Source organism: Mobula birostris, chromosome 29, assembly GCF_030028105.1.
Source record: "Mobula birostris isolate sMobBir1 chromosome 29, sMobBir1.hap1, whole genome shotgun sequence".
Classification (NCBI taxonomy): domain Eukaryota; kingdom Metazoa; phylum Chordata; class Chondrichthyes; order Myliobatiformes; family Myliobatidae; genus Mobula; species Mobula birostris.
Window position 1 is genome coordinate 23,017,926 of NC_092398.1, and position 237,703 is coordinate 23,255,628.

General features: G+C 51.4%; 7 protein-coding genes across 10 annotated transcripts; 4 read left to right on the plus strand and 3 right to left on the minus strand.

Moving 5' to 3' along the window:
• Window positions 1–6,429: 6,429 nt before the first annotated feature.
• Window positions 6,430–28,451, minus strand: LOC140190118 (proteolipid protein 2-like). Its single transcript, XM_072246615.1, has 5 exons — window positions 28,243–28,451; window positions 13,193–13,348; window positions 12,360–12,452; window positions 11,343–11,436; window positions 6,430–7,345 (listed from the first exon to the last, which is right to left on the minus strand). Exons 1-5 carry the CDS (start codon window positions 28,348–28,350, stop codon window positions 7,323–7,325), a joined length of 474 nt encoding a protein of 157 aa, XP_072102716.1. The 5' UTR covers window positions 28,351–28,451; the 3' UTR covers window positions 6,430–7,322.
• Window positions 28,452–29,501: 1,050 nt separating this feature from the next.
• On the minus strand, window positions 29,502–77,555 carry LOC140190138 (membrane-associated guanylate kinase, WW and PDZ domain-containing protein 2-like). The gene is made up of 15 exons (XM_072246649.1): window positions 77,470–77,555; window positions 70,989–71,276; window positions 69,092–69,208; window positions 67,492–67,611; window positions 66,361–66,513; window positions 63,546–63,708; window positions 63,214–63,251; window positions 62,190–62,369; window positions 56,232–56,684; window positions 55,227–55,511; window positions 54,304–54,373; window positions 53,706–53,742; window positions 52,876–53,019; window positions 52,567–52,705; window positions 29,502–30,241 (listed from the first exon to the last, which is right to left on the minus strand). The coding sequence occupies exons 2-15, from the start codon at window positions 71,272–71,274 to the stop codon at window positions 29,502–29,504; spliced, it is 2,925 nt and encodes a 974-aa protein (XP_072102750.1). The 5' UTR covers window positions 71,275–71,276; window positions 77,470–77,555.
• A 3,471-nt stretch (window positions 77,556–81,026) lies between these two features.
• Window positions 81,027–95,139, plus strand: gpkow (G patch domain and KOW motifs). Its single transcript, XM_072246402.1, has 11 exons — window positions 81,027–81,236; window positions 83,360–83,520; window positions 87,109–87,248; window positions 87,896–88,002; window positions 89,040–89,244; window positions 90,717–90,849; window positions 91,157–91,283; window positions 91,793–91,916; window positions 92,454–92,523; window positions 93,766–93,851; window positions 94,550–95,139. Exons 1-11 carry the CDS (start codon window positions 81,073–81,075, stop codon window positions 94,679–94,681), a joined length of 1,449 nt encoding a protein of 482 aa, XP_072102503.1. The 5' UTR covers window positions 81,027–81,072; the 3' UTR covers window positions 94,682–95,139.
• Window positions 95,140–99,101: 3,962 nt separating this feature from the next.
• On the minus strand, window positions 99,102–117,141 carry timm17b (translocase of inner mitochondrial membrane 17 homolog B (yeast)). The gene is made up of 6 exons (XM_072246861.1): window positions 116,913–117,141; window positions 109,113–109,212; window positions 107,194–107,257; window positions 106,422–106,550; window positions 99,834–99,944; window positions 99,102–99,361 (listed from the first exon to the last, which is right to left on the minus strand). Exons 1-6 carry the CDS (start codon window positions 116,936–116,938, stop codon window positions 99,282–99,284), a joined length of 510 nt encoding a protein of 169 aa, XP_072102962.1. The 5' UTR covers window positions 116,939–117,141; the 3' UTR covers window positions 99,102–99,281.
• pqbp1 (polyglutamine binding protein 1) lies at window positions 116,878–129,041 on the plus strand. Its single transcript, XM_072246860.1, has 7 exons — window positions 116,878–117,415; window positions 119,830–119,957; window positions 122,977–123,088; window positions 125,571–125,671; window positions 126,129–126,236; window positions 127,869–127,932; window positions 128,637–129,041. The coding sequence occupies exons 2-7, from the start codon at window positions 119,891–119,893 to the stop codon at window positions 128,782–128,784; spliced, it is 600 nt and encodes a 199-aa protein (XP_072102961.1). The 5' UTR covers window positions 116,878–117,415; window positions 119,830–119,890; the 3' UTR covers window positions 128,785–129,041.
• Window positions 129,042–164,363: 35,322 nt separating this feature from the next.
• On the plus strand, window positions 164,364–196,487 carry LOC140190317 (coiled-coil domain-containing protein 120-like). Of its 4 annotated transcripts, none has more exons than XR_011883583.1 (11): window positions 164,364–164,583; window positions 176,286–176,408; window positions 176,745–176,831; window positions 177,715–177,848; window positions 180,463–180,582; window positions 181,383–181,563; window positions 182,413–182,524; window positions 190,236–190,322; window positions 191,083–191,411; window positions 193,028–193,223; window positions 196,369–196,457. XR_011883583.1 is itself a non-coding variant. In XM_072246943.1 (10 exons), exons 3-10 carry the CDS (start codon window positions 176,777–176,779, stop codon window positions 196,473–196,475), a joined length of 1,125 nt encoding a protein of 374 aa, XP_072103044.1. In that variant the 5' UTR covers window positions 164,369–164,583; window positions 176,286–176,408; window positions 176,742–176,776; the 3' UTR covers window positions 196,476–196,487. The 4 variants fall into 4 exon arrangements, 1 of the variants encoding a protein (XP_072103044.1); XR_011883581.1 differs by having other exon boundaries at window positions 164,365–164,583; window positions 176,742–176,831; XR_011883582.1 differs by lacking the exon at window positions 164,364–164,583 and adding an exon at window positions 164,845–165,045 and having other exon boundaries at window positions 176,742–176,831.
• A 6,982-nt stretch (window positions 196,488–203,469) lies between these two features.
• praf2 (PRA1 domain family, member 2) lies at window positions 203,470–213,599 on the plus strand. Its single transcript, XM_072246191.1, has 3 exons — window positions 203,470–203,682; window positions 211,183–211,400; window positions 212,064–213,599. The coding sequence occupies exons 1-3, from the start codon at window positions 203,495–203,497 to the stop codon at window positions 212,201–212,203; spliced, it is 546 nt and encodes a 181-aa protein (XP_072102292.1). The 5' UTR covers window positions 203,470–203,494; the 3' UTR covers window positions 212,204–213,599.
• Window positions 213,600–237,703: the final 24,104 nt, after the last annotated feature.

A 237,703-nucleotide genomic window follows, 5' to 3' on the forward strand; every position in this document is an offset into this window, starting at 1 on the left:
TCCAAGAGTGTTTCAAAACTACTGACACAGGTCAGACAGAGGTATTTTGAGCTTGGTGAAAAGCCCCATAAGTTATTAGCAAGTGAGTTAAAACAGATGCAGGCCTCCAGGGCCATACATCGTATAAAGGCGAAAATGGCTTTTTATTGACAGACCCGGAAAAAATTAATAACCGTTTTATGGAGTTCTATGCTAATGTTTACCAATCACAAGGCTGTCCGGAAGATATGGAAGCATTTTGTGATCATCTGAATCTGCCCATGCTGTCAACAGATTCAGTAAATACACTTGATGCTGATATAAGCCCAGATGAGATCAAGAAGGTCATCTCTTCCCTCCCCAATAATAAGGCAGAGGGTCCGGATGGGTTTAGCATGGAATTCTTCAAAGTATTTGGTCCAAAATTGTCACCTCGATTCTTACAAATGTTGAATCACTCTAGGATAGCTTCCAGATTGCCACCCATTTTGTGTAAAACCAATGTTTCTCTGATAGCAAAACCAGGCCGTGATCCCGAGGTGGTTGCATCATATCGCCCCATTTCGCCGCTGCCCATTGAAACAAAAATTCTTGGGAAAGTCCTGGGGCCAATAGGTTAAAAGAATGCATTTGTTCTATCCTTCATCCAGATCAGACAGGCTTTATGCCAGGTAGACATATGTATTTTAATTTGCATCGTCTTTTCAATATTTTATATACAAAACATGCAGAAGAGGCTGTAGTCATTTTGTTAGATGCACAACGTGCATTTGACCAAGTGGAATGGCCTTATATGATGTTTGCACTTAAGAAATTTGGATTCGGACCATCGTTCATTAAATGGATTGAGATGATTTATTCACACCCATCTGCTTCAATTATTACTAATCAGGATATTTCCTCCCCTTGTCGTGGGATTCGTCAAGGTTGCCCCCTTTCTCCGTTTTTGTTTGCAGTTATCATTGACCCATTGGCTGTTAGCATCAGACAGGACCCTTTGATATCTTCCATTGATATGCATGGACATATACATCACCTTTCGTTATATGCTGACGATGTCCTTTTATATCTCTCCAGCCCACAAACATCAATACCCGCCATTCTAACTCTAATGAATAATTTTGGTAGTTTCTCAGATTTCTCCATTAATTGGGATAAAAGTGAACTAATGCCAGTCACTGCAGTGGTTAATACAGGTAGTCCATTCCCTTTAAAATAACATGATAATTTTCCTATCTTGGTGTGACTATTACAAAAAACCCAGATGACCTTTTGCAAGAGAATTGGCGAAACAAAGTTGAGCAGGTTAAACGCAGTATTAACTTTTGGAAACCACTTCCAATTTCTTTGGTGGGGAGGTTTAACGCAATCAAGGTGATTGTACTGCCACGACTTCTTCATCTTTTCCAGTCAAATTCATGTTTTATTCCTCTGTCATACTTTAAGCAATTGGATTCAAGTATTATACCCTTCATTTAGAATTATAAAGCCATTAGAATTACTAAAAACACTTGTCAAAGCTCAAGGAAGCAGGTGGTTTTGCCCTACCAAACGTTAAAATGTATTACTGGGCTGCCCACCCATCCATTCTTGCATGGTGGAAAAAAGGCCCACCCTCTATCTTAGACTCATGTCCAGCATGGTTACTCGTAGAGCGAATGCCTTGTAAGAAGACTTCCTTATCAGCTCTCCTTAATAGCCCCACTGCAGTTAGTAAGTCACATTTTAGTAACAACTTCGTGGTTGGCAGCACTATAAGAATTTGGAAGCAGATTCAACTACACATTAAGGCCCCAAAAACTTACATTGACACTCCAATATGTGACAATCATTCCTTTTTGCCTGGCCTGAATGATACTGTTTTTTTTTTCTACCTGGAAAAAGAGAGGCATCTGTAGTGTAGGTGACCTATATATTAATGGAAACGTTGCCTCATTTTGCGCAGTTACAAGCAGTTTACCATATCCCTGCATCTAGTTTTTTTAGATATTTACAAATTCGAGATTATGTTAGGAAATATATACCTAACTTCGAAGTTTTAGACAAACATGAGTCCCTGAAGGCAATAAATAAATTTGATCCTGTTACCCATAGTGCGGTATCCTATTTTTTATCAAATCCTACATAATGGAGCTTGGGTGAATATTACAGGTTTTAAACAGGCATGGGTGGATGAATTGGGTATAGAACTGACAGAGGAGGTCTGGGATGAGTGTTTAAAGAGTATACATGATTGTTCGGTCAACGTCAGACACAGACTTATACAGTTTAAAATAATACATAGACTCCATTATTCCAAAGAAAAGTTGCACAGTTTCTACCCTGATGTTTCACCAGTTTGTAATAGATGTAAATCTGTGATCAGTAACTTGTCACGTTCATTCTGGTCATGTTGTAAGCTTTATGCACACTGGAAAAGTATTTTTCACTGTTTCTCTGAGGCTTTTGGGAAGCGGTGGGAACCAGACCCGCTCATAGCCATCATTGGAGCAACAAGCTCCCTATCTTCAGCCAGTATGTATGAAAAAATGGCTGTATTGTTTGAAATGGTGATTGCTAAGATGTTAATCCTGCAAATGTGGAAAATGGACTCTGTGCCTACGTACGATCTGTGGCTGAGAGAACTGGCAAATATTTTACATTTGGAGAGACTGAGACTATGTAATGAGGACAAAGGGGACATCTTTGAAAGGATATGGGGCCCTGTATTGGACTTTCTCACGGGGTCAGGACTGAGGTTTTTTGGTGCGGTGCATCTCTGCTGTGCATGTTTACTTTTGCCTTTATATTTTCTCCCTTTTGTTGCTCAATATTTAATTTGATTTTGTTATGGTTGTGGCTTTTGTGGATGCGCTGTATTTTTTTCTTTTTTTTTGTTTGTAATAATTTTTTTTAAAAAAATAGAGGGAACACTGCGTGGTGTATATTCTCTCAACTTTCCCTTACTAAAGTCCACAATTAGTTCCTTGGTCTTGCTGAAATTCAGTACTTCATTGTGGTTATGACACCACAATTCAAAATTGTACTAACATCAGCAAATTATACTAACTCCCATATACTAACCCAAACATTGCTGCCTTTACATCACATTACATTAGAAACCATTACATTAGCAGTGAAACCTTACAGCATGCCACCTATAAAATGAAAATTCCAGCTGTGCAGCAACAAAGACTATGTGCGTGGAAGCATTTCAGTCACTATGGGGCCGCGCACCCACACATTTTAGAGGGAAGTATCACCAGTCCTCATCGTGAGGTCAGTGGTGCAAAAGGTGAGGAGTTTTAAATATTAACATGGATGTATTCTGGACCAGGCACATAAACGAAATGGTACGAAAATCAAAAAAAAATCCAGTGAGTGGACGTAAATGCCTTGAGAGTGAGAGAGGACAGAGGAGAATGGCCAAACTGTTTCAGGCAGATGGGAAATCAAATAACCATGCATTACAACAGTGGTGTGCAGATGAGCATCTCCGAACGTACAACACGTCGAAACTTACAGTAGATGGGCTACAACTGCAGAAGACCATGAACGTGCAAATAGTGGCAACTTCATTGGGCACCTCCTCTGCCTAACCAAGTGAGTGTACACCCTAGCGACGGTGCCCATAACAATAAACCTGAAGTTGAATCAGGTGTGAAATTAGGCCAGAAGTCCTGGACGTTTCCCCATACAGATGCATCGCCAGAACTCAGGATCGACCCATGGTTCCTGGTGTCTGGAGACAGTGCTTTTACTCGCTGCTCTACTTACTGAATGGTCATTGCATTCATGATGGTCCGAAGGGCCTTTTCTTCCGCTGTACTAGACCTGAGGGTGGGCTGCCGGCTCGGTAGACTGAGAGCAAGGAGGGACAAGGTGGGCCCAATGGCCAGCTCTTCTGTGGAGATATCTTCGGTTCTTCTCCATTAATAACCCATTACCACCGAGGACAAGGGCAGTTTGGACCTTCATCTGCAGACGTGTGCCAAGAGTGAGGGCAAGTTATTGTTGTAAGCACGAGGGAGGGAGAGACAGCGAGGATGGAGCAGCAGTGAGGAGGAATATCTGCACTTTACGAGGGAGTGCCATTTTGAAGACATACTATAATGTTATTGGTAAGACTCTTGGCAATGTGGAGGATCAGTGAGACCTTGGAACCCGTGTCCATGAGACACTCAAAGCTGCTACACAGGATGATAGTGTTTTTAAGAAGGCGTACGGTGTAATGGCTTTCATCAACTGTGGGATTGAGTTCAAGAGCTATGTTAACGCTATATAAGACCTTAGTTAGACCCCACATGGAGTACTGTGTTCATTTCTGGTCACGTCACTACAGGAAGGGTGTGGATGCAATAGAGAGAGTTTAGAGAAGATTTACAAGGATGTTGTCTGGATTGGAGAGCGTGTCTTATGAGAGTAGGTTGAGTGAACTCGGCCTTTTCTCCTTGGAGTGATGGAGGGTGAGAGGTAGCCTGATAGAGGTGTATAAAATGATGAGAGTCATTGATCATGTGGATAGCCAGAGGCTTTTTCCCAGGGCTGAAATGGCTAACACGAGGGGGCATATTTTAAGGTGCTTGGAAGTAGGTACAATAGGTACGTCAGAGGTAAGCGTTTGCACAGAGTGGGGGTGCGTGGAATGCATTGCCAGCGACAGTGGTAGAGGCGGATACAATATGGTCTTTTCAGAGACTCTTAAATAGGCACCCGGAGCTTAGAAAAATAGAAGGCTATGCAGTAGGGAAATTCTAGGCAGTTTCTAGAGTAGGTTACATGGTCGGCACAAAATTGTGGGCTGAAGGGCCTGTAATGTGCTGTAGGGTTCTGTGTTTCTATGTGTCCTTGGTGGCAGTCGATTATTGAGGGGCAGAATAGGGGATCTGGCGGGGGAGGGTGTTGGGGGAGGAAGAAGTGTTGGACCACGGGGGGGGGCGATCGGTGAAGAGATGGCTCCGCCCTTATGGACAGACGATGAATCTCCCCACTGCTGCAAGGGAGGCGAGGAGCAAACTGCTGGGGGGGGGGGGGTGAGCTGGAAGCACCAGTCCAGGTGAGCACACGACCCACCACCTTCACGGAGTGGGGTGGCCAGATGTGCGCACGGGGAGAGGTGGCCGCGGGGGAAGCGAGAGAAGTTGGGAGCGTGGTCCGTCGCAGAGGGAGGGGGCTGGAGGTGAGGAGGTGGTTAACTTAGTGGGGGGGGGGGTCACCCCTACAGGTTCTCCACTCTACCGCCAAGAGCGCTGAGCTGTCTGCCACCGGGGTCGGGATATCCACCACCACCTTTCTAGCGGGGAGGATCTATCCTGGGCCCAACACATGATACAATTACAAAGGCGGCGGCACGCCTGGGACTATACTTCATTGGGGGTTTGAGGTGACTCTAGCAAATGTCCACAGAGGTACCGTGGAGAGCATTCTTACTGGCAGGATCACCATCTGCTTATGGAGGGACCACTGCACAGGACTGCAAGAACCTGCAGAGGGCTGTAAATTCCTTCTGCTCCATCACGGGCACCAGCCTCTCCAGCATCGAGGACATCTTCAAAACTCGATGCTTCAAAAAGGTGGCACCCATCACCACCCAGGACATGCCCCCTTCTCGTTACTGCCATCAGGGAGGAGGCTCAGACTCCTGAAGACGCACACTCAGCAATTCAAGAACTTCTTGCCCTCCGCTCTCAGAGTTCTGAACAGTTCATGAACTCTGCCTCCTTCACGGTTTCCCCTCTTTCTTTGCAGTCCTGTTAAAGGGTCTCGGCCAGACGTGCATTCCCCTCCAGAAAGGGCTGCCTGACCCGCTGAGCATTTTGTGTTTCTACACCGATATTCTTTCTTTTAACAATACTAATTGTTATGCATTACTTAGGTTTTTGCACTGTACTGCTGACGCAGAACAAGCTTTCACGTCATTTAAGACAGTGATATAAATCTGCAAGATATCCTGCAGATGCTGGAAATCCAGAGTAACACACACAAACAAAATGCTGGGAGGAACTCAGCGGGCCGGGAACCTTATTAGTCCCGGAGTTTTCTGACCTCGCTGCTGCCCCTTGCGGTGGGATGACCTCAGCTCCCTGGAGTCTCGGGCACCCACCACAATGGGAACCGGAGGTCAAGTGCAGGGCAGGCTCGCACCGGGAAGAAAGCTGGCCCCACCCCGGGTCGGGAGAGATCCGCGCTTTGGAGCCGCCCCGCCTACCCCGCCCACCCCGACAAACAGCAAGGATCAGTCGCAGACCTGTTCTGCAGCAGGATCAGTGTATTAGATCAGGAAACATACATTACTGTGCAAACATTGGCCCGAGATTATCAAGTTCACGCCGGCAGAAGCAAAGTCATGGCTCGGAAACCAAGACCAACATAATCCGATATTTCCCCTAGGAATCGGCAATGAATCTGTCTGCCTGCTTGTGTGCGTCTGTGTACATCTGTCTGTGTGCGTGTCTGAATATCTGATATTGCTGTGTGTGTGTGTGTGTGTGTGTGTGTGTGTGTGTGTGTGTGTGTGTGTGTGTGTGTGTACGTACACGTACGGAGTTTGCACGTTCTCTACAGTTCCCTTACCCCAACTGCTCCGGCTTGCTGTCCCATCCCAACGACGACCCCGCGGGGGTAATTGCCCCAGGTGTGTTGGCGAGCCAGCACTGAACGAGCGGCTGTCGGGACCAGTCAATGGCATTCTCGCAGCCCCCTCCCCACTCTACTCGAGCAGTTGCTCCAGTGCGGCCCTCGACGAGGTCCCTGTGTGGCAAACTAGTCCGGAAGATTAAGGCAACACGGGATCCAAGGCGAGCTGGTGAATTCGATGCAGAATTGGGGAAAGGAGTATGGGGGAGGCGGGAGGGGCTGCTTTTCTGACCGGAAATCTGGGATCGGTGCAGTAAGCACAACTGTGGGTGGGTGCCGGGACCCTTGCACTTGTCAGACTTGGATTGACAATGTAAGGGGGACCACGAGTAAATCCGTGGGTTGCCAGAGACATTGTCCAAGATTACAACAACGATATTGATCAGGTGGGTGATTGCAGATATTCTGGACGAGTGTGAGGTTGTCCGGGAAGTCAGACAAGGCCAGCCCGATACAGTAATTGGCAGGGTACGCTAAGGAATTTTTGACGAACAGAGAGGGTTCATGGTTCCAGGAATTAGGTCAGACAATGGCTAGGATGGCGAGCGCGGAGTCGTGCAAGCGTGCCTTCATTGGCATTGGATGGAATGGGGGGAGGGGTCGCAGAATTAAGACAGATGAGATCGGGACGTGTTCCTGAGTCATTATGTCTGGCAGTGCTGGCTTCTGGAGCCAAGAGTCCGGAACTCCTGTTCCAGGATTCCTCCACCCCTCCTCCTCCTCCAGGGTTACGGCGAGTTATCGGAGGGTTCTGTGGAGAGACAGAGAGAGCGGTGAGGGAGCAAGCGTCTATCAGCCAGGACAACCACATCCGCCCCTTCACCGCGATGGCAGCCAAGTGTTCTTGGAGGGGTGGGGGGGGGGGGGGAGAAGACCCAGCTAACAGCATCGTCGCAGCCAGGGAGGGTCAAATGGAAGCCACATCACACAAGAGAAGGGGTCTCCAACTCCTCTCTCCCCCACAGAGGGACTTGAGAAACACTCAGCGACAAACCAAAGCCCAATCCCCAGTTTCCCACTGCTCGCTCCTGCAACCCTCCCTCTGGAGAGATCCAGTGCGGACTCTGGCCCTCCGGCCCACCACACCTATGTTGGCCCGTCAACCACCCTATTACACCAAGCACAACTGACTTACCCGGAGACAGCAGAGAGCATGCTCTCCCTCATCACTCGGGGCAGCAAGTTGCAATGGTATAAAATTGTGCACAGACCACACAGAGTATTGTGTGCAGTTGTGGCCACCCAGCTCGAGGAAATGTGTGGGGGCTTTGGAGAGGGTGCAGAAGAGGTTCACCAGGATGCTGTCTGGATGAGAGGGCATGACCTACAGTTGCAAGTTTGGGAACCCTTTGCAACCATCTGGTTTTCTGCATGAACTGCTCTGAAAATGTGGTCTGACCTTCATCTAAGTCACCTGGAACCTGCATGACTGACAGTAGAGAAAACCTAAGAAGAAGCTACTGAAACAACAAACGAAGCCATGAACACCACCAGAGATGGAGGACCTGCAATACTACCTTAAATGCAAGGGAGGTAATGAGCAGTAGGTAGGTAGGGGTAGGGCAGGGGGAGTTTATCCATGGGGTGACAAGCAGCAGTACAAGTTTGGTGGCGGGGGATCATTCATGGTGAGTGGGTTGCGGGGGAGGGAGTTTCCTAAGGGTGACAAGGAGAGGGGAAACAGTTCAGCGTGAGAGGCAGGAGTTCCGCGGTGTTGGGGAATTTCGGTGTCGGGGGGGGAGTAGTTCGGGGTGAGTGGGTTTGGGCGAGGGGGGACTTCAGATTTGGAGTGACGGACAGTGGGGGAAAGGTTCAGCATGGGGGGGTGAAGTTCAGGATTGGGGGTGAAGTTTGGGATGGGGCAGTTCAGTCAGTGGGGCAGGAGTGGAGGTTAGCCTGATGGTAACAATATGTGGGGGCAAAGTTCACGTGGGACGGTGGGGTAATGAGGAGGGCGGTGTAAGTTCAGAGTACAGGTGACGGAGTGAAGAGTTCTGTGAGTGGGGGCACAGTAGAGCCTGGGGTGTGCAGGGAGGAGGGGAATGGTTCAGCGTGACAGTAACGGGGAGGGAGGGGTAATGAGTACGGCGGTATGAGTTCAGAGCACAGGTGACGGAGGGAAGAATTCACAGAGGGTGGGGCAGGTGGTCAGTACAGCCTGGAGGGGTGTTCAGGGAGTAGGGGAATGGTTCAGCATGCAGGGGTCAGTTCAGTGTGAGGGTGGGGAGGGGGATTGAGTTCAGTGTGGGGGTGTAGAGGGGTCATGGAGAGCTCAGATGCGGGTGATGGAGGAAAGAGTTCAGTGTGAGTGGGGCGAGGGGGTGCCAGGGATAGAGGGGCAGTGGTCAGCTGAGAATAAAGTATTCAGGGTGGGGGCGTGACGGAGGGCAGAGTTCAGTATGAATGGGGTGGGGTTTCAGTATGAGTGCTTGGGGTTGACAGGCAGTGTGGAAAACAGCAGCACGAGAGGCAGGAGTTCAGTGTCAAGGGAGTCGTTCAGGGTGAGCGAAGTACCCTAGAGGGCCAGGGAGTGAGGCTAGAGTTCAGCGTCCAGAGGGCAGTGAAGTGTGAAGGTCACAGGGGGAGTTCAAGGTGCTGGGTGACAGGATGGGTTGGGGGGAGGAGTTCAGGGTGGTGACGACGATGTCAAAGTAACTTTTATTATCAGACTATATAGGAGGGGTGATTGATAAGTACGTGGCCTAAGGTAGGAGTCAATTTTAGAAAGCCCAGCACATTTGTTTTTCAACGTAGTCCCCCCCCCCTACATGTACACACTTAGTCCAACTGTCATGGAGCATACGGATCCCTTCTTTGTAGAAGTGGTCCACTGCAGGGGCGATTGATAAGTTCGTGGCCTAAGGTAGAAGGAGATGAGTTATTAACTTCAATCTTTCTGCATTATCACTCAAAGAGTTGAACTGCACATGCATGTAACAAGAGCGTCTTGGACCTCCAGGTGGTCCAAAACAGGGGTGAAAGGAAATGAGTTATACAGCTCTCATTACATGCACATTTCTACCTTAGGCCACAAACTTATCAATCACCCCTGCTGTGCACCACTCCTGGAGGTCCAAGATGCCGACTTCTACAAAGAAGGGATCCGTATGCTCCATAACTGCTGAACTAAGTGTGTAAATGTAGGAAAAATAAATGTGCTAGGTTTTTCTAAAATTGACTCCTTCTACCTTAGGCCACGAACTTATCAGTCACCCCTCGTACGTCACTATATACAACCCTGAGATTCATTTTCCTTTGAGTTTACTCAGCAAATCTATAGAATGGTAACTGTAAACAGGATAAGTGAAAGATCAAGCAGAATGCAGAAGATAACAAACTGTGCAAATGCAAATAGCAATAAATAATGAGAACATGAGATAAAGAGTCCTTAAAGTGCGATCATTGCTTGTGGGAACATCTCAATACATGAGTGTACTTATCCTCTTTTGTTCAAGAGAGGTTGGGGGTGTGACCAAGTTATCAGAAGATTGATGCCGATAAGAGAGATAAGGGAGAGACAAATGGGGGAAACATTCAAAATGCTAATCAGAGAGAGCCGAGAGAGATTAACGAAAAGAGACACAGTTCCGAGTATTGTTTAGACTGGTTGCTTTGAACCTAAGCTGTTTGAAGTTTGATGGCCAGGCGATACCTCAGCAGGGGGATAAAAGGAACAGGTTTGCTAAGGCAAGAGACACCACAACATGACGAGGTAAAGAGACCCTGGAAGTGCGGTGCCCCCCCCACAAGTTGGTGGGAGTTTTGGAGGTCTGCTCGCGGGACCGACCATAGACGCACAGGGTGAAAAGGTACGATCGACAGCAACCTGGTGTGTGTGTCCGCCCTTGCCTGGGTGCTGGGTTCACCACAGAAGAACAATCATATCCGGAACAGAGGGGTCACAGTCGGTGACCTCAGAAGACATTACAAAGGGCTCACCCGAAAGCTAACTGCGAGGAATGTCAAAGGTCTGTTAAATCCGATTTGAATATCATCATTCGCTCTCTCTCTCTCCCCCCAATGGCACAACAGCGATCACTGTGAACTGAAGTAAACTGAACTGAACTCTGTGTCACTTGAGACTGATCAATTTACCCCTAGATTGCGATAGAGTTTGATTGATTCCTATTATCCTAGTTTTGTGTACATGTGTGTTTTATCATTGCTAATCCATTGCATTTATATCCTTACGTTTAGAGTACTGTGTTACTTATTTCTTTAATAAAAATTTCTTAGTTCCAGTAATCCAGACTCCAACTAAGTGGTCCATTTCTGCTGGTTTGGCAACCCAGTTATGGGGTACGTAACAGGGAGTAGTAACTGTTCTTGAAGCTGTTGGTGTGGGTCCTGAAGCTCCCGTACCTTCTACCTGATGGTAGCAGGGAAAAAAAGAGCAAGGCCTGGGTGGTGAGGATCTCCGAGGATGGGTGCTGCTTTCCTGCGACAAGGTGGTGGGTGACAGGGGGCAGAACTGGATTTCAGAGTTGACGAGGGGGCAGGCAGAGGCTATTGAGGAGTTCAGCATTGGGAGAGGGATCTCCACAGACCCTGACATCGGCAGGACCATTTCCTCAGCCCCCCCCACCACAACGGGAGTCCCCGTAAACCCACAGACACTGACGTCACTGACTCCGGGAGCAGCGGAAAGCTGGGGAGATGCAACTCACCCCACCTCCCCCGCCCCCCTGGCGGAGGACCCCACCCACACTGAAGACCACCCACCTCCCCACCCCGTTCCTGCTTCTGACCTGTGGGCGCAGGAGTGTGTCGCTTCAAATTCAGCACCTGGAAGGTCAGGTAGCCGTCGTAGGCAAAGATGGCAGCAGCTAGTAGGGAGAGAACCTGGGGGGGGGGGGGGGGGGGGGGGGGGGGAGGGGCAGAAGGACCGGCAAGAGTGGGGGAGGAAGGAGAGGGTGGGGGGGGGGGGAGGATGGTTGCAAGGAATGGGGTGAGGTGGTTGGTGTTGGGATAGAGGGTGGACAAAGAGTGTGTCACAGCAGTTAAACATTGAATAACACTGGTCCCATCCCCCACTGCCTCAGTGGTCACTCACCCCCCAATAGCCTCATGGCTATTCCCCAGTGCTTCCCCCCCTCACAAAAAGCAACAAAGAGCAAAATGCCCCACTGTGGTGGGGCTGGGGGGAGAGGGTCCTGCCCACTGTGGTAGGGCTGGCACAGAGGGTCCTGTCCCACTGAGGAGGGGCAGGCACAGAGGGTCCTGTCCCACTGTGGTGGAGGCAGCAAAGAGGTCCTACCCTGCTGAGGGAGGGGTGGAGAGGGTCCTGCCCCACTGTGGTGGGGCTGGCAGAGAGGATCCTGCCCTGCTGAGGGGAGCGGTGGAGAGGAAGGAGCTCCCTCCACCAAGGGAGAGGCAATGGGGAGGGGAGCACAGTGCTAAGGGAGGGGTGGCAAAGAACGATCTCCCCCACCAAAGGTGGGGTAGAGAACAGGGATCTCCACTGCCGCAAGATGGGAGATGAGGAAGCATCTTGATGTCGTGGGGAAGGGAGAGCTGAGGGGGATCTCCCTGCTACACGAGGACAGTGAGATGGATTCCCCTCCCTAACACTGCAGGAGGGTCTGTGAAGAGGGATCTCCACCATCACAGGGAAGGAAATGAGAAGGGACTCCCCAACCGTGGGAGGGTTGGTGGGATGTTGACCCTCACAGCATTGCTATCCTCCAAGCCCAACCTCCGTTTGATCTGGACATGTCTCTGTTGTACCACGTGCCTGGATCACCTCCCGCCACCCCCTACACTTACCCAGCAGTGATCGTGGCTCCGTACCCGTTGATAAGTCCAATGATCCCAATAATGATGTAGATGATCACGGCAATGCCGCACCGGATGCAGTCCTGCATGGGGCGAGAGGGTAGGCATAGTCCACGCCATCCGATAGACAATCACACACCTTCAGCACCAAGTACTCCCTGCTGACCACCCAAAGTCAGTTGTGACGGGACATTCTCCACTTGTTTGGTGGAGTTGGTCCATGCACTCCACATCCACCACGTTACCGCTTCCCCATCTACAGGTCAGGAGTGTGATGGAATACTCCCTACTTTTTTGGGTGGTCTTCGTCCACGCACTCCATATCCGCCACATTACCTCTTCCCCATCCCCATCTACGTGTCCAGAGTGTGACAGGACACTCCCTACTTCCCTGGGGTGAATGCATCTCTGACAATTCTCAGTGAGATCAACACCATCTGGGATAGAGAAGCCCGCTCAGTTGGCCCAAAACGCTCCCCTCCCTCCACCACAGTGGCAGCATCATCTGAAAACGGATCCACGGACCTTCACCCAGGACTATTCCAATACCTCCTCCTGAACCTGCCTCCTTCTCCCACCAAGGTCAGCGAGAGCAGAGGAGCATCATCACCCTCAATTTACACCCTCCCTTCCAAAGTCCTGACTCAGGATCAACCAGCCATTCTTTCACCATCAGAGCCTAGTACCAGAACTTCTCCCCCCATGACTACACCGTGGGAGCTCCTTCCTTGAAAGGAGCTTAGATCCCAAGGAACCAAAAGGAAGATTGGGGATCCTACAAGATCTGAAGAAAAGACAGAGGAGACAGGAATGGGGACCTTACCGTGCACGGCCAGTGGATGAAGTTGAGTGACTTGTCGTAGCCGTTCATGAAGATGATGAAGATAGCCAAGCTGAAGAAGAACTCAATGAGGGGAGCCGTTGTGTATCCGACTGAGATTGAGGCACAGAAGCAGATGAAGATGATCAAGCTGATCACCTGCGGGTGGAGAGGGTCAACACAGGTGAGAATCCAGGTGAATCTTCCCTGCCTCTCTCCAGACCAATGAATCCTCTCCTATTGTAACTGTACCACCTCTATGATGTCCCTTGGGCAGCTCTTTCTCTAGGTGAAACACTTACCCCTCAGGGCCCCTTTAAATCTCCCTTAAACCTGTGTCCTCGAGTTTTAGGCTCCCTTACCCAGCTTACGGTTTTATAAACATCAAACGGTAGCAGGGTGGAGATGCGTCTATCAAAGGAGGTGTAGGGCACTCCTTCCCTTTGCTAGCCTGCAGGTCACCCTTTGGGCAAGGTGTAGCACCAGCATATCCTCCCCCCGATCAGGGGTCATGTTAAGCCATTGGAGCAGGTGGTGGATGGTCATATGTGCAGCTGGTACATATCGCAAGTGCTGGTTGTGCCACCCCTGACGCCAGACAGACAATCTTATAGACAATAGACAATATACAATAGGTGCAGGAGTAGGCCATTCGGCCCTTTGAGCCAGCACCGCCATTCACTGTGATCATGGCTGATCATCCACAATCAATATCCAGTTCCTGCCTTATCCCCATAACCTTTGATTCCACTACCTTTAAGAGCTCTATCCATCTCTTTCTTGAAAGCATCCAGAGACTTGGCCTCCACAGACTTCTGGGGCAGAGCATTCCATATATCCACCACTCTCTGGGTGAAAAAGTTTTTCCTCAACTCTGTTCTAAATGACCTACCCCTAATTCTTAAACTGTGGCCTCTGGTTCTGGACTCACCCATCAGCGGGAACATGCTTCCTGCCTCCAGCGTGTCCAATCCCTTATAATCTTATATGTTTCAATAAGATCCCCTCTCAGCCTTCTAAATTCCAGAGTATACAAACCCAGTCGCTCCAATCTTTCAACATATGACAGTCCCGCCATCCCAGGAATTAACCTTGTGAACCTACGCTGCACTCCCTCAATAGCAAGAATGTCCTTCCTCAAATTTGGAGACCAAAACTGCACACAGTACTCCAGGTGTGGTCTCACCAGGGCCCTGTACAGCTGCAGAAGGACCTCTTTGCTCTTATATTCAATTCCCCTTGTTATGAAGGCCAGCATGCCATTAGCTTTCTTCACTGCCTGCTGTACTTGCATGCTTGTTTTCAGTGACTGATGTACAAGAACACCTAGATCTCGTTGTGCTTCCCCTTTTCCTAACTTGACTCCATTTAGATAATAATCTGCCTTCCCGTTCTTACCACGAAAGTGGATAATCTCACATTTATCCACATTAAACTGCATCTGCCATGCATCTGCCCACTCACCCAGCCTGTCCAAGTCACCCTGCATTCTCAAAACATCCTCCTCACATTTCACACTGCCACCCAGCTTTGTGTCATCAGCAAATTTACTAATGTTACTTTTCCCTCATCTAAATCGTTAATATATATTGTAAACAGCTGTGGTCCCAGCACTGAACCCTGCGGTACCCCACTGGTCACCGCCTGCCATTCCAAAAGGGACCCGTTAATCGCTACTCTTTGTTTTCTGTCAGCCAGCCAATTTTCATTCCATGTCAGTACTCTGCCCCCAATACCATGTGCCCTAATTTTGCCCACTAATCTCCTATGTGGGACTTGATCAAAGGCTTTCTGAAAGTCCAGGTACACTACATCCACTGGCTCTCCCTTGTCCATTTTTATAATTACATCCTCAAAAAATCCAGATTAGTCAAGCACGATTTCCCCTTCATAAATCCATGCTGACTCGGACCAATCCTGTTACTGCTATCCAGATGTGTCGTAATTTCATCTTTTATAATTTACTCCGCACCACCGACGTCAGGCTGACCGGTCTATAATTCCCTGTTTTCTCTCTTCCTCCCTTCTTGAAGAGAGGGACAACATTAGCCACCCTCCAATCCACAGGAACTGAATCTATAGAACATTGGAAAATGATTATCAATGCATCCATGATTTCTAAAGCCACCTCCTTAAGTACCCTGGGATGCAGACCATCAGGTCCTGGGGACTTATCAGCCTTCAGACCCAACAGCCTACCCAACACCATTTCCTGCCTAATATAAATTTCCCTCAATTCATCCATTACCCTCGGTCCTTTGGCCACTATCTGGGAGATTGTTTGTGTCTTCCCTAGTGAAGACAGATCCAAAGTACCTGTTCAACTCGTCTACCATTTCCTTGTTCCCCATAATAAATTCACCCCCTTCTGTCTTCAAGGGCCCAATTTTGGTCTTAACTATTTTTTTCCTTTTCACATACTTAAAGAAGCTTTTACTATCCTCCTTTATATTCTTGGCTAGTTTACCTTCGTACCTCATTTTTTCTCTGCGTATTGCCTTTTTAGTTACCTTCTGTTGCTCTTTAAAGGTTTCCCAATCCTCCAGCTTCCCACTTGTCTTTGCTATGTTATACTTCTCTTTAATTTTTATACTGTCCATTACTTCCCTTGTCAGCCACGGCCTCCCCTTACTCCCCTTAGGATCTTTCTTCCTCTTTGGAATGAACTGATCCTGCACCTTCCGCATTATTCCTAGAAAACACTTGCCATTGCTGTTCCACTGTCATCCCTGCTAGGGCATTGTTCCATTGAACTTTGGCCAGCTCCTCCCTCATTGCACCATAGTTCCCTTTGTTCAACTGTAATACTGACACTTCAAAGTTTCCCTTCCCCCTCTCAAATTGTAGATTAAAACTTATCATATTATGGTCACTACCTCCTAATGGCTCCTTTACCTTGAGCTCCCTGATCAAATCCGGTTCATTGTACAACACTAAATCTAGAATTGTGTTCTCTCTGGTAGGCTCCAGTACCAGCTGTTCTAAGAATCCATCTCAGAGGGGCTCCACAAACTCCCTTTGCTGGGGTCCAGTACCAACCTGATTCCTCCAGTCTACCTACATGTTGAAGTCCCCCATAACAACTGTAGCATTACCTTTGCAACATGCCAATTTTAACTCTTGATTCAACTTACACCCTACATCCAGACTACTGCTTGGGGGCCTGTAGATAACTCCCATTAGGGTCTTTCTACCCTTAGAATTTCTCAGTTCTATCCATACTGACTCTACGTCTCCTGATTCTACATCCCCCTCGCAAGGGACTGAAATCATTCCTCACCAACAGAGCCACCCCACCCCGTGCCCATCAGTCTGTCCTTTCGATAGGACGTATACCCTTGAATATTCATTTCCCAGGCCCTGTCCACTTGAAGCCATGTCTCTGTTATTCCACAACATCATACTTACCGATTTCCAACTGAGCCTCAAGCTCATCCACTTTATTTCTTATACTCCGTGCATTCATATACAATACTTTTAATTCATTACTCCCCTCACCTCCCATATCAATTCCTATTTCACTTGGCCATACTGTACGATCCCTTCTTGAGCTTTCTGCTCTGTTGATTCTGCTGTCTTTCTTATCTTTCCTTATTCTCACTTTCCCTTTATCTCCATCCTTATGTTTCCAGTTCGTCCCCTCCCCCCCACTACTTAGTTTAAACACACCCGTGTTGCAGAGGCAAACCTGCCTGCCAGAATGCTGGTGCCTCGCTTATTAAGGTGCAACCCGTCCCTTTTGTACAATTGGAAGAGTATTGATAATGACTGCTGTGGGGGTGGGGGGGGGGGGGTCCACCCATCTTGTAAAGGCACCGTACCAATGGTAAACCACTCCTGTAGAAAAATTTGCCAAGAACAACCATGGCCATGGAAAGCCCGTGATAGCCCCATATCATACGACATGGCCATAAAGAACAAACAATAAGGTCACCCCCTCAGCCTCCTCCTCTCCAGGGAAATCAGTCCCAGCCTGTCCAGCCTCTCCTTATAAGTCAATCCCTCCAGTCCCAGGAACATCCTAGTGAATCTTTCCTCCTCCACCCCGCCCCCCCCCCGGCTTAATGACATCCTTCCTATAGCTGGGTGACCAGAACTACACACAATACTCCAAGTGCACTCTTTCTGACATCTTGTGGAGCTGTAACATCTCAACTCCTGTGCTCAGTGTCCTGCACGATTATGCCCAATGTGCTAAACGTCTTCTTCACCACCCTGTCTACCTGTGTCGCCACTTTCAGGGAGCCCTACCTTGCTGTTCACTGTGAAAGTCCCACACTGTGTTTGACTTCCCAAACACAACCTTCATGCTTGTCTGAGTTAAACTTTATCTGCCGTTACTCAGCCCAGCTCCCCTGCATGTCTCAATCCCATACAGACCAATCTGTGGATGCCATCCAGACGGGTCATTCAGCGAATACAGGTAGACAGGAGAGTGAAAAATCTCCAACTGGTCGACCCTGGATTACGGTACCAATCTAGATAACCTTGCACCTGTGGGTACATGACGCACACCCTTCAGTATGTCTGCAGTAAGACTTAGGGGGAAAAAAACACCGCCCATGGATAAACATTACCTGGGTCTGGCTGCAGGACACTGAAAGGTGAATGGTTGTTTAACGTTACAGAAGGACCTCGGTCAGCTGGGGAGGTGGGCAGAGGAACGGCAAATGCAGTTTAACTTGGACAAGCATGAGGTCTTGTATGTTGGGAAGTTAAACCATAGCAGGACTTACACAGTGAAAGGCAGGGCCCTTGGGAGTGTTGTAGAACAAAGAGACCCAGGGGAACGGTGCATGGTTCCCTGAAAGTGGTGCCACAGGTAGACAATCCCTCCAGTCCCGAGAACATCTTGGTGAATCTTTCCTACGACATCTCCAGCTTAGTGACATACTTTCAATAGCTGGGAGACCAGAACTACACACAATACTCCAAGTGCACTTGGAGGTGGTGAAGAAGGTGTTTGGCACATCATCATTCAGGACACTGAGCACAGGAGTTAAAATGCTACAGCTCTACAAGATGTCAGTAAGAATGCACTTGGAGTATTGAGAGTAGTTCTGATCACACGGCTATAGAAAGGGTGTCATTAAGCTGGAGAGAGAGTAGAGAAGATTCACCAGGATGTTCCTGGGACTATATTTATCTATTCATTCATCCATTTGTTGAGATGCAGCATAGAATAGGTCCCTCTGGCCCTGTGAGCGCAGCGGTCCCCCAATTTAACCCTCACCTAACCAATTAACCTACCAACCAAAATGTCTTTGGACTGTGGGAGGAAACCAGAGCACCCGGAGGAAACCCGTGCAGTCACAGAGAGAACGTACAAACTCCTCATAGACAGCAGTGGGAATTGAACCGGAGTCGCGCTGTCCTAACCACTACCCTACTATGCCTGAGTTACGAGGAGAGGCTGGACAATCTGGGGAGGTTTTCCCTGGAGTGAAGGAGGCTGAGGGGTGACCTTTCAGAGGTTTATAAAACCACAAGGGTGTGGGGAAGGTGGATGGTCACAGTGCTTATGCCCGGGGTAGGGGAGTCTAAAACTAGAGGGCACAGGTTAAAGGTGAGAGGGGCGAGATTTAAAGGAGACCACAGGGACAACTTTTTCCACTCAAGAGGACGGTCCGTATATGGAACGTGCTGTCAGAGGAAGTGTTTGAGGCAGGTACATGAACATTAAAATATCTCAATTCCTGTGCTCAGTGTCCTGTACAATGAACGATATAAAAGACTTAGCAAGATGTGAGCCAAACACTTTTGTATGGCAGGGCGACAAGAACTGTGCACAATACTCCAGTGGGGTTTCAGCAATCCCGTCCTTTTTTAAATGTAACTGTATCTGCCTCTGCCACATCCTTTGGCAGTTTGCTCCAGTGACTCTGTGGCTAAGGAAGGGAGGATAGCGACTTTACTACATTAGGAGTTTGAGGAGATTTGGTACATCAACAAAAACTTCTCTGGATGTACTGTGGAGAGCATTCTGACAGGCTGCGGCACTGTCTGGTATGGGGGCGGGGGAGGCTACTGCACAGGACCGAAAGAAGCTACAGAGGGTTGTAAATATAGTCGGCTCCATCTTGGGTACTAGCCTACAGAGTACCCAGGACATCTTCAAGCAGCAGTGTTTCAGAAAGGCAGCGTCCATTACTAACAACCTCCAGCACCCAAGGGCATGCACTTTTGTCACTGTTACCATTAGGTAGAAGGTACAGAAGCTTGAAGACACACACTCAGCGATTCAGGAACAGCTTCTGCCCCTCTGCTATCTGATTCCTAAATGCACATTGAACCTGTGAACACTACCTCAATTTTGAATATATATTGTTTGTTTTTCCACTGTTTTTAATCTATTCGATATACGTATACTGCAATTGATTTACTTATGTATTTATTTTTTTCTTCTTCTTCCATATTATGCATTGCATTGAACTGCTGCTGCTAAGTAAACAAATTTCATGACACATGTCGGTGATAATAAACCTGATTCTGAAATTTGCCCATAAGTCTCTCCAGCTCCTCAAAGAACTCCCGGCGTGTCAGGCAGAGCCTGATTTTCCTTCTCAGAATCTGCTCTGAAGTTTTTGATTCCAAGTCTCTTTTTCAGGGGATAAGGAGGAAGTGAGGCAGGAGCTCGGCCCGTTCAGAAACCAACCCTTTCATCCCATCCTCGCCTACGGAACTGGCGCTGTCCCATGTACCAGCCACCGCCCTCCCCAGCACTCACACAACAGGGTCATTGATTTGAGGACATGCCCACTACAGCCACTGCCAGCAGTTAGCAGCAGAGCAGGCCAGACAAACACACAGAGGGACACGTCTCAACAGCGGACTGGCACTGTGGGGGTGGAGGGAAGTGGAATGGGGAGACAGAAGGGAGGGACTGGAGAGAGTGTGAGAAGGGGAGGGAGTGGAGATAGTAGGGGAGGGGGAAGGGGGAGTCAGGGCAGCAGAGGGAGGGGGAAGGGATGAGTTGAATGGGGAGAGAGGTATGGTGTATAGGGGGAGCAAGGAGGAGGGGGTGGGATGAGTGGAATGGGGGAGAGAGATGTGGAGTGGAGGGGGAGAGAGAGGGGAGGGATGAATGGGGGAATGGGAACTAGCAGTGACACAGAGAAGGGAGAGATAAAGACAGAAAAAGATATCAGGAAGAAACGGAGGAGACACCCTTGAGGGACTGACCGTCAGGGTACAGGGTGGGGAAGGTACTGGGAGTGTGGAGGGGCTGTTGAGGGCATGGACAGCGAACAACGTGGGATGCAGGGCTGTCCCAGAACCCTGTGTTTGGCCTGCATCTCTCTGAACTTTTCCTATCCATGCACCTGTCCAAGTATCTTTCAAAGGTTGTTCCTGTACCTGCCTCAACCATTTCCTCTGGCAGGGTCGTTCCGCATTGTCACCACCCTCTGGGTGAAAAAGTTGCCCCTCAGGTTCCTATTAAATCTCTCTGCCTCACCTTAAACCTCTGCTCTATACTGTTAGACTCCCCTAGCCTGGGGTAAAAGACTATGACCTCCACCTTATCTACGCCCCTCATGGTTTTATAAACCTCTATAAGGTCACCCCTCAGCCTCCTTCACTCCAGGGAAAACAGTCCCAGCCTGTCCAGCCTCTCCTTATAACTCAATCCCTCCAGTCCCAGGATCATCCTGGTGAATCTTTCATATCCATAAGACATAAGGGCAGAATAGGCCATTCAGCCCATCAAGTCTAACTCCAAGTATAGTCTGACCAATGTCCAAAAAAGCTTCAGAATTACATTGCTGTTTTGATACTCTAGTCCTCTCAAAATGAATGTTAACATTGCACTTGCCTTCCTTACCACTGACTCAACCTGCAAGTTAACCTTTAGGGGGTCCTGCACGATGACTCCCAAGTCCCTTTGCACCTCTGATTCCTGAATTTTCTACCTGATTAGAAAATAGTCTATGCCAGGGGTAGGCACCCTACAGCCCGTGGGCCAGATCTGGCCAGTGAAGGTATTTTGACCGGCCCGCGAGCAAATATTGGGATACTATGCTTATCCAGCCCACGAGCTAATTTTCCTTATTCTGCGTGTTTCACGCAACCACACTGATGGACATGACTGGCCCCAGGTTCCGTTTTGTTCCAAACCAAACACTGGTATATACGAATGACGGGAAGGCAGACTACCTTATTAATATGTATTAGATACTCTCTGTGCACGCGCAGGTTTTCAGATGGGATCGTTCAAATTTGTAAACAGAAACAGCGTCACTGTGTTTTAACAAGAAATCCATGCTAAATATCCAGGTATCTACATGTGCTCCGATACTTGTTGAATAACTCGCGTTTCGAAATAAAATCAAAGAAAAAAATTCCAATGGCAATGAATGCAAAACGCAGGAAGGTAGACACTGAGCGCTGAAATTTCCAAGACACTTGGACACTAGATTAATTCTTCATTGAGCAAGCTGGGAAACCAGTCTGTCTCATTTGCCTAGAAAATGAGACAAAGGTCCAAGAATTGAGAAAAGAGTTTTCATCTCATTTTGCTGATTTTCATTTGCATGCAAATGAGTTCAAGCTATTTTCTACTCCATTTGATGTGGAAGTGGACACTGCATCAGAAATTTTTCAAATGGAATTGATTGAGATGCAGTGTGATGACATATTGAGATCGAAATTTCATTCTGAAGATGTGTCAGTGCTTGACTTCTATAGAAAATATAATCATCCAAGTGGGAAGCATCCTAACTCAGTGGACCATGCAACAAAAGATGGCATCATTGTCTGGCACCACTTATCTGTGTGAGCAATTATTTTCAAAACTGAACCACACCAAGAACCATTTGAGAACAAGATTGACTGATGCCCATCTGGATAATGTCTTGCTCCTGGCATCAACAAGTCTGACACCCAATATTGAGAAGCTTTCAAGCAACAAACAGCACCAAGTTTCACATTGATTTATCGACTGTTTGCATTAAAATTTTCATTTTTATTTAATTTAATTGACCACCATTCAATGCATCACATTCATACATTTTATGTTTAAAGATTCTTTGTGTCCTTTTAATAGATTCAAAAGATGCCTTGAATGAAATAAATAACAGTTCTTTGATTACTAAGAACTTAGTTAAGCACAAATGATTCTCTAGCATGCGTTATTCATTCATTTGAAGCAAAACATAACTAGATGTATTTAAATGGATAATTCCCATATTTCAGGTTTTTTTATGGCATTTATCTGGCCCACCGTCCACTCATTAAAACGTGATCCAGCCCACAGAGGCAAAGAGGTTGCTGAGCCCCCGGTCTATGCCTTTATTCCTTCGACCAAAGTGCATGACACTGTATTTCATCTGCCATTTCTTGACCCATTCTCCCAACCTGTCCAAGTCCTTCTGCAGACTCCGGGCTTCCCCAACACCACCTGCCCTTCGACCCAGCTTCATATCACTCACAGACTTGGCCACAAAGCCATCAATTCCACCATCCAAATCATTGACATATAACATGAGGAGAAGAAGTCCCAACACCGACCTCTGCGGAGCACCGCTAGTCACCGGCAGCCAACCGAAACTGGTTCCCTTTATTCCCAATCTTCGCCCCCTGCCGCTCAGCCGATCTTCTATCCATGCTATCACAAACAAGAGAAAATCTGTACATGCTGGAAATCAGAGCAACACACACAAAATGCTGGAAGAACTAGGCAGACCAGGCAGCATCTAGGAAAAGAGTACAGTCGTTGTTTCAGGCCAAAACGTCAACTGTGCTCTTTTACTAGGTGAGTTTCTCCAGCATTTTGTGTGTGTTGCTTCTATCCATTAGAGTATCTTTCCTGTAAAACCATGGGCTCCTATCTTCTTTAGCAGCCTCATGTGTGGCACTTTTCCAAAGGCCTTTCTTGCCCTCCTCTCCTATAGATGGGCGACCAGAGCTGCACACAATACCGAGTGTGGCCTCACCATCATCTTGTACAGGTGTAACAGGACGTCCCAACTCCTGTACTCAGTGCCCTGACCTATGAAGGCCAGCATGCCAATTGTCTTCTTCACTGCTTTGTCTACCATGTAGCTACTTTAATGGAAACACATACCTGGCATAGGAGCAGGATTAATCAGGCCATTTGGCCCATTGAGTCAACCCTGCCGTGCCCTACAATTACTTTAGAAGCTTTTGTATGACGCCTGGCTCTGGGATTGAACACCTAATGGGCTTTTTTTTACTTCACTTTTTCTTGCTCGGTAGGGTTTTTTTTTCTCTTTTTTTTTTCCATCACCAAAAATTTTTTCAATCTTTGTAATAATGTTTTCTTTTTCTTGAGACATTGTAAGTGTTGTTTACTTTGATGTATTCTTGTAAATTTTGGATGATAATAATAAAAAGATTTGAAAAGAAAGTTATTACCATTGATGCTTCAACATTATGAGGATCTCCGCATCTGCCACCTGCTCAAAGAGTGTGTTCCAGATTCCAACACTATCTGTGGGGGGGGGGGGGAATACTCTCTTTTGGGCCCTGTAATGAACTCTGATGAGTGCAAATTGTCAGAGTTAATGACAGGGTCCATGGGCAGGACTTGAACTGCGAATGGCAGAGTCCTCGGCAGTGTTGCAGAACAGAGGGACTCAGGGGTATTGAGAGCCGGTTTGGGCCCTGTATCTAAGTATGTACTGGCATTGGAGAGCGCCCAGAGCAAGTTCATGAGAGTGGTTCCAGGAATGAAAGATTACCATATGAGGAGCGTTTGACGTATCTGGGCTTGTACTCGCTGGAGTTTAGAAGAATGAAGGCGGGGGCGTGGTGGGATCTCATTGAAACCTATCGAATAGTGAAAGGCCTCGATAGAGTGGACATGGAGAGGATGTTTCCTATAGTAGGGGAGTCTAGCATCAGAGGGCACAGCCTCAGAATACAAGAAGATCCCTTCAGAACAGAGTTGAGAAGGAACACCTTTAGCCAGAGATGAATCCGTCGATTCACTGCTCTTCACTGACAGACTGCACAGAGTAAAAATGTTGCCTGGTCAGGAAGAGACCTGAGTTATATGGAAAGACTGACTACATTAGGACTTTATTACTTGGAACATTAAAAATTGAGAGGAGATTTGATAGAGGAAAGCAAAATTATGAAGGGTATAGATAGGGTAAATGCAAGCAGGTGTTTTTCCACCGATGGTGGGTGGGACTACAACTGGAGGTCATGGGATAAGGGTAAAAGGTGAAATGTTTAAGGAAAACATGAGGGGAAATTTCTTCACTCAGAGGGCAGTGAGAGTGTGGAAAAAGCTGCCTGCACAAGTGGTGCATGTGAGCTCGATTTCAATGTTTAAGAGAAGTTTAGCTAGGGACATGGCTGGAAGGGGTACGGAGGGGTATGGTCCCGGTGCAGTTCAATGGGATCAGGCAGTTTCAATGGTCCGGTATGTGCTAGATGGGCTGAAGGGTTGTACTTTTTTAATGACTCTATAGGCAGCGACACCTCCACCATGATTATTCACAACACTGGCACTCCACAAGGTTGCGTTCTCTGTCTTCAGTCCCCCGACCCCCAACAATCTACTCCCTGTACACTCACAGGTGCATAACCAGATTCTACTGTAACTCTATCTACAAGTTTCCAGATGACACCACTGTCGTGGGCCATGTCTCAGATAACAGTGAGTCAGAGTACAGGAAGGAGACGGACAGCTTCCTGACATGGTGTCATGACAAAAAAAAAACTTTCCCTTGAAGTCAGCAAAACCAAAGAGCTGGTCTTACAGCTCAGCATGTCACAAAAACCAGCCTCCCTTCCATGGACTCTGCCTACGCTTCCTGCTGCCTCACTAAAGCAGACAGCATGATCAAAAGCTACCCCAGACATTCTCTCTTCTCTCCCCACCAATCAGGCAGAAGGCACAAAAGCCTTAAAGCATGTCTCACCAGGCTCAAGGACAGCTTCCACCCTACTGTTAGAAAAGTACCAAATGATTCCCTCAGGTGACAGGTGTGACGAGAATACACATAGATTAAGATGTTAGCTGTCCTGCGCTGGAACCAGTGGGATCAGAGGTTGGTCTGCCGCCTGTCTTCAGGAGAGAGAGAGATAAGGAAAACAATGGAGCAGCATTTGGAGATGCTAATGAAGGGACGGGAGAGAGTAACGGAAGCTTGCTGTCAAGATCGGCTCCCCCTTTGAACCCTGAACTGTTTGAAGTGACGGACAGACGATACCCCAGCAGGGGGATAAAAAGGGACAGGTTCGCTAAGGCAAGACACACACACGACATCCCGAGGTAACGAGACCCTGGAAGCAGTGTGTCTCCCACAAGTCGGTGGGAAGTTTTTGAACGACTGGTCGCGGGACAAGCCATAGACGCACAGGGTGAAAAGGCACGATCGGCAGGAACCTGGTGTGTGTCCACCCTTGCCTGGGTGCCGGGTTCACCGCAGAGAAACGATCGTATCTAGAAACGGAGGGGCATGGTCGGTGACCTCAGATGACATCACAAGGGACTCGCCCGAAAGCTGACTGTGAAGGTCTGTGTGGAAGCCGTTTTGAATATTCATTCGTTTTGCTCTCTCTCTCCTTCCCCCCACTGTCCATCGCCACGGCAGCGGTTACTGCGAACTGAACTGAACTAAATTGAACTGAACTTTGCGTCACTTTGAAACTGGTCATTTACCCCTAGACAACGATAGAGCTTGATTGATCCTGTTATCTTAATTCTGTGTACATGTGTGTTTATCATTGCTGAACTGTTGCATTTATTATCCTTTTGATTAGAGTACTGTGTTGCTTGTTTCTTTAATAAAACTTTCTTAGTTCTAGTAATCCAGACTCCAACTGAGTGATCCATTTCTGCTGGTTTGGCAACCCAGTTACGGGGTACGTAACACAGGGTAGAGATACAGTATATGAGGGGTGATTGATAAGTTTGTGGCCGACGGTAGAAGGAGTCAATTTTAGAAAACCTAGCACATTTATTTTTCAACATAGTCCCCTCCTACATTTACACACTTTGTCCAGCGGTCGTGGAGTATACGGATCTTGGATCTCCAGAAAGCGTCCACAGCAGAGGTGATTGATAAGTTCATGGCCTACGGTAGAAGGAGATGAGTCAGACAGCTCTCTTTACATGGACGTGCAGATCAACTCTTTGAGTGATTATGCAGAAAGTTTGAAGTTAATAACTCACCAGGGCTGATTGATACGTTCATGACCTAAGGTAGAAGGAGATGAGTTATTAACTTCAAACTTTCTGCACAATCACTCAAAGAGTTGACCTGCACGTGCATGTAACGAGAGCTGTCTGACTCATCTCCTTCTACTGTAGGCCACGAACTTATCAATCGCCCCTGCTGTGGACACTTTCTGGAGGTCCAAGTTCCGTCTGCTCCACGACCGCTGGACTAAGTGTGTAAATGTAGGAGGGGACTATGTTGAAAAATAAATGTGCTAGGTTTTCTAAAATTGACTCCTTCTACCTTAGACCACGAACTTATCACCCCTCGTATCTCTACCAAAGGAAGTGCAAAGAGCTCCTTCCCTCGAATAGCTTACAGGTCACTCTTGGGCAAGGAGCAGCTCTAACCCGATCAGGGTCATGTGAACCCACAGTAGCCGGTGGATGGCCATATGAGCAGCCGGTGCAGATCACAAGCCCTGGTTGGGTGACCACCGACGCCAGACAATCCCTGAAGAGTATCGATAATGGCTGGGGGGTGGGGGTGGGGGTCACCGGTCTCGTGAAAACACTGCCCAGAAGAAGGCAATGGCAAACCGAAACTTGTCTGGAAAACTTCGCCCAGAACAATCACGGTTAAAAGCCCTTGACCGCCCACTTCATATGATACGCCACATAATAATGTTGATGATGAAACAATTACTTAGTATAAACGAGAGAAAATGATGCTGGAAATCCAAGCAACACACACAAAATGCTGGAGGAAACCAGCAGGCCAGGCAGCATCCAGCGGGGGAAAAAAAAAGTACAATCGGCGTTTCAGGCCGAAACCATTCGGCAGGACCCTTAGTGTGGTAAGATGGACACTTGAATTCACGGTCAACCTGGTCAAGACCATAGACTTTACTGTTTACCTGCAGTGCAGCCTCTCTCTCTCTCTCTGTAACTGTGAGACTTAATTCTGCATTCTGTTATTGCTTTCCCTTGTTCTACCTCAATGCACTGTGTAATGGTCTGATCTGTGTGCAAGACAAGATTTTCACTGTACAGGCAACAATAAAAAAACGTCAAAGTGGTACCTTTGGTGTGCCAAGTATCATTCCCTCCCGCTGAACCTCCTCACCTCTGATGGGACCCCCGCCCATGCCCCCGGACGTCAATAGATCGAGGAGAGGGACAGTCGACCCCATCTCACCATCTGAGTGAACCCGAGGCCCTCACTACCCGCCGCTCCCAGCGAGAGCTGCCTGCGTCTCAGTGGTCACAAGTCGTTCCCTCTGAGGCACCGCACGTGTCGGTAAGGTGGGCGGGAGTAGTCCGCGGTAGGTGAGCGGATGGGCGGGTAGGGAGGCGGGAGGTGAGGCAGCGGCAGACATGAGCGTCCTGTGGGCACTGGTTAGGAAATGAGTCACTGTTGCGGCTGAGTCAGAAAAGCTCGATGGAAGATCAGGGTGGGGGGGGGAGGGAGGGGGAGAGGGAGGGGAAGGGGAGGGAAGAGCGAGGGGAGGCAGTGGGGGGTGTTTACGAGGGTGGGGATGACTGGTGAGGGGTAGGGCGTGCGAGTGATGAAGGTGAGTCGTGAGGTTGCAGTTTGGAGGGGTAGGAGTGAGGGGTGCAGGTGAGGTCGGGGGGTGAGGATGAAGGCTGGGATGGAGAGATGGAGGGCGGAACGGGAGAGAATGAAGGTGGGAGGGAAAGAGAATTATTTTTTGCATACGGGAACCAAGCGCGGTTCAGCGGAGCCCCTCCCCGGTGCCGGGCAGGTTCCTCCCTGGTGCCCGGTACTCGTGTCACTCCCTCCCCGGTGCCCAGTACTCGTGCCACTCCCTCCCCGGCGCCCGGTATTAGTGCCACTCCCTCCCCGGCGCCCGGTATTAGTGCCACTCCCTCCCCAGTGCCCGGTATTCGTGCCACTCACCATCTCCGCCAACAAGATGGTTCCTTTCCTAGTGCGGGCATAGGCTTTGAAGCGGCCGAAAATCCCACCATCCTGATCGACCGTTCCTTGCGTCTCCTCTCCGGCCATGGTGTGTGGAACTGGGCGGGTCCCGGAGCAGGAAGGAGGGCAGGCGGGACGGAAAACTTCCGCTGGCTTCTCCTCACACCTCCTCTCCTCTCCACCCTCTTTAACAGCTTTTCGCTCAACCACTCCCCTTTCCTCCTCCTGCTCATTCACACCTCCCTCCCCCTTTCTTCACTCCTCTTAACCCTCTCTACACCCTCAGCCTCCCTCCCTCTACCCCGTCCCCCTCCCTTTCCCTCCACCTCCCACTCTCTACATCCTCACCCACCGTCCAGCCCGTCTCACTCCCTAACTCCTCCTCCACACCCTCTCTAACCCCTCACCCTCCCCTCCACCTTCTTCCCCTCCCCCCCCTCCCCTCTCCCCCCTCCCCCCTCCCCTCCCCTCCCCCCTCCCCTCTCCCCTCCCCCCTCCCCTCTCCCCTCCCCCCTCCCTTCACCCCCTCACCCTCCCTTTGATCTTCTCTCCCTCACCTCCACCCTTCCTCACCCAGTAGTAGGGTTAACTGAGTAATTAAGCTAAAGACAGGACCAGTTGAGATTGTGTAAAGAGATTTTAATTAATTCTCAGCATGGAATATATACAAGCAGTTTTAAATCATTAAAATACATGGGCTCTCTGTAAACCAATTATATAACTCTCTCTCTCTCTGCGGTGGTGTGATGAGGGTCCCACCCCACTTGGGAATGCAGTTGGGTATTAGAGAAGGGATCCCGGGGTCAGGGAAGATCTAACAGCCGGACGACTTTGTGGTGGAGGTTCTGGGGCAGTGGGGTTTCGGGGAGACTGGGGATCCCCTCGCTCTCTAAGCGTCTCCCACAGTGCAGAACTCCCTCGGTACTGCCGGCTCCTACACTCCACTCCCACGGCGCAGATCTCCCTCACCAGCCACATCGGTAGCCCGGAGTTCGCTCCTCACGATCCCTCCTACAGCGGGGAGATCCTTCACTGCCATCTCCCGAAGCGCGGAGCTCCCTCACCATCCGTCCTGCAGCACGGCGATCCCTCAGCGCCCCCCCCCCCGCAGCAGAGTTTACTCCTCAGCGCCCCCTCCCTCGGCAATCCCTCGATTCCGGGCCCGGTTTAAGGGGAAATATTCAGCTCAACCTGGTCAACCTCCAGCCCCCTCCCGTCTAACACCCCCTCCCCACCCCTCAGCCCGGAGTCCAGTCCGCCACCTCGGCCAGCAGCCTCTCCCTCGCCGGCACCCTCCAGGGCCCCGGAAGCAGTGGAGGCCTCAGCCGGTGCCCCCCTCGCCGCCCGCAATGCGGGCACCGTCCCCCGTCGCGACACTGGACACGGCCCCTTGTAGCGGAGAGCTCCGTAGCTTCCAGCCGCCCTCCCACCAGCGAGTTGAGCAGCCGGTGCCGCTCGAAGGTGCCGAGCTCGTCAGACCCCGGGCACCACTCATCTTCATCGCTATCCCGGTCAGTCCCGCTGCTGCTCTCCTCTCCGGGCGAGGGGCTGGGCTCCCGAGGGAGTGCGTCCCGGGACGGGGGCTCCTGGGTCAGGAGCTGCCGTGGGCGAGTCCCAACTGGCTCACCCAGCTCCTGCGGCCTCGACAGACAGTCAGCATGCTCGGGCCTGGAACCGGGAAGGGCCAGGAGCCCGGGCTGGTCAGTGAGAGACTGAGGATCGGCCCTGTCCACTGGGGAGCTCAGAGGAGCCGGGACGGCCGGGCTGGCAGCATCGTTCAGGGACGTCTCCGGGTCAGCCGCGCCATCCCACCGGCGGCTGTGCGGCCGGGAGGAGGGTAGCGATGCAGGAGGGGGCTGGCTCTCCCGCAGAGAGTGCTGCAGTTTCGTCCCCGCTTGCAGGATGAGCGACAGCAGCTGTTGCGGGTTGGAGGACACGGCCTCGGATCCTCCCTCCGTCCCGTCCGCCGTCTCAGGAGCTGCAGAGGAGAGAGGGGCAGAGTATCACAGAACATCACGCGAGCAGAGTGTGTCAGAGTGATAGTACGACGAAGAGGGAGCTTCACCCTGCGTCTGACCCCAGGAGGGTGTGATGAGACAGTGCAGAGAGAGCTGCACTATGTCTGGCCCTGGCGTAGTCACTCTGTGTCTGACCCCGGTGTAGAGGGAGAGTCGCTCTGTGTCTGACACCAATGCAGAGGGAGAGTCACTCTGTGCCTGACCCGGTGTAGAGAGAGAGTCACCGTGTGTCTGATCCTGGTGTAGAGAGAGAGTCACCGTGTGTCTGACCACGGTGTAGAGAGTCACTCTGTGCCTGACCCGGTGTAGAGAGAGAGTCACTCTGTGTCTGACCCTGGTGTAGAGAGTCACCCTGTGTCTGACCCCGGTGTAGAGAGTCACTCTGTGTCTGACCCTGGTGTAGAGAGTCACCCTGTGTCTGACCCTGGTGTAGAGGGAGAGTCACTGTGTGTCTGATCCCAGTGTACAGAGTCACCGTGTGTCTGACCCTGGTGTAGAGAGTCACCCTGTGTCTGACCCCGGTGTAGAGGGAGAGTCACTGTGTGTCTGATCCCAGTGTACAGAGTCACCGTGTGTCTGATCCTGGTGTAGAGAGAGAGTCACCGTGTGTCTGACCCCGGTGTAGAGGGAGAGTCACCGTGTGTCTGACCCGGTGTAGAGAGTCACCGTGTGTCTGACCCCGGTGTAGAGGGAGAGTCACCGTGTGTCTGACCCGGTGTAGAGAGTCACCGTGTGTCTGACCCTGGTGTAGAGGGAGAGTCACTGTGTGTCTGATCCCAGTGTACAGAGTCACCGTGTGTCTGACCCCGGTGTAGAGAGAGAGTCACCGTGTGTCTGACCCGGTGTAGAGAGTCACCGTGTGTCTGACCCCGGTGCAGAGAGAGTCACTCCGTGTCTGACCCCGGTGTAGAGGGAGAGTCACTCTGTGTCTGACCCCGGTGTAGAGAGTCACCCTGTGTCTGACCCCGGTGTAGAGAGTCACCGTGTGTCTGACCCCGGTGCAGAGAGAGTCACTCCGTGTCTGACCCCGGTGTAGAGGGAGAGTCACTCTGTGTCTGACCCCGGTGTAGAGAGTCACCCTGTGTCTGACCCCGGTGTAGAGAGAGAGTCACTCTGTGTCTGACCCCGGTGTACAGAGTCACCGTGTGTCTGACCCCAGTGTAGAGAGAGAGTCACCCTGTGTCTGACCCCGGTGTAGAGGGAGAGTCACTGTGTGTCTGATCCCAGTGTATAGAGTCACCGTGTGTCTGACCCTGGTGTAGAGAGTCACCCTGTGTCTGACCCCGGTGTAGAGAGAGAGTCACTCTGTGTCTGACCCCGATGTACAGAGTCACCGTGTGTCTGACCCCAGTGTAGAGAGAGAGTCACCCTGTGTCTGACCTCGGTGTAGAGGGAGAGTCACTGTGTGTCTGATCCCAGTGTATAGAGTCACCGTGTGTCTGACCCTGGTGTAGAGAGTCACCCTGTGTCTGACCCCGGTGTAGAGGGAGAGTCACCATGTGTCTGACCCTGGTGTAGAGAGTCACCGTGTGTCTGACCCCGGTGTAGAGCGAGAGTCACCGTGTGTCTGACCTGGTGTAGTCACCGTGTGTCTGACCCCGGTGCAGAGAGAGTCACTCCGTGTCTGACCCCGGTGTAGAGGGAGAGTCACTCTGTGTCTGACCCCGGTGTAGAGAGTCACTCTGTGTCTGACCCCGGTGTAGATAGAGAGTCACTCTGTGTCTGACTCCAGTGTAGAGAGTCACTCTGTGTCTGACCCTGGTGTAGAGACTCACCCTGTCTCTGACCCCGGTGTAGAGGGAGAGTCACCCTGTGTCTGACCCCGGTGTAGAGAGTCACCGTGTGTCTGACCCCGGTGCAGAGAGAGTCACTCCGTGTCTGACCCCGGTGTAGAGAGAGAGTCACTCTGTGTCTGACCCCGGTGTAGAGAGTCACTCTGTGTCTGACCCCGGTGTAGATAGAGAGTCACTCTGTGTCTGACTCCAGTGTAGAGAGTCACTCTGTGTCTGACTCTGGTGTAGAGAGAGACTCACCCTGTCTCTGACCCCAGTGTAGAGGGAGAGTCAGCCTGTGTCTGACCCCGGTGTAGAGGGAGAGTCACCCTGTGTCTGACCCTGCTGTAGAGAGTCACCGTGTGTCTGAGCCCAGTGTCGAGGGAGTGTCTCTCTGTCCCTGGTAGCGTGTGTTTAGAAATAACACACACTGGAACAGTGAGAGTCTGGACACGTCTGAATGTTGATGGAAATGCTCTCACACAGCCCAAAGGGCAAAACACCTCCCAGCAGTTCAATCCATCCTCTGGAAACATTCCCTTGGGACAACCATGCCATGCAGGGAGAATGTAGTTAGTTGTGGATCTGACATGGGACAGTTGAATCAGTTTGTGGACTGACAAGGGACTGTACGATCAGTCCTAATATGGGGCAATGGGCTTATTTTGGGGACTGACACAGGGCTGTGGGGAGAGAGTGGGGCAGTGGGATTAGTTTGGGGACTGACACAGTGCTGTAAAATCAGTTTTGGGGACTAAAATCAGGCAGTGGGATTAGTTTGGGGACTCACACAGGGCTGTGTGGAGGTACTGGGGCAGTGGGATTATTTTGGGCATGACACGGCTGTAAAATCAGTTTTGGGTACTGACACTGGGCCGTGGGATTAGTTTGGGGACTGACATAGGGCTGTGGGGAGAGAGTGGGACAGTGGGATTAGTTTGGGGACTGACACAGGACTGTGGGGAGAGAGTGGGACAGTGGGATTAGTTTAGGGACTGACACAGGGCTGTGGGGAGAGACTGGGACAGTGGGATTAGTTTGGGGACTGACACAGGGTTGTGGGGAGAGAGTGGGACAGTGGGATTAGTTTGGGAACTGACACAGGGTTGTGAGGAGAGTGGGACAGTTGGATTAGTTTGGGGACTGACACAGGGTTGTGGGGAGAGAGTGGGGCAGTGGGATTAGTTTGGGGACTGACACAGGGTTGTGGGGAGAGAGTTGGGCAGTGGGATTAGTTTGGGGACTGACACAGGGTTGTGGGGAGACAGTGGGACAGTGGGATTAGTTTGGGGACTGACACAGGGTTGTGAGGAGAGTGGGACAGTGGGATTAGTTCGGGGACTGACACAGGGCTGTAGGGAGAGAGTGGGACAGTGGGATTAGTTTGGGGACTGACACAGGGCTGTGGGGAGAGAGTGAGGCAGTGGGATTAGTTTGGGGACTGACACAGGGCTGTGGGGAGAAGGCGGGACAGTGGGATCAGCTTGTGAACTGACACAGGGCTGTGGGGAGGGCACTGTGCAGGTTGGGATGATGTTACTCCCCAGTCGCACACCGCCAGCGTTTTTCAGTGTGTGAGACTCCGCTGTCGGGCTCTGAGATTATGCCAACAGGGTGGTTGCTATGGAGACCCAGTAAATTAACACACAAATACTGCACTCCCTGAAGGAAATTAACCTTTCCACTGCCAAACGCTCCATGCCCCCCTGTCTGGTCTGTCTGAATATTGCCCACCCTGCCCCTCTATTTCTCCAGTAGTGCCTCCCTCACCTTAAATTGCTCGCCACAGACAGGGAGATGGTACTCAATGGATCTTCCCATTTCTGGTTCCCAAACGAAGCACCCCCACTCTGATCAGCACCTGAACCAAGATGGTCCCATTTTAGCCCATATCCCTCCAACCAGGGGTTCCCAAACTTCTTTTACACCATGGACCCCTACCAGTAACTGAGGGGTCCATGAACCCCAGGTTGGGAACCCCTGCTCTATAAGTTCACCCCTCCATCTGCCACCCTCCAAGGAACCAATTCCTAGCCTGTCCAAACTCAGTCCCTTGAGTCCTGGAAAGATCTTGTTCTGCCCTCTTTCCAGTTTGACATTGTTCCAACAGCAGAGTTGGGAATCCCTTGCTCCATAAAATCACCCCTCCATCTGCTACCCTCCACGGAATAAAGTCCTAGCCTGTCCAAAGTCTGCCCACAACTTATTCCCTTGAGTCCTGGAAACATCTTGTTCTGCACTCCTTCCAGTTTCACATCGTTCCCATGGCAGGGTGACCAAGACTGAACTGGTGTGGCTTCTTGCACACGAGCATGATGACATCACAAACTTTATACCGCAGGTCCAGGCATAAGAAAAAGTTGGGAATCTCTGCTCTAAATCTCTCCCACCCGTGTACCTGCCTCAACCACTTCCTCTGGCAGCTCATTCCACATAATGACCACACTCTGTGTGAAGCTGCCGCCCCTCGGGTCACCTTTAAATCTCTCCCCTCTTACTATCGCTCTCTGCTTGCTGCAGGAGAAAGAAGGTACAAGAGTCTCAGGACTTGCACTACTGGGATCAGGAATAGCTACTACTGTCAACTGTCAAGCTCTTGAACAAAAGGGGGCTAACTACACTCACTTGCCCAACCATTGGGATGTTCCCCCAGCCAATGATCTCACTTTCAAGGACGCTTTATCTCAAAGTATGTTTCATTTTCAAAGAATGAATAAATTATACAACCTTGAGATTTGTCTGCTTACAGGCAGCCACAAAGCAAGAAACCCAAAAGATCCCGGTTTTAAAAAAAGAACAACACCCAATACGCAGAGAGAATAAAAACACAAATTATGCAAACAATAAAGTAAGCATCAGCATTTGGAACAAAATTGAGTCGTTATCTCGTGCTCTCGTTATTTATTTATATTTGCATTTGCACAGTTTGTTGTCTTCTGCACTCTGGTTGATCTTTCACTGATCCTGTTTACAGTTACTATTCTATAGATTTGCTGGGTATGCCCGCAGGAAAGTGAATCTCAGGGTTGTATCTGGTGACATATATGTACTTTGATACTACATTTACTTAATTACGTTACATTCCTGCCCCCTGGTTCGTGATTCCCCATCTCTTGGATACACTGACTGCATCTATCCTATCCAGGCCCCTCGTGACTCTGTACCTTTCCATGAAGTCACTCTTCACTCTGTAATCTCCATAATATAAATCCTAGCCTGTGCAATCTCTCCCTATGACTCAGTCGCTCAAGTCCTGGCAACGTCCTCGTAAATCTCCTTGTTGTGCATTGAATATTTAATATATGAGTAACATTTTGTGTGTGTAACAATTATATGGCAATATAACAGACACATACACACACAGTACTATATATATTGGTTGATTAAGCTTTGGTTGATTACTTCATTACAGGCTATATGTGTAAATAAATGTTGAGGCTTTATAAAGCACTGGTGAGGCCTCACTTGGGGTATTGTGAGCAGCTTGGGAAGAGGTTTCAGAGGAGGTTCACAAAAATGATTCCAGGGTTGAATGGCTTGTCATATGAAGAGCTTTGATGGCTCTGGGCCTGTATTCACTAGAATTCAGAAGAATGAGGGGTGACTTCATTGGAACCTGTCGGATAGCGAAAGGCCTCGATGAGTGGATGTGGAGAGGATGTTTCCTACGGTGGGGGAGTCTAAGACCAGAGGACACAGCCTCGGAAGTGAGAGGCATCATTTCAGAACAGGAATGCAGAGGAAGTTCTTTAGCTAGAGGGTGATGAATCTGTGGAATTCGTTGCCACAGGTGGCTGTGGAGGCCAAGTCATTGGGTACATTTAAGGCAGAGGTTGATAGATGCTTGATTAGTCAGGGCCTGAAGGGATGTGGAGGGTGGAGAATGGGCTGGAGAGGGAAAGTGGATCAGCCATGATGAATTGGAAGCCTCCAAGGGGACCATAACCTCGTCATGGTTCAGGGGCTTGCGTGCCTCAATGACCCAGAGGCTGGAGTCAGGGCTTTATGCTTTGTCCCTTGGTAGGGTCACCCATGCCAAGCAGATCAAAGGGTACAGGCCAGACCAAGAGTGGACCACTGGTCCTCCAAGTGTGGGGGGGTTCAACTCAGAGCAGAGTCAAACCCTGACAAAGTTGTTACGGAAACAGCAATGAAGAATCCTTCCACAGCTGAGTGCGACGGTATTCCTGAGTCTCCCCCAGGCAGCTGCATGACTGACAGCAGTGGAAACGGGGAGGAGGCTACTGACACGATGGAGGGATTCCTGAACACTGCCAGAGACGGAGGACCTCCATTGCTACCCACAGATTCACAGTGAATCTGAGGAAATCAGAGGACGGCAATGGAGGCCAAATCATTGGGTGTATTTAAAGCAGGAGTCGATAGTTTCTTGATTAGAAGGGAGGAGAATGGGGTTGAGAGGGATAATGAATCAGCCATGATGGAATGACAGCAGCAGGCCCAATGGGCCAAATAGCCTCATGCTACTCCTGTGTTCTGTGGCCTAACATAACGTCCCAACTCCTGTACTCAGTGCCCCATCCAACAAAGGCCAGTGTGTGCCCTGTCTGTCCTGTGACACCACTTTCAGGGAACCAGGTTCAAAGTTCAATGCACATTTTTTTTTTACCAAAGTAGGAATGTCACCCGACACTACCTTGAGATTCATTTTCTTGCAGGCATTCACAGTAGGACAGAAAAATACAACAGAATCGATGAAAAATTATACACATAGACTGACAAACAACCAATGTGCAAAAGACCAGAAACTGTGCAAATAAAAAAACACATAATACTGAGAACACGAGTTGTAGAGTCCTTGAGATTGAGTCCTTAGCTTATATCTGTACCCCAGGACCCTCTGTCCAGCAACACTCCTCTGCGCACTGCCATTCACTGAAAGTCCTGTTCTAGTCTGACTTCCCAGAATGCAACACCTCACCATTCTCCGAACTGAAAGTCATTTGTTCACCCACTTACCCAGATGACCAAAAGATTCCCATATATTTTTTGACTGTCTACAACACCATTTTACTACTATCTGTAAACTTACGTGCCATGCCTTATACATTCATGTCCAAACTGTTCATAAAAGTAATGAACAAAGGTTCCAGCACCGATCCCTGTGGCACGCCACTAGTTCCAGTGTGAGAGACAACCCTTGATCATCACCCTTTGCTTCCTACTATTGAGCCAATTCCAAATCTGGCTCTCCCTGGATCCCATGCAATCTCGCCTTCCAGACTAGCCTGTCAAAGGCAGGCTCGTCAGAATCTCAGATGCTGATGAGGTGGTGTACAGGAGTGAGGCAGGTTGACTTGTTGAGTGGTGTCGCACCAACAACCATGGACTCAATGTTAACAAGACCAAGGAAATGATTGTGGACTTCAGGAAGGAGAAGTCAAGGAAACACACTGCAGTCCTCATCGGGGGATCAGTAGTGGAAAGGGAGAGCAGTTTCAAGCTCCTGGGTGTCAACGTCTCTGAAGATCTATCCTGGGCCACTGTTCTGTGAGAGCAGTCCGTTTTGCTTTTAGCACGTTTGGGTTCCAGCTAAAGGTAAGGGGCTACGTTGTTCAACTTAGGAATGTAGTGTCAGCCAATCAGGATGGTGGAATTGTGAGAAGGTTCTAGAGAATGCTGGGCAGAGAGGTTTTTGTGATACACACTGGTGTGGGTCAAGGTCTTTTGGCGGGAGGTGGGAGAACAGGAGTATGGTGTCCAGTTCTGGTCGCCTCATTATAGGAAGGATATGGAAGCATTGGAAAGGGTACAGAGGAAATTTACCAGGATGCTGCCTGGTTTAGAGAGTATGCATTGTGATCAGAGATTAAGGGAGCTAGGCCTTTACTCTTTGGAGAGAAGGAGGATGAGAGGAGACATGACAGAGGTGTACAAGATAATAAGAGGAATAGAGTGGATAGCCAGCGCCTCTTCCCCAGGGCACCACTGCTCAATACAAGAGAACATGGATTTAAGGTAAGGGTTGGGAAGTTCAGGGATATTAGAGGAAGGTTTTTTTTTACTCAGAGAGCAGGTGCTGCGTGGAATGCACTGCCTGAGTCAGTGGTGGAGGCAGATACACTAGTGAAATTTTAGAAACTACTAGACAGGTATATGGAGGAATTTAAGGAGGGGGGTGTTATATGAGAGGCAGGGTTTAAGGGTCAGCACAACATTGTGGGCCAAAGGGCCTTTACTGTGCTGTACTATTCTATGTTCTATAACACAGGAGGGAAGATGGCTGAGGAGGCTGTCCCTGTGCCACAAGGTGCTTTGTGCAGATGAATGGCTTCAAGAAGGAAGGACCTCCCTCCCGTGAGGGAGCCCATTTGTTCGAGATGGACGTCACGCAGACTGAGGGTCCAGCGCGCAAGTTAAAGACAACTTCAAGATGAGCTCCAATTTATGTGCACATTTGGATGGGGTTAACTGTAATGGGCCCTTTTTAATTTTCTTTTTCTTTTCTTTTTCCTACTGACTGTTCAATAAAGCAGAAATTTGTAAATATACTTTCCTTATAATTGTATGCAGTGCACAATCTGTTATTTCTTGTCGACGGGCAATTGCAAGTGGGCAACATTTACACGGTATTCGCTCAGATTGGTCATATCAACCCTAGAAGTACGGAGTTCGAGAAAGGAAGTTTTCTCACCGCTGAGTCCATTGGCTTGTTAGTGAGGGGCTAGTCGGTCGTGTTTATCCAGGTAAAAGGGGATTTCATTGTGGGGGCTTGACCGGGATCTGATTCGCTGTATCACTGTGTATTTGCTGTATGAATTGATAAGGCGGGTTGTGTGTTCAAGCCTGTGTTTAAACGAGTGTCCGGGAAAGTGATTAAGATATGTGATTATGGACATTGCAGAGATTAAGCTTTGGTTCGATGCAAAGAGATTAATCACAACTAATGCTTGTGTTCTGAGTGGTGTGGATATTCAGACAAATTGTTGCTTAGGGTTTTAAGTACCGTTAAAGTATTAGGGAAAGTTACCCTTGTTAAATGGTGTTTCGATCAATTGGCTGTAAGTTAGCCCAGAACAGCAAGGACGTTGCAGGAGTGGATCTGCCTGGTACGATTGGAGAGATGGGGCCATGGGCCATCCACACTTTTAGAGAAGAGGGGAAGGTAGCCAAGAGTGAATAATTGGGAGGTTCAGTATACCGTAGCTGAGGGTGGAGACTTTAAAGGCAAGTCGCTCTGGTTTCTGCACTGTGAGGGGAAAGAATAGTGTGAGGTGAAGGAACTCATGAGTCTTTCAGTGGTTGGTTTAAATCCTGAGCTCATTTTGACTATTACATCACTGGTTGATAAATGCAGAAGTGTATCTGCAGAAAGCCAAAGTTATTTTAGGCTGGGAGTGTTTTCTGGCATCAAGCCCACACCCAATGGGGAAGAAGAATATGAGGCTTGGGCTGAGTGGATGTCTCAGTTACTAGATGTGGCAGTGCTCACATAATATGAAAAAAACTGACTGATGGAGAGCTTAAGGGGCCTGACGGCTGATAATAGTGAGGTTCCTCAAAGCAGAGAATCAATTAGCTACATTGGCTAATTACAGCAAGCTCTGGAAGATGCTTTTGGCTCTGCTGGAAGTGCAGCCAATCTTAGAATGAAGTTTAGGCACGCGTTCCAGGAGGAAGGAGAGAAGATGCCTGCCTACATTTTCAGGTTAAAGAAGCTGTGGAAGCATTCAACTGTCTGAGAGAAATTGCTCGAGGATGGAGCAAGATGTGAGGGGCGCGCTGTCACATGATGTGATTGCTCTACCTATTCGAATGACCCACAGGATGCGCCCTCCCCCATCTCTTACCGAGTTACTCAGAGAAGTTAGAGAGGAGGAAAACGCGATGGAGGAGCGGGAAGCCTCCGTCAGCAGGGCGAAATCCTCGGTAGTAGCCTCTGCTGCTGAAGCAACCCCCGATGCCACACAAGTGGGGGTTTTGCAGGACGCCGGGCAAGATCTGAGGGCCGGAGTATTTCAGGTGATATCGGTTGGTGCTGCCACCTGGCAAGGCCGATAGGGGGCCACTGGTGGGACATACCGAGGAAAAGGGCTGCTACTGAGTGGGGTCCCTTGACCAGGGAAGTGACCGGTATTTTCTGTTACGACTGCGGAGAAAATGAACATTTCAAGCGGGAGTGTGAAGGACAGAAAAATCTTCGGAAAGTAAATCTGTGGTTAATCAAACAGATAAGAGGAAAAACTACAGAGGGACCCAGTAAAGAGACGGGCAGGCATTTTGGAGAGGATACATTCCTATCAGTGCATCAAGGGAAACACGAAAGCACAAAACACTATTCCTGAAGGCTTAGTGGGACCAAGCTTTGATCAGGATTGAATGTGTTTATGCTCGAGCCATACTTGACACAAGTTCTCAAGTTACTTTGCTTTGTAGATCCTTTTACAACATATATTTGATCCATTTCCATTGATGTCACTCAGTGCTGTTGAGATTCGGGTGCTTCGTACTGATTAGTACCCATATAACAGTTACTTGTCATCAAAGCTGGAGTTTTCAGAAGATGTTGCAGTAACCGAGACTGTTGACACGCCTGTGTTGGTCTGCCTGGATCCGGTTGAAAAGGGTGGGGCTTCCACTCTTGTGGAAACAAATACTGCTGTTGTGAGCAGGCTCGTGGGAGCATGCGAGGAGAGAAGTGGAGAGAACGTTTTGAAAACCTTGTCCATTCACCCTGGGTTCAGAGCGGCTTTTCAGAAAGTATAAGTTCCTCCTAAGCAAGAGGATGAGCAGAAATGAGGAACTGTGTGGTACACCCAGTCTAAACCTGTCCGTTACATCCTGGTGGAGTAGCTAGAGTGACAGGAAGCAAAATTGCCGGCATGTCCAAGCAATGGAAAAGCAGATTAACTGAGAAGATGTTGGGACGCGAAGATGCATTTTCTGCTGACGAGTCCGATGTTGGTTACTCCAGAAGTACATGTCACACTATTAGAGGGACCGAGGACACCTCTTTCTGAGAGAGGTCTCGCCGGCTAGCACCAGTGGAGGTTGAAGATGTTTGGCAGCACCTACTTAAACTGAAGGAAGTTAAGTTCAATCATGGAGCAGGGGGAATGGGAGCCGCTGGGAGACACAAGTAATAGACAGAAAGGGTCACAAGGGATGGTTGAAGCTGAAGGAGCTGAAGGTGGGGTAAGGAGATCTCAAAGAGTCAGGAAACCCCCAGACAGGCTGGCCTATGATGCACCAGGGGAAGAGAGTGTTGTGTCTATCCCCCTAGTGAGATATGTCACTACTATTTATGAATTGGATGTCCTGAGATCATGAAATTCCTTTGAAAACTGTGTTATTAATGATGAGTTGATAAATTTCAAAGTCATGAGGACATGACTATTTTTTGTAAGGGTGGGGGGGGGGCGGGGAAAAGAGTGTGATGTCCTGGTTAAGATTTTTACTGCTATGCTGCAGGTACAGTATGTCATTTTAGCAGTTCCTGTAAGAGCAGTTTGTTTAGATTAGATTAGATTAGATTAGATTCAACTTTATTGTCATTGTGCCAAGTACAGATACAAAGCCAATGAAATGCACCTGACCAGAAATGCAAAGAATAGTGTTATTTACAAAGTAACTGCGAATAAAAAAAGTGCTACAGCACACAAATATAAAAGTACTGAGACAGTACAATATGGATGCAATACTGCTTAGCGCTGTGATGAGAGGTTCTGCTTCTAGCATGTTAGGGTTTGAGCTAAAGGGGCTATGTTGTTCAGCTTAGGAATGGTGTGTCAGCCAATCAGGACGGTGGAATTGAGAGCAAGTTCCAGAGAACGCTGGGCAGAGAGGTGTCTGTAATGGACACTGGTGTCGGTCGAGGTCTTTTTTGGGGGGGGAGCTGGGAGAAGACAGTTGGGAAGATGGCTGAGGATGTTGTCCCTGTAGCACAAGGTGCTTTGTGCAGATGAATGACCTCAAGGAGGAAGGACCAATGCTCCCGCGGGGGAGCCTGTTTGTTTGAGATGGATTTCAAGTGACATTTGGAAGGTCGTGTGTGCTTTCACACAGACTGAGGGTCCAGTCTGTGAGTTAAAGACAACTTCAAGATGAGCTCCAACTTGTGTGTACAGTTGGACTGCGCTGACTGTAATGGGCCCTTTTTATTTTTTCTTTTTAACCATAAAGCACACGGTATTGGGGGTAAGGTATTGGTGTGGGTGGAGAGTTGGTTAGCAGACAGGAAGCAAAGAGTGGGAATAAACGGGACCTTTTCAGAATGGCAGGCGGTGACTAGTGGAGTACCGCAAGGCTCAGTGCTGGGACCCCAGTTGTTTACAATATATATTAATGACTTGGATGAGGGAATTAAATGCAGCATCTCCAAGTTTGCGGATGACACGAAGCTGGGTGGCAGTGTTAGCTGTGAGGAGGATGCTAAGAGGATGCAGGGTGACTTGGATAGGTTGGGTGAGTGGGCAAATTCATGGCAGATGCAATTTAATGTGGATAAATGTGAAGTCATCCACTTTGGTGGCAAAAATAGGAAAACAGATTATTATCTGAATGGTGGCCGATTAGGAAAAGGGGAGGTGCAACGAGACCTGGGTGTCATTATACACCAGTCATTGAAAGTGGGCATGCAGGTACAGCAGGCGGTGAAAAAGGCGAATGGTATGCTGGCATTTATAGCGAGAGGATTCGAGTACAGGAGCAGGGAGGTACTACTGCAGTTGTACAAGGCCTTGGTGAGACCACACCTGGAGTATTGTCTGCAGTTTTGGTCCCCTAATCTGAGGAAAGACATCCTTGCCATAGAGGGAGTACAAAGAAGGTTCAACAGATTGATTCTTGGGATGGCAGGACTTTCATATGAAGAAAGACTGGATGAACTGGGCTTGTACTCGTTGGAATTTAGAAGATTGAGGGGGAATCTGATTGAAACGTATAAGATCCTAAAGGGATTGGACAGGCTAGATGCAGGAAGATTGTTCCCGATGTTGGGGAAGTCCAGAACAAGGGGCCACAGTTTGAGAATAGAGGGGAAGTCTTTTAGGACCGAGATTAGGAAAAACTTCTTCACACAGAGAGTGGTGAATCTGTGGAATTCTCTGCCACAGGAAACAGTTGAGGCCAGTTCATTGGCTATATTTAAGAGGGAGTTAGATATGGCCCTTGTGGCTACGGGGGTCAGGGGGTATGGAGGGAAGGCTGGGGCGGGGTTCTGAGTTGGATGATCAGCCATGATCATAATAAATGGCGGTGCAGGCTCGAAGGGCCAAATGGCCTACTCCTGCACCTATTTTCTATGTTTCTATGTTTCTATATAACCTTATAACAATTACAGCACAGAAACAGGCCATCTCAGCCCTTCTAGTCCATGCCGAACTCTTACTCTCAGCTAGTCCCACCGACCTGCATTTAGCCCATAACCCTCCATTCCTTTCCTGTCCATATAGTTGTCCAATTTAACTTTAAACGACTGTTCTTACTTTGAGTAACTGTTCCTACTAACTGTTCAATCAAGCTGAAGTCTGTAAACATACTTTCTTTATAATTGTATGCGGTGTACAATCTGTTATTTCTTGCCGACGGGCAATTGCAAGTGGGCAGCATTTACACAGTATTCGCTCAGATTGGGGTGGGGTGGTGGGGGGGGGGTCGAAACATCTTTGCTCTTCCAGTCTGGTAAGACCCTAGACATACGGAGTTCGAGGAAGGTAGTTTTCTCAACACTGAGTCAATTTCCTTGCTAGTGAGGAGCTAACCTGCCACGTTTCTACAGATGCCCGGTAAAAAGGCGTTTCACAAAGAAACCACAACAGCGGCTGTACTTCATTAGGGTTTTGAGGGGATTTGATACGTCGGCAAACGCTCCAGCAAATCTATACAGGTGTACCGTGGTGAGCATTCTAACTGGCTGCATCACCGTCTGGTATGGAGGGGCCACTGCACAGGATCAGAAAAGGCTGCAGAGGGTAGAAGACCTGGCCAGCTCCAACACAGACATTGTCCCCCCCAGCACTGAGGCCATCTTCACTGTTGCCTTAAAAAGGCAGCTTCCATAATTAGGAACTGCTCACACCCATGCCATACCCTCTTATCACCACCATCAAGAGATACAGGAACCTAAAGACAAACACTGAACGGCTTCTTCCCCTCCGCCATCAGATTTCTGAACGGACATTGAACCCAACCATAGCTCACTGTTTTTGTTTGCTTCCTGCACACTTGTTCAATCTTTATGCAGTGCACATCTCTTGTTGCACATTTTTATGTGTGGCACAAAGACTGCTGCCACAGGACACCGCACAGGATCGAAAGTTGCAGAAAGTTGGGAACTCAGCCAGCTCCATCACGGCCACTATCCACCCAGCACCCAGGGCACCTTCAAGGAGCTGTGCCTCAAGTAGGCAGCCTCCATCACTGAGGACCCCACGATCACCCAGGACATGCCCTCTTCTCATTGCTACCATCAGGGAGGAGGTACAGAAGCACGAAGGCACACACTCAACGTTTCAGGAACAGCTTTTTCCTCTCCGCCATCAGATTTCTGAATGGACAATAAACCCATGCACGCTACCTCAGCATTTTTACTCTCTTTTTGCACCACTTATATAGTATTTTAATATATACCTCAGATTTCACAACATATGCCAATTCAGGTTCTGATATGGACAATGTCCTCTGCCCTATCTATCCTTTTGGTTAACCTCTTCGAGGGACTCCAAGACTTTTGTCAGACAAGATTTCCCACAGACACACACAAAGCCCTGCTGACTGTCCATAGTCCGATGTTGCCTATCCAAAGGTTGATGGACCCTGCTCCACAGAATCCCTGCAGTAACTTGCCCGACACATCGAACTAAACACCCTGGCTTGCCGATGCTGCCCTTCCTAAACAACAGAATGGCATTAGCCATGTCTTTCGGAACTTCAATTGGTGAACGATGGAGGTAATATTGCTGCAGTTTTGACTCTGGTCTTCCCACAGAGTCCAAGGATGCACTGGGTCAGGCCCCGGTGATATATCCACCACAGTGTGTGTCCAGGGAGAATTGGAAGATCCTGTGGAGTCTCTTTGCAGTCTCCACCACCACCTTCCTCTTCAAATGATGATGCATCCCCTCTGGATCAGAAGACTTGTTTACTTAAACGATCATAGCATTTCTGGAGTTCCGATTGAGATTTGGGCGGCAACCTCTTCCTTAGTTAAAAAAAAACATTCAGTGTTCTTTCTGTGTCTTTTAATCAGCCTCAGTCCCTGCTATGAACATGACTTCAGTAAGGTCGTTGGTGAAGAAGACAAGTGCAATGTTAGTATTCATTTCGAGAGGACTAGAATGTAAAAGGAAGGATATAATGTCCAGGCTTTATAAGGCATTGGTCAGACCATGTTTGGAGCATTATAAGCAGTTTTGGCACTCTCCTCTAAGAAAGGATGTGCTGGCATTGGAGAGGGTCCAGAAGAGATTTACAGAATGATCCTGGGAATTAAAGATTTAATGTATGATGGCTCTGAGCCTGTACTCGCTGGAGTTTAGAAGAACGGGGGAAGGTGGGGGGGAGGGTGTGCTGGCATTGGAGAGGGTCCAGAGGAGATTTATAGAGTGATCCTGAGAATTAATGTATGAGGAGCATTTGATGGTTCTGAGCCTGTAATGGCTGGAGCTTAGAAGAACGGGGGAGGGGGTGGAATCTCATTGAAACTTTTCAAATATCGAAAGGCTTAGATAGAGTGGACATGGCGAGGATGCTTCCTACAGTGGGCACAGCCTCAGAATAGAAGGGTGGCACTTGAGGACAGAGATGAGGATGAATTTCTTTAGCCAGAAGGTGGTGAATCGGTGGAATTCATTGCAATGGACGGCTGTGGAGGCCAAGTCACTGGGTGTATTTAAATCAGAGATTGATAGTTCCCTGGTTAGGAATGGAGTCGAAGGTTATGGAGCAAAGGCAGGAGAATGGAATTGGGAGGGATATTAAATCAGCCATACTAGAATGATGGAACAGCTCGATGGGCTGAATGGCCTAATCTGCTCCTATATTGTAACTCCGCTCCATTTGGCAAAAGCACAATTTCCTGGTGGCCAGCCACTTTAATTCCTATCCCTATTCCTGCTCCGACATGTCGGTCCATGGCCTCCTCGTTTGTCGAGGTGAGGCCACTCTCAGGGTGGAGGAGCAACACCCTATATTCCCTTTAGCTAACCTCCAACCTGACGGAACGAGCATCGGTTTCTCATTCTGGTGATCTTTTACTCTCCCCCTTCCCTCTTCTTCCGTTCCACAGACTGGCCTCTTACCTCATTACCTGTGTATCGCTTCCCCCCAGTGCCCCTTCCCCTTCCCTTTCTCCCACGGTCCCCTCTCCCCTCAGATTCCTTCATCTTCGGCCGTTGACCTTTCCCACCCACCTGGCTTCACCCGTCACCTTCTAGCCAGCCTCTCTACCTTTTTATTCTGGCATCCTCCCCCTTCCTTCTCCGTCCTGAAGAAGGGTCTCGGCCCAAAACGCCCACTGTCTATTCATTTTCATGGACGCTGCCTGACCTGCTGAGTTCCTCCGGCAGAGTGTGAGTGTGTGTGTGTGTGTGTGTGTGTGTGTGTGTGTGTGTGTGTGTGTGTGTGTGTGTGTGTGTGAGTGTGTGAGTGTGTGTGTGTGTGTGTGTGTGTGTGTGTGTGTGTGTGTGTGTGTGTGTGTTACGATAATGTACAAATACCTCCTCCCTGCTAATTTGTTTGTGGTCCAAGGCACCACCATTCACTTGTGCCTGGTCCTTGGCTCCAGTACTCTTCTCCGCGGTAAATACTGACCATGTATTGCAATGTACCGCTGCCACAAAACAACAAATTTCACAACATATGCCGGTGATATTAAACCTGATTCTGAAATACTCTGGGAAGAGCTGACTTTCTCCTGTAGCTCAACACTGATCTAAAAAGGGACCTACTTGATCCCTCTTGAGCCATCCGAATCAGAATCACCTTTAATATCTCACCACACATCAAAGTTGCTGGGAAGAGGTACAGCCGACGTTTCGGGCCGAGACCCTTCGTCGGGACTAACTGAAGGAAGAGTGAGTAAGGGATTTGAAAGTGGGAGGGGGAGGGGAGATCCAAAATGATAGGAGAAGACAGGAGGGGGAGGGACGGAACCAAGAGCTGGACAGGTGATAGGCAAAAGGGATATGAGAGGATCATGGGACAGGAGGCCAGGGAGAAAGATGGGGGGGGGGACACAGAGGATGGGCAAGGGGTATATAGTGAGAGGGACAGAGGGAGAAAAAGGAGAGAGAGAGAGAGAGAGAGAGAAAGAATGTGTGTATATAAATAAATAACGGATGGGGTACGAGGGGGAGGTGGGGCATTAGCGGAAGTTAGAGAAGTCAATGTTCGTGCCATCAGGTTGGAGGCTACCCAGACAGAATTATAAGGTATTGTTCCTCCAACCAGAGTGTGGCTTCATCTTTACAGTAGAGGAGGTCGTGGATAGACATATCAGAATGGGAATGGGACGTGGAATTAAAATGTGTGGCCACTGGGAGATCCTGTTTTCTCTGGCGGACAGAGCATAGGTGTTCAGCAAAATGATATCCCAGTCTGCCTTGGGTCTCGCCAATATATAGAAGGTCACATCGGGAGCACCGGCTGCAGCATATCACCCCAGCCGACTCACAGGTGACTTCTCTAACTTCTGCTAATGCCCCACCTCCCCCTTGTACCCCATCCGTTATTTATTTATATACACACATTCTTTCTCTCTCTCTCCTTTTTCTCCCTCCATCCCTCTCACTATACCCCTTGCCCAACCTCTGGGTTTCCCCCCCTCCCCCTTTTCCTTCTCCCTAGGCCTCCTATCCCATGATCCTCTCGTATCCCTTTTGCCAATCACCTGTCCAGCTCTTGGCTCCATCCCTCCCCCTCCTGTCTTCTCCTATCATTTTGGATCTCCCCCTCCCCCTCCCACTTTCAAATCTCTGACTAGCTCTTCCTTCAGTTAGTCCTGACGAAGGGGTCTCGGCCCGAAACGTCAACTGTACCTCTTCCTAGAGATGCTGCCTGGCCTGCTGCATTCACCAGCAACTTTGATGTGTGTTGCTTGAAATTCCAGCATCTGCAGAATTCCTCGTGTGCACGTTTAATATCTCTGGCATATGTCGTAAAAATTTGTTGCTTTTGCAGCCGCAGTACATTACAATACATAATAAAAACTGTTAAATACAGTAAACATATATACAAGTTAAATCACATAAGTAGTGTCAGAAAAATGCAGTGAGGTAGTGTTCGTGAGTTCAATGTTCATTCAGAAATCTGAATTGTTGGGTGTGTGCCTTCGGACTCAATGAGAACAGGGCATGTCCTGGGTGATGGGGGTCCTTAAGTCAGGTCAAGTCACTTTTTAATTGTCATTTCAACCATAACTGCTGGTACAGAACATAGTAAAAATGAGACAATATTTTCCAGGAGCGTGGTGCTCCATGAAACAATACAAAAACTACACTAGACTACAGACACGAGGAAATCTGCAGATGCTGGAATTTCAAGCAACACACGTAAAAGTTGCTGGTGAACGCAGCAGGCCAGGCAGCATCTCTAGGAAGAGGTGCAGTCGACATTTCGGGTCTCCCCCTCCCCCTTTCAAATCTCTTACTAGCTCTTCTTTCAGTTAGTCCTGACGAAGGGCCTCGGCCCGAAATGTCGACTGCACCTCTTCCTAGAGATGCTGCCTGGCCTGCTGCGTTCACCAGCAACTTTGATGTGTGTTACTAGACTACAGATCTATTCAGGACTGCATAAAGTGCACAAAACAGTGCAGGTACTACAATAAATAATAAACAAGACAATAGGCACAGTAGAGGGCAGTAGGTTGGTGTCAGTCCAGGCTCTGGGTATTGAGGAGTCTGATGGCTTGGGGGAAGAAACTGTTACATAGTCTGGTCGTAAGAGCCTGAATGCTTTGGTGCCTTTTTCCAGATGGCAGAGTGGAGAAGAGTTGATATGAGGGGTGGGTGGGGTCCTTCACAATGCTATTTGCTTTGCGGATGCAGCGTGTGGTGTGAATGATGGATGCCGCCTCTTTGAGGCACCGCTCCTGGGAGATGTCCTGGATGCTGAGCAGGCTGCTGCACATGGTGGAGATGACTGGGTTTACATATACTGAATGTGAGTTTCCAAAGAATCTACTGGGATTTTCCTGCCTGATCCACCGCACGCCTTCTCTTTGCTCTCCTAAGTGCACTCCGCAGAAAAGGCCCTTTGGCCCACAACGTCGAGCCAAATTAATTAAACTAGCAATCAAACGCCCAAGTAATCTAACCCCGCCTGCCTACGCAACGTCCATACTGTGACGGAGGGAGCGCGGTAAACACACTCCTGACAAACACGCATTTATTTACACACGTACAGACATCGCCTCAGCTGCCGCACTTCAATGTCTTGCCCCGGTACGTTCTTATGATGGGTCCCGATCCAAGCTGATGCGCCCGGGCTGGATTCCCCGGCATATACAGCAGAATATTCCAATTCCTTAGGAATGGGGATGTGCAAATCTGTACCTATTTATACTATATTTAAGACTGATACCCCTGTTTATTTTGTAAAATTACTGTAACTACATTGTGGGGTCCATCAAGTCCTACGTTAACTTTGTTGGTAATTAAAGATGCCGATTTCAAGGAACTCTTTGCTCTCAGTGAGAGCCACCATGTGTTCACACTATACAGATAGTGTGGAGCTACGTGTGTTTTCTAGTAAATATTGGCAGTTTTCTTGTCGCTTCTTTTTGTAAACTTGATTTTTGACGCACTTAGTAAACACACTTGCACTATAGTGCGAAGCAACTCCAGCCACCTTTTTCTTCAGTCATAATCCACATATCTAATACACGCCCTTCCATTTTCTGCACGTAAGAGCCTCTTAAATGCCTTTATCGTCTCTGCCCCCACAACCGCCCAGGCAACGCTTTCCAGGCACCGAACACTCTGTTGAGAGGAAAACTTGCCCCACACATCCCCTTTCAAACATACTTCTGCTCACCTTAAATGCATGCTCTCAACCATCAGGCTCTTCAACAAGAGGGGATAACTTCACTCAGCTTCATTTTCCCTGTCATTGAAATGGCCATCAATGGTTGAGTCCCCACAACCATTGGACTCTCTCCATCTCAAGTTCTCGTTATTTATTGTTTATTTATTTATATTTTGTTTTATATTTATTTATATTTATATTTGTGGGCATGTGGCCAAGTGGTTAAGGCATTGGACTAGCTACCTGAAGGTCGTGAGTTCGAGCCCCAGCCGAGGGAACGTGTTGTGTCCTTGAGCAAGGCACTTAATCACACATTGCTCTGCGACGACACTGGTGCCAAGCTGTATGGGTCCTAATGCCCTTCCCTCGGACAACATTGGTGTCATGGAGAGGGGAGACCCCCAGCATGGGCAACTGCCGGTCTTCCATACAACCTTGCCCAGGCCTGTGCCCTGGAGAGCGAAGACTTTCCAGGTACAGATCCATCGTCTCGCAAGACTAATGGATGCCTTAAATTTATATTTGCATTTGCACAGTTTATCTTCTGCACTCTGGTTGATCTTTCATTGATCCTGTTATAGTTACTACTCCGTTGACTCGCTGAGTACGCCCACAGGAAAACAAATCTCAGGGCTGTATATGGTGACATATTTGTACTTTGACAATAAAATTTACTTTGACCCTTTTCTACAGAGCAGACGTTTTGACCCTGGAAAACGGCTATCAGCTCCTTTGATGCCTCTCAGTCTTATAAACCATTCTCAGCTCTCCCCTCAGCCTCCGTTGTTCCCAAGAAAACAACCTCTCATGCCCTCTAATCCAGGTGAACCTCTCCTGCACCCTCTCCCAAGCCTCCACATCCCTCCTGAAATGGGGCAACCAGAATTCACTGCAATACTTCAAATGCAGTCTAGCCAGAGTTTTATAAAGTTGCAATGTAAATTCCTGACTCCTGAACTCAATGCTTTGACTTATAAAGGCTAGCATGCCGAATGCCTTTATAACTGCCCTGGCGACATACAGCCACTCTTAGGGAGCTGTGGACTTGGACCCCAAGATCCCCCTGTACATCAACTTTATTAACAGTCCTACCATCAATGTGTACCGCTCCCTTCCTAGGCTTACACCTCCCTGGATTGAGTAGCATCCATCATTTCTCTGACCACATCTACAACTCAACCATATCCCACTGTACCATTTGGCAAACTCCTGCACTGTGCACAACGCCACCACCTTCGTGCTAACCCGTCAGCACACCGATGCATGCTTCCACGTACTCCCCGCCCCACGACACGCGGCAGGGGAGGGGGGCAGGGGGAGGGTACCCACCGAATATTGTCAGATCGCCCCAGGAGGAAGTAGCAGGGCTCCCCGTGCCTGGAGTTGGTGACACAGACGGACATGTTGGAGGGGCTCCTCGCTAAGAGATGGACAGAGACAGAGAGAGGGAGAGAGACAGAGAGACGGAGAGAAAGAGAGAGACAGAGAGAGAAAAAGAGAGAAAGAGAGACAGAGGGAGAGAGACAGACACAGAGAGAGGGGGAGACAGAGAGAAAGAGAGAGACAGAGAGAGAGAGAGAGAGAGAGAGGGAGGGAGGGAGAGAGAAGGAGAGGGGTAGGAGAGAGGGGGGGAGGGGGAGGAGAGAGGGGGGAGGGGGAGGAGAGAGAGAGGGGCAGAGAGGGATGGAGACGGAGACAGAGACAGAGAGGCAGGGAGAGAGAGAAAGATTCAGAGACAGAGTCAGACAGAGGGAGAGAGAGTCACAGAGAGAGACAGAGACAGAGACAGAGAGAGAGAGACAAAGAGGGAGATGGAGAGACAGAGGGGGATGGAGAGAGAGAGGGGCAGAGGGGGTTGGTGACGGAGAATGGGGAGAGAGGGCAGGGGGTTGTGAGAGGGTGAGGAAGGGGGGTTGGAGGAGGGTTTGGGGGTTGGAGAGAGAGGCAGGTGGGGAGATAGAGTGAGAGAAAGAAAGACAGAGGGGGGAGAGAGAGGGGAACAGAGAGAGGGGGGGACAGGAGAAAAGGAGAGATGGAAGGGGTAAAGAGATTGAAGGAAGATAGTTAATCCCAGTGAAGTATTCAGAAAATAGACAAGCTGGAAACAGTTTTGACACAAGGAACGGAATTTGTTTAAACAGCCCCGAGGTGTGAGGAAGTCTAGAGCACCACCATGAGTAAAGCCACTGCCTCGGGCCCGAGGGATCTGGTTCGACCTCGAACTCCGCCAAGTCTGCGCCTTCTCCCTGTAACCACGTGGGTTTCTCCGGGTACTTCGGCTCCCCCCCACGTCCCAACGAACGTGCGGAAGGTAGCAGCTGCCCCGCAGAGTGTGGGTGAGGAGACCGGAGGGGGAAAGCGGGTGGGGTTTTGTGGAATGAACACTCCCAGAGCCTGCTTTGCATGCCGAGCATCTCCTTGTCACGGGCCCAGATTCGGAATGGAGGGTCTCTCCGGCCCGACGAGGAGCAGGCCGCTGCGGCTCTCCCTCTGGGAAGGAGGCACGCGATCGCGACACCGGGACTCACCGTATTCCGGGACCAGTCCGTTCCCGCAGCGCATCAGTAGCCGGAGGGAGGTGTGCGCCTGTTTGATCAGGTCGATAGCCCGGGAGTGCGTCAGCCCCAGGGTCTCCTCCCCGTTAATCTCCACCAGCTGGTCACCCACCTGCGGAGAACGACAGAGGGGTAGAGACATTGGGCACACACCCCTCGCCCTGACACCTGCCCGCCCCCTCGCTGCCACACCCCAGCACTCGCCTTGCCCCGGGCCCCGCATACCCGACATCGGCCCGGCCTCCCTCGCCGCCCAGCCCATCCGTCCCATCCCTGTCATACCCTGATTTTACCGCTGTTCATGGCCGGACCGCCTGCGATCATCCCCAGCACATACAGATCCATGTCGTACTCAGAGCCCCCTCGAACACTGAACCCAAAACCGGTCGGTCCTCGTTCCAGCTCCACGGTGTAGTACTCCAGGTCCTGGCGGGGCGAGAAAGATAGGGATGGGGGACGGGGGGAGGGAGAGGGGTTGGGGGAGGGGGGAAAGGGGGGAGGGGGAGAGGGGTTGGGGGTGAGAGTTGGGGAGAGGGGTTAGAGGGGTTAGAGAGTTGGGGAGAGAGGAGGGGAAGGGGAAGAGGGGAGGGGAAGGGGAAGAGGGGAGGGGAAGGGGAAGGGAAGGAGGAGGGGGGAGGGGGGAGGGGGAGGGGAGGGGAAGGGGGAAAGGTGTTAGAGGGGGAGAGGTGTCAGGGGAAATGGGGAGAAGAGTTAGAGGGGGAGAGTGAGGAGGGAGCAGAGAGGTGGAAGGTGCATGGTAAAGTGGAAGCAGGAGGGAAGAGGTGGGGGGAAGATAGTCAGGGGTGGGTTTGGCAAGGTAGCAGGGAAAGAAGAGTTGGAGAAGGAGGATATGAGTGGGAGGTGGGGAGGGAGGTGAGGTCACTACCAGAGGTAAGTGTGGAACTATTGAACATTATTCCCCAGCCAAAAGACCCAAAGACCCCAAAGTTTCCCTCCTCCCCTCCTTCAGGCACCTCCCTCTCCCTCCTCAACCTTGACTATTCCCAACACTCCGTATGGCTCCCCCCCTACAGCCACGCTCCCCACTCGCTCTCTCACCATCCCCCCAAACCAACTAACTCCCACCCTGGCCAGTGAAGGGCTCCCATTACCTGACTTGGTCCGATTCCGCTCGGATGTTTCCCGGAGCTGCGGGAGGAAAGAGAAGTTCTGGGAGTTAATGATCTGGGAACAGGGACTCCAGCCTCCTCCCCCCACCAGCCCCCCCCCCCCAGTCTCGGCCTGAGGACCCCACACCCACCCCTGCCACAGGACATCAGAGAACTGATGCTTCAACCCAGGGAACTGGGACGCAGATTCAGCTGGGGTTGGGGTAAGAAAGGATCACCCTGACGTAAGGAGTGGCGAGGGAGCTCCGCGGGGGGGGGAGGGTTTGCTAAGGAGGGATCTCCTCACTGTGGGAGGGGAGGGGAGGAGGTGGAGTTCTGCAGTAGGGGAGGGGTGGGAGACAGAGGTAGGGAGGGATCTCCCACTGTGACAGGGGTTGCTGAGGGGGCTCCAGTGATGGAGGAACAGGGGAACAGTAAGGATGTAGGGGGTAGCGAGGGACCTTCACAGCAGTAAGGGGGTGGCAGTGAGGGATCTCTCTACTGCCGGTAGTGATCGCGAGGGAGCTCCACAGTGAGGGTCCACTGAAATCCGTCTCTCTCCCCAGCAATGCCCGCAGAATTACCAACAAGCGCAGCTCACCTTCCCCGCGCAGTCGAGCGGCTCCGAATTCGACCCTCACCTTTTCGGGGTTCCCATTTGGCAGGGGGGTCTGCAAGGGATGGAAGAGAGTCACAAATGAGACATGCAGTGTCTGACCCCGGGAGTGCGTGATGGGACGGTGTGGAGGGAGTTTCACTCTGCGTTGGACTCTGATGGTGTAACAACTGTAATGATTCCTGTTGTAACTTTAAAATGAGTAGGTCACCTCGCTTGCCCTTCCTCATACCCCCTGTCATTCCATGACCACAGAGATCTTACGTTTCTGAGGATCACTCTCTCTGAGTACAGTTTCCACTCATGGGAACATAGTTCCGAGTGTTGGGAATGCTGTCTACATCCCGCTCCACAGTGTCCCTGGCCCTGGAACTCGTCTGAACCAATCTCCCAGTAGGAGTACAAGGCGTCCTGGTATACATACTCATGGCCCAGATCCCAACAAGCTCAGTGGCCCGGGAATCTGCAGAGGAGCCTCACACCAGCCGCCAGGACCCTGTGTCAGTCTGCAAACTAATCCCACTGTCCCACTCTCTCCCCACAGCCCTGTGTCAGTCCCCAAACTAAACCCACTGTCCCACTCTCTCCCCACAGCCCTGTGTCAGTCCCCAAACTAATCCCACTGTCCCACTCTCTCCCCACAGCCGTGTCAGTCCACAAACTAATCCCACTGTCCCACTCTCTCTCCACAGCCCTGTGTCAGTCCCCAAACTAATCCCACTGTCCCACTCTCTCCCCACAGCCCTGTGTCAGTCCACAAACTAATCCCACTGTCCCACTCTCTCCCCACAGCCGTGTCAGTCCACAAACTAATCCCACTGTCCCACTCTCTCCCCACAGCCCTGTGTCTGTCCCCAAACTAATCTCACTGCCCTGTTCCCATCCCACACCCATCCCACTGCACTTACCTCTCTCCTCACCTATTAACAAATCATCCCAGATTACTGCTTCCATGGAGGAGGTGAAGAGCCGGGAACCCTCCTCGTCTCGCCGGGGGGCAGTGTCTCTGGGCGGCTGCCCCATGGTGTCGGCACTGGGGAGCTCCCGTCCTGCTTGCCTGCCTCCGCCCACTCCCTCAGCACCTCCGTCTCCGGCCCCTGGCTCTGAGAAGACTAGCACAGGTTGTGCAGAACCATCGGCTGAGCATCGAACCGAATCCGGAGAGAGTCCTGGGCCATCCCCAGCGTCCGTTACTGCAGGAGGAGAGGAGAAACTTCAGGGGAGCCTGGCCCAGAGCCCGACACGCCACAAAACCACAGCCTTCCACCCAGCCGCGGAGCTTGGGGCAGGAGTTTTGAAAGAAAGCAAGAAGAGGAGGGGAGAGAGATAGCTGGAACAAGAGGTGGCAGAGTGGGGAGAGTGGGGATCGAGAGGGCAGAGTGGGGAAAGGGGGGAGAATGAGGAAAGGGGGCAGAGTGGGGAACGAGAGGGCAGAGTGGGGGAAGAGTAAGGAAAAGGGGCAGGATGGCGGAGAGCAGGAAATGGGAGAGAGGGGAGTGGGGGAGGGAAGGAGGAGGAGGGGGAGTGGGCGAGGGAAAAAGTGGGAAGAAGAGGATGGGAGAGGGGGTTAGATAGAGAGGGGGGTAGGAGGGGGAGAGAGAGGGGAGAGGGAGAAAGAGAGAGGGTTAGGGTGTGTAGGGAGAGGGAGGGAGTTGTAGGTTAGGATCAGGGAGGGAGGTAATAGATGAGGACATTTGAAGCAGGATTTCTTGGGACACAAGTCAGCATGAGGTTAACGTTGAGAGGAGTTGGGTGGGGATCAGAGGTTCATGCGAGTGGGGCCACTCTGGGGATGGATTCAGCAGAACTGAGCCAGTTTGGCAGTGGGGTCACGAGGGCAGGTCCCTGGATGGGGTGCAGTCACAGAGGCTGACGGGGGTGGGGGAGTGGCGCATCCGGCCGCCATCACTCACCTGCCCTCCGCACCAGCAAGATGGTGTCCCCGGCCCGGGTGTGCATCACCAGCACCTGCTCCAGCTGCGCCTCGCTCAGACCGCGCACCCGCTGCCCGTTCACCCGCACGATGACGTCACCCTCCCGCAAGTCCGGGCAGCAGCGCCAGTCGCTGACGGCCGACACCCGGGCCTCGCCGTCCTCACCCCACGACACCGCAAAGCCAGGTCCGGCAGGGCTCTGCATGACAGCGAGGGGCAGCAGGGCATACTGGGGGCCGGGCCCGCAGGCTCGGGCGGCCCGGGCCTTGGCCTCCGACAGCAGCCGCGGCTCCACGTCGTAGAGCGGGGGGAAGCCCCGCCTCAGGTGGAGCCCCACCGGCTGGCCCTCAGCCACCCCCTGGAACAGCCTCACCACCTGGCCGTGCGTGGAGCCCAGCACCGAGGCCCCGCCGATGGCCACGATCACGTCGTCTGCCAGCCAATAGGAGAACAGAGTTAGGGCCCCGCCCATGTAAGGCTCCTCCCTATTTTCAGTTGCCCTCCCCCACCTCTTCCTATTTTGCCCCGCCCACTACAGTTTAGCCCCACCCCTAATCCGCTTCCACCCTGTCCATCTAGCCCGGCCACACCCCTTATCTGGTCCCGCCCCCTCTGCCTTGCTCCACCCCCAACACCATCCCAGTCCAACTCTACTGGCCCCACCATTGACTGTCCAGGTCCCGCCCCTTCAGCCAATGACGGCCCTTTCTCCCACCTTCTACACCTGCCCCGCCCACATCTGCCCTGGCCCCCACCCTTGACTTCGCCTCACTCTCCTCCATGTCGGCCCTCCTGCCCACGCACTGCAGCCCCACCTGCTCCCACATTGCCCTCGTCCACTTCGCCCCTGCCCACAATGTCTCCGCCCACCAGTTGACCCCAAGGGGTTTTGACAAGGATGGGCCTTGTCAAAGGATGGGCAGCTCCCCTCTCATTTCATCACATTTGCCCGCACCCCTCAAGACCAGGGGTTCCCAATCTCTTTTTGTGCCATGGACTCCCCACCATTAACCGAGGGGTCCGCCAACCCCAGAAGGGGACTCCTGCTTTAAACCTTTCCTCTCAACACACCTGTCTGAGTGTCTTTTAAATCTTGTTCATGTACCTGCCTCAGCCACTTCCTCCGGCAGCTCGGTACATTTACCCTCTCACCTTAAACCTGTCCACTCAAGTTCTTGACTCCCCGATTTTGGAGAGTAAGAGTAGATGGGTTCCCCTCGTGGTTTTCCGCCAGCTCAGTAAGATCACCTCGCGGTCCCCTGCCCTAGCCTACTCGGCCTCTCCTCGTAACTCACTCCCTCAAGGCCCGGCCACAACACCCTCATCAACCTAACAGCCTCTCTGGCAGCACGGTGGAGCGGCGGGCGACTAGTGGGGCACTTCCCAGTGCCAGCGATCCGGGTCCAATTCCCGCTGCCGTCTGTAGGGCGTTTGTGCGTTCTCCCCGCGACCGCGCGGGTTTCCTCCGGGTGCTCCGGTTTCCTCCCACATCCCAAAGTCATACGGGATCCTAGGTTCATCTGTAACGTGGGGCTAATTGGGTGGCACGGGATTGTTGGGCCAGAACCGTGCTGGATCTCGAAATCTACAAAAATAAACCCAACAGGGGACATTGGGTGTCAGATCTAAAGAAGCTGACAGATCCTTAAGAAGGGTCTTGGCCCGAAACGTCGACTGTCTATTCATTTCCTGACCCGCTGAGTTCCTCCAGCATTGTGTGTGTTTGCGTGTGTGGGGCTTTGGATTTCCAGTATCTGCTCTGCCGGTGACGCTGGGTGGACCATCTGACCATCTTCTGGGTCATAAGGTTGCCCCTCAGGTTCCTAATAAATCTCTCCCCTCTCCCCTTAAACTCGTGCCCTCTGGTTCTCGATTCCCAAGCCCTGCGGGGAAAAGACTGTGTGCATTTAATCTATCGATGCCCCTCATGGTCTTACACACCTCCGTAAAGTCGCTATTTTTGGTTTCAAAACGGTTGTTGTGACATGTCTAGTTTGGCAGGGCTTACATGAGGCTTGCTGTTGGAGGGGCTATGTACTGGCAGGGAGAGTCTTACACATTCAGCTCCGTTCGTAAGACTGCTAACCCACGGTGGAAGCTGAAAGTGAGACCCAACCGTTCTCTGTAAGCACAATGCCCTGAGTAAAAAAGGCCAGCAGGCCCAAACGCTACCTTCACTACCCCAGTCTATTCATCACGTGGGCAGCGATTCCTACAGGTGAAGAATTTTGGGTCACTGTTTTTAAAAAACAAACTGCTGTTGTCCCGGGCAACAAGAAGCACCATCCAGAATACTGTAGTAACACACAAAAATGCTGGAAGAACTCAGCAGGTCAGGCAGCATCCATGGAGGGGACGTTTCGGTGAACAGGGGACTTTCGGCAAATGCCGAAAATCGAAAGGAACACTCGCAAAATGCAAGAGGAACTCAGTAGGTCAGGCAGCATCTACGGAAATGAATAAACAGTCGACGTTTCATCAGGACTGGAAATGAAGGAGGAAGACATGAGAATAAAAAGGTGGGGGGAAGGGGAAGGAGGATGGCTAGAAGGTGATAGGTGAAGCCAGGTGGGTGGGAAAGGTAAAGGCTGAACAGGAAGAAATCTAAAGGAGAGGAGAGTAGATCATAGGAGAAAGGGACGGAGGAGGGGACTCAGGGGGAGGAGAAGAGGTTAGAGGCCAGAGTGATATATAGAACAGGGGAGGGGGAAGGAATGTTTTTTTTACCAGAAGGAGAAATCAAGTGTAAGGGGTTTCTTTTTTTTATGTCACTGCGTAGTCTAATTAAAATGGCTTCTTTGTTATGTTATAATTGAAAGGGCTTCTTTGTTATGTTAACTGCTGAGAAAGTCCTCCCACTAGTAGTTAGTTTTGAATTATCTATTGATAAGAGGACGAATGAACCAATTGGGATAGTTGTTATGCTTTTGGTGTGTCTGTAAGATATTGTATGTGTGGGGTTTGAGAGAGAGAGAGAGAGAGAGAGAGAGAGAGAGAGAGACAGAGGATGGACCAGGTGCTGTGAGTCCACTAACGGGGTTGTACCCCAAGCGGGGCGTTCGGCGAGGAGAGGAGACTGAGACGGACTTGTGTGGAGCGTCTGGTCGACCACCATTGTTGGTCCCAGGCGGCCGGTCGAGGCGGTCCGAGGGGTCGCAGGGTGAAGAAGAAGGGTCCTGAGCTCCAACTGTTTGTGCACGAAGAGATCGAACTTTGATAAGTGTGGCGCCTTTTATTTTCCTTTTATATTTTATTCTCTATTAATTATATAGTTCCAGTAATATCTATAAACTGTAAATCATTTAATTGCACCTGGTGTATTGTCTGTTATTCGGGCAGGGTGGGGTACATCACACAGCATCCACACAAACTAATTACCCAGTTTGGCGGGGCCGAGGGCTGCTCCCCCTGGACGACAATGAGCCGAGCGACCCTGAGGCTGGCCAGGGGCCACACAATATTCACGGGATCAGTTTGGAGGAACAAGATGCCAGCAAAGACAAGTTCCCCAGAAGGACACCTGGCTGTGGTAGTGAGGACGTGGCCGAAGAGTGGGAGGGCAACAGAGATCACAGAGGGGGACAATGAGAGAGGGCCTCACTAAACTCCCCCCAAAGAGAAGATTGAAACTTCTGCAGAGTCGGCATCTCCCGAAGAAACATCACAAAGGAGCAGCAAATCATAAAAGATAGGGAAATTCTGAATTTCCCAATGTTTACGGAATTCTCTACTTCCCTGAAACTTGGTGGCTATTTGCACGCTTTCGATGTTCCGTCAGGATGGGAGTGTTGGGGGGGCAGGGAGGAGGAACAGCTTGTGGGAACGTATGAGGGAGGTGCTTACAGGCAAATGCATCCAGAAGGATATTGCCCAAACACGGGCATGTGGGACTTGCTTAGGTGGGAAACTTCACTGAGTTACATAGAACAGATACACTAGTGGCCACATTATTGGGTAACTCGTGAGATGCGGAGGGACTTAACCCTGAAGGTTAACTTGCGGGTAGAGTCAGTGGTGAGGAAGGCAAATGCAATGTTAGCATTCATTTCAAGAGGTCTCAAATACAAGAGCAGGGATGTGATGCTGAGGCTTTATAAAGCACCAGTGAGGCCTCACCTTGAGTATTATGAGCAGTTTTGGGCTCCTCATCAAAGAAAAGATGTACTGGCATTGGAGAGGGTCCAGAGGACGCACACAAGGAAGATTCCAGGAATGAAAGGGTTATCATACGAGAAATGTTTGACGGCTCTGGGTCTGTACTCACTGAAATTTAGAAGGATGAGGGGAGATCTTATACAAACCTTTCGAACGTTGAGAGGCTAGACAGAGCAGATGCGGAAGGATGCTACCCATGGTGGGGGAGTCTAGGACAAGAGGGCACAGCCTCAGGATAGAGGGGTCTCCATTTAAAACAGAGATGTGGAGAAATCTCTTCAGCCCAAAGGTGGTGAATTTGTGGAATTTGTTACCACGGGCAGCTGTGGAGGCCGGGGGTCATTGGGTATATTTAAGGCAGAGATTGATAGGTTCTTGATTGGACACGGCATCGAAGGTTACAGGGAGAAGGCCGGGGAGTGGGGTTGAGGAAGGGGGAAAAGGGTCGATCATGATTGAATGGCGGAGCAGGCTCGATGGGTCAAATGCCCTAATTCTGCTAGTCTTTTGCATCGAGCTGCTGCCACATGATTGGTTGATCAGGTATTTGCTTTTCCAAGCAGGTGTAGCTAGTACAGTGGCCGCTGAGTGCAAGTACAGGAACAGGCCATTCGGGCCCCAATGATGAGCCTAACTAACTAAACTTGTAACTAAAGGAAAGAGGTGTGTTGTTCTTTGTTTTAAACCACGAACACCTAACCCTTTCTGCCTACTCAATGCCCATCATTCTCCATTCTCCGCACATTCTCGTGCCTAAGGGCCTCTTAAATGCTTCTATCGTATCTGGTTCCACCACCACCTCTAGCAGCATATTCCAAGCACCAGCCTCTCTGTGTAAAAAAAAATCTTGTCCCACACATCTCTTCTGGACTTCCCCCTCTCTCCTTAAATGCAATCTCTCCGGTATTAGATACTTCGACAAAAGGGAAAAAAGCTCTCTGTATCTCTCGTAACCTTGCAAACCTCTCTCGGGTCTCCCCTCGGCCTCAGCCGCTCCAGAGAAAACAACCCCAGTTTGTCCAACCTCTCGTTATAGCTCACGCCCTCTAATCCAGGCAGCATCCTGGTGAACCTCCTCTGCACCCTCTCCAGAGCCTCAAGATCCTTCCTCTATGGGGCGACTGGAACAGCAGGAAATAATCCAGATGTGGCCTCACCAGAGTTTTTTTTAAAAGAGGTGCAACACTTGAACACAATAAAGGCAATGCTCTCTCCAGCGTCCTATCGGCATGTGGGGCCACTGACCTGGAGAGCCACGGCAGATCTGGAGGACCACGGGAGACCCCGAGGACTATATGGAGACCTTCACGAAGGGCCTGTATCACTGCTGTGTGACTTCTGGCCTGAGCAGAAGGGCTAGTAGGGACCCACTGGGCTGAATTGTCCCCAGATAGCCATTAAAGCCAAAATCCTGCAGACATTCAAGAACCTGAGACAAAACAGGGAAGCTCCGTAGTGTCGGGAAACGCCCAGCAAGTCAATTGGCGTCTCAGGAGATGGAATTATCTACAGACAGACAGCTCCTCAGGTGCTCCCACCCATGGACCTGCTGCATTGAGATGGTCCCATCACCCCCCACCACCCCACCTCCGACAGTAGTACAGTCCAGGGAAGAATTACAGACAGCCCTGTGGTCCGTGCCTTGGACAGCTTCCCTCTGGAAACGAAGGCTGGGAAGGTTGGACCCACTCACTGTGCTCTTCATTCCCGGTCTGGATATAGGAATCCGCCCATTCACCACCACCCCAACACCCCACCAACCAGCACTAGGCCTCGACTCACAGACGCGCAGGTCAGCGTTCCGGTCGGCTGGGCCCCCAGGTGCCACGCTGACGATCTGCAGCAGCTCGGAGCGGCGGTTGCCGCCGGCGATGGTGAAGCCGAAGGTGTGGTTGGTCTTGGTGACGGTGGTGAAGACGGAGTGCCCAGGCATGTGGGAGACGTCAGTGGGAGACGGGGCATCTGTGGGGAAGGAGGAAGAGGGAATGAACAGAGAAGGTGCGAGGTTGAGGGGGTAGGCAAGGGAGGTTGGGGAAGAGAAGAGTGGGGGAAAGGAGGTGGGGGGTGAAGGAGGCGGGGAGGAGGTGGGGTGAGGGAGTAGGAGAAAGAGGGCGATGGGGAGAGAGATGGAGGGCAGGAAGAGGAGAGGAGAGGAGGTGGGAGGAGGGAGGAGTGTGGAGGGGAGGAGAGGGGGAGAGGGGTGGAAAGGGGAGGAGGTGGATGGTGTAGAGGGCAGTGGGGGTAGGGGGAGGCAGAGTAATGAGGAAGAGATGGTAGGCCAGCAGGAGAGAGGGGGTTGATTTTGAGAGAGGGTTGGAAATGACAGTGTTCAGACGAAGAGCTGGAGAACGTCCCGAACCCCTGGGACTGGAACCGAGCCCAAGCCAAGTGCCAGCCTGAGGGATAGTGCCTACCCACACCCAGCCCTTCCTCTCTCAGTCCACTCGCCCTCACTCCCTCTGCTATCTGAGAGAGCGAACCCGAGGAAGGAATAGGGAACGGTCCAAAAGTTTCAGCCAGTCAGGCAGCGGCCAGGGAGGGAGAACAACGGTCAACGTCTGGTGTGCAGCACTCACAACACGCTGGAGGAACTCAGCAGGTCGGGCAGCATCAGTGGAAACGACGAGTCGAGTTCCTCCAGCATGTTGTGAGTGTTGCTTTGATCCCAGCATCTGCAGATTATTTTGTGTCTGGTGTGTAGGACCCTCCAGCAGAAGGGACGAGGGAGGAAGTGTAGGAGAGGCAGTGGGAGAGGGGAGGAAGTCTAGGAGAGGCAGTGGGAGATCCCAGAGGCGAAGACACTCACCCTTCACACTGGAACCCATCCTCTCGGAGTTATGGGGCCTGGAATACAAACAAGAGAAAGATTACATCGTGCAGCGAGGGGAACGCGGCGCCTCGGGGTCACGGTGAGCGGCGGGGAGCGCTCCAGTGTCACGTGCAGGGACGTGGGGCATGTCGTTCTTAGAGTGCAGAGTGGAGGGTGCATCAGAGTGTCACAGGGCCTGTTGGAGTCGCGGCCAGGGGGTGCATCGGAGACGCGGGGTGGGGCACGGGCTGCGTCCGCGTCACCGCGAGGAGCGTCATGCTGAGTGGTGCGTCAGTGCCGCGGCACGCATGTACGGGCATTGTACATACTCCACACCATAAGCTGTTCCAGCCGCGGTGCCTCTGCTCTCCTCCAACGTCCCACCTGTACCGGTGAGCTCCTCTCTCCCTGTCTCCAGCGTGGGACCCTCGTTCACGTTGGCCGGGCGAGGTGAGTGTCCGGGTTCTCTTCCCTGCTCGCCACTGCCAGCCCCTGGGTGTGGGGGATCGGAGCACCTGGCATTAGTCCAACTGCAGACCAATCCCGTATCAACCCCCAAAAGCCCCTCATACACCCCTTCCTGGATCAATTGTCCCACTGACGGACTCACTTACATACCACCGAGCCTCATAAATCCATAAATTTCAAACTCCAAACATATACACAAGTCTGTTCCTATGAATGGCAGAACTTGATAATCTTGCTCTCCGTATCTTTCCAGCACTCTCTCACACTCCCCACCTTTCCTTTTCTCTGTCTCTCTCACACTCTCCATCTCTCCCACACTCCCCGTCTCTCTCTCACTCCCCGCCTCTCTTAGAATCCCTATCTTTCTCTCACACTCGACTCTTTCTCATCTTCTCTTCCCTCTCCACCAACTCGTCTCTTTTTCTCCCTCCATCTCTCCCTTCTCTCTTGTCCCATTTCTCTATCCATCTCTCACTCCCCAACTCTCTCTCCCTCACTCCATCCCCATCTGTCTGTCTGTTTCTCTCTGCTCCCCCACCCCAGCCGTCTCTTCCTTTCTCCCTGTCTGTGACTCCCTGTCTCTCTTGCTCCAACTCTCACTCCCTGACCCTCTCTCCCTCACTCCCCATCTCCCTTGATCTGTCTGCCTGTCTCTTTCTCCCCATTTTCCCTGAATCTCTCTCTGTCACTCTGCCTCTCCTTCTGTCTCCATCCCCACACTCTCTCTCCCTCTCTCTATAAGTCAGCGGTCCCCAACCACCGGGCCACAAAGCATGTGCTACCGGGCCGCGAGGAAACGATATGAGTCAGCTGCACCTTTCCTCATTCCCTGTCACGCACTGTTCAACTTGAACATAGGGTTGCCAACTGTCCCGTATTTGCCAGGACATCCCATATATTGGGCTAAATTGGTTTGTCCCATACAGGACTGCCCTTGTCCCGTATTTCCCCCGCTAAGGTAGAGCGTTCCTATGAAACCTTTTGTGCCGAAATTGCGTAAAGCGAAGAAGCAATTACCATTAACCTATATGGGAAAAATTTTTGAGCGTTCCCAGACCCAAAAAATAACCTAACAAATCATATCAAATAACACATAAAAAGGAAAATAAATAACACTAACATATAGTAAAAGATATGATAAATACACAGCCTATATAAAGTAGAAATAATGTATGTACAGTATAGTCAGGAAGATGAAGGCAAAACCGATTTGTGGGAAAAAAATCGGCACGTACGCGCACGTGCACACAGGTGGCCGCGCAAGGCTTCATGGTCATGGTAGTCTTTCCTGGGGTAAAGTGTCCTGGGATTTGACTGCTACTTTTGTCCCTTATTTAGGAGTGAGAAAGTAAAAGACATGTTGAGGTGAGTTTAACCCTACTTGAACAACCGCCACCCACCCTGGTCGGCCAGTCCACAAGAGTATGGTCAATATTAAACCGGTCCGCGGTGCAAAAAAGGTTGAGGACCCCTGCTATAAGTAATTGCTTTTCTCCTCGTGCTGTTCATTACAATGTATGTTCACCGTATTGAGTAATAGAATACAGTGCAGGAACAGGCCATTTGGACAACTCTGTCTGTGCTCAACATGATGTCAAATTAAACTAATTTGCCTGCAGTCCATATCCCCCCAATTCCATGCACTTCTACAACAGACACTTAAACATCAATTGCATCTGTCTCCACCACCTCCCCTGGCTGCGAATTCCAGGCACCCACTGCTCTACCTGTGACACATCTCATTTGAATTTTCCACCCTCACACCTTAAATACACATCCTTTAATATTAGACACTTCAAGCCCCATAAATTTCTTAACCCCTGAGTGTCTCCCATCCTCCCCCCACCAAAACTACCCCTTCCCCTCCCATTTGAAATTCTCCCCCCACCCAAAACTGCTCCTGTCCAAAACTCTCCCCGCGCCCCTCCCATACCAAACTCTTCCCCACCCTTCACCCAAATCTCTACCCCCACCTCTCACCCAAAACTCTGCCAGCTCCCCTCCCAATGAAACCCCACCCCTTGCCCTCCCGTCTGAGATTCTCCCCTTCCCCTCCCATCCAACTCTTCCTGCTCCCTTCCCCTCCAAAACTCTCCCCACCCTCACCCAAAACTATTCCCCTTCCCCTCCCGTCAAAAACTCTCCCCCTTTCCCTGCCTTCAGAAATTCTCCCTGCTCCCCTCCTGTCCAAAACTCTCCCACGTCCACTTCTGCCTGAAACTCACCCAAAACTATTGCCCTTGCCCCCGTCGGAAATTCTTGCTGCTCCCCTCCCGTCCACAACTCTACGCCTTCCCCTGCCCTACGAAATTCTCCCCACCCATCTCTCACCCGAAACTATGTCCCTTCCCTCCATCTGAAATTTTCCCTGCTCCCTCCCATCCAAAGCCCCGCCTTCACCCTCCCCTCGAAAACTTACCCCATTTCACACCCTTTTCCTACCACACCCCCACCTCCCCAAATGCACCCCTGCACCGCAAACAAAACTCTTTGCCTACTCACCGAAGCTCTCTTCAACCCAGCCCAGACTCGGCACCCCACCTCCCCAACGACATTGCCCACATCCAGGCACTTTTCCCTGACTGACTGCCCTCCCCTGTAACCATTCTCCGTGAGATCCCACAGGGGACATTAAGGAAGTGGGTGCACTCCCCTTCCCAGCTCTGAGCCCCTCACCCCTGGTCTCCACGACCCCTCCTGCTCGGCCGGACTCCTTCTCCAGGTTCACCAGGGACCTGGTGCGCTGGGCATATCTCAGCTGGGTCAAGTCCACGCTCAGAGATTGGTCAATGGGCACCAAGGGGGGCATTGAGGTCCCATAGTAGTTCCCTAGGACAGAAGGATAGAGCGTTAGAGAGAAAATCCCATCAGACCACATCGCCATCTGCACTACCCCATCACACACTCCTGGGGTCAGACAGAGTGAAGCTCCCTCCACACCGTCCCATCACACCCTCCTGGGGTCAGACAGAGTGAAGCTCCCTCCACACCGTCCCATCACACACTCCCGGGGTCAGACAGAGTGAAGCTCCCTCCACACCGTCCCATCACACCCTCCTGGGGTCAGACACAGAGTGAAGCTCCCTCCACACTGTCCCATCACACACTCCCAGGGTCAGACACAGAGTGAAGCTCCCTCCACACTGTCCCATCACACACTCCCGGAGTCAGACACAGAGCGCGTCTCCCATTAAGCTCTCTTATTACCCATTCTCAGCACAGGCAGTTGAGTGACTTGAAGGTCAGAGAAACAGGTTAGGTTTATAAAGCATTTTATAGAGAGGAAGTTGTGTGGGGGATTTGTGCAGGAACTTCCGGAGCACAGAGCCCAGGCAGATGAATGGTGGAGGGGCAGGATTGAAGGGAAGGGAGGAGGGTTCACAGAGACGTGGAAGGAGGGTGATGGAAGCGGGTGGGGCGTAGTGTAGGACAAGTCACAGAGAAGGGGAGGGGTGTATGGAAGGGAGGGGTTCATTCAGAAAAGAGGTGGGTTGGAGGGAGGGGAGAGGCAACAGAGACGGGGAGGGGTGTAGGAGAGGGAAGGAGTCACAGAAATGGGGAGGAGTATAGGGGAGGGAGGAGTCACAGAGATGGGGAGGAATATAGGGGAGGGAGGGGTGTAGGAGTGGGGGGTAATGGAGATGGAGGGGAGTAGAGGATGGAGGGGGTAATGGAGACAGGGAGGAGTGTAGGAGAGGGAGGGGCTATTGGAGACAAGGAGGGGGTTACAGAGACAGGAAGTGTGTTATAAGAGATGAGGATTGGGGAATTGCGGGGGGGGGGGGGTTCACACACAGACAAACATACCATTGAACCTGCTGCTCTCCAACAGACCGCCGGCTCGGTCGAGGGCCTGGAACTCGGAGGGGGTGATGAAGTGATAGTCCTCGTCCGGCACCTCCCCCTCCCGGGGGACCCGCGTCGTGCCTGTGGGAATGGGAGCCAAGATTCCAGTCGGGATACGAGGAGATAGCTCGGCGCTGTGGCAGGGGTGGTGAAGAGGAAGGTTCAGTAAGGACAGCGGGGGGGGGGGGTTTGGTGGGGGGGGGGCGGCCAAATGGTTTTGAAGAGGTGAGGAGGTTGTGCTGTGGGAGAGAGAGAGGAGGGCACCTCATGTGGAGGGAAGAGAGGCGAGGAGGGACTGAGGGCAGACGGTCAGTGTGGAGTGATTGGGGAGGGGCGGTGATGATGCGGGAGTGAGGAGGGATGTCTGTGCAGTTGCGAGGGGCAATGAGGAGGGAGCAATGTGGGAGGGGCGGTGAGAGGGGAGCGATGTGGGAGGGATGACGAGGGGGGAGCGATGTGGGAGGGACAACGAGGGGGGAGCGATGTGAGAGGGGTGACGAGGGGGGAGCGATGTGAGAGGGCGACGAGGGGGGAGCGATGTGAGAGGGTGACGAGGGGGGAGCGATGTGATAGGGACGATGAGGGGGGAGCGATGTGGAAGGGACGATTGGGTGGGAGCGATGTCGGAGGGGCAGTGAGGGGGAAGCAATGTGGAAAGGGTGACAATGGGGGAAGTAATGTGGGAGGGCCGACGAGGGGGGAGAAATGTGGGAGGGGTGACGAGGGGGGAGAAATGTGGGAGGAGCAGCGAGGTGAGAGCGATGACAGAGGGGCAGTGAGGGGGGAGCAATGTGGGAGGGGTGACGAGGGGGGAGCAATGTGGAAGGGGTGACAAGGGGGGAGCAATGTGGGGGGGCGATGGGGGGCGATGAGGGGGGAGCGATGTGGGAGGGGCGATGAGGGGGGAGCAATGTGGGAGGGGCAGTGAGGGGGGAGCAATGTGGAAGGGGTGACGAGGGGGGAGCAATGTGGGAGGGCCGATGAGGGGGGAGCAATGTGGGAGGGGTGGTGAGGTGAGAGCGATGTCAGAGGGGCAGTGAAGGGGGAGCAATGTGGGAGGGGTGACGAGGGGGAGCGATGTGGGAGGCGCGGTGAGGGGGTAGCAATGTGGGAGGGGCAACGAGGAGGGAGCAATGTGGAAGGGGTGACAAGGGGGGAGCAATGTGGGACGGGTGACAAGGGGGGAGCAATGTGGGGAGGGCGACGGGGGGGCGATGAGGGGGAGCAATGTGGGAGGGGCAGTGAGGGGTGAGCAATGTGGAAGGGGTGACAATGGGGGAGCAATGTGGGAGGGCCGACGAGGGGGGAGAAATGTGGAAGGGGTGACAAGGGGGGAGCAATGTGGGAGGGCCGACGAGGGGGGAGCGATGTGGGAGGGCCGACGGGGGGGGGAGTGATGTGGGAGGGGCAGTGAGGGGGGAGCGAAGGGCTCACAGGGCCCGGCGCCGAGGCAGCGATGGGGCGGAGGGAACACAGTGGCGGGGCAGCGAGGAGGGAGGGTGAAAGTGCTGGGGAGGGATGCGCGGCGAGGAGGGGAGCACTGTGGAGGCGGCGGACTCACACGGCACGGCACGGAGGGAGAGGTTCCGCCGGATGGTCTCCTGGAGCTCGCTGTCCGCCGTGCCCGGCGCGAAGGCCTGCTTCAGGAAGTGCCTCAGGTCCGCGTTCAGCTGCGAGCCTTGGGGTCGGGGGGGTGGAGAGGGCGACAGGGGAGAGACGTCAGCCTCGCGCACTCACCTCTCCCCCCAACTCCCTCCACAATCTACCCCTGCCGCCGCGTCCCAAGGATCTGGAGACTCCTGGAGGAGACGGGCCTCTTCAGCCCATTTCCACCCCCACCTCCAGATTTCCAACTACTCCACCCTCCCCAGATTCTCCCCCTCTCTCACACACACTGGGGCAGGAAACTTGATTCTGCACTTTCATTGGGACACGGAGGGAACCAGAGCGACCGGGAGGTGGGAGTGGGAGGGGAGAGAACCCACGGGGTTAAAGGGAGATTGTACACACACACATACGCGCACGTTTGCGCCCCTTGTCCAAGAAAGGACGTGCTGACACCGGAGAGGGTGCAGAGGAGGTTCAGCAGGATGATCCTGGGAGGAAAGGGTTAACATACACCCACACAAGACCATAGCACACAGGAGCAGAACTAGGCCACTCGGCCCATCGGGTCTGCCCCGCCATTCCATCACGGCTGACTTATTATTCCTCTTAACTCCATTCTCCCTGCCTTCTTCTCCTGACATTTGACATCCTAATTAAACTTCACTCAACCTCTGCATTAAATACACCCAGTCACAGCCGCCTGTGATTCCACCACCGTCTGACTGAAGAAATTCCTCTCCACCTCTGTTCTGAAGCAGCACGTCCTTCTATTCTGAGGCTGTGCCCTCTGGTCCGAGACTCCACCACCACAGGAAACATCCTCTCCAAGTCCACTCCACCGAGGCCTTTTAATATTTGATGGGTTTCCATTAAAATCCCCGCCATTCTAATAAACTAAAGCGAAGACAGGCCTAGAGTCACGAAATGCTCTGCATAAGTTAACCCTTTCATTCCTGGGATAATTCTCATGAACGATCTTCAATGCCAGCACATCCCCTCTTAGATAAGAGGCCCAAAACTGCTCTCAATATTCTAACAGCAGTCTGAGCAGTGCCTTATGAAGCCTCAGCATTACATCCTTGCTCTTATCTTCCATATGGGGAGGGAGCATTTGATGGCTCTGGGCCTGTACTCGCTGGAGTTTAGAAATATGGCGGGGTGGGGATCTCATTGAAATCTATTGAATCCTGAAAGGCCGAGATGGAGAGGATGTTTCCTCCAGTGGGGGAGCCTAGGACCAGAGGACACAGCCTCAGAAAACAAGGACATCCCTTTAGAACAGAGAAGAGGAGGAATTTCTTCAGCGAGAGGGTGGTGAATCTGTGGAATTCATTGCCACAAGACAGCAATGAAGGCCAAGTCATTGGGGATATTTAAAGCAGAGGTTGATAGGTTCTTGATCAGTCAGAGTGTCAAAGGTTACGGGGAGAAGGCAGAGAGAATGGGGTTGAGAGGGATAATATATCAGCCATGATGGAAAGGCAGTGCAGACCCGATGGGCCGAGTGGCCTCGTTCTGCTCTGATGTGTTATGGATGTGGACACAAACGCACACGCACACAAACAGAAAGAAGGTGGGGATCAAACCTGGGTCTCCACAGCCCTGAGATAGCGGCTCTCTTCCCCTCACTCCCAGACAACCGAACTCCCCCTGTCCCAGAGAGAGACCAAGACTACCCCCCACCCCTGCAGACAGGCTCCCGTCTCCGCTTCTCCCAGACGGCGTCTCTGCTCCCCGTCCGAGATGTAGATTCCCCACACGTCCCCCGTTCCAGACGGTGACCCCCCCCCGACCCCCACGCAGATGCACCCAGCGCGGCCTCCCACCCCCACCCCGGCACGGGGACCCACCTGGCAGGACAGTCTTGATGTGCACCGGGCCCTCCAGCCGCTCCAGGAGGTCGAGGGCATCGCGGAGGGTCAGCCCGGCCACGGGGGCGCCATTCACTTCCAGCAGCAGCTCGCCACCGCGGGATCTTCCCGTGCCCAGCCCGGGGGCAGCAGCCAAGGTCAGCAGACGCCCGTTCTCGGCCCCGCCCTGCAGGCACAGCTCCAGCCGCCCCTCCGAGTCCCGGGGCACCTCCACCTCCCTCACTCGCTGCGTCCAGTGGGGTGGGCCCAGAAGCCTCCTTAACATCACTAGAGTGGAGGGGTGGGGTGGTACGGGAGAAAGGGACAGAAAGGGAGGGTGTCATGACACCAGTCAGTCGGCCAGCGCCCAATGGCAGAGCAAACCCGCCCAGCACCGGCAGAGACCAAAGGTCACAACCCTGGCTGTTCAATAACTTGCTGTCAACGGAACAGGGAAAAGGCTTGGCTCACCACACCCACCCAGCGTCAGACACAGAGTGAAACTCCCTCCACACCGTCCCATCACACACTCCCCAGGTCAGACACAGAGTGAATCTCCCTCCACACCGTCCCATCACACACTCCCCGGGTCAGACACAGAGTGAAACTCCCTCCACACCGTCCCATCACACACTCCCCGGTCAGACACAGAGTGAATCTCCCTCCACACCGTCCCATCACACACTACCCGGGTCAGACACAGAGTGAAACTCCCTCCACACCGTCCCATCACACACTCCCCGGGTCAGACACAGAGTGAATCTCCCTCCACACCGTCCCATCACACACTCCCGGGGTCAGACACAAAGTGAAGCTCCCTCCACACCGTCCCATCACACACTCCCCAGGTCAGACACAGAGTGAAACTCCCTCCACACCATCCCATCACACACTCCCGGGGTCAGACACAGACTGAAGCTCCCTCCACACCGTCCCATCACACACTCCCCGGATCAGACACAGAGTGAATCTCCCTCCACACCGTCCCATCACACACTCCCCGGGTCAGACACAGAATGAAACTCCCTCCACACCATCCCATCACACACTCCCAGGATCAGACACAGAGTGAATCTCCCTCCACACCGTCCCATCACACACTCCCGGGGTCAGACACAAAGTGAAGCTCCCTCCACACTGTCCCATCACACACTCCCGGGGTCAGACACAAAGTGAAGCTCCCTCCATACTGTCCCATCACACACTCCCCGGGTCAGACACAGAGTGAAACTCCCTCCACACCATCCCATCACACACTCCCCAGGTCAGACACAGAGTGAAGCTCCTTCCACACCGTCCCATCACACAGTAGGCCATCTTAGTAGGCCAGTGGCAGGTGGACTCCCTGCCGGAGGAGATGAGAGCTTTTGAGTGGAGCACCAGACGCCTTCTCTATCTGGGAGTCTACCTGAGTTCTTCTGGGGAGACCTGGCTGGCGAACTGGCAGGACCTGGAGACAAAAGTCATGGGCCGGCTAGGGCGCTGGTCAGGCCTTCTCAGGGTGCTTTCCTATCGAGGCAGGGTGGTGGTCATAAACCAGCTGGTGGCCTCCATGTTGTGGTACCGGATGGTCACCTTGGCCCCCCCCCCCGCCCCTTTTGTCGCGAGAATGCAGAGGAAGCTAGTGGACTTCTTCTGGGGAAACAGGAAGCACTGGGTCTCTGCAGTGGTTCTGAGTCTCCCAGAAGGAGAGGGCGGACAGTCGCTGGTGTGTGTACGCACACGACTGGCGGCTCTCCGCCTCAGGACTCTGCAGAGATTCCTGTACGCCGAGCACCCTCCCAGGTGGCACGTGTTGGCGACTTTCTTCCTCCGGAGGGGCTGCTGCCTTCACGAAGATATGCAGCTACCACTGGCGGGCGTCAGCCGTGCTGCTTTGCAGAGGCTGCCCAGCTTCTATCAGGACCTACTGAGAGTCTGGAACATGGTTGCCTCAGGCCGGGAATCCCCTCCTCTGGCAGAGGGCGGGGTCCTGGCCGACCCTTGCCCTGTCTCAACGGATGTCAGTGCGGCTCAGGTGTGTGGAACGACTCGGGCTGAGCTGCTCGTCAGGCCCAGGCCCCGCAGCCTTACCCGAGAGACGAATCCACACAACTTGAGCCGTCTTTCATCGACACCCACAATCCCATTCAGGGATGCAGGCAGGAGGTACCTTTATGGGCTGCTGCTCCACACCCTCCACTTCCTAGCATTTGTCCACCGTCCCGACACGCCATGGCGGTCAGTCTTTCCACCTGGAGGTGAGGGGGGTCCCCAATGGAAGTCCCTTTACGAGGGAGTCCTTCCCATGCACCTTGGGGATCTCGGCTGGAGGGTGCTGCATAAAGCAAGTGCCCTGCAATAAGTTCTTTAGTTTGTACACGGATCTCCCAGCCGCGTGTCACTTCTGCGGGCTGGAGGAGACCGTGTACCATATGTACGTGGAGTGTGTGAGGCTGCAGCCCCTTTTCGCGTATTTGCGTGGGCTGCTTCTCGCCTTCTGGTTGCATTTCAGTCCCACCCTATTCATATATGGTCATCCAGTAAGGAGGGGGGCACAGAGGGATGAGGATGTCCTTGTCAACTTCCTCCTGGGGCTGGCGAAAATTGCCATCCGTGGCTCATGGAAAAGGGTGGCAGGAGGTTCTCCCCGGGCGGACTGCCTGGCTATGTTTAGGGGGTATGTTTGTGCCCGGGTGAATATTGAAAAGGAATACGCACAGTCCACGGCGACCGTCGAGATGTTCCGGGACCGTTGGGCTCCGCGGGGTGTAAATGCCATCATTGATGAGGATGGCAATATATTGGTTTAACATGTATTGTCTGTTTGTAGTGTAGTAAATGTGTTAGTCACTGGTTTTGTAAATATTGTATAGCACCGACATTTGTAATAAAGAACTTCGTTTAAAAAAAAGGGATCAGACACAGAGTGAAGCTCCCTCCACACCGTCCCATCACACACTCCCGGGGTCAGACACAAAGTGAAGCTCCCTCCACACCGTCCCATCACACACTCCCGGGGTCAGACACAGAATGAAGCTCCCTCCACACCGTCCCATCACACACTCCCGGGGTCAGACACAGAGTGAATCTCCCTCCACACCGTCCCATCACACTCTCCCGGGGTCAGACACAGAGTGAATCTCCCTCCACACTGTCCCATCACACACTCCGAGGGTCAGACACAGAGTGAAGCTCCCTCCACACTGTCCCATCACAGACTCCCGGCATTAGGCATAGAGTGAAGCTCCCTGTGACTGCCACCAAGCAGGTTCTCGGCGCAGGATGGGGCTTTCATTTTGGGACAGACTCCCGTGATCCCCCCACCCCCTTGGATCTCAAATACCTTCCTGACATTCTTGGATTTGACTGGGGTCCGCCAGTGTCTCTGTCCCAAGGCATCCCTACATCGACCTCCCTTCCTATCTCTCTCCCACTCCCTTCTCCTCCCACCTGTCTCCCCACTCCATTCTGAAACTCTCCCAATCCTCTACCCTTTCCCATGTATCTCACACATAAACACCACTGTACCATTGACCGCACAACCATGGCTGGGGGAGCGCGGTGAAATAATAGGGGTGCGTCAGAAAAGAGGCCTCAGTAGAGAGGGCAAAGACCAGCTGGGAAAAGGGTGGGAGGGAAAAAAATTAATGTATTTATTGTACTTTTTTCTTTGCCTGTTACGTTGCTGGCGTGCAGGGCAACAATGAAGCTCCTCCATCTCTGTCTCTCCAAAGTGTTGTACGCATATATTCGTTTGTAGAAGGATTCTTCATGGCGGTTTCCATAGCAATTGTTTCCTGACCAGTCAGCGTTGGTCACCCTGAGCTGAACCCCCATACCTGATGGACCACTGTTAGTCTATCCTTCACCCTTTGACCTGTTTGGCATGGGTGGCCCTACCAAGAGCTAAAGCACAAGGCCTTAACTCCAGCCAACACAGCTCTTCAGGTCATTGGAGCAGGCAAGCCTCCAAGCCCAATGACAAGGTGGTGGTCCTCTTGGACGAATGTCTTCATTGAATAAGAATTAATTAGAGGTGTATTTCCCCACATGGGACGTTTTGAACTCACTGCCTTATGCTCATGGAGATATCCAGTAAGAAATAAGGCCTTTCGGTCCACTGAGCTTCTGCTAACCCAGTTACACCAACCCCATTTTATTGTAGACCATAAGACATAGGAGCAGAATTAGGCCATCCACCATTCCAGTATGGCTGATTTATTATCCTTCTAAACCCCACTCTTCTGCCTTCTCCTCAGAACCTTTGATGGCCCACACCAATCAAGAAGCCATCAACCTTCGCTTAAAGTATAACCAGTGACTTGGCCTCCACAGCGGTCCGTGGCAACAAATTCCATAGATTCATCACCGTCCGGCGAAAGAAATTCCTCTTCACCTCTGCTCTGAAAGGAGGACCTTCTATTCTGAGGCAGTGCTATCTGGTCCACGACTCCCCACGATTGGAAACATCCTCTCCACGTCCAGGCTTTTCAATATCCGGTAGGTTTCAATGAAATTCCCCTATCATTCTTCTAAATTCCAGCGAGTACAGGCCCAGAGCCATCAAACGCTGCTCGTACGTTAACCCTTTCACTCCCAGGATCATTGTCTTGAACCTCCTTTGAACCCTCTCCAACATCAGCACACCTTTTCTGAGATAAGGGCCCCAAATCTGCTCACACTACTCAAGTGTGGTCTGAACAATGGCTTATAAAGCCTCAACATTCCATCCTTTATTTATATCCAACCTCACGCCCTCCTCACCCACACAACAGGGCAATTAACCTACTGACCCCAGACACTGTAGGAAGGTGTACAAAATCATGAGCAGCACAGGTGGGGTGAATGCACACAGTCTTTACGATTCAGCTGCTCCGTACATGGAATGATTGCCAGAGGAAGTGGTTGAGGCAGGTACATGAACAACGTTGGACAGGCGCGTGAGGGATAGGGGCCAAATGCAGGCAAGTGGGACCAGCTCAGATGTTAATCTTGGCTGGCGTGGACCAGATGGGCCGAAGGGCCTGTTCCCACACTGATTCCGTGCTGAGCAGACATGGCAATGGTGAGGGAGTGACTGTTAAGTTTCCGAGTCAGGGGTACCCGCGTGGTGGTGCTCCCCTGCGGCCAACTGCCCTCAAAAAGAGAAGGGCAGGGTTTGGGTCACGGATGTTAATAATAGACCTGGGAGCTCAGGCAGGATTATAAAACAGTTACAGAATATGGGCAGAGAAGTGGCAGATGGAGTTTAATCCGAGCAAGTGGGAGGGCAAATGTAAAGGGCCATTAAACAGCGTTGATATACACGGGGATCTTGGGGTTCTAGTCCACAGCATAAGAACATAAGAAATAGGAGTAGGCCATTTGGCCCATCAAGGCTGCTCCACCATTCAATAAGATCATGGCTGATCTGGCCATGGACTCATCTCCATCTACCTGCCTTTTCCTCACAACCCTTAATCCCCCTACTATGCAAAAATCTATCCAACCTTGTCTTAAATATATTTACTGAGGTAGACTCCACTGCTTCAATGAGCAGAGAATTCCACAGATTCACCACTCTCTGGGAAAAGCAGTTCCTCCTCATCTCTGTCCTAAATCTACTCTCCTGAATCTTGAGGCTATGTCCCCTAGTTCTAGTCTCACCTACTTTCCTGCCTCTATCTTATCTATCTCTTTCATAATTTTATGTTTCTATAAGATCTCCTCTCATCCTTCTGAATTCCAGCGAGTACAGTCCCAGGCCACTCAACCTCTCCTCATAGTCTAACCCCCTCATCAACCTGGTGAACCTCCTTTGCACCACTTCCAAAGCCAGTATATCCTCCTGAAAGTGATAATGAAGATGTGCTTGTCTTTATTAATCGAGGTACTGAGCTTGAGAATCAGGAAGGTTTCGGAAAGATGTCACTAACTTGCAAAGAGTGCAGAGGAGACCGAGGATGTTGCCAGGACTCGAGGGACGGAGGTTGGTCAGGCCATAACTTTATTCCTTGGAACGCAGGAGGCTGATGGGGTGGCCTAACAGAGTTGTATAAAACCATGAGGGGCACAGATAGGGTGAATGCGCAAGGCCACTTTCCCCAGGGTGGGGAGAATGAAGAACCAGAGGGCAATTGGGTGAGAGTGGAGGTTTAATAGGGACTCAAGGGACAACTTTTTCACGCAGAGGGCGGGCTATGTGGAAGGAGCTGCCAGAGGAAGTGGCTGAGACAGGTACATGGACAATATATCAAAAAAACTCTTCTAAGAAATGCTGCGAGGGAAACGTGGGTGGAAATCTAGGTCGGCATGAAAGAGTTGGGCCGAAGTGCCTGTTTCGGAGCAGTTTCTCTATGACACCACGTCCCTGGTGCAGTTCCCATTTCTGCACGACTATCCTTACTCCCCCATCCCTCTCCCGTTATCCCGCCCCCCCACCCTCCCTCCTCTCTCCGTGGCCTCTCCCGATCCATTCGCCAACCAACCCCCACGGCAGAACCTCCCATCTCCTACCTACCCCACGTCCGGAGCGTCCGAGGGGAGGATGGTGCTTGCTCCGAGAGGGAACGGTGGACGATGCACAGCCGGGGAGATGCAAGCGAAAATTTGCAAACTGGATTGATTCTCACATATTATTGACAGAGATTTGCAATTACCGACTTAGGACGTGGAAGGGAGCGGCTGCAGTGCGGAGGGACGCGGCCCACAATTTACCTGCAGCGGAGGATGCTTCAACCCCGTCTCCTCCGATACCTTCCTGCCTTCATCCCCAACCATTGCCCAGCGGCGGATTGACAGGTGGTGCCTGGGGAGAGAGCCGGGGAGGGCGTGGCTTCCAGGTCTGTCGATCAAGCAGAGCCACGCCCTCCGCGTGGACCCACCCTCACCGCTATTGGGTGGTCTGGGAGACGTCCCGCGGTTAGGCGCTCCATTGGATAACACGCCTGCCAGTAGTCAGCGGGCCAAGCGGCATAACAGCGACCTGATACTCCATTGGATAGCTTTCCTGCCAGTCTTCAGCAGGCGGGGTAAACATCCCGAGATCCGGCGCCCCATTAGCCGACGTGTCTGCCAGTCTTCAATGGGTGTCGTCACCTGATAGGTCGATGCTCGGGAGGCCGGGCGGGAGAAGGAAAGGGGAAGTATCCGGGGAGCTTGAGGACCGAGGGAGGGTTCGGGGACCGTGGTACGGCGAATGAGGGCCTGCAGGGCCGCCCGTGTAGTCAGCGGGACCGGGGATCCGGGCCCGAGGGAAGGTCTCTGCCAGTATACTCAACATGGCGACGCCGCCACGTCTCTACGCATGCGCAGCCAGTGATGTTTTCAGACTGATTAGTTTGTTTGAGATACCATCACGCTGATGCTCACATCCAGGGTGATAAAAGGTCTGGGCTCCCTCCGCTAACTTCTCCCTTAGCCATTTACCTTTTGCACCGATCACCACCCAGTCTATCACACAGTACATACTGTTCCAATCTTGATAAGGGTCTGAGCCCGAAATGTCCACTGTTCATTTCCCTCCATGAATGCTGCCCGACCTGCTGAGTTCCTCCAGTATTTTGCGTGTATTATTCTCGATTAACAGTATCTGCAGATTCTATGGTCCAGCTCTGTCTGGCATTCTTTGCAGAGACAACACTGTGTCTTAGGCACAAATATACAAGTTCTATTTTAACTTCATCAGTCCACAGCACTTGTTTCCAAAATGCATCAGGCTTGTTGAGATCTTCCTTTGAACCTTTAGAATAGAACTTTTTGGCCGCAATGAGCAAAGGCATGTTTGGAGAAGAAAGGGTGCAGAATTTCATGAAAAGAACCCCTCTCCAACTGTTAGGCACAGGGATGGATCGATCTTGCTTTGGGCTTGTGTTGCAGCCAGTGGCACGGGGAACATTTACTGGTAGAGGGAAGAATGAATTCAATTAAATACCAGCAAATTCTGGAAGCAAACATCACACTGTCTGTAAAAAAGCCGAAGATGAAAAGAGTGAACATGAGGAAAGCTGCAGATGCTGGAAATTCAAGCAACCACATCAAAGTTGCTGGTGAACGCAGCAGGCCAGGCAGCATCTCCAGGAAGCGGTACAGTCGACGTTTCCGGCCGAGACCCTTCGTCAGGACTAGAATTGAATTGATTTTATTACTTACATTCTTCATATACATGATGGGTAATAATCTTTTATGTTATGTCTTCGTCTAAATGGCAATATATTAAATTTTAATAAATAATATATACAACAGGATAGTCAATATAACATAGAAAGACAATTGCATCACATAGTGGGTAAATGCTGTCTTCCTGATGTTCAGGAGAGTCAGTCTATTGTATCCGATGTGACTATCAGCCACTTGAACAAGAAATGCGAAGGAAATCGCAGAAATTAAAAGTATACAGTAAAGTTGGGATGGAGTTCGCAACGCGGCCGACATACACGGCAGAGTACTTAGACCATCAGACACAGCAGCAGAATTAGGCCATTTGGCCCATCGAGTCTGCGCCGCCATTCAGTCATGGTTGACATATTTTCCCCTCCTCGGTCGTACTCCCTGTCCTCTGCCTGTAACCTTTGATGCCACAGCCAATCAAGAAAATATCAATCCCTGCTTTAAGTACACCCAATGACCTGGCAGCATGTGCTAATAAATTCCACAAACTCACCACCCTCGGGCTAAAGAAATTTCTCTGCATCTCTATTTTAAATGGACACCCCTCTATCCTGAGGCTGTGCCCTCTTGTCCTAAACTCCCCCACCGTGGGAAACATCCTTTCCACATCTGGTCTGTCTAGGCCTTTCAACATTTGAACGATTTCAATGAGATCTCCCCTCATCCTTCTAAATTCCAGCACGTACAGGCCCAGAGCTAACAAACATTCTTCATATGAGAAACCTTTCATTCCCGGAATCATCCTTGTGAACCTCCTCTGAACCCTCTCCAATGCCAGCACATCTTTTCTTTGATGAGGAGCCCAAAATTGTTCACAATACTCAAGGTGAGGCCTCACCATCACATCCTTGCTGTTAAATTCTAGCACTATTGAAATGAATGTTGACATTGTATTTGCCTTCCTCACCACCAACTTTACCTGCAAGTTATCCTTCAGGGTGTTCTGCACAAGGATTCCTGAGTCCCTTTGCATCTCAAATTTTTTGGATTTTCTCCCCATTTAGAAAATAGTCTGTACATTTATTTCTTCTACTAAACTGACTATGCTTTTACCAACATTGTATATCATTTGCCACTTTCTTGCCCATTCTCTTAATCTGTCTGCAGCCCACCTGTTTCCTCAACACTATCTCTCTATCTTTGTATGATCTGTAAACTTGGCAAGAGAGCCACCTGTTCCATCCTCTAAATAATTGAAAAACAGCATATAAAGGTGCCGTCTCAAAACCGACCCCTATGGAGGACCACTAGTCACTGGCAGCCAACCTGAAAATGATTCTTTTATTCCCACTCACTGCCTCCTATCAGTCAGCCAATGCTCTCACCATGCTAGTAACTTTCCTGTGATACCACAGGCTCTTAACTTGGTAAGCAGCCTCATATGTGGCACCTTGTCAAAGGCCTTCTGAAAGTCCAAATATACAACATCCACTACATTCCCTTTATCCATCCTATTTGTAATCTTCTCAAAGAATTCCAACAGGTTTTTCAGGGAGATTACAAGTAGGATAATTAAAGGGGATGCAGTGGATGTTGTATATTTCAATTAGCTTTGTATTAATAGTTCAATAGTATTAAGTGTTGTTTGGTAACTGGAAAGACAATATAGAGTACTTTGCGAAAGTCAGCTATATATATGTACAGTATTGTATTATGAACAAAGTTATTTGAATTTATATTTGGAATTCTGTTAGGAATAAAAATTATTTTTAAACTATCTTTCTAAGTACACAAAATCATACTAAAATATTTACAAAGGGAGGGAAAGAATTGTCAAGAGTTTTAAGGTCCATTCCAAACCCCGAACTCCACAGGTTGCTGGGAATTGTAGTTCAAGGATCGGAGGCTGCCGGGATTGTAGTGCGGTAATATCTGTGACTACGTTTCCCGACGTGTATTGCGGCATCTGCGCCTGCGCCCTGCGTGTGTCCGGAGAGGCCCCGGGACCGAGGTGATGGAGCAGCCGCCGGCACCGCAGCGAGAGGAGCCCGAGGCTGAGCGGGGACCCGTCTCCTTCGGCTTCACCCGGACCGTCAGCAAACCGCGGGCGAAGGAGGCAGTGGAGTCGGAGGCCGAGAAGGAGACGGTGACCGGCGTGGAGGGCGGGGAGGTGTTGAGGTGAGCAGCGGCCGGTGTCCGGGGGGTGGGGGGATCGGGGTGAGACCCAGGGTCCGAGGAGGGGATCCGGGTAGGTGGGGGTGAGACCCGGAGTCCGGGAGTGGGAGAGACCTGTGCTGGTGGATTGAGGGGACGAGATAAGATTGGGGTGATCGATTGAGGGGGAGACCCTGGGTGGAGGGTGATGAACTGGGAATGAGCCAGAGTCCGAGGAGGTGATCGGGGAGGGGGCGAGACCCTGAGTCCCGGGAGGGGGAGTAACCCACAGACCCGGGTGGTGGATTGAGGATTGATGGGGGGGGGGGCAGACCCAGAGTTTGAGGAGGAGATTGGGGGAATGAGACTCAAGAGTCTCCGGAGGGGTCGGGGTAGAGACCTGGGGTGGTGAATTGAGGGGATGACAGAATCAGAGAAGATCAGGGTTGGAGGGGCGAGACCCACAATCCCAGGAGAGGGAAGTGTGAGGGGAGGGTTCTGTCCCTTGCACACATTCTCTTCCCCCAGGGCCCCCTTCATCCTAATCCACCCCCCATCCCATACACTCCCTCACACTCAATGCCCTCTCCTATCTCTCAATGCTCCCTCTTCCTCTCTTCGCACATCCTCTGCCATAACTAACCCTCCACTAAATTTGCTCCTCCCTGAACTTAAACAATGATGCTCCCCAAATCCATAAACAACCCCCCCCCCCGCACGCCCTCTACAAAAAACACCTCCTCCCCTTTCTCCACGTCCCAGCTGTAATTATCCTTTCTTCCTCCATCTAAACTCTATCCCTCGGCACGTCCTCCCACCCCAAGGTGCTTCCTTTTCTCTCTCCCTCCCACACCCCACGCTCTGGCCTTTGGGTTTCTGAGGGTGTGTGAGAGAGAGGGAAGGTGCTGTGTTTATGTGTGGACGTGGGAGGGAACCGGAGCGCCCGGGGGAATCCCACAGGGTCACAAGGAGGGAGAACGTGTGTATGCAGTTTGCACGTTCTCCTTGTGACACCTTGTGTGTTTCCCCCATGGGTGCTCCAGCTCCCTCCCACGTCCCTGCGAATGTGTTGGGTTAATTGGCTGCTTCCTGGGGTGTATGAGATAGGGGAGTGTCAGTGTGGACACGAGGGGGAGTTGATGTACATTTGTAGCAGAGCCTGTTCCGGGGCCATGGGGATTCAAGAGGGATAGAGGTTAGGAGGAAGGACGAGAGCATTGGGGAGTGTTGGGGCTGAGAACGTTCAGAGATCTGTGGCAGGGTTGGGGAGAGAGTGCAGAAGAGGTGAGAGAGGAGAGGGTATATCTGCATGAGGGACAGAGGATTTACGGGAAGGAGGGAGGGACAGACAGGCTCGAGGGAGGGAGGAAATCATTGGGTATAAGGGACGGAGGGTGGGGTGTGGGAGGGAGAGGAAAATGGGAGAATCTCATGATGGACGGGCGTGCTGATGGATGGAGAAAGGGAGAATGTTTTTTATAGAGAGAGCGCTGAGGGCGGGGGTCTTTTATGGACTGGGGAATATTGTTCTATAAGGTCGAGGGGGTATTTAGTGAAGAGAGTGTTGAGGGGTATTAATGGCAGAGGGTGTGCTAAGGGGGTGAGGTATTGAGGGATAGACAGAGGGTGTATAGGACAGAGGGAATACTGAAGGGGGATTTAGGATGAAGGGGTGCTGGGGGTGTAAGGGAATATGTGTGAGGAACAGAAGATGGAGAGAGTGATAAGATGGGGTTTGAGAAAGGAGGATAGAGGTTAGGAGGGAAGACAAGAGAATTGGTGAGGCTGCATCCGCCTAATTTATGTCCATTCCTCTCTGATTTCCTCTGCTGACCCATGTCCGTCCCTCTGTTACTCCCCCGCAACTAACTGACCTGTGTGCCTTTCCTCTCCCTTCCCCCACTGACCTGTGTCCGTCCCTCTCCCTTCTTCCCCCACTGACCTGTGTCCGTCCCTCTCCCTTCTTCCCCGATTGAACTGTGTCCGACCTCTCTCCCTTCCCCATTGACTTGTTTCTGTCTCCCTCTTCTTCCCCATTGATTTGTGTCCGTCTCCCTCTTCCTTCCCCCATTGACTTGTGTCCTTCTCCCCTCACCCTTTCCCCCATTGACCCCATTTGTCTGTCTCCTGTCACTTACCCCCGCCAGCTTAAAGCCGCGGGAGAAGCCCCAGGAACTGATTGTGCCCCTCATCCGGAAGAACCGTTGGCACAAGCCGGATTCAGGGGCCATGGCGACAGAGGAGAAGGAGGCAGAGGAGCAGGAGGACCCCGAGGTGCTGTCCAAGGCCGTGCAGGAGCTGATTGAAGGTGCAGAGAGTGGACTGGTGCCTGATTTGGGTGGAGTGTCTGCAGACCCCCTCAGGACTGGCACTGTGGGTGGTGGGTGTGCCAAGGGTCCCGGTGAGGGTAAGGCTAATTTTTGAGAGTGACCTACCTCCATTCTCCCACTCTGTGTTTGACCCTGGACAGAACGAGAGTCTGTTCCTCCTCAGGACAGATCCTATGCCGGGCCACAGACAGACAGCTTGCCATATTGGCACTGAACCACAATCAGCAGGCTCCAGTACTCCACCGACTTACCGCCCTTTGGCTATAAACTTCCTCCTCATCTCTGTTCTAAACCAACATCCTTGTATTCTGAGACTGTGCCCGCTGGTCCCAGACTCTTCCGCTATAGGAAACATCCTCTCCGCGTCCTCTCTATCAAGGCCTTTCAATATATGTAGTGTCATAAGACGTTGGCAGTCACACTCTTTCCTTGACCGTGATTGCTGTTGGCAAAGTCTTTCTACTGAAGTGGTTTCCTGTTGACTTCTGGGCAGTGTCTTTACAAGATGGGTGACCCCAGTCTTCAGAGGCTGTCTGCCTGGTGCCAGCGGTCACATACCCAGGACTTGTGATCTGCACCACCTTCTTCCACAGTTTCACGTGACCCTGATCCAGGGGGAGGGGGTGTGGCTGAGCCTTGCCCAAGGGTGACCTGTAGGCTAGCAGAGGGAAGGAGCGCCTTACACCTCCTTTGGGGGAGATGTATCTCATAGAGCATAGAATAGTACAGCACAGTACAGGCCCTTCGGCCCACAATGTTGTGCCGACCTTCAAACCCTGCCTCCCATATAACTCCCCCACCTTAAATTAACTATACCTGTCTAGTAGTCTCTTAAACTTCACGAGTGTATCTGCCTCCACCACTGACTCAGGCAGTGCATTCCACGCACCAACCACTCTGAGTAAAAAACCTTCCTCTAATATCCCCCCCTTGAACTTCCCACCCCTTACCTTAAAGCCATGTCCTCTTGTATTGAGCAGTGGTGCCCTGGGGAAGAGGTGCTGGCTATCCACTCTATCTATTCCTCTTATTATCTTGTACACCTCTATCATGTCTCCTCTCATCCTCCTTCTCTCCAAAGAGTAAAGCCCTAGCTCCCTTAATCTCTGATCATAATGCATACTCTCTAAACCAGGCAGCATCCTGGTAAATCTCCTCTGTACCCTTTCCAATGCTTCCACGTCCTGCCTATAGTGAGGCGACCAGAACTGGACACAGTACTCCAAGTGTACTACCCTATCTACCTGTGAGATTTTCTCTGTAGAAAACTTTGGCAGGAACAGACTGTGAATGTTCACATCATACGACGACACTTCACAGAATGATGATGTCATACAACACAGCACAGAATGATGATGTCATATGGCACTGCACAGAATGATGATGTCATACGACACAGCACATGATGATGATGAAAAACGACCTGTATACACAGGGTGGTTCATATATGGAGTGAACCATCAGAGGAACTGGTTGAAGCAGGTGCATTAACAACATTTCAGTGACACTTCACCAGGTACATGGATAGGAAAGGTTCAATAGTCTTCTCAATAGGGTAGAAGCTGTCTTTGAGCCTGGTGGTACATGCCCGCAGGCTTTTGTATCTTCTGCCCGATGAGCGAGGGGGAGAAGAGGGAGTGTCCAGGGTGAGAGGAGACTTTGATTATGCTGGCTGCTTTACTGGGGCAGCAGGAAGTACAGGTGGAGCCCATGTGGTAGGAAAGCAGAGGAGGGATTTGGTCTGTAGGTTTAGACTGGGGGCGCCGGGAACACTCAGCAGGCCAGGACAGAGTCATCCACTCAATTGGCACCCTGCCCACCCCCTGAAATGCTCCCTCCTTCCATCCGTACTCTCTACAGAACACACCAGGGCTGGGGAATTGAGAATGAGAGATTGGGTGAGAGAGGGGCAACTTTTTCACCCAGAGGGTGGTCCGTATATGGAAAGAGCTGCCAGAGGAAGTGGTTGAGGCAGGTACAGGAACAATGTTTAAAAGAGATGGGTATGTGGATTGGAAAGCTTTGATAGTCTTCTGACAACGGGATAGAAGCTGTCCTCGAGCCTGGTGGGACATGCTTTCCGGCTTATGTATCTTCTGCCCAGTGGGAGAGGGGAGAAGAGAGAATGTCCGGGGTCTTTGATTATTCTGGCTGGTACCGAGACAGAGGGAAGTGCGGACAGAGTCCACGGAGGGGAGGCTGGTTTCCGTGACGTGCTGAGCTGTGTCCACCACTGTCCGCGGTTTCCCACAGTCACGGGCGGACCAGTTGCCGTACTGAGCCGTGATACATCCGGATAGGATGCTTTCTGTATTCATCATTAAAACTTGGTGAGGGTCTATGCGACCGATATTCTCAGCATTCCCAGCAAATTCACTGCCAAAGTTCAAACAAAATTTTATTATCAGAGTGCATATATGTCACCATCTACAACCCTGAGATTCATTTTCCTGTGGGCAAACTCTGCCAATGTATAGACTAGTAAGTATAACAGGACCAATGAAAGGCCGCCCAACTAGGGTGATCAGTGGTGACTCGGTTTCTCCCCAGCTGGGGCTGGCTCGGCAGGAGTGGATGGGTTGCATTGGTGGGTGGGGAAGGTTTGGGTTTCGGTGGCGGGGTGGGGGGCAGGTTTGGGTTTGTATTGGTGGCTGGGGCAGGTTTGGGTGACGGGGTGGGGGGCAGGTTTGGGTTTGTATTGGTGGCTGGGGCAGGTTTGGGTGACGGGGTGGGGGGCAGGTTTGGGTTTGTATTGGTGGGTGGGGCAGGTTTGGGTGACGGGGTGGGGAGCAGGTTTGGGTTTGTATTGGTGGGTGGGGCAGGTTTGGGTGACGGGGTGTGGGGGGCAGGTTTGGGTTTGTATCGGTGGCTGGGCAGGTTTCGGTGACGGGGTGGGGGGCAGGTTTGGGTTTGTATTGGTGGGGGGGCAGGTTTGGGTGACGAGGTGGGGGGCAGGTTTGGGTTTGTATTGGTGGGGGGGCAGGTTTGGGTGACGGGGTGGGGGGCAGGTTTGGGTTTGTATCGGTGGCTGGGGCAGGTTTGGGTGACGGGGTGGGGGGCAGGTTTGGGTTTGTATCGGCTGGGCAGGTTTCGGTGACGGGGTGGGGGGCAGGTTTGGGTTTGTATTGCTGGGGGGGCAGGTTTGGGTGAAGAGGTGGGGGGCAGGTTTGGGTTTGTATTGGTGGGGGGGCAGGTTTGGGTGACGGGGTGGGGGGCAGGTTTGGGTTTGTATCGGTGGCTGGGGCAGGTTTGGGTGACGGTGTGGGGGCAGGTTTGGGTGACGGGGTGGGGGGCAGGTTTGGGTTTGTATTGGTGGGGGGGAGCAGGTTTGGGTGACGGTGTGGGGGCAGGTTTGGGTGACGGTGTGGGGGGCAGGTTTTGGTGACGGTGTGGGGGCAGGTTTTGGTGACGGGGTGTGGGGGCAGGTTTGGGTTTGTATCGGTGGTTGGGGCAGGTTTGGATGACGGGGTGGGGGGGAGCAGGTTTGGGTGACGGGGTGGGGGGGTTGCAAGTGACCCACCGATACTCCTCTCAACCTTTCTGCTCTTGCGCTGCCCCGGCCGCAGAGTCGCAGAGGTACCAGGAGAAGTGGAAGGAAGGCAGCCGGGATGACGGGACCCTCAGCATCCCTCTGCTGATGCAGAACCAGGCGCCCCGCGGATACGAGGACGGGGAGAAGGTCAACGTGGAGCTGCGGCCGGAGTCGGTGGGTCAGGGGTCAGAGATGTGTTGGGATGGGGGGAATGCTAACCTTTTTAGCAACCACTGATTTAACCCTAGTCTGATCACGGGACAACTTACAGTGTTCAATTAACCTACCAAGCAGTGCCTCTTCGGAATGCGGCAGGAAACTGAGCTCCCGGAGGAAAGTTGTGTGGTCTCGGAGAGAGCGTACAAACCCGTTACAGGCAGCGGTGGGGATTGGTACTGTAAAGCGTTGTGCCAGGGCGAAGCCTGTGGGCAGTAGCGGTGACGAGGGGTGTGCCCCTACTGCAAGAATGCAGTGTGGAGGGATCTCCCTCACCGCCCGTGTTGACCGCGGAGGGGTAGAGAGAACGCGAGACAGTTCGGAGGAGGGGTCTGCCCTCTTGGGAGGGGCGGTTAGAAGGGATGTACAGCCCCCCCCCCATCAATTCATGTTGACTAGGAGGGGCAGGGCTGTCCAATGTGTGAGAGGGGCTCTGAGGTTGGATCTCCTCCACTGTGGGAGGGATGTGAGGCAGGTACTTGGTGCAGTGGGGCAGAACTGTCCAGTGTGTGAAATGATGGGGAGGGGTTGTCCCGTGGGGAGGGGTGAGGAAGTGGGATGTTTCTCGGTGACTGACCAGCGCTCCCCCCCACCCCCCCGCTCAGTCCACAGCAGAAGACTACGAGTCGGTGCCTGTGGAAGCCTACGGCATGGCCATGCTGAGAGGCATGGGCTGGAAGGAGGGAGAGGGAATCGGACGCACATTCAAGCAGTGAGTTGGGGTGCTGGGGGGGCAGGGGGAGGGGCCCGTGCGAGGCGGGATCTGTCAGTGTGGGCGGAGACTGTCAGAGGCGGGATCTGTCAGTATGGGCGGAGTCTGTAAGAGGCGGGATCTGTCAGTGTGGGCGGAGCCAGTGAGGTGCAATCTGTCAGTGTGGGCGGAATCTGTAAGAGGCGGGATCTGTCAGTGTGGGCGGAGCCAGTGAGGTGTAATCTGTCAGTGTGGGCGGAGTCTGTAAGAGGCGTGATCTGTCGGTGTGGGCGGAGCCAGTGAGGTGTAATCTGTCAGTGTGGGCGGAGTCTGTAAGAGGCGTGATCTGTCGGTGTGGGCGGAGCCAGTGAGGTGTAATCTGTCAGTGTGGGCGGAGTCTAAGAGGCAGGATCTGTCAGTGTGGGCGGAGCCTTGTAAAAGGCGGGATCTGTCAGTATGGGCGGAGTTTGTTAGGGGCGGGATCTGTCAGTGTGGGCGGAGCCTGTCAGAGATGGGATCTGTCAGTGTGGGTGGAGCCTGTCAGAGGTGGGATCTGTCAGTGTGGGCGGAGCCTTGTAAGAGGCGGGATCTGTCAGTGTATTGGGGCCTGTCAGAGGCGGGATCTGTCAGTGTGGGCAGAGTCTGTGAGGCGGGATCTGTCAGTGTGGGTGGAGTCTGTCAGAGGCGGGAACTGTCAGTGTGGGCAGGGGCAGAACTGTCGATGTAGTTGGAGCTTTATCAGGTTGAGGGGGGGAGCCAGTGTGGTAATTTCTACCCCTTTCCCTTTCTCTATTTTCAATTCTGCATTACGGGTGGGAGGGGACAGGGTCAGTGATTGGTGGGAGGCTCGGAGGTCGCAGTCATTGATTGGCGGGTGGATCAGAGGGCGGGGCCAGTGATCAGTGGGTGGGGCAGAGGGCAGGACCGGTGATTGGCGGTTGGATCAGAGGTCATGGTCAGTGACTCGCGGTTGGGCCAGAGGGCAGGGTCAGTGACTGATCGGCAGGCGGCGCCTGTGATGATCTCTGTTTCTCTCCCCCCCCCCCCCACCCCCCGAGGGACGTGAAGCCATTGGAGCAGCAGCTGCGGCCGAAGGGGCTGGGACTGGGGGCGGACCGGTCCGTGGCCCGGGACCTGGAGCCGAGCCGTCCCACCAGGCCCCCAAAACCGGGCGAGGAGCGGCCGGAGGAGGAGCCGCAGGGCCCAGCTCTGGGCAGGAAGGTTCAGATCCGGCAGGGACCCCACCGGGATCTGTACGGACAGGTAAAACAGGTCCAAAACCTCCCCTCCAAGAACACCCCCCCCCCTATCTCCCCTCCATCAGCACCCCCACCCCCCACTGCCCATGGGGCAGAGCTGTAGGGTCAGGTAACCCTCCTGGGACTAACCTTCTGTCTCACACACCTGTGGGACCCTCCCCACCAAGAGCATTATGGAGAGATAACACCTTGTCGCCTCCTCTCTCTCCTTCCTTTATAGGCTTCTGCTAGTCTCATGAGACCATGGATTTGTGCCTTGGAAGGTTTCCAGGGTGCGGGCCTGGGCAAGGTTGTATGGAAGACCGGCAGTTGCCCATGCTGCAAGTCTCCCCTCTCCATGCCACCAATGTTGTCCGAGGGAAGGGCATTAGGACCCATACAGCTTGGCACTAGTGTCGTCACAGAGCACTGTGTGGTTAAGTGCCTTGCTCAAGGACACAACACGCTGCCTCAGCCAAGGCTCGAACTAGCGACCTTCAGATCACCAGACGAATGCCTTAACCACTTGGCCACGTGCCAATGCTCTCTCTCCTACCCCACTAGAAACTGAACAGATAAGTAACCCCGTTTCATTCTCACCCCCCCCCCCCCACCGGGTGTGAACGAAGGTCCACAAGTGTCAGCATCTCTGACGACCCATCCTGACCCTCGCGTTTCGATACAATTACAAAGAAGGCAAGACAGCGGCTATATTTCATCAGCAGTTTGAGGGGATGTGGTTTGTCACGGCAGATGTACCGTGGAGAGCATTCTGACTGACTGCCTTCACAGTTCGGTATGGGGGTGTGGGTGATGGTGTCGGGCTTCAGCAGCTGCAAAAAGTTGTGAACGCAGGCAGCTGCATCGTGGACACTGGCCTCTTCAGCATCCAGGACATCAAGGAGCACTGCCTCAAAACGGCGGCATCCATTATTACAGACCCCCGTCACACAGGACAGGCCCCTTTCTCACTGTGACCATCCAGAAGGAGGTACAGGAGCTCCATCCCTCCCCCTCCTGTCTTCTCCTATCATTTTGGATCTCCCCCTCCCCCTCCCACTTTCAAATCTCTTACTAACTCTTCCTTCAGTTAGTCCTGACGAAGGGTCTCGGCCCAAAACGTCGACTGCACCTCTTCCTACAGATGCTGCCTGGCCTGCTGCGTTCACCAGCAACTTTGATGTGTGTTGCTTGAAATTCCAGCATCTGCAGATTTCCTCGTGTTTGCGAGGTACAGGAGCCTGAAGGCACACACTCAGTGAATCAGAAACAGCTTCTTCCCCTCCGCCATCAGATTTCTGAACGGACATGGAACCCGTGAACACTACCTCGATGTTTTTCCCTCTTTTTTTGTACAACTTAATAATAATTATATATTATTATTATTATTTGGTTTTTATTACTATGTATGGCAACGTACTGCTGCCACAACACAACAAGTTTCATGGCATGTGCCGGTGACACTAAACTTGATTTTGATTCTAACTACCCCCGCAGATCGAAGGGCTGGACCCTGACAACGCCCGCGTGGTGGTACGGCTGGCGCTGGGCAATGAGGTGGTGACCGTCAGTCAGTACGGGCTCAATTACGTCAGCGCCGGAGAGTACCAGCGTTACAGCCGCGACCTGAGTGAGTTGGGGATGGGGACTGCGCAGGTCAGAGTAGACAGGGTCGCTGCCTGCACTGGGACTGTGCGTGCATACAAGCCCCTGGCCTGCATAACACCGAGCTCCCCTCGACAGCACACAGGGGAGCAGAGAGATAGCGTTAGAGAGGGGATGTGGATAGAGGCGCCAGTACGTGGGGGGGGGGTGGAGGGCGAAGAGAGACACGGGTGAGGACAGGCGCTGGGGAGAGAGCTGTGGATGGAGGGATAGGGAGATGGTTGGGGATGGGGGAGGCCTCTCTCAGCTCAATGTCTTCTTCCTTCCCACAGGCCGGCTGAGCGCCGCCCACAGGGAAAGCCAACGGCAGCAGGAAGCCGCGCGGGGCAAGGAGGTTGAGAAGGAGAAACGCACAGAACACCGGGAAAGGAAGAGAAAGCATGAGGCCAGCGCAGAGAGGTGGGTCCGACCCCGCATCTGTGGAGGGAGTACTGGGAGACCTCAGTAAACGAGGGTAGGACACACACCGTGAATGGTGGGGAGTATCAAGGGATAGAGGGATCTTTCTGTACAATGATCAGACACACTTTGTGAATAGTGGGGAGTGTCAAGGGATAGAACGACCTCGGTGTACAAGGGTAGGACACACACTGTGAATGGTAGGGAGTGTCGAGGGACAGAGGGACCTCGGTGTACAATGGCAGGACACACTTTGTGTCAAGGGATAGAACGACCTCACACAAATTGTGTATGGTGGGGGGGTGTTGAGGGACAGCGGGACCTCGGTGTATGAGGGTAGGACTCACACCATTACTGATGTTGTCGCAGGAGTGAGGGAGGGGAAGTATGACGGGGAGGAGGATGTACTGTGGGAGGGGTTGTGCTCTGCCCCACAGGGAGGGGAGGTGGGAGCAGTGAGGAAGGGGGTAGTACCCAGGCAGCTAACGGTCACCGCTCTGCCCCCACAGGGACAGGAAACGGGACAAGCGGCCGAGCAGTCCCACTCCCCGCCGCCCGTGTTGGCTGCGCAGTGACCTGCTGGTCCGGCTCATCGACCGGCGCTACCAGAAGGGCGCCTACTATAACTGCAAGGTAACCCTGGCCTGGGTCACGGGGCTGGAGGTCGGAGGGCAAGGGGCAGTGACGATGCGGGGAGGGGGAGGCTGCCGGTGAGAGGAGGGAGGGGGATAAGGTGGGGGGAGGTGAAGGAGAGGGAAGTTCAGGGACGGTGTGAGGTATGTGGGGATGGGAAGGCAGGAGGGTGAAGGGGAGGATGGAGGTCAGTGGGAAGGGGTAAGGGCAGGGCTGGGGGAAGATGGAGGTCTGTGGGACGGAGGGAAGGGCAGGGGTTGGGAGGTGAGGGGGAAGATCAGGGTAGCTGGTGACAAGTGGACATCAGCTGGTGACGGGAGAGGAAGAGAGGAGGTGGGAAGAAGGGTCGGGGTTGTGGGGGAGGGAGGGAAGGTGGGACAGTGGGGGAGAACATTCAGAGATTTGGGGTGTAAAGGTGAAGGGAAGGGGTGAGTGTGGGGAAGGAGGGGAGAGGGAAAGGAGAAGAGGACAGTGGAAGCGTATGAGCCTCCTTCCACATTGATTCTGATTTTTTCTCTCTCTCCGCCCCACCTCTAGGTCACCATCGAGGACGTGCTGAGCACTGACTCGTGTGTGTGTCGGACCGACGGTGGACGACTTCTGGAAGGTGGGAATCCCGGGACCGCGGGTGGGTGGGGAGGGTGGTGGCGGAGCACTGAGGGAGCGGCAAGGAAGGGCAAACGACCTGAGGCTGCAGAGCTCGGGCCGGTGCGACGGTGAAGTCCAGAGCAAGTGGCTGGCTGGCAAGAAGGCATACAGTACACTTGCCTTCAAAGCCAGCTTGCCCACAGTTTTATTTATTGAGATACAGCGTGGGACAGGCCCTTGGAGACTCCCCAACAGCAACGCACCGATTTTAACTACAGGCAATTTGCAACGACCAATTAACCCACCAACCAGTTCGTCTTTGGACTGTGGGACGGAAACCCACACATTCCACGCGGAGGACGTACAGGCTCCTTACAGATTGAACTCTGACACATCGAGCTGTAATGGGAGTCGCACTATCCACTACGCTACCGTGGCGCCCAAGACTGAGGGAGCTGGTCAGCGGCACTTATTTTGGCTGGAAGTCCCTGAGCAGTGATTACCGCTGTCTAAAACTCTGCTTAGGCCTTTTGTGTTCAGTTCTGATCGCCCTGTTATGGGAAGAAGATACAGGGGGGCTTTGGAGAGGGGGCAGAAGAGGTTCTCCGGGATGCTGCCTGGGTTACAGCGATGAGCTTACAAAGTGAGGTTGGAAAAACTTGGGTTGTTTTCCTCCAAAGCAGCGAGGGCTGAGAAGTTGATTAAGATTGTAAGAGGGTTAGATGAGAGGCCAATATCTATCCCCCCCCACCCCCGAGCAGGATCAAAATGGCTTTTTGCTGGGCGTGTCGATAAGGTGAGAGGATTGAAAAAGATGTGCAGGGCAAACCTGGTACCACAGCACCGTAGCTGTTGTCGTGTTGCTGTTACAGCTCGGGCTGTCGGGTCTTGAAGTTCATTCCCCGTGTCCTCTTCAAGGAGTTTGTACATCCTTGCCGTGGAGCGTGTGGGTTTCCTCCTACCCTCCAAAGATGTATTGGTTAGTTGGGTCATTAGAGTTGCTGGTGTCTCGAAGGACCTGTTCCATGCTGTTTCCTGAAATAAATAGTTTTTTTTTTTACACAGAGTGCTGGCACTGCCAGGGTTGGTGGTGATGGAGGCAGATACAAGAGAGAGGCACATGGAAGTGCAGAGAACGGAGGGAAATGGGATTTATGTCAGTGTTGTTGGGTATTTGAATATTGACTACGGTGGTTGCAACATTGTGGGCCGAATGGTCTCGTTCCGGTGCCGTCGGGTCTCACCCTCCCTCTCCCGACAGGGATTAAACAGTCAATGCTGGAGACGGTGATTCCCAAGTCGGATTCTGCTCACGTCATGGTGGTGCTCGGCAAACACAGAGGCGCGGTGAGTGAGTCTGCGCCCCACCCCCGCGCGCTTGCACACCCTTCATTACCTCGCTGCTGGGGATGGGAGGGTGCTGTGTATACACAGGGTTCTCGGTAGCTGGGCTCAGTTGTTTCACCGGACACTCCTCCCTGGACGGACAGAGTGCTGACTGATACCCACTGGTCCCGGGGACGGGAGGGAGCTCGGGTGGTTCCCCCACCCACCCGCCGACACTCCTGTGTGGTGCGTGTGTGTCTCTGCCTCTGTCTCTCTCTGTCGCCCTGGTGCTGTGAGCGGGAAAGAGCTGGGTTGTCAGTAGCTGGGCTTGGGTGCTGCCCCTGACACTCCTGTGCATGTGTGTGTCTCTGTATCACCCTGGTGCTGTGAGCAGGAGAGAGCTGTGTGTCCCTCCACAGGGTTGTCAGTAGCTAGGCTTGGGTGCTGCCCCTGACGCTCCTATGCGTGTCTCTCTGTCTATATCTCTATCACCCTGGTGCTGTGAGCGGGAAAGGGCTGTGTGTCCATCCACAGTGTTGTGTGTAGCTAGGCTTGGGTGCTGCCCCTGACACTCCTGTATGCGTGTGTGTGTCTCTCTGTCTTTATCTCTATCACCCTGGTGCTGTGAGCAGGAGAGAGCTGTGTGTCCCTCCACGGGGTTGTCAGTAGTTGAGCTCGGGTGCTTCCCCCTGACGCTGCTCTTGCCCTCTCTTTCCCAGGTGGGCCGGATACTGAAGCGGGACAGAGCGAAGTGCCAGGCGCTGGTGCAGCTGCAACATAACGAGGAACACCTCCTGCAGCTGGACTACGACACCATCTGCCACTATGTAGGGGCGTCGGGGAGCGACTGAAGGAGTCTGTGGATGGCTGGGATGGGGGGAGCGAGAGACAGTCCCAATAAACCCCCCAGCATTTCCCTCTCCACTTGTTCTTTCCATGTCTGCTGACACTCAGCGCTAGAGGGAGCCAATCGGAGTGGTTGAACTGATGGCCGCTCCTCGTCTCCACTAGGGACCTGGCCCCACCTCCCCTGTGAGGTTTTGACCCCCCAATCTCCCCGGATTTGGCCCCGTTCCTCACAGTGACCCGCTGCTCAAACAGGGGGCCGGTACCCCTGCTCACAGATGTCCTCCTGTGGCACCACTGTGCTACTGCAACTCAGGGTCGAGTGTGGTGGGAGAGTGAAGAGGAGTCCACACTGCTGGGTCTCGAGGGCTGGGTAACACTGTGGCTTCGGTGGGTTTGTATCCCCCTGTTGGCCCATACAGGACCCATATTCCATAAGCTGGTGAATAAAAGCTTAATGTTACAGACGTGACAATGTGTCTGTGTGTCTAGGGAGAGGGCTGGGTGAGGTGAGGCTCCTGAGAGAATGGGACAGTGGGATTAGTTTGGGGATGGACACAGGGCTGTGCTGATTTTCCTGAAGGTTTCTTTTATCATGCGGGGAGAAGTGTGTGCCTGGGGTAGAGGCCGGTACAATAGAGGTGTTTAAGAGGCTCTTGGACAGGAATATGAATGAGCAGGGAGAATAGATTAGACGTCACCAACTTGATTAGATCAGCAAAACATCACAGTGGGGCGGGATATATGGTGTAGATTCCAGTTAATCAGGGCAGCCGTTTATTTGGGACAAAGACTAATCATCAAAATAGATGGGATTCTAAGTTCCAGTGGGGTGAGGCAGGTAGAGCAATTGGACACGAAGGCGTCTCTATTCACAGGATGGACCGAACTGCTGATTCGGAAAAGGCAAATGGTGGAGGTGTGTGTTTCATGATAAACTCTTGGTGGTTCTCCGATGTGGCGGTTTTGTTGAACTCGTACTCTTCTGACCTTGAACACCGAATGAGCGAATGCTGTCTGTTCTATGTACCAAGGGCTCTTCCATAATCCTGACCGCAGTTCACATGCCACCAGCAGCCAACTGCAATCAGGTGCTTGAGATACTGTAGTGTGCTGTCTCCAAACAAGAAACAGTCCATCCTGCTGCATTTCAACTGTTAGTCAGGGATTTCAGCTAGACTTGTGTGAAGAAACCCTTCCCAATTATAATCAGCCTATAAACTGTAACACCAAGGGTCTGAACACACTAGACCATTGTTACACTAAGATAAGGAATGCCTAGCATTCTATGGCTAAACCGCACTTTGGTAAATCCAATCACTTGGTGGTCCTCCAACCCACACGCAGGCAGAGGATAAGGAGCGAAGCTCCAGAGGAGCAGCTGAGTGATTGTTCTGGGCTGTGTTCAATGACTCAACTGTGGATCTGAATAAACATACCATTGTTGTCATGGATTTCATTAAAACGGTTGTAGATGAGTGTGTTTCCCCCAAGATCGTTCAGTCTTTCCCAACAAGATGCTCTGGATGAAGTATGAGATCTGCAGTCTGCTGAGGGCCATATCAGAGCCTTTCAAGTCAGGTGACTATGAAAGTTACAAGAAGTCCCGGTGTGATCTCCAGAAAACCATCTCATGGGCAAAGTAGCAATTCTGGACTAAATTTGAATCAACAAAGGAAGCTGGACAGTTGTGGCAGGACTTGAATACTATCACCTCTTATGAACTTAAATCAAGTGACATAGGTGACAACAGGGCTTCACTTCCAGATGAGGCTCAATGCCTTCTGTGCTCACATACGTGAACCATCACGAACTCCCACAGCCCCTGATGACCCTGTGATTTCAGTCTCTGAGGCTGTCATGCGAGCAGCCTTTAGGCAGGTGAACCTGTGAAGAGCATCCAGCCCAGACCTGGGCCAAGTATTAAAGACCTGTGTCGATCAACCAGTTGTAGTGTTCACTGAGGTAACAGCATTCATTTTGCAAGGGGTGACAGTATTTGCCCAACCCTGCCACAGCTGTCAAGCATCCAAAGCTATTTCAGAATTGCCACTTTGCCCATGGATTGGCTTTCCGGAGACCGAACATGGACCTCTTGGATCTTAAATTTTAAAAAGTGCAAAAAGAGGAATAGAGAGGTAGTGTACATGGGTTCAATGCCCATTCGGAAATCTGATGGCGGAAGGGAAGCCATTCTTGTGACTTCCAGCTCCTGCACCACCACCTCAATGGCAGTGATAAGAAGAGAGCATGCCCTGGTTGCTGAGGATCCTTGCGATGGATGCTACCTTGAGGTACCTCGTCATGAAGATGTCCGCCATGGTGAGGAAGGCTGAATCTACAACCCTCTGCAGTCTCTGCTGTTGAAGCCCCAGCACACCATCACGCTCTACACTGACGTCCTGCTGCTTGGCAAACACCGATGCAAGGCACACCATTTAGGGCCACTGTTGAACCTCCTGTAAGCTTCTGCCCCCCAAGATCCCAGAGATCAAGCTCGTTTTGGTTGCCTTCAAGGCTTGCATTTCCTCGCGGAGACCAGCCCCCCCAACCCTCTCGCTGTGTTCCACTCACCCTGAGATTCTCCAGATCCCTCTGACAGAAACATTTCAGTCAGATTTGCAGAGCAACACGCTATCGATGCAGGCCCTTCAGCCCCACTAATCCATGCCAACCATGGTGCCCGGCCAACTTCTTGCATTCAGCCCATATCCCTCCATTTGTATGTACCTATCCAAGTCATTCTTAAATGAGACTAGTGTTGTACTTGCCTTAACCACTTCCTCCAGCAACTCATTCCAAATACTCACTGGGTGAAAAAGTTGCCCATCAGGTTCCCATCCCACCCTCAACCTGCATCCCCTAGTCCTGGACTCCCCTACCCTGGGGCAAAGACTGTCACCGCCTATCTTGTCTATGTTTCTCGTGGCAAGGTGGAGATGCGTCCCTACCAAAGGAGGTGGAAGGCGCTCCTCTCCGGTAGCCCGTAGGTCACCCTTGAGCAAGGTGTAGCACCTGCTCAGTCCACAACAATCAGGGACACATGAAACCGTGGGAGCAGGTGGTGGATGGTCGTATGAGCAGCTGGTGCATATCACATGTGACCACTGAAGCCAGGCAGACAATCTGTGTAGAGTTTTGATAATGGTTGGGGTCGCCCCTCTTGTAAAGACACTGCTTAGAAGAAGGCAATGGCAAACCGCTTCTGTAGAAAAATTTGTCAAGAACAATCCTGGTCATGAGACCATGATTGCCTTCAACATGCAACATGACACATGAACAAATTAATAAAGGTCACCCCCTCCCCCTCTTGCGTTCCAAAGATCAAGTCCTAGTCTTGCCCAATAACTGAGGCCCTCAAGTCCTGCCAACAGCTTCTCTAACTCTTCCCAGTTTACCATATTGTCTCCATAAAAGGGCAACCAAAACTGCACATCAAACTCCAAGCAGTCTCATCACCTACTTATAAAACTGTAACATGATACTGCATCTCGTATACTCAATGCCCAGACTGATGAAGGCCAGCACATCTCTGTGACTCCAGTTTAAACAAACTATGTACTTCTGCTCCTAGTTCCATTATACTCTCCAGTGACCCCCTCATGTGACACGGCACTGCACTCCCTTCTCACCATCCCCTCGGCAGTGTTCAGACCCCACCTCTCCTCCCATGGCATGGCGCTCCCTCCTCATTGCCCTTCCCGAAGCTCAGTGCTCCCTCTTCATCGCCTCCCCGAAGCACAGTGCTCCCTCCTCACTGCCCCTCCTGAAGCGCAGTGCTCCCTCATTGCCCTTCCCGAAGTTCAGTGCTCCCTCCTCATCGCCTCCCCGAAGCGCAGTGCTCCCTCCTCATCACCCCTCCTGAAGCACAGCGCTGTTCATCGCCCCCTCCGGTGGTGCGACACCCCCCACCACAGTGTTCACTCCCCACCACCCCTCCTACTGCACAGAGCTCCCTCGCAACCTCTCCCACAACACAACACCCCCTGCTCGTACCGGGAGCAGTTCTCCCAAATTGCACCGGGCTGCAGTTGCAGGGGCGGGGAAGTGGGAGGGGGCAGGATTCTGGGACCCCAAAACCACAGAGCTCACCCTGAAACAAGCCCACCCTCCCATCAGTGTACTGGACAGCAGCAGGATACGAGATCCTAGGAGAGGGAGCGAGGGGGGTGGTGGGGGACAGTGGGAACGCTGCAGGCCACTACCCCATCCCAATCACCTCCCCTGCCCAAGCCCTGGCGGACAATCCTACAAGTGGCTGCACGTCCCTCAGGACCTGGGATGATGCCCAGCACAAGGAGGTGTGAGGGTAGATCAGATGGGAAGATGGAGGAGTTGGAGCAGAGGTTTGGTCCTCACCTAACCCCACCCAGCCCCTCCCCATTAGCAGCCAGGAACCAGCTCTGAAAGAACCACAAAACAAGACCAGAGACAAATATTTTATTCTTGTCCCCCTTCCCCTTCCCTCTCGTGAATCTCCCCAGCGTGGAGGGGAGGCTTCAGATCGGCTGGAATCGTAGCCCCTCACTCGCTCCTCGCGCTGGGGGTGAGGAGGAGAGGGTCTCTCACCTCCACTCCGCTCCGCCTGGCCCCCCACCGCCCGGGCTACTGGTAATAGCTGTAGCTGCCATAGGTCGAGGGGTCCTTGGGGGGCAGCTGGCTGGGGTCCTCAAGCAGTGGGCTGGCTGTGGGTGAGAGAAGAGGGGTGGAGGAGTGACGAGGTGGGAGAGAAACACCCCTACCTCCCGCACACCTACCCTCTCCCACTCTGCCCAACATCACCTCCTCCTCTCTCCACCCCCCCCCCCCACCATCTCACCCCTCCTGGATCCCACCCCTCCCTTCTCCCCCTCCTCCTTCCCTCACCACCTCCCACTTGCCTCCCCCACTTCTGACTCCTTCCTGCTTCTCTTTCTTTACCCTTCCCACTTGCCTTCACCCCTCCTCTTACCCCCTCTTGCCTCCCACTCACCCTCAGCCTGCTTCTCCCCTTTTCTTTCCCCTCTCACTTGCCTTCACCACCCCGCTCCGTACCCCTTCCTCCTGCCCCCCACACCCTCCCATCGCCTCACCCCTACCCCCCCTTCCCTTCATTCCCCCCCCCGCCCTCAGACTCCCGCTCCTCCCCTCCCCCACCCCACTGGGATGGGTACTCACGGTTTTGGAATTGCTGTGCAGTGTACCGGGTGAGGAGGATACCCACCCCCTCGATCAGTGCCAGAAGGATGCCCCCCATCATGGCCGATCCCACCATGGCCAGGGGCCCACCTGTGGGAGCAGAGCGGCCGCCTGTTAGACTAGGCCCAAAGAGTAAACCCTCCCCCATCGTTAGGCTGTTTGACTCGTCATCCCCACAATGACAACACCCTGCTGCCCCTCCCTGGGACATCCGGCCCATCACCCCCACACTGACCCCACTGCCCCGGAGCCCTCCGCAACCTGGGTATCCCACATCCCAGACTGCTGCCAGTGACACTCCAACCACACTCTGCACCATGCTGTTCCCAGTGCTATCCACCCTCATCCCATCTCAGGATCTCTCTCCACCCCCACACAAAGCCAGGGAGAACAGACCATGAGAACCAGAGCTCGCTGAGGGCCAGATCAGTGCCACTTCAAGTCTGGAGACCAAGAAAGCTGCAAGAGGTGCAGGAATGATCTCCGGAAAATGGAGATTCCGGACTAAACTTGAATCAACGAGGGGTGCTCGCCAGTTGTGGCAGGGTATGAACGCTGTCACCTCCTACAAAGTTAAATCAAGTGACAGGGCTTCGCTTCCAGATGAGCTCAACGCCTCCTTTGCTCACTATGCCCGTCAGAACACTGTGAGCCCCCAGGTCCCCTGGAGGTCCTTCGATCTCAGTATCCTGAAGCTGACGTGAGGGCTGCCTTCAGAAGGGCAAATACCTGGCCATGTACTAAAGACCTGTGCTGACTAACTGGCTGGTGTATTCAATGAGATCTTTAACCTTTCGCTTTGCCGGTGTGTGGTACCCACCTGCTTCAAGCAGGCTTCAATTATACCAGTGCCCAAGAAGAGTCAATAGGAAAGATGTTAATAAAATTGAGAGGGTACAGAGCAGGTTTACTAAAATGTTGCCTGGGTTGAAAGGTTGAACAAGTTGGGTCTTTATTCTTTGGAGCGTAGAAGGTTGAGGGGGGACTTGATAGAGGTGTTTAACATTATGCGGGGGACAGATAGAGTTGACATGGTTAGACTTTTTCCATTGAGAGTGGGGAAGATTCAAACAAGAGGACATGGGTTGAGAATTAGAGGACAAAAGTTTAGGGGGAACTTCTTCACTCAGAGAGTGGTAGCTGTGGGGAATGAGCTTCCAGCAGAAGTGGTTGAGGCAGGTTTGATGTTGTTGTTTAAAGTTAAATTGGATAGGTATATGGACAGGAAAGGAATGGGAGGTTATGGGCTGAGTGCAGGTCGGTGGGACTAGGATAGGGTAAGAGTTCAGCAGGGACTAGAAGGGCCGAGATGACCTGTTACCGTGCTGTGATTGTGATATGGTTATAAGAGTCTGGTGTCCCACCTCAATGATTATCACTCAGTTACAGTTAGATCTACAGCAATACAAGTGTTTTGAGAGGCTGATAAAGAAACATATCAGCTCCTGCCTGAGAGGAGACTTGGATTGACTCCAATTTGCCTGATGGAGCAACAGGTCCAGAGCAGATGCCATCTCATCGGCCCTTCACTCTACCGTGGAACATCCAGACGTCAGGAAGCTCTTTATCGATTGCAGCTTGGCATTCAATAGCATCATCCCCTCAAAACTAATCAAGAATCTCCAAAACCTTGGCCTCAATACCTCCTGGATTTCCTCACTTGTAGACCTCAGTGAGTTCAGATTGGTAATAACATCTGCATGATCTCCATCGGCACAGATGCACCATGGGGCCTTAAGGCTGATTTATACTTGTGCGTCAACTCAACGCCGTAACCTACGCAAGAGACCGACACGCGCTGTGAGCATTTATACTTGTGCGCTTGTGTGTCTGCGTCGCTCTGCAATTCGCGAATGTCACGCATGTGCACACAGCTGTCCGTGCAAGGCTTCAAGGTCATGGTAGTCTTTCTCGGGGTAAACAAGAAGCAAGCATCTTTTTTTGTAAAAGCAAAATGTGTCCTCCGTAATTTCAGGGGTCTGTAAAGCTTTATGGAGAGCACTGCAGCCAGAGTTCCCTCCCTGCCCTTCAGTCACCCAATGGGAAGCTGTTGCAGCGTAGGATGAAATGCGATGCTACCAAGCAGACCAATCACAGCTGTTGCGGTCTGCGTTACCGCGACGCGTAGTTACATTCTGGGAGAGGTGCACGTCAGGCTACGGCGTAGGGATCCGCGTAGGCACTGCGTAGGGTTCGCAGCTGCGCCGTACCTACGGCGTCGAGTTGACGCAGAAGCATAAATCAGCCTTCAGCCCCCTGCTCGACCCGCTTTACACCTCTGACTGTGCGGCTAAACACAGCTCCAACACCGTCATCGAGCGTTGGCCGAATCAAAGGTGGTGATGAATCAGCACACAGGAGGGAGACTGAAAATCAGGCTGAGTGGTGCCACACCAACCACCTCTCACTTAATGTCGGGCAAGACCAAGGAGCTGATGGTTGACTACAAGAGAGGGAAACAAATGGTCCATAAGCCTGTACTGATCGAAGGATCAGAGGTGGAGAGGGTTAGTAACTTTGAATTCCTGGGTGTTACCATTCCAGAGAAACTGCCCTGGTCGCTGCACAGTGCAATTGCGAAGAAAGCTCAGCACCACCTCTATTTCCTTCGGAATCTGCGGAGACTCAGCATGACATCTAAAACTCTGACAAACTTCCAATAGATGTGTCGTGCAGAGTGCACTGACTGGCTGCTTCACAGCCTGGTACGGGAACACCAATGCCTTTGAACGGAAAATCCCGCAAAGGCCAGCACATCACGGGTAATGACCTCCCAACCATCAAGCATATCTGCACGAAACGCTGTCGTAGGGAAGCAGCCAAAGTCGCTCCCCCCCCCCCCCCGGCTTTGGCCACACTCTTTTCTCGCTGCTGCCATTAGGTAGAAGGTACAAGAGCCTCAGGACTCACACCACCAGGTTCAAGAACAGTTTACTACCCCTCAACCATCAGGCTCCTGACCAAAGGGAACTACACTCACTTGCCCCAACATTGTGATGTTCCCACAACCAATGATCTCACTCCATCTCATTATCACAGGTTCTCATTATTTATTGCTATTTATTTATATCTGCATTTGCACTCACTGATCCTGTCATAGTTACTAGTCTATAGATTTGCTGAATATGCCCACAGGAAAATGAATCTCAGGGTTATACATAGTAACCTCTATGTATTCTGATAATAAAATTTACTTTGAACTTTTGAACTTTGAAGGCAAGCTTTTCACTCTATCTCGGTACATGTGACAATTAACCAATTCTATTTCCAAAGTTTCATGATGTATGTCAGTTATTATTAGTCTGATTCTGATTCATGACAAAAACAGCTGGTCATTGATTTCAGAAATGAGGAGGTTCAACACACACCCCCCAGTAACACAGCCAGCATAATCAAAGACCCTACCCACCCCGGACATTCTCTTTTCTCCCCCCACCCTCTCCCATCGGGCAGAAGATCGGCCTGAAAGCATGTCCCACCGGGCTCAAGGACAGCTTCCACCCTACTGCTATCAGACTATCGAACAAACCCCAAGATAAGATTCCTGGGTTCACAATCTAGCTCGTTATGATTTACGGCAGGTAGTCAAAACTGCCCAAAGCATCACTGGCAGGAGCCTACCCTCCATCAAGGGCGTACAGAAAGGTGCCAGAGAAGGGCCGGTAACATCATGAAGGATCCCACCCACCCTGCTGAGAGACTGTTTGTCCCACTCCCATTACAGAGGAAACTAATTGGCATCTGAGCCAGAACCACAACACTCGAAAACACTTACTTTCCCCAAGCAGTAAGGCTGATCAACACCTTCGGCCACTAACCCCACCCCTCCAAAACCCCCACCACTACTCCTTTGAACACTTGGACTGAACTGTAATGAAATATGCCTCTTAATTTCGTGATTTTATATTCTGCGTTTTCGCGCTTTTTTTGGTTGCCATTTGCGCGGTGGAGGAGGGGGTTTGATGTTTTCTTTGGGTGGGTTAGTTCCAGGGTTGTTCTTGTTTCGTGACTGTCTGTGGGGAAGACGAACTTCAGGGTTGTAAACCGAAGACATACTTTGATAAGTAAATGTACGTTGAACTTTGAACTTGATCATCTCCTGTCAGAGTCACCTTACCTAGACATTCCTGTGCCTGGCGTCACTTTATGGACAAATTATCAATCTGTGTGTAAGCTATCTTACTGTATTTATATTTATTGTATTTTTTTATTAATGTGTTCTTTATCTTATTCTGCTGTATCGGATATGGAGTATCAATTATCTTATTCTCCTTTACACTTGAGTACTGGAAATGACATTAAACAATCTCGAATCTTGCCTCTCGAGTAGCCTTGCCCGCTAGGAAGAGGTCGCCGTGTTTGTTTTCCATTGCTCCACGGCTGCTCCTGCCTCCTCCAGAAATCCCCAGCCATGGGGGATTTCACGGGGGGGGGGGGGTGGTTGTGCTTAGAGAAGTAGTTCTTTGGTTGAGTGTTTCACAGTTTGTTTGAAAATCGATAGATGCTGGCTCGCAGTCAGGGTCTCCTGTCCCACTTCTCAAATCTTTTTTATTATGATTATTATCCAAAATTAACAAGAGTACATCGAAGTAAGCAACACTTACAATGTCTCAAGAAAAAAAACATTTTAAAGATTGAAAAATTATTGGTGACAATAAGAAACCCTACTGAGCAAGAAAAAGTGAGGGGATCCTGTACCTTCACCTCACGCTTCCGCATTTCTTCCCTCCCCCACTGCTTGCAAAACAAAATAGTCTGAAAGTCTGAGAAATGTAAGAAGATCTCAAAGATGCTTCCAGAAGTTAATCTTTCGTTTTCATGGTGGAAATGGGAGAGAGCTGTTTCCTCAAGAGGTTTAATGGTTGGACTGAAGCTGGAATTCTATCTCAGGTGGAAGATGACATTCTGTCCTGCCTGCTGGATAGAGCCTCTTAACACTGGATGCCAGGGTCACACTTCAAATGGAGTTCCTATGGGTGGTTGGCAGTCTGTTTCTGTTACGATCGCAGAAGATTGTAGCAATTATTTGCACATTGCCTCTCACGCACTGGAGAGCGGCAAAGGTCAAGGGAGATGGTAGTATGTATCACCCAGTAACACCTGGATGGAGTTGTGAAGAATTCTAAACTTCACTCAAAGTTTACTGAGATCCCTGTGCTGCCTGACTGCTGACTGCAAGTGTTGAAGTATCTCTTCAGCTTTAGTCCTCAATGCTGGATGTGTTTTGCAACTTTGAAAATGCATGTTTCTCCCTAGTTTGGGAGATGTCCTGCAAATAATCATAATGCTGACTGCGGTTGAAGGAACTCCACAAAGAGTTCCTCATCTGGAATGGGTCGTGTTATTTTCTTTGTTCAGGACTGCCAACAGCCTTCACAGCACGACAGGGGTCGAATTCTGATAATTATTTTAACTGTACTGTATTGTAACTGCAACCTCCCTCCCTGCCTGTCCGCCAGCCAAACCAGGCTAACATCTGCCTTTTAAAGTAGCTCACCATTCCAAAAATCAGACCATTCATGTAAATGTTATTAGCCTGAAATAAAGATGGCATCTGATTTCAGTCTTTTAAAAAAAAAGGGAGGGGAAAAAAACCCCATTAGGTGTTCAACCCCGGAGCCATGCGTCATACAAAAAGCTTCGAAAGATAAACATCAAACTGCCAGCAAGAAAACAAAATGTACCAGAAATTTATAATTAGATCGTGGAGGAAATCTAACAATTAACTCAAATGATAATAACGAGCAAATGAACCCCATCCTTTCTCAAAAACACTCAACGGGTCTGCGAACTTGCTTCCGCGTAACAGGATGTGAAGAAGGTGTACGATATACTTGCCGTAATCAGTTGAGTACAAGAGTCGGGAGGTCACAGTGCAGCTGTGTAAAGCTCTGGGCAGGTAACATCTGGAGTGTTGTGTACAGTTCTTGTCACCTGCCCCACCACCCCTGACACAATCACAGGAAGAACATGGAGGCTTTGGAGAAGACAGCAGAAGAGATTCACCAATACGCTGCCTGGATTAGAGAGGATGACCCATAAGGAAAGGTTGGATAAACTTGGATCATTTTCTCTGAGGACAGACCCGATAGAGGTTGATAGAAGATTATGAGAGGTAGAGATGGGGTCGACATCCTCCCCTCCATGGACTCTCTCTGCACTTTGCTCTCAGTAAAGCAGCCAGCAGAATCAAAGACCCAACCCACCCCAGACATTCTCTTTTCTCCCCTCTCCCATCAGGCAGAAGATACCACGTCCCACTAAGCTCAAGGGCAGCTTCTACCCTGCAGTATTGGACCTCTTGTATAATAAGACAGACTCCTGGCCTCACAATCTCCCTCGTTATGACCCTGCACCTTATCGTTGCCCTGCACTGCACTCTCTCTGTAGCTGCGACACTCTATTCTGCATTCTGTTATTGTTTTACCTTGTTCTACCTCAAGGCACTAGGTAATGATCTAGAATTGGGCCATTCGGTCCATCCAGCCTGTCTTGCCATTCCATCACGGCAGTGTGAATCGCTGTGGGTGAGGTGTGAGGGGAAGGGGACAGGGTGCAGTTACTCACTGCGGGAGGCCAGCACAGCCCCGGTCAGCGCGCCGCTGCTGATGGAGTTCCAGGGGTCCTCCTTGCCGCGCAGCCTCACCAGGCCGCAGTCGATGGTGGAGAAGAGGCCGCCCCACACGGCAAAGCTGCCTGAAACACAACCAGAGCCCGGGATGATTCGCCGGGGGGCAGAGGGCGGGTCACGGGTTGTGGCCGCGGAGGGCCGGGGTCGAAGGTGTTTCCTGATACAAACCCAGGCTAAACCTAGGTCAGAGGTCATGGACGTCTCAAAGTCAGGGTCAGGTCTAAAGTTACAGCTGGGTCAGGGTGTGCTGATGTAGCGGCCGGACCAGTTCAAGGGTTACAGCCAGGTTAAGGTGTGTGGATGTAGAAGTTGGGGCCAGGCCAAAGGTTACAGCTAAGTGAAGCTGTGTGGGCATAAAGATCAAGGCCAAGTCAAAGGTCCAGGGTCAGGTCAGAGGTCAGAGCCAGGTCAACAGTGACAGCTGAGTCAGGAGTATGGATGTAGAGGTCAGGGCCAGGTCAAGGGTTAGAGCTGGGTCAGGGGCCAGGTCAGAGGTTCCAGCTGGGTTAGACTGCCAGCATGGGGTCAGGCTGGGGAAGAGGTAGCAAGTGGGAGATTCGAGCTGGTTTAAGATTTTCAGAGCACAATGTCAATGTTTCAAGTCTTGGGAGCCAAGTCAAGGCTCAGGATAAAGGTCAGAGATCTGATACAAGTCTTTGGGGGGGGGGGGGGTGGAATTGCAGGCTCAATCAGCCCTACAACACATACCTCCGATCTGAGGAGCCCGGATCCTGACGGCATTAACGCTCCCTCTTAGCCGATGCCGGACGCCCTGGGGCAGGAGACAGAGAGAGATCAGCACCGGTGGAGGAGGGTGGGGGGAAGAAACGATGAGGAACAGCGAGAAAAGGAGAAAACGTATGTGGGGATGGAGAAGAGTGTCTATGGAAGGAGGGGGAACCAAGTGCAGGGGGCATTGGAATTGATTTGTTATTGTCACAGGTACAGGGATACAGTGAAAAGCTTGTCTTGCACACTATTCATACAGGTCAGACCATTACACAGGGCATTGAGGTAGAACAATAACAGAATGCAGAATAGAGTGTCACAGTTACAGAGAAAGTGCAGGTTAATGATCATAATGAGGTAGATGCGAGGTTTAGTTCGTTTCATCGTACAGGATGTCTCCTCAATAGTTTTATAACAGCGGGGTCAAAGCTGTCCCTGAGCCTGGAGGGACGTGCTTTCAGGCTTCTGTATCTTCTGCCCGATGGGAGGGGAGAAGAGAGAATGTCCGGGGTGGGTGGGGGTCGTAGACTATGCTGGCTGCTTTAGTGAGACAGAGGGAGGTGCAGACAGAGTCTATGGAGGGGAGGCTGGTTTCCGTGATGTGCTGAGCTGTGTCCACAACTCTCTGTGGTTTCTTGTGGTCTCAGGCAGAGCAGCTGCTGTGCCCAGCCGTGTTGTATCAGGGTAGATAGGATGGGACGAGGCAATGGATGGAGGGGAGCAGAGAGAACGTATGGGGTGGGTAGGGGTCTTTGGTTATGCTGAGGCAGTGAGAAGTGTGGACAGAGTCCATTGGGGGGAGGCTGGTTTCTGTGACGTGTTGACTGTCGGGAGGGCAGTGACAGCGGAGTCAGAATCAGAATCACTTTGATTATCAGTGACAGGTCGTGAAATCTGGTATTTTCCGGCGGCACCAAAACATTTTAAAAACTGCCGTGAGTTACAAAAATTAACCGAGAGTACAAGAGAGGAATAGTGAGGCAGTGTTCGTGGACCATTCAGAAATCTGATGGTGGTGGGGGGCGGGGGGGGGGGGGAACTATTCCTGAAGCATTGAATGTGTGTCTTCAGGCTCCTGTACTTCCTGCTTGACGTACAATGAGAACCGGGCATGTGCTGGGTGGCGAGGGACCCTAATGATCGGTGCCGTCTTCCTGAGGCACTGCCTTGTGAACACGTCCTCGATGGTGGGGAGGGTCGTGCACGTGATGGAACTGCCTGAGTCTGTGGCCTCGTGTATTGGCAACGTGGGGAGAGTGGGAGAGGAGAACAGAGTGTTAGCGGAGGGGGAGATAGGGGGTGTATGCAGGAGGAGAGTAGTAAGTTGGGAAAGGGGAGAGTGATGGGGAGAAGGAGAAAGGAGATAGTGGAGGGAGAGGAGACAAGAGTGTTGGCGGGAGGATGCAATAGACGGGGGAGGAGGGAGGGGAGTGTTGCCAGCAGAGAGGAATGGATGGAGAAGGACAAGGGAGTATTGGTGGGAGGGGGAGATTGGGAGAAGGGGTCGGATGGGATAGAGTGTTGTCGATATGAGGAGAGAAGGGGGAGTGGACGAGATAGTACTGGTGGGAGGGGGAGATTGGGAGAAGGGGTCGGATGGGATGGGGGGAAGAGTGTTGCCAATACAAGGGAGAGGAGGAGTTAATGTTAGCAGGAGGGTGGAGTAGACAAGAGAGTACTGGTGGAAGGGGTTATTGGGTGAAGAGGAGACGAACACCATTGGCAGAAGGGGTGAATGGACAGGGAGGGCAGCAGGAATTTTAAGAGGTTTGTGCTTCAAGTCTACAGTGGACGAGCCGGGGGGAGTCCCGCCAACAGAGATGCAAGAGTTGGGAGTCAGCCAGTGAGGAATTAAAGGGGATGTTGTGTTTGGGGTCCGACGGCAGGCAGCAGCTTACCACCGGCGCATTCCTGAACCCTTTAATGGACTGGAAAATGCCTCCTCCGATGGCGCCCATGGTGAAAGCCCCCCCGCAGTCATCCACGATTCGCCAGGGGCTGCAGGGAGCAGGGACAGAGGGTGGGGAGAAGAATGCAGGGAGGGGCAAGTATTATAAAGAAGGGAATGAGAGTGATGCATTAGTGAGGTGGGAGGAGACGGCAAGAGATGGGGGGAAGACAGGGAGGAGGGAGAGGGAAAAAAACAACAGCGGGAAAGAGGGAAGGAAGACGACCAGGAAAAGCAAGGGAAGGGGGAGTGCAGAGAGGGAAGTGACAGGGATGTCAATGTGGAAAGGGATGGGACAAGAGGGAGAGGTTAAAGGGGAAAGCGTGAGGAGGAAAGGCGAGTGGCGGAGAGAGAGGAGAGAGAAGCAAGGGGGAAATAAGAGGTTATAGGGTAAGGTGGAAGGGGGAGAGGAGGGAGAAAAGAGATCAAGGGTGAAGGGGGAAGGAGCAGAGGAGAGGGTGAAGGGCAAGGGGAGGGGGAAGCAAAGAAAATGATCGGTGAGGAATGTGACCACCAATCATCGCACAGCAGTCCCCTTCTCAACGCTCACAAGCCCTGCCCCCAAAGACACACCGGTGGACAACCCTCAGCGTCACAAACTCTCAGCCAGTCAGGCAGCCGCTGCAGAAGGAAAACAAAAGCCACAATGTACAGCACAGAAACAGGCCCTTCGGCCCATCTAGTCTGTGCTGAACCATTTAAACTGCCTACTCCCACGAACCTGCACCAGGACCGTAGACCTCCATCCCCTTCCCATCCATGTACTATCCAAACGCTACTTAAATGTTGAAATCGAGCTCGCATGTACTGCTGACACTGGCAACTCGCTCCACACTCTCACCACCCTCTGAGTGAAGAAGTTTCCTCTCATGGTCCCCTTAAACATTAGATTAGATTATGGGGACACGCAGTCCTCTTTTATTGTCATTTAGTAATGCATGCATTAAAAAATGATACAATGTTTTTCCAGAATATCACAGAAACACATGACAAACCGACTCAAGAACTGACAAAAACCACATGATTATAACATATAGTTACAACAGTGCAAGGCAATACCGTAATTTGATAAGAACAGACCATGGCACGGTAAAGTCTCAGAGTCTCTCGAAAGTCCCATCACCTCACGCAGACGGTGAACCTCCAGCGCCACCAACTTGCCGATGCAGCGTACTGGAAGCATCCGACCACAGTCCGACTCCGAGTCCGTCCGAAAACTTCGAGCCTCCGGCCAGCTCTCCGACACCGAGCACCATCTCTGCCGAGCGCTTCAACCCCGGCCCTGGCAACAAGCAACAGGCAAAGCCGAGGATTTGGGGCCTTCCCCTCCAGAGAATCTCGATCGCACAGCAGCAGCGGCAGCGAAACGGGCATTTCAGAAGTTTCTCCAGATGTTCCTCTGCGCTTCTTATGGCTGTCTCCATCAAATCAGGATTGTGCACGGCCCCCTAGTTAACACATATCGATATCATTCGGAACGGCCGTGCGCCATCTTCTCCTCCCTCCCCTTTCACCCTTAACCCATGACCTCTGGTCTGTGACGACTGGTGTCGAATTTGGATCCAGTATTGAGACACAGACCAACTTCAAACACACAATACAGGACAACGGGGGCGGGGTCACCATAGAATAGCGGTTAGCGCGACATTATTACAGCTTGGGGCGTCGGGAGTTCAAAGGGCAATTCCGACGTCTTCTGTAATGAGTTTGTACATTCTCCTCATGACTGCATGGTTTCCTCCGGGTGCTCCAGTTTCCTCCCACAGTGCAAAGACGGACCAGTTAGTAGATTAATTGGCCATTGCAAATTGTCCCGTGATTAGGCTGGGGTTAAATTGGTGGGTTTCTGGGTGGCGCAGCTCGCTGGGCTAGAAGGGTAGTTCCGTGCTGCAATTAAATGGGAACCCACGACATAGGGCTGAATTAATCAAACCCCCGGGGAGCATGGGGTGTCCAGGGAGGGGAAGCACCTCTGGTGGCGGGGAGGGGGCTTGCCATGTCCATTCCAGGGCAGCTGACTCACCTTGGCTCCCCACCAGACACTCGTCTCTCAGCTGGAGCTCCAAGTAGCTGTTTGCATGCGACAGCAGCCACATCCCGGTATGCCACTTCGACAGGGATGGGCTAAACCAGGTGAGGGTAGCCAGCGCGCCTCATCCCCTGGTGAGGTAGAGACATGACTGTCCTAGCACGCGAAGTCAGCTCCAGCAGACTGGCAGATGAGCTCTACAGTGATATCCAATGGCCAGGAAGGCTGGGAACGCTCCGTGGACAGCAAAGGGCATTTCAAAGCACAGGAGACATCATGGTCATCCACTGCAACCAGGGAAGACCCCAGTTTGTGACATTTGTTCATACCTCTAGACCCCGACCCGAGGCCAAGAGAGTGGATTACCCCAGAGCAACAGCTATTCCACTTTAAAAACTCTCCCGCTCAGATTTCCTGTCATCGTCAGACATGACAGACAACCACCACAATTAAAAACCTAATTAAACTCATTCTTTCTCCTACACAGGGTCTATATCTTTCCATTCTCTGCACACTCAGGGGAAGAGCCATGAAATAATGTTGCAGCTCTGTCAAACCCTGGTTAGACCACACGGAGTATTGCGTTCAGCTCTGGTCGCCTCATTATGGGAAGGATGTGGGAGCTTTAGAGAAGGTGCAGGGGGGATTTACCAGGATGCTGCCTGGATTGGAGAGCCCGTATTCTGAGGATAGGTTGAGCGAGCTGAGCCTTTTCCCTCTGGAGCGAAGGAGGATGAGAGGTGACTTTGTGTACAAGATGATAAGAGGAGAGAAAGCTTCCTATAGTGAGGGAGTATAGGGCCAGAGGGCACAGCCTCAGAATAGAAGGACGTCCCTTTAGATCAGAGATGAGGAGGAATCTCCTTATAACTAGTAAATTAAACATCTAACTAATCTATTTCTTTCTGCCTACACAATGTCTACCTTGATACATCTATGTGTCTGTCCGGTGGTCGTCCATGGTCCAACGTTGACAGGAAACCTGTGTGGAGAGTTTTCAAAGTGGCAAAACCATTGCACTGGGCAGTTTCACTCTCGAACTCAGAAGTCTGAGTCCAATAGTCCAAACAAGTGTCACAAACTAGGGTCTTCTTTGGTTACAGCAGATGACCAGGCCGTCTATTGCGCTCTCCAAGGAGCATTGCAGTATCGCCTTCCTAGCCATTGGAGATCACTGTAGATCTCATCGGCCCAGTCCGCAGGCATGTCCCTAGAAAGGGGCTGCTGGCTACCCGAAGCGGTACAACGGGGTGCGGCCGCAATCACATGCAGACAGCCACTTGGATCCCCAGGTGAGAGCTGAGCGTCTGCTGGGGACCAAAGGTGAGGGAGCTGCCCTGGAATGGACACAAGCCCCTTCACCAGAGGTGCAACCCCTACTAGGACACCCCATGTACCCTTAACAGTCTTAAACATCTCCATCCCATCTGCCTCCACCACCACTCCTGGCAGTGCATTCCAGGCACCCACCACATAAAAGCACTTGTCCCACACATCTCCTTTGAACCTGTGCCCACTTATATTAAATGCCCTCTGACATTAGACAGTTTGACCTTGGGAAACAGACACTGGCTCTCTACTGTATCTATGCCTCCACTAATCTTATAGCCTCACTGTTCCACAAAATAAAAATGGGTCTATTAATAAGATTATAGAGGACACAGTGATGGGTGGATTAGCAAGTTCCCGATGACTGCACAATCGGTGGAGCCGTGGAGAGCATAAAGAGCTTTAGAAAACATATACACATCAGTGACACGAGAGATTCTGCAGACGCTGGAAATCCACAGCAACATACGCAAAGTGCTGGAGGAACCTGCAGCATCTCTAGAGGGGAATAAACAGTCAACATCTCGAGCCGAGACTCTTCATCAGGGACATTGATCAGTTGCAGATATGGGCAGAGAAATGGGAGATTGGAGTTTAACTGGGCAATGTTCAAAGTAAATTTATTATCGACGTACATATTTTGACATTCTGAGATTCATTTTTTTTACAGGCATACTCCGTAAGTCCGTGACAGAATCAATGAAAGACTGCACCAACAAAGACTGACAAGTGAGCAATGTGCAAAAGTTGACAAACTGTGCAAATACAAAAAAAAGACCAATAAATAACTAATACTGAGAATCTGAGTTCTGGAGTCCTTGAAAGAGTGTCTATAGAGGTTGTGGGAACATTTCAATAATTGGGCAAGTGAAGTTAACCCCTTCGGTTCAAGAGCCTGATGGTTGAGGGGTAATAACTGTTGGGGTGTATTCTGGAGTTATGGTTTATAACAAATACCAATCTTAATAGCAGCCAGTCTCCAGACCTTAACATGGATTGTAGATTGAATTTAAACCGCAACTCAGAACAAAGCTGCATTTTGGGGAAACATTCCACTTAACCTGAGATGTCTGCATTTGCATGAATGCAACCCAGAGTCAGTGGGAATTAACATTCATTCTGGGTATCTGGAGTGTGGGTGTGAAGATGGATATGGCTGAAAATTATATGTAATTCAAAGGAAGCATTGTAGATACGTTGTAACTATCAAATTGTCCTACCGCTATCTTTGATCTTTAACAGATGAAAATGTCGTGTAACATTTCAGATGAGCAGGCCCCTTCTTCCAAGAGTGTCTCAATATGATGCCTGGTGCTCATTTCGCTGAATAAACTTCTATATCCACTAGCTTCAGTGTCTCGCTGGTGACTTCGTTCACACTTACAACAATAATTATTCCTGAACCTGGACGTGTGAGTCCTGAGGCTCCTGTACCTCCTTCCTGGTAGCAGCAACGAGAAGGTGAGAGTGTGAGATGTTGTATTTTGGGATGCAAAGCACAAGGGAAAAGCATCAGTCAACAGTAGGAGTCGTTACAGCACTGAGGAACAGAGGGACGTTGGGGTCCAGGTCCACAGCTCCAAGTAAATCGAGTAGGAGAGGGTAAATGTTACAGTAATCTTCACTGGTCAGAGCAATGGGTATAACAGTAAGGATATCACGTTGCAGCTGTATACAGCTTTGGTAGACCACACTTAAAGAATTGCGTACAGTTATGCCTGCCCTGTTACGAGAAGGATGTGGAGGCTTTTGAGAGGATGCAGAAGAGGTTCACCAGGATGCCGCGTGGATTAGAGAGTGTGACCTATAAGGAGAGGTTGGACAAACTTGAGTTGGCGGAGTATGTGGATGAGGTTGTAAATGAGGATCTCGTGTCAGCGCGAGGACATGGAGGATAGTGAGATCAGTGGAGGATGCTAGTATGCCAGAGCATCATGAAATAGAGGAGATAAGTGTCCATTCGTTACTGTCATTCAACTGTACACGTCTACAGCCAAATGAAACAACGTTCCTCCAGACCAAGGTGCACAACACAGTACATGTAACTCACACACAACACATAAAGTAATACTTATTTTGTTATGTTCGGTGTTGTACGATGTGGGCAATCATGATCTATCCATGATTGTTCTTGGCAAATTTTTCGACAGAAGTGGTTTGCCATTGCCTTCTTCTGGGCAGCATCTTTACAAGGCGGGTGACCCCAGCCATTGTCAATACTCTTCAGAGATAGTCTGCCTGGCATCAATGGTCACATGACCAGGACTTGAGATGTGCACCGGCTGCTCATACAACTGTCCCCCATGGCTTCACATGATCGGGGGCTAAGCAGGTGCTACGCCTTGCCCAGGGCTAGCGGAGGGAAGGAGTGTCTTACACCTCCACTCAGAAGTAAGAGTAGGTTCTCTTAAAGAATTCAGGGAATATTTGATTCTGCGCTTTGCGCTCCCTGGAGTACAAATCGATAGTAAATAGTAAAAATTTAAATTACAAATCATAAATAGAAAATAGAAAAGGGAAAGCAAGGTAGTGCAAAAAACCAAGAGGCAGGCCCAGATATCTGGAGGGTATGGCCCAGATCCGGGTCAGGATCCATTCAGCAGTCTTATCACTGTTGAAAAGAAGCTGTTCCCAAATCTGGCCGTACAAGTCTTCAAGCTCCTGAGCTTTCTCCTGGAGGGAAGAGGGACGAAAGGTGTGTTGGCTGGGTGGGTCGTGTCCTTGATTATCCTGGCAGCACTGCTCCGACAGTGTGCGGTATAAAGTGAGTCCAAGGACGGAAGATTGGTTTGTGTGAGGTACTGCCCCGTGTTCACGATCTTCTGCAGCTTCTTTTGGTCTTGGACAGGACAACTTCCATACCAGGTTGTGATGCACCCTAGAAGAATGCTTTCTACGGTGCATATATAAAAGTTAGTGAGGGTTTTACAGGACAGGCCAAATTTCTTTAGCTTTCTCAGGAAGTAAAGGCGCTGGTGGGCCTTCTTGGCAGTGAACTCTGCTTGGTTGGACCAAGTCAGGTCATTTGTGATATTGACCCCGAGGAACTTAAAGCTTTTGACCTGTTCCACTTGCGCACCACCAATGTAAATGGGGTCGTGCAGTCCGCTACTCCTTCTGAAGTCAACAACCAATTCCTTCGTCTTGCTGACGTTGAGGGATAGGTTATTGTCTTCGCACCATGCCACCAAGTTCTTAATTTCCTCTCTGTACTCAAACTCATCATTACCCGAGGTACGGCCGACAATTGTGGTGTCATCAGCAAACTTATACACTGAGTTCGATAGATATATATAGCTCTTGTAATTGATTTACTTATTTATTCCTTTCTTTCTATATTACAATGTATTGCATTGTACTACTGGTGCTAAGTTAACAAACTTCATGACACATGCTGATATTAAACCCAATTCTGATTCAAATGGCTGTTACACAGACACGAGTGCAGTGAATGGAGGGAGATGGGTCACGATAACAGCGGGGTAGAAGCTATCCTCGAGCCTGGTGGGACATGATTTCACACTTTTCTTTCTCCTGCCCCATGGGAGAGGGGAGAAATAGGAGCAGGAGTAGGCCATCTGGCCTGTTGAGCCTGCTCTGCCATTCAATCAGATCATGGCTGACCTGACCATGGACTCATCTCCACCTATCCGCCTTTTCACCATAACCCTTAATTCCCCTACTATGCAAAGACCTACCCGACCTTGTCTTAAAAATATTTACTGAGGTAGCCTCCACTGCTTCATTGGGCAGATAATTCCACAGATTCACCAGTCTTTGGGAAAAACTTCATCAACCATGGGTTAGATAACGGTGACCATTAGGGCACGATAACAGCTGGGTAGAAGCTATCCTCGAGCACTCAGGGCACCCCTTGCCCTCCTGCCCAAAGCACCCAGATGTGGAACCATCTTGTTTTGGGCTCCCTCTCAGTCTAGAGGGGAAACATTCACCATTTCCCTCCCCATAGATGCTGCCCGACCGATTTAACCATGTCACCTGAGAACAACTCGCGCTATCACTATTATTTAGAATTTGTCTCCTTTTTTGCACATTGGCTCTTTCTCAGTTTATGTTTTTTTTACATAAATTCTATTTATTTTCCGGTAGATGTTCGCATTTGCTGACCGGTATGTACTTTGATAATAAAGTAATCGGCTTTCCGGATCACGTGACACAATCGCCGACCCGGAGAGCAGGTGGGCCACGTGACTTAGCTCCCCGCGAGGGGCTCACGTGACGATATTCCGCGCTATCCGCTGTCTACGCAGGCGCAATGCGTTCCGCCCGGACAACGCAAGCCCGCTAACCCCCGTAACCTTGCCACCGCTGCCGATGGGTCTCCCCGGGGTCGTCCCCCCCATCCGCACTGCCCGCCGCCCGGCACCGTACCATGGTTCGCGGGCGTACTCCTCCATGTTGCTCCGCGGCCGACGGGCGCTCCCCGCCGCCGCCTGGTGACGACAGTACGACGGCTCCGCTTCTTGTCACGTGCCCCTCCTTGCCTGGCGTCACGGCCAAACCGTCAGGTCGAACGACGGATTACGTCAGACGTGTCAGGTGACGCAATTCCTCATTAAACGCGATTGCTGCAGAACCGAAAGGAAACGTGAACGTTAAACATTCTGTACATATTGCTGAAGCGGTTTTGTCTTCTTGTTCTGATTGGATGACGTGAATGCCAATCAATGAGGTTTTCCCACCTCCAGGAGACGTCGCATGCGTCGTTGAATGAGTCCGAATCAGTCAAATGGTGAATGACCCCACCTTCACGGTCTCCGATTGGCCCGAAAGACCGTCCATCACCAGCAGACGCGTCTAATTGTGACGTTTACAACCTGCGACGGACGACCACGTTAATGGAACGCGACAAAACGGAGTCGCTGCTGTTGAGGGTGAGTGACTGAGGGCCAGAGTGAGGGAGGGAGAGAATGAGGGGAAAGTGAGGGAAGTACGCATGATCATGTCGTCTGTTTATAACCGTAACCCCGGTCTTTCCGAGCCTTGACGCCGTTATCCCGTCACTCTGCCCTCTGATCCTTGACCCTTGACCTAGGCATCAACACGAGAAAATCTGCAGGTGCTGGAAGTTCAAACAACTATCCTGACGAAGGGTCTCGGCCCGAAACGTCGACTGTATTTCTTTCTATAGATGCTGCCTGGCCTGCTGCGTTTCACTAGCATTTTGTGTGTGTGTTACCGTAATTCGTCATTCTGACTTCTGACCTAGGTTGTGATCGCTCTGGTACCTGGACCACAATTTGTTCATAATCCCGTAGCTCTGACCTCTGCTCCAGGATGTGACCGTAACCAATTGCTCTGACCCTTGACCCAGACTGAGACGGTAACCAGTCGCTCTGACCCTTGACCCAGCCTGTGTGCGTAACTCCGTTACTCTGACCCCTAACCCTGGATCTGACCAGGTGTAGAGTGCCCAAGGCTGGCATTTCTGAGACATGGGTCCCCTGGGGTCACAGGCAGCCATCACTCCCTTCCCCCTTATGTTGGCAGAGAGACATCATCACAGTGATCCCCTTCACAGCTCTGCCGGTGGTGCTCCACACTCGACATTTCCAACATCCTTTGCTCCCACCAGATTTACAAACTCCTCTCTGCTCCATGTTGACAAATACAGTACTGTGCAAAATCTCAGGCACCCCAGCAAAATATATAGTGCCTAAAACTTTTGCATAATACCGTATATGTCACCATATACACCCCGATGAGATTCATTTTCTTACGGGCATACTCACGAAATCTGATAGCCATAATAAAATCAATGAAACACCACACCAACAGGGCAGACCACCAGTGTGCCAAAGACAACATAGTCATACTTTATTGATGCTGGGAAAAATTGGTTTTCATTACAGTTGCACCATAAATAATAAATAGTAATGGAACCATAAATAGTTAAATGGTAATATGTAAATTATGCCAGTAAATTATGAAATAAGCCCAGGACCAACCTATTGGCTCAGGGTGTCTGACCCTCCAAGGGAGGAGTTGTAAAGTTTGATGGCCACAGGCAGGAATGACTTCCTATGAAGCTCTGTGCTGCATCTTGGTGGAATGAGTCCCACCGAGATTGCACAAAATGTGCAATTACAAAAAGAAAGAAAAATAATATATAAATAAGCAATAAATATCGAGGACATGAGATGAAGAGTCCTTGAAAGTGGATCCATAGGTTGTGGGAACATTTCAATGATGGGGCGAGTGAAGTTTTCCCCTTTGGTTCAAGAGCCTGATGCCGACATCCCACCCTGCAAAAACTTATTTCAGGGAGGTAGCACCAGCAATTTGCGGGATACTCCCATAACTTCCGGGAGAGGTGGGATGTCTGCAGTAGAGTAGCTCCTTAGCAGCTAGCCAGCTGGTTTAAATAACATTATCTACGCTAATGAACGAATGATACCTGTTAAATTCACCTCATCATGTCTTTTACAGTCTTACCCCACCATGGGCAATAGAAAAGTCACTGTTGCAAACAGTGCAGTGAGCAACACTGTCATTATTTTGACCCCTATTAGGCAGGGGTACACTTTAGTGTAGTTTGGGGTGACGTATGTTTTATATTTTCTTCTTTTGGAACACTCTGCCATGGCGCGCTCATGCTCTCTCTGTTGTGGTCGCTCTCGTGCGCTCTCTCACTCTCAAAAAAATTGGTTTCCATGATATTGTACATAATTTGCGGGCATCAGGGAGCCACTATCAATATGCAGGAGACTCCCGGAACCTCCGGGAGAGGTGGGATGTCTGCTGATGGCTGAGAGGTAATAACTGTTCCTGAACCGGTCGGTGTGAGCTCCTAATGGCAGTGGCGAGATGAACTATGAACTTTGAACTTCTCACTGCCTCAGTAAAGCAGCCAGCAGAATCAAAGACCCCACCCACCCCCGACATGGTCCCTTCTCCCCCCCCCATCGAGCAGAAGATTCAAAAGCCTGAAAGCACCTCCCACCAGGCTCAGGGACAGCTTCTACCCCCCCCCCCCCGTTAGAAGACAACTGAACGGTTCTCTCGTGCAATTAGTTGGACCCCCTACCTCACAGACTACCTCGTGATGACTTTCAATTGTATTGTCTACCTGCACTGCACTCTCTCTGTAACTGTTACACTCTATTCTGCATTCTGTGATTGTTTTACCTTGTTCTCCCTTGCGCTCTGTGTAATGATCAGATCTGTATGGACAGTGTGCAAGACGAGCTTTTCCCTGTATCTCGGCACCTGTGACAATAATTAATGCCAACGAGGAATTGCATTGTACCCACTGTGTTGGACGATAATCTGATTTGTGCCCCCGCAGTTCGGCGCCTGGCGTCCGACGGCCTGAACAGGAAGACGTGCTCACTGGTCCTCCCCCCACCATGCCTCTCCCCCTGGCGCTCCAAGCCCGTCTGGCCAAGCGAGGCATCCTCAAGCACGTGGAACCAGGTATGTTCCCCGCTTCCCGACACTCCCGACCCCCCCCCCCCACCTGCGGAGCCACCAGAGCAGCCCCTCACTTCTCACTAGAGCACTACGCCGAGGGAGTCGGCGTAGTGCTCTAGTGAGAAGTGAGGGGCTGCTCCGGTGGCTCCGCAGGTAGTGCTGCTAACTCGCGGCTCCAGGAACCCGGGCTGGATCCCTGACCAATTTGCCCGAGCGTGCCCCCGTATCCCTCGCATGGTGGGTTAGTAAACTGTCCTCTGGTGTGTGGGTCAGAAGTCTCTTCGGGGTGCTAAAGCGGTTTGTCAGAATGAGGGGCGGCTCCCATTGAAACCGGCTAAATATTGAAATGCCCAGATGGAGCAGATGTGGAAAGGACGTTTCCTGTAGCGAGGTAGCCTTGGACCAGAGGGCACAGCCTCAGAATGGAACGCCATCCATTTAGAACAGAGATGAGGAGGAATGTCTTCAGCCAGAGGGCAGTGAATCTGTGGAATTCATTGCCACAGTCGGCTGTGGAGGCCAAGTGATTGGGTATATGTAACCCTCTCACCGTATGTTCATAATCAGTTAGCTATTACTGCGAATACAAGATAACAGCAACATAACTCAATAATGCATGGAAATAACAATGAAAAGCCCATATTCCCAATAAATAAACATGTCCAGTGTAAAAATGATGCAGGCAAGCACAACACCAAAAAGTCTGAATGTTCCTTTAAGGGAACACAGGACAGTTACTTGAATGAACACTGACCGCACATGTGAATGTACCATTTGCCAGGGAGCACACCATTATAGAGGCATAGAGAAGTACAGCACAGAAACAGGCCCTTCGGTCCGTCTAGTCCATGCTTAAACCATTTAAGCTGCTTACTCCCATCGACCTGCACTGGGACCATAGTCCTCCATACCCCTCCCATCCATCTACCAATAGAAACCTCTCTTAAACTTTGAAATCGAGCTTGCATGCACCACTTGTGCTGGCAGCTGGTTCCACACTCCGATGACCCTCTGAGTGAAGAAGTTTCCCCTCATGTTCCCCTTAAACTTTTCACCTTTCACCCTTAACCCATGACTTCTAGTTGTAGTCCACCCCAACTTCAGTGAAAAAAGCCCGCTAGCATTTACCCTATCTGTACCTCTCTTAGTTTTGTACACCCCTATCAAATCTCCTCTCAATCTTCTACGTTCCAAAGAATACGGCCCTAACCTATTCAATCTTCCCACATAACTCAGGTCCTCCAGACCCAGCAACATCCTTGTAAATTTTCTCAGTACTCTTTCCACCTTGTTTACATCTTTCCTGTAGGTAGGTGCCCAAACCTGCACACTCCCAATTAGGCCTCACCAACATCTTGTACAAATTCAACATAACATCCCATCTCCTGTACTCAGTACTCTGATTTATGAAGGCCAATGTGCCAAAAGCTTTCTTTACACCCCTATATGCCTGTGATGCCACCTTCAATGAATTATGTATCTGTATTCCCAGATCTCTTTGTTCCACCACACTCCTCAGTGCCCTGCTGTTCACTGTGTAAGCCCTATGCTGGTTGGTCCTACCAGAGTGCAAAACCTTACAGATGTTCATATTGAATTCCATCGGCTATTTTTCAGCCCACTTTCCAGCTGGGGCAGACCCTTCTCCATGCTGTGATAGCCTTCCCCACTGTCCACTACACCCTCCCCCCCAATCTCAGCGTCACCCGCAAATTTCCTGATCCTGTTAGCCACATTTATCATCCAGATCATTGATATAGATGACAAACCACAGCAGACCCAGCACAGGCCTCCAGTCAGAGAGGCAACCAACTACGACCACTCTGGCTTCTACCAATTTACTACCTCATCCTGAATGCCGAGTGACTGAGCCTTCTCGACCAGCCTCCCATGCGGGACCTTGTCAAATGCTTTGCTGAAGTCCACGTAGACAACATCCACTCCCTTGCCTTCATCCACTTTCCTGGTAACTTCCTTGAAAACCTCTAAGATTGGTCAGACATGAAGCCATGCTGACTGTCCTTAATCAGTCTATGTCTATCCAAATACTTAGATGTGTGATTCCGTAGAGTATCTTCCAATAACTTTCAGACTCACTGCCATATAAAATCCTGGTTTCTTTATAAACAGCAGAACAACATTGACTATCCTTCAATCCTCTGGTAGCTCTCCTGTTGATAAGAATGATTTAAATTTCTCTGCCAGGGCCCCAGCAATTTCTGCACTTGCCTCCCACAGGGTCCAAGGGAACACCTGTCAGGCCATGGGGATTTACCCACCCTGATTTGCCTCACTTCCATAGACTCTGTGTCTGTCTCCCGAGTAAATACAGATGCAAAGAATGCATTGAAGATCTCCCCCATCCGTTTTGGCTTCCAGTGGTCCTCAGTCATACACATACAGACTCTCATCGGCACACGGACGGTCATACACACACTTGGAGGGGAGGGGGCGCTGTGCAGTGTGGGTTGAAGAGTCTGTTCCGTGCTTTATGTCAATAAATAAATAAAATCCTTCAACTCCAGTCGTACATACACACAGGCACAGTGCGTCCCTCTTCCCTCACTCCCTCGCCAAACCCCCAACTCCACCCCCTCCCCCATCTCCACCCCCCTCCCCATTCCACCCCCTCTCCCCCCAACTCCACCCCCTCTTCCCCCACACTCCCCCTTCTTCCCTGCCCCCTCTTCTCCCCCCCTTCCCACTCCCTCTGTCTCTGCCCCCCTCCCCCTCCCTCTCTCTCACACTCACAGTGCCGGAGATCATGATCAAACCCAGGGCTCTGTATCTGTGACCCAGCCTCTCTCCCCTCTGAACTATCATGCGTCCTTCGCTGTGCACAGGGAAATAATACCTGGGGCAATGAGACTGCTCCGGGAGACAGGATAAACTCGATGGGCCGAGTGGTCACCGCCTGTGCTACACAACTGTTGGCCACCTCCCCCTTGCTCTGATTCGCCGCCTTCCTCCATCCGTCCCCCCCTCAACATTCACCCCGACCACTCTCCCACCAACTCCACAGAGCCCGACGAGGAGATTATCGCTGAAGACTACGACGATGATCACATCGATTACGAAGCCACGCGGCTGGAGAATCTGCCCCCCAACTGGTACAAGGTCTTCGAGCCCAGCAGGTGAGGCTCACTGGGTGTTGACGTCTCCCCTCTATCTCACTCTCCCTCTCTCCCACCCCTCCTGTGTCTGTCTCTCCCCACCTTCCTGGCAAAGCCTCTCCATCCCAATCCCTCTCCTTTCCCCGACTATCCCCCTCCACTTTCCCCGACTCTGCCTTCCGTCACACCCACTTTCTCTCTCACTTTCCCGCCCTCCTCACTGTTGTGTGTTCACTCTCAAATACCTTTGGAGATGACGCAGCAAGAATGTGCAGCGGGTAGGGACGCTGTCTCCCAGCTCTTGAAACGCAGGCTCGATGCCGACTTCCACCACTCTATCTGTCCCTCTGTGTGTCCGTGTGTGCGCGTGTGTGGTGCCTGTGACCTGTGGGTTTCCTCCCTTCACTCCCGTGCCCAATCGGACATGCGGGGTCAGGAGCTTGTGGTTTGTGTGAGAGATGGCGTGACGGTGATGGGCGACGGGGAACGATTGGTCTGAGTACTGAGACTGTAATGGAAACTATTGAAGAGAACTACAGGACGTAAGACAGATCTGTCACCAGGGTGAGGTGGTTCTCACCGAAAGAGATTAGTGGGATTCAGGGGAGCTTTGTAAAGCATCAGTCAGACTGCAACACACACAAAATGCTGGAGGAACTCAGCAGGCTAGGCAGCATCTAGGAAAACAATACAGTCGACATTTCGGGCCAGAACCCTTTGGCAGGACTACACTTTGGAGTACTGTGAGCAGTATTGGGCCCCTTATCTAAGAAAGGATGTGCTGGCAATAGAGAGGGTCCAGAGAAGGTTCATGAGAATGATCCCGGGAATGAAAGGGTTCACGTATGAGGAGCGTTGACAGCTCTGGGCCTGTGCTCACTGGAGTTCAGAAGAGTGAATTCATTGAAACCTATCGGATATTGAAAGCACGCAATAGAGTTGACAAGGAGGGTATGTTTCCTGTAGTGAGGGAGTCTAGGACCATAGGGCACAGCCTCAGAATAGAAAGATGTCCATTTAGAACAGAAACGAGGAAGAATTTCTTTAGTCAGAGGCTGGTGAGTCTGGAATTCATTGCCACAGGCAGCTGTGGAGGCCAAGTCATTGGGTGTATTTAAATCAAAGCTTGATAGGTTCCTAATTAGTCAGAGTGTTAAAGGTTACGAGTATGGGGTTGAGAGGGATAATAAATCAGCCATGATGGAATGGCAGAGCAGGCTCGATGGGCCAAATGGCCTAATTCTGCCCCTGTACCTGTAATTGGGTGCTTGTGGATGCTTTCAGAATGACACTCCTCCTATTAAGCTCCTTCTGCCCACCCTGAACTATCCCCGTTGGTGGGGGAGGTGGGAGTTGGGACCAGGAAAGCCGCAGGGGAGGGGATTGGCTGCCCAGGTTGAGGGGTAACTCGGTTCAGTCCACCTGCAAGGAAGTACAATTGAGTAGGAACAACTTTAGTGGGCGGTAGGGTGGAGGCCGCGGAGGGAAGGAGGAGGAGGACAAGTGAGAGTATCCGGGAGGGGAGAGGGCGAGTGTGGAGAGTTGGCATCGGGAGGAGGCGAGAGTTGGGGGGGGAACGGGGAGGGACAAATGGATGAAGTGTTGGGAGAGGAGGAAGAGACAACGAGGAGGGAGCAGAGGGACATGCAGATGGAGGGTCATGGGGGGGGTGGAAGGCCAGGAAGGGGGGAGAAAACTAGAATGTCGGGCAAGTGGAAACTAGAGGGTCAGGAAGGGGGAAGAAGAGACTGCAGGGTCGGGGGGGTTACTGTGGAAGGTCAGGGAAGGGAAGGGGAAATGAGGATCAGGGAGGGGGGAGAAGAGACTGCAGAGTCGGGGGGGTTACTGTGGAAGATCAGGGAAGGGAAGCGGAAACAAGGATCAGGGAGGGGAAGTCTGTGGAGGGTCAGGGAGGGCAGAGAGGGAGAGTGGAGGGTCAGGGAGGGCGGGGGGTAGACTAGAGGGCAGGGAGGGGGGAAGAGGAGACTGGAGGATCAGGGAGGGGTGGAGACTGGAGGGTCGGGGGTTACTCTGGAAGGTCAGGGGAGGGGAAGGGAAAACAAGGATCAGGGAGGGGGCAGAGACTGGAGGTTCAGTGGGGCGGGGCAAGGAGACCGGACGGTCGGGGGGAACTGGAAGGAGTGGGGAGGGGACGCCAGAGGTTCAAGGAGGAGGGAGGACACTGGAATGTCGGGGGGGGGAGGGAAGACAGTGGAGGGTTAGGGAGGGTGGAGGGGGGAGACGGGGGGGTCAGGGAGGGTAGAGGGGTAGACTGTGGAGGATCAGGGAAGGGGGAGGAACTGTGGAAGGTCAGGGAGGGGGGAGGAAACTGGAATATCAGGGAAGGAGAAAGGGGAGACTTTGGAGGGTCAGGGAAGGGGAAGGGCAAACGATCAGGAAGGGGGAGACTGGAGGGTCGGTGGGGGGGAGAGACTGTACAGGGTCAGCGGGGATTGGGAGATGGGCAAAACGACAGCCAGTAACTCTGACCCCTTGCCCCCAGCGGCCTGCCCTACTACTGGAACATCGAGACTGACCTGGTGTCCTGGCTGCCTCCCACTGACGCGGCTGCCGTCATCACCAAGTCCGCCAAGAAACTGAAAGGTGATTGGTCTGCCACCTGACGAGCACCCTGTTGTCCCGCCCCTCAGGCCCCCTCGGTCACACCAGACAACGACCCCACGTTACTCAGCACTCTCCCACAAGGTCAGGGGGTTCTTCCCCCTTGGCCCGGCCCACCTCTTGTCTCCCCCTCAACTCCGCTGGCTTCTGAGCTCCCCCCCACCCTTGGGGCCTTTCCCCTGGCCCTGCCCATTAAGCCTCCTTTCCCTTCCTTCCGGTCCCATCAGACGGTTCATTCCCCTCTAGGATTTGCCCGTCGTGGCTCCACTCACCATGGGGTTCCTTCCACTCTAACCCTGGCCGGCTCTTCCTTGGGGCTCCTTTTCCATCTCCCCACTCAGCCTCGCCCCTCTGTCCACGCCTGGCTGAGGTCTCCTCCTACCTCAGTGCTCCTCACCTCCGTCGCTCCTGTCTGACGCCCCCGTCCCGTCTCGTACAGAGCAGGAGGAGGCACCGGAGCGGTTTGACCGGAACGAGCGAGAGGAGCCGAGGGAGAAGTGGCACTCCAGGAGGGAGGAGGGACATCGCCACAGCCGCAGCAAGAAGGGTGAGCTCCCTCGGAGGGGTTGGGGGGAACCTCAGGGAGGGGGGAAGAGGAGGTGTCCCAAAAAGCAGGAAGGAGAGGGGATAGAGCCTCAAGAGACGTACCCTTGGAAAGGGGAAGGGTGGAGTGAGGTATGTTCCAGGAAGGAGAGGGAAGGCTTTTGGGGAGAGCAAGAGCGAAAGCTGAGGCTTTATAAGGCACTGGTGAGGCCTCACTTAGAGTATCGTGAGCAGTTTTGGGGCCCCTTATCTAAAGAAGGGATGTGCTGACATTGGAGAGGGTCCATCAGAATGATTCCAGGAATGAAAGGGTTAACATATGAGGAGCGTTTGATGGCTCTGGGCCTGTACTTGCTGAAATTTAGAAAGAATGAAGGAGATGTCATCTCAACCTACCGAAAGTTGAAAGGCCAAGATAGAGTGGTTGTGGAGAGGATGTTTCCTGTGGTGGGGGAGTCGGGGACCAGACTCTGGAATTTGTTGCCACAGATGGATGTGGAGTATATTTAAAGCAGAGGTTGCTAGATTATTGATTAGTCACGGTGCGAAAGGCTACAGGGAGAAGGCAAAAGATTGGGGCTGAGAGGGAAATGGATCAGCCATGGTGAAATGGCAGAGCAGACACGATGGGCCGAATGGCCTAATTCTGCTCCTCTGTCGTATGGTCCCAGGGAGTGGGGCAGGTTGATGAGGGTTCCCAGTGAGGTAGGGAGTGGGGCAGGTTGAGGAGGGTTCCCAGTGAGGTAGGGAGTGGGACAGGTTGAGGAGAGCTCCCAGTGAGGTCGGGAGTGGGACAGGTTGAGAGGGTCCCCAGTGAGGTAGGGAGTGGGACAGGTTGAGGAGGGTTTCCAGTGGGGTAGGGAGTGGGGCAGGTTGAGGAGGGTTTCCGGTGAGGTAGAGACTGGAACAGGTTGAGGAGGGTTCCCGGTGGGGTAGGGAGTGGGGCAGGCTGAGGAGGGTTCCCAGTGAGGTAGGGAGTGGGACAGATTGAGGAAGGTTCCCGGTGAGGTAGGGAGTGGGACAGGCTGAGGAGGGTTCCCAGTGAGGTAGGGAGTGGGACAGATTGAGGAAGGTTCCCGGTGAGGTAGGGAGTGGGACAGGTTGAGGAGGGTTTCCAGTGGGGTAGGGAGTGGGGCAGGTTGAGGAGGGTTTCCGGTGAGGTAGAGACTGGAACAGGTTGAGGAGGGTTCCCGGTGGGGTAGGGAGTGGGACAGGTTGAGGAGGGTTCCTGGTGAGGTAGGGAGTGGGGCAGGTTGAGGAGGGTTCCCGGTGAGGTAGGGAGTGGGACAGGTTGAGGAGGGTTCCCGGTGGGGTAGGGAGTGGGACAGGTTGAGGAGGGTTGCCGGTGAGGTAGGGAGTGGGGCAGGGGACGTTGGGGAGATGGGTGAGGAGGGCTCAGTAGGATGCTGAGGTGGGCTGTCCCAGGAGGGAGGGTGGTCCTGGAGAAAGGAAGGAGTCTGGGTGGGAGGGGTGAAGGTGTCCGGCGATGGGCAGAGCGGGAGGCGAACCCAGGCAGGGGCACGGGATACATGTGTGGTGGGGGGCGCTGCAGGCTCTGTGCTGTGCCCGGAGGGGTGGGTGAGGATGGAGGCTGAAGGCTTGCACACTGAAGACCCACTGCCATCACCCTCCGCAGGGAGAGATCGGAAGGAGGACAGTGTGGATCCTATGGACCCCAGCGCCTACTCCGACGCTCCTCGGTGAGTGTGAGACTGGTTCCTCCCTCCCGAATTCCCCATCCATGCTCCCTCCACCTAGCACCCAATACCACTCCCCCATCACGCTACGCCCCTCTGTCCCCCTCGCACCATCGCCCTCCCCCCTCGCACCGCGGTCCCCTCTCCCCCCCCATCGCGCCACGGGCCCCTCTCCCCCCCTCGTGCCGTGGGCCCCTCTCCCCCTCTCATACCATGGCCCTTCCCCCTCGCGCCACGGGCCCCTCTCCCCCCCATCGCGCCACGGGCCCCTCTCCCCCCCATCGCGCAGCGGGCCCCTCTCCCCCCCCTCGCGCCGCAGGCCCCTCTCCCCCCCCTCGTGCCGCGGGCCCCTCTCCCCCCCCTCGCGCCACGGGCCCCTCTCCCCCTCTCACACCATGGCCCTTCCCCCTCGCGCCGCGGGCCCCTCTCCCCCTCTCACACCATGGCCCTTCCCCCTTGCGCCGCAGTCCCCCCTCTCCCCCCCTCGCGCCGCGGGCCCCTCTCCCCCCCTCGTGTCGTGGCCCCCCTCTCTCCCCCGCACTGCAGCCCCCTCCCCCCTCGCACTATGGTCCCTCTGCCTCTCTCATCCCCCCACCCCACCCTGCCCTCTAATCCAACTAGTCCCCACCACCACCATTGCTCTTTTCCGCCCTCTCTCCGGCATCCCTCCATGTGCACTCTCCTGCTGACCCACCCCTCTGTTGCAGGGGTTCCTGGTCAACGGGCCTGCCAAAGAGGAACGAAGCCAAGACGGGGGCAGACACCACAGCGGCCGGCCCCCTCTTCCAGCAGCGGCCCTACCCCAGCCCTGGGGCAGTGCTCAGAGCCAACGCTGAGGCCTCTCGGGGCAAGTGAGGGGTGTCCCACACTCGGGTTCATTGTGGGAGGTGGCTGATGGGGAAGGGGAGGGATACAGGGTTATGTACCGGGCTGGGTTTATTCCTGGGAGTGGGGCCTCTGTCTCTCCTCCTTTCTCCCCTTAAACCCTGTCTCTGACTCCTTGTCCCACCGCCCCTCTTGTATTCCTCACTTTCCTTCTCCTCCTCTGCCCATCCCCTCTCTCTCTCTCTCTCTCTCTCTCTCTCTCCCTCTCTCCCTCCATTCCCCATTTTCCATTCACATCTCTCTCCGTCCCCCTCTCTCTGTCTGTTTTTTTTCTCTCTCTCTCTTCTCCTAACTCCCCATCACATCATGAGGAAGGAGAGGAGCAAATACACCTCCCCCACCAATAACCACTCAGGAGTCGGGGGCTGCTGCTCGGGGAGTAGGGGGAGAGGCCGCCCTTCCATCCGATAGAGCTGTTTCTCTGCTGCCAGGGCTGCTGGGATAGCTTGGGCTCCATTACTCAGTGAGCATTGGGATGCTGCTGCTCCCACTTTTGTGGATGTGGGGAAAGACACATTAAAAATGTTTTTGATGCCAGACAGCTCTGTTATTTGTTTACTGGGGGGATTTCTGGGGGATGGAGGAGAGAGGGAATGGGGAAGGGAAAAGGGTGAGGTACTATGCAAAAGTCTTAGGAACAAACTGCAGCATGAAAAAGTTTGTGAACCTTTTGCAATTACCTGGTTTTCTGAATTAATTCCTCATAAAAACGTGGTCTGATCTTCATCTAAGTCACAATAATAGACAAACACAATCTGCCTAAAATAATAACACAAACAATTGTACTTCTCGTCAATACTGAATGCACCATTTAAACAATCACAGTCTAGGTTCAAAAACGTATGTGAACGTCTGGAGTAACACCTTCTACAAAAGCTACTTGGAGTCGGTGTTCCAAACAATGAGATGAGATTGGAGGTGTGGGAAGTGGAGGTGCCCTGCCCTATAAAAAAGACATGCAAAGTCAGGTTACTGACAGAGCCTGCTATTCTCAAGAAAGATCTGTTTATGTGCACCATGCCTTGATCAAAACAGCTGTCAGAGGACCTTAGAAGAATTGTAGCGATGCATGAAGCTGGAAAAGGCTACAAAAGCATTTCTAAAGACCTGAGTTTTCATCAGTCCACAGTAAGAGAAATTGTCTACAAATGTTGGATATTCAGTACTATTGCTACTTTCCCTCGGAGTGGGTATCCTGCAAGGATCACACCAGGAGCACAACATGCAATGTGAAGGAGGTGAAAAAGAACCCAAGGGTAACAGCAAAAGGTATGCAGAAACCTCTAGAACTTGCTAAAAGTCTCTGTTCATATGTCTTTTATAAGAAATACACTGAAAAGGAATGGTGTTCATGGAACGACACCACAGAGGAAACCTCTGCTCTCCAAAAAAAAAATCAGCTGCACATCTCAAATTTGCAAAAGACCGGCTGGGTGTTCCATAACGCTTCTGGGACAATGTTATGTAGAAGATGAGGCAAAAGTTGAACTTTGTGACAGAAATGCACACCAGTATGTTTGGAGGTAAAAGGGCACTGCACACCAACACCAAGACCTCATCCCAACTGTGAAGCATGGTGGAAGGAGCGTCAGGTTTCGGGGCTGCTTTGCTGCCTCAGGGCCTGGATGGCTTCGATCTTTGAGGGAATATTGTATTAAGACATCTTACAGGAGAATGTCAGGGTAGTGGTCTGTCACCTGAAGCGTAATAGAAGTTGGATGATGCAACACAACAATGATCTAAGTGACAAGAGTAAATCAACAGAAAAAGAAGAAATTTCATGTTTTGGAATGGCCAAGTCAGAGTCCAGACCTTAACCCGATTGCATTGCTGCTGTGGTAAGACCTGAAGAGACTGTTCATGCAAGGTAACCCAGAAATATTGATGAACTGAAACAGTTTTGTATGGAGAAGTCATCTAAAATTCCTCCTCGCTGCTGTGCAAGTTTAATCAGCAGCTGCAGGAAACGTTTGGAGGTTATTGCTGGTAAAGGAGGTACAACCAGTTATTAAATACAAAGGTTCTCGTACTTTTTCCAGCCTGGACTGTGAATGATTAAACAATGTGTTCAATAAGGACATAAAAAGTACAATTGTGTGTTTTGACTGAAGAAGTGTCTTGGCACGAAATGTTGACTGTTTATTAATTTCCATAGATGCTATCTGGCCTGCTGAGTTCCTCCAACATTTTGTGCGTGCTGCTATAGGTTAGTAGCATCTGCAGAATCTCTAGTGCTTGTGTTGCTTGCGTCTATGACCACATAGTCCAAGATGTGTGTGGGTGGCAAGCCTTTGGACTGTGGGAGGAAACCGGGGCACCTGGAGGAAATCCACATGGTCATGGGGAGAATAGACAAACTCCTTACAGAGAGTGCTGGGAGTTCATCCCTGATCTTACAGCTTGCATTGTGCTTTGTTACATTGCTGTGTCACCCAATGGGAGGGCACAGCCTCAGAATAAAGCAAGGTCCCTTTATTGACAAATTGGTTTATTAATGACACAAAGTACAGTGAGATTTTGATTGGCCTTCTGATGATCTGTGAGGGTCTGATTTGCTGTCCACTGCTCTGAAGGCTCTGATTAGTCCTCTTTTGCTTTGTGAGGCTCTGATTGGCTCTCCATTGCTCTAAAGCGTCTGATTTGTCCTCTTTAGGTCTGTGAAATTCTGGTTGGCAGAATGCTGGTCTCTGAGGCAGTAGTTAACCCTCCACCTGTGAGGGTTTGTGTGCCCCACATTTTTCATTGAGTTCCTCATTAGAGGGGATGAGAGAGGAAAGAGGTGTAGGGAATTGGAGCAAGGGGAATAATATCCTTTGTGGCCATTCCACCCATCTTGTGTATGGCAGCTCACAGGGCAATCCTGTTCCCCAGTAGTGTCGCTGTAACAGATCAGCTCACCAAGTCCACGGTGACTTGGCCGTTTGGATCCAATGTAAGGGGAATGTTTACAGTAGATGACACGATTCTTAATAGTACAGAGGGATCTTGGGAGTCCAAGCACATAGCTCTCTGAGAGTTGGTAAGGTAGTAAAGGAAGCTTATGGCACACTTGTCCCCATCAGTCGCCATTCTAAGCCTTAGAGTCAAGAGGCAGCTGCGTAAAGCAATGGTGATTCAAGATTATTTATTGTGCTTCTTCAGTACACGAGTGTGAAGGAGAAGGAAATGATTGTTTCTCCGGATCTGATGCAAGGTTAAAAAAAACCACATTGAGTGTAAAGAACACAATAAATATCAATATTAAAGTAATTCTATAAAACACAGCATTCTGGTAACTGCTATATACATACGGGGGGGGGTGGGGAGGATAGTGAGGTGCAGTACTGTGCAAAAATCTTAGGTGCATATACTTAGCTAGGCTGCCTAAGACTTTTCCACAGAACTGTCGTAATTTGACTTTCCAGTTACCAAATAACACAATGCTACTGAGCTAATACAAAGCTAAGCACTCTTATTTCTGCTTCCCAATCACCTTTGTGTTTTAACCAAAGACTTAGACACCCAAGCTATATATAGGTTCCTAATTCCTGTTTATCAACTAGTGTTTACAGTCACGTGAACAAGTACACATCCAATGGAAAGGCTTGTAACAGCAGTGTCGCAGACACATTTGGCAGGATAACCTCTCAGTGACCTCTTTATTAACACCTGTGCACCTGCTCGTTAATGAAAATATCTAATCAGCATCTCAATGCCTAAGAGCATGCAGACATGGTCAAGAGGTTCGGTTGTGTTCAGACCAAACATCAGAACGGGGAAATGTGATCTAAGTGACTTTGACCGTGGAATGATTGTTGGTGCCAGACAGGGTGGTTTGAGTATCTCAGAAACTCCTGGGTTTTTCACACACACAGCCTCTCGAGTTTACTGAGAATGGTGCAAAAAAAAACATTCAGTGAGTTCTGTGGGTAAGAATGCCTTGTTATTGAGTGAGGTCAGAGGAGAAAGGCCAGATTGGTTCAAGGTGACAGTAACTCAGACAACCACGTGTTACAGCAACAGTGGTGTACAGAAGAGCATCTCCGAATGCACAACAAGCCCAACCTTGAAGTGGCTGGGCTGCAGCACCAGAATACCACACACATACACTCAGAGGCCACTTTATAGGTGTAGGAAGTACCCAATAAATCGGCCACTGAGTGTACGTCGTGTGTCACCGGGCCCCGGCAAATTTTAGGTTTTCTGCTGCTGTAGTGCTGGTTGGATGAGTAATGCCGCGTAGTTCACCTGGGTAGCCTCCCACCTGACAGCGAGAGCAGTCCTGAAGAAGATTGTCGGCCGGAAACGTCGACTTTATTTCTCTCCATAGATGTTGCCTGACCTGCTGAGTTCCTCCAGCATTTTTGTGTGTGTTGCTGTGGATTTCCAGCATCTGCAGACTTCCTCGTGTTTATAGCAGGAACACTGCTTTCTCAACCTTACGGTAATTCCTCCCTCTGCTCTTCATTCATTTCCCATTCTGGCTCTCTCCCCACCCCCCCTTATCCCTTCTCACCTGCCTATCACCTCCCTCTGATGCCTCTGCTCCTTCCCTTTCTCCCATGGTCCACTGTCCTCTCCTATCAGATTCCTCCTTCATCAGCCCTTTCCCACCAATCACCTTCCAGCTTCTCCACCTCTGCTACCCACCCACCTTTCCCCTCACCAGCCCTCACCAATCACGTTCTAGCTTGTAGTTCTTTCCCTACTCCCCCCCCCCTTCTTATTCTGGCTTCTTCCTCCACGGATGCCACCTACCCTCCTCCAACTTTTTGTGTGTGTCTCTGGATTTGAAGCATCTGCAGAAACTCTTGTGTTTGTGTAATGTGTTGCTTGCGTCAACGACCAACACAGTCCAGAGATGTGCTGTGAGTAGCATGCAAGTGTCACCACGCTTCCAACACCAACATAGCATACCCACACCTTACTAACATTAACCCTTACATCTGTGTGAAGAAAGCGGAGCACCTACAGAGAACGTACGAACACTGTACAGACAGCAGCAGAAATTCATCCCTGATCTTACAGCTTACAGCTTGCACTGTGCTCCATACAGCCTCAGAATAAAGCGGAGTCACTTTATTGGCAAATTGGTTTGTTGTCACAATGTACAGGGATACAATGAGATCTTGATTGGTCCTCTGATGATCTGTGAGGTTCTGACTGGCTCGCCACTGACTGTTCTAAAGGCTCTGATTGGCTCTCTTTTGGTCTGTGAGATTGTGATTGGCTCGCCACTACTCTAAAGGATCTGATTGGCCCTCTTTTGGTCTGCGAGATTCTGATTGGCAGTCTGCTGATCTGTGAGGTAATAGCCCTCCAACTCTCTGAGAGGGTTTTTTTTTGGCTGCCATGTTTTTCTTTTGAGTTCCTCATAGTTCAAAGTAACATTTATGATCAGAGTACCTACATGCCACAGCTATCTGCGGCAATGAATTCCACAGATTCACCACCCTCTCGCTAAAGAAGTTCCTCCTCATCACTGTTCTGAATAGACGTCCCTCTATTCGGGGTCTGTGCTCTCCGGTCCTAGACTCTCCCACTGTGGGAAACATCCTCTCCATGTCCACTCTATCTCAGCCTTTCAACATTCCATAGGTTTCCCTCATTCTTCTAAACTCACACTCTATCTTTATTCATTCTTTATACACGGTGTCGTGTGATCTGAGCGATCAACGTCTTTCCATGACGATTGGTCTTGGCAAATTTGTCTACAAAAGTGGTTTGCCATTGCCTTCTGGGCAGTGCCTTTACAAGACAGGTGACCCCAGCCATTACCAACACCCTTCAGAGATTGTCTGCCTGGCGTCAGTGGTCGCACAACCAGGATTTGAGATATGCTCTAGCTGTTCATATGACCATCCACCACCTGCTCCCATGGCTTCACGCGACTCTGGTTGCTGGGGGGGGGGGTGCTACACCTTGCCCAAGGGTGGTCTGCAGGCCAGTGGAGGAAAGGAGCATCTTACACCTCCTTTGGTAGAGATGTATCTCCACCCAATCTAGGCGTAAAAATATTTGATAAGTTTCACTGAGATCCCTCCTAAACTCCAGCAAGTCCAGGCCCAGAGCTATCATACATTCGTCACCCATTGTTGCAGCTGCCTCTTCTCACAGCTCATCCCACATATCTACAACATCCTGTGCAAAGAAGTTGCTAATCGCTTCCCTTTCAAATCTTTCCCCTCTAGCCCAAAATCTATGCCCCCTAATTCTGGTTTGCCCACGTCTGGGAGAAAAGGACTTTGTCTTCATTGCTTCCTAAAATCACGAGGGGCATAATTTGAATAGTCCTTTAAAGAGCCTCAGAGACCAGCATTCTGCCAACCAGAATCTCACAGACCTAAAGAGGACAAATCAGACGCTTTAGAGCAATGGAGAGCCAATCAAAGCCTCACAGGCCAATCAGAGCCTCACAAAGCAAAAGAGGACTAATCAGAGCCTTCAGAGCAGTGGACAGCAAATCAGACCCTCACAGGTCATCAGAAGGCCAATCAAAATCTCACTGTACTTTGTGTCATTAATAAACCAATTTGTCAATAAAGGGACCTTGCTTTATTCTGAGGCTGTGCCCTCCCATGGGGTGACACAGCAATGTAACAAAGCACAATGCAAGCTGTAAGATCAGGGATGAACTTTAAATTCGGACATCCTGTAGCCGGGGTCTTTTGTGTAATAGACAGTGTACTTCCAGGAGTACCAGTACTTGAACCAGGCCCCGTGGATGGACAGGTAAGGGTTCGAGGGGAAGTCGAAGGAGCAGGGGATCACCACGCAAGACTTGCTGATGGCGCGATGGTCATGGTCCATTCGCCCGACAGCAACCCTGGAATGGAAAGGGGACCAGAAAAGATGATTCAAGATTCAAGATTGATTAATGTCATTTTCAGTACAGAAATGAAAAGGAGAATGAAATTGTTACTCCAGATCCGATGCTGCACAAAAAATACAATAAGATAATGCATAATTTAAAAAGCACAATGACTATAAATATATAAGATAGTTTATGCACTTAGGTTGAATGTATGACCATAATGTGATGGACAGGACTATCTGTATATATGTTGATTCTAACAAGAAATGATAAAGTACTGGCGGTGGGGCTGTGGGTTAGTGGGTGAAGGTGTAGATCAGCCTTACAGCTTGGGGAAAGTAACTGTTTTTGAGGCTCATGGTCCTGGCGTGGATGCTATGTAGCTTCTTTACTGATGAGAGTGAGACGACCAGTCCATGAGCAGGGTGGGTGGGATTCTTCATGACGTTACTGGCTCTTTCTGGCTCTTTCCTCTCTACATGACCTTGAAGGTGGGTGGTAAGCTCTGATCCGTCTCCCCGGCAACCGTCCTCATCTCAGCCGCAGTGTCCTTGACCTGACAATGAGAAGAGCGACCTACCTGTTCCACCAGCACCGAGTTTGTTTGTGTTTTACCTCCTGTACCTAATAAAGTGGCTACTGAGTGTGTGTTTGGGGTCTTCTGCTGCTGTAGCCAATCCACTTCAAGCTTCAACCTGCGCATTCGGAAATGCTCTCCTATGTATGATAACGTGTGGTTATCTGAGTTACTGTCACCTTCCTGTCAGCTTGAACCAGTCCGGCTATTCTGCTCTGTCCTCTCTCATTAACAAGACGTTTTTACCCACAGAACCTCTAATCACTGGATGTTTTTTTTGTTGTTGTTTTTTGCTCCATTCTCTGTAAACTTTAAGACTTGTGTGTGAAAATCCCAGGAAATCTGCAGTTTCTGAGATACTCAAACCACCCCACCTGGCACCAACAATCATTCCACGGTCAGACTCACCTAGATCACATTCCTTCCCCCATTCTGATGTTTGGTCTGAACAGCAACTGAACCTCATGGCCACGTCTGCATACATTGAGTTGCTGCCACATGATTGGCTGATGAGATGATTGCGTTTACAAATAGACGTACCTAATAAAGTGGCCACTGAGTGTATATGAATGTCTAGGATGTACAAGGCACGGATCATAGCTCTACAGATGACCATAGGTGGTGTATATGGTCATCACGATTTCCAGGGGTATCTTGATCATCTGGCACTGTGGGCCAATCACTGGAAAGCGAAGTTTAATTTGGATAAGTACAAGGTGTTGCACCTTGTGGAGTCAAACACAGTGATCCATTCAACTGTAAAAAAAAATTAGAGGGAACATTGTAGTAATATTAAATCAGGGTGTCTTATTGATAGTGTAAAAAAAATTGTGTTGGGCATATGGCAGTGGTTAAGGCATTGGACTAGCCATCTGAAGGTCGTGAGTTCGAGCCCCAGCTGAGGCAACGTGTTGTGTCCTTGAGCAAGGCACTTAACCACACATTGCTCTGCGACGACACTGGTGCCAAGCTGTATCGGCCCTAATGCCCTTCCCTTGGACAACATTGGTGTCGTGGAGAGGGGAGACTTGCAGCATAGGCAACTGCCGGTCTTCCATAGAACCTTGTGTTGACTTTCCAGGCGCGGATCCATGGTCTCGCAAGACTAACGGATGCCTTCGAAAAAAAAATTAAGGGGACCGTTCGTGAAGGAAGTCACTCATTTTTCCCCAGGGTTGGGCGAATCAAGATCTAGAGGGCACAGGTTTAGAGTCATAGAAAAGTACAGCACGGAAACAGGCCCTTCGACCCATCTAGTTTGTGTCGAACCATGTAAAGCCTAGTTCCATTGACCTTTCCAGACTTCTCTTAAATGTTGAAATTGAGCTTGCACGCAGAACTTGCGCTGACAGCTCGTTCCACACTCTGAGTGAAGAACATTCTCCTCGTCAAGGTGAGAGGGGAGAGATTTAGTGGGAAACTGGATTGGCGGGGGGGGGGAGGGGAGAGCAACATTTTCACCCAGGGGGCGGTCCGTATATAGAAAGAGCTGACAGCACAAATGGTAGATGTAAGTACTTTAATATTTAAAAGTCACTTGGACGGCTACACGGGTAGGAAAGGCTGCTACGAATATGGACCGATGTTGAGCGAAGGGAGCAAGATTGCATGGGCTTCCTGGTTGGTGTGTTTGGGGTCCAAGGTCCTAATGAGCAAATGGGAATCGCTTGGAAATGCTCCTTGCTCAGCACGGATACAAAGGGGCTGTTTCTGTGCTGTGTGACTCTGTAATGCTGGTGTCTCAGATGAAAGAAGGTCACGTGGAGTCAATCCCGGAGAAAAAGGGAGACACGGGGTCTGCAGTGTTTTGAGCCCCCCCCCCCCCGGTCATTCTCTGGGCACTTTCGTTTGCAAGGGTTGGAACGATACCTTGGAGAAGGGACAGGAGCAAGAGAGACTTCCCGACCATCGTCCGCTCCCGAGTCCGCTGTCAGTCACCCGCCCCCGGGGGCTCTGGAAGAGAGAGCTGTTCAGTTAGGTTCAAGTTTATTCCCATTCAACTGGGCACATGTATACAGCTAAATGAAACAATATTCCTCTGGAAACAAGGTGCAAAACACAGTACATCACACACACAGCACATAACAAATCATTAAAATATCTTCCGGACATACAAGTTGACATAAGTGCTTAGAGTTAAATATACAACCATTACTGCTCCGGTGCTGTCATAAATAATGTGTACTGGGTGGCAGCAAGGCATTCAGAAGTCTCACAGCCTGGGAGAAGAAGCTGTTACCCAGCCTGACAGCCCTGGTTCTCCACAACCCTCTGTGCCAAAATTCTGCTGAATTTTCACCACCCTCCGAAGAAATTCCTCCTCACCTCCTTACTAATGGGACGTCCCCTTATTCTCAACCTGTGCCCTCTGGTCCGAGACCCCTCCAGTATAGGAAACATCCTTGCTACATCCACTCTATCTAGCCCTTTCAATACCCAATAGGTTTGCTAGGAATTATTCAAATTTTAGTTTAATTGTCATTCAACCTTATCTGAATACACAAACAAAATAGCGTTGATCGGGGCCAAGATGCAAAGTACAGTACCAAGAGTCATACACAGCACAAGGCGCATAAAGCACGTGTCAGACAGCAGTAAGCATGCAGTCATAGAGTTATAGAAATGTACAGCATGGAAACAGGCCACTTGGCCCATCTAGTATGTGCTGAGCCATTTAAACTGCCTACTCCCACTTACCTGCAACAGGTCACACAAATATATATATATGTAGCCCCCCGTAAGCCTCAGGCTCGCTCAGCTCGCTCAGCTCGCTTCCGTCTAGGGGGAGCAGCCTTCTGCCCTGCCAGACTGGGTAATCAAGATTGTGTGGATGCTGTGTGATGTACCCCACCACGCCAAATAACAGACAATACACCATATGGTGGTCAACCCCAGCGCTTCCAGCACATCCTTCCTCTTCGGTTCTCCTCCCCAAAACCCTGGGCCTCGGACTCCGCTCGGGGTCCGTCCCATCGCCCAGCTTACGGCATCGCGTCTCCTCTCTCTGCCCCCATCCGCCTTCTGCCCCAAAGCCCATGAAACAGTAGCTTACAGACACACAAGAAAGAATAACATCCAAATTGGTTAGCAAATGAATACAATTCTCTTCTCTTATTATAACCCAAACAAGCTGCAAGAGAGAAGCACTTTCTCAGCAGATAATATAACAAAGAAGCCATTTTATTCTGACAGTAACATAGAAGCCATTTTTATTAGCCTCAGCAGTAACATAAAAGAAGAAACCCCTATATATATAGTTCAAATTCCTAAGCGACATGTCCTGTAAATTGATGGTGCACGGGTGTTGAATGCAAGAACAAGCAGTTCTCAGCAGTCTGTACACACGCAATCCAGCTCGTATTCCACCGAGCGAATACAGGAGGGCAGCACCAATGGGAGGGGCCAGCCCCAATCCATCACGAACACACTCCCTCCGGCATCTCTCCTCCTGGACTGCTGCAACAGGCAAGCCCTCGGCACGAGGCCCAGTCTTCGCTGTCACTGAGGGACACACAGTTCCCACCGATGTGCCAGTGAACTGGGCTTGCAGAATTTTCCATTCCCAGGTCCCGACAGGGTCTTACGATTGCAAGAAAAGGATCCAGGGCAATAACTCACAGTTAGACCGCACACTGGCATCTTTCTGTAGCAGGCAGTAACGCAGAGTGTGACCAGAAACCAGAAGCACATCATAACATGAACTGCAGAGTCCAATGCACGAACAGTGTCCATTTAAACTTGCCCAAGACCCAGGACTCCACCACAATCCTCTGACAGCATCAAGTGAGAGGAAGAGAGAGAGACCATTCGAATACAGGGACATTCTTCCAGCAACAGCGAGCAAGAGGCCAGTAGACAGCACTGACTACCCATTTGCCTTCCGCTGTTGCCTCACTCATTTCAATCTTCCTCAACACTTTTGTTACCTGCCCCGTGAGCATGATGTAATTGCCTTGTGAGCATTATCTCATTATCTCGTGATGGGCATGATGTAATTGTCTCATGATAGCGGGGTGATGTGATGTCACGTGATGGCATGTTCCAACTAGTAAAAATAGAAAAAGTTGTTGCGTAGTTCGTTTTGTTGGGAGTTCATTTTGTCGTTATGTCACAGTCAGTGGTTATGTAATCGTGGAAGAAGAGAGAGAGAGAGTGAAGATTCACCAGCTTCGACGAACCCAAGGAACTAGGTAGAGTTCAATGGCATTCCGTGATTGACATTTGGTATGCGTGGCACACACTGTTGGTTAACCCCTGCATGGTCTTGAGGAGTTGTGTAGTGACCACTTCCGACAAAAGGTCAGTTACTTTGTGAAATCTTATTCTGCTTCATATCTTCGGACAAAGCATTTCTCGGCTGTGAGCTGCATGAGCAGTTTCATCTATGCTTTGGGAAGTGTTTCAATGCTGGTTCGGGAAGTCTCTCCTCTCGATTGTTTCAGGAATCATATGGATCATAAGACTGTGCTTAAGTAAGATCTGTTAAGAATTGTCTTTAAGTTTGACTGTTTGATAATTATAGACGCATAACACCGTTAACTTCCGTTTAAGTTAGTTGTTCATTCACTTTTCTATGTTTTGAGTTCAAGTTAATAAATGTTGTTTACTTATAAAAACCTGACTCAGTTTCATACCTATTGCTGCTGGTGCATAACACTTTCATCAGCAAAATAGGTGAGAAATGGAGTTAATCATGGGCTCGCACCTCCCCCCATCTCCAGTCTTCTTTGCCTTGAGGCGTCACACCTCACTCGAAACCTCACCGAGCACCCTCAGCGTCAGCAGGGCACCAGATCACTCAATCGGCCCAAAAACACACCACCAAAATGTAGATCACAGGCCCCAATGGTAACAGAACCACGTTTGAAAGAAAAAGACGACAGAAAAAGGAGTGAAGGAAGTTGTCTGGAGGCCGTCGACCTTGGTCACGCTACTGGCTGGCTCCATCTTCATTCCAGCCTTCTGGAGATAAAACCTGTTCACAATTTAACTTCAGCTCAAACTTTGCCACTAGTGAAACCCGTCAATGGGTGTGGGACACAGTGACTCTGTCCCGTTGAAACCACACCGGGGAAGACAATCGATGAGGTTCATGTTAATCAGGGATCATTAAAATAAGACCATGAGACATAGGAGAATATGAGGCCATTCAGCTCATTAATGCTCTGCCATTTCTTCGTGGCTGATCCATTTCCCTCTCAAATCCATTCTCCCTATAACTTTTGACACACTGGCTAATCAAGAATCTATCAGCCTCCACTTTACAGCCTTTACAGCCAACCGTGGCAATGAATTCCACAGATTCAGCACTCTCTGGCTAAAGAAGTTCCTCCTTATCCCTGTTCTAAATAGACGTCCCTTTAACCTAAGGCTGTGTCCTCTGGTCCTAGATTCACCCGCTATAGGAAACATCCTCTCCACATCCACTCTGTCTAGGCCTTTCGATGTTTGATAGGTTTTGGTGAGATTTCCCGTCATTTTTCTAAACTCCAGTGAATACAGGCCCAGCTCCTTCACCAATCGGAGGTGCAAAGGGACTTGAGAATCCTCGTGCAGGATTCCCTAAGAGGTTAACTTGCAGGTCGAGTTGGCGGTGAGGAAGGCATATTCATTTCGAGGAGACTATTCCCTTCCACAGAGAGTTCAGATTCCCTTCTCCCTCTGGTGAAAGAATCTTCAGAATGTGCTCGGGTTCCGGTTTAACATGGTGCCGGTGAACCCTAGTGACTCTGGCTGGTAGCTGACAAAACAAGGGAAAGAACTAAGTACTTTGTTACCCACACTTTTCCTGGCAAATGATCATCGTCTGCAACTTCCCTTTGGACTTGAAGGCAATTCGATGTGGCAGAGCCGAGGCCTGTCGCTGAGAGCGAGGAAGACCCAAGCTTCGATCGATTTCAGTGCCGTGCCGAATCGGGAAGGTCCGTTTCAGGCCGAATCGCCACGGCAGGGTCCGGGCACCACAGCACACTGAAGCACCTGACCCGAAGTCTGGACGGAGATTTAAGTGCAGGGCCAAATCGGAAGGGACAGGTACACGATGGTGAGGGGCGTATTGAGGTGACTAAACTCGATGTTCGGGTGTTGATTTAGACGCCGGGCCAGATTTAAAAGGTCAGGGTGTTGGAGCCCGAGGTGAGGGATGGACTGGTTCTGAGCTGAGCGACTCGACTCCGCGCTGAACTATGCGCTCTCTCTGCAGACCAGCTCAGAACGCCGTTTGCTTCTGGTTAGAGTTTGCATGATTCGTTTTATTTTCTCTGCACGCTGGATGTTCGACGGTCTTCTTTCCTGTGGGTTCTGTCAGGTTTGTTTGTTTCGTGGCTGCCTGTAAGGAGGCGAATCTCAAGATTCTATAACGTATACATACTTCGATAATAAATGTACTTTGAACTTCGGGAAGGCATTGATTCACCATCCCCTGATATTAGCTTATAGTTAAGTGCATATTCCTTCCACAATGCACAGCTCAAGACAGGCCTGCTTTGTCACTGGATAGTCAGGCGAGTTATATATATTTTGTAAAGAGATACAGCGTGAAGCAATCTCTTTAAAAAACTACAAAAGTGTATTCACTCTAAAGGACACAAAATACAAACGTCAAATATCTTACAAGATGGGGAACAAATTTAAAGTAAAATCTGATTATTACTGTCTGTAAAACATCCTATTCCATGGCTATCCCCAGAAATCCCCAAACGTACTGACTGTGACCGCATGCTCCCTCCCCCAGGGCAGTTGGGCACACAAGTATCCCCAGAAGAAGAGCAGGCAGAGCCCCTGCCTGTCCGCCACCTGGACCCGTGAAAGGGCATCCGGGCAAGGTCCAGGAGCAAACCCAGCAGTAAATCCTCCCAGTTGCCCGCTCCCTTCCATACTGGGAGTCCCACAGATCAAGAGTGTAACCAAACTGTGAGGAGTATTCCCTCTGCCCCGCTGTCCAGCTACCCCTCCTATTTAACCCTAGCCTAATTACAGGAACATTGAGCCTACAAACCGGTACGTCTTTGGACACTGGGAGCACCTGGAAGAACCCCGCACACTTACAGCGGACGCCAGGATTAAACCCCTTCCATTGCTAAATTCACTCCCACAAGGGCAGAGGGAGCAGCAGGTTTAAACACGCCCCACCATTCCCTGTGGCTGTGGCCGGTCTATCACTGTCTCCTGCTCTTCACCACCAGTTCCTACCACCCTCATGTCTTCCATCTCCAAGTATTTCTCCATTTGCCACCTCAAATATACCCAGTGATGCGACTCCACTGCCCTTGGTGGGGCCAGAAAGTTCCAGAGAAATCCGACTTCAGAATCCGGTTTATTACCACTGACATGAACACAATGACCACTTCACTCGTTTCACTTTCCCATCTCCTCACCTGCCCATCCCCTCCCTCTGGTGCCCCTCCTCCTCCCTTTCTCCCAAGGTCCACTCTCCTCTCCTACCAAGTTCCTTCTTCTTCAGCCCTTAACCTCTTCCACCTATCACCTCTCAGCTTCTTACTTCACCCCCATCCCTCTCCGCCTCACCTGGTCTCACCCACTGCCCACCAGCTCGTACCCCTTCCCCTCCCCTCCTGATGAAGGGTCTCGGCCCAAAATATCAGCCTTGCCTGCTGCTGGCGACCGGGGCTGGGGTCGAAACGTTTGGCAGAGATGGTGCTCGGTGTCGGAGGGCTGGTTGGAGCTCAAAGTTTTCGGACGACTCAGAGTCGGACTGTGGTCAGGTATGGCAGGGAGAGTTTTCTTCCTTCTCCTGTCTGTATGAGATGTGGGACTTTCGAGAGACTTTGAACTTTTTTACCGTGCTCACGGCCTGTTCTTCATCAAGTTACAGTATTCCTTGCACTGTTGTAACTATATGTTATAATTATGTGGTTTTTGTCAGTTTTTCAGTCTTGGTCTGCCCTGTGTTTTGTGATAATCACACCGGAGGAATATTGTATCATTTCTTAATGCATGCATTACTAAATGACAATAAAAGAGGACTGCGTGTCCTCATAATCTAATCTAATTTCCATAAATGCTGCCTGACCCGCTGAGTTCCTCCAGCATTTTGTGTGTGTTACTCTGGATTTCCAGCGTCTGCAGAGGTTCTTGCATTGTGAAATACGTTGCTTGCGTCAACAGCCATCGCACTCCAACGACGTGCTAAGGGCCGCCCGCAAGTGTCTCTAATCTTAAGGCGCCAACATAGAGTAACCTAAGACTCACTAACCCTAACCCATACGTTTTTGGAATGTGGGCACAATCCAGAGGACGACACGCAGTCGCGGAGAGAACGTACAAACTCCTCGCAGCCAACGGTAGGAGTTGAACCACAAATCAAGATTCAGGGTTGTTTGCCTTTCCCTGTACACAAGTATAAAGGAGAAAGAAATGCTTGTTATTCTAGATCCAATACAACACGTAGAAGCACAATAATAAAAAACACACAATAAATATAGGTGATGCCCTGGGTCCTGTTTTTACCGTTATGCTGTATGTCTTTCAGTTTGGCAGTTCGGTAAGAGGTGCTTGTTTCCAGCTTATGTTCGGGTTACTGTGGAAGATCGGAGACGAGGAGAAATGTGTGCCGTCCAATTAGGATGGCTGAATTTAACGGGAGGTTTCTCTCGTGAGGGACACTAAGGTCGAGCTTGGGGTTTTCGGTTCGAGAGGGGTGAAGAGGGAAGACACCAGAGAGAAGAGGTCGTAGGATTTGACCTGGAGCGGGACCATGATTCAATGAAGCCTGGGGTGAGATCGATTGAGGATTGGTGACTTGGGGAAACTATGATCTCAAACTTGTGCACATTAGATGGTTTCACTAAAATGGGCCCTTTTTATTCATTTCTTTACCAACACTTTAGTCAAATTATGTTGGCGCATGGCCAAGTGGTTAAGGCGTTCGTCTTGGCTGAGGCAGCGTGTTGTGTCCTTGAGCAAGGCACTTAATCACACATAGCTCTGCGACAACACCGGTGCCAAGCTGTATGGGTCCTAATGCCCTTCCCTTGGACAACATCGGTGGCGTAGAGAGGGAAGACTTGCAGCATGGGCAACTGCCGGTCTTCCATACAACCTTGCCCAGGCCTGCATCCTGGAAAACTTCCAAAGCGCAAATCCATGGTCTCATGAGACTAATGGATGCCTATAAAGAAGTCAGATTAAGAATTATAAAGATAAATCTTTTAATTGTGTGTGGTGTATTATCTGTTATTTCGTGGCACTAATTTGTAACAGGGTAGCGAATTGCACACCACCCACACAAACAGGGGGTTTGGGGCGGGGTCGCGCTTCAGTCTCACAATTTTGTCGGGGCCAGAGATTGTCTTCCCAAGACTTACACAGCTGAGGAAACCAGGGTGTTTTGTATAAACACATAAATAAACAGATTGATTGCCTGTCCATAAGAGTGTCTGTACAGGAAATGATAAAGTAGTGGTGGTTGGGGGCTGTGGAGGTGTTGATCAGACTTACTGTTTGGGGAAAGTAACTGCTTTTGAGTCAGGTGGGACTGTAGAGTTTGGCCCTGACCACTACGTTTCCACACTGTCTGGTTGGAGATCACAGTCTCAGTTGAAAGAGTCATCTCTCTGAAGCAGAGGTTCTGACCTTTTTTATGCCCCGGACCAGTACCATGAAGCAAGGGGTTCGTGGATCCCAAGTTGGCAACCCCTGCTTTAAAGGGACTCCCCCCTCACTCCCCTTCTATTCCCCACTCTAACCTCTTACCTCTTCTCCTCACCTCCCCCCTGGTGTCCCTCCTACTTCCCCCTCTCCCATAGCCCACTCTCCTCTCCTAACAGGTTCCTTCCTCTCCAGCCCTTTACCTTTCCCAGCCACCTGGCTCCACCTATCATCACCTAGCTATCAGGATCAGGTTTAGTATCACTGGCGTACGTTGTGAAATTTCCTCTGACGCGGCAGCAGCATCCTGCTCACTCCCCTCCACCCTCCTTTCTTTTTTGTTCTGGCACCTTCCGCCTTCCTTCCCGGTCCTGGAGGAGGGTCTCGGCCCGAAACGTCGACTGTTTGTCCATTTCTGTAGATGCTGCCTGGCCTGCTGAGTTCCTCCAGCACTCTGTGTGTGTCCCTGCATTGGCAAGGAGGTTTGTTAGAGTCACAGCTTACCGAGGTTCCGCCATAAACTTTGTTTTGCACGCCGTGCCTGCAGATCATTTCATCACATCAGAACTCTGAGGGCGCTGAAGAGCAAGATTGGAATTTGTTCATCGTCACGGGTTCTGTGGCACAGCGACAAACTTGTTTGCATGCCATTCATACCGATCAGATCATTACGCAGTGCATTGAGGGGTAGAACGAGGTAAAACAATAAAGGGTTCGATTTAACATCAGAGAATGCGTGCAGTCTACAATCTGAAGTTCGTACTCTTCAGAGATATCCACTCTACAAGAAACCCCCGTAGAATGAACAATAGAAACATCAGAATCCTGAAGTCCCCACTCCCCCTCCCACCACACAAGCAGCAGCAGAAGCAATGACCCTCCCCCTCCCCCTCCAAGCTCCGACCCCACCCCCCCCCACACACATGCATGCAAAAACACCGCCCCAAAGAGACCCTGATCCATAGTCCATCGAAAACTACAGTTCATAACCCAGCACTTCGGATTTACGAGCAGGGAGGTTATGCTGTACGGGGTACTGGTGAGACCACACCTGGAGTACTGTGTGCAGTTCTGGTCTCCTTACTCGAGGACGGATAGACTGGCTTTGGAGGTGGCGCAGAGGAGATTCACCGGGTTGATTCCAGAGATGAGGGGGTTAGACCATGAGGAAAGATTGAGTCGCCTGGGACTGTACTCACTGGAATTCAGAAGGATTACAGGCGATCTTATAGGGGACAGAAAAGATAGAGGCAGGAAAGTTGCTTCTACTGGTAAGTGAGACTAGAACTAGGAGACATAGTCTCAAGATTCGTGGGAGTAAATTTAGGACAGAGATGATGAGGAACTGCTTTTCCCAGAGAGTGGTGAATCTGTGGAATTCTCTGCCCAATGAAGCCGTGGGGGCTACTTCAGCAAATATATTTAAGACGAGGTTGAATAGATTTTTGCATAGTAGTGGAATTAAAGGTTATGGGGAAAAGGCAGGTAGGTGGAGATGAGTCCACGGTCAGATCAGCCATGGTCTTATTGAATAGCGGAGGAGGCTCGACGGGCCAGATGGCCGACTCCTGCTCCTATTTCTCATGTTCTTGTGTTCTTATCGCAGACAAACTCTCTCTCTCTGTCAAGGTCACTTCTGCAACAACGAGAGCAGAGACTAGCAACTCGCTGTTCCGAAGTTGCAGAATGCAGAATAAAGTGTTACAGTTACGGAGGACGTGCGGTGCAGATAGACAATAACTTACGGCTTGTTACGCCGCTGGTGTTTAGGGCAGCAATGAAGGTCCTCCGTCTCTGGCAGTGTTCAGGGCTTCCTTCATCGTGTCAGTAGCTTCCCCTCGGTTTTCACTGCAGTTCCGGGTGGAGACTCGGGAATACTGTCGCACTCAGATGCAGAAGGATTCTTCACTGCTGTTTCTGTAACAATTTTGCTTTACTAGTCAGGGTTCTGGCCTCTAACCTTTGACCTGTTTGGCATGGGTGACCCTACCAGGAGCCAAAGCATAAAGCCCTGACTCCAGTCAATATAGCTCTCCGAGTCATTGAGGCACGTGAGCCTCCAAACCCAATGATAAGGTTGTGCTCCTCTTGGAGAAAATAGACAATAAGATGAAGATGATAACGAGGTAGGCTGTGAGGTGCAGAGTCCATTTTCTCCTAATCACACAGCAGGGTAGAAGCTGTCCCTCTCTACTGGTTGTCATGGTCTGGATCGGGGGCTCTTTAAATTTACTTTGTTTATATTACGATCTGGACCGTTGACTCCCTGTTTCCCTTTGGTTCCCTGTTTTCCCGTGTCCCTCGGCCTTGGTGATTGAAGGCAATTTACTCCCGGCTGAACCGGTAGTTTATAGTCTTTGGCTTTCAGCTGTTCGGCGCGGGAGCGTCTGCAAAGTCACCAAAGGTACGGCGTGCCAATGTCATCTGGCTGGAGCAAGCTTAGTCTCCGCCCGAAGCGAGTGCCGGTAATTCGCCTTTCCTCACCGGAGCAACCCTGTCCAGTTACCTCGCCAAAGCGAGCCTGCAAAGTTTCCTCACCGAGGTGGGTCTGTCAGTTAACCCGCCGGAGGGAATCAAGAACCGCTGTCTACTGTTCCCGGGCTGAGTCGAGAACTCGCCACTACCCGGAGGCTCCAAGTCAAGTCCTGGCTCCGGAGGCATCCAAGTACCGAGTCAAGTCCTGGCCCTGGCGGTCTGTGATTCCTGTCCTACCCCCCTGTCTGAATCAACTTCTCTTCCCCTCTCGCCTCTAGCCCTCGTCTGCAGCCCTTACCTGCACTTCGGTCTAGTTCTATCGCTGGAGCTAGATAAGAGCTGTCTGGTATTCATTCGTGTTGGTCTTGTCCTGTCCTTGCCTCCATGGGGTAAGTCAGGCCATCTTGCCATTGCCCCGCGGGGGGTCATGTCTTGTCTTGTCTGGTCCTCGCCCCCGTAGGGTAAGTCTGGCCATCTTACCGTTGCCCCGCGGGGGGGTCATGAGGCCCGGCCCTATGTCCTGTACCCAAGGAGGGGTCCCGGCTCTCTGTTCTGTATGTGAGTCCCGGCCCTATGTCCTATACCCAAGGAGGGGTCCCGACTCTGTGTTCTGTGTATGTGTCCATGGTTCCATGTACCTGCTCTCCCAAGACTGAGGCTCTGTTTTTCTATGTTCCTCCTCTCCCTAGCCCATGTCGTGTCCATGCCTGGTTCTGGGGTCCGAGCCTGAGGCAAGACCCAGGTACTGGGTCCTCGCCCAGTCTCTGGCTCAGAGTCCATACCCTAGCCTCTTCATGCTGCCTCTAGTTTTGGGATCCGATTCCGAGTCCTAGCCCAGACCCTTGTCCCAGCCTAGTCGTAGTCCTGAGTCCTTGTCCAGTTTGCTATTCCTGCTTCTGCTTTGCTCTCCTAGTATCAAACAATAAACTAAATTTACTTAACCACACAAGATGTGTCTTGTATTTGGGTCCACCCTTGCTCCCTATGCCCCCCTCCCATTGTGACACTGGTACCTGTTGTGTATTTAATATTTCAGTAATATTTGACAATCTTGTATATGTATTGGTTGATTAAGCCTTCATGTTCATTTAAATAATTCATTATGCATTATATGTAAACAGATGTTCATTGCGTGCATCATACGCTTGTACCTCGCTTGACGTAAGCTCAGAGTTAGACCTGTGATTCAGACTCCCGAGTCGTCCTTCAGATTAGTTAAATGTTTTGAAGTTACAAAGGGTAACAGTGCGTGCTTTCAGGCCTTTGTATCTGCTGCCGGACGGGAGAGGGGAGAAGAGAGAATGTCCGAGGTGGGTGGGGTTTTCGATTCTGCTGGCTGCTTTACTGGGGCAGAGGGAAGTGTAGGGTCCGTGGAGGGAAGGCTGGTTTCCGTGATGCACTGAGCTGTGTCCACCACGCTCCATGGTTTCTTGCGGTTGCCGTGCCGAGCCGTGATCCATCCGGGTAGGATGCTCGCTGTGGTGTGTCAATAAAAACTGCTGAGAGTTGATGAGAACTTGCCGGATTTGTTCACTGCCTTGAGTAAGTGGGTGAGTTTTCGTGACCGTGGGCGCCTACGAGGTTGGACCAGGCAGGCTTTTGGCCATGTTCACACTGAGGAACTTGAAGTTCTGAACCATCTGGACCTCCGCACCAACTGGAGCGTGTTTTGTGCATCATCCCCCTTCCCAAAGCCAATGCACAGCTCTCTTGTTTTGTTGACATTGAGGGGTAGACTGAAAAGTTCAAAACAGAGATGAGGAGGAACTTCTTTAGGCTGAAGGTGGTGAATAGACAATAGACAATAGGTGCAGGAGTAGGCCATTCAGCCCTTCAAGCCAGCACCACCATTCACTGTGATCATGGCTGATCATCCACAATCAGTACCCTTTTCCTGCCTTCTCCCCATATCCCTTCACTCCGCTACCTTTAAGAGCTCTATCTAACTCTTTTTTGAAATAATCCACAGAATTGGCCTCCACTGCCTTCTGAGGCAGAGCATTCCACAGAACCACAACCATCTGTGTGAAAAAGTTTTTCCTCAACTCCATTCTAAATTGTCCACCCCTTATTCTTAAACTATGGCCTCTGGTTCTGGACTCCCCCAACATCGGGAACATGTTTCCTGCCTCTAGCGTGTCCAATCCCTTAACAATCTTATATCTTTCAATCAGATCCCCTCTCATCCTTCTAAATTCCAGTGTATACAAGCCCAGTCGCTCCAATCTTTCAACATATGACGGTCCCACCATCCCGGGAATTAACCTCGTGAACCTCCACTGCACTCCCTCAATAGCTAAAATGTCCTTCCTCAAATTTGGAGACCAAATCTGTACACAATACTCCAGGTGTGGTCTCACCAGGGCCCTGCACAGCTGCAGAAGGACCTCTTTGCTCCTATACTCAATTCCCCTTGTTATGAAGGCCAGCATGCCATTAGCTTTCTTCACTACCTGCTGTCTGTGGAATTCGTTGCCAAGGACAGCTGTGGAGGCCAAGTCATTTGGTGTATTCAATGCAGAGTTGATAGTTTCCTGATTAGAAAGGGTGTCAAAGGTTACAGGGAGAAGGCAGGAGAATGGGGTTGAGAGTGATAATAAATCAGCCATGATGGAAAGGCGGAGAAGCTCGATGGGCTGAATGGCCGAATCTGGCCCCATTTCTTATAGTAATGCACCTTTGCTCCATTTGCCAAAAGTGGAATTGGTGGCCAACCATTCTGATTCCTATCCCCATTCCTGTCCCGACATGTTGGCCCTCTTTTGCCACCATGAAGCCACTCCCAGGGCCGAGGAGCAACACTCCGTATCCTGATGGTGTGAACATCGACTTCTCCTTGCAGTCATTTTTTCCCTCCTCCCTTCCCTCTTCAATTCCCCACTCTGGCCTCTTACCTCTTCTCCTCACCTGCCTATCACTTCCCCCTGGTGCCTCTCCCTCCCTTTCTCCCAAGGTACACTCGCAGTTTTGGTGGTTCTCTCCCAGGAAGCTGAAAATGGCTGGGGAGGTCAAGTCAATGGGTGGATTTAAGGCAAAGATTAATATATGTTCGGGAGGAGGGGAAGATGGCGGCGCGACGCAGCTCGCAGTGGCCACTCCGGTGGTGATGTCTGTTATTTGTCAAGTAAGGTGCCGTGCACAATCCTGATTTGATGGAGACAGACGTGAGAGCACGGAGGAACATCTGGTGAAACTTCTGAAATGCCTGTTTCGCTGCTGCTGCTACTGTGTGGTCCAGAATCTCCGGAGGGGAAGGCTCTGAGTCCTCGGCTTTGCTTGTTGCTCTGTGACCGGGGCAGGGTCAAAGCGCTCGGCAGAGGATGGTGCTCGGTGCTCAGTGTCGGAGGGCTGGTCGAGGCAAGTTACAGCAGTGATTTGCCATTGTCTTCTGCTGGGTGAGTTTCCAAAGAGATCACCAGCTCATAACCCAGCACGGATGGAAAGCGTGCAGGGGAGCCGGCTGGATTCGAACTCGGGACCTTTCGTCCCGAAGTCCAGAGCTGATGCCGCTACGCCACCAGCCAGGTCCTTGTTTCCTCAACCCTGGGGAAAAGACCGTGTGCATTCACCCTGTCTATTACCCTTTCAGTCTCCCACAGTCTGAGGAATAAAGTCCCAACCTGCCCAATCTCTCTTGATAGCTCAGTCCCTCGAGTCCTGGCAACATTAGGTTAGATTAGATTAGATTATGAGGACACTCAGTCCTCGTTTATTGTCATTTAGAAATGCATGCCTTAAAAAATGATACAATGTTCCTCCAGAATGATATCACAAGAAAACACAGGACAAACCAAGACTAAAACTGACAAAACCACATAATTATAACATATAGTTACAACAGTGCAAAGCAATACCGTAATTTGATAACGAGCAGACCATGGGCACAGTAAAAAAAAGTCTCGAAGTTCCCATAGCCCCATCATCTCACGCAGGCGGCAGAAGGGAGAAACTCTCCCTGTCATGAACCTCCAAGCGCCACAAACTCGCCGATGCAGCACAATTGGAAGCACCCGACCGCAGCGGACTCTGAGTCTGTCTGGAAACTTCGAGCCTCCGACCAGCCCCTCCGACACAGCCTCTCCGAGCACCATCCTCTGCCGAGCGCTTCGACCCCATCCCGGCCAACAAGCAAAGCCGAGGACTCGGGGCTTTCCCCTCCGGAGATTCTGGACCACACAGTAGCAGCAGCAGCGAAGCAGGCATTTCAGAAGTTTCAACCAGATGTTCCTCCGTGCTCTCACATCCGTCTCCATCAAATCAGGATTGTGCACGGCACCCTACTTGATAAATAACAGACATCACCACCGGAGTGGCCGCTGCGAGCTGCGGTCGCGCCGCCATCTTCCCCTCCTAACGGTTCAACATCCTCATAAATCTCTCTTTCCTACAGAATGGCGACCAGAACTGAACACAATATTCTAAAGTGTTGCCTCACCAATGTCTTGTACAACCGTTACAAAACCTCCCAACACCTATACGCAGAGTCCTGACCGATGAAAGCCAGCATGCCAAATTCCTTCTTCAGCATACGGTACTCTGCAAAAGTCTTCAGCTTATGTAAGAGAATTCTGTAAAGCGAAGATGCTTTCAAAAATAATGAATTAAAATGTTCAAAATATTAAAGAGCAGTAAAGAGTGAAAAAAACTAGATCAAATCAATATTTAAAAGCAAGAGAAAATCTGCAGATGCTGGAATCCAAGCAACACACGCAAAATGTTGGGGAACCTAGCAGGTCAGGCAGCATCTATGGAAAAGAGTACAGTCAACATTTTGGTCTGAGACCTTTTGGCAGGACTGGGGAGAAAAAAAGCTGAAGAGTAGATTTAAAAGCTGGAGGAGGGGAGAGAGACCCACCAGGTGACAGGTGAAACCTGGAAGGGGAGGGGGTGAAGTAAAGAGCTGGGAAGTTGATTGATGAAAGGAGATACAGGAGCTGGAAAAGAGGGGATTCTGTTAGAAGAGGACAGAAGGCTGAGGAGAAAGAAGAGGGGAGAGGAGCACCAGAGTGGAGGAGATGGGCAGGCGAGGAGATAAGGTGAGAGAGGGGAAAGAGCAGGGGGAATGGTGAAAGTGGTTGGGGGGGGGCATTACCAGAAGTTTGATAATTGATGTTCGTGCCATCAGGTCGGAGGCTACCCAGATGGAAAGTAAGGTGTTGTTCCTCCACCTGAGTGTGGCCTCATCATGACAGTAGAGGAGACTATGGATTGACATATCGGATTGGGAATGGGAAGTGGAATTAAAAGGGTGGCCACTGGAAGGGCCCACCTGTTCTGGTGGATGGAGCATAGGTGCTCGGCGAAGCGATCTCCCATTCTATGTCGGGTCTCACTGATATACAGGAGGTCACACCGGGAGCACCAGACACAGTATATGACCCAAACAGACTCAGAGGTAACGTCTGCTTGGGGCCCTGAATGGTAGTGAGTGGAGGGAAGGGTAGGGGCAAGTGTAGCACTTGTCCTGCTTGCAAGGGATAAGTGCCAGGAGGGAGATCAATGGGGAGGGATGAATGGACAAGGGAGTCACATAGGGAGCAATCCCTGTGGAAGTGTATCTCTTTCACCAATCAACTTCCCAGCTCTTTACTTCATCCCTCCCCCTTCTGGTTTCACCTGTCACCTTGTGTTCCCTGCCGAAGGGTTTCGGTCCAAAACGGCAACTGTATTCTTTTCCAAAGATTCTGCCTGGCCTGCTGAGTTCCTCCATTACTTTGTGTGTGTTGCTCAAATCAATATTTGGTGGGGCCGCCCTTTGCTTTTAAAACTGCATCAATCCTCTTAGGCACATTGTCATGTAGATTTATGCTAAAATTGGGTGGCAGGTTGTTCCAAGCATCTTGGAGAACCTGCACAGTTCTTCAATAGATTGTGGCTGTTTCACTTGCTTTTGTCTCTCCAGGTAATCCCAGACAGCCTCAATGACTGATGTTGAAATCAAGGCTTTGTGGAAGACATACCATCTGAGACCGGATAAAAATCTCAGGTGGCTAAGACTTCTTGCACCTTTATGTATGCCACCAGGGAGCCATGTACCTGTACCCCTAGGCCCCTCTGTCCTACAACAATCCCAAGGACTCATTGTGAAAGTCTTGTCCTAGTTTGTGTTCCCCAGGTGGAACACTTGTCACTAGCCTGAATTAAAGAGTAGGGGAGCAGGTTAGCAAAGTTGTAAATTTGCTGTTGACAACACACACAGAATGCTGGAGGAACTCAGCAGGCCAGGCAGCATCTACGGGAAAGAGTACACAGTCGACATTTTGGGCCGGAACCCTTACCAGCTGCCGAAGTTCCTCCAGCATTTTGTGTGTGTTGTTTGGACTTGCAGCATCTGCAGATTTTCACTTCTTTGTAATTTGGATGTTGGCGTTGGGCTGCAGACGACCCGGGAGGGAGATGAGCTGCAGTTCAGCCCCAAAGGTTCAAAGATTCAAAGTAGATTTATTTCTGAGCTATGGATGCAGTGCACAGCCCTGAGACCTGTCCTCCCACAGACAGCCACAAAACAGAGAAAGCTATGGAACCCGTTCAAAGAAAAACATCAAACCCCTCCTCGGCACAACCAAGAAAAGGACAAATCATGCAAGCCGCAAAAAAATTAGCATAAAGCAGAGAATATAAAACATCAAACCACAAAGTCATCAAAATGGTCTAGGAATGGTTCAGTTTAATGCTGAATTTAGGGCCACGGAGATGGTCTGCCCCGATCAAAATTGCACAATACTAAAAAGAAAAGGAGCAACCCGAAACAAGAAACACATATAACGTGAACCACAGAGTCTAGTCTACAAACTGCACCAATTAAACCTGGCCCAAGACCCAAACCTCTGGCAGCAACAAGCGAGAGGGACCAGTCAAATACAGACTACCCCTGCTCCAGACCAGCCAAGATCCCCTGACCCATCTGCCTGAGTTTGACCTGTCTGCCTCTCTGCTCGTTCCTGGAGGTCCCACGCCACCAGGGTCAGGAGCAGCTGCTGGCCTGAAGCCATCAGGCTCCTGGATTGGCTTCACTCGCTTCAAGTCAACGAGATGTTTCTCCGAACCAGGGTGTAAAGCACCACAGTACACAGAACACACAATCACTTAGGATAAAATCGACAAATGAATTATGCCTAAATTAAATACTGTAAGGTACAGAACAGAATAACCAGTGACACTTCGAATGCGATGCGGCAGGAAGTTCAGAAGCCTGGGGGAAGAAATTGTTTCCCATCCCGACCGTTCTTGCTGTTATTCATCAGAGTCTCCTGCCTGATGGTAGAAAATGAAAAAGGACGCTGGATGGATGGGTGGGGTCCTTAATAATAGTATGAGCCCTGCGTATGCAGTGCTCCTGATAAATGTCCCCAATGGATGGCAGAGAGACCCCTGTGATCCTCTCAGCCGTTCTCACAGCCCTTTGTAGGGACTTCCAGCCTAATGCTCTGCTCCCGCACCAGATGGAGATGCAGGTTGTCAGGATGCTCTCAATGGTGCTCAAGACGGGGGGGAGAGGGGTGGGGAGCCTTGCTTGCCTCAACCTCCTCAGGAAGTGGAGGTGCTGCTGTGCCTTCTTGTTCAGGGAGGTGAGGAGGGACCAGGTGAGGCTGTCAGAGCTCAGTGTTAAACTGACTCCTCAGCCTGCAGACTCACTTCCAGGGGAACTTCTGCCTCACGCTCTCAGTATTATTTGCTGACAATTTAAAAAAAAAATGCAGTTTGTCCTCTTTTGCACACTGGATGTTTGCCGGTGTTAATTATGTGCGATTTTTCATGGATTCTGTTATTTCTGTTTTCCTGTGTGTCACGGGAAGAAAATGAATCCAAGGTTGTACATGGTATACATACTTCAATAATAAACTTACTTTGAACTTTTGCTCCTCTACACATGAGAAGGTCTGCAGATGCTGGAAATCCAGAGCAACACACACACACACACACACACACACAAAATACTGGAGGAACTCAGCAGGTGTGGAAATGAACGAACAGTCGATGTTTCGGGCCGAGACCCTTCCTCAGGGCTGAGAAGGAGGGGAGAAGACGCCAGAATAAAAAGGCGGGCAGGGAGGGGAAGGAGGCTAGCTGGAAAGTGAGAGGTGAAGCCAGGTGGGTGGGAAAGGACAAAGGCTGGAGAGGAGGGAATCTGATAGGAGCGGGGGGTGGACCATAGGAGAAAGGGAGGAGGAGGGGGCCCAGGGGGAAGTAACAGGCAGATGAGACGAGGTAAAAGGTCAGAGTGGGGAAGAGAGATGGAGGGGGGAAGTTTGTTTATTGGAAGGAGAAATCAATACTCCTGCCATCAAGTTGGAGGTACCCAGGTGGAATATCTTCCCCTCTTCCTACGGTCTATTCTCCTCTCCTATCAGATTCCTTCCTCTCCAACCCTTTACCTTCCCCACCCCACCCGCCTTCACCTATCACCTTCTAGCTAATCCTCCTCCCCCCCCCCCCACCATTTTATTCTGGCGTCTTCCTTCACAGTCCTGAAGAAGGGTCTCGCCCCAAAACGTCGACTGCCTATTAATTTCCATGGATAATGCCTGACCTGCTGAGTTCCTCCAGTATTATGTGTGTGTTGCTTTTGTTCCTCTGGTTTGTGTTGATCATGCACTGGAAGGCGGACAGGGAGGGTGTGCAAACAAAAGGTTTAAAGATTAGCTCTCATTTGATACACGTACATAGGGCGTCGGGGTGGAGGTGCATCTCTACCGAAGGAGGTGTAAGGCGCTCCTTCCCTCCGCTCACCTGCAGGTCACCCTTGGGGAAAGGTGTAGCACCTGCTTAGCCCCTCGATCAGGGTCACGTGAAGCCATGGGAGCAGCCAGGGCATATCACAAGTTCTGGGTATGTGTCTCCACCCCGCCAACCTACATGGATCTTAGTAAGGCTTTTGACAAGGTCCACCATGGGAGGCTCATGCAGAATCATAGGACCCACTGTGACCTGGGTTTGGGTTCAAACGTAAAGGAAATTTTCACACTCAGTGGCCACTTTATTTGGTACACCTGCTCATTAATGCAAATGTCTAATCAGCCATTCGCGTGGCTGTATCTCAATGCATAAAATCAGGCAAACATGGTCAAGAGGTTCAGTTGATGTTCAGACCAAACATCAGAGTGACTTTGACTGGTGAACGACTGTTGGCGCGAGATGGGCCTGAGTATTTCTGATTCAGCCGATCTCCTGGGATTTTCATGCACAGCAGTCTCTACAGTTTACAGTGAATGGTGTGAAAAACAAAAAGCATCCAGTGAGCAGCAGTTGTGTGGGTGAAAATGCCTTGTTAATGAGAGGTCTGAGGAGAATGGCCAGACTGGTTCAAGCTAACTGGAAGGCGACAGTAACTCAAATAATGGCACATTACAACAGTGGTGTGCAGAAGAGCATCTATGAACAGGTCAAACCTTGAAGTGGATGGACTACAGCAGCAGAAGACCATGAACATACTGTACATTCAGTGTCAACTTCATTAGGTCTGTGAGATAGCTAATAGAGTGGCCACTAACTGTAAGTAGTCACTGGTAGGGCCATTAATAGTGAGATCTTTGGGGTCCAACCACACAGTTTGCTGGAAGTAGATAGGGTGGTAGAGAAGAGTTACCCTCACCAGTCAGGGTCCTGGGATTTATAAGTCTGTGAGGGATAAACTTACCCCTCACATCCCCCTCTCACCTTCAATGCAGGCCCTCTGGTATTAGACATCTCAACCCTGGGAAACATATTCTGTCCATTCTATACCTCTCATAATCTTGTAACCCTCCATCAGATCTCCCGTCAGCCTCCGGCGCTCCAGAGAAAACAACCCAAGTTTATCCAGCATCTTGTGATAGCAGATGCACTCTAAACCAGGCAGCATCTGGGTAAACCTCTTCTGCTCCCTCTCCGAAGCCTCAGCACCCATCCTGGAGTGGGGGAACCGGAACTGTATGCATTACTCCAGTTGTGGCCGAGCAACATAACCTCTTGACTTTTAAACTCAGTGCCTCAACTAATAAAAGCAAGCAGTCCATAAGCCTTCTTAACCACCTCCAGAAGGGGCCCTGGTTAACCCCTTTCAAGGGGCTACGAATTTCAAAGATATACATCGTCTGTATGCAAAGACTGTAAAACATAGGAGCAGAATTGGGCCATTCGGCCCATTGAGTCGAGTCGCCATTCCATCACAGCTGATTTATTAATTTATTTAGCGATATGGTGTGGAGCAGGACTTTCTGGCCCAACAAGCCACAGTGTCCAGCAACCCTCCTATTAAACCCTAACCTAAGGTAGGTAGGTACTTTATTGATCCCAAAGGAAATTGCAGAGCCACAGCAGCATTACAAGTCCATGGATGTAAATATTAGAAAAGAAATAGACAGAATATAAAATAAGTTACCATGAACAGTCTAACAGGAGGGGGTCATCACTTCCCCGGTGATAGGTTGACTCATTATAGAGCCTAATGGCCGAGGGTAAGAATGACCTCATATAGCGCTCTTTGGAGCAGTGCAGTTGTCTTAGTCTATTAGTAAACATGCTCCTTTGTTCAGCCAGGGTGACATGCAGAAGGTGAGAAACATTGTCCAGAATTGCCAGGGTTTTCCACAGGGTCCTTTGTTCTGCCACAGCCTCCAGTGTGTCCAGGTTGAGACTTATACAGAGCCAGCCTTTCCAATCAGTCCATCGAGCCTGTTGGCATCACCCATGTAGATGCCATTGCCCCAGTACGCCACCGCATAGGAGATTGCACTGGTGACAACAGGGAGGTAGAACGTGTAATCAGAGGACAATTGACAACCGGTACTAACCGATACACCTGTGGATTGTGGGAGGAAACCGGAGCACCAGAGGAAACCCACGTGGTTCACAGGGAGAATGTACAAACTCTGAACAGACAGCACCGGAATTGAACCCCAAACTCCGGAAAACCCCCCGCTATTATCCCTGTCAACCCCCTTCTCCCCGCAACCTTTGATGTCCTGACTGGTCAAGAACCTATCAACCCCCGCTTTAAATACCCAATGACTTGGCCTCCGCAGCCGACTGTGACAATGAATGCCACAGATTCACCACCCTCTGGCTAAAGAAATTCCTCCTCGTCTCCTTTCTAAATAAACATCGCTCTGTTCTGACGCTGCGTCCTCTGGTCCCAGACTCCTCCACTACAGGGAACATCATCTCTAAAGTCACACTAGGTGATGGGTATGTAGTGGTGGTAGGTGGGTTAATGGTTGGAGGTGTCAATCAGTCTTGGGAGAAGCAGCTGAGTCTGGTGGTCCAGGCGTGGATGTTACATAGTGTCTTCCCTGATGGGAGTGGGACAAGCAGTCCGTGAGCTGGGTGGGGGGGGGATCCTGAGAGATATTGCTGGCCCTTTCTCCTGTACCTTTCTCTGTATATGTCCTTGAGGGCAGATAGGCTGGTGCCGGTGATTCGCTGCTGAGGTCGCACTTGGCGTACTGTGTGCAGTTCTACTCACCCTGCTACAGGGAGCATGGGGGAGCTTTGGAGGCTGCCTGCGTTAGAGGGTGTGAGCTATAGGGAGAGGTTGCACAAACTTGGGTTGTCTTCTCTGGAGTGGCGGAGACCGAGGGGAGACCTGATAACAGTTGTATAAGATTATGAGATGCATAGTCAAAGTCTTTTCCCCCCCAAGGTAGAAATGTCTACCAGTCAAGGTGAGGGGGGGGGAAAGTTTAAAGATGCGTAGGGCAAGACTTTTACCTGGAGAGTGATGGGTTCCTTGAATTCGCTGCCAGGGGTGGAGGTGGAGGGAGGTGTTTAAGCAGGAATAGTGAGATCTCTCGAGTTGAGTGTGATGTTCTTCCAAGAGGTTGTCTATTGATGAGTCCTCAGGTGGGTGTGGAGCCCAATTTGGGATCCACAGATCCTGGTGCAGTGTGGAGAAGAGTGCATGCAAAACTCTCAGGCACATATGCATATCTCGGGTGCCTAAGACTTTTGCACAGTACTGTAGTAGTTTTATGTCCTGCACCATACTGCTGCCGTAAAAAAAACAAATTCCATGACACATGTGAGTGATGATAAACCTGATGCGGATCTTCTTGTGGACTGAGAGACGTGCATTGAAATGCACTTTGGTAGAAGAAATTAAAGCGTAGACTATTTCCTGAATGAAGAAAAAAAATTCCAAAACCTTAAGTTCTAAAGGACTTGGGAGTCCCTGTGCAGGATTCCCTAAAGGTTAATTTGCAGGTTGAATTGGTGGTGAGGAGGGCAAATGCAATGTTAATATTCGTTTTGAGAGAACTAGGGTATAAAAGCAAGGATGTAGTACTGAGGCTTTATAAGGCACTGGTGGGCCTCACTTGGAGTATTGTGAGCAGTTTTGGGCCCCTTATCTAGGAAAGGATGTGCTGACATTGGAGAGGGTTCAGAGGAGGTTCGCAAACATGATTCAGGGATTGAAAAGCTTATCATGTAAGGAGCATTTGATGGCACTGGGCCTGTACTCACTGGAATTCAGAAGAATGAGGGGTAATCTAATTGAAACCTATCAAACAATGAAAGGCCTTGAAAGAGGGGATATTTTCTGTGGGGGAATCTAGGACCAGAGAGCACAGCCTCGGGATAGAGGGGTGTCCTTTTACAAAGGAGATGAGGAAGAACTTCTCTAGCCAGAGAGTGGTGAATCTATGAAATTTGTTGCCATTGCATTTGCCTTCCTCACCACCGACTCAGCCTGCAAATTAACCTTTAGGAAATCCTGCACAAGGACTCCCAAGTCCTTTAGAATGTCCGATTTTTGAATTTTTTTCTTCATTTAGGAAATAGTCTACGCTTTAATTTCTTCTACCAAAGCGCATTGCCATGCAATTCCCTCAGTCCACAAGAAGATCTGCATCAGGTTTATGCCATGGTCTCTATGCATATTTAAGGCAGATGTTGATAGATTCTTAATTAGTCAGGGGTTGAAGGGTTAGAGAGAGAAGGCAGGAGACTGGGGCTGAGAGGGAAATGGATCAGCCATGATGAAATGGTGGAACAGACTCGATGGGCCAAATGGCCTAATTCTGTTCCTGTATCTTATGGTCTTCTGAAGAGTGGGAAGGGGGCAGGAAGATGGGAATCATGGTTGGGAAAAGGGGAAGGGAGAGGGAAGCACCAGAGAGACATTCTATAATGACCAATAAACCAATAGTTTGGAATCAAATGGCCTTGCCTGGTGTCTCAGGGCTGGGTGTGTCTGCACCCAGTCCACCCCCTGCCCCTGGCACTCCTTCTCTGCCACCTGTCCCACGGCGCGCCACCCTTGCCGTCCCCAACATCCTCCGCTCCCGCCGGATTTAGAGACTCGCTGTCTGCTCCACGTTGACAAACACAGCGCGGTGCGGGTCTTGGGCACCCTGGCTTTATAAGCAGCGCGTGCCTAAGATCTTTGCGCAGTGCTGTGGGGGCTGCAGTTCGTGGTTGGGTCCTTTGGTCGTCCGGCCCCCACTTGTTCTCTGTGGCACACCGGAGGACGCCCTCGTTTTGCGCAGATTTCTAGATCCTCCAGATCTGCAGAGGTACCCAGTATCTACTGCGTTCACCACCCTCCCAGCTTTTAGAAGTAATGTGGATATCAAAGTGATCTTTGAGGCAACTCCTTCGGGACTCGCTGAGGCGTTTAAGAATTTGGCGTCCTATTCAGCACAGGCAGTGCGGGCCAAAAGGCCTTGTTGCTGTACTGTACGTTTCAGTTCGTTGTTTAGGGTCAGGGGTGCCAGGAGGAGAGAAGGGGATTCGCCAGTGGTGGTTGTGGGGAGTGCAGTGTGTCCCATGTGGGAACAAGGATGGTTGGGGAAGGGAAGATCTGCAAACCGGCTTCTCCATCCCACAGAAGATTCACTTCACGTGGAAAGGATTGTCACAAGCATGAGTGTTTTTTTTGTGTGTGTGTGTGTGTGTGTTTGTGCACACGCGGAGACAGAGAACAGGGGCGGGCTGAGAGTGGAAGGAGATTAGCACGGCCCAAGGTCACATTCCTTGCCCTTATTGGGAAGGCTCTGCCTCTGCCGATTACAGGCCAAAACTCAGCCTGGCTTCCCCGGAGAGGGTAGGTCCGCTTAAAGGGACGGCAAGCGATGTTGGGTGGGGGGAGGGTGGTGGAGGGATCTCACCTAAACGGCGCTGGCCGGAGCACGCTTGGGATATCGTGGGCAATTCTGGGCCCTGTATCCAAGGATGGGCCTGCTGGCCTTGGAGAGGGTCCAGAGAAAGTTCACGATTACCCAGGCTGAAAATGAAAGGCTTCACATACGAGAAGCATTTGATGTCTCTGGGTCTGTACCCGATGGTGTTCAGAAGGATTGGGGTGGGGATCTCATTGAAACTTCCCAGACACTGAAGGGCCTGGATAGAGTGCACATGGAGAGGATGTTTCCTATAGTGGGGACCAGAGGGCACTGCCTCAGAATAAAAGTATATCCCTTTAGAACTGAGATGAGGAATTTCTTTAGCCAGAGGTCAGTGAATCTGTGGAATTTGTTGTTACAGACAGTTGTGGAGGCTACGTCACTGCATGTACTTAAGGCAGAGCTTGATAGTTGATCAGGATGGTACTGTCAGGCCATGAAGCCTAACTCCTAGGCCTAGGCCAGGTTTGGGTCTGTAATTGGTCAGGTTATTTCCAGGCCCTGATGTCCAGGTTGGACCTCGAGTCTCAGGAGACCATAAGATACAGGAGCAGAATTAAGCCATTCAGCCCATCAGATCTACATACTCTATGTACCATCATGCTGATTATTTTCCTCAGCCCCCATTCTCCTGGCATGTCTCTAGTGAAGCCCTTACCCACCCCCTCGTGGCAAAGAAGAAACTGAACAATGTCGGCAGATTCTCTCACACACCAGCCCCAAGGAGGGGCAGCGCGCTTCCTGCTCCCCCAACGCCATCCCGACCTCGCGGCTCCACTCTCTCCCTCGCCAATCGCACCCCACCCTCTCTCCTCATGTCACCTCTCCCATCCCTCCTCACCCTCTCTCCCACTTTCCCCTTTCTTTCTCCTCTCCTCCCACTTTCCCACTTCCTTAACCCTCTCCTCCCTCCTACCCATCACCCTCCCCTCACCCTCCCTGTCCCCTCACCCCCTCCCCCTCACACTCCCCTCTTCCCCCTCCCCTCCTTCCCCTCCCCCCTCCTCCCCTTCCCCCTCCTTCCCTCCCCCTCCCCTTCCCCCTCCTTCCCTCCCCCCTCCTCCCCTTCCCCCCTCCCCCTCCTCCCCTTCCCCCTCCCCCCTCCCCTTCCCCCTCCCCCCCTCCCCTTCCCCGCTCCCCTTCCTCCTCCCCTTCCCCCTCCCCCCTCCTCCTCCCCTTCCCCCTCCCCTTCCCCCTCCCCCTCCTCCCTCCCCCTCCTCCCCTTCCCCCCTCCCTCCCCCTCCTCCCCTTCCCCCCTCCCTCCCCCTCCTCCCCTTCCCCCCCTTCCCCCTCCTCCCCTTCCCCCCCTTCCCCCCTCCCCTTCCCCCCTCCCCCTCCTCCTCCCCTTCCCCCCCTCCCCCTCCTCCTCCCCTTCCCCCCTCCCCTCCTCCTCCCCTTCCCCCCTTCCCCCCTTCCCCCTCCTCCTCCCCTTCCCCCTCCTCCTCCCCTTCCCCCCTTCCCCCATCCCCTTCCCCCCTCCCCCCTCCCCTCCTCCCCCCTCCCCCTCCTCCCTCCCCTCCTCCCTCCCCCCTCCCCCTCCTCCCTCCCCCCTCCCCTCTCCCTCCCCCCCTCCCCCCCTCCTCCCTCTCCCTCCCCCTCCTCCCTCCCCCTCCTCCCTCCCCCTCCTCCCTCCCCCTCCTCCTCCCCTTCCCCCCTCCTCCTCCCCTCCCCCCTCCTCCCCTCCCCCCTCCTCCTCCCCTCCCCCCTCCTCCTCCCCTCCCCCCTCCTCCTCCCCTCCCCCCTCCTCCCCTCCCCCCTCCTCCTCCCCTCCCCCCTCCTCCTCCCCTCCCCCCTCCTCCTCCCCTCCCCCCTCCCCCTCCCCCTCCCCCTCCCCCTCCCCCTCCCCCTCCCCCTCCCCCTCCCCCTCCCCATCTCTCCCCTCCCCTCCTGTCCCTTATCCCTCCCCTCCCTTCCTCCCTCCCCCTCCTCTCCCCCTCTCAATGTCCCTCCCTCCCATCCCCCTCTCATCCCCTCCCTCCTGATTCTTCCCGTACTGCTCTTCCCCCTCCTCTCCTCACCCCTCCCCCAGGCCGCTGCGGGGCCGGGCTCCACCTTTAACCTGCCCGATGAGGAATGCTCGGAATCCAGGCCACAGCTCCAGGAAGTCTCGGAGCTGCCGGCTGGAGGGACGGGACGTGCGGGGAGTGGGGGCCGGAACAGGTCGCTCTGCGCTCCGGACCCCACAGAGTTGGGGGCTGAGTTCGGAGGTGGAGGTGAGAGAGGGGGAAGGGAAGAGAGAGGACAGAGACCGGGAGTGTGTGGGGAAGAAATAGTTTGGGAAGCGGAGAGGAGAGAGGGAAAGATAACGAGGGGGAAGGAGTGAGTGAAAGAGAAGAGAAAGGGAAGAAGAGAGAGACGGGGAGAGTTTGTGAAGCTGAAAGAGAGAGGAGGCGGGGGGAGAGAAAGGGAAGGAAGGAGAGACGGGGGAAGAGTTTGGGAAGCGGAGAGAGGGAAGAAGATAGGGAAGGGGGAGGGGGAGGAAAGGTGAAGGGGACTTGGCGGACGGGGTAGGTTTGCCGGAGTCGCGGACGCTCCCTCCCTGTCCGGGACAGGTTGGGCTCCTCCCCGGCGCCGGCCCGCGGGACGGGACTGGATCCTCCCCCCCGGACACCTGCCCGCCTACAGTCCCGGAGCCGAGCCGATCGGAGCCGCTTTAGTTCGAGCACCGCGGAGAGGTGAGGCTGGGAAAAGGGACCGGGGAGCGGAGGCATGGTTCAGAGCGGCCCGGGATGAACCGAGGGAGGAAGGGAGAGACAGGGAGGGGGAAGGGACTGGGAGGGAGGAAGAGGGTGTGATGGAGGGAGAGGGGAGAGAGTTTGGGAGGGAGGGAGGGACAGAGAGATATGGGGGGGGTAGGTTGTAATGTGAAAGAGTGAGAGAAAGAGGGAGGAATTGAAGCGATGGAGCGAGCGTGAAAGAGACAGAGAAAGTGTGTCGGTTGAGGAAGAGAGTGTGAAAGAGAAGATGAGCGGGGGAATGGGGGAGAGAGTAGGCGAAAACGGGAGAGAAACTGAACGAGTGTGTGTCGGGTGGAAGAAAGACTGTATCCGCACTGACGTTCATCCAGCTCCCTCACACTGTCTCTAAGTGACCCCACTCCCCCTGGACCCTGTGTCACTGACTGTATCCCCATTGACATTAATCCAGCTCCCTCACACTGTCCCTCATTGACCCCTCAACCCCAGTGCCCTGTGTCACTGACTGTATCCCCAACGACGTTAATCCAGCTCCCTCACACCGTCCCTCAGTGACCCCCCCCAACCCCCCTGGACCCTGTGTCACGGACTCTATCCCCACCGACGTTAATCCAGCTCCCTCACACTGTCCCTCATTGACCCCTCTCCCCCTGCGCCCTGTGTCACTGACTGTATCCCCACTGACATTAATCCAGCTCCCTCACACTGTCCCTCAGTGACCCCTCAACCCCCCTGGACCCTGTGTCACTGACTGTATCCCCACTGACATTAATCCAGCTCCCTCACATTGTCTGTCAGCGACCTTCTCCCCCCAGCGCCCTGTGTTACTGGCTGTATCCCCAGGGACGTTAATCCAGCTCCCTCACACCATCTTTCAGTGACCCCTCTTTCCCAGCACCCTGTGTCACTGACTGTATCCCATCTGACATTAATCCAGCTCCCTCATACTGTCCCTCAGTGACTCTTTTTCCCCCTGAGCCCTGTGTCACTGACTGTATCCCCACTGACATTAATCCAGCTCCCTCACACTGTCCCTCATTGACCCCTCAACCCCAGCGTCCTGTGTCACTGACTGTATCCCCACTGACATTAATCCAGCTCCCTCACACCGTCCTTCAGTGACCCCCCCCCCAACCCCCTGGACCCTGTGTCACTGACTGTATCCCCACCGACGTTAATCCAGCTCCCTCACACTGACCCTCCGTGACCCCCCAACCCCCCTGGACCCTGTGTCACTGACTGTATCCCCACTGACATTAATCCAGCTCCCTCACACTGTCTCTAAGTGACCCCTCTCCCCCTGCGCCCTGTGTCACTGACTGTATCCCCACTGACATTAATCCAGCTCCTTCACAACCGTCCCTCAGTGACCCCCCAACCCCCCTGGACCCTGTGTCACTGACTGTATCTCCACTGACATTAATCCATCTCCCTCACATTGTCTGTCAGCGACCTTCTCCCCCCAGCGCCCTGTGTTACTGGCTGTATCCCCAGGGACGTTAATCCAGCTCCCTCACACCATCCCTCAGTGACCCCTCAACCCCAGAGCCCTGTGTCCCCACTCTCATCAGTGACAGCCATCTCCTTCTCCCCGAACATTTTATACCGTGAGCGGGGGTTGGATCTGTGCATTGTCACTGATCCATGTTGTGGGATGGGAGGCCGGTTTTCTCCGGTCTGTTTCCCAGGGCCCATAACCGGTCGCCTAGCAACAGCTGTGGGTCAGACGCACATCCCCTTCCTGCTCTCTATCCTGTGCAGGTGTTGGGAAGTTCTGTCTGGGACGTTCCAGATAAACTCTGGCGAACAGCCTGCGGATTCCTGGTAATCCGTCCGTGCTTGGGACCGTCCCCACCCCCCTGCTCCCAGTTTGGGACCTCTCCGAGCCTCCCTCCTCCACGGAGCACAGGCTGACATTCCCAGGAAAACCAGCTTCCCTCTTGGCCACTGGGGCAGTGGATTCCTGATTTTGTTTGGGGAATAATTCCTGTCCCTTTTGCTTGGTCGCTCCAGTTCCCTCTGCACATCCCAACGAACGTACGGGGTCAAAAGATGAATCTTCTCCACCTCCGCCTGTGTGTGCGAGCAGAGAGGGAGAGAATCCTGGGGGGAGTTAACAGGATTGTGTCAGGAAAAGGGAAGTGAAGATGTATCGCATGCTTGCCGAAATGTGGAGAGGATGTTTCCGATAGTGGGAGAGTCTAGGACCAGAGGGCACAGCCTCGGAATAGAGGGGCGTCCCTTTAGAACAGAGATGAGGATGAATTTCTATAGCCAGAGGACATTGAATTTATTGCCACAGACGGCCATAGGGCGTATTTAAAGTGGAGGTTGATAGGTTCTTGATTAGTAAAGGCGTGAAAGGTTACAGGGAAAATATGGTTGAGAGGGATAGTAAATCAGTCATGATTGAATGGGTTGAATGGCCTAATTCTGCTCCATTACACAGTACAGTGAGGAATTTATTGATTGACATACAGTGTGTAACAGACCCTTCCAGCCCTGATTTAACTCTAGCCTAAAAAAGGCATCCATTAGTCTTGCGAGACCATGGATCTGCGTCTGGAAAGTCTTCACTCTCCAGGGCATGGGCCTGGGCAAGGTTGTAAAGAAGAACGGCAGTTGCCCATGCTGCAAGTCTCCCCTCTCCACGCCACCGATATTGTCCAAGGGAAGGGCATTAGGACCCATACAGCTTGGCACCGGTGTCGTCGCAGAGCAATGTGTGATTAAGTGCCTTGCTTAAGGACACAACACATTGCCTCGGCTGGGGTTCTAGCCTAATTATGGGACAATTTACAATGGCCAATTAACCCACCAACCAGTCCGCCTTTGGACTGTGGGAGGAAACCAGAGCACCCAGAGGAAACCCCCACAGTCACGGGGAGAACGTACAAACTCCTTACAGGCAGAATGAGAATCAGGTTTGGTATCACTGGCATATGTTCTGAAATTTGTTGTTATGTGGCCGCACTACATTGCAATGCATAATAATATAAACTGTGAATTACAGTAAGAATTATTTCTATATTTTTAAAACTTAAATAAGTAGTTCAAAAAGAGGAAGAAAAAGTAGTGAGGTAGTGTTCGTGGGTTCAATGTCCGTTCAGACATCGGATGGCAGAGGGGAAGAAGCTGTTGCTGAATCGTTGAGTGTGAGCCTTCAGGCTTCTGTACCTCCTTCCTGATGGTAGCAATGAGAAGAGGGCAGGTCCTGGGTGATGGGGACCCTCAATGATGGATGTTGCCTTTCTGAGGCATTGTCCTGTGAAGAATGTCCTGGATTCTGGGGAGGCTGGTGCCCATGATGGAGCTGACTGAGTTCACAACTTTCTATACCCGCCCCCCCATACCAGACGGTGATGCAGCCAGTTAGAACGCTCTCCGCAGTGCATCTGTAGAAATTTGCGAGCATCTTTGGTGACAAACCAAACCTCCTCAAACTTTCAATGAAATACAGCCACTGCCGTGCCTTCTTTGTAACTGCATCGATATGTTGGACCCAGGATAGATCCTCAGAGATGTTGACACCCAGGAACTTAAAATTGCTCACCCTTTCCCCACTTCTGATCCCTCGATGAGGACTGGTTTGTCTTGCCCTTTCTGAAGTCGACAATCAGTTCCTTTGTCATACTGACGTTGAGTGACAGTGGCGAGAATTGAACCCTGGTCTCTGGTAGTGTAAAGCCTCGTGCTAACCACTATGCTACTATACCACCCCCGGAAAACGGGAATAATGTTTCTGCCTGATGGGGGAGGAGAGAATATTCATGGTGGTGAGCTTTGTGCTGGTTGCTTTATATTCCAAGAAGGGTGTGAGAGCTTTGAGAAAGTTCACCAAGATGCAGACTGAATTAGAGGCTATGAGCTATAAGGAGTGGTTGGACTAACTTGGGTTGGTTTCTCTGGAGCTTCAGAGGCTGAGGAGAGACCTTACAGACGTTTAGAAAATTATGTGAGGTGTAGACAGAGTAGACAGTCAGCATTTTTTCTCCAGGCTGGAAATAGAGTCATTGAGTCACAGAGTAAAGTGCAGAATAGGCCCTTTGGCCCATCTAGTTCATCCTGAACTATTTAGACAGCCTACTCCCATCGACCTGCACCCGGATCATAGTTCTCCATACCCCTACCATCCATGTACCTGTCCAAACTTCTCTTAAAAGTTGAAATCGAGCTTGCATGCACCACCTGCGCTGGCAGCTCATCCCATGTTCTCAAGACCCTCTGATTTTCCCCCCATGCTCCCCTTAGACTTCTCACCTTTCACCCTTCACCCATGACCTCTAGTTGCTGTCCCACCCAAACTCAGTGAGAAAAGCCTGTTTGCATTTACCCCTCATAATTTTGTACACCTCTATCAAATCTTCTCTCAATCTTCTACATCCCAAGGAATAAACCTATTCAATCTTTCCTCATAACTCAGACAATACCCTTGTAAGTTTTCTCTGTGCTATTTCAATCTTATTTACATCTTTCCTGTAGGTAGATGACCAAAACTGCACACGATACTCCAAATTAGGCCTCACCAATGTCTTATACAGTTTACATCCCGTCTGCTGTATTCAATGCTTTGAGTTGTGAACGTAAATGTGCCAGAAGCTTTCTTTACAACCCGATCTACCTGAGATGCCACTTTCAATGAATTATGGACCTGTATTCCCAGATCCCTTTGTTCTACCACTCTCCTCAGTGCCCGACTGTTCACTGTGTAAGACTTGCCCTCTGCAAGCCATGATAGCCTTTCTCACTGTCTACTACACTCCCAGTCTTGGTGTCATCTGCAAATCTGCTGATCCGGTTGTCCAGATCGTCCAGATAGTCACTTTTATAGACACTGTGTTAGTCTCCTGCGTAAATACAGATGCAAAATAAAAATTTAAGATCTCCCCCCATCTCTTTTGTCTCCACACATTCTGATCTTTCAGAGGACCAATTTTGTCCCTTACAGTCCTTTTGGTCTTAACATTGCAGTAGAATACTTTAGGGTTCTCATTCATCTTGTCTGCTACGGTAACCTCATGCTTTCTTTTAGTCCTCCTGATTCTTTTGTAAGTGTTCGTTTGCATTTCTTGTACTCCATAAGTACATGCACCTCCTTTTTCTTCTCTTAACCAGGGTCTCAATATCTCTTGAAAACCAGGATTCCCTGCACTTATTATCTTTTCCTTTTATTCTGACAGGCACATACAAGCTTTGTACTCTCAAAGTTTCACTTTTGAAGGCCTCCCACTTAGCACGCACACCTTTGCCAGAAAACAGTCTGTCCCAATCCACACTTACCAGATGATTTCTGATACCATCAAAATTGGCCTTTCTCCAATATAGCACCTCAACTCGCAGACCAGACCTGTCTCGTTGCATATTTACTTTGAAACTGATGGCATTGTGATCACTAGATGCAAAGTGTTCCCCTACACAAACTTGTGTCACCTGCCCTGTCTCATTCCCCAATAGCAGATCAAGTATCAGACACTCTCATTGGGACGTCTATGTACTGATGAAGGAAACTTTCCTGAATACATTTGACAAACTCTATCCCGTCTAGTCCTTTTACAATATGGGAGTCCCAGTCAATATGTGGAAAGTTAAAATCACCTACTATAATAAGTTTATGTTCCTTGCAACAGTCTGATTTGTTCTCCTTATTTCCGCGGACCATTTGGTGGCCTGTAACATAGCCCCATTAATGTGGTCATACCTTTCTTATTCCTCAGTTCCACCTGTAAAGCCTGACGAGACCAGTTCTCCAGTCTGTCCTGACTGAGCACTGCTGTGACCTTTTCCCTGACTAGGAACACCCCCTCTCCCACAATCCCTCCCATTCTGTTGCGTCTAAAGCAACGGAACCCCGGAATATTGAGCTGCCAGTCTTGCCAGTCTTGCCAGTCTTGCCCGTCTTGCCCCTCCTGCAACCAAGTCTCACTAATGGCTGTAATATCATAATTCCTGGTGTTATTCATGCCCTGAGCTCATCTGCCCTTCCTACGATACTTGCATTGAAATATACACATCTCAGGACACTAGTCACACCATGCTCAACCTTTTGATTCCTGACTTCGTCTGAGGTCTTACCAACATCTGCCTCCACAACCTCTCTTGCACTCTGGTTCCCATCTCCCAGCCACTCTAGTTTAAACCCCACCAGGTGCAAATTTTGACAGATGCTGGAAATTCAAAGCCCCTCAAACTCCCGGTGAAATATAGCCACTGTTGTGCCTTCTTTGTAATTGTCCATGATAGATCCTCAGAGATGTTGACACCCAGGAACTTGAAATTGCTCATCCTCTCCTCTTCTGATCCCTCGATGAGGACCGGTGTGTGTTCCCTCATCTTACCCTTTCTGAAGTCCACAATCAGTTCCTTGGTCTTATTGACGTTGAGTGACAGTGGCGGGAATTGAACCCTGGTTGGACTCCAGTACCGTAAAGCATTCTGCTAAACACTACGTTACCTTGGCATCTCAGGTAAAACAGTAATGATGTTCCATACGTTAAAGTTTCTGCCCTCTGGGGGAGGAGAGAATGCTCAGGGTGAGTGTGTCTTTAATTGTGATACTTGATCTGCATTAGATTCTGGGAAGGGTGTGGGGGCTTTGGAGAGGTTGCAGAAGAGGTTCAGCAGGGTGCTGCGTGGACTAGAGAGCATGATATAAGGAGAGACTGGACAAACTTGGGTTGTTTTCTCTGGAGTGTTTGAGGCTGAGGAGAGACTTGAGGGAGGTTTATAAAATTACATGAGGTGTAGGTAGAGTAGGGAGCCGGTATTTTTTCACCCAGGGTGGAAACGTCTAATACCTGAGGGCAGTAATGAGTAGACCATTCCGGCCTTTCGAGCTGCACCATCCAGCAAACCCCTGAATTAATCCTAGACTGATCACGGGACAATTTACAAAGACCAATTAACCTACCAACTGGTACATCTTTGGACTGTGGGAGGAAACCGATTCACCTGGAAGAAACCCATGTCGTCAGGTGGAGAACATACAAGCAGCGGTGGAAATTGAATCTGTGTCGCCTGTACTGTAAAGCATTGTGCTAACTGCTGCACTATGATCTGAGATGTGTGTGGCAAGCTTTTTTTATATAACATAGTGGCGGGTGCCTGGAATGTCCTTCCAGAGCTGGAGCTGGATGCAGATACGATAGAGGTGTTTAAGAAGCAGTTAGATACATGAACGTGCAGGGAATGGGGGTGAGGTGGAGATTGTGTAGGCAGCAAGAGACTGATTTAGTTAAACATTTAATTAGTGTTTCCATTAGTTCTGCACAATGTGGTTCATTAAATGTTTGAGGAAATCCTGTTCTGTGTATTTCCATGTTTTGTATTCCAATGAATTGAGATCAGTGTTAACTGATGGTTGGTAGCACAGATAAGATGGGCCAAAGGACCTATGTCTCACGATAACGTGCTGCGATTAACCCCTGACCTGCTCTTCCCGCCCTACTCTCAGGGCAGGCTCTTGGGAGTGGGGGCAGAGGGGAGACGAACCTGTCTCAGTGGCTAAGCCACGACTCCTCCTCATTTAGCGGAGGTGTCCGATTGGGAAAAACTGCCACAGGTTCTCGGCAGGTCAGGCAGCATCTGGTGGGAGGGAACTGGAGCTAACGAATCAGGTTTATTATAACGAGGCTTAGATGATGTGATATCTGTTGTTTTGCGGAAGCTGTTCCATGCAAAGACATAAGAATTACTCTAAGTTTTAAAAGAGAGAACAGTATATTTACTGGCTGCATCACACCAATGCCCCTTGAATAGAAAATCCTGCATAAAATGGTAGATATAGCCCACTCCATCATGGGTAAAGCCCTCCCCACCATTGAGCACCTCTACATGGGACGCTGTCACAAGAAAGCACCATCCATTATCAGGGACCCCGACCGGCCAGGTCTTGATCTCTTCTCACTGCTACCATCAGGAAGAAGGTGCACAACCCTCAGGACTCGCACCACCAGGTTCAGGAACAGCTATAACCTCTCAAACATCAAGAAGGAGGTGCAGGAGCGTCAGGACTCGTACCATCAGGTTCAAGACCGCTTATTACCCCTCAACCATCAGGCTCTTGAACCAAAGAGGATAACTTCACTCACCTTCACTTGCCCCATCGTTGAAATGTTCCCACAACCTGTGGACCCACTTTCAAGGACCCTTCATCTCAAATTTTCAATATTTATTGCTTATTTTTTATCATTATTATTATTTCTTTCTTTTTGTTTTTACAGTTTGTTGTCTTCTGCCATCTGGTTGAATGCCCAAATTGGTGTGGTATTTTGTTGATTCTATTATGATTATTGTACTTATTGGGTCTGCCCACTAGAAAATGAATCTCAGAGTTGTATATGGTGACATACCTGCACATTGATAATAGATATACTTTGAAAAATAAATAAGAGAGGAATGGTGAGGTGGTGTTGATGGGTTCATGAACTGTTTGGAAACCTGATGGTGGGGTGGGAAAGGAGATGTTCCTAAAATCTTGAGGAATATCTTCCTGATGGTATGCACCTTCCTTGATGGTATGCATCTTCCCTGATGGTTATGCATCTTCCCTGATGGTATGCATCTTCCCGATGGTAGTAATCAGAGAGGCATATTCCAGGCGGTGAGAGTCCTTAATGCTGGATGTCACTTTCTTGAGACACTGTCCTTTGAGGATGACCTTGTTGGTGTGTTTTTGAACTGATCATGTGATCTGGGACTTTGCTCTCTCTGAGAAGGTTCCACAATGTTGCAGGCCAGGAAGACTGGAGATGGGGCGTCTCCATGAAAAGACGAATCTCAGGGTTGTACACTACATATGTACCTTGATAATGTTCTTTGGTTGAGGAGGGTTGTGCCCGTGATGGAGCTGCTGAGTCTACAACCCTCCGTTGCGATCTCGTGTACCACTGTTGATGGAATCTCAGATAGAGACGAGGCGTATAGGAGCGTGATGGATCAGCTGGTTGAGGGATGTCACAACAACAACCTGAGTGAGGTTGTGGACTTCTGCAAGGGGGTGTTGGGACATTTTGGACTTCTGGAAGGGGACTTCGGGAGAACACACTCCAGTCCTCACCGAGGTTGTCAGAAGTGCTTTCGAAATCTCAGAGGACCTTCCCTGGGCCCAGCACGTCGATGGAATCACAAAGAAGGAATGCCAGCAGCTCTACTTCATTAGGAGTTTGAGCAGATTTCACCGAAAACTCTGGCAACTTTCTATAGATGTATGGTGGAGATCATTCTAACTGTTTGTGTCACCATCTAGTATGGAGGCTGCAATGCACAGGATCAGAAGAGACTGCAGAGGGTTGCAGACTTAACCCAGCTCCATCACGGCCACAACCAAGATGTCACACAAGAAGGCAGCATCTATCTTGAAGGACTCTCACCATCCGGGACATGGCCTCTTCTTGTCTCTGCCATCAGGGAGGAGGTACAGGAGCCCAAGGACATGCCGTCAGCATTCTCGGAACAGCTTCTTCCCCTCCGCCATCAGATTTCGAACGGTCTTTGAACACCAGCTCACTATTTCTCTTCCGCACTGTTTATTCATTATAAGTCACAGAAAGAAATCAATGAATAAATTTTATAGCTTTGCTCTGTACTGCTGCCACAAACCAACCAGTCTCAAAGGGAACTACAGCACAGAAACAGGCCCTTCAGCCCATTGAGTCCATGCTGACCTGTTACTCTGCCTTGTCCCTCTGACCTGCACCTGGACCGGAGTCCTCCATACCCCTCCCATCCATGTACTTATCCAAACTTCTCTTGAGTATCAAAATCAGACCCACATCCAGCACTTCTGCTGGCACTCTCACCACCCTCTGAGTGAATCACAAACAAGGGAAAACCTGCAGATGCTGGAAATCCAAGCAACGCACACGAACTTGTGGAGGAACTCAGCAGGCCACTTAGATGCTGCCTGGCCTGCTGAGTTCCTCCAGCATTTCGTACATGTTGCTCTCTGAGTGAAGAAAGTTTCCCCTCATGTTCCCCTAAATACATTTCACATTTCACCCTTCACCCATGACCTCTAGTTCTAACCTCACCTAGAAAAAAGCCTGCTTGCATATACCCTGTCTATAAAGGCATCCGTTAGTCTTGCGAGACCATGGATCTGCGCCTGGAAAGTCTTCACTCTCCAGGGTGCAGGCCTGGGCAAGATTGTATGGAAGACCAGCAGTTGCCCATGCTACAAGTCTCCCCTCTCCACGACACCAATGTTGTCCAAGGGAAGGGCATTAGGACCCATACAGCTTGGCACCAATGTTGTCGCAGAGCAATGTGTGATTAAGTGCCTTGCTCAAGGACACAACACGCTGCCTTGGCTGGGGCTCGAACTCACGTCCTTCAGATCACTAGTTGAACGCCTTAACCACTTAGCCACGTGCCCACTGTCTATACCCCTCATAATTTCATATATTCCTGTCAAATCTCCCGTGTTCCAGGGAATAAAGTCCGAATGTATTCAATCTTTCTCTCTAATAACTCAAGTCCTCAAGTTCTAGCAACATCCTCATAAATTTTTCTCTGCAATCTTTCCATCTTATTGATGTCTTTCCCATGGATAGGTTATCACAGCTTTTAAACTTCATTCAATCAGAGCTGGCCTAGTCTCCAGCCAATTGCAGCCTCTTGCTGTCCTATACGTTGGATCCCACATACCGGGCTCCCTCCTCATCAGTTCCCTGTGCGACAGAGAGGTCCCACAGATTCACCACTGCCCGGGGGCAGAACATGAGTTTCCTGGGCTCCCCACCTTGCCTCATCCCAAGTTACCAGCGTCACTCATTGCAGAGGAGGAGGAGGCAGTGTGAGGGAGAACCGAGGTGCGACAGGCAGACTGGAATCTGTGCTTGCCCCTGCAGTCTGACTCCCCCATCAGTGCTGCTCTCCAGTGTTTGCTCCTTGGAAGACTAGTTGTATTACCTCCCAGAGTGAGATGAGGAACTGCTACGTGTTTGCTCTTATGGAAACCTGGCTCCAGGGAACATCCCATACACCATCAACCTTCAGTCCATGCCATTCAAGGACTTGTGCTAATATTATTTTGTGACTCTGTGTGCTGGATCATAGCTATATGCACTGTATGTATGTACTGGTCCCAGAGGAACGATATTTCATTTAGCTGTATACATGTGTATGGTTGAATGATAATTTATCTTGAACTCACAGAACAGAAACTGGATTGATAATTTTTTTTTGTGCAACAACTCATCCCATTCTTTTTTTGCCTTCAGTGTGAGACAGTCCTGTTAGTCAACGCTGTGAATATTTTAGGTTCTGCCTGAGGAGAATGTTGTCCTAACCGTCCTAGGGCAGTCATAGGAGCAATGACTGATGACAGTGACTAGCCTGTGCAGGTGAGTACAGCCAGGTATGGACTCAAACTGACTTGGGTCAACTCTGTCAGAAAGAGTGAAGCTCCCTCTGCACCATTTCATCACACACTCCCGGGGTCAGACACAGAGCGACACTCCCTCCACACTGTCCCATCACACACTCTTGAGTTAACAGAGCGAAGCTCCCTCCACACTGTCCCATCACACACTCCCGGGGTCAGACACAGAGTGAAGCTCCCTCCACTATGTTCCACCGCACCCTCTCGTAGTGGATGGGGTTTTGTGTCACTGCCTCTCCCTCCGTGCCTCACCCTCTGCTCCTTCTCATGAATTAATTCTTCCTTCTCCCACCAGCAGGAAGGTCGAATCCCCTCCCCGTCACCGGAGGCATGGAGGTCGAAGGTCAAGTGGTGACCATGGCAACTGGTGACTTTGGCTCTCCTGGTAGGTGAACCCACGATCGTGAGGGTGCATCGGGATGGGTCTGGGGTGGGTGGGGGCGGGGGTTGGGGGCATTCCAGGGAATGGACTATTCAGTTATTGGATGTAGGGACCAGACAGCTTTTCACAGAACCAGACCGAACTAAACCCAGCAGGAGCGGGTGCAATTTGGACTAAAGCTTCCCAAACAGATCAGGCGAGGCTGACCAGACTCCACTAGACTGAGTTAAGTTTGGACCGGACTGGATTATGTTCCGATCAGACTGTAGTCACTTTCTACTCCCCACTCTGGCCTCTAGTCTCTTCTCCTCACCGGCCTATCACCTTTCCCTGGGTCCCCTCTTCGTTCTCATTCTCCTATGGTTCACTCTCCTCTCCTATCAGATTCTTTCCTCTCCTGCCCTTTATCTTTCCCTCTCACCTGGCTTCACCTATTACTGTCTAGCTAATCTTCCTTCTTCTCCCCTTACTCGGGCATCTTCCTCCTTCCTTTTTCAGCTCTGATGAAGCATCTTGATCTGAAACGTCAACTGTTTATTCATTTCTGTAGATGCTGCCTGACCTGCTGAGTTCCTCCGGCATTTTGTGTGTGTGTGTGTTGCTTTGAGATCTGTTTGGACAGGACTGAGCTGGGCTGACCAGAGCAACTGAGTTAAGTTCAGACCAGACCAGAGCAGATCTGTTCGTTCTGGATGGACCAGGGCCAGAGTCCACTCGATTGGACTGGAGACTCAACTAAACTGGAGCGGAGCAAAGTAAGTTCGGACCGGAGTGTATTGGACCAGAAATTGAGACGATTACACTGGACAGGAGTGAGTTTAGACAGATGGTTGTTTCAGTATTTGACCCCCACCCCATCACCTCTCACCCCTGACTGACCCCACAGGACTGCAGCGGTACACCAAGGCGGGGCATGCGAAGGGGGAGCGGAGGATCGAGCTGGCGCTGCGGCGGCAGAATATGGAAGACAGCCTGCGGAGGAAGATCGGGGAGCTGAGAGCTCTGTGTCTGCAGGAGGCTGTGAGTATGGGGTGTCGGCTGGGTCAGGGCTCTGCCCCCTCTACTCTCCTCCGCTGCCCAGCCCCTCCTGCGTCGCTGGAACAGCCCCTGCTGAACCACAAACCGTCCAATTTCAGAACAGGCCCTTCAGCCCATCAAGCCCCTGCCCACCCACAAACCAACCAATTTCATTCCCTCCCCCATCATCTACCCCCCACAACACACATTCCCCAGGTAATCCCCATCATTTCCCTTCCACATTCTCCGGCATCTCCCCACCCAGGTAATTCACAACCTTACCCCCCACATCGTCTATCTGCTCCCCGTCATCTTCTCCCCCCCACCCTATTCACCTGCATCACTCTTGTCCATACGTTCCACCATCATCTCGCCCCCTCCTGCGCATTCCCCACATACCCCACTTCATCAACCCCCCTCCCCCCACCACAATAAATCCCCCCTCCCCACCCAACCCATGCACATCACAAACAGCAGAGTGTGGGATCAACCCTGTGTTTCCGGATCCCCAGGACAGTGACTCTACCCGCTGCCCCAACTGTGCTCTGCCTCCCCCCAGTCTGATTATTACTCACCAAATTCCCTTTCCCTGCTTCCTTGACTGTGCAGACTTCCCTGACTGTAGTTTGACCTGGGCCCGTTCTTCTGTCTCCACAGCAGCCGCCTGCCCAGCTGAGTATTTCCTGTAGTTTATCTCCAAATTACCCACATCTAATGCCTTCCTTTTGATAGCTGTGCTCTACTAATCCCTCGTTCTTTACACTGTCAGGGACAGTCGGGGGGGGGGAGCGGGTACACTTTTCCCCTTCCAGTCAGTGCGGATCATTGCAGAATATTGGAAGACATGCCTAGACCATCTCACATAAAACATAGGAGCTGAATTAGGCCATTCGGCCCACTGAGACTGCTCTGTCATTCCATCGAGGCTGATTTATTATCCCGTTCTCCTGCCTTCTCCCCATAACCTTTGACGTCCCGACCTATCAACTTCCACTTTAAACATATCCATTGACTCAACCTGCACAGCCGTCTGTGGCAATGAATTCCACAGATTCACCACCCTCTGGCTAAAGAAATTCCTCCTCACCTCCATTCTAAATGGACACCTTTCTATTCTGAGGCTGTGCCCTCTAGTACTAGACTCTCCCATCCCCTCCATGTCCACTCTATCTAGACCTTTCAATATTCAATAGGTTTCAATGAGATCCCCTCTCATTCCTCTAAATTCCAGTGAGTAAAGGCCCAGAGCCATCAAACAATCTTCACGCACTAATCCTGTCATTCCCAGAAACATTCTTGTGAACCTCCTCTGGACCCTCTCCAGTGCCAGCGCATCCTTTCTTGGATAAGGGGCCCAAAACTGCTAACGATTCTCCAAGTGCAGTCTGAGCAATGCCTTATGAAGCCTCAGTGTCTGGTCCTGGGGATTTATCTGTCCTCAGTTTTGTTTCGTTCCCCAGTGCTGTTTTATTTTTTCTTGAACTTCACGGGGATCTCATTGAAACCTATCGATGGGAGAGTCTACGACTAGCGGGCACAGCCTCAGAATAGAAAGGTGTCATATGTGAGTGATGATAAACCTGATTCTGATCTGGGTCTCTATTGTGGACTGAGAGTGGGAAGGGGACAGGGAGAGGGGCAACTGTAAGAATATAAGATACAGGAGCAGAATTTGGCCATTTGGCCTATTTCATCATGGGTGATCCAATTTTCCTCTCAGCCCCAATCTCCTGCCTTCTCCCCGTATCCCTTCATGCCCTGACCATTCAAAGGATCTATCAGCCTCTGCCTTAAATATACGCAAAGACTTGGCCCCCACAGCTGCCTGTGGCAAAGAATTCTACAGATTCACCACTCTCTGGCTAAAGAAATTCTCTGTTCCAAAATGACGCCCCTCTATTCTGGGGCTGTGTCCTCTGTTATTAGACTCTCCCACCATGGGAAACATCCTCTCCACATCCACTTTATCAAGGCTTTTCACCATTTCGTCACGGTTGGGGAAAGGGGAGGGAGCGGGAAGCACCAGAGAGGCACTCTGTAATGATCAATAAACCAATAGCTTGGAATCAAATTATCTTGCCCGGTGTCTCAGGGCTGGGTGTGTATGCACACCCCTCCCCTCCACCCCAGCACTCCTTTTCTGTCCTACACCCCCCACCCGTCATCCTCATCATCCTTTGCTTCCGCCAGATCTACAAACTCGCTCTCCGCTCCACATCGGCAAATACAGTACTGTGCAAATGTCTTGGGCACGCTAGCTATGTACATGTGCATAAGACTTTTGCACAGTACTGTAGATTAACACATTTAAAAAGCACTCGAATGGGTGTATTGCCCATAGTGATTCAGAGGGATATACATCAAACATGAGCAAATGGACTGGCTTAAATGGGCATCTTGGTTGGCACTGAGCAATTGGACCGAATGGCCTGTTTCTGTACTCTGAGCTCACCAGCGGCACAGAGGGTACAACCATCCGGGTGCGATCCTGACCCTGCCCCATTGCCCATGTGCGGCGTCTGCACCCTATCCCCGTACCAAGCGACCGCCAGCACCGTGCCGGGTCTCCGCGCATCTCCTGACCCCTTCCCTGGTGCCCTCCTCTCTCTTGCTCCAGGAGCTGACCGGCCGATTGCCCATGGAGTACCCGCTGGAACCTGGGGAGAAACCGCCATTGGTGATTCGTCGTTCGGGAGGGGTGTACCGAGCTTCGGAACCGAGTGCTCAGTGGGGAGGGGTAAGTGGCATCCTGGGAAAGCGTGGAGCCTGGAATCTGATCTAATCCAGGGATTCTGGAGTTTATGTATAGAATAACAGACCCCCAGGAGTGGGTACAGGCAGGGATCTAATCCAGGGATTTGGGGGTTTATATATAGAATAACAGATCCCCAGGAGTGGGTTACAGGCTGGGATCTGATCCAGGGATTCGGGGGTTTATATATAGAATAACAGATCCCCAGGAGTGGGTTACAGGCTGGGATCTGATCCAGGGATTCGGGGGTTTATTAAAAGAATAACAGATCCCCAGGAGTGGGTACAGGCAGGGATCTAATCCAGGGATTCGGGGGTTTATATAAAGAATAACAGATCCCCAGGAGTGGGTTCCAGGCTGGGATCTAATCCAGGGGTTCAGGAGGTTTATATATAGAATAACATATCTGGGAATGGGTTACAGGCTGGGATCAAATCCTGGGGTTTGGGGTTTTATATATAGAATAACAGATCCCCAGGAGTGGGTTCCAGGCTGGGATCTAATCCAGGGGTTCAGAGAGGTTTATATATAGAATAATAGATCACTGGGATTGGGTTACAGGCTGGGATCTAATCTAGGGGTTCAGGGAGGTTTATATATAGAATAATAGATCCCCAGGAGTGGGTTCCAGGCTGGGATCTAATCCAGGGGTTCAGGGAGGTTTATATATAGAATAATAGATCCCCAGGAGTGGGTTCCAGGCTGGGATCTAATCCAGGGGTTTGGCGGGTTATGGGTACTGGGAGAGTCTGAGGTTCCGCCTTGCATGTATCCCCTCTCTGCAGGCTCGCCTGAGGGAGCTGGAGCGGCGGTTCGAGATGCAGCAGCGGGCTGCTGTGTCAGCGCAGGGACTGGGCGTGAGCGCCGATGGGATGCGAGGCCGATGGATGCGGAGGTACGGACGCAGCCTGCAACTCCGGCTTGGCGATCCTGCCGTGGAGTTTGGCCCATCGTCTGCGTCTGGAGGTATTGGAGGAAAGGGTTTACTGACAGAGGGTGTGGAGGGAGTTTCACGGTTTGTCTGACCCCAGGAGTGTGTGATGGGACGGTGTGGAGGGAGCTTCACTCTGTGTCTGACCCCGGGAGTGTGTGATGGGACGGTGTGGGGGGAGCTTCACTCTGTGTCTCACGCCGGGAGTGTGTGATGGGACGGTGTGGAGGGAGCTTCACTCTGTGTCTGACCCCGGGAGTGTGTGATGGGACGGTGTGGAGGGAGCTTCACTCTGTGTCTGACCCCGGGAGTGTGTGATGGGACGGTGTGGAGGGAGTTTCACTCTGTGTCTGACCCCGGGAGTGTGTGATGGGACGGTGTGGAGGGAGTTTCACTCTGTGTCTGACCCCAGGAGTGTGTGCTGGGACGGTGTGGAGGGAGTTTCACTCTGTGTCTGACCCTGGGAGTGTGTGCTGGGACGGTGTGGAGGGAGATTCACTCTGTGTCTGACCCCGGGAGTGTGTGATGGGACGGTGTGGAGGGAGTTTCACTCTGTGTCTGACCCCAGGAGTGTGTGCTGGGACGGTGTGGAGGGAGTTTCACTCTGTGTCTGACCCTGGGAGTGTGTGCTGGGACGGTGTGGAGGGAGATTCACTCTGTGTCTGACCCCGGGAGTGTGTGATGGGACGGTGTGGAGGGAGTTTCACTCTGTGTCTGACCCCAGAGAGTGTGTGATGGGACGGTGTGGAGGGAACTTCACTCTGTATCTGTCCTTAGGAGTGTGTGATGGGACGGTGTGGAGGGAGCTTCACCCTGTGTCTGACCCTTACTGCTTGCATTCGAGAGCTCTCTGCCTGCTGACCTCTGTGACCCTTTCCGTATAGACATGCGGGGAAACGGGCAGACCATTGGCCGAGGAGACGGCTGGACTTTGCTGCCGACCGACATCTACCACCAGGCGCGAGGCAGACGGAATTCCTACGCCAGTCCTGTACGGTATGGTGGTGGGCCCTCTATACACTAAAGCAACGGGGTTTCTGGGTTCTCACAAAACACTTGGAGTATTGGGACGTCCCGTTAAACCTGTACAAGACGTCAGTGAGACCGCACTCGGAGTATTGTGTGCAGTTCTGGTCACCCAGCTATAGGAAGGATGTCATTAAGCTGGAGAGGGGGCAAGAAAGATTCACCAGGATGTTCCTGGGACTGGAGGGATTGAGTTATAAGGAGAGGCTGGACAGGCTGGGATTGTTTTCCCTGGAATGAAGGAGGCTGAGGGGTGGTTCCCCACCCCCATCCCCAAAATTGGAGGTACATAAGATTCTCAGAGATATTGAGAGGGTGGAGATTGATGACCTCTTTCCCATCATAGGGAGGGGTATCTGAAACAGAGAGAGAGAGAGACGCCTGTTTAAGGTGAGAGCTAGGAGGTTTCAGGGCCACCCATTGTCAGAGAGCACCAAAGCCCAGGCCCTTCAGCCCATCTAGTCCATGCTGACCCGTCTTACTGCCTCATCCCATCTATCCACGCCTGGACCATATCTCTCCGATCCAGGTACCTGTCCAAACATCTGTTAAGTGTTGAAGTCGAACCTGCATCCACCAACTCCACTGGCAGCTCGTTCCACAATCGCACCAGCCTCTTGAGCGAGCAGGTTCCCATTAAATGTTTCACCTCTCACCCTCAACCCATGAGCTCTGGTTCTAGTCTCACAGAGCCTGTGGAAAAGGCCTGCTTGCATTTACCCTATCTGTACCCCGCCATTCCGTCATGACTGATTTATTGTCACTCTCAACCAAAAGACTTCGCCTCCACAACCATCTGTGACAGTGAATTCCACAGACTCACCACCCTCTGGCCCAAGAAGTTCCTCCTCGGTTGTGTTCTTCAGGGAGGTCCTTCTATTCTGAGGCTGTGCCCTCTCCCCCGGTCCTAGACTTCCCCACTATAGGAAACATCCTCTCAAATTTCAAAGTAAATTTAATTTTCAAAGTACATATATACAATCCTAAGATTTATTTTCTTGTGGGCATACTCAATAAATTGATTGATTGCTAATCATAACAGGATCAATGAAAGACTGCCTAACTGGGGCATTCAAGCAGGGCGCAGAAGACAATAAACTGTGTGTATGTAAATATAAATAAATAGCAATAAATATCGAGAACATGAGATGAAGATTCTTTAGAAGTCCATTGGTTGTGGGAATATTTCAATGAGGAGGCAAGGGAAGCTGTGTGAAGTCCTCTCCACATCCACTCTATCCAGACTTTTCAATATTTGATATGTTCCACTGAGAGGCCCCCTCATTCTTCTAAATTCGGGCAAGTACAGGCCCAGAGCCATCACTCTCTCCTCATACGTCAACCCTTTCATTCCTGGGATCATTATTGTGAATCTCCTCTGGACCCTCTCCAAAACCAGCACATCCTTTCTTAGATAAGGGGACCTGTTATCCATTTCCTCACATAGTGTATGGATATAGATTAAATCGTTATCACCTATTATACAACTACAAGTCTAGTCATCATTGGAATAGGTTTGTTATTGTCACGTGTGCCGAGATAGTGAAAATCTCGTCTTGCATACTGTTTATACAGATCAGATCATTGCACAGTGCATTGAGGTAGAACAAGGTAAAATAATAACAGAGTGCAGAATAAAGAGTCACAGTTACAGAGAAAGGTGCAAGATCATAATGATTGCAAGGCCAACAGTCCATCTTATCATACAGAGGTCTGCTCAGAAGTCTGATGCAAGCTGCCCCTGACCCTGGTGGGACGTGCTTTCAGGCTTTTGTATCTGCTGCCCGATGGGAGGGGGGAATAAGAGAGAGTGTGGGGGGGCAGTGGCATTGCGGAAAATTGTGAACTCAGTCAGCTCCACCATGGATCTCTATAGAATCCAGGCAATCCTCAAGAAGGATTTGGAAGGGACTCGGTCCGAAACGTCGACTGTACCTCTTCCTATAGATGCTGCCTGGCCAGCTGCGTTCACCAGCAGTTTTTGTGTGTAATCCTCAAGGAGTGATGCCTCAAAAGGGCAGCGTCCATCATTAAGGACCCCACTGCCCAGGACCTGCCCTCTCCTCATTGCTACCATCAGGGAGGAGGTACAGGAGCCTGAAGGCACACACTCAACGATTCAGGAACAGCTTCCTCCCCTCTGCCATCCGATTTCAGAATGGAAAATGAACCCATGGAGACTACCTCACTACTTCTTTGCATCACTTATTTAATTTAACAGTGATATATTTATATATTCACTGTAATTCACAAGTGGTTAAGGCATTCGTCTAGTGATTTAAAGGTCGCTAGTTCGAGCCTTGGCTGAGGCAGCGTGTGTGTCCTTGAGCAAGGCACTTAACCACGCATTGCTCTGCGACGACACCGGTGCCAAGCTGTATTGGTCCTAATGCCCTTCCCTTGGACAACATCAGTGCTGTGGAGAGGGGAGACTTGCAGCATGGCAACTGCCCACATTCCATACAACCTTGCCCAGGCCTGCGCCCTGGAAACTTTCCAAGATGCAAATCCATGGTCTCATGAGACTAACGAATGCTTATAAAAAAAATTCACAGGTTTTATTGTTATGTATTGCATTGTACTGCTGCCACAAAAACAACAAATTTCACGACATATGCCCATGATATTAAACCTGATTCTGAATGTCCAGGGTGAGTGGGGTCTTAGATTATGCTGGCTGCTTTACTGAGGCAGAGGGAAGTGTAGACGGACTCCACAGAGGGGAGGCTGGTTTCCGTGATGTGTCCACGACTTTCTGTGGTTCCTTGCGGTCTCGGGCACAGCAGTTGTCGTGCCGAGCCGTAATGCAACTGGATGGAATGCTTGCTGCGGTGCACTGATAGAAGTCAGTGAGGGTGGAATGGGGCATGCAGAATATCTTATAAGTTCCTGCTGTCACAGCAATGCCTTTGCAACTGATGACACTGTCCCCAAAGACAACCCATGTGTAACGCTCACTCCGGCTAGTGGCTTAATATAGGGGATGTTAGCCCCCCGGCCTGGCCACACTTAAGAAATCTCGTTTGGGTGGACGCTGCGTGATGTGCCCCCTGTTACAAATCAGTACCCCCAAATAACAAACAGTACACAATATGCAATTAAATGATTAATCTTTATAATTCTTACTTTGACTATACGCTTAGTAAAGAAATGAAAATGAAGCCCTCCCCCTTTCTTTCTCCCTAGACCTCCCGTCCCATGATCCTTTCATATCCCTTTTGCCAATCAACTTTCCTGTCTTCTCCTATCATTTCGGATTCTATCAAAGTTTGCAGAGGGATTTGGACCAGCTGGAAAAATGGGCTGAACAATGGCAGATGGAGTTTAATACAGACAAGTGTGAGGTATTGCACTTTGGAAGGACAAACCAAGGTAGAACATACAGGGTTAATGGTAAGGCACTGAGGAATGCAGTAGAACAGAGAGATCTGGGAATACAGATACAAAATTCCCTAAAAGTGGCGTCACAGGTAGGTAGGATTGTAAAGAGAGCCTTTATTAATCAAAGTAATGAGTATAAGAGCTGGAATGTTATAGTGAGGTTGTATAAAGCATTGGTGAGGCCGAATCTGGAGTATTGTGTTCAGTTTTGGTCACCAAATTACAGGAAGGATATTAATAAGGTTGAAAGAGTGCAGAGAAGGTTTACAAGGATGTTGCCGGGACTTGAGAAACTCAGTTACAGAGAAAAGTTGAATAGGTTAGGACTTTATTCCCTGGAGCGTAGAAGAATGAGGGGAGATTTGATAGAGGTATGTAAAATTATGATGGGTATAGATAGAGTGAATGCAACCAGGCTTTTTCCACTGAGGCACGGGGAGAAAAAAACCAGAGGACATGGGTTAAGGGTGAAGGGGGAAAAGTTTAAAGGGAACATTAGAGGGGGCTTCTTCACACAGAGAGTGGTGGGAGTGTGGAATGAGCTGCCAGACGAGGTGGTAAATGCAGGTTCTTTTTAACATTTAAGAATAAATTGGACAGATACATGGATGGGAGGTGTATAGAGGGATATGGTCCGTGTGCAAGTCAGTGAGACTAGGCAGAAAATGGTTTGGCACAGCCAAGAAGGGCCAAAAGGCCTGTTTCTGTGCTGTAGTTTTTCTATGGTTTCTATCTCTCCCTCCCCCTCCCAGTTTCAAATCTCTTACTATCTCTTCTTTCAGCTAGTCCTGATGAAGGGTCTCAGCCCGAAACGTCGACTATACCTCTTCCTATAGATGCTGCCTGGCCTACTGCGTTCACCAGCAATTTTTATGTGTGTTGCTCGGTAGAAAAAGTCTGCTTGCATTTACCCTATCTATACCCCTCATAAATTTGTCTACCTCTATCAAATCTCCTCTCAATCTTCTGAGTTCCAGGGTATAAAGTCCTAACCTATTCAATCTTTCCACATATTGCAACAGACCCATAACATCCTTGTAAAGTTTCTCTGTACTACTTCAACCTTATTTACATCTTTCCTGTTGGTAGGTGACCAAAACTGCACACAACACTCCAATTTAATGGCATCTTTCCCACAGCAGGGCGGCCGAACCTGAGCACAATATTCCACATGCAGTCTCACCTTCCCCCATCCCCACTCCACGCCCCCAGCCTCGTACGCCTTCTTGTTGGCATTTCAGATTCTGCCAACAACAGGGGCATCAGCGGTGTGTTTGTGGGTGGCATCTGTTGCATGCACTTGGAGTATTGTGAGCTGCTTCATCTGTGAAAGGATATGCTGGCATTGGAGAGGGTCCGGAGGAGGTCCACGAGAATGATCCCGGAAGTGAAAGGGTTAACGATTGAGGCTCCGGCTGCCAAAGGTTCTGGGAAGAAGGCAGGAGAATTGGGTTGAGAGCCGTGATGGAATGGTGTCGCAGTCTCGATAAGACCAAGTGAAATAAGATAGGGTGGTAAAGGTGGTGTAGCCCTCCTCAGTCATGGTGTCAAGTATAAGAGTTCTTCTTCTTCCTAAGCCCAACACCCCGACTGGGGCATAGGCCACTGGCAGCAGCTTGCCAGAGCCCTCTATCCTGGCCCTGAGCCTTCTGCTTTCACTGCACGATTTCGTACATCTACGGGGCAAAGATTCTTCCTCTCCCAGAGACAAGGTATTTGGAGTTTCTGTAGCTCTAGGTTTTTACGGGATGAATTAAATTGAATTGACTTTATGACTTACATCCTTCATATACACGAGGAGTAAAAATCTTTACGTTATGCCTCCGTCTAAATGTGCAATTTATAGTAATTTATAATAAAGATTATGTACAACAGGATAGTCAATATAACATAGAAATACAGTTGTGTCAGCATGAATTAATCAGTCTGATGGCCTGGTGGAAGAAGCTGTCCCGGAGCCTGCTGGTCCTGGCTTTTATGGTGCAGTACCATTTCCCAGATGGTAGCAGCTGGAACAGTTTGTGGTTGGCGTGACTCGGGTCCCCAATGATCCTTCAGGCCCTTTTTACACACCTGTCCTGACTAGTGGGAAGTTCACATCTACAGAGTCGCTGGGCTGTCCGCACCACTCTCGGCAGAGCTCTGTGATTGAGGGAAGTACAGTTCCCATACCAGGCAGTGATGCAGCCAGTCAGGATGCTCTCAATCGTGCCCCTGTAGAAAGTTCTTAGAATTTGAGGGGCCATACCATACTTCTTCAACCATCTGAGGTGAAAGAGGCGCTGTGGTGCCTTTTTCACCACACAGCTGGTATGTATAGATCATACGAGAACCTTGGTGATGTTTATGCCGAGGAACTTAAAGCTGTTCACCCTCTCAACCCCAGATCCACTGATAGTCTGTCTCCATTCCTCCTGTAGTCCACAACCAGCTCCTTTGTTTTTGCATTGAGGGAGAGGTTGTTTTCTTGACACCACTGTGTCAGGGTGACGACTTCCTCTCTGTAAACAGCCTCATTATTATTTGGGATTAAGCCAATCAGTGTAGTGTCATCAGCAAATTTAATTAGCAGATTGGAGCTGTGGGTGGCGACACATTCATGGGTACACAGAGAGTAGAGGAGAGGGTTGCTAGCCCCATGCCAACCCTCCTCCTTTCACAGCCGGGCTCGAGACCATCCACGGCAGAGTTAGAAAGTCGGGTTGTAGCTGTACAAGACATTGGTACAAGCTCTGCTCACCCCATGGCAGGAAGGGTGTGGAGGCTTTGGGGAGGGAGCAGAAGAGATTCAGCAAGATGCTGCCTGGATTAGAGAACAGGAGATATAAGGAGAGGTTGGACAAACTTGGGTTGTTTTATCTGACCGATAGGAGACCTGATAGAGGTTTATGAGATTATGAGGGGCATAGGCAGGCTAGACAGGCAGAACCTTTATCACAAGGTCGATAAGTTATAATCCAGTACTTAAGATGAGAGAAAATTTTAAAGGTGCAAGGGATAAATTTGTTACACAGAGAGTGGTGGGTGCCTGGAATGTGTTGTCATGGGTGGTGATAGAGGGGAATAGGACAGGAAATGTTTTAAGGAACTTTTAGACCTGTTAGTGTGAAGATGCAGATATCCAGACTGGCTGCATCACAGATCTGGTATGGGAGCGCCAATGCCCAGGAATGAAAAATTCTACAGAAAGTGTTGGACACGGCCCAGTCCATCACAGGCAAAGCCCTCCCCATCACTGAGCACAGGGAGTGTTGCCACAAGAAAGTATCGTTCATCTTCAAGGACCCCCACCACCCAGGCCATGATCTCTTCTCACTGCTGCCATCAGGAAGAAGGTACAGGAGCCTCAACTCCCACACCACCATGTTCAGGATCAGTTATTACCTTTTAATCATCAGGCTTATGAACTGGTATAAATAACTTCACTCACCTCAACACCAAACTCATTCCACAACCTCCAGACTCACTTTCAAGGACTTTCCTACTCACGATCTCAATATTATTTTTTTTTATTATTAATTGTCAGATTTGTCTTTTGCTGGTTTGTTTGCTGGTCTTCGTTTATGTAGAGATTTTATAAATTCTATTGTATTTATTTCACTTTCCTGTAAATGCCTGCAAGAAAATGAATCTTAGGGTAGTATACGACGACATACACAGTACTGTGAGAAGGTCTGAGGCTTAAGACTTTTGCACAGGACTGTATTGGTCAATGCGGAGCGGAGAGCGAGTTTGTAAATCTGGCGGGAGCACCGGATGTTGGGAATGGCGAGTGTGGAGCGCCCGCGGGAGGGGTGAGGGACAGGTGGCAGAGGAGTGCCAGGGGCAGGGGAGGTGGTGCGGGTGCAGACACACCCAGCCCTGAGATCCCCAGGTAAGGGTATTTACTTCCAAGCAAATGATTTATTGATCATTACAGAATGTCTCGCTAGTGCTTTCCGCTCCCTCCCCTCTCCCTTCCCCTTTTCCCAACCCTGATTCCCCCCTCCCTGGCCCCTTCCCACTCTCAGTCCACCATAGAGACCTGTACCAGAATCAGGTTTATCATCACTCACATATGTCATGAAACTATTTCTTTGCAGCAGTAGTACAGTGCAATATATAAAATTACTGCACCTTAGCTATGATATATACACACACCATGGCTGGGGTGCCTAAGACTTTTGCAGAGTACTTTCATGTTGTTTATAATGCAGGTTGGAATTTAATTTGGTGTCATGCTTGGCAGAGGCACGATGGGCCGAATGGCTTGTTCCCACACTGTTTTGTTATTCAGCGAGTCCTCTCCCTCCCTCTGCAGGATGCTCCAGAGAAGTGTGTCAGGGGCTGGCAGACGCAGTGAGCCCTGCTCTCCCATCGTGTACCGGGACAGGGCAGGCAGGCACAGGTGAGAGTCCCGGGATGGGGGCACGGGGCTGCGCAGGGGAGCGGCGGAGTTGGAACTGACGTGGCTTAATGTTGGGGGGGGGGGCGGGTGTTTGTGGGCTGTAGTTTCATCATTACCAGGGAGCTGGGCCAGTCTTTAGAAGAGGAGGGATGGAGAGGTGGGGGGGCATTTCCCCAGGTTCCCCCCCCGGTTGACGGAGGTGTGGGTCGGGTGAAGGGGGTGGTGGTTAATGGTACACATGGTCCAGGAACACTGGGGAGGGGAAAGGGAGAGGAGGATGCACAGATGACTTTGCTCAGTGAGGGAGGGGTCACTTTCTGCTGCCTGATGTGTTGGTTGTCTTCACCCTCAACTCCATTACAATCCCACATCACCAATCACCCCTTCCCCTCTTGCACCATCTATCTCCCAAATGCCTCTCACCCCACCAATCACCCCTTCCCCTCTCCCCCACCAATCTCCCCCTTTGCCTCTCACCCCACCAATCACCCCTTCTCCTCTTGCCCACTGATCACCCCTACCCCCCTCATCCCACCAATCATCCCTTCTCTCACCCTATCAATCACCCCCTCCTCCTCTCGTCCCACCAATCAACTTTCCCCTCTCGCCTCACCGATCACCCCCTTCCCCTCTTGCCCCATCAATCATCCTTTTCTCCTCCCACCCCACCAATCAACCTCTTCACCTCCCTCTCTTCAATCAATCTCGCTCTCGAACTCGCACTACCCCTACTTTTCCACCCCCCCCCACCCTGCTCCAGGCCCTCTCTTCCCATACCGTGTGCTGATGGCTGGGACACCCCGCTGGAATCCCGGAGTGAGACGGGGGCAGAGCGAATGTCGGCGGCCGGCGGGACCCGGCGGAGCAGCAGCTCGGAGGTGCTGGGCGGGGCCTCGCGGGGCGGGGCCGGGAGCTCAGCGCTCCGATTGGCCGCGGGCCGCTGGCCGGAGCGGCCGCCTCCCCCGGGTCCCAGTGCCCGCCTGTCAGAGCGGGACCGGGACCGCGAGCTGCACCGGGCGCTGGCGCTCGAGGGACTACGAGACTGGTACGTGCGGGCGGCGGGACAGCACCGGCGTCACCACACTACAGGTAAGGGCTGGAGGACCACTCGGCCCATCTGGGGGCTGCTGGACGTGGGATAAGAGGCTAATTGGTTGCTTCTAGGACTGGGATAGGAGCCGCTTGGGCCATCCTGAATCTGTGAGACAGAGATACGAAGCCAAAAGGACCATCCTGAAGCTGCTGGACACTGGATTGGAGGCCAGTTTCCCCCTCACTACGGAAGGCAGCCTGCTTGGACATTCTGTCCAGGGTGGGAAAAAAGTAACAAGACCTCTTTCAGGGCTGCTAGACACGGGGAGAGGAGGTGAACACTCAGCCTGCTTGCCCTGTTCCTGAATGCGCCAACCCAACCACATGCTGACCAAAGGTTCTGAGTGGGGAGTGGAGCAGTGAGGACTGTCTCACAGCTCAGCGACAGGCCCTTCAGGCCATCAAGTCTGTGCTGACCATTTACACTGATGCCACCAACTCTCCCTCCCCCACCCCAGATTCTCCACAGAGACAAGCCCCTCGTCCCATCTAGTCTGTGCCAGGCTGCTACTCTACCCAGTGCCATCAACCCACAGCTTGACCATTGTCCCCCATACCCCTGCCATCCGTGTACTTATCCAAACTTCTCTTAAATGTTGCAAGTGAACCCACAACCACCACTTCCACTGGCAGCTCATTCCACACTGAGTGATGATACCCCTCAGGTTCCCCTTAAATATTTCACCTCTTACTCTTAACCTGTGACCTCTAGGCTCACCTAACCTGAATGGACAGTATGACCACCTTGACAGACCACCCAACAGTCCAAGGGATTAGAAAAACAAATTAGCAGACTGTTGTGAGAAACACAAGGTTGTTATAGTAGGTGATTTTAACTTTCCACATATTGACTGGGACTCCCATACTGTAAAAGGACTAGATGGGATAGAGCTTTAGAATTGTGTTCAGGAAAGTTTCCTTAATCAGTACACAGTAGTCCCAATGACAGTGAGCGTGATACTGAATCTTCTATTCGGGAATGGGGCAGGGCAGGCGACAGAAAGTTTGCGTGGGGGAACACTTTGCATCTCGTGACCACGATGCCATTAGTTTCCGAGTAAATATGCGAAAAAAACAATAGGTCTGGTCTGCGGGTTGAGATTCAAAATCGGAGGAAGGCAAACTTCCAGGGCATCAGAAAGGATCTCGCAGGTGTGGATTGGGACAGGCTGCTTAGTGGAAAAAAATGTACTTGGTAAGTGGGAGGTCGTCAAAAGTGAAATCTTGAGAGTACAAAGTTTGTACATGCCTGTCAGCACAAAAGGTAAAGGTGCAGGGAATCTTGGTTTTCAAGATATATTGAGGTCCTGGTTAAGAGAAAAAAGGATGTGCCTAGCAGGTATAGGCAGATAGGAACAGGTGAGGTGTTTATGGAGTATAAGAAATGCAAGATAACACTTAAGAAAGAAATCAGGAGGGCTAACAGAAGGCATGATGTTGCTCTGGCGGACAAAGTGAAGGAGAATCCTAAAGGACCCTACAGGTAGGTTAAGAGCGAAAGAATTGCTAGGGGCAACATTGGTCCTCTGGAAGACCAGAATAGTAATCCAAGTCTGAACTCAAAAGAGCAGGAGGAGATTGTAAATAAATTTTTTCCATCTGTATTTACTCAGGAGATGGACATAGAGTCTATAGAAACGAGGCAAAGCGCGATCAACTTCATGGACCCGATACAGATTACAGAGGAGGGGGTGTGACATATTTAAATTTTCCTCAGCGACAGTTGAGGTACCAGAGGACTGGAGGATCGACAATGTAGTTCCGTTGTTCAAGAAAGGCTTGAAAAATAAACCAGGAAACAATTGGCCGGTGAGCCTGATGTCAGCAGTGGGAAAGTTATTGGAAGATGTTCTGAGGGACTAGATATATGAGCATTTGGATAGACACTGACTGATTAAGGATGGTCAACATGGCTTTGGGAGGTTGTGTCTAACCAATTCTTTAGAGTTTTTCAAAGAAGTTGCGAGGAAAGTGGATGAAGGCAAGACAGTAGATGTTGCCTATGTGGACTTTAGTAAGGCATTTGATAAGGTCCTGCATGGGAAGCTCTTCAAGAAGGTTCAGTCGCTCAGCAGTCAAGATGAGCTAGTAAACTCAATTAGACATTGGATCTGTGGGAGAAGCCAGAGAGTAGACGGTTGCCCCTCTGACTGGAGGCCTGTGATTAGTGGTATGCCGCAGGGATCAGTGCTGGGTCCTTTATTATTTGTCATCTATCTCAGTGATCTGGATGATAATGTGGTTAACTGGATCAGCAAATTTGCAGATGACACCAAGATTGGGGGTGTAGTGAACAGCAGGAAGGCTATCATGGTTTTCAGTGGGATCTGGACCGGCTGGAACAATGGGTGATGGAATTTAATGCAGACAAGTACAAGGTATTGCACTTTGGTCGGACCAACCAGGGTAAGTCTTACACAGTGAACGGTGGGGCATTGAGGAGAGTGGTAGAACAAAGGGTTCTGGGAATATAGTTCCATAATTTATTGAAAGTGGCGACACAGGTAGGTAGGGTCGTAAAGAAAGCTTTTAGCACATTGGCACTTATAAATCAAAGCACTGAGTACAGGAGATGGGATGTTATACTGAAGTTGTATAAGACATTTGTGAGGCCTAATTTGGAGTATTGTGTGCAGTTTTGCTCATCTATCTACAGGAAAGATGTAAATAAGATTGAAAGAGTACAGAGAAAATTTACAAGTATGTTGCAGGGTCCGGAGGACCAGAGTTATAAGGAAAGATTGAATAGGTTAGGACTTTATTCCTCGACACATAGACGATTGAGAGGAGATTTGATAGAGGGATACAAAATTATTAGGGTAAATGCAAGCAGGCTTTTCGACTGAGAGGTCATGGGTTAAAGGTAAAAGGTAAAATGTTCAAGGGGAACATGAGGGGAAACTTTTTCACTCAGAATGGTGAGAGTGTGGGACGAGCTGCCAGCACAAGTGGTGCATGTGAGCTCGACTTCAACATTGAAGAGAAATTTGTAGGTGCATGTATGGTAGGGATATGGAGGGTTATGGCAGACATCCCACCTCTCCCAGAAGTTCCGGGAATCTCCCGCATATTAATAGTGGTTCACTGATGCCCGCAAATTATATACAAAGTCCCGGAAACTGATTTTTTTGAGAGCGAGCACAAGAGCGAGAAAGCAAGCGCGAGAGATCGCGACTCCGAGAGAGCGAGCGTGCGCACGAGATAGATAGATAGAGAGAGAGAGAGAGCAAGAACAAGAGAGTTCCAAAAAATTCAAAGTGGCAGAGTGTTCCAAAAAATGAAAATATAAAAAGTACATCACCCCAGACTACTCTGAAGTGTACCCCTGCCTAACAGGGGTCAAAAATAATGACAGTGTTGCTCACGAGAGCGAGAGAGTTTGCAACAGTGACTTTTCTATTGCCCATGGTGGGTTAAAATGTAAAAGACATGTTGAGGTGAGTTTAACAGGTGTCATTCGTTCATTAGCATAGCTAACGTTGTTTAAACTAGCTGGCTAGCTGCTAAGGAGCTACTCTATTGCAGACATCCCACCTCTCTCGGATGTTCCGGGAGTGTCCCGCAAGTTGATGGTGCTACCTCCCTGAAATGAGTTTTTGCAGGGTGGGATGTCTGGTTATGGTCCTGGTGCAAGTTGATGGGAGTGGGCAGTTTAAATGGCTCAGCATGGACTAGAGGGGCCAAATGGCCTGTTTCTGTGCTGTACTTTTGTATGACTCCATGACTGTAAAGAGCCTGCCTACATTTACCCTATCAAGATTTAAGATCGCTTAATGTCACTTCTCGCAAACAACTGTAAAAGAGAACTAAATGATTGTTATTCTAGATCTGATGCAGCACAGAAAACACAAGAATAATTTAAAATAAACTACAGTTAATATGAATACATAGCTTATATCCACAGATTGATTACATATTCATAAACTGACAAGTGAAATAACCCTCACAATTTTGTACACCTCTATCAAATCTCCCCTCGTTTTCCTACGGTCCAGGGGATAAAGTCCTAACCTTTTCAACCTTCCTCTGTAACTCAGGTTCTCAAGTCTTGGCATCATCCTTGTAATTTTTCTTTGCACTCTTTCAAGCTTATTGATGTCTTTCCTGTAATAGGAGACCAAAACAGCACACAAAACTCCAAATTAGGACTGGAGACTGTGACTGTTTATCCTTGTTGTAAACCGGACCTCACCCCAGGGGAACTAATGGTTGGTGGGGGCTGTTAAGCTAGAGTTATTTGGAACAGAAGAGGCTGTTCTGCCCATCTTGACTGTGCTAGCCACACCAGGGCTGCCCCCCCCACTTCACTGCTCTTGATTCGGGGCCTGTTTGGGGTCCTTGCCCCCAGCGCGGAGTTAAAGGGAAGGTGTGGAGAAGGAGCAGCAGTTGGGTGGGGTGGGGGTGGTTGAGGGAGGGGAAGGGGAGTCGTCTATGGACTGAGCATGTAGGGATGAGGAGGGTATCAGGTGGGATGTGGGGACGTCAGTAACTGGATGGCTGAGGTTTAACGAACTGCAGGGATGGGGAGTGACGTCTAATCGGGGGAGTGAGTGGTGTTGGTGTCAGAGGCACAGGGCTGTGTACAGGGTGGGATAAGGGTGTCAGTCAGCCATGGGGGAGGTGGGGGGGCGGTGTGGAGAGCGATTGGCTCACTGAATCAGAACTGGTTCCCAATATCAGCATTGCGTGAGGCTCGACTCTCTTCCCCACAGTTCAATTATTTTTATTGACCTCTATTTGTGGAGTGTGAGTGTGTGTGTGTGTGTGTGTGTGTGTGTGTGTGTGTGTGTGTGTGTGCGTGCGTGTGTGTGCGCGCGCGTGTAGGGTCACACAACATGTGCCTGGTGTGGTGTGGAGATGTCGCTGACAGACCCAATGTGTGTTGAGGGGTTTGGGGAAGGGGTGTCTGTGAACCCTGCCCCTTCATCACTCACCCTCTCCCTTCTCCTCGCAGGGGCAGACTGGCCCTCGATCTCCCACCGTGGACCCACCTTCGACTGGCGGACGCCGGAGGTTCTGACCCAAAGGCCCAGGGTTGCCGACCACAGTCGCTGGTGCTGATTGGACGATCGGGGGGGGGGGGGGGGGGCCATGTTTCAGGATGGGATGGAGGGAGGGGGGGTGGGGGAGAGAACCTCGCAGAACCGTGTCTGGCCTCAGTTACTGACTCCATCCTGTTATCTCAGCTCCTCCATTCTGTTAACCAGCCAATGGTGTTCGTTGGCTCTTCCTGCCCCTTCTGGGGTCACCACTCCCCCACCCCCACCTGACCCTTATCCTGCCCACATCTCCATCCCATCCTGGTGGGAAGGGACAGTGAGAGGGCAGCCCCTACCCTTGGACCTGGGCTCCCTCCGTGAGGGATGGGGGTGGGACTCTCTCCCTCTGTCCCACTGTGGGGCTGTCTGAGGTGGAATATTTAGGGCTTTGGGGTGGGGGTGTAAGTGGGGGGGGGGGAAGGTTTGGTCTGAAGGCCTGTTCCTGGAGTCAGGGTGTGGGACATCCAATACCCACCCTCTCCATTCTCGCCCCTTCCCATCACCTCATCCCCATCCCACTACCTCCTCTCCCTCTCATCACCTACCCCCCACTTTTCCCCCTCATTGTGCCCCTTCTCATTATCTCCTCCCCCTCCCCTTGCCCCCTCAATACCTCCCCTCCCTCCTGGTTAACCCCCTTATCCCACTACCTCCCCCTCACTTTGCCCCTTTCCTCATTACTTTCACCCCATTACCTTGCCGTTTTGCCATTACCTATCTCCCCTCCTTCTCCCTCCCTGTGACCTCCTCCTGCTCTCCTTTCACAATCCCCTCCTACCGTTCCCTATTACATCAACACTGTTACCCTCCCTCCCTTTGCCCCATTACCTCATCTCCCTCTCCATTAACCCTCTCCACTACTTTGTTCCTCCCCCATTACCTCCCACCACCCTGGGGTTACCTTGCCCCTCTCAATTATTCCCACCCCCCCCACTCATTTTTCCCACACCCTCCCTCTCATCTCTCCAGTCCATTTTCCCTGGACCTCCAGGCCACATCCATGGTGGAGTCCCCGATCCGCCCGGAATGAATGCGTTTCTCCAGTCGTCCCCTGGGAAAGTCGCAGCACCGTTGGCCTTCCTGGCTGCCTGGTGTGTGATATCAGTGTACAGTGTAGGGGGGGTGGGTGGGGGGGACTGTAATGCTCTCCCGACCGCGGCTTCTTGTGTAACAGCACATGTAGCCCTCATGGGTCACTCTCAGACATGTATAAAGCAATGGGATTAAACTGTGAGTTTGTCAAGCATCTGAGAGTTTCCTTGTCACTGAGAAGCTGTCCGTAGACACTGAGATACCTGCACGGACCTTAGTAAACTACAGCACACAAAACAGCCCTTTGGCCCGCCTAGTCTGTGCTGAAGAATTTGAACTGCCCACCCCAGTCGACCTGCTCCAAGACTGTAGCCCTCCATAGCCCTACCATCCCTGTACCTGTCCAAACTTCTCTTAAAAGTTGAAATCGAGCTCGCATGCACCACTTGTGCTGGCAGCTCATCCCACACTCTCACGACACTGGGTGAAGAAGTTTCCCCTCAAACTTTTCACTTTTCACCTTTCACCCTTAACCCATGACCTCCAGTTGTCAGCCCACACTACCTCAGTGGAATAATCTTACCTGCATTTAGCCTATCTATTCCCCTCATAATTTTGTATACCTCTATCAAATATCCCCCGATCTTCTACATTCCAAGGAATAAAGCCCTAACCTATTCAATCCGTCCTCCAGGCCCGGCAATATCCTTGTAAATTTTCTCTGTACTCTTTCAACCTTATTCACATCTTTCCTGTAGGTAGGTGGCCAAAACTGCAGACGATACTCCAAACTAGACCCCAGCAATGTCTCATACTTCAACATAATGCCACATCTCCTGTCATCAATACTTTGATTTATGGAGGCCACTGTGCCAACAGCTTTCTTTACAACCCTTTGAACCTGTGACGCTACTTTCAATGAATTATGGATCTGTAAAACAACCTTTCAGCCCATTATAGTCCATGCTGACCATGGTTCCCATCTAAGCTAGTCCCTGTTGCCTGCGTTTGGCCCAGGACCCACGGATTACTGACTTGGCCAGATCTAGGAGGAAAGCTTTCTAAGGGTCTAGCAGAGGTTCATGAGAATGATCTTGGAAATCAAAAGGGTCAACGTATGAGGAGGGTTTGGTGGCTCTGGGCCTGTACTTGCTGGAATTTAAAAGAATGGGGTCTCATTGAAGCCTACTGAATATTGAAAGGCCCAGAACAGACTGGACATGGAGAGGATGTTTCCTATAGTGGGGGAGTCCAGGACCAGAGGGCACAGCCTCAGAATAGACCTGCGTCCCTTTAGAACAGAGGGGAGGAGGGATTTCTCCAGCCAGTGGGTGGTGAATGTGGAACAGATTGTTCTAGAGGCTAAGTCATTGGGTAGAGTTAAAGCGGAGGTTGATAGTCAGGGCCTCAAAGATTACGGGTTGAATGGGAAAATAATTCAGCCATAAAGGAATGGTGGAGGTAACTTGGGAACTGCACAGTTTTCCCGGTGTGAGAGGGAGACGGCAACTGTGCATGGTGCTTCCGGTGACAGAGGGAGATCTGATCTGTGCACAGTATTTCCAGTGGCAGAGAGAGACGGGAACTGTGCATGGTGTTTCCGGTGACAGAGGGAGATGTGAACTGTGCATGGCGTTCTGGTGGGAGGAGATGGAAACAGCACAGTTTGTCCCTGTGTGAGACAGAGATGGGAACTGCACACAGTGTTCCTGGTGTCAGAGGAAGCTGTGCCTTTGCATGGTATTCCTGGTGGGAGATGGAGATGGGAATTGCATAGCATTGCTGGTGGGAGGGGGAACTCAGGAAAAATACACAAGAGTTCCCGGTAAGGGAGGGAACTCGCAACAGGACACGGTATTTGCAGTGAGAGGCGGTGACGGGATCTGTGCATGGTGTTCCAGGTGGGAAAGGGAGACAAAGACTGTACACAGTGCTCCTGGTGGGAGAAGGAGACCAGAACTTTGTACAGCATTCCTTTTGTGGGAGAGAGAAAAAGGAACTGAGCACGGTTTTCCTGGTGGGAGAGGGAAACTGGGAACTGGTATGCTGTGTTCCTGCAGAGAGTGGGAACTCAGGAACTGCTTATGGTGTTCCCAGTGGGAGTGGGAACATGGGAACTGCATATGGCGTTGTAATTTGATGGGAACAGTGCATAGCGTTCCCAGTGTTGGAACCCATATCCCTCTACACCTCTTCTATTCATGTACCTGTCCAAGTACCTTTCAGAGAGACCTGGCCTGCTTAGGGACAGTCCGGTTTTGTCTGGGGCAGATTTTTCAAGGCTTGATGAGGGTAATGTTCAGAGTAAATTTTATTATCAAATCACCTATATGTCACCATATACAACTCTGAGATTCATTTTCTTGGCGGGCATACTCAACAAATCCATTATAGAATAATAACCATAATAGAATTAATGAAAGACTGCACAAACTTGGATGTTCAACCCTTTGTACAAAAGACGACAAACTCTGCAAATACACAAAGAAAGAAAAGTAATAAATATCAAGAACATGAGATGAAGAGTCCTTGAAAGTGAGTCCATAGGTTATGAGAACATTTCAATGATGGGGTGAGTGAAGTTATCTTCTTTAGTTCAAGAGCCTGATGGTTGAGGGGTAATAACTGTTCCTGAACCTGGTGGTGTGAGTCCTGAGGCTCCTGTACCTCCTTCCTGATTGCAGCAGCGAGCAGGGAGCATGACCAGTGGGTGTTATCTACCTGGACTTTAGTAAGACGTGACGAAGAGACTCGCGGGAGATTGTTTCAGAAGATAATGATGCATGTGATCCAGGGTAAATTGCAAGCTTGGATTTAGAACTGGCTGTCCCATAGCAGAATTGGGCATGGATCGAGATACGCTGTAAAAACTTGTCTTACATCCAGGTCTGCCCAATGGCAGTTTGGGAGAGCATGGTGGCAGAACACTATTACAGCGTCAGGGCATCTGCTGGGTCCTAAACTGAGCTGATGCACACTGGTTGGCTTTACAACGACATTCCCGTCTTAGTTACTTACTGCCTGTTACACCCCTGGCACTTAGGGCAACAATGAAGGTCCTTCATCTCGGTCTGTCCTGGGTGATCTTCTCTGTTGTGCCCCAGGTGTGGTTCAGGGTCCTCATTTCTGCCTCTATGGTACGGCACCAAGATGGCTTTGGCCTTCCTTCAGGGTTCTGATGGAGTGCTGTCTTGATAGAGTTGGCCTCCCTTCTCAACCCGTGCCCAATCTATCTCCAATGTTTCCTCAAGATTGTGGGCATGTCCTCTTGGTGACCCTGAAGGAGTCATACACCACATGCGGCAGAATATTCCATTTCTTTAGTAAGTGGGTTTGTTTCCTGTATTTAAGGTAGATACATTCTCTTTATTTTGTAATGTGATTGTAATTATATTGCGGGGAGTGTCACATTCTGATTCGTTTAGTCTGACCTTAACTTTGTGGGTAATTAAAGATAATACGTTGTTAAAGGAGCTCATTGCCCTCGGTATCAGAGAGAGGTCGGGGCTGCCAGCAGTGCACACTAGACAGAAAGGAGTACTTAGTTATTATTACGGACTCACTTTCAAGGACTCTTCATCTCCTATTTCTTATGTTCTTATAGAGGTTTATAAAACCATGACCAGCGTAGATAAAGTGGATGGTCACAGTGTTTTTCCCCAGGGTAGGGGGAGGGCACAGGTTTAAACTGAGAGGGGAGAAATTTAAAAGGGATCCAAGGGGCAATATTGGGGAACAGTTATTGTCCTTTGTTCCATCCGAACTTCCTGGTGGTCAAACATTTTAATTCCAATTTCCTATTCCTGTTCTGACATGTCAGTCCACAGCCTCCCCTTGTGCCATAATGAGGCCGCCCTCAGGGTGGAGGAGCCTCCAACCTGATAGCGTGAATATTGATTTCTCCTTCCACTGATTTTTTTCCCCCTCCCCTCTTTTTCTATTCTGCACCTCTTCCCACCTTCCACTGGGACCCCTCCTCCTTCCCTTTCTCCCACTCTCCTCTCCTATTAGATTCCTTCATCTCCATCCCTTTACCCAAGCTCCCGCCTGGCTTTACCTATCAGCTTCTAGCTATCCTCTTTCCCCTCCCCCCAACCTTTTTATCCTGGCATCTTCCCCCTTCCTTCCCAGTCCTGATGAAGGGTCTCGGCCCGAAACGTCGACTGTTTATTCCCTCCATAGGTGCTGCAGAAACTCAGCAGGTCAGGCAGCATTTTGTGTGTGATGCTTTGGACTTCCAGCAACTTGATATTCTCATGCACCAGGCTCCTGAACCAGCGTGAAAAGTCAAGAGGATATGTTGAAACTTCATGTAACTCCGGTTGGGCCACATCTGGACTATTGCATACAATTCTGGTTGCTTCACTATAGGAAGGATGTTGAGGCTTTAGAGAGGGTGCAGAAGAGGTTCACCAGGATGCTGCCTGGTTTAGAATGCTATAACGGGAGATTGGACAAACTTGGGTTGTTTTATCTGGAACGGCAAAACTGAGGGGACATCTGATAGAGGTTTACAAGATTATGAGAGGCATTGGTAGAGTGGACAGAGAGTATCTGTTTCCCAGGGTTTAAATATCTAATACCAAAGGGTATGAACTGAAGGTGAGAGAGGATACGTTCAATGGGGCTGTGAAGAGTTTGTTTTTTACTCAGAGAGTGGTGGGTGCCTGGTATGGCGGTAGAGGCAAATACATTACAGGCTTTTAATGGACGTTTGGATAGGCACATTAAATAGATGGAGGGGTATTGGCATGGTGGGGGTAGGAGGGTTTAGCATTTGTGGGCCGAATGGTCTGTTCTTGTGCTGTTCTATGTTCTGCGACGCACTTTCAAAGACTCCTTACAACTCATATTCTCAGTCCTTTTATTTTCCCATTACTGCTTGTTTGTAAATGTTTATTGTATTTTTTCTTTAAACTGCAGCAAGAAAATCAAGTTTAGTCAAGTTCACGTTTTTAATGATCATGAATACCCATGAACACAGCAAAATCAAATAGCATTACTGTGGGGCCAAGAGCCAAAACATAGTACCGACAATCATACACAGCACAAAGCACACACACTACTCTGCAAAGTGCCTTGGGCACATACAGTATAATATGAGCTAGGGTGTTTGAGACGTTTGCACAGCACTGTACTGCTGTCACAGAAAAGTAACATTTTATGACATGATGAGAGTGATGATAAACCTGATTCTGATATGGGTCTCTATTGTGAACTGAGAGTGGGAAGGGGACACCATGGCTGGGAAAAGCGGAAGGGAGAGGGGAGGTAGCGGGAAGCGCCAGAGAGCGGTTCTGTAATGATCAATAAATCAATTGTTTGGAATCAAATGACCTTGCCTTGTGTCTCAGGTCTGGATGTGTCTACACCCGTGCCACCATTCTCCCCCACCCCTCCCGCAGCACCCCTCCCTCACCATTCCCAACATCCTTTGCTCCCGTCAGATTTACAAACTCGCTCTCCTCTCCATGTTGACAAATACAATACTGGGCCTTCGTTACCCTAGCTAGACATACAGTATGTGCCTCAGGGCTTTTGCACAGTACTCTATAGCACATATAAGATTCACGTACAGACCACTCAAAAAAAAGTTATATATATGATTTGGGTTATAATGGTCTTTCTCAGTATAAGGGGGCCAGCACAGTATCTGTTTGCTTGTTAGACACTCTCCAAATCCATCCAGCTGTCAGAGATAACGACGACAAGGTCAAGAGGCAGGAAATGGGACCCAGCGGGCAATTCAGTTACGTGCTTGTCAGCACTAGATGGGCTGAATGGAATTCTGCGTTGTAGATGACGTAATACTTCAATTTGCATACGTGGGTGGGTCTACGCAAGACGCATTCGCCAGGGCGGACTTCTGACCCATGGAGGAGCTCAGCTCGGAGACGCAGGCGCAGTAAAGGAGATGAGGCAGGCGGACGGTGGTGCGCCTGCGCAGTCAGCGCGCTGACTCGGTTGCTCACCCCACCCCACCCCCCACCCCGCACCTCCACCGCCGCCATGGCTCGGCACTCCGAGGTACAGCTTCCGCCGTTCCGCACAATGGACGACTTCTTGTGCAGCTCGGCGCGATTCAGCCTGCCCGACATTAAGGATCCATTAAGGTGGAACAACCGGGTGATCAATAACCTGCTCTACTACCAGACCAACTACCTGGCAACTGTCACCGGCATCCTCCTGCTGGTCGGGTCAGTACCGGCGCTCCGCTGTCTCCCGCCCCCTTTCCCTCAGCGATTGGTTGGTAATGCCGTCACTCAGGGCGCGCTACCACTTGTATTGAGTAATCTGTGCGTGGTTTTTATGATAACGTAATCAGGGGGCGGGTCTATAATGCGTTCCCGTCATTTATTTGCTACCTTCGTTGACATTCATGTCTTCTTTAGAGACTATTGGTTCTGAAATGTTTATCGACCGCAGCAGGGGGTAGGGCAACAGCTGTTACTGGACCGCGCCTTTGATCCTTTCTCCCATTGGCAGTTGAGCCGTCACTCAAAATAGGGTGTCCCTTTTAATTGGCTCTACCCCCAACTAGCTCAGTTTAGTACCACCTTTTTCTCCTTCTTCTCTCATTCATTGGCTGAGCCGTACAGTCAATCATGCGTTGACGTCGGTGCCACGTTTGTTTGAGCAATGCAGCTCCCGCCTGGCATTAAAGGGATGTGAGCAGTCAGGGGCTTATTTTTTTTAAATGCCGATAATTATTCCCACTTTGCGTGAATGACAGTTAGAAGCATGAGGAAAATCAGAGAATTAGCTTTATTATCGCTGACACAGGTCGTCAGATTTGTTTTGCGGCAGCGGTACAGTACAAAACGTCAGTAAGTAGAGAAATAGTGAGGTAGCGTCCATAGGGTCAATGACCCGAAATTTGATGGTGGCGGGGAAAAATGTCCTTGAGTCGTTGAGTGTGGGTCTTCAGGCTCCTCGACCTCCTAACTGATGGTGCTAATGCGAGGAGGGCATCCTTGATGATGGATGCCGTCATTTTGGGGCACCAGCTGTAGAAGATGCCCTCATGTTGGGAGGGGCTGTGCCCGTGGGAAGCCGGCTGGCTTTACAAACGTCTGCTACTTTTTTTTCCCGATTCTGTGCGTTGGAGTCTCCGCACCAGACGGTGATGCAACCAGTCAGCATTCTCTCCACAGTTGATCTGTAGATTTGCTAGATTCTTTGGTGACAAACTGAATCTCCTCAAACTCCTAAGAAGACTGTGGCAACCTGCCTCAGTGACTATTATCCAGTAGCAGTTACATCCACGGTGCTGAAGTGTTTTCATGAAACATATCGACTCCTACCTGAGAAGTGATCCACTGCAGATGCCATCTCATTGGTTCTTCACTGAACCCTGGAACATCTGGACAGCAAAGATGCAAACATCAGGGTGCTCTTTATCGACTACAGCTTAACATTCAATACCATCATCCCCGTAAAACTGATCAATAAGCTTCAAGAGCAAATGGATCCTCACTTGTAGACCCCAGTCAGTTTGGATTGGCAACAACATCTCCTCCACAATCTTTATCAGCACAGATGCACCACAAGCCTGTGTGCTTTGTCCCCATTTCTACTCGATTTATATTTATATGACTGTGAGGGCTAAGCACAGCTCCAATGCCATATTCAAGTTTGCTGACGACACCACTGTTGTAGGCCGAATCAAAGGTGGCGATGAATCAGCATAAAGGAGGGAGATTGAAAATCTGGCTGAGCGGTGCCACAGTGAATGTGCCTTACTCAATGTCAGCAGGACCATAGAGCTGTTCATAGACTTCAGGAGGATGAAAGCAGAAACCCATGAGCCAGTCCCCACAGGAGGATCAGAGGTGGAGAGGGTCAGCAACTTTAAATTCCTCACTGTTACTATTTTGGAGAACCTGTCCTGGGCCCAGCATGTAATTGCACGACATCACCTCTACTTCTTGAGCAGTTTGCAAAGATTTGGCATGACATCTGAAACTTGTGACAAGCTTCTTATAGATGTATAGTGGAGAGTATATTGTCTGGCTGCATCACAGCCTGGTAGGGAAACACCAATGCCCTTGAACAGAAAATCCGACAAAAAGTAGTGGATCCAGCCCAGTCCAACATGGGAAGAGCCCTCGCCACCTTTGAACGCGTCTCATCAGAGTGTTGTCACAGGAAACCAGTGCTCACCATCAGGGACTCTCACCTCGCAGGACAAGCTCTCTTCTCGCTGCTGCCAGCAGGAAGAAGGTAGAGGAGCCTTAGGACTCTCACCAGCAGATGTGGGAACAGTTATTACCCCTCAACCATCAAGCTCACAACTTGAATAACCACACAACTTCACTTGCCCCATCACTGAACTGTTCCCACAATCTATGGACTCACTTTCAATGACTCTTCATCACATGTTCTCAATATTTATTGCTTATTTAATTATGATTACTTATTTCTTTTGTGTTTGCTCAGTTTGGTGTCTTTTGCACCCTGGTTGAATGCCCAAGTTGGTGCGATTTTTCATTCACTCTATGATGGATTTATTGAGTATGCCAGCAAGAAATGAATTTCGGGGAGGCATATTGTGACATATACGTACTTTAATAATAAACTTACTTTGGACTGGTGTGCCTTTGTCGTGACTGTATCAATACATTGGGCTGAGGATAGATTCTCCAAGGTGTTGAAGGCCCAGGAACCTTAACCTGCTGTCCCTTTACACATCTGACTCCTCGATGAGGACTGGTGTGTGTTCTGATTAATATTTAATAAATGTCAGGAAGAACACTTGAATTATCATGGAAACAGAAGCTAGGGATCTAGCATTGAATCTACGGGCCAAATGGCCTGTTTCTACACTGTACAATTTGCTGACTTCTCCCAATTTAAAGATGCAGTTACAATGACCCAATGTGTCACAGCCTTTCTGTGTTTTGGGAATTTAATTCTTCCTCAGATTCCTTATCAACTATATCTCCACCTTAACTTAAATAAATGCCCCCTAGTTTTAGACCTCTTGCCATGTGGAAGAGTCTCTCCAACTCTGTCACTGCCCCTCATCATTCTGTCTAGGTTCCTCCCTCCCCCCACCTCAGTCTCCCCCGCTCCAGGGAGAGCAGACCGAGCCTCTCCGGTCTCTCCTGCTAACTGAAACACTGCATCCCGGGCAACGTCCTGGGGAATCTCCTCTGCACCCTCTCCATTGTAGTCAGCTCGTTCCTATAGTGTGGAGGCCAGAACTGTACACAGTACTCCAGCTGGTTTATAAAGTTGTACTATAATGGCTCTGCTCCTGTATTCTGAGTTCCAGCAGGTATCCCAGCACCTTCTTCACCACTTTACTGAAGACAGACCTTTCTGAGTCGTGCCAGTAAAAAAACGCTGAGAGTTGACAGAGTCATGCCAAATTCCTTTAACCTCCTGGGCAAGCCGAGGCTTTGGAGAGCTTTCTTGGCCATTTTGTCCACGTGATTGGACCAGGACAGGCTGATGTTCATTCCCAAGAACTTGAAGTGCATCTACACCACCAAATACAGCCCTGAGATTCATTTTCTTGTGGGCATACTCAACAAATCTACAAAATAATAACCATAACAGAATCAATGAAAGACCGCCCAACTTGGACATTCAACCAGAGAATTGAATTGACTTTATTATTTTTACTCTTCATATACATGATGAGTAAAAATCTTTATGTTATGTTTCCGTCTAATGGTGCAATTTATAGTAATTTATAATAAATAGTATGTACAACAGGACAGCCAATATAACAGAAATGCAATTGTATCAGCATGAATTAATCAGTCTGATGGCCTGGTGGAAGAAGCAGCAGTCCCGGAGCCTGTTGGTCCTGGTTTGTATGCTGCGGTACAGTTTCCCGGATGGTAGCAGCTGGAACAGTTTGTGGTTGGGGTGGCTCGGGTCTCTCAGTGATCTTCTTATATGCCTGAATAGTCATTTTATTGTCCTGAATAGTGGGAAGTTCACATCTACAGATGCACTGGGCTGTCCACACCACTCTCTGCAGAGTCCTGCGATTGAGGGAAGTACAGTTCCCATACCAGGCAGTGATGCAGCCAGTTAAGATGCTCTCAATTGTGCCCCTGTAGAAAATTCTTAGAATTTGAGGGGGCCATACCAAACTTCTTTAACCATCTGAGGGGAAAGAGGCGCTGTGGTGCCTTTTTCACCACACAGCTGGTATGTACATACCACGTGAGATCCTCAGTGATGTTTATACTGAGGAATTTAAATTTGTGTACCCTCTCAACCCCAGATCCTTTGATGTCAATAGGGGTTAGCCCGTCTCCATTCCTCCTACAGTCCACAACCAGCTCCTTTGTTTTTGCGACAGTGAAGGAGAGGTTGTTTTCTTGACACCATTGTGTCAGGGTGATAACTTCCTCTCTGTAGGCTGCCTCATTATTGCTTGAGATTAGGCCAGTCATTGTAGTGTTGTCAGCAAATTTAATAGGCGGATTGGAGCAGTGAGTAGCGACACAGCCATGGGTATACAGAAAATAAAGGAGGTGGTTTAGTACACAGAGGACAATCCGAGCAAATTCAAAAAGAAAGAAATAATAGTAAGAAATTATTTTATTAACAACGTCATGCTGTGGGTATTTTTTCCCTGCAGATTTTCTCAAAATGCAATAAGTATTTCATTTTTGCTGCTTAAGATAAAAAATTAAGTTGGTTAAATTAGGCCCATTGAATTAGCCAATAGAATTTGTCTTGTTGACAATTTTTTGAGCGAGAGCACGAGAAAAAGAACAAGGAGTAATTTTCAAGAGCGAGAGCGCGGGATTGAAGGGGGGAAGAGAAGGAAAGTGGAAACGGAGGACAACCATCGCAGAAGGACATGGCGAAACATTCACAGAACCCATTTGGAAGGACAGATACTGATGTTGGAAAATCTTCATGTAGACCATGGTCTCACGGAGAATGCGCAGATAACTTTTAATTAGCTATAGTTGTTGGCACACAACCTTGGAAAAAGTTGGGCCTCTTTTCCTTGGACATTGCGCGAATATGTTTCCTGGGGTGGGTTCTTCAGCGCAAAACCATTTTGGTACTGTGAGTAAACGAAGTGAAGCAAATTGGATTGATTACGCAACAATGAGTTCCAATTCCTCAGAAGGCAGTGGAGGCCAATTCTCTGGATTCTTTCAAGAAAGAGTTAGATTGAGCTCTTAAAGATAGTGAAGTGAAGGGATATGGGGAGAAGGCAGGAAAAGGGTACCGAGTGTGGATGATCAGCCATGATTACAGTGAATGGTGGTGCTGGCTCGAAGGGCTGAATGGCCTACTCCTGCACCTATTGTCTATTGTCTATTAAGTGCATCTGTTAGACTAATATACGTATGCATGATGGGCCCTTTTCCTTTGGTTGTATTATATTGTATTATGGTGTTTGTTATAGTTCAAAATATTTTGTCAGTACAATTTTAATCTAAGTCTATTCTGTTGTGAATTCAATTATTGCCTCCTGGCGAATGGTAAATTTGCTTGAATGGTCACTGTTCATTCAGGTAACAGACCTGTGTTCCCTTAAAGGAACATTCAGACTTTTTGGTGTTGTGCTTACCTGAATCATATTTACTTTGACATGTTTATTTATTGGGAATGGGCTTTCATCATTATTGTTGAGTTATGTTACTGTTGATTTATGCATTGCTGAGTTATGTTACTGTTAGCTTGTATTCACAGCAATAGATATTCCTTTATGGTGAGAGGGTTACATACATGAATAAGCAATAAATATCAAGAAAATGAGATGAACAGACCTTGAAAGTGAGTCCATTGGTCGTGGAAACATTTCAACGAGGGGCAAGTGAAGTTGAATGAACTTACCCCTTTGGTTCAAGAGCCTGATGGTTGAGGGGTAATGACTGTTCCTAACCCTGTTGGTTTGAGTCCTGGGGCTTCTCTGTGGCAGTATGAGAGTATTATCCTAGGTGGTGGGGTTCCCTGATGATGGATTCTGCTTTCCTGCGACAGCGTTTCATGTAGATGTGCTCAACGGTGGGGAGGGCTTTACCCATGATGGACTGAATCCACTACTTTCTGTAGGATTTTCCGTTCAAGGGCATTGGTGTTTCCACACCAACTTTTGACCTCGGCAACGTTGATGTAAACAGGAGCATGTGCACCGGCGCCCTTCCTGAAGTCAATGACCAAATCTTTGGTTTTACTGACACTGAGGAAAGGCTTGTTGCCGTGACACCAGGTTACTAAGCTCTCCTTCTCCTTCCTGTGCCCTGAATCATCACTGTCAGAGATACAGCCCACAACAGTGGTATCATCTGCTAACTTGCAGATGGAGTTAGTATGACTTTTGTCATGACACATCACGAGAATCAGATCAGTTATATTATTCTCACTGACGTTGAAATTTGTTCTTTTATGGCAGCGGTACAATGCAAGAGATAAAAGTTATTATAAATTACAGTAAGCATATATAAAAGAGTGCAAAATAGAGTGACAGTGTTCATACATTCATGGACCATTCAGGAATCTGATGGTGGAAGCGTAGAAGTTGTTCCTGAAACGTCGAGTGTTGGTCTTCCTCCTTGATGGCAGCGACAAGACGATGGCATGTCCTGGATAGTGAGGGTCGCTAGTGATGGACGCCGCCTTCCTGAGGTGTTGCTCATCGAAGATGTTCTGGATGGTGGGGGATGGTTTTGCCCGCGGTGGAGCTGGCTGAGTTTGCAACCCCCTGCGGCTATTTGCGATCCTGTGCGGGGGCCCCTCCATGCCAGACAGTCACACAGGCAGTTCGAATGTTCTCCACAATACATCCGTGGAAACATACGTGAGTCTTTGGAGTCATACCAAACTTCCTCAAACTCCGAATGAAATATACCCGCTGGCGTGCCTTCTTCATAATTGCATCAATATGTTTGGCCCAGGATGGATCTTCTGAGGTTTTGACGCCAATTGACTACTACCATCGTGGAGGCGGTACAGGACCCTGAAGACCCACACTCAATGATTCAGGAACACCTTCTTCCCCTCCACCATCAGATTTCTGAATAGTCCATGAACGCTTTACACCTTATTATTTTTGCAGTTTTGCCTGGAACTTATGGTAATTTTATCTACTTGCCCTGCACTTCCACCCCCAAACAACAAAGTCCGCGTCCTCATTACCCTGTGATAGCAAATCTGAACTCCACCGTGGACCATTCCAAGCCTGGCTGTGATAAGAGGAGGCCTGGTCATGGGGGCAAGCAACTACATCCCATAAAAACCCAGAGCTACAGCAATGCCAACAGTAGCTCCAAAGACCTCATCCCGGGGAGAGGAAGGATCCTTGCCTGGAATATGCATAAAGTTGCGTAGTGAATGCTGCAAGTCCGCACAAGCCACAGTAGAACATTTTTCATGTCTTGCAAAATGTTTTTGAGCTGCGTCCAATTTCAGCTGCATGGCAACAAAGGCTATGTGCGCGGGAGCATTTCAGTCACTGCGTGGCCGCGCACCCTTGCAGCTTAGAGGGAACTGTGACTTTCAGGGTTCTGTCCCCTCTCCCTGATGGTGGTAATGAGAAGTGGGCATATTCTGGGTGGTGAGGGTCCTTAATGATGGATGCCACCTTCTTGAGGATGCCCTCGATGGTGGCGAGGGTTATGCCCGCGATGGAGCTGGCTGAGTCTACAATCCTCGGCAGCTCCCTATCTCCGTCCTGATTCTGAGAGTGACCCGTCTGCTGCCCCCTGCCGCAGGTACATCGAGCCGCTGAAGACTCTGCTGGGTGGGGCAGTCGTCTGCCTCTTCTTCCTGGGCTTCGTGTGGTCAGCCGAGAACAAGGCGGTGGTGCGGCGCCTGCGTAGAAACCACCCGGGCCTCTGCGTACTGGCCGTGCTGGCCGCCAGCTACTGCCTGCTGTCCGTCCTCGGAGGAGTGGCTGTCTTCCTATTTGGCATCACTTTCACCATGCTCTGTAAGTGACTGCTCTCGCCGCGTCGGTGGGGGAGGATGGGTGGGTGCGTGGGCTGTTGGGCTAGACCTGTGAACGTTCCCTTCTGTCTTTCCCTTGTTCAGTTACTCCCCGCCTCTTTTCCTTGCCCTTCACATGAGGTTGTTGCATTGGGAGAGAGGGAGAGCAGGGGCTTGTGCCTCTTGGAACCAAGTCCTATCCTGAGCATTGGCTGTGTTTGTGTGTCTGTGCCTCTGTGCGTGTGTCTCTGTGTCTGTGCCTGTGTGTGTATGTGTGTGTGTGTGTGTGTGTGTGTGTGTGTGTGTGTGTCTTTGTCTGTGCCTGTGTGTGTATGTGTGTGTGTGTGTGTGTGTGTGTGTGTGTGTGTCTTTGTCTGTGCCTGTGTGTGTGTGTATGTATGTGTGCGTCTTTGTGTGTGTGTGTGTGTGTGTATGTGTGCGTCTTTGTGCCTCTGTGTATGTGCGTGTGTGTGTGTGTGTGTGTGTGTGTGAATCAGCCCCCTAATCCCCATCCCCATCCCGTGAGAGGGGAGGAATTCAGGGGAACGTGAGTGGAGTGAAATGGGATGGGTGTCAGTGGGCTGGCACGGAACAGGATGGGACGGAGGGCCTGTTCCCCTGTTTGGATGTCTCTGTGACCGCCCTCTCTGTCTCCCACCCCGTCCAGTGATCCTCATCCACGCCTCTCTCCGCCTGCGGAACCTGAAGAACAAGATCGAGAACAAGATTGAGAGCATCGGCCTGAAGCGCACCCCGATGGGCATCCTCCTCGAGGCCCTGGGTCAGGAGCAGGAGGCAGGGTCATAGACACCGTCCGAGCGGACCATCCCCCCCTACACCTACACCCCCGCCACCGCTCATCCACTCCAGCACACTGCTCGAAGAAAGGGACCATCCCGGGACAGAAACGACGTCTGTGTTTGTGTATCTGTCTTCACCCTCCCCCTCTCGTCTCCACTCCCTACCCACCTCTCTCCACTTCTAACGCCCTGTCTACCCACCTCTCTCCTCTTCCAACACCCCTCCCTACCCAACTCTCTCCACTTCCAATGCCCTCTCTACCCACCCCTCTCCTCTTCCAACACCCCTCCCTACCCACCTCTCTCCACTGCCAACACCCCTCCCTACCCACCTCTCTCCACTGCCAACACCCTCCCTACCCACCTCTCTCCACTGCCAACACCCCTCCCTATCCACCTCTCTCCACCGCCAACACCCTCCCTACCCACCTCTCTCCACTGCCAACACCCCTCCCTACCCACCTCTCTCCACTGCCAACACCCTCCCTACCCACCTCTCTCCACTGCCAACTCCCTTTTCTACCCCTTCTCTTCCCCTTGCCCATCTCTTCTTTCTACCCCATCTCTGCCCTCTCTCCCCCACTCCCCTATCCCCATCACTCCCTTCCTCCTTCTCTCCACCCTCTTGTCTACTCTCCCACGACCTCTCTCCCCATCTCCTACCTGCCACCCTTTCCCTCTGACATTTTTTGCCCCTTTCATTCTTACATCCCCTCTCCCTCACCCTGCCCACCTATTCCCTCCACCACCCTCTCTCCTTCCCCCTCTCTCTTTCCTCACCCTTTCCCTCCTCCTCACTGCCCTATCCCTCTCCTTCCCCCACACTCTGTGTCCCCCTGTCTTCCTCTCTTTCTCTCTGTCCCTCCCAGGAGGCGACATTCCCACTTTGTTCCCGTATCCCTATGCCAACCTCCCACCACCCAACTCTGTGGTCCCAACGCTGGCCGGGACAGTCTAGAGGCAGCTGCAGCCGTGGCCCGAAGAAGCCAGCAAACCACGAGAGATCGTCCTTTCCTTCCCCCCCCCCCCCCCCCAAGGAGATCTCTCTCCACAATCTCCACTTTGACAGTTCAGTGGTGACAGAGATTTGGTGACGGAATGGCAAAAGATTTCTGTGTTAGGATGGCTTTGGATTCGGGGAGAGGGGCTTCTGAGAGAGATGTCCCTGTGAGTTCCACGTGGGAAGAGCTGTGGGGTTTGTGATCTGCTGTCAGAGTATCTGGGGCCGGATTTCGTGTTGTGCCTGCTAGGAGGGAGGACCTCCGCGATCAGTAGCCATTGTCAGCCAGTGCATGTCTCAGTACCGTGCGTATGTGTGAGATTCAGTGTATTGCCATAATCTTCAGCATTCCTTGAATGTAAAGACACTAATGTGTACAGTTCAGTAAATTTTTTTTACTCAACTTCATTGTTGTCATAAGTCCGTATACACAGGGTATAAATGCCATGAAAATTAGCTCTTTGCTCCTCGCCTCCCTTCCCTCCTCCCTCTCTCCTCCCCTCCCCTCCCCCCTCCTGTCTCCATCCCTCCCCTCTCCCTCAAACCCTCCCCTTCCCCCTCTTCCCCATTCTTCTCTCTCCCATTCTGTCCCCTTCCCCCTCTCCCTCTGTCTCTCCCCTTAGATATAATTTACAAGGATGTTGACAGGGCTTGATTATCGGGCAGGGGGGAGGTAAAAAAAAAGTTTCTCTTCATCTCTGTTCTGAAAAAGCAGTGCTAAATCTACTTCCCTTAATCTTGCGGCTCTGTCCCCGTTCTAGTCTCACCAGTGGAAACAACTTTCCTGTCTCTATCCTACATAATTGTGTGTGTTTGATAAGGTCCCCTCTCATTCTCCTGATGATTTCTAGTGGTATAGTCAATCTCTCCTCATCGGCAAACCCCCCACGTCTCCAGACTAGCAGAAAGGTTCAAAGGTTAATTTTATTGTCAAAGTATGCATGTACAATACAACTCTTAGGTTTGTCTACTCCAGATAGCCACTAAATACAGAAAGACCCTGGGAGTTGATGATAAAAAATACATCAACTCCTCTCCACCCCAACCGGCATGAAAAAGAAAAGAAACAAAACTGGCAGACCCCAAAATCCAACCCCACCGTCCCCCCCGCCTGCAGCGAAATCCAACCCCCCTCCGCCTGTAGCAAAATCTAACCTCCCTGCCTGCAGCAAAAACAGCCACGATAACAATCAACTATAACAATCCCCCTCACTCGCAAAAAACACAGAAGTGAAGCATACATTAGATAAAATTTTTACAACAAAGACCCACCAAATAAGAACAACAATAAGATCGGACTTGACGGACTTAACAAAATGAAGCACAGAACTAGAGGGCCTCAGTGGGCTGAGGAGTACCTGTGGGGGCAGACAATTTGAGTCGAAACCTTTCATCAGGTCTGACGGCATGGAGTGTCAATTAGAATCACGTTTATTATCACTGAGTAACACACACAAAGTGCTGGAGGAACTCAGCTGGCCAGGCAGCATCTGTGGAGAAGAGTAAACAGTCGACGTTTCGGGCCGAGACCCTTCTTCAGGACGGGAGAGGAAGAGGGATATTCAGAGTAAGAAGGCCACACATGGATTTTGTTGTTTTGTGGCAGCAGGACTGTGCATTGCATAAAAATTAACATGAATTACAAAAAGAAGTATATTAAAAATGAATAAGTATTGTAAAAAGGGAAGAAAATAATTCATGGATTCATGGACCATTCAGAAATCTGATGTCCCAGATGGAGAAGATCCTCCGCAAGTGTCACCACACTTGCAGCGCCAATAACCCAAAGGCCATAAGATATAGGAGCAGAATTAGACCATTTGGCCCATTGAGTCTGCTCTGGCATTTCATCATGGCTGATCCATTTTCCATCTCAGCCCCAGTCTCCTGCCCCTTCATGCCCTGATCAATCAAGGAACTATCAACCTCTGCCTTTATAAGACCGTAGGATATAGGAGTAGAATTAGAACCAACAACAAGACAGCAGTAGCAAGATATCCAACCAAAGGGATAACTGTACTTCACTCAGCCCCATCATTGAAATATTCCCACAACCAATGGACTCACTTTCAAAGACTCTTCATCTCATGATATTTATGGCTTATTTATTTATTATTTCTTTCTTTTTGTATTTACACAGTTTGTTGTCTTCTGCACTCTGGTTGAATACCATGTAGTTGCTGTGTTCTTCCATTGATTCTGTTATGACTACCATTCTTTAGAGTTATTGAGTATGCCTGCAAGACCATCTCAGGGTTGTACCATCAGGGAGGAGGCATACATTGAACAATTCAGGAATAGCTTCTGCCATCAGATTTCTGAATAGACATTGAGCCCATGAACACTACCACACTACTATTTTTTGCTCTTTTTGCACAACTTAATTGATTTAACTTTTTTAATATATATACTTACTGTAATTTACAGTTATAACTATGTATTGCAATGTACTGCTGTCGCATAACAACAAATTCCATGATATATGCCAGTGAGATTAAACCTGATTCTGTATGTGGTGACTTTGATATTAAATTTACTTTGAACTTTGAAAACAACTCCCTTTCCCACCTTCCTGCCCACCCGTTCAGACTAACGAGTCCACACTGAGTGACATAGTCCCGGTTGTCATGTTTGGCCCATACCTCTCTTAATCACAGGTATCTCTAGATATTTTTAAACGTTGGTACCACTTCCTCCGGCAGCTCGTTCCACGTACCCACGGCCCTCTCAGTGAGGTCGAGAATGGAGCGTGTAGCCTAATGGCAGAGCGTGAATCCACGATCAGCTCCATTTCTCACCTGCTGAGCAAGATTGATATCTACGAGGATGAGCATAAAGTCGGCCTTGGGTCTTGGTCAAAGTTTGATCAGTGTGGTTTTCGGGTTGGACTCATTTTTAGAGGGTACTGCTGTTCACGTTCGTGTTAAATGTTTCTGGTTTTATTGCTATTTTGTGCGATTTTGATCGGGCCAGACTGGCTTAGTCAATGAACAACACAGCACTAAATTGAACTGAACTAAACTAAACATTTCTAGATTGTTTCAGTGACTCTGCAGTTTGACATTTAACATTCTGTGTATCACTTGCTTGTGTTTTTTTGCTGCTCCTGCTCCCTATTAATGCTCCCAATGGTGTGCACCTCAAGTAGCCTCTGACAACCAAGTCCAGCTCCTGGCCTTCACGTGTGGCTTTACCACTGAGCCTGGCAGAACCGTGTCTACTGACGTAATTGGCAAAGGCGGGTTACTGGCGCCTTAAAGCCAGTCACTTTGGGCAGATGGGGCCTGTCAGCCATGGTTGGCAGCTCACCCAGGAGAAGGTAAACTCTGATCTAAAATCTCCGCTGCCTTGCATGTCTGGGTAGAGGGGATCCGTAATGAATGGATGCCACCTTTTTTGAGGCACTGCCTTTTGAAGGTTTTCTCGATGGCGGGGAGGTGGTCATGGAGCTTGCTGAGTCTACAACCCTCCTGCAGCTTTTTCTAATCCTGTGCAGTGGCCCCTCCATACCGGACAGCAATGCAACCAGTTAGAATGCTGACCATAGTAATCCGTCAAAGTTTGCTGGACTCTGACAACGTAGCAAATCTGTGCACTTGAGGGGGATGCTGGGCAGCCTAGAACTTTATTCCTTAGCGCATAGGAGACTGAAAGCTGATCTCATAGATCATTGGGTGAATGTACATCCTTTTCCCCAGGGTCGGAGGATCAAAAACTGGAGGACACAGGTTTAAAATCAGAGAGGAGATATTTAAGAGGAACCCGAGCGACATCTTTTTCAAAGTTCAAAGTACATTTATTGTCAAAGTATGTATACAATATACACCTTGAAACTCGTCTCCTTGCAGGCAGCCACAAAACAAAGAGACCCAATAGAACCCATTTTTAAAGAAACACTGTCTAACACCCAGTGTGCAGAAAGAGAAAAAACAAATTGTGCAAACAATAAAAGTAAGCAAATAGCATTCAGATCAGAAGTGAGTCGATGGACACGAAGCCTGGCATTATTGCAGCTGGAGCAGAGCACAACTTCAGTTCAGTGCAGAGCTGAGTAAACGCCATGCAGCAGAACTGGCCCAACCCTTGCCTCTGGTCCCGACGCCCAGAGGGCGGTCCGAGTGTGGAATGAGCTGCCAGGGGAAATGGTTGAGGCGGCTACATTAACAACATTTGAACGTATTTTGGACAGGTACACAGATTTAGGGAAGGTTCAGAGGTATATAGGTCAAATAGGCCTAGTTTAGATGGGGATCTTGGTCGGCATGGACTAGATGGGCTGAAGGGCCTGTTTTTGTGTCGTATGACTCAATGAGACAGATGACAGTCTCGACCTGAATTGGCGGCTGTCATTATGCCCCACAGATGCTGCCTGACCCGCTGAGTTCCTCCAGCAGATTGTGAAGTGCTCCAAATTACAGTGCCTGTGGTCTCTGCCATCTCCACACTGGTCTCACCTTCTCACAGATATTTTCTTCATCCTACCCCACCACTTCAAACCAATGCTTCCTCCCCTTTCAAATAAAAGAGCTGCAGATGCTGGAAATTTGAGAAAGAAAAACACAAATTACTGGGAACACTGTTACTAAACAATCCTCACTGCCACACTCCTGTCCCCTGTCCGCTCCCCTACTCTGCTACCCCTCTCATTCAAACTTTCATACACTCACCTCCTCCAAGAGAGGCAAGGGTGTAACACTGAGGCTTTGGAAGACATTGGTCAGGCCGGATTTGGAGCATTCACCCCATATGTGGAGTTTCTCTCCCCTCCACGGGCGCTGATCGACTACCAAGACATTGTTAGTTTCTCCAGAATCCAGCATCTGCAGTGCTTACCCTTCCCTTCCTCTCCCACACCGTCCACCCCTCCTCCTCCCCTTCCCTTACCATCTTCCCCTCACCACTCCAGCATCCACCCCTCACCTTCCCCTCTCCCTCCCCACTCATACCGCTCTGTCCACCCCCTCTCCCCTTCCTTCTCCATCTTTCCCTCCCCACCATCCACCCTTCCTCTTCCTCTTCCCTTTCGCACCCCATTTTCCCTACCATCCACTCCCTTCCCCTCTTGTATCCACCTCCCTCTCTTCCCTCCTCTCCCCACTGCTCCCATCAGGTCTATTGATTTCCCTCCTGCAGAGAAGCCCCACTCCTCTCGAAGGCCTGAGACCTCTTGGGTCTGGTGTCACAGCCCCTTCTGGCTGCACGATCACAAATCCCAGGGTTATTCTCCCCAGGGGCTCCATTCCATCTCCAGACTAACCCTTCAAACCCTCCACCAACCTGACTCTCGTCATCCCCTTGTCATCTCCCCTGGGGTCCATCCCATCTTCTGCCCAAACCTTCAAACCCCGAACCAACCTGACCCATCATCCTGTCATCCTCCCCAGAGTCCATCCCATCTCCTGACCTCCCCTGACCCTCCCTCCATGGAGTAACTTCTGAAATTCCTGCTTCGCTGCTACTGTGCAATCGAGAATCTCCGGAGACAAAGGCCCCAAATCCTCAGCTTTGCCTATCGCCCGTTGCCAGGACCGGGGGTCGAAGCACTCGGCAGAGATGGTGCTCGGTGTCGCGAGGTGGTCAGTGGGTCGGAGTTTTCAGATGGACTCGGAGTCGGACTCTGGTCAGATGCTTCCAGTATGCTGCATCGGGAAGTTGGCGGCGCTGGAGGTTTACCGTCTGCGTGAGATGATGGGACTTTCGAGAGACTCTGAGACTTTACCGTGCCATGGTCTGTTCTTATCAAATTACGGTATTGCTTTGCACTGTTGTAACTATATGTTATAATTATATTGTTTTTGTTAGTTTTTAAGTCGGGTTGTCATGTGTTTTCGTGATATCATTCTGGAAAAACATTGTATCATTTCTTAATGCATGCATTACTAAATGACAATAAAAGAGAACTGTGTGTCCTCATAATCTGATCTAATCTAATCCATGTCATTCCCCCTCAGGGTACATTCCAGCCAATTTCAGTGGCACAGTAGTGTAGTGGTTGGCACAATGCTTCACAGTAACAGCGACTTGGGTTCAATTCCTGCCGCTGCTTGTAAGGAATTTGTACATTTACCCTGTGACTGTGTGGGTTTCCTCTGGGTGCTTTGGTTTCCTCCCACAGTCCAAAGAAGTACTGGTTAGTAGGTTAATCGGTCATTGTAAATTGTCCCATGATGAGGCTAGGGTTAAATTGGGGGTTGCTAGGCAGTGTGGCTCAAAGGGCCTACTTTGTGCTGTATCTCAATAAATAAATCTCGGGACCAGCTCCTCCATTAACCCCTTACCTTACCCCCGTCATTCCCATGTCATCCTCACCTGCAGTCGATCTCATCTTCTGACTGTCTCTTCCCCCCCACCAGCTGGCCATCTCCCAGCCCAGCCCCACGACACTCCTTTGCTTCTCTCACCCTGTCACCCCTAAACCCCTATGGCACAGCTGAACCCGACGCCCCTCCCCATTCCCACAGATGACACCCCTAACAACACTCTGTTACCCCCAAAATCAAGAGCGTCAGCCTGAAGCGCACTTCCATGGGCATCCTCCTCGAGGCCCTGGGTCAGGAATGGGAGGTAGGGTCATAGACACCGTCCCAACAAACCCACCCCCCGCAAACACCTCTACCATCGCTTATCCACTCCAGTGCACTGCTCAAAGGAAGGGACATCTCTGTTACCGTCCCAGGGCAAATACTATGTCTGTGTCTATATATCTGCCTCCACCTTTCCCTCTTGTTGCCCTCTTCCCCCCTTCTCCATTCTCTGTCCACTACTCCACCCCTTTCTCTCTTCCCACCCCAGTCCCTCTGCCCCCAACTTCTGTAGCTCTCCCCCACCCTCTTGTGGCCCCCTTTCTCTGCCCCTCTCCCACTCTCTTCACTCCCTCTGCTCTGTTTGTCCCCCCCCCCACACAGAATCTGGAATAGCACTGCACAGTACAGCGTCTTCAGTGCGCAATGAAGTGCCACGTCGTTGGACGTGGGCGATTACGTTCTTTCCACGACCATGGCAAAGTCTTTCTACAGAAATGGTTTCCCCGTCACCTTCTTCTAGGCAGCGTCTTTACAAGACGGGTGACTCCCCCTCCCCCCCCAAGCCATTAATTCAGAGATTGTCTGCCTGGCATCAGTGGTCACATAACCAGGACTTGTGATCTGCACTGGCTGCTCATATGACCAGCCTGCTCCCGTGGCATCAGGTGACCCGGATCGAGGGGCTGAGCAGGTGCCACACCTTGCCCAAGGGTGACCTGCGGGCTAGCAGAGGAAAGGAGCGCCTGACACCTCCTTTGGTAGAGATGTTACTTCCACCCCGCTAACCTTTTGACCTACTCTGCCATCAATCTCAAGCCTTCCCTTCCAGAATGTGCCAGAGAAACTCATTGGGATGAGCAGCTTCTGTGAGGGGGGAAGGTGGATTTGTCACATTTTGGGTGTTTCTTTTTAAACACAGAGCGTGGCAGGTGTCTGGAAGGGTGGTGTTGGATGCAGATAACTTAATGATCTTTATGGAGGACAGTGGCTGTATTTCATTTGGAGTTTGAGGAGGCTTGGTACGTCACCAAAAAACACTCGAAAATTTCTACAAATGTACCTTGGGGAGCATTCTAACTGGTTGCATCACCATCTTGTTGGGACACTGCACAGGATCAAAATAACCTGCAGCAAGTTATGAACCTGGTCAGGCTCCATCATGGGCACTAGGGTCCGTAGTATGCAAGACATCCATAGTGATAGTCATACTTTGTTGATGCCGGGGGAAATTAGTTTTTGTTACAGTTGCACCATAAATAATTAAATAGTAATAAAACAATAAATAGTTAAATAGTAATATGTAAATTATGCCAGGAAATAAGTCCAGGACCAGCCTATTGGCTCAGGGTGTCTGATCCTCCAAGGGAGGAGTTGTAAAGTTTGATGGCCACAGGCAGGAATGACTTCCTATGACGCTCTGTGCTGCATCTCGGTGGAATGAGTCTCTGGCTGAATGTACTCCTGTGCCCACCCAGTACATTATGTAGTGGATGGGAGACATTGACCAAGATGGCATGCAACTTGGACAGCATCCTCTTTTCAGACACCGCCGTCAGACAGTCAAGGAAGTGCCTCCAAAAGCCAGCGTTCAGCATTACAGATCCCCACTGCCCAGGGCAAGCCCTCTTCTCATTACTACCATCCGGAAAGAGGTACAGAAACCTGAAGGCACACACTCAGCGATTCAGGAATAGCTTCTTCCCCTCTGACAGCTGAGAAAATTAACCCACGAACACTTCCTCACTACATTTTTTTAATTCCTTTTTATTTGTACTACCTCCTATTACTATGTATTGCAATGTACTGCTGCCACCAAGTTAAAACACTTCACGACATACGTCGGTGATCTTAAACCCAATTCTGATTCAGAAGGTAGACATATGAATCTACAGAGAGTAGAGAGGGGGATATGGACCAATGAACAGGCAGATGAGACTAGCAGTCAGCGGGACTAGGCAGAAAAATGGTTCAGCACAGCCAAGAAAGGCCAAAAGGCCTGTTTCTGTGCTGTAATGTTCTAGGAGCATATTTCAGCATGGGCCAAATGGCCTCTTCCCCATTTAAAATTTCCTTGAAGGGGAGCCATTCAGCCCATCAGGAAAACACGAGCAGGAGTGGTCCCCTCTGCCCTACCGTTCACTATGCAGAACAGACTCGATGGGACGAAAGGCCTAATTCTGCTCCTACTCTCAGTGGCCACTTTATTACGAACACCGGTACCCTCCTGCTCTGTGATGTAGGTATCTAATCAGCCAATCATCTGGCAGCAACTCAACGCATAAAAGCATGCAGGCGTGGTCAAGAGGTTCAGTTGTTGCTCAGGCCAAACATCGGAATGGGGGAAGGAATGTGATCTAAGTGACTTTGACCGTGGAATGATTGTTGGTGCCAGATGGGGTGGTTTGAGTATCTCAGAAACTGCTGATCTCCTGGGATTTTCAGTCTCTAGAGTTTATAGAGAATGGTGTGGAAACAATTAGGAAAATCCGGTGAGTGACAGTTCTGTGGGTGAAAACGCCTTCTACAAGAGGTCAGAGGAGAATGGCCAGACTGGTTCAAGCTGATAGGACAGTGACAGTAACTCAAATAACCACGTATTACGACAGTGGTGTGCAGAAGCATCTCCGAAAGCACAGCAGGTCGAAAGGGTGTTTCCATTAGGTTTGCACTAAGTACTTTGGTGTAAAATTCAAATGTATAATACTTTTAATGTCAAAGCACTCTATTCTCTGAGAAATCAACTTTTTTGTCTTTATGTACAGGGGCATGAAACAACTTGCAGACATTTCAGAATCATGTGGGAAGTTAACCTTAGGTGTTTCCATTAGGTTTGCAGTAAGTACTTTGGTGTAAAATTGAAATGTATACTCTTTGTATTGTCAAAGCATTGTATGCACTGAGATAACAACTTTTTTGTCTTGATGTCTAGAGGCATGAAACAACTTTCAGTCATCTCATAATCATGAGGGAAGTTAACCAAAGGTGTTTCCATTAGGTTTGCAGTCAGGACTTTTCAGTACAATTTAAGTGTATACTACGGTTACGTCAAAGCATTGCATGCACTGAGATAACAACTTTTTTGTCTTAATGTCTAAAGGCATGAAACAACTTTCAGTCATCTCAGAATCATGTGGGAAGTTAACCTAACCTACATCTTTCCCCCATTGCCCCCCTCCACCAACCCCACCAGAGGGCCTCCATATCCCACTCCCCCTTCCCCCCGGCACTCCCGTTTCCCTCGTCACCCATCTAGCTCCCCCTTCCATGAGACCGTAAGGTACAGGAGCAGAATTAGGCCATTTGGCCCGTTGAGTCTGTTCCGCGATTCCATCATGGCTGATCCATTTCCCTCTCAGCCCTAATTGCCTGCCTTCTCCCCGTAACTCTTCATGCCCTGACTAATCAAGAACCTATCAACCTCTGCTTTAAATATACCCAGTGACCTGGCCTCTGCAGCTGTCAGTGGCAACAAATTCCACAGATTCACCATTCTCTTGCTAAAGAAATTCTTCCTTATCTCCTTTCTAAGAGGATGCCCCTCTATTCTGAGGCTGTTCCGAGGCTCTCCCACCATAGGAAACATCCTCTCCACATCCACTCTATCAAAGCCTTTCACAGTTTGATAGGTTCCCATTTGGGTCACCCCTCATTCTCCTGAATTCTAGTGAATACAGGCCCAGAGCCATCAAACGCTCTTCATATGACAAGCTGTTCAATCCTGGAATAATTTTCGTGAACCTCCTTTGAACTATCTCCAGTGTCAGCATATCCTCTCTAAGATAAGGGTCCCAAAACTGCTTTTAATACGCCAAGAGAGCCCTCACTGATGCTTTCCAAAGCCTCAACTTTGCATCCTTGCAATACTGTATTCCAGTCCTCTTATAAAGAATGTTAACACTGCATTTGCTTTCCTCACCACAGACTCAACCCGCAAATTAACCTCAGAGAATCTTGCACAAAGATTCCAAAGTCCTTTTGTACCTCAGATTTTTGAACATTCTGTCCATTTGTAAAATAGTCTACATTTCTTCTGCCAAAGTGCATGACCATATACTTACCGACACTGTATTCCATCTGCCACTTCTTTGCCCATTCTCCTAATCTGTCTAACTCCTTCTGTAGCCTCTCTACTTCTGCAAAACTACCTGCCCCTCCAGCTATCTTCAGATCATCTGCAAACTTTGCAACAAAACCATCAATTCATGTCACGGACTTTATTTGGAAATGTATGGAGGACTGTGTGTCTCGCAAGACGATCCGGGTATTCCCTAACTGGAAACCTTGGATGAATTATGAGGTCAAGTCCCTTTTAAAGGCTGGAGCTGCGGCTTTTAGGTCCAGGGAAACCAGTCGCTACACGGAATCCAGGCGTGAATTCTGGAAAGCAATTAGAGGTGCCAAGAGGCAATATCGAGCCAAGTTGGAAGCCCAGGCTAGCCAAAGGGATGCCAGTAGACTATGGCAGGGTCTAAATCACTGGGCGCAAAGAAAAGGCTGGGAATATCAATAACTGTGGCGCTTCTCTTCCTGACGAACTTAACATATTCTACGCAAGATTCGAACAGAAGAGGAGCTTTCCGCTCCCCCTGGATGAACAGGACCTGGTGGCATCGAGATTCATCGTCACCGAGCAGGATGTTAGAAGGGCCTTCCTGAAGATAAATCCAAGGAAGGTGATGGGCCCAGATGGCGTCCCAGGACGGGTTCTCCGGGCCTGTGCAAGCGAGCTAGCTGGAGTGTTCGCTGACATCTTCAACTGCTCCTTGCTTCAGTCTCAGATCCCCTCGTGTTTTAAGAAGGCAACGATAATCCCAGTTCCGAAGAAGAGCAAGGTCATTCCTGAATGACTATCGACCTGTGGCTCTGACATCAATTGCTATGAAGTGCTTCGAGAGATTGGTTATGGCACGCATCAACCACAGCCTACCGGTCAACCTCGACACTTTGCAATTCGCCTACCGGAGCAACAGGTCAACGGCAGATGCCATCTCTCTGCCCCTACATTCCTCCTTAGAACACCTGGAGAATAAAGACACATACGTAAGGCTCCTTTTCATTCATTACAGCTCTGCCTTTAATACCATCATTCCAAATAAACTGATTCCTGAGCTCCGGAATCTGGGCCTTATCACTCAGATCTGCAGCTGGATCTTCAACTTCCTCACAGACAGGACCCAGGCTGTAAAAATAGGGGACAAGCTCTCCTCTACAATCACTCTGAGCACTGGTGCCCCACAAGGCTGTATACTCAGCCCCCTGCTGTACTCACTCTACACCCATGATTGTGTAGCCAAGTTTCCATCAAACTCAATATATAAGTTTGCTGATGATACAGCAATTGTAGGCCGTATCTCAGGTAATGATGAGTTTGAGTACAGAGAGGAAATTAAGAACCTGGTGGCATGGTGCGAAGACAATAACCTATCCCTCAACGTCAGCAAGACAAAGGAATTGGTTGTTGACTTCAGAACGAGTAGCGAACCGCACGACCCAATTTACATCAGCGGCGCGCAAGTGGAACAGGTCAAAAGCTTTAAGTTCCTCGGGGTCAATATCACAAATGACCTGACTCGGTCCAACCAAGCAGAGTTCTGTGCCAAGAAGGCCCACCAGCACCTTTACTTCCTGAGAAAACTAAAGAAATTTGGCCTGTCCCCTAAAACCCTCACTAATTTTTATGGATGCACCGTAGAAAGCATGCTTCAAGGGTGCATCACAACCTGGAATGAAAATTGTCCTGTCCAAGACCGAAAGAGGCTGCAGAAGATCGTGAACATGGCGCAGCACATCACACAAACCAATCTTCCGTCCGTGGACTCACTTTACACCGCACGCTGTCGGAGCACTGCTGCCGGGATAATCAAGACATGACCCACCCAGCCAACACATTTTTCGTCCCTCTTCCTTCCGGGAGAAGGTTCAAGAGCTTGAAGACTCGTAGGGCCAGATTTGGGAACAGCTTCTTTCCAACTATGATAAGACTGCTGAACGGATCCTGACCTGGATCTGGGCCGTCCCTCCAAATACCGACCTGCCTCTCGGTTTTTTTGCATTACCTTACTTCCCATTTTTCTATTTTTTATTTATAATTTACAATTAAAATTTTTAATATTTACTAATTTTAACTATTTTAAATATTTTTAATATTTAATATTTGTAATCCAGGGAGTGTGAAACACAGAATCAAATGTCACTGTGATGATTGTACGTTCTAGTACCAACTGTTTGGCGACAATAAAGTATAAAGTATCATCAAATTATTGACATATAACGTAAAAAGAATCTGTCACAACACAGATCCCTGTGGAACACCTCTAGTCACCAGCAGACAATCAGAAAAGGCTCCCTCTTTGCCTCCTGCCATTCAGTCTCTGCTTTATCCTGCCAGAATCTTCCCTGCAATACATGGGAAGCTCCCATCACTTCCCACCCGCCACCTCACCCCCCATCACTCCCCACCCGCTACCTCACTCTCCATCGCACCCACCCGCTACTTCACTCCCCATCCCTCCGCACCCGCCACCTCACCCCATCACTCCCCACCCGCTACCTCACCCCCATCCCTCCCCACCCGCTAACTCACTCCCATCCCTCCCCATCGGCTACCTCACCCCCATCCCTCCCCACCCGCTACCTCAACCCCACTCTCCCCACCCGCTTCCTCAACCCATCCCTCCCCACCCGCTACCTCACTCCCGCATCCCTCCCCATCCGCTACCTCACCCCCATCACTCCCCACCTGCTACCTCAGCCTCCATCGCTCCCCACCTGCTACCTCACCCCCCATCCCTCCCCACCCGCTACCTCACTCCTATCTCTCCCCACCCGCTACCTCACCCCCATCGCTCCCCACCCACTACCTCTCTCCATCGCTCCCCACCTCACTCCATCACTCCCCACCCGCTACCTCACTCTCCATCGCTCCTACCCGCTACCTCACCCCCCATCCCTCCCCACCCGCCACCTCACCCCCATCCCTCCCCACCCACCTCTCTCCATCGCTCCACACCTGCCACCTCTCTCCATCACTCCCCACCCGCTACCTCACCGCCCATCGCTCCCCACCCGCCACTTCACCGCCCATCGCTCCCCACCCGCCACCTCACCCCCCATCGCTCCCCACCCGCCACCTCACTCTCCATCGCTCCCCACCCGCTACCTCACCTCCATCCCTCCCCACCCGCTACCTCACTCCCCATCCCTCCCCACCCGCTACCTCTCTCCATCGCTCCCCACCCGCTACCTCACCACCTATCGCTCCCCACCCACTACCTCACTCCCATCCCTCCCCACCCGCTACCTCACCCCCATCGCTCCACACCCGCTACCTCACTCTCCCATCGCTCCCCACCCGCTACCTCACTCTCCATCGCTCCCCACCCGCCACCTCACCCCCCCATCGCTCCCCACCCGCCACCTCACCCCCATCCCACCCCACCCACCTCTCTCCATCACTCCACACCTGCCACCTCACTCTCCATCGCTCCCCACCCGCCACTTCACCCCCATCCCTCCCCACCCACTACCTCACTCCCCCATCACTCCCCACCCGCCACCTCACTCTCCATCGCTCCCCACCCGCCACCTCACCCCCATCCCTCCCCACCCACCTCTCTCCATCGCTCCACACCTGCCACCTCTCTCCATCGCTCCCCACCCGCTACCTCACCCCCCATCCCTCCCCACCCGCCACCTCACCCCCATCCCTCCCCACCCACCTCTCTCCATCGCTCCACACCTGCCACCTCTCTCCATCGCTCCCCACCCGCCACCTCACCCCCATCCCTCCCCACCCACCTCTCTCCATCGCTCCACACCTGCCACCTCTCTCCATCGCTCCCCACCCGCTACCTCACCGCCCATCGCTCCCCACCCGCCACTTCACCGTCCATCGCTCCCCACCCGCCACCTCACCCCCCATCGCTCCCCACCCGCCACCTCACTCTCCATCGCTCCCCACCCGCTACCTCACCACCCATCGCTGCCCACCTGCTACCTCACCCCCCATCCCTCCCCACCCGCCACCTCACCCCCATCCCTCCCCACCCACCTCTCTCCATCGTTCCACACCTGCCACCTCTCTCCATCGCTCCCCACCCGCTACCTCACCGCCCATCGCTCCCCACCCGCCACTTCACCGCCCATCGCTCCCCACCCGCCACCTCACTCTCCATCGCTCCCCACCCGCTACCTCACCACCCATCGCTGCCCACCTGCTACCTCACTCCCCATCCCTCTCCACCCGCTACCTCACTCCCCAACCCTCCCCACCCGCTACCTCTCTCCCCATCCCTCTCCACCCGCCACTTCAACCCCATCACTCCCCACTCGCTACCTCACTCCCCATCGCTCCCCACCCGCTACCTCACTTCCCATCGCTCCCCACCCGCTACCTCACCCCCCCATTCCTCCCCACCCGCTACCTCACCCCCCATCCCTCCCCACCCGCTACCTCACCCCATCCCTCCCCACCCGCTACCTCACCCCCATCCCTCCCCACCCGCTACCTCACCCTCCATTCCTCCCCACCCGCTACCTCACTCCCATCCCTCCCCACCATCTACTTCACCCCCATCGCTCCCACCCGCCACCTCGCCCTCCATCGCTCCCACCCGCCACCTCACCCCCATCCCTCCCCACCCGCCACCTCTCTCCATCACTCCACATCTGCCATTTCACTCCCCCATCGCTCCCCACCCGCCACCTCACTCTCCATCGCTCCCCACCCGTCACCTCACTCTCCATCCCTCCCCACCCGCTACCTCACCCCCCATCGCTCCCCACCCGCCACCTCACTCTCCATCGCTCCCCACCCGCTACCTCACCTCCATCCCTCCCCACCCGCTACCTCACTCCCCATCCCTCCCCACCCGCTACCTCACTCCCCATCCCTCCCCACCCGCTACCTCTCTCCATCGCTCCCCACCCGCTACCTCACCACCTATCGCTCCCCACCCACTACCTCACTCCCATCCCTCCCCACCCGCTACCTCAACCCCATCGCTCCACACCCGCTACCTCACTCTCCCATCGCTCCCCACCCGCTACCTCACTCTCCATCGCTCCCACCCGCTACCTCACTCCCCCATCGCTCCCCACCCGCCACCTCACCCCCACCCCACCCCACCCACCTCTCTCCATCACTCCACACCTGCCACCTCACTCTCCATCGCTCCCCACCCGCCACTTCACCCCCATCCCTCCCCACCCACTACCTCACTCCCCCATCACTCCCCACCCGCCACCTCACTCTCCATCGCTCCCCACCCGCCACCTCACCCCCATCCCTCCCCACCCACCTCTCTCCATCGCTCCACACCTGCCACCTCTCTCCATCGCTCCCCACCCGCTACCCAACCGCCCATCGCTCCCCACCCGCCACTTCCCCGCCCATCGCTCCCCATCCGCCACCTCACCCCCCCATCGCTCCCCACCCGCCACCTCACTCTCCATCGCTCCCCACCCGCTACCTCACCACCCATCGCTGCCCACCTGCTACCTCACTCCCCATCCCTCTCCACCCGCTACCTCACTCCCCAACCCTCCCCACCCGCTACCTCTCTCCCCATCCCTCTCCACCCGCCACTTCAACCCCATCACTCCCCACTCGCTACCTCACTCCCCATCGCTCCCCACCCGCTACCTCACTTCCCATCGCTCCCCACCCGCTACCTCACCCCCCCATTCCTCCCCACCCGCTACCTCACCCCCCATCCCTCCCCACCCGCTACCTCACCCCATCCCTCCCCACCCGCTACCTCACCCCCATCCCTCCCCACCCGCTACCTCACCCTCCATTCCTCCCCACCCGCTACCTCACTCCCATCCCTCCCCACCATCTACTTCACCCCCATCGCTCCCACCCGCCACCTCGCCCTCCATCGCTCCCACCCGCCACCTCACCCCCATCCCTCCCCACCCGCCACCTCTCTCCATCACTCCACATCTGCCATTTCACTCCCCCATCGCTCCCCACCCGCCACCTCACTCTCCATCGCTCCCCACCCGTCACCTCACCCTCCATCCCTCCCCACCCGCTACCTCACCCCCCATCGCTCCCCACCCGCCACCTCACTCTCCATCGCTCCCCACCCGCTACCTCACCTCCATCCCTCCCCACCCGCTACCTCACTCCGCATCCCTCCCCACCCGCTACCTCACTCCCCATCCCTCCCCACCCGCTACCTCTCTCCATCGCTCCCCACCCGCTACCTCACCACCTATCGCTCCCCACCCACTACCTCACTCCCATCCCTCCCCACCCGCTACCTCACCCCCATCGCTCCACACCCGCTACCTCACTCTCCCATTGCTCCCCACCCGCTACTTCACTCTCCATCGCTCCCACCCGCTACCTCACTCCCCCATCGCTCCCCACCCGCCACCTCACCCCCATCCCACCCCACCCACCTCTCTCCATCACTCCACACCTGCCACCTCACTCCCCCATCGCTCCCCACCCGCCACCTCACCCCCATCCCTCCCCACCCGCCACCTCACTCCATCACTCCCCACCCGCCACCTCACTCTCCATCGCTCCCCACCCGCCACCTCACTCCCCCATCACTCCCCACCCACTACCTCACTCCCCCATCCCTCCCCACCCGCTACCTCACTCTCCCATCACCCCCCACCCACTACCTCACTCCCCATCCCTCCCCACCCGCCACCTCACCCCCATCCCTCCCCACCCGCCACCTCACACCATCGCTCCCCACCCGCCACCTCACCCCCATCCCTCCCCACCTCACTCTCCATCGCTCCCCACCCACTACCTCACCCCCATCCCTCCCCACCCACCTCTCTCCATCACTCCACACCCGCCACCTCACTCCCCCATCGCTCCCCACCCGCCACTTCACCCCCATCCCTCCCCACCCGCCACTTCACCCCATCCCTCCCCACCCGCTACCTCACCCTCCATCGCTCCCCATCCGCTACCTCACCCCCATCGCTCCCCACCCGCCACCTCACTCCCCCATCGCTCCCCACCCACTACCTCACTCTTCATCGCTCTCCACCCACTACCTCACTCCCCATCCCTCCCCACCCGCTACCTCTCTCCATCGCTCCACATCCGCCACCTCACTCCCCCATCGCTCCCCACCCGCCACCGCAGCCCCCATCGCTCCCCACCCGCCACCTCACTCTCCATCGCTCCCCACCCGCTACCTCACCTCCATCCCTCCCCACTCGCTACCTCACTCCCCATCCATCCCCACCCGCTACCTCTCTCCATCGCTCCCCACCCACTACCTCACCCCCATCCCTCCCCACCCGCTACCTCACCCTCCATTCCTCCCCACCTGCTACCTCACTCCCATCCCTCCCCACCATCTACCTCACCCCCATCGCTCCCACCCGCCACCTCGCCCTCCATCGCTCCCACCCGCCACCTCACCCCCATCCCTCCCCACCCGCCACCTCTCTCCATCACTCCACATCTGCCATTTCACTCCCCCATCGCTCCCTACCCGCCACCTCACTCTCCATCGCTCCCCACCCGTCACCTCACTCTCCATCCCTCCCCACCCGCCACCTCACCCCCCATCGCTCCCCACCCGCCACCTCACTCTCCATCGCTCCCCACCCGCTACTTCACCTCCATCCCTCCCCACCCGCTACCTCACTCCCCATCCCTCCCCACCCGCTACCTCTCTCCATCGCTCCCCACCCGCTACCTCACCACCCATCGCTCCCCACCCACTACCTCACTCCCATCCCTCCCCACCCGCTACCTCACCCCCATCGCTCCACACCCGCTACCTCACTCTCCCATCGCTCCCCACCCGCTACCTCACTCCCCCATCGCTCCCCACCCGCCACCTCACCCCCATCCCTTCCCACCCACCTCTCTCCATCGCTCCCCACCCGCTACCTCACTCCCCCATCGCTCCACACCCGCCACCTCACCCCCATCCCTCCCCACCCGCCACCTCACTCCATCACTCCCCACCCGCCACCTCACTCTCCATCGCTCCCCACCCGCCAACTCACCCCCATCCCTCCCCACCCACTACCTCACTCCCCATCCCTCCCCACCCGCCACTTCACCCCCATCCCTCCCCACCCGCCACCTCACCCCCATCCCTCCCCACCCGCCACCTCACACCATCGCTCCCCACCCGCCACCTCACTCTCCATCGCTCCCCACCTGCCACCTCACCCCCATCCCTCCCCACCTCACTCTCCATTGCTCCCCACCCACTACCTCACCCCCATCCCTCCCCACCCACCTCTCTCCATCACTCCACACCCGCCACCTCACTCCCCCATCGCTCCCACCCGCCACCTCGCCCTCCATCGCTCCCACCCGCCACCTCACCCCCATCCCTTCCCACCCGCCACCTCTCTCCATCACTCCACATCTGCCACCTCACTCCCCCATCGCTCCCCACCCGCTACCTCACTCTCCATCGCTCCCCACCCGTCACCTCACTCTCCTTCCCTCCCCACCCGCCACCTCACCCCCCATCGCTCCCCACCCGCCACCTCACTCTCCATCGCTCCCCACCCGCTTCCTCTCTCCATCACTCCACATCTGCCACCTCACTCCCCCATCGCTCCCCACCCGCCACCTCACCCTCCATCGCTCCCCACCCGTCACCTCACTCTCCTTCCCTCCCCACCCGCCACCTCACTCCCCCATCGCTCCCCACCCGCCACCTCACTCTCCATCGCTCCCCACCCGTCACCTCACTCTCCTTCCCTCCTCACCCGCCACCTCACCCCCCATCGCTCCCCACCCGCCACCTCACTCTCCATCGCTCCCCACCCGCTACCTCACCTCCATCCCTCCCCACCCGCTACCTCACTCCCATCCCTCCCCACCCGCTACCTCACCCCCATTCCTCCCCACCCACCTCGCTCCATCACTCCACACCCGCCACCTCACTCCCCCATCGCTCCCCACCCGCCACCTCACCCCCATCCCTCCCCACCCACCTCTCTCCATCACTCCACACCCGCCACCTCACTCCCCCATCGCTCCCCACCCGCCACCTCACTCTCCATCCCTCCCCACCCGCCACCTCACTCCATCGCTCCCCACCCGCCACCTCACCCCCATCCCTCCCCACCCGCTACCTCACTCCCCCATCCCTCCCCACCCGCTACCTCACTCTCCCATCACCCCCCACCCACTACCTCACTCCCCATCCCTCCCCACCCGCCACCTCACCCCATCCCTCCCCACCCGCCACCTCACTCTCCATCGCTCCCCACCTCACTCTCCATCCCTCCCCAGCCGCCACCTCACTCCCAACCCTCCCCACCCGCCACCTCTCTCCCCCATCGCTCCCCACCTTCCATTGCTCCCCACCTGCCACCTCACACCCATCCCTCCCCACCCACTACCTCACTCCCCATCCCTCCCCACCCGCCACCTCACTCCCATCCCTCCCCACCTGCCACCTCACTCCCATCGCTCTCCACCCGCTACCTCACTCCCCATCCCTTCCCACCCGCCACCTCACCCCCATCCCTTCCCACCCACCTCTCTCCATCGCTCCCCACCCGCTACCTCACTCCCCCATCGCTCCCCACCCGCCACCTCACCCCCATCCCTTCCCACCCACCTCTCTCCATCACTCCACACCCGCCACCTCACTCCCCCATCGCTCCCCACCCGCCACCTCACCCCCATCCCTCCCCACCCGCCACCTCACTCCATCACTCCCCACCCGCCACCTCACTCTCCATCGCTCCCCACCCGCCACCTCACCCCCATCCCTCCCCACCCACTACCTCACTCCCCATCCCTCCCCACCCGCCACCTCACCCCCATCCCTCCCCACCCGCCACCTCACCCCCATCCCTCCCCACCCGCCACCTCACACCATCGCTCCCCACCCGCCACCTCACTCTCCATCGCTCCCCACCCGCCACCTCACCCCCATCCCTCCCCACCTCACTCTCCATCGCTCCCCACCCACTACCTCACCCCCATTCCTCCCCACCCACCTCTCTCCATCACTCCACACCCGCCACCTCACTCCCCCATCGCTCCCACCCGCCACCTCGCCCTCCATCGCTCCCACCCGCCACCTCACCCCCATCCCTTCCCACCCGCCACCTCTCTCCATCACTCCACATCTGCCACCTCACTCCCCCATCGCTCCCCACCCGCCACCTCACTCTCCATCGCTCCCCACCCGTCACCTCACTCTCCTTCCCTCCCCACCCGCCACCTCACCCCCCATCGCTCCCCACCCGCCACCTCACTCTCCATCGCTCCCCACCCGCTTCCTCACCTCCATCCCTCCCCACCCGCTACCTCACTCCCATCCCTCCCCACCCGCTACCTCACCCCATCCCTCCCCACCCACCTCGCTCCATCACTCCACAGCCGCCACCTCACCCCCATCCCTCCCCACCCGCCACCTCTCTCCATCACTCCACATCTGCCATTTCACTCCCCCATCCCTCCCCACCCGCTACCTCTCTCCATCGCTCCCCACCCGCTACCTCACCACCCATCGCTCCCCACCCACTACCTCACTCCCATCCCTCCCCACCCGCTACCTCACCCCCATCGCTCCACACCCGCTACCTCACTCTCCCATCGCTCCCCACCCGCTACCTCACTCTCCATCGCTCCCACCCGCTACCTCACTCCCCCATCGCTCCCCACCCGCCACCTCACCCCCATCCCTTCCCACCCACCTCACTCCATCACTCCCCACCTGCCACCTCACTCTCCATCGCTCCCCACCCGCCACCTCACCCCCATCCCTCCCCACCCACTACCTCACTCCCCCATCACTCCCCACCCGCTACCTCACTCCCCCATCACTCCCCACCCACTACCTCACTCCCCCATCCCTCCCCACCCGCTACCTCACTCTCCCATCACCCCCACCCACTACCTCACTCCCCATCCCTCCCCACCCGCCACCTCACCCCCATCCCTCCCCACCCGCCACCTCACACCATCGCTCCCCACCCGCCACCTCACCCCCATCCCTCCCCACCCACCTCTCTCCATCACTCCACACCCGCCACCTCACTCCCCCATCGCTCCCCACCCGCCACCTCACTCTCCATCGCTCCCCACCCGTCACCTCACTCTCCTTCCCTCCCCACCCGCCACCTCACCCCCCATCGCTCCCCACCCGCCACCTCACTCTCCATCGCTCCCCACCCGCTACCTCACCTCCATCCCTCCCCACCCGCTACCTCACTCCCATCCCTCCCCACCCGCTACCTCACCCCCATTCCTCCCCACCCACCTCGCTCCATCACTCCACACCCGCCACCTCACTCCCCCATCGCTCCCCACCCGCCACCTCACCCCCATCCCTCCCCACCCACCTCTCTCCATCACTCCACACCCGCCACCTCACTCCCCCATCGCTCCCCACCCGCCACCTCACTCTCCATCCCTCCCCACCCGCCACCTCACTCCATCGCTCCCCACCCGCCACCTCACCCCCATCCCTCCCCACCCGCTACCTCACTCCCCCATCCCTCCCCACCCGCTACCTCACTCTCCCATCACCCCCCACCCACTACCTCACTCCCCATCCCTCCCCACCCGCCACCTCACCCCATCCCTCCCCACCCGCCACCTCACTCTCCATCGCTCCCCACCTCACTCTCCATCCCTCCCCACCCGCCACCTCAGCCCCATCCCTCCCCACCCGCCACCTCACTCCCAACCCTCCCCACCCGCCACCTCTCTCCCCCATCGCTCCCCACCCGCCACCTCACCTTCCATTGCTCCCCACCTGCCACCTCACACCCATCCCTCCCCACCCACTACCTCACTCCCCATCCCTCCCCACCCGCCACCTCACTCCCATCCCTCCCCACCTGCCACCTCACTCCCATCCCTCCCCACCCGCCACCTCACTCCCCATCCCTCCCCACCCGCCACCTCACTCCCATCCCTCCCCACCCGCCACCTCACTCCCCCATCGCTCTCCACCCGCTACCTCACTCCCCATCCCTCCCCACCCGCTACCTCTCTCCATCGCTCCACATCCGCAACCTCACTCCCCATCCCTCCCCACCCGCCACCTCACTCCCATCCCTCCCCACCCGCCACCTCACTCCCCCATCGCTCTCCACCCGCTACCTCACTCCCCATCCCTCCCCACCCGCTACCTCTCTCCATCGCTCCACATCCGCCACCTCACTCCCCCATCGCTCCCCACCCGCCACCGCAGCCCCATCGCTCCCCACCTGCCTCCTCATTCTCCATCGCTCCCCACCCGCTACCTCACCCCCATCCCTCCCCACCCGCTACCTCACTCCCATCCCTCCCCACCCGCTACCTCACCCCCATTCCTCCCCACCCACCTCGCTCCATCACTCCACACCCGCCACCTCACTCCCCCATCGCTCCCCACCCGCCACCTCACCCCCATCCCTCCCCACCCACCTCTCTCCATCACTCCACACCGGCCACCTCACTCCCCCATCGCTCCCCACCCGCCACCTCACTCTCCATCCCTCCCCACCCGCCACCTCACTCCATCGCTCCCCACCCGCCACCTCACCCCCATCCCTCCCCACCCGCTACCTCACTCCCCCATCCCTCCCCACCCGCTACCTCACTCTCCCATCACCCCCCACCCACTACCTCACTCCCCATCCCTCCCCACCCGCCACCTCACCCCATCCCTCCCCACCCGCCACCTCACTCTCCATCGCTCCCCACCTCACTCTCCATCCCTCCCCACCCGCCACCTCACTCCCATCCCTCCCCACCCGCCACCTCACTCCCAACCCTCCCCACCCGCCACCTCTCTCCCCCATCGCTCCCCACCCGCCACCTCACCTTCCATTGCTCCCCACCTGCCACCTCACACCCATCCCTCCCCACCCACTACCTCACTCCCCATCCCTCCCCACCCGCCACCTCACTCCCATCCCTCCCCACCCGCCACCTCACTCCCATCCCTCCCCACCCGCCACCTCACTCCCCATCCCTCCCCACCCGCCACCTCACTCCCATCCCTCCCCACCTGCCACCTCACTCCCCCATCGCTCTCCACCCGCTACCTCACTCCCCATCCCTCCCCACCCGCTACCTCTCTCCATCGCTCCACATCCGCCACCTCACTCCCCATCCCTCCCCACCCGCCACCTCACTCCCATCCCTCCCCACCCGCCACCTCACTCCCCCATCGCCCTCCACCCGCTACCTCACTCCCCATCCCTCCCCACCCGCTACCTCTCTCCATCGCTCCACATCCGCCACCTCACTCCCCCATCGCTCCCCACCCGCCACCGCAGCCCCATCGCTCCCCACCTGCCTCCTCATTCTCCATCGCTCCCCACCCGCTACCTCACCCCCATCCCTCCCCACCCGCTACCTCACTCCCCATCCCTCCCCACCCGCCACTTCACCCCCAACATTCCCCACCCGCTACCTCACTCTCCATCCCTCCCCACCCGCTATCTCACCCTCCATTCCTGCCCACCCGCCACTTCACCCCCATCCCTCCCCACCCGCTACCTCACTCCCCATCGTTCCCCACCCGCTACCTCACTCCCCATCGCTCCCCACCTGCTCCCTCACCCCATCCCTCCCCACCCGCTACCTCACCCCCATTCCTCCCCACCACCCGCCACTTCACCCCCATCACTCCCCACCCGCTACCTCGCCCCCATCTCTCCCCACCCGCCACTTCACCCCCATCACTCCCCACCCACTACCTCACCCCCCATCGCTCCCCCACCCGCCACTTCACCTCACCCTCCATCCCTCCCCACCCGCTACCTCACCCTCCATCCCACCCCACCCGCTACTTCACTCCCCATCCCTCCCCACCCGCTACCTCACTCCCCCATCCCTCCCCACCCGCTACCTCACTCCCCCATCCCTCCCCACCCGCTACCTCACTCTCCCATCACTCCCCACCCACTACCTCACTCCCCAATCCCTCCCCACCTGCTACCTCACTCTCCCACCCCCTGCCTCCCCATCACCCCCCACCCACTACCTCACCCCCCATCCCTCCCCACCTGCTACCTC

Coding starts and splice junctions, on each gene's coding strand:
- LOC140190118 (XM_072246615.1), bottom strand. CDS start 28,350: ATGGCCGGAGAGGAGACGCAAGGAACGGTCGATCAGGATGGTGGGATT. Junction 13,349..28,242: donor CCATCTTGTTGGCGGAGATG/GTGAGTGGCACG, acceptor CTCCACCCGCAG/GTGATCAGCTTGATCATCTT. Junction 12,453..13,192: donor TCATCCACTGGCCGTGCACG/GTAAGGTCCCCA, acceptor CGCCCCATGCAG/GACTGCATCCGGTGCGGCAT.
- pqbp1 (XM_072246860.1), top strand. CDS start 119,891: ATGCCTCTCCCCCTGGCGCTCCAAGCCCGTCTGGCCAAGCGAGGCATC. Junction 119,958..122,976: donor CCTCAAGCACGTGGAACCAG/GTATGTTCCCCG, acceptor CCAACTCCACAG/AGCCCGACGAGGAGATTATC. Junction 123,089..125,570: donor AAGGTCTTCGAGCCCAGCAG/GTGAGGCTCACT, acceptor CCTTGCCCCCAG/CGGCCTGCCCTACTACTGGA.
- gpkow (XM_072246402.1), top strand. CDS start 81,073: ATGGAGCAGCCGCCGGCACCGCAGCGAGAGGAGCCCGAGGCTGAGCGG. Junction 87,249..87,895: donor TGGAGCTGCGGCCGGAGTCG/GTGGGTCAGGGG, acceptor CCCCCCGCTCAG/TCCACAGCAGAAGACTACGA. Junction 90,850..91,156: donor GCGTTACAGCCGCGACCTGA/GTGAGTTGGGGA, acceptor TCCTTCCCACAG/GCCGGCTGAGCGCCGCCCAC.
- praf2 (XM_072246191.1), top strand. CDS start 203,495: ATGGCTCGGCACTCCGAGGTACAGCTTCCGCCGTTCCGCACAATGGAC. Junction 203,683..211,182: donor GGCATCCTCCTGCTGGTCGG/GTCAGTACCGGC, acceptor CCCCTGCCGCAG/GTACATCGAGCCGCTGAAGA. Junction 211,401..212,063: donor CATCACTTTCACCATGCTCT/GTAAGTGACTGC, acceptor CACCCCGTCCAG/TGATCCTCATCCACGCCTCT.
- LOC140190138 (XM_072246649.1), bottom strand. CDS start 71,274: ATGTTAAGGAGGCTTCTGGGCCCACCCCACTGGACGCAGCGAGTGAGG. Junction 53,020..53,705: donor GCGGAATCGGACCAAGTCAG/GTAATGGGAGCC, acceptor TCGCCCCGCCAG/GACCTGGAGTACTACACCGT. Junction 52,706..52,875: donor TGAACAGCGGTAAAATCAGG/GTATGACAGGGA, acceptor CGTTCTCCGCAG/GTGGGTGACCAGCTGGTGGA.
- LOC140190317 (XM_072246943.1), top strand. CDS start 176,777: ATGGAGGTCGAAGGTCAAGTGGTGACCATGGCAACTGGTGACTTTGGC. Junction 177,849..180,462: donor CTCTGTGTCTGCAGGAGGCT/GTGAGTATGGGG, acceptor CTCTTGCTCCAG/GAGCTGACCGGCCGATTGCC. Junction 190,323..191,082: donor GACAGGGCAGGCAGGCACAG/GTGAGAGTCCCG, acceptor ACCCTGCTCCAG/GCCCTCTCTTCCCATACCGT.
- timm17b (XM_072246861.1), bottom strand. CDS start 116,938: ATGGAGGAGTACGCCCGCGAACCATG. Junction 107,258..109,112: donor GGTTCAGGAATGCGCCGGTG/GTAAGCTGCTGC, acceptor CTCCTGCCCCAG/GGCGTCCGGCATCGGCTAAG. Junction 99,945..106,421: donor GGCTGTGCTGGCCTCCCGCA/GTGAGTAACTGC, acceptor CTGCTCCCACAG/GTGGGCCCCTGGCCATGGTG.